Raw genomic sequence first — 288,358 nt, 5'->3', positions numbered from 1 at the left:
AACGTCCAGCCCCCAAGCTCCTCAGAGGTCTTTCTTCAATGCATAGCCCCTGTCATTAGACAGTCACAGAAGAGAGTAGTTCACTGCCGCATTAAGTAGTTCATACCCTGCAGCTCATTGATGTATCTGGTGTTTGACAAACTCTTATTTCAGTCATAGCACTGGATTGGTTTATTGTAAAACTGAAACAAGTTTATTACATAAAAGTCATTGGTTTAAGTGATGTCAAATGTACTGAATACAGATAGAAAGAGTTACAAACAAACAAAAAGTAAAAATATGCTTTCTAATTGCAAAGACCTAACTTTACAAGCTACAACCTTTGTTCAAGATAATTTCCTCACCAATCTTCCTTTTCCAAAAATAGCTGGCTAGCTCTTAGCCAGGATCCCCATCAAGTCCAAGGCACTGGTTTACTTTGTCTCCTCAGCTAAAGGATAATCCTAAATCTTTATGAGTGTCCTTATATTTCAAAGTCTGCCTTTGCATCAAGGGTCAGGTTGATCTCCTGGGATTCAGTCTCCTGTCTCCTCTGGAGTGAGGGAGGGGAGTGACGATCTTGATGAAGGTGTCCCCTGTTGTGTTCCAATGTGATGCTTCCTGCTGCAATTTTAAAATGTAAATGTTCTCTTCCTGCAGCCTCCAATACAAATCAATAGTCCTTTGAATTTGGCCACAGGAGGTTTGAGGTTTTGGCCTTGTTCCTTTTTCTTGAGAAAACCTGTTTATCATCTTCTCCCTAACATGCCTGGTTTAAACACATTTTAGTCACGGATTTTAAAGCATAATATCAGTAAGTACCAATAATTCCACGCACAGCATTGTCATATACATGTCATAGTGATATTATTGACTGGTGTCATGTTCGTTTTCAGATGGGACCTCACAAGGCATATTTTGTACAAAATCATTGCAGTAGTGTGTAGGGTGTGAATACAGGGGTACCTAGTGTTACTGAGTAATCCCACATCAATACCTCATACATACAGAGATAAAACAATTAAACCCTTCTGCACAACTAACTTCCTTTAGGATGGCCTGGTTCGTACTAACCTTTTCCATGACACTGTTGCCCTTTCATAGTCATTTTTTTCCTAGCATGCTTTTCTGGAGGTTGCCTTTTTAATTTAACTAAGAGACCCACTTATAAAGAGGCCATTTTGCAACTGGTGGCTTTTGCTTCACTTCTCTTTTTTCTGGTTAATAAGGATTCTAAACTCTTTTCCTGTTCCTGAGGAAAATGACACCTTCTTTCACGCATAATTTTGTTGTATATTAAGGAGTGAGATTTTCCATTTGAAGAAAGATATGTGCATTTTAAATATTTTAATATAATTAATGTGGAAGTTGAATTTATACAAGTTGAATTTATATCTGAACCAGCAGTAAGTGGCATGCTTGAGGCTTCTTGCTGCCTTGAGCAATACTAAGAGCAGTCAGTACAGGATGGTAGGGTGGGCTTACTTGCTCACTCACTTCTCTGGTCCCAGCCATGGACTGAGCTTTAGGTCAGGACCTGTAGATCATTTTATCTGAGCCTGCTGCACTCTGATTGGCTGCTTCCCTGAAGCCTGTCTAGACAGGCTTGGAAGACGCACTGCTCTTTTCCTGGGGCAGGGTGAATTACGGTTGTGGGGCCTCCAGCAGGAGGCCTCAAAGGGCCTGATACCCACCATCACTCCCCTTTGACCTTTCCCTAGATGCATTAAAGCTACCATCCATGTCTGCATGCAGAGTGTAGTTGGCAGCAGCAGAAACTTACCTGGTTCCCTGCTGGTTTCTGTGATTTTGAAATATTTTGTTAGACCGGTGCAAAGTCATTTTACTGGAGGATTGATACCTTGGACTTTTTTGGTCTCCATTTTCCTTTCCAGTTCTGATATAATAAATTTGCTACCTCTGAGACATCAGAAATGATTTAAGGTAAGAATCAGACCCTATGATATTGGTATAGCTCCACTGACTTCAAGACAGCTACTCCTGATGTATCCCAGTGTGAGTGAGAGAAGAATCAGGGCCCTAATGTTGAACATAATTCATAATCACCCTCCACAGTCTGTTTTTGAATGCTTATGTTTTCTTAATAATCAATCTAGGAATTTATATGCACTGGACCCAGTAATACCACTCCAATGGTGTTTGCCAAATTCTTCGCGATTTCACATTAACTCTGCTTTTCAGTCAAATAAAAAAGCATATTTAGTGCGCACCTATATCAGCTGTTTCTCTGAGAACGGGGACTTTGATAACACTGAAGGGAAAAATCTAATTACATTCCCCACCCCCACATCATTTACATAACTCAGATTGATGAGATAGGAAGGAAAGTGTTTACAATGCAAGAAGATAGGAACGTTGGGATTTAAATAGGAAGCAAATCGAAATGAGCTGTCTGAGATAATTATGAAACACATACTTCATATGTTTTCATTAGATATTGGTATTATACTACACAAGGCAAAGGAGTTTGATTAAGCTACAGCTCAGTATATAAATGTATGCATAAATTACCCAGAAACCAGTTAGTTCATTATCTTTCAAGAACTCAGCTGGGGGGCTAAGGAAGATTTTACTTTCTAAATGTATTTGGATTAACAAATTGGACAAGAATAAAACCCATGACTGTCTGGGGATGAGGGGAGTAGAGGAATGGACTAGGACAGAGGCCCCCAAACTGTGGTGCACTTCCCCTAGGGGGTGTGGGGAGGAATGTTTGGTGGGGGCACAGCAGGAGCGCCAGCCAGCCCTGTTCTGCCCCCAGCCCTGCTCTGGGCCAGCCCCCATGAGGGTAAAGAGAGAGTACCACCCAGTCCCACTCTGCCCCCAACCCTGGCCACCAGCCCCCACTGCGGCCGGGCTATAGCTCCACTTCTGGCCCTGGCCCCAGCCCTGCCCCCAGCTGCGGCTCTGTTCCTAGTCCCAGACCTGCCCCCATCTTCAGCCATATGCCTCAGCCCCCTTACTCCTGTCTGCACCCCTTATCCCCAGGAGCTGCGGCTCTGTTCCCAGTCCTGCCCCCACCTGCAGCCACGAGCCTCAGTCCCCTTACTCCAGTCCGCACCCCCGACCCCCAGGAGCTGCAGTCCCACTCCCGGACCTGGCTTTCGGGTGGGGAAGTGGACAAGGGAAAGGGGGGGCATAAAACTGTGAAAAGTTTGGGGACCACTGGGCTAGGAAGTGGGAAATGACAAGGGGTTAAAGTCACTTAGTTTATGCAAGTGTCTCTCATCAAACTCCAAGGCACAGGGACTCCGGGAGTAGAAAGCTGTAGTATGTGTTGGGCATTCTCACTCCTCAGTCTCATCTCCACCATGGAGTGCAGGCCACCACTGAAGCTCAAAAGACAGAGTTGCACTTGCTGGGCTACAGATGTGGCCAGAGGATAATCTGATTTAGCAAAGCCCTTTAGCAACCTCCCCAAACAGACACAAGAGCTGCCCTCTTTGAGGGAGCCAGTGGCAGTAATAAATTCCAAGCCACAATTCACAGAGCTGAATACCTTTCTAATGTGAAGTGAGACTGACTGATAGAAGCAGGTGGAATTTGCTTTCCTCTGTTTACAGGGGAGGTATAATGGGTTGGTGGTGATGACTGTAAATATAGATGGGACTGAAGGACAAGTAAAAGCAAAGGAAACCATCCATATTGTGGCCTGGACTGACATAACTATTTGCATGCATTGTTATGGTCTGTTGAATCATTTGGATTTTAAAGACTGTCCAGATGCATATCAGACTTTATACTGAATCTAAGGTTTAATTCACTTTATTGTTCTTGGTTATCCCAACAGATCAGAGGCTGGTTTCAAAGCTGATCCTTCCCAATATTTTCAGTGGCCCATAGTGGGCCTGTCATGGTATAATTCCCCACTCTGAACCTTAGCGTCCAAAAGATGGGGTACCAGCATGAATTCCTCTAAGTTCAATTACCAGCTTAGTACTTATAGCGCTGCCACCAACCAGGAATTCCAGTGCCTGGTACACTCTGGTCCCCCCAAAACCTTGCCCGGGGACCCCCAAGACCCAGACCCTCTGGATCTTAACACAAGGAAAATAAACCTTTTCCCTCATTGTTGCCTCTCCCAGGCTTCCCCTCCCTGGGTTACCCTGGGAGATCACTGTGATTCAAACTCCTTGAATCTTAAAATAGAGAGGAAAATGCACCTTTCCCCCTCCTTCTCTCTTCCCCTCCCAGATTCTCCCTGAGAGAGACAGTAATCCTAACACAGAGAAAAATTAGCCTCTCTCTCTCCCCCTTCCCTCCTTTCTCCCCACCAATTCCCTGGTGAATCCAGACCCAGTCCCCTGGGGTCTCACCAGAATAAAAAAACACTCAGGTTCTTAAACAAGAAAAGCTTTTAATTAAAGAAAGAAAAAACAGTAAAAATTATCTTTGTAAATTTAAGATGGAATATGTACAGGGTCTTTCAGCTATAGACACTGGGAATACCCTCCCAGCCTAAGTATTCAAGTATAAATTAAAATCCTTTCAGCAAAATATAAATTTGAACTCCTTCCAGCCAAATACACATTTGCAAATAAAGAAAACAAACATAAGCCTAACTCGTTTTATCTATCTAGTACTCACTATTCTGAACTTATAAGAGCCTGTATCGGAGAGATTGAAGAGAAACCTGGTTGCACGTCTGGTCCCTCTGAGCCCCCAGAGTGAACAACAACCAAAATCTAACAGCACACACAAAAATTTCCCTCCCTCAAGATTTGAAAGTATCCTGTCCCCTGATTGGTCCTCTGGTCAGGTGACAGCCAGGCTCACTGATCTTGTTAACCCTTTACAGGCAAAAGAGAGATGAAGTACTTCTGTTCTATTAACTCTTACTTATTTATCTGTTTATGACAGGGCCTTAGAACTAGACCAACATTTTCAAGCTTAGGAGACTGACATTACGGAGATAAATCCTTATTTTGGTACTTAAATAAGAGGCTTGACTTTAAGGATTACTGAGCACTTATAGCTCCCATGAACATCAGCATTGTATGTAGTCACTCCTGTTGGCTGCCAAAGACTTAAGAGACAAAAACAGTCCTGGAGAATGGGACTAATGTAGTGCAGAAGGCTCTGCAATTTGGCACACTGGAGCTCTTTTCTTTTGCTTTGGAACTTCTGCTGACCTGCCCACTTGATGGGATAGATTTATTGAGCCATTAGCAATTATCTTTGAAAAGTCATGGAAGATGGGAGACATTTCAGAAGACTGGAAGAGGGCAAATATAGTGCCCATGTATAAAAAGGGAAATAAAGACAACCCATAGAATTACGAACCAGTGAGCTTAACTTCTATACCTGGAAAGATAATGGAGCAAGTAATTAAGAAATCAATTTGCAGAAACCTAGAAGATAATGAGGTAATATGTAACAGTCAGCATGGATTTGTCAAGAACAAATCATGTCAAACCACAGTGATAGCTTTCTTTGTCAGGGTAACAAGCCTTGTGGATGGGGGAAAGTGATAGATGTGGTATATCTTGACTTTAATAAGGCTTTTGATACTGTCCTTCATTACCTTCTCATAAACAAACCAGGGAAATACAACCTAGATGGAGTTAGGTGGGTGCATAACTAGTTGGAAAATCATTCCCAGAGACTAGTTATCAGTGGTTCATAGTCATGCTGGAAGAGCATAGCGAGTGGGGTCCCACAGGGATCGGTTCTGGGTCCGGTTCTGTTCAATATCTTCATCAATGATTTAGATAATGGCATAGAGAGTAAACTTATAAAGTTGGCGGATGATACCAAGCTGGGAGGGGTTGCAAGTGCTTTGAATGCTAGGATTGTAATTCAAAATGATCTGGACAGACTGGAGAAATGGTCTGAAGTAAATAGGATGAAATTCAATAAGGATAAATGCAAAATACATCATTTAGGAAGGAACAATCAGTTGCCCACATACAAAATGGGAAATGACTGCCTAGGAAGAAGCACTGCGGAAAGGGATCTGGGGATCATAGTGGACCACAAGCTTAACATGAATCAACAGTGTAACACTGTTGCAGAAAAAGCTAACATCATTCTAGAATGTATTAACAGGAGTATAGTAAGCAAGACATAAGGAGTAATTCGTCCACTCTAGTCCACACAGATTAGGCCTCAACTGGAGTATTGTGTCCAGTTCTGGGCACCACATTTCAGAGAAGATGTGGACAAATTGGAGGAAGTCCAGAGAAGAGCAACAAAAATGATTAAAGAAAACATGACCTATGAGGGAAGATTGAAAAAATTGGGTTTGTTTAGTCTGGAAAAGAGAAGACTGAGAGGGGACATGATAACAGTTTTCAAATGCATAAAAGATTGTTACAGGGAGGAGGGGAAAAATTGTTCTTCTTAACCTCTGAGCACAGGACAAGAAGCAATGGTCTTAAATTGCAGCAAGAGCAGTTTAGGCTGGACATTAAGAAAAACTTCCTAACTGTCAGAGTGGTTAAGCACTGGAATAAATTGCCTAGGGAGTTTGTGGAATCTCCATCATTAGGTATTTTTAAGAACAAGTTAGACAAACACCTGTCAGGGATGGTTAGATAATACTTAGTCCTGCCTTGAGTGTAGGTCCCTTCCAGTTCAGTGATTCTATGATTGTTGATTTTGTGGACAGATCTCAGCACATATCTGTAACTAAAATTTTTCTGATGAAGTTTCCTCTTGATGTTTGGTTTTGGAGGGGGGCATTGTGTGAACAGATTGGGATTTTCTCAGTTTTTTTCATCATTCACACTTAGTAATTTTATCCAATTCTCTGTGTACTGTACACAGTGCAATATTATAATTGGAGAAGGTTCCTAACTAGAATTCATGGTCTGACTTGTCTGAATTTCAGGTTAGTTTCTCACAACTAGATTCATTTTGAATTATAAGGTGAAGGAATCATCTGATGATATTCTATGGCAGGAATTCTATGCTAGGGGTTAGAATAGATGATCTTTATGTTCCTTCCAGCATTAAAAATCTATGGAAGTGTTTTAAATATCTTCTAGAATATTTTTCTGTTTTATGTTCTCTAGGCCTGATTGATGCATTTTTATTGTTTAATGCGAAATATATCTGGAAACTTAACTTCTCTCACTGAATGGTTTGTGGTTTGCCCCAGTTTCTCCAGTATTACTAAGTGTGTATTTCATTCTACATATTGGTGTTTCAACAGAGGCTTGGTTCTTTTAAACACCTCCCTGCCCCCCGGCTTTTCGAGGTTGGTGATAATGGATTTTTACATCCTCTCATCGTATAATTTGCTGATGTTCTCCATTTTATACTGAGGAGTGTTCACATTTAATGCACATTCAAACATTATTGTTCAATATCATTCAAATACTGAATTGTAGTACCAAGATCATCCAAACTTTTTTGCATAATTTTTTTTAATGACTGCTAAACACACTGTCACCATTTTAAGAGTTTAACCCCAAATAACCTGAGATCTTCCGTGTATTCTTTCCTTTTTATTGTCTGACTACTGGGGATAAGTTTTCCCCCTTTCGTCATTCATCTCTTTATATTTCTTCACACGGAATTACAAGACAATGATCTGTTTATGCCTCTCGTGTATTATCAGTTTCAATTTTAATCAACTCAGCTTTTGTATTGACTGCCCCGCTCCTAGCTTTGTATCATCAGCAAATTCCATTGACTTACTAAACAATCCTTTGATAAATAAAACCAACAAATTTAGCTCTAGCAATGGCCCTTGTGACACTCCACTAATCTCTTCTCTCTCTAGTTCATTCAGATGTCCATTGTCTTTGAGATCCAGATCAGTTCTATGTTTGCTTATGTAACTTATTCATATATCATGCATACACATTTTTCAAATTAGTATTTTATGGAGAGCTGTATCACAAATATTGCTAATTTACAGTTACGTCCCCCGGCCTCCAGAGACCATGTGATAGACCATGTGGTGAGGTTGGTGAATATAGATGGGACTAAAGGACAATTAAAAGCAAAGGAAACCATCCATATTGCTGTCTGAAGTGGCTCACCACTGAGTGCCCATCTCAGGGCAGATTGTCAGAAAACAAGGGCAGACACCCCAAACTGGTGGTATGTTCTGTAATTAGATTTCACTAAGTCTGTAACAAATGTGAGCTCCTGGATCACTATACCAGTCTTACCATGGAGTCACAGACAGTTGTCATCCAGCCTATTTTGCCACCCAGACAAACTGAACTTTGTGATTAAAGGTTATTAAAATCAAATAATCACACTGCATCAGGCTGCTCCTAATCCCGAAGGACCAGCCACTTACCCCAGATCAATTGATACTCCAGTTCAAAGACAACACTGGCAGACAATTCTATAGTAAACTAACTATAGCGTTATTAGCTAAGAAAAAATGAGAGTTATTGAGAGGTTAAAGAGGGCAAAATATAATAATAGGTAAATCACAGTCTATAATTCCAAATGGTGGCAGTGGTGTGATAAACTGCCAGTTTCCCAAAAGTCCTTTAGGGCTACCCAGAACAAATCTGGGGATTTCCGTCTTGCATCTGGTACACTTTCCTGTAAGAATACAAACAGTTCAGAGATAAAGGATCTTTGAATCTATATTTATATCTTCTTCTCACAGAAGACAAGCTGACAGTCTCTGTATCCACATGGGCTTTCCTTTGATGACCATGCGTGAGGAATGCACTTAGACTTTTGACCTCCGACCATACACATAAGGGCCACTTGCTTGAAATTAGCATTTTATGTTAAAGCTTGCATGTCCTTCATTAATGTTTCACAAGATTTAGTGAGTGGGTAATTTAGTTGCAAAGGTATTTGCTATGTAAATGTTTTCTATTACATTATGACAGGAATAGATAAGTGAAAATAATGTAAGTAACATTCCAGTAGTTTTCATGAAGTTTAAACATCTGACTACACACTAATACATTTAACAATTACATTGATCTATCCTTATAGCAAGTAAATTGGCCCAAATACACTCTTACATCTAACAATTGCTTTTGATCTATATTAATACACAAGTGAACTGGCCTGTGGCCCTGATCTGACCTGGTTTGCCAGCATCACAGTAGGTTTGCTAAGTCCTTCAGAAATTCGATCAGTGTTTCACAGATTCATAAATTAAGACCAGAATGGACATGTAGTTTGACCTCTTGCTTTACACAGGCAATAGAATTTCATCCAGCGATTCCCACGTCAAGTAAAAAAACCTTCTTGTTGAACTAGAGTGGTTCTTTTAAATCAGTCTTGTTTTAAGTAATGGAGAATACATCACCGCTGTTGGTCAATTTTTTATCCAAAGGGTAATTGCACTCACTGTTAAAAATGTGCATCTTATTTCCAGTAAGAATTTCTCCAACTTCCGCCTCCATTCACTGGATCTAGTTATGCCCCTGTCCATTAGATTAAACAGCTCTCTTCAGAAATCATTTCCCTATGTCGGCTGTGGAAAGACTAATCTCTTAACCTTTTCTTGGATAAGCTAAATAGACTGAGCTCCTTAAGTCCTTCACCAGCCAGTAGGAGCAGCTGCAGAAGAAGCTGAAGCAGGGGTCTCTAGATGTTCACAGTATGTCTACACAGCAGTGAGCCTCACAGCCTGAGTCAACAGACTTGGGCTTAGTGGACTTACCTAGTGCTCAAAAAACAGCTGCATAGACAGCATTTTGAAGTTGCAGCTTGATCTAGAGCTCAGGCTCTGAATCATAGGGAGGGAGTGGGCTGCAGAGTCTAAGCTCTAGCCCGAGCTGCAACTTCGAAGTGCTATATTTAGAGCAGTAGTGAGAGCCCAGCTAGTCCATGCCTATCGACCTGGACCGGGATGCTCATTCCAAAGAGCTGTGTACCTGCAGAACTTGCTAATGCTGACTGTAGTTTCTCTTCCCTGTGCTATTTCCTGTTTCTCAGTCCTCCTCTTGCATTCCCTCACAATCTCTTCATCTCAGCTTCACTTCACACTTGCCCCTCTTACCCTCTTCTCTCCTGCCCTGTCCACCTCACCCCATCCCTTTCATGTCCCCTGTCCCTTCACTTTTCTTTCCATTTAGCCAGTGCCCTTCTAGCTCAACCTATCCAAACAAAACAAAGCAAACTTGTGGCACTAACATGACATTTCTTGCCATCACATAGTTCACTGTCTGTGTTTTACCCCTTTCCCCAACCTGTGTCTATTCGGACTACTTCAGTTGTGAGATCTTCAGGGCAAGGACTGTCTGCTACTCTGGATTTGTACCACATTTAGCAAAATGGGACTCCATTCTTGTTTGGGCCTTAGGCACTACTGTAATAAAGATAATTAATACAAATAATAATAATGTTCTCTAGTCCTCATGGCATTCTCGTGGCTGTTCTCTGAGCCCACTACAATTTTTCAGTATCTTTAACTGCGGATGGCATAAGACCAGCCATACTGGGTCAGACCAAAGGTCCATCTAGCCCTGTATCCTGTCTTCCAACTGTGGCCAAGGTGCTTCACAGGGAATGAACAGAACAAGTAATCATCAAGTGATCCATCCTCTGTCACCCACTCCCACCTTCTGGCAAAACCGAGGCTAGGGACACCATCCCTGCCCTGGCAGAACTAGATACAATATCTTCCAGTAGGGATCTCACCAGTGCTATATACAGAGGTAAAATAATCTCCCTACTCATACTTCATATTCCTCTGTTTATACATGCAAGGTTCACACTAGCTCTTTTGGCCAAAGCATTATGCTGGGATTTATTAAGCATGATCCTTTTTGTGAATATATTATGACATGGGCTGTCAATTAACTACAGTTAATGCATATGATTAATGCAAAACAAATTAACTAGATTTTAAAAAGTCACAATTAATTGCAGTTTTAATTGCACTGTTAAACAATAATAGAATACCAATTTAAATTTATTATAAATGTTTTTAGATGTTTTTCTATATTTTCAAATATATTGATTTTAATTACAACACAGAATATAGAGTGTACCCTGCTCACTTTATATTATTATTTTTATTACAAATATTTGCACTATAATAAAGATAAACAAAAGAAGTAGTATTTTTCAGTTCATCTCATACAAGTCCACTCAGTCCTACTTCCTGTTCACCCAATTGTTAAGACAAAGAAGTTTGTTTACATTTGCAGGATATAATGCTCCCATCTTCTTGTTTACAATGTCACCAGAAAGTGAGAACAGGCAATCATGTAGCACTGTTGTAGCCTACGTGCAAGATATTTATGTGCCAGATGTGCTAAACTATCATATGCCTCTTCATGCTTCTACTCATAGGGTCTAAGTTTTACATTGTTTTGTCTGTGAGTGCAGTTATGTAGAAAAAAAAATTCTACATTTGTAAGTTGCACTTTGACAATAAAGAGATTGCACTATAGTACTTGCATGAGGTTAACTGAAAAATACTATTTTTTGTTTATCGTTTTTACAGTGAAAATATTTGTAATAAAAATAATAATATAAAATGAGCATTGTACACGTTGTATTCTGTTTCGCAAATGAAATCAATATATTTGAAAATGTAGAAAAACCTCCAAAATATTTATAATAAATTTAAATTGGTCTCCTATTATCATTTAACAGTGTGATTAAAACTGTGATTAATAGTGATTATTTTTTAATCATTTGACAGCCCTATTCTAAATGAAGTAATAACTGTCACTTTATTCTTTTGTTGGTAAGCATTCCCAATATTTTCTCTAATTTTTTCCCCATATTTTCATACAATAGTTGCTTTACTTGATTAATTTTTCCAATGTTGTCTCCAGTAAAGGTTATGGGCCTATACTTTTCACAGTCAAATCTAGATCTTTTTTTTAAAAAAGCCGGTGTAAAATTTTATTATAATGTCTTTATTTTAAAGAGGTTTTAATACAGTATACTTGCTAATATATCTGCTCTTTTTTCCCTTCAGAATTATGGGATAGATCTTCTCTGGTACAGGGAATTAATGTAAGCGTTGTGATTTCCTACTTGCTTTAATTTCATCTTTGTGGTCCTGATTTATTTCAGTATATTTTCTTCCTTCCATGGAAAATATATGTCTAATTATTTCTCTAACATGGAAGCAACAAATTCATTTTATTTTTCTACAACATAAACCTTTTCCACCAGTATATTATACCAGCTGTCACTTAAAGCCCTCATTGATCTCTTTTTCTTTTATGTCTTCCCATTTATCTTAATCTCTCATTCACTCTTCTTTCCATTCTTCTCCTTACTTTTTTTTCCATGTTCACACTCTCCCAGTCATACCTATAATCTTTCTAGTCCTCCCCTGTGTCTGATATTTTATACCTTGTGCTTGCCTTTGATTACTTTTGGTACTTTTGTTCATCACACATTGAATGAATTGTTACACACTTTTGGGCTTGCTTGCTCCTACTGTATTTATTACTCTAAATATAAATTGATGATCTCCATGCACTGAATATCGTTGAACATTTGTCATTTCCTCTCCATATTCCTTTCTTGCATTCCTTTATCCTGCTCAGTTTGTTCAGTTCCCCAGGCTTTTTGATTTCTGTAACACCTGGCCTCTTCTGAATCAGTAATCCACGGCTAGGTAATACTTCTCAGCCATCTCCGTTTATTATCTTTGGTTTAAATTCATAGAGCCAAAGTGTGGCCAGCCCCTGTGTGAATTTGTAAGGGACAGAGCTAAAAAAGCCTCCCACCATAAGCCCTACACAGGAGCCAGCCATTGACTGGGGACACGGGACCTGTTCTCTGTTAGTGTTCCTCAATGTGCTAGCTGTTGAAAGTGGATGGGGTGAGGGCAAGGCAGTGGCAGATCTGGCCTGGTGCATAACTTACCCTTAAGCCTCTCTGAGCATGGAGGAGCTTGTGTGAATTCCCTTGACTCTTTATGAAGAATTCTGGCTGAATCAGTCAGAAGTCCTTTCTGGTCGTTCATGGTCCTGCCATACTCCTTCTAGTGTGGATATTCCAGCAAAAAGTAGAAGCTCCTTCATGATAATTATAATGTATTTTTAATTCCTCTCACTGTTTCCTATCCAGTTTGCCTCACTTATTAAAATGTATGACTATTCCTCTGTCTTCCATTCCCTCCATTTCTTTATGCACCAGTAGAGCCCAAAGTTCTGTAGCAGGTTCTGGCTGGCCTTTCGGGGTAGACTAGCAGATGTAAAATGTCTGGGTGATACCATAAGACCAGCCGAAAGATACTGGGTAATTTGCTGGGGGAAGGATAGCTAGGGGCACTCACATGGGAAAGTCATTGAGTGCAGTCTGGTTCATTCCAAAAGTGAAATCTTGTCTCCATTGACACCAATGGCAAAACTCTCATTGATTTCAAAATGGCTGATAGTCCACCCCAAGTGCAAAAACTGCATTAAGCTCCTCCACATTCACACAGAGTTGTCTGGGGCACACAAGGCCCCCTGCAGAGAAGTCTTTGTTGACTTCCTGAGGGCTCTGGCCCCCAGTTATTGTAGCTGTAAGGATTCACTATGCTTGATTACAGAGTGCCTCTGAGCATTGGCCTGCTAAACCCAGGGTTGCGAGTTCAATCCTTGAGGGGTCATTTGGGAATTTAGTTGGGGATTGGTCCTGCTTTGAGCAGGGGTTTGGACTAGATGACCTCCTGAGATCCCTTCCAACCCTGATAGTCTATGATTTTTCACTTTTCCATCATATTTGGATGGAATAAATTTTGCATGGCTCCATTTTTCCTCTTCCTCTCGCTTCTCGCTTTCGCATTCAGATACCTCCGAAATTTCCCCCGAGTGACTTAATTTTTCCCTTTCCCCATTCTAAGCCTTGTTTTTTCTATTTAATAAGTTTTGTGCTCAGTAATCCCTTTTCTTTGTCAGCTGCTTCTTCTTTGTAGTACTTGTGTAAGCTCCCTCTCTACTCTTAGGCCATGTCCCATAATTATTTATTATTATGGCGTTTGTTTGGATTTTGGTAACATCCACATGGTGCTGTGTGCTCTCTGAGCACATTGTAAGACCCAATACCTTCCTCAAAATGCTTACAAATGTAACCCTTCTGCCAGATGGATCCAGCAGCAACCAGAGCTGGGTTCAATACCTAGGGATTCCTTTTCAACAATACAACACAGAACCGACTCGATCTCCCACCCACTAACCTGGGAAAATTACATACCACCCATGTGTGCCTCTGAGAGGCAATACTTCTACACTTGCCAGTGTAGAAAATAAACTTTTCATGAAAGGAGGGAAGTCACTGAGATTAATTAGGGAAAATGCCGCAAGCAGGATTCATAAACCTAAAACTGTGAGCAGGACACTCACCCCAGAGTGCGTGGGGCAGAGTCTTCTGCCTCATATTCTTGAGTTCTACAACCAAAAGTTCCTTTTCTGTGCCCCTCTCAGTTCCCTCACCATAGCCCACTCACAGTGGGTGTCCTTGGTCAGTGAGGACCCAGGGTTCAGAAATACATCTGTGTGAGTTCACCTTCCACCTGGGGAAGAAGACACCTGGCTTCCTCTGCCATCTGAGGATTTGCTCTGGCTGGCCTCCTTGCCAGCTGCCATTCCTCTCTGCTGGCCACCTTGCCAGCCACTGCTGCTTCTCACAGTTTGGCTGCTCTGCCAGCTGCTGCTCCTCACTGCTCTGCCAGCCACTTTTCCTTGCTGCCTGGCCACCCTGCCAGCTACTGTTCCTTACCATCCTGCCAGCCGCTGTTCCTCGCTGCCTCCTGACTGCTCACCACTTTTGCTGGCTGCCCATCAGTCACCTCCTGCTGCCACCTGCTGTGATATCTTAGTGATTTTTAGCTCTTAACAGGATGGGCAAAGACACAGCTCCACCACAAGTGATTTCAGCTCTCACTGAATACAGTAACTCCTCACTTAATGCTCTCCCACTTAACATGGTTTCAAAGTTACATCACTGCTCAATTAGGGAACATGCTCATTTAAAGTTGTGCAATGCTCCCTTATAACGTGGTTTGGCTGCCTGCTCTGTCCACTGCTTGTAAGATTCTGTGGAAGAGTAGCAACTTTACAAGGGAGCATTACACAAGTTCCTCTTCTCTGCCTCTGCCCCCTCCCTCCCAATGCTTCTCCAGTGCCAAACAGCTGTTTGGCAGTGCTTAGGACTTTCTGGGAGGGAGAGGGAGGAATGGGGAAGCACCACATTTCCACTCCTTCCCCTCCCTCCCAGAAATCCCTAAGCACTGCCAAACAGCTGTTTGGCAGCGCTTAGGACTTTCTGGGGGAGGAGGAAGGGGGACACGGCATGCTCTGGAGCGGAGGTGGAGTGGGGGTGGGAAGAGGTGGGCCTGGAGCATCCCCCGGCGAAGTTGGCTCCTGTTCTTCTCTGGGAAAGCTGCCATTGCAAAGGTGCTTCCTAGCATCCTTGCCTGCAGCGGACTGTGCCTGTGTGGGGTAAGCCGGGGCACTTCCTAACCACAGTACAGCATATAATGCCTTTTGTCTGCCCCCCCACCCCCACCAAATTTTCTTGGAACCTAACCCCTCTTATTTACATTAAATCTTATGGGAAAATTAGATTTGTTTAAGATCATTTCACTTAAACTTGCATTTTTCAGGAACATAACTACAATATTAAGTGAGGAGTTACCATACTTATCATAACAAAAGGCTCCTAATGAAGCCTATTTAGCTCTCTCTTTGAACAGTGGGGAGGAACAGGTTAAATCAAATCAGGGACCCATAGGGAGAGTCCACACCTCCTGGCTTGGATACCTATCCCCACCCCTCTTACTTTCACAGGGGTCTGCATTCAAGCCCCTGGCTTAACGAGGTCCTTTCAGCTGAGGGTGACCCTTTCATTTGGGACAGGGTAAGCACAGTTGTGCTCCCCTTTATTCATACAATAAGACAACAACATTGATAACAGCATTTCAGTGCCCCTGAATTCAGTAGTAAAGTGATTTGTAACCCAACACCAGCCAAAGTTGATCACTTTGAGCAACACTGCTCTATCTGCTGGATATCTTGGCAGAGTAGGTTTGCTCAAGTAAATACAGTTTGCTCCTGAAGTCTCTCCCCCTCCCAGCTAGCTGTCAGGGGAGAGTTCATTCATAGTCTGCTTACGCAAATGTAAATGGCAACACTTTCAAACAGATTAAATGGGAACAATATTATCAGAAATCCAGAAGCAAAATTCATTACTGGAGTAAGCAGACTCATCTCTTCTGATGTCAATGAAGAATTTAATTGGCGTGAATTTGTTCCTTTGTTTCTGCTCCTTTAATCTAATGTTCTTCTGTTATTGAGAAATGAGACAAGAACAGTTGCTGCTTAGACAATGCCAATACAATCTATTTTCTTTTCTGTTACATAGTTGGCTAATACTGAGAATACAAGTTAACCCTGGTACCAGAACAGTGCCAACTTCATCAAGGACCTCAGCAACAACGCTGATGGCAACAGGAAAGTAAAATGGCAAACTCATGTTGGCTTGCTCTATACATCAGAAGAAAATATCAGTTTCCATTAAATATAGATGAGCAATATTCTTTGTGGGAAAGGTTACTTTCCTCGCTTTGTTTAAATACCTCTTTAAAATTCACTTCCACCATGGACGTATCTAATCTATTTTGAGGTTTTCTGTGTATGCAATCTGGGTGGCCATGTTTTATACCTGTTGCATCCATTTTAAAATCATCTTATTGCCCTGTCTACCTCTGCCCCAGGGACTGAATAGCACAAATGGTCAACTCTGCCTTTATTTGACAGGGTTTGGGGGTATATTCCCAAAGTTGTAGGGAAGGGAGAGAGAAGGAGATTTTCTATTTCTTTGATTTACCAGCTGTCTGAGTTAATGTGTTCCATTTAGGATCATTTAATGCTGCTGGGCAGAGTTTATTTGTTATCTTCCTGTGATTGCTGCAATGATGCTGAGTGGTCACTGTGTTATATTCATTAATTGCCAGGATGCCTAACACATATTGTCTGGGTGTTTCAGAACATTGTTTCAATCCAACTAACTAAATGAATACCTATCCCAGCATTCACACTTTCCACGTATAGCAGCACCACTCAATCCCCTGAGCTGTCCTAAAGTGGCCATCCAAGGGACATGGGTGTTGCCTGTGACAGATATTGCCATTACTCGCAATATCCTGGACAAACTTTATTGAATTAAATTTAAATATCTCAGGAGATCGTTCTATTAAAAATGCAAAATTTCATGTGTTGTTGTGGGATTATATTGTAATGTCTCTAGGGGGAGACATGACTAAACCCTGGGAAGGACCATTTGGAACATTCTGCCAAGACAACTTCTAATGTTAAGGGAGTTTCTGAGGAAATCTCTAGGGAGTGGCATATGCAAATAGATCCTCTCCAGTTATGGAAGAAATCCACCTTTTAAAGCTTTGAGGAGAAGATCAGAGGCCCAAATTGGATAAAGGAGTGACTCACAGATTCATAGGGCATTTGTCCTGAGCCCAGGCTATATGTACTTGTAACCTCAGAAAATCTCCTTGTTGACATTTGAAGGACTCACTGGTACAAGAACTGTTGTTGGAGTTGGGGTGGTCTGTAATAATCTGTGTAGGTTCTTTTATTGTTTTAATATGTTTTTTTCTGTAATGTTTTCGCCTTAAGAATAAATGTGTTTGTGCAGGTAAAGCTGTGTATACCTTATTACTGTGGGCAAGTACACTACTGATAGCCTCTGAGGAGAAAAGCAAAGCTGGCTGCTCAGGTAGTCTGACTTGCTGGAGAGCTCACGGTGTAAGCAGGGAACAGTGCAGCCTGGAAAAACCCTGGTCAGGAGGGGGAAAGATGCACATCTTCATCCAATAGAAGAGACAGCTGGGAGCCAGAAGCCAGTTTGGTTGCTCTGAACTGTGATATTACCCAAATAAAAACATTCAGGCATACCACGAAATTCATGCTAACCCACCCATCCCACCCTAGCAACTGACAGAGCTCTCCAGTTTCATCCATGAGCAATCCCTAACTGTAACAAGCTGTCCATCCAATTCCACCTAGCATCTTTACAAGCCGTATGAATGGATTATCTTAACCCATCTGCCTCCTTTTTCTTATAGCCTCTCTCTTACTATGGATAAAAGTGGGTAAACACATCATTTCATAATTGAAACTGATCTTAATTCATCATTCCAGGATCCCTTATCTCTGGGACGAATAAGGAACTGAAGTCATTTGGTGCCAGATTTACAAAAGAAATAAAAGTGCATGACAGTGACGTAGCTGGCTATTCTCAGAGGAAAAGGGAGGCCATAGTGACACTAACATGGCATGCAAAGAGGCTTCTTCCAGATGCGATAATGGAGTCATGTCCATATACACCTGGTCTGAATTTGACCCAGCATGTCTGCCCAGAACTTGCCTACCAGTAACATGTGTTCCTTGTTACACTTGTCAACAACTATAGAGGAAACAAGGTCACAACTATGGTGACATAAATCAATTTTTAGGTTCTGAGCCTCCTATTATTTACTACTGCCAATTACTTTTTCCACTGTCTCTGTCAGAATAGGAATGAGCCATGATGTTTTGATGCTCTTCTTATTTACCTTTTTCTGTTCTGCCTGCTTTGTTATCCTTGGGCTGATACAAAACCGAGAGCCTTTTTAACAAATTCTCTGCATGATTTCCCTTCCCTGTCCCTCCTGGGTGTCGATATAGTACTTTGTTTTTCTCTTTTCTCATAATAACTCTCCTCCCAGACACCACTGTCTCTTCTACACTGTGAACTCTGGACATGTTGCAGGCCCTTTGCAGCTGTGTCCTGTATTTGAACCTACCTGCAAAATACTGAAGGTCTCTCCCAAACTCAGGAGGAAAATCTCTCTTTGGTGCTTAAGTAATAATGAATTTACAAGTACCTTTACATCCTTGGTTGTTACCTCGTCTGTTTTGTTCAGATTTAGTCTATGAATTCATTTTCTGTTACATTTCCCTTAAACTTTACAATGACATATATTCATGAAAAGAACAAAGGGGAAAATATCCCAATAAATCACCGCAAGAAAAACTCCTGCTAAAAGCAATAAGTTTGCTGACAGATGGTAGAATCAGTTGAAAATAGAGTACCATATTTACTAAGTCTAACCCATTTAGTAAGCCAGAAAAGTGTTATCTAATTCCATCCCCTGTGTGTGTATGTTTTGGAATAAACAGATGCCTAATGAGGAATGTGTCTAATACAGTTTTCAAAGAACCTGGATGGATCTTGGTTCTGATTCAGTGCTTGATTTTGATAAACATCAAAACGCGCAAACCAGAACCTATTGTTTGTTTGTTTTTTAAAAAAGCAGCTCATGGGCAGGTAAAAAGGTATATGAAGGCTGCCAAAGCAGGGCACAAGTCAGAGAAAACAGCAGTGTTGAACAATGTCTTTTGCATTTTCTTTTCTATTTATATAACACCTAAAAATGTGGTGAGAGAAAGGGCAAGCATACTTGAATCACTCAAAAACCTGACAGTTGCACAACTAACACAATCAATTCATTTGTGTTTTACAGTGTGTTATAAAATAATAGAAAGGGTTCTCTGAAACATATGCTTTCTTACTCTACAGCAGGTCTGGCTGAGAAACAAAAATTAGATGGATGGAGAAAGCTAATCCATATGCCTAGATCACTGTCTGGTTTAGGGAAATGTGTCATTGTCTATTTTGGCCAATAAGGCTATTCTCGGAGCAGTTCAGACATAGAGTAATGATGTTATATATTGTGATGTTTAAGGGTGACCTTATCAAAGGCACATACAGTGGGTGTTGGGCACCTAATATCTCTCTGGTGCCATTTAAAATCTCATCCTAAAAGATAATCTAAGATACTAAAAGACATGTGAAATCTTTGCCCCAGTGAAGTCAATAGCAAAACACTCTTACTTCAGCGGGATCATGATTTCACTTGTTGTGTAAAGCATTTAAAATGTGATTATTTTTATAATAATGGCTCTTCTAATTTAAGTAAACAGTAGAAGTGGGTCTTTTGTAAAAGAATACCATTTTACCACCTCCATGTATAGCATGTCTGTGAAAACTATTTCAAAGTTTTTGATATGATAGGTTTGACATTTATTTCTCCCTTAGATGTGTAAAAATATAACTATTAGTGATAGATTTCAAATAGATTGATATTCACCTACTTCCATGAGTGCAAGTAGCTCAGGAGCTAACGAAGGCATCAATTAATTTGTCTATTGCTTTTAATTGCAGAAAATACTAATGTCCGCCACACTAGCTGGCAAGGAGATATAGTGATTTTGAGGTTGGAAAATATCTGGCTTTGAAAATGGATGTGATCTAGTGATTGGAGTAGTGGACTAAGCAGCATGAATCTTGAGTTCTGTCCCCAACTTTGCCATTTACCTGCTCTGTGATCTTGAGCAAATCATTTCACTTCTCTTTGCATGTTTTTCCATTGCATGAATTGGATGGATCAGTATTTACCTCACCAAGTTGTTGCGAAAATTAATTCATGTTTGTAGTTATTATTATTTAACACTTATATTGCAGGAGTGCCTAGAGGGCCCAGCCAGGTCAGAGACCCATTGTGCTAGACACTGTATACTCACATAGAAAATGACAGTCTCTATCCCAAAGAGGCTACAGTCTAAAAGATGAAACATCATAGATGGATGAGAGACAAAAAAACTATGTGTGAGGGGAGGGAGGGTAACAAACAGAATGTTTCAGCACAAACTAATGTGTGTGCAGTTCTGAACTCATCAGTAGCAGTAATCACAATTCACCACTTGTCTCGTTATTATCCGCTGGCACATTACAGAAGGGGTGAGCCTTGAGGAGGACTAAGAGGAGGATAAAGGTGCTAGCTCTGTGAATTTAAACAGAGCCCTTTTTCCACGCATTAGGGGTGGCATAGAAAAAGTGCTTGTGTAAACAGTTTTATCCAATCCTTGATTTAAAGGTGCAATATAAGGGTAAACTATTTTCCTTATGTGAAAGGAGGAAATATTGGGAAAGGACATTTTACTTGAGTTCTCTTGCTCAGACTCTGGAGCAGCTCAAAAGCACTAAAACAGAGCCTCAAGGATTTAGCTAAAGCATAAAGATATAAAGTTTCCATTGCAACAGACTGTAACACTTTTTATGCTCTGGAAAGTTTGCATTCATTCGTTTAGTACACAAAGACCCAGCATAATGCTTATGATATTTTTCAGTATGGACAGATGGTATATGAACAGCCTGGTGGGAGGAGAAATGCCCCAGCTTAGGGTAACAATGTTAGACGAGCTATCAGGGATGAGACAGACTGTCTCTGTCATTGCCCGGTGCCAAGGAGTTTGTTTTATCTCCTGCTCACCACACGGATCGTGCTTTGGTTTCTTCACTGGCTTTATACAGAAAGTGCAGTCCTTTCTTACAAAATGGAACAATATTTTACTTAGCACTTTTTCCTAGTCTAGAAGACTTCTACCATTAATATTGTTCAAAATCTCCTGCAGCTGGAAATACAGATTACACTAGTTATCACAAATTATTATAAGGTGAACAAACCATTTACAGTAATTACTCAATGCTCTGTTATAACAATGTTGGGCTGAAGCAAGAGCTAGCTGGTGTAACTGGCCCAGTGATGCGGTAGGGGGCAAGCTAGTTGGGATACATGCTGATGCAGCATTCTCCCAGGGAGCCTCTCTTGATGGCATTTCTGTGGAGTCTAAACTAGATTTTGCAGTTACCATTATTGGGGGTGCACCAGTGCCACAGAGCTCAATGAGAACAGGATTGGGTCCATGGTGCACAAAATCTCATGACATTTGGTGGCAGCTGGAAAGAGTGTTGCTGTTGTAGAGACTGCACCAACAGTGCTATTTACACACAGTGTATAGGTTAATTTCTGAAAATACCACCAGTCCCTAAAATAAATAAATGTAACCCTTTCATCACTGCATAGCAGTGACTGCTTTCAGATCCTTAACAGAAAGGTGCTGGGCTAATGTATGTCCATCATTGTCAGTTCTCCACACTACTGTATTAGTTACATAGGGAAAAATACGTCTCAGTGCCTTGAATGTGGACCATGATGAAAGAATGCTGCCACATTCTATCACTGCACAGATGTTTCAACTTAGCCTAACAGTAAGGCAGTTAATAGGTCAAAGAGATCGCTAGTGATGTAAGAATAGATTGTAGAGGGGCACTTATTTCAGGCTCCAAGGTCTCAGGGCTATCAGAAGCTAGTACTTTCCATGAGCAATAAATCCACTTAAAAATTAAAAGGAATAGCTTTCTCTTTGTTCCCCTAATTTTCTCTGTCTTATCTGCTAGCTGTGGTAACTGCAGCTTGGCGAGAAAGAGAGAGACGAAGAGCAAAATACCTGCCAACTCCCTTTGGAATAATTAGTTTCAGCTGAATTTTCAGGTCTTGGTTTCCCTTTTTGATTGGGCCTGACCTAAATGTTACAGAAAATATCACAAGTAATTATTGCAAAGCTCAGTCTGCTTTCTCTTTCAGCTCAAGGTGAACAGAATTTTTTCATTTCATACATTATTGAGAATGTGATAGAGTGGCGGTTCCACAAAGTGAGCAGAAGCTTTAAAAAGTTGATGAGAAGGCATAACTGTAGGGTTTTTGTTGTTTGTTTGTTTGTTTAATGTTATGTAGCATTTAGGCCGGGGCAGCCGAGCACATTGGATACTATCTACCAAAAATGTCATTTTCATTGTACTGCAGTGACAGCAAAATCATTTAGCACTTTCCTGCTGATCGCTCACTTTTTATTAGCCCATACTGTCTCACCACACATAAGAACAAAAAAGCTTGGGGTGATGCACTCACAGTCAATATGGTAGTGTACGTCATTATGTCACACTGTCAAATAATGGAATAAGAGCAGTAGAATCCAAAGGATGTGATTAACAAACAAATTTATTTGAAGATTGAACATTAAGCACAGATAGAGAAACAAAACCACAATTTATTTTTGGTTTCTTAATTTCTTAATGGCTAATGCCTTCGCCTTCCCTAAATACAGTCATTGAATAAGCTTTGTATATCTTATAACCTGCTAATCTGTAGCAAACTTCCACTAAAGTCACAAATAAAATGAGATTTATTACAATGAGTATCTTCAATATATGATTTTACATAGACATACCATCTGTTTTGTACTGCAGTGCATATTTGAATGCTATTATGGTACTATACTCTGCAAGGACACTTCAAAATCTACTGTGCCAATGTGAAGTTGTTGCTGGGGGAAATCATACAGATAAACAAGTTTCAACAAGTCAGATCCTGATTCTGATCTCGTGTACACTGGTTTTATCCCAGTGGAACTCTAATGACATCAGAGGAATTATTCTGTATTTATACAAGTGTTAGACAAGGATCAGGCCCTGAGAGTCCTGTTTAAGATAAGTGTTCAGGTACTCATCCAAAGATTATCAAAACAAGAGAGTCTTTCATTGTAAGATTTTGGACTCTTCTGCTTCTGTGGTCTAACCCGAAAATATAGAGTATGTCCTCTCATGTGCTATTTTGCCACTTTGGTGTTCAAGCTATTTGTTTTTTCATCCAGGCACCCAAAGAGCAAACACACAAGAGTACTTTGCACTTCTCTAATGCCTGCCATCCAAGGATCTCAAACATTTTTCAAACAATGAAGTCAGATCCTCAGCTAGTGTAAACTGGTATAGCTCCATTGACTTTAATGGACATATGCAGGTTTATTCCAGCTGATGATCTGGCCTATTAATGAATGGAGGCCTGATTCAAGCCCACTGAAGTCAATGGACGTTTTCAATGGGCTTTGGATCAGGACCTTGTGTAGCAAGCCTCAACACCATTGTGAACTAGGTACGTTTTATTATCCACATTTTAATATGACTAAATGTAAATGTATACATCTAGGAACAAAGACTGTAGGCCACACTTACAGGATGAGGGATTCTGTACTGAAAAGAAGTAACTCTGAAAAAGATTTGGAATTTGTGCTGGATAATCAGCTAAACATGAGCTCCCAGTGTAACCAAAAGAGCTATGGCCAAAAGAGTTAATGAGATCTTTGAATGTTTAAACAGGAGAATCTCGAGTAGCAGTAAATAAGTTTATTTTCCCTTTATATTTGGTACTGGTATGACTGCTGGAATATTATGTCCTGTTCTAGTGCCCAAAATTCTACAAGTATGTTGATAAATTGAAGAGGGTTCAGAGAAGAGTCACAAGAATGATGAAAGGATTAGAAAACATACCTTCTATTGATAGATTCAAGGAGCTCTATCTATTTAGCTTAATAAAGAGAAGGTTAAGGAGTGACTTGATTACAGTCTCTAAATCATAGAATCATAGAACTGGAAAGGATCTTGAGAGGTCTAGTCCAGTTCCCTGTGCTCCTGGCAAGACTAAGTATTATCTAGACCATCCCTGACAGGTGTTTGTCTAACCTGCTCTTAAAAATCCCCAGTAATGGAGATTCCACAACCTCCCTCAGCAATTTATTCCAGTGCTTAAATGCCCTGACATTTAGGAAGTTTTTCCCATTGTCTAATCTACACCTCTCTTGCTGCAATTTAATCCCATTGCATCTTGTCCAATTTAAGAGGTTAAGGAAATCAATATTTCTCCCTCCCACTTGCAACAAAACTTTTATGTACTTGAAAACTGTTATCATGTCCCCTCCCAGTCTTCTCTTTTCCAGCCAAAATAAACCCATTTTTTTTCAATCTTCCCTCATAGGTCATATTTCTAGACTTTAATCATTTTTGTTGTTCTTCTCTGGACTTTCTCCAATTCGTTCACATATTTCCTGAAATGTGGTGCCCAGAACTGGACACTATACTCCAATTGAGCCCTAATCAGCTCTGAGTAGAACAGAAGAATTACTTCTCATGTCTTGCTTATAACATTCCTGCTGATACATCCCAGAATGATGATTGGTTTTTCTGCAATAGTGTTGCACTATTGACTCATATTTAGCTTGTAATCCACTTTGACCCCCAGATCCCTTTCTGCAGTACTCCTTCCTAGGCAGTCATTTTCCATTTTGTATGCGTGCAACCGAGTGTTCCTTCCTAAGTGAAGTATTTTGCACTTGTCCTTATTGAATTTCATCCTATTTACCTCAGACCATTTCTTCAGTTTGTCCAAATCATTTTGAAATTTAATCCTACCCTCCAAAGCACTTGCAATCCCTCCCAGCTTGGTATCATCTGCAAACTTTATCAGTATACGCTCTATACCATTATCTAAATCATCGATGAGGATATTGAACATAACCAGACCCCAAACTGATCTCTGTAGGACCCACTTGATATGCCCTTCCAGCATGACTGTGAACCACTGGTAAGTATTCTCTGGGACCAGTTTTCCAACCAGTTATGCACCCACCTTATAGTAGCTCCATCTAGGTTGTATTTCCCTAGTTTGTTTATGAGGAGGTCATGCGAGACTGTATCAAAAGCCTTATAAAGTCAAGATATACCACATCTACCACTTTCCCACTATCCATGAGGCTTGTTACCTTGTCAAAGAAAGCTATTAGGTTGTCTATATGGGGAACAATTATTGAATAATGGACTCTTCAGTCTAGCAAAGAAAGGTATAACATGATCCAATGGCTGGAAGTTGAAGCTAGACAAATTCAGACTGGAAATGAGGCATACATTTTTAACAGTGAGAGCAATTAACCGTTGAAACAATGTACCAAGGCTTGTGGTGGATTCTCCATCACTAACAAATCAAGAGTGGATGTTTTTCTAAAAGTTCTGCTCTACAAATTATTTTGGGGAAATTCTACGGTCTGTGTTATACAGGACATCAGACTGGATGATCAGTTTGGTCTCTTATGGTATTGGAATCTATGAATCTGAGGCTTGGTCTACACTAGCTCTTCACTATGTTGCTCAGAGGTGTGGAAAAGCCACACCTCTGAGCAAAACAATGATACTGACCTAACTCCTGGTGTAGACATTGCTATGTTGACAGGAGAGCTTTTTCCATTGACTATTAGTAGTAAATTCTTTGACTATTAGCAGTAAATATGCCCAATGGCCTATGATGAGATGTTAGATGGGGTGGGGTCTGAGTTACTACAGAGAATTCTTTACTGGGTATCTGGCTGCTAAGTCTTGCCCACATGCTCAAGATTTAGCTGATCACCATATTTGGGGTCGGGAAGGAATTTTCCTCCAGGGTAGATTGGCAGAGGCCCTCGGGGTTTTTCACTTTCTTCTGCAGCGTGGGGCTTGGGTCACTTGCTGGAGGATTCTTTGCACCTTGAAGTCTTTAAACCATGATTTGAGGACTTCAATAGCTCAGACATAGGCTAGGGGTTTAATACAGGAGTGGATGGGTGAGATTCTATGGCTTGCTTTGTGCAGGAGGTCAGACTAGACAATCTTAATGGTCCTTTGTGACCTTAAAGTCTATGATTAAAGTCTATGACATATCCCCTGCCTCTCTGGAAGGTGAAGTAGCTACGGTAATGGGAGAAGCCCTCCCCTTACCATAAGTAGCATCTTCTTTGATGTGCTACAGCAGCACAGCTGAAATATTTTAAGTATAGACAAGCCATGAGAGAACTGAAGCACAGAGAGATTAAGGGCCAGATTTTCAAAGTTTGTTCTGAACAGTTGTGATCTTCCATTTGCATGTGCACAAGCCAATTAAGCATCTAACTGTCTGTTTACTTATGTAAATACTTGATTTTTACTCACACATAGACTCATAGACTCATAGACTCTAGGACTGGAAGGGACCTTGAGAGGTCATCGAGTCCAGTCCCCTGCCCTCATGGCAGGACCAAATACTGTCTAGACCATCCCTGATAGACATTTATCTAACCTACTCTTAAATATCTCCAGCAATGGAGATTCCACAACTTCCCTAGGCAATCTATTCCAGTGTTTAACTACCCTGACAGTTAGGAACTTTTTCCTAATGTCCAACCTAAATCTCCCTTGCTGCAGTTTAAGCCCATTGTTTCTTGTTCTATCATTAGAGGCTAAGGTGAACAAGTTTTCTCCCTCCTCCTGATGACACCCTTTTAGATACCTGAAAACTGCTATCAGGTCCCCTCTCAGTCTTCTCTTTTCCAAACTAAACAAACCCAATTCCTTCAGCCTTTCTTCATAGGTCATGTTCTCAAGACCTTTAATCATTCTTGTTGCTCTTCTCTGGACCCTCTCCAATTTCTCCACATCTTTCTTGAAATGCGGTGCCCAGAACTGGACACAATACTCCAGTTGAGGCCTAACCAGCGTAGAGTAAAGCGGAAGAATGACTTCTCATGTCTTGTTTACAACACACCTGTTTATGCATCCCAGAATCACGTTTGCTTTTTTTGCAACAGTATCACACTGTTGACTCATATTAAGCTTGTGGTCCACTATGACCCCTAGATCTCTTTCTGCCATACTTCTTCCTAGACAGTCTCTTCCCATTCTGTATGTGTGAAACTGATTGTTCCTTCCTAAGTGGAGCACTTTGCATTTATCTTTATTGAACTTCATCCTGTTTACCTCAGACCATTTCTCCAACTTGTCCAGATCATTTTGAATTTTGACCCTGTCCTCCAAAGCAGTTGCAATCCCTCCCAGTTTGGTATCATCCGCAAACTTAATAAGCGTACTTTCTATGCCAACATCTAAATCGTTGATGAAGATATTGAACAGAACCGGCCCCAAAACAGACCCCTGCGGAACCCCACTTGTTATACCTTTCCAGCAGGATTGGGAGCCATTAACAACTACTCTCTGAGTACGGTTATCCAGCCAGTTATGCACCCACCTTATAGTAGCCCCATCTAAATTGTACTTTCCTAGCTTATCTATAAGAATATCATGCGAGACCGTATCAAATGCCTTACTAAAGTCTAGGTATATCACATCCACCGCTTCTCCCTTATCCACAAGGCTCGTTATCCTATCAAAGAACGCTATCAGATTGGTTTGACACGATTTGTTCTTTACAAATCCATGCTGGCTATTCCCTATTAACTTACCACCTTCCAAGTGTTTGCAGATGATTTCTTTAATTACCTGCTCCATTATCTTCCCTGGCACAGAAGTTAAACTAACAGGTCTGTAGTTTCCTGGGTTGTTTTTATTTCCCTTTTTATAGATGGGCACTATATTTGCCCCCTTCCAGTCTTCTGGAATCTCCCCCGTCTCCCATGATTTCCCAAAGATAATAGCTAGAGGCTCAGATACCTCTTCTATTAACTCCTTGAGTATTCTAGGATGCATTTCATCAGGCCCTGGTGACTTGCAGGCATCTAACTTTTCTAAGTGATTTTTTACTTGCTCTTTCGTTATTTTCTCTTCTAAACCTACCCTCTTCTCGTAAGCATTCACTATACTAGACATTCCTTCAGACTTCTCAGTGAAGACCGAAACAAAGAAGTCATTAAGCATCTCTGCCATTTCCAAGTCTCCCGTTACTGTTCCCCCCTCCTCATTGAGCAGTGGGCCTACCCTGTCCTTAGTCTTCCTCTTGCTTCTAATGTATTGATAAAAAGTCTTCTTGTTTCCCTTTATTCCCATAGCTAGTTTGAGCTCATTTTGTGCCTTTGCTTGTCTAATCTTGCCTCTGCATTCCTGTGTTATTTGCCTATATTCATCCTTCGTGATCTGACCTAGTTTCCATTTTTTATATGACGCCTTTTTATTTTGTAGGTCACGCAAGATCTCAAGGGTAAGCCAAGGTGGTCTTTTGCCACATTTTCTATCTTTCCTAACCATCGGAATAACTTGCTTTTGGGCCCTTAATAGTGTCCCTTTGAAAAACTGCCAACTTTCCTCAGTTGTTTTTCCCCTCAGTCTTAATTCCCATGGGACCTTGCCTATCAGCTCTCTGAGCTTACCAAAATCCGCCTTCCTGAAATCCATGGTCTCTATTCTGCTGTACTCCCTTCTACCTTTCCTTAGAATTGCAAATTCTATGAGTTCATGATCACTTTCACCCAAGCTTCCTTCTACTTTCAAATTCTCAACAAGTTCCTCCCTATTAGTTAAGATCAAGTCTAGAACAGCTTCCCCCCTAGTAGCTTTTTCAACTTTCTGAAATAAAAAGTTGTCTGCAATGCAGTCCAGGAACTTATTGGATAGTCTGTGCCCCGCGGTGTTATTTTCCCAACATATATCTGGGTAGTTGAAGTCCCCCATCACCACCAAATCTTGGGCTTTGGATGATTTTGTTAATTGTTTGAAAAAAGCCTCATCCACCTCTTCCGCCTGGTTAGGTGGCCTGTAGTAGACTCCCAGCATGACATCACCTGTGTTTTTTACCCCTTTTAGCCTAACCCAGAGACTCTCCACCCTTCTGTCTCCTATGTCCATCTCCACCTCAGACCAAGTGTGTACATTTTTAATATATAAGGCAACACCTCCTCCCTTTTTCCCCCGTCTATCCTTCCTGAGCAAACTATACCCATCCACACCAACATTCCAGTCGTGTGTATTATCCCACCAAGTTTCAGTAATGCCAATAATGTCATAGTTGTATTTATTTATTAGCACTTCCAGTTCTTCCTGCTTATTACCCATACTTCTTGCATTTGTATAAAGGCATCTAAGATACTGGTTTGATTTCACCTCCCAGCTTTGCCCTGACCCTCCTTCCTCTCTGCCATTATAGCCCGTGCTCCCTCCTGTTTCCAACCCATCTCCCAGGTCTTGTTCCCCACTTACCTGTGGGCTTTGCTCACCTGTCCCCGTCGAACCTAGGTATTTGTGCATATAAATTAGATGTATGCAAAAGAATGCACATATCTAAGGTAGCTTTGAACATCTGTCCTCATCTTGCCCAAGGTCACACAAGTAGTAAGTGACAGAGTTGGGAATAGTACCCAGATCTCCTAATTCTCAGACATTTGTTTTTAAACACAAAGACAAATTTTAGCCCAGTTAAACCCTAGCACTAACATCCACGCATCACTCTAGCAGCAGGCGGTTAGGGTAGGGTGACCACATTTCCCAAAGGGAAAACAGGACACTGTGTGGGGCTGGCTTGAGCCACTCACCTGAGCCCTGCCTCTCCCTCCTCCCTCCTTCCTCCCTCTCCTCGTCATGTGTGGCTGGCCCGTGCCCTGCCTTCCCCCAGCTCAGGCTCTTGCCAAGCCCAGCCTGTTCCTTGCATGGGGATGGCATCACTCATCACTCAAGCCCTGCTGCCTCACCCCCACAGGTGTGTGAGTGGCATCACTGGTCTCCACTCACCCTACCTGCCCCCATGTGCAGCTGGCATTGCTGCTCACCCAAACCCTGCTTGTCCCCCATGCAGCTTTCACTGCTTACTCAAACCCTGCTTTCCCCATCACAGTTTTCACTGCTTGCCCAAACCTTGCCTCTCTGTCTAGCGGCGGGTATTGCTGTCTCCACAACAACCCCTCGGGGCTGGCATTGCTACTCACCTCCTGCATTCTCTTCTGCACCCCACTAAGGGTGCATCCCTCACTTTTTTGGCAAAAGTGGGCATTTGTCCTGTTTGTTCTTGACAACGGATGATCAGTTAGCAAGAGCAAACAGGATAAATGCCCACTTATGCCAAGGAAAGTCAGGATGTCTGTGTCAGGTCTTTAAAAAGGGACTGTCCCAGCCAAAACGGGATGTATGCTCGTCCTTGATTAGGGGCAAGGAAACAATAAAAGAGGGAAGTCTTACTTAGGGCACTGGACTGAGATCCTGGTCAATAGCTCATTGTCAATCATAATGTTGACTTTGATTATTATGCAAAACTTCTTTCTCTCACCTGCCTTTTCAAAATGCCCCCTTTTTGATGTGCGTTTGTGATTTAGATCTTTTAAAATGCTGTTGCATAGAAGAGTTCCTTCACAGTCCCCACCAACTTAGCCCAAGAAATGTAGAAGGGAATCAAAGGAGTGATCACTGCTGTTTGACTTTGAATCACTGGTAAATGTTTTATGTAGCTCATTTTCTTCTGCACAATTAGATTCTAAGGACATAGAGACTGGGCTTTTTTTTTTTCTTTTTTTTTTTTTTATAATTCAGAGGTCTCAGTAAGCAAAGCATAATGTATTCTGCCCAAACTGTGAGAACAGAGCAATACGGAATAATTTACTTTGCTAATGCCAAATTAAAATTCATAACACGATTCTTTAATTACCATCTGAATCTAATTCTCAAAGAAGTTTGCCCTAATTGCATTGTTGATATGCACGGATGCAAATAAGATGTTGACTGTTTCCCTTGTAGCAAATGACTCTGTTTCTAATAGGCAGACATCTGGGCTAAATTCATCCCTGCTTTAACACTACTGAAGCCAGTGGAGTTATAGCAGGAATGAATTTGACCCACTGTTCATAGGAAGGCTGGTCTAGTTAGCAGCCACTAAAAGTTGGGCCTCCATCGCACATGCCAAGAGACAAACATGCAGGAGAAGGTTCCCCAAGTATCAAGACATTAGAAGGCAGGAAACTCCCAGTAGTCTGGCAGGACAACAATGTGAAATGGACACGTGTACAACAGTACTTGTCAGGTGTGTGGGGAAAAATAAACACAGTTTTTATTTATTTATTGCCTTTGTGGTGAAGCTGAAAGGAGATCTTACTCTTGTGCCTCAAGCACACATATGTAGAACAATGAGAGTAAGATCAAATTGGTCGCACAGGGAATCAGGCATGTATATTGTGTCAAAAATGGGGACAAAATTGCACAGAGGTCATTGATTCATCTGTCTAAATAGTATATAAATCACTCAGGCAGGCGAATAGTGTGGGTGAACTTGGATAAACTTCCTCCCTCCCAGAATAATTGATTATAAACTCCGTTTCTGAAGCAGAAACAAAATATTGAGTGGGGAGGTGTCACATTTCAAAAAATTAACATCCTTTTGAGAACCTTGGTTATGTTGGATTATATTTCTACAGGGGATCATTTAATTAGAGCTGGTCAGAAAGTTAGTATTCCCTTCCCCCAACCCCTTGCAAAATTTTAATTAAAACAAAAAAGCTGTTTTTGTTAATTTTTCATGGAAAACATTGGCTTTTCATTGAAAAAAATGAAAACTGAAAAATGTTGGATTTTTTTTCAAAGTTGAAATATTCCAACAGAAAACTATTGCACCCAGTATGAAGTAACTATTTTGGACATCATTATGATGGATAAAAATGAATTAATCACTGAACTAGAAGTTGGTAATTACCTAGGGACCAGTGATCATGACCTGATTACATTCAATATGGGAAAACAAAGGACAACCCCAACTAATAGGTGCTTCAAAAGGAATAATTTCCCAAAGCTGAGGAAAATGATGAGAGAAACTGACTGGGAGGAAACATTAACACAAAAAAGGGTGAATGAAAATTAGATGTTCTTTCAGAAGAGTTTATTTAAAGGCCAAAAACACAAGATTCCGCAATCAAGAAAGAAGATAACTTCAGTTAAAAGCCAATCCTGGTTCAGTAGTGAAGTGAAGGCAGCAATTAGAAATAAAAAAGCAATATATAACCAAGGAAAAAGGTGAAATAGATAGTAATCAATACATATTAGAATTATGAAGTATATAAAATTGATAAGGAAAGCTAAAGACATCAAATTAAAAATATGTGATTGGAAAAACTAAGGGCAATAAGGAGATGTTTTGGGGTTTTTAACATATATTAGGAACAAAGAAATTCTAGCAGCTGTTTTGGCCCATTACTAGGTGGATATTGTAAATTTTTTAACAATGATGAGGAAAAGGAAGATATGTTCAATAAATATTTCTGTTCTGAATTTGGAAAGAAGGGTGATGTGTTTGTAACAAATGAGGTTGATGAAATATTTTACAGTCCATTAGCAATCAAAGAAGATATTAAACACATTTTTAAATCTACAGGCCCAAATAACTTGCACCCAAGATCAAATGACCTGATTTCATTCTTTGCAGTGAGTACAAGTTCTGTTCATAAAGGTAACTGTAGATATAATATACACCTCTACCTCAATATAATGCTACTCGATATCACACAAATTCGGATATAACATGGTAAAGCAGTGCTCCGGGGGATGGGGGCAGGGCTGTGCATTCTGGTGGATCAAAGCAAATTCAATATAACGTGTTTTCACCTATAACATGGTAAGATTTTTTGGCTCCTGAGGACAGCGTTATATCGAGGCAGAGGTGTACATACACATTTGTAAGGGATTTTACTTGGTATCATGTGATATTCTGAGTTTAAAATATGTGATTTTTGGTTTGCACCATGTTTTGGTGTATGTGTGTAAGAGGTATGCCCAAAACTGTCTTGGTCACTGTGACTGAGAGATTCTAGTAGGGAGAGCTTACATCATGTTTCCAAATACTTTAAAAATCTCTAAAACTGTCACAGAGAGTAAGATTCAGGAGAAAAGAAGAAAAAATGTGAGCTTGAAAATAAAAAATAAAAACACCACCACTTAAAATTGTTGGGTGATTTTTCCCCTGGAAAGTTTTCCATTGAATTTAAAAGGACATTCTCAGAATAAATTTCCTATATTTAATCAGTACCTTTGAGGCTGATTTTTATATACCATGTAGTAGTTATAGGGTTTAGTTACAGTACATACTCTACCACCTACAAAACATAAAAAATGCCCCATAGTGATAGACTCAAGGAATCAATCTATTTAGCTTAACAAAGAGAAGGTTAAGGAGTGACTGAATTACAATTTTTAAGTACCTACATAGGGAACAAATATTTGACAATCCAGCTTTGCAATCCATCAGAGAAAGGTATAACACAATCCAACGTCTGGAAGTTGAAGCTAGACAAATTCAGACTATAAATTTGTCACAGTGAGGGTAATTAACCATTGGAACAATTTAGATTAGGTCAACAATTAAGGGTCCGGTGGATTCTCTATCACTGATAATTTTTAAATCAAGGTTGGATGTTTTTCTAAAGAAGATGTTCTAGGAATTATTTTGGGGAAGTTCTATGCCCTGTGTTATACAGAAGGTCAGATTAGATGATCACAGTGGTCTCTGGGAATCGATGAATTACTGAACCTTCCATAAAATGTACTAATATTTTGGGTCAAGGTTCAAAAAGCTGTTGGTTGGGTGTAGACTGTTAGGCTAGGATGCTGTATTCTTTCCTTAGGCAAGAGATTTAATTTCTTCTAATGGATACTGTTGTGCTGTTATAAAAATCCCTGCTGGAGGTAGTGTGACCTGGCTGCCACTGCATGCCCTGACCATGAATAAGTGCGTATATATTTAGGCATTACAACAGCAAAAGGGAAGTATATTGCTATGCTGGAGATGGCACAGAAACCAATGTAGCACATTAAAATCAGAAGAGCAAAGTGTTGTTTTCCTGAGAAGAGCTCTTTGACCTTAATTGATAAATAGTAAAGTGTGAGAGAAAGCAGACACATGCCGTAAAATATGCCTTTCAGATTCTTTCCCAAGGATTGGAGGAAAGGAGTTAACTTTCAAAGCAGTTGTTTAGATTTGTACTGCAATGGGTTCAATCTGCAGTGACTCCAACTAGTTCATGATAGGCTTTGTGATTTATTGCAGCATCATTGAGGCAAGTAAAAGTTGACAAAAGATGAATGTTGATGGTTGCATTAATCAGAGTGTTCTTCAGTGTGAAGTGGAATTTTTTCAGAGTAGCTCATTAAGTCATTTAGAGATACTGGCCATTTGTAAATGATACAATTAATTTGATCAGATAAAAGAACACTGTGGACCTACAGCATTAGCCACTTTTACAGACATCAAATTGCTGTGCTCAGATTCATGCAAGTGGATGAAATTCATCACAAGGGGCTGGGTATTACCATGGCTGCACAGATACCTATATACAGTGCCTGCTTAGAATATATTTTCTGCTTGTGAGGAAAATGAGTATAAAAAGTTCAGGGAGGTGGGGTGTAATCTCTGGCAGATCAATAAGTGCAATACACAGCCATTAATGACTTGCACTGATGCAGAAGGGCAATGATGAGAGGCTACAATGTGTATGTGACATCTGCTCAGTAAAATCTAATGGACTGCGTACCAGCCTAAGACCTTTTGAAGAGGTCAGATAAGTGGTGAGTGACCTAAATTTTTGCTGGTTTGAGCCAGATTAACATTCTGATTTGCCTGCTGGGGGGAAGGGGAGGAGGAAACAATTTACATAGCACAAACAGGATCATTTTTGGAGCGTCCAAAGATGTTGCACTTCACTTACTAGGGGCATCTTAACTATGATAAAAGGGGACCTCCCATAAACTACATTAAGGAGGGCTATATACTTGCTGTATTTTTAGATCCCCAAGTCAAAGACACCATTCCTCGTACTGTGCAATAGGGTGGGGCGCTTTTTAAAAAAACAAAACAACGACAGCAGAGATCTCTAGAATAAGAACTTGTCAGGGTAGATATGAAAGAAAGAAAAAAAATACACCCAACTTTGTTGCCATTAGAGGACAGATAGGACAGAGCACAAAAAGCTGAGAAAATGCATCCCATTCAGAATAACTGCTAAATTAGCCCATTGCAATATCTTTAGGCTTATGTCATTTAAAATTCACTTTGAGCTCTTCTGCTGTCACTCAGTCCCGGAGGGATGGGGAGACTGGTGGTTACTCAGAGGTATGAGCTGTCATCATCAAAAGGAAGCATGTTGGAGTTTTTATTTGAAGTCTGTCTCCACTTGAACTGATCAAAAGTTACAATCCGAGTTCTTTATTTGAGGAAAAGAGGAGTGTGTATTTATTGAGAGGGTAGCAATCTTGTGCTGGCTATACTTTACCACAGAGGTCATGTGTGCTGTACTGTGGGAAGGCCTTCTTTTCCTGAAAGGTTCCCTTTCGCCAGAAGATGATGACATGGCAGTGTCTCTCCAGTGGAACCAGAAAGGGAATTATGGGTCCCAGAGCAGCTATACAGACACATAGCAGATCTTCTCAGATTTGCAAGATTTTCGGTTCAGAGTGTGGGGTGGACCCCTGCTTCTCCAATGGATTGAGGTAGGGAACACTCAGAAATGAGCCCAACACTTTTCCTTTTCCTATGGGAGGGGATAAAGCAATCCTTCCATTGGTATCAGTGATGGTGCTGATGGTTTATTTCATGCTCATGACTGTCAAGGACTGCAAGTGTAACTGACCCATGCACGGGGAAGGTAGGCTACTGGCCCCTTTTATCTCACTTTGCAAGCTGCACAGGGCTGGGCAGACTGAAATTCTTTATTCGCTAGTGTAGCCACTCAGCTTCATTTTCTTCACTGTTTTGTGACAAAGTTCCTTTAAAAATGCTAAATATAATTTTGCTTTTTACAGGAGATATGCTCAGTAAGCTAGAAAAACTCAGTGTCTCCTGAGCAAGATGGCAATTAAAATCCAAGGTTTTTGAATGAGGCTTAGGCTATCTCACTGTCCAAGTAAAGCCTCACCAGTGCCCAAAGCAATGTATATTTTTATTCCTACGAGTCCCTTCAAGCATTTTAATCAAAGTTTTGAGCTGCTTGTTTTGGTGAATTGGAACCGCAGAAGCTATTTATGATGCAGCAGCCAACAACAGTTCAAAGAATCAGCCTTTTGTCTAGTTATACCAGTAAGTTCACTTTTCTTATGTCAATTGTCCAACTCAGAAGATGACCACATGTAGAAGCTGGAAACCAGTGTTCCTTGTGTGATAGCAGGGATCTACTAAATACCCCAAACAGATATATATGTGTATATAACTGCTTTGTTTAAAAGCCTGTTTATTCACAGCTATTCTCTGTTGGATAGAAGTAACATCCTATTGTTTCTCAGCCCTACAGTTACCCATCAGGAAAGTGAATAGATAGGAACTAGCTACCATGGTATAGAGTGTGGTTTAAAAAAGCTCAGCCATTGATGGATGAGCCTTATACCAGGCCTTTCAGGGGACCAACAGACCACATGGAATTCCTGGAGCAACTGGGGATCTAGAAGCAGCCCTAGACTGTGAACTTCCTTGATTAAGACTGGCTGTAACCCCCACTTACCTGGCAGACACACCTTCACCACTATCTCCAAATGCTTCCTCTCTCCACCAGTATTACTTCCATCTTGGCAGGGCTGAACCTGACCTGGCTGGTTCACATCCCAGTCATGCATTGAGCAAGCAAAAAGACAGCATAGTCTAGCTTTGATAAAAGGAGATGTAGAGCTGCTTGTCATACATCTTCTGATGGCTTTGCAGCCAACCTGTCATGTAATTTACCCCAGTGGCCTCGCATGCACAATGAAGAGGAGTGAAAGAATCAGATCTGTGGACCCCTGCAGGAAAGAGCTGCTGAGTAAAAAAAGCTACTGCCCAGCACCACCTTTGGATCAAATTAGTTTTTCATCACTGTCCCTTTTCTCATGCTGGAATGATTGCTTTTGTTTACTTCTGGGCAATGCTACTAAATCCATATCCTTCTCCAATTACTCTCAGTCCCATAATACATTCAAAACAACTAACACCCTCTGGAAGTGTAAATTAGTTGTTTTAGCCAGGCAGTGCTGAGTAATATAATATAGTCTTATTGGGGCTGGAAAATGGAGGCAGCCTTGAATACAGCTATTGCAGGGAATTTCACAAATGTATTGAGTACTCAAAGTGCAGTGGAATCATTGTTAATGAGTGAAAATAGAGGTTTAGAATGGAATACACTGCTCAACTTTAAATACAGCTGTGCTATTGTAATGTTATTACAACTGGTTGTGTAAAACATATTCAAAAATCCATCCTGAAACTTCCAGTCTCAGGCAAGAAGGGTGGTAGTGTGGTAAGCCACTGGAATGGGACACAGGAAGTGTGGGTTCAGCCCCTAGCTCTGACCTGATCTCCCTGTGTGAATTTAGGCACGATGCTTACATCTGTGTCTCAGCCCCTCATCTATAAAATAGAAATAATACCACTTCCTTTCTCCCAACTTTGGACTGCATTGTCTATTTAGACTATAGACTCTTCAGGTGAGTTTGTAATGCACCTACCACAAAGGGACAATCTTGGTGGGGGCATCTAGGAGCCACTGTCATACAAATAATAATCTGAAATTTAAATTTAATTTCATACGATAAAACTTCACTAAACCATAATTCCCTAATTCACAGATTTTATCATTCTCACATAACAATAATTGCTATTACTTATTATTATGGGTTGTACACAGAGGTAAAAGTAAGCCGGTACAGTCTGGTACGGTGTGACGGACCGGACCTGCTTCCTCAGGCTGGCAATTTAATGGGCCTGGGGCTCCCTGCAGCAGTCAGAGCCCTGGACCCTTTAAATCGTTACCTGAGCTCCGCTGCCAGTGCCCCTAGGTAGCGGTGGCAGGGCTCTGGCGGTGATTTAAATGGCCAGGGGCTCCAGCCACTGCAGGGCATCCCAGGCCATTTAAGTCGCCCCTGAGCCCCAGGACTCCCAGCCACCTTTGCAACTGGTAGCTCTGGGAGTGATTTAAAGGCCACAGTCGGAGCCCCTGAGCCTTTAAATCTTGATTTAAAGGCCCCACTTCTTCTGGTTGAGGCCATGCCCCTTGCTCAGGACTCCTGCAAACCGATAAGTCCTTTAAGTTACTTTCACTCCTGATTGTACACATTATAATAATAACCAAAGCCCTTAATCAAGATGGAATCCCATTGGGTTAACATCGTACAAATACAATTTAAGATACAGTTCCTGTCCGGGATATCTAAATGATCTCTTCTGTCTTCTCCACAGCATGCAGAGAGGTCAGTGCAAAGAGAATGAATTGAGGCTGGGTAGACCAGGGGGAAGAGTGGATGGGTGTGGGGTTGGAGACTACATATTGTCTTCCAGGAACCATAGGTGCAAAATATAACACAGCCCAGGGCTGTGTTATGTTTTCCATGTAGCCCCCCACACCTTGAGGAGGTCCTCTAAGAGCGTGCTTCACCGGAGTTGTGGTGCAGGGAGCAGGGCAGGGATGGAATCCTGGGTTGGCTGCTGGGCTCACAGCCAGCACAGTGACATTGGCTTTAACTAAATGTTTTTCTGATCAAAAATGGCCTTTAAAGAGTTGTGTAAAAGGAACTCAGTTGTTTGTTCTCTGTAAAAAAAAATTATATTTCTGTCAAGCATTTTCAAAAGCATTTTCAATGTTTATCAAAAAAATTATCAAAATTTTTCATTTACCAAAAAACCCAGTTTGAAAGATTTTAATAACCGTTTTGACAGAGATGTCCATTTTTAAAAACTTGCAAAACATTTTGAAAAAAAGAATGAGAAATTGGGCCCATTTTGAACCCTCTGAAATTGAAACAACATAGGTCTTTTAAAAGAATTGTTTTTCAACCAGCTCTGTTTGGAATGCCCCTGGCGTGGAGTTGGTCCTTCAGGGGTGCAAACCGCATACTCTGAGGGGGTGGTATGGAAGAATCTTGCTGAGGCGATCCTTGTTGAATTTTCCTCTTCCAGAGACACAACTTGTAACTTTTTGAGCAGAAGGGGATAATCTGGGCCATTAGAGATTCTGCACTGATTTTATGAGGAAGGTGCTTAGATAATACCATGATGAGCTGCAGTATAAAACCCTAAAATAGATAGACAGTTGTCTGACTATTGAAAGAAAGTAAATCACTAGAGATTTTCTTTAGTTCACAGAATCCAGCCATTCACAAGCTAATTGTTCTAATTTTTGCCCTCAGTGTTTATTCAGACACCATTTTGCACTATTTTTCATGCTGTTTATTTTTAATGCTTTTGCATAGGGCATTTTATTTCCTTTCCGAAACTTAAATCTTAACAATCCCATGGTTCTGTAATGCCACAGAGACACATATTGCTTTCTGCAAGGAACCATCTGCCTTGCAAAGCTCTGCTGAATTCCTACTCTCAGATTCAGTATGACTTCTCTTTAATACAGCCGGGGAAGATCTTTCACTTTTCTCCAAAAAGAAACAGATAATAAAATATTTGACATCTTTTGAGTTATACCAGAATTCCTCTACTGGTTAATACACATGGGACATCATCCACGAGGAGAGTAAAAAGCAGACTAGTTTGCTTTTCTGAGGTAAGCAATTTGTAGTGGCACAGACAACCTTCTCTTTTAAGAATCTGGCACCATTTACAGTGGATGAAGCTAGAATCCTCAATAGTAGCTTATTGTTAATTTCCCCTCACACAAATAATGGTACTGATGACTCTTGACCATGTGACAGGTTTGTGAGTGATGAGCCTTGAGACCCCGGTAGTGACACTTTTCTTTTCTCTACACTGGTAAATTATTCATTATTGACGCAACCCTGGGAAAACATAAAAAGTAAAAGCAGGAGAGAGGAGGGATTATATTGCTAATGATAGAAACTGCTGACAAGTCCATTGGGGTTCAGGGTGGAAGAAATCCACTGATGTGTATGTGCCAGTTTAGGCATTACATTATGGCAGTTTCAGAATGTACTATCCAAGGTTCATTTCACCAATCTTCTTCAGAAACATAAGTAGCAAGAGGAAAGAGTATAAAATAAGAGAAATACTCTCCTACTTTTATTTTTTATGTGAGGTAAAAAATGAGGTACTACCAATTTGTGGTTCTGAAAATTTCTCTGGAACTTTTATTAAGAATAAGAATGTTAGCTCAGTTTGGATTTGTGCATTCTATTTATATGAAATTCTCCCTGTACATTAATTTGGAATATTTACTTCCATCCTAAACTACTGTGTCGTGTAGCTGTGCATTGTTAAATATTTCCTCATTCCACCCCAGAGGTGGCTGCACTTGAAGCTGGGTGAAGTGATTCTTTTATATACAATTTGTGGAGCTCTTTTGGGATCTTTTCCACTGAAAGATTCAATTATTATTATCTACCAGTATCTGCTTTACTGTATGTGAGTCATCCACAATTTTTTGAATATGTGCTGTTCCTCCCCAGTGTATCAACAGAGGCAGTGATTAAGTGATATTAGACTTGTTCAAGTGAGATTATAGGGGATATTACATGTCTTTCATTCCAGGCTGCTAATTTTCCTCATCCTGCTCCATGTTGCACTCATCTATGCAGTTGGGATGGAGGAACAGAGGAAAAAACATTGCTGTTTCATTTATTATCCAGCAAGGAGTATTAGGAAGAATTATATGTATCAAATTGTTATTAACTATCCATTTCTATTCACCTCTGGTATCCTCTCCTCCCCACTATAAACCGCTGAATGCCAGAGATAGATTAAATAGAGATAGCAGCTGCTTCACCCTCTGAGTCCCAGTCCATATCTGAAGGGAAATGGGCAAGATAAAGCTTGGATGCCATTTTCTCTCCTTGGCCTACATTCAGCAGTGGCTGTCTTTAATTAATTTGTACCTGAGACCTCTCTACCCCACTGGGCTCTTTGCTCCTTCTACGCTCCTACAGCTATGCAAAAGAGACCCAGTGCACAAGAGCAGTGAGAGCCTACAGCAGCAGCAATGAGTCCAGGAAGAGGAACAGCCACTTTTTAAATGAATTAGACCTGTCTCAGGAGTATGGAGAATGTGGGGAGTAGGACCCAGGATTGATTCGGCTTTCCCAATAGGCTCATGGGAAGAGTCCTGTCTCCGGTACTGGCCCTGTAAACTCAAAACCTGCAAATACATTTTGAGCATGGGCTTCTGGTTAACCAAGGTGAAGAGGAGTGAGGTTCTCCTGTGCTAAGAACAAATCAGAGGTGTGGTGAAAGGAGATAGTGGTTTCCTTGGCCTTGTTATGTAATCTCTTTGCTGGCTACTGGCACTGCTGAGATGGGTTTGAGATTGCAGGATTACAGTATACAGGGAGACATCTTTCTTGACTTGAATGGGGAAACACAACCCCAAGCCTCAACAAAGCCTTAGCTGTGACCTAGAATATGTGGCAATTTATTATTATCATCAGCATTTTCAAATAAGGGAGAGCATGGGGGAATACAGCTTTCCCTCTACTAAAGGAAAAGGAATACTTCCCCTTCTACCTGGAAAGTTAGGATTCATTAGATGGTATGATGAAATGGTGGAAAGAGGAGGAACTTGTATGTGGCTGAGAAGTTTTTTGGGGCTCCCAGCCTTTCTATCAGTAGATGGAGTAGCAGTATTACTTGCCAGGAGAGGAAGTATTCTCTCTGGGATATCCTGTAACCTCCTCTAAAGGAAGCTCTCTTCCCTTGCTTACATACATGGTAAGTTTTGTCAAAATCTCTGTATCTTCTGAAATGCTGGAACTTGCTTTGGGTATTTCAATCTTTTCCGAGGAAGAATTCCTGGGCCTCCCATCATTGTTTGTTGGTTTGTTTACCTCAGTTCTGAAGTCTAAATGAAGGAGTGGAACAAAATGGGTGTGTGTGACAGAATATACCCCAGTGTTCACACCCTACATGGTATTGTAATAATATTTGTACAACGTATGCCTTGGAAGGTATCATGTGAAAACTCATAATTTGCTGGTCAGTATTGTCCTGGTAAATTACCTGTGGCAACATTGTAGGTGCAGTAATAAGATCCCTTTGTATGGTGTTATAAACACATATTCCAAACCCCACAGCCCTGCCCAAACAGAAGTTGTCAAGCAGTCTTTTCTAAACAAAGGAAGGTGTGCTCTGCTTAATTTGCATTTAAGCAGTAAACAGAGTAATCCAGCAGAAGAGAAGACAAAGGAAGTTCAAACAGATGAAAACACCAGCCAGAAATATCCTTCCACATAGACTGTTTGGCTCCGGTTCTCAGCTGGAAGTGTTTTTCAAGAGGCAGACTGAAACTATAAAAAAGGAGGGACAAACATCCCAAGGCACCCTCCTCTTGCTCCCCTGCCTATTGCACTTACCACACCTGAACACACTAAGGAAGCAAGTGCTGGATTCTGAGGGAGGGACCTAGAGTTTGGTTAGTAAGACTGCTGAAAGCATATGGTGAGAAAACTTTGCTTTGAATCTCTTTATTAAGTTAGGCACCAGTAAGTGTTTTATCTTAATTTTTTAGTAACTATTTTTTACTTTTATGCCTCATTACTTGTACTCACTTAAAATCTCACTTGTACTGTTTGATCTAATCCAGCATGTTCAGGTTGAAGTGTCTGGGTAACTCCATTGTGGTAACAAGTTGTGTGCATATTATTCCCTTAAAGGAACAAAGGACTCAGTATAGTTGTGCTGGACAGTATAGGACATATGTTTGTGTGGGGAAATCTGGGACTAGGAGTGTGTTCGGGTCACCATGTGGTACTCTTTAAGGCTGATAAGAGCCAAGGTATGGCTAGCTGGCAGCAGCACAATCAGACATAGCTGGGAGTGATGTGGAGGCTGTTTGTGAGCAGTCCAAGCTGTTGGCTGCAGGAGCAAGGCATTGTAAAGGGCACCCCAGGTTACAGGCAGGGGTGATACAGCTACTCATTAGTCTGGATTGTACCCTGATATGTCACAGGGTAGGAGCCTTAGCAGGTGGCCTTGAACAGTTCCGCACACTCCATATGTCTGTACACCTCATCTTAAATAACTATGGGTCTGTTATCGGGGGACAGGAACTCCTTTCAGATGCATCTCTTCTGTCCTCATTCCCTGTTTGTTTCAGCATTGCATCACTACAAACTGATGCAATGCCACATTACCACTTGATCCTGAGACCTGTAACTCTCCCTCTGATTTTGAATTGGTTTAATCACTATAATAGTCCTCACTGGGCTATCAAAGCAAAAAAAAAAAAAAAGAATGATTGTATTATAGCTAGGGTTGCAAACTTTCTAATGGTACAAAACTGAACACCCCTGCCCCAACCCTTGCCCGAGGCCCCACTCCTGTTCTGCTCCTTCTCTGAGGCTTGCCCCCACTCGCTCCATCCCCCCTCCCACTGTCTCTCACTTTCCTCCATCCTCACTCACTTTTGCCAGACTGGGGCAGGGGTGTGGGGTGCGGGGGGGGTGAGGGCTTCAGCTGGATGTGCAGGCTCTCAGGTAGGGCTAGGGATGAGGGGTTTGGGGTGTGGGAGAGGGCTCTGGACTGAAGCAGGGGGTTGGGGTGTGGGCTCTGGGCTGGGCAGAAGCTGAAATGAGGGGTTCAGGGTGAAGAAGGGGGCTCCAGGCTGGGGCAGAGCGGTGGAATGCAGGGGAGGTGATGGCTCTGGCTGAGGATGTGGGATCTGGGGTGGGGCTGTGGATGAAGGGTTTGAGGTGCAGGAGGGGGCAGGGCTGGGGCAGAGGGTTGGGGGTGCAGGGTGCAGACTCTGGAAGGAAGTTTGGGTGCAGGAGGGGGCTCTGAGCTGAGGCAGGGGGGTTGCAGTGCAGGGGGGGTGAGAGCTCCTGCTGAGCATGCGGGATGTGGGATGGTGCCGGGGATGAGGGGTTTGTGGTGCAGGAGGGGCCTCAGGGCTGGGATTGGGGTTTGGGAGAGGATTTGGGGTGCGGGGTCCCAGCGATGCCCACTACAGCTCCTAGGAAGCTGCCACCAGGTCCCTGCAGCCCCGTGCGGCATGGGCAGCTATGGGGGCTCCATGCTCTGCCCTTGCACCCACAGGAGCTGCCCTCACAGCTCCCATTGGTCATGGTTCCTGGCCAATGGAAGCTGCAGAGCTGACACTTGGGACGGGGGCAACGCACGGAGCCTCCATGGCGTCCATGTGCTTAGGGGCCACAAGGACCTGGAGGCTCCCTCCAGGAGGCGTGCAGAGCTAGGACAAGCAGGGAACCTGCCTTAGCCACAGGCCCCTGCTGCACTGCTGACCAGACTTTTAATGGCCTAGTCAGCGGTACCAACCAGAATCGCCCATGTCCCTTTTTGACCAGGTGTTCCAGTCCAAAACCAGATGCCTGGCAACCCTAATTACAGCTACAATCCTCTGTCCCTGTGATTCTACCTAGAGCACCATCTTCCAGATACACCCACATGGTCTGATCCTGCAAAGTGATCAAAATGTAATTGAGTGGGAGCTAAGGGATCTTACCACCCCCTGGTGTCAGATATGGGCTTTCACAAAGATGCCACAGAGTTCAGGAACAGTAGAATGATCACACGTGCTAAAAACTGCTAGGGTGACAAAGGAGAAGCAAAACACGGCACCAGCCAGTAAGTTCTGTTGTGAAGGAGAAAATCTCTCTAAATACAAGTCAGAACCAAGAAGCAAAACAGTAACAAACAAACCCACTCATTCTAGGCATCAACCCAGGGCTTGGGTAGCAATTTCTATCTTCCCAAAGACATGCTCCTCATATGTCTCTCCAGCAACTCTACTTATATTCCTTTCACTTAATATCTCTACATGGACAGGGCAAAGAAGTTGGAGTTTAACCCTTCGTTGCTGGGGACCAGGAAATGCCCCTGACCCCTGTCACTCAGACACTTTCAAACGGATGGCTACGTCTCCTGCTTTCTCTTGGTTTAAAAGAAGGTCCTTGGTCCTATTTTACTGTGTGCAGTTCTAGTCTTTATTCCCTCCAGTTTTTCTAAAATATAGAGAAAGTTTGGAGCTTACTGTTGAATAAGTTCTTGATTTAAGATTGTATTTTTTAAGAAAACACCCCCTTGGTGTTATGCTTTGATAGCTCCTAGTACAATGGGGTCCCAACAGATGGATGGGACCTCTATCTGCTACTGCAAGACAAATAATAAATACTTAATATTTACTTAACACAATTTGGCTTTGTTTTTACTCCCAGCATAAAATCTCCCAAATTTCAGTTTTAAATTGGTAGAGTTCCTATCCTCCTTTGATGAGATTAGTCACACATGCATGAAGTTGCTAGTAGTACCATAAAGTTCAACAATATTGTCTTACTGCAGTTGGGCTTTACAGGTAACTTAAATAACAGTGTAAATTTTCTATGTAGTCGTGACCCATAGAGTGTATTTAAGAGAGGCTCCCATTCCTTTTATATCCCAGCTGAACTAAATGACTCTACCCATTGGTATGACTAAGCAATAATTACATTGCTCCTTCATATAGTCTTCAAACTCCTGATAACAGGATAGCTCAACAGTGGAGCTTAGTATCCATTTGTGGGGTTCTAGAGTTGACTAACCTGTTGCATAACTCAGAGTGAAATTTTTATACCTGAATGATAAACCCTTGGAAATGGAGGTTGATAATCCATATGCTCACACAGCCCCTTTGCTATTGCAGCACTAACTATGCAAATTAGCAAAGGAATTGAGTGCTCAGCAGAGTGAAGGGCCAGGTCTAAGCATGTTGCTCTACTAAATTGCACAGGTGTCTCACTGTAAAAATATTTGTCAGCCAAATTCTAGCAAATATTTCTTAAATGTATAAACTGTAAGGGGAAAAAAAAACAGAGGACAGTTCCCAGGCATTTGTAGCCAGAAGGAAGTCAAGTTTTTCATGTTTAGCACATCTGTAAAGTGAAAAAAGAAATTATTCAAGGTGATTCATAGTGGCAGTACTTAAAGAGAAAAATGAGCTCATGGCTAGTCATTTAAAAGCTTGAGAAACTAACTTCAAGGTGAGATCTCTGGGCAATCCATTTTGGCAGATTTGCAGTTGCAACTGGGTGGATTTTATTTATTTATTTTATGGCTGCAGAGATGTGATAATGCTGCATGATTGGCTGGGTTCTGCTTAAAGTTAGAGCTGATGTCAGAAAGTGCCAGGCCAAACAGACCTGGAAAACAGCATTTCTGCAGTGATGGTTATTTTGTTTTGAGCCATTGAAATGATCAATTTTTTTTCATGTTTCACAGCAGTCTCCTCCCGCACTCTGATGTTTGGGAGGGACACCCTACAGGCAAAGTTTGATTTATACATTTTTTAAAATTATTATTATTTATACAAATGTTTTTTGCTTTTTTAACTTTTGAAACTTTTTTTTTAATTCTGCATAGTACTCTTATCTATGTAGTTGATTTATGGTAAGATGGTAAATCTTTACCTTTACATAGAATGACTGTTATATTAATTTCTGAAGTGTTTTAAAATACATATATATCACAGTAGCTGCAGATAAAAAGGAACTGGTAGCAAAACCCAGCACACTAGATTTCCTTTCGCCAATTCATGTGGCATCTGATTAGAACTTTACAGGTGATGTTGCAGGCCACTCATACACCACAATGTCATGGTTGTTGTCTGGGTCAGACAAAGACAACACAACAAGAAGAATACAAATAACCAGATAAGAATGTAGGCTGCCAGCTTGGCCAGTGTATAGCCTGCCTGAGTGATGTCAAGAGTCATTAATTCTAGGAGCCTAAATGGAATAAGGTTAGGCCAGATTTGGATGTCAGTTATACCACTGAATCTTTGAAAACAGCTTAGTCCTTATTGTTTTTGGTTTTAAAATAACATCTTCATGTGATGTGGAGTAAAAGGTTTGTTTTTTATTTTGTTAACACTTTCTATGTCACATTCTGTAGAAAATTGACAAATCCATGACCAATTCCGCAGGCACAGGATCACAGAAAAATTGGAGGGCTCGATACAAGGAAGTGTTTCCGTTATTGCTACTTATAGGATCTTGTGATTTCTCTTCCTTGCCAGCTTGAGGTAATATCCTGATTGCCATCAGTTTATTTGATGTCAGGGACAGCACTGCACTGGCTTGACATGTGCATTAAACACACTGACAGCAGCTAGAAAGTTCATTGATGCTGCTATGGCAAGAAATGAATGGAGTCCAGACGCAGTAAAAAGCACTGCTAGTACATCGCAGTGGAGGCTTCACTTTCCCGTGAGATACTAGGCTATTTTTTGTCCGTGAGACACCCTTCAACATAGTGTGTCAAACAGTGGAATCATGAGAAAACTTGAGATGTATTTCTCTTAAGACTAATTGATTTTTAAATACTCTATTATCCAAAGCTGGCATCTAATTATTTCTTTCAAGACCTTGACACGTTACTGGTTGTTGCAAGAAGAGATGATTGTTCAGTATGTAATACTGTGGTGGACGCAGAGATTCAGCATGAAAGGAAAGGAGGAGGGTTTTTATATTTTGTCTAGCTGACATGTCTGAGGCTTCTGCATTTGTGGTGCACTAAAAAGAAGTGTGAGATGAAGTGATGGGAAGCTGGTGGATGTAGTCAGACTTCAGCTGGAATAGGACTTTTATACAGAGATCAAACTATTTGGGCAGATAAATTACCACCTTTCTCAAACCAGTCAGGCTGGCCTTTCAGTCATTAATGATATAGTGAAGTACTAACTAGGTAAACAAACCCTGCACACTTGAGAGATCACCTTAAAAAAAGTCATGTCTTTCTTGTACCAGTCATCACAAAAACAGAGATGGGGATAATATTCATGAAGAAAGGACAGCAGGAAGAAGTGCAAATACTGACAATATGTCAGGGCCAGCCAGGACTGATGTTTGTGTCAAGTACAATGAGCCTCATGGCCTGCCTTTCCACTGATTGCACCTTATGCAGTCACTTATCCCTGTACAAAAAGGATGTGGAATGCCACTAAATCAAAATGGTAGCCTTTTACATCCATTCTGGCCAGGTACAAGTGAATGCACAAATGTGAGTGCTCTGAGATGGGGAAATGGAAGGTGCTGTCCAGTGTGTGTGTGTTTCTCTTGAAGCAAAAAGGAACACAAAATGGCAGTTGCCCTGTAGCAGAGAGGGAGGAGTTCTTACCATTAAAGTATACAGAAAACGAAAGAAGCACAAAATCATAACACACTAGCTACATACACCACCAATGCAAAGTATTATCACGATGCATAATATTCATTCACATGAATGAACAACTATTGAAGCTGTTCATATTTACTGCTTGTCTTTACAAGATACTACAATTTCTTCTCAATAACTTGACTTGATATAGTAGTCGCTTCATACTTTATGTTGACTCTCACTGGCTAGCCAAAATAATGTTTCCACAGATTAAAACTGCCTCAAACACAAATGGGTTTGGTTTAAAAGATATAGAAGGAGTTTGAAACTAACTATTCCAGGAAATGAAATACAGTTTTGCATTTTCATAAAGTCTTCAAATATTTTATGAAGTACCAATGTTTGCTTGGTGTTTTTTTTTTTAAAGTACTGGGTATGTGTTTTATTAGGTACTTCAGTTGGATACACACCAAAGGGGAATGGAAGGGGAAAATCCTACACATAAGTAAAGAACTGGATTACCAACCTGAATTATAATCAGAATGTAAGGGCATAACAGGGAGAATATCATTAATTTCCTGTTTGTTTATTATTCACATTGCTTTTATTAAAAATACCTAGATCTCTCAGAGGAAAATGTCCTTGGTAACATGAAGTATCTGTATGATTTGGGCATGAAATAAGTGTACAATAAAAATGTCTTTTAATCAGATTGTCTCATTCAGTTGTGGGCAACCTGCTGCATGCGGCTCATGAGGGTAATCTGCTGGCGGGCCGCCAGACCATTTGTTTACATTTGCATGGCTGCCCACAGCTCCCAGTGGCCGTGGTTCACTGTTTCCAGCCAATGGGAGCTGCGGGAAGTGGCTTGGACTGCAGGGACGTGCTGGTTGCCACTTCCCACAGCTCCCATTGACCAGGAACAGTGAATCATGGCCACTGGGAGCTGCGGGCGGCTGTGCAAATGTAAACAAACTGTCTGGCAGCACACCAGCAGATTACCCTGATGGGCGGCAGGTTGCCCACCATTGGTCTGATTACCTGTTTTCCTCATTTGACAAAGATCACTGTATGTTATTTAGGATCAGTGATTTCGCTGGGTTGATGAGATTCTCATGGATCATGGTAGGATAGGTAGATGGATAAGACTAGCCCAGCTTTGGCATCCGCACACAGAGACATATATTGTAACTACAAAACAGCATGTTCCAAGCCTATGTTTTCTCTAGATAGTAGTAGTAGGAACACTGTGTTCATTTAAATTAAACCAGTTCCTTGGATAATAACAAGGTAATTAAAGAAGCCACCGAGGAAAAAGAGCCAATTTATTTGAATCATGTTCATAAAAACCACACCAAGGGCCTGAAGGTACAAAATAATGTAGTTAATATGGCAGATTGACAATTTTTAAAAATGCATCTTGATATTCATTTAAATTATTATCCCTTGTCCGAGAATAATGGATGTGAATATTTATTTATTTTTTTTGGTATCCTTCAAGTTAAGAGAAATTCATTTAAAAATACAGAGAGTCAAAATTGATACATATGCTTCAAGCCTATGTTGCCTCCAATTATATATTTAAGATTAGATTATTATAATGTATTCATATTTTTGTAATTTATTACTGTATTAGAAAGAAATGCAGGCTCTTGTTCCTGGAGCTTTTGAAATTAATCCTGGTTGATCCTTAAACACATCAGCCTGAATCATACAAAAAGCTGCACTTGAAATCATGAAACTTTCCTCATGTGCAAGATCATCTAAGCTGAATTTAAGATTTTAACACCAGCCTATTATCATTCCGTGCTAAAAGCCTAAAGCAAGGAAAAATGAGTTGACATATTTTCAAAGCAACCCACCGCCATTTTCTTGATGTTCCCTTAGCTTGGTCTTGTGTCATGAGCTCATAGAATCGCAAAAGATAAAATGGACCTATCAAAGCATCTTGTCTGTGTAGGAGAAGCAGGCCTGCTCTGGAATAACTTGTGAATACTATATGTTGACTCAGTTAGTGGGATATTCACCATGAGGAGTTTAAAGTAACTTTTCCCTACCAGGATGAAGATTCCAGAGGATAAGCTTTCTGACTTATATCCTAGTTTCAGAAAGAACATTTGTCTGGCTTTAGATTAGCAGAGAAGAAACTGGAAATGATGGAACTGATCATAAGTTTTAACCTATTTTTAATTTTGCTGGTGGATGAATGTTGAGTGAATTTTTGGTTGTTGAGAAAGAAGCCTAGCATTCAGCTATTTTACAAGACTTCTGTGATTGAACTTTCCATAAACTGGTGACACAAAGGCATCAAGACCTTTTAAAAAACCATAAGACCATGACAGACCATGCCAGATTCCTCAGAGTGGTCTTATGTGCCCTCTTTGTGATATATTTGAGGAATCAGAGGCCTATAGTCTCTATGGTATATAAAACTGAATATTTTTTCAATTTCTGATTTAAACATGACCTTCCCCAAAATTGCTGGTAGTTAAAGATGACCTAATTCAAATCGATTAGATCAAGTACTCATGGGTCCAAGGTAGACCTCACACCTGACTTGTTTGAAGACCTTGGAGCAGGGAGTTGCTGCTAGGTAGAAGAAGTGAAGTGAATAATCAAAGTTCACAGAGACTCAAACTTAAGGGTGAGAAACCTCACCTTTCGGGTCAAAAAGCCTACTGAGGGAAGACTGACTTCCCAAAATCCCCAACATCCAGCCATTTTGGGATGAGGAAATCACATCAACAACTAGGCCACTCCAGCCTTTGACCAATATCTCCCTTCACCTGAAGATGGTCCGCTAGGGAGAAGTGCGGTGTCAGGAGAACATCACCACACAGCTCCTTGCTAGCAGTTCCAGTCCTACTCAAGAAAAATCCAGAAAATTGTGAGAGCCAAAGAATTCATAACCCCCCCTACCATTTATCTCAAGTATCATGTTTTGCCTTTTTTTGTGTTTATTAGCTGGGAGATGGCCCAATCTTTTTAGTTCTGGAGTGTGAATGTAAAAATGTGTCTGTGTGCATGCATATTTGTGTGAGTACTCATAAAGTCCATTTCAGAAAGGCACCTAAAAGAAAAGTTTCCCTGGGATTAAGTAAGCCTAAATCCTGTCTCAGCCAATTACTCATTAGTTTGTGTTCTGTGTTTAAAAGTCCTGAGACACTTGAAAATGTCATCTCTAATTTTTGGTAAATAAAAGTTGTTAAACTTCTATTTAGCAAATGTTCTATTAAAGTCTGTATTATAATACCTCTGAGGGGAGGAGGAAAGCGTTATCCACCACACATGAACTGAAATATAAGGAAGAGGCTTTATAATTGGATCTGAGACTGGGCTTCAGATATTTCATAATTTTGATTTCAGTATCAAGATATGTAACCATATCCAAATTATAGAGTTCATTGACTTTCGTACAATTCTTTCATTTGGATATATAACCAAATGATCATCTACTCAGACTAGTTAGAATTTATCATTATTTTAGTATTAATTTGATTTATTTCCAGTCCAACATTGAGACTAAGTGGTTAATTGTTGTAATGATCTATTTTTTAATTTAGTTTATTATTAATAATAGCTTAGCTTTGATTATTTTCTTGGTTTTATTTTACTTTGAGTTTTTAAATAATATTTATATAAAGATACCGAATCATGTTTCTTTCAATAAGCAACACAGGTCCAGAACCTTTGACAAACTGGATGGAGATCTATCTGTTGATCTAAAAACCTGACCAACTTTTCCTAATTAGTTTTTGATTCTCATACCAATAATCACCTGTATAATCACGAAAACAGTGAATATCTTGTTGTAAAATGGTATAAGGCAGATTTTGGCAAGAAAGAGACTTAGAATTTTGTGGCTGATAAAATGTATCCCTGCAGACAGGATGGCTGGCAGCAAACTGAAAGCTTAGAGAGACAGTTGGTATTTGGGTTTCATTATACTCTGTATGTTAGAAACAAAGTTTTCACCATGTTTTAACCTGGGAATTGAGAAACGGAAATTGACAATCCCCTAGAAGTGTACACCTCAGTTCAGGACATCTCTCGGGGAAACTGTCTCTCTTTCTGGAATGTGCTTTGCTGTACAGTCTCTGTGGCTCTCCTTCCTCCACCCCTGCCACACAGAAGTTCGGGGCTATGTCCACTCATTTAAGTGGGACAGGATTTCCCCTGCAACTAATGCCTTTTGGGTCAATGGTTTTTTATTTTAGTGGAACATCTTACTTTAAAATGTTTCCTTATGAAAGTGTTTGTACAATGAATGTCATAGCGATTCCTGCTACATCTAGCAGGATTTGGATTTTACAGATATTGGGAATAGAGTGGAACTGTATCTAGCCAAAGATTCGAAATGTTTGAAAAGCTTTGTTTTGCTTCTTAGTTTATAAACCTGTTCTTCATTGGTGACACCACTGATAAAACTTATGAAATCTATTCATGTACTGGTGGGACCTTCCTACTAGGAATGGAGGAGTGACCATACTGGATCAGACCAACAAGACTTGAGTCCAGTATCCTGTCTCTAACAGTGGCTAGTTCCAGAGACTGCAGATCAAGGGACAAGAAATCCTGCAGAGGGTAATTGTGGAATAACCTGCACACAAAGAAAGTTCTTCCTAACTCCCATTAGTTAGATGTTGTCTTATGCCTTGAAACATAAGGAATTATCTCTTTCAAAACTTTTGGTTTGGTTTAATACATACTATTGTAACTCTGGATATCCTTATTATAAAATGTCCAGGCCTTTTCTTGAATGCTGTTAAGTTCTTGGACTCATGATGTGTTTGCCAAGGACTTCTATATACTAATTGTGCTTTGCGATAGTTAAAATTGCTCAAAACACTGTGGACATCACAATGAAGTCCTCTGGTCTATATACAGCTGCAGTCAAAAAGGAAATATGATATTAGAATACATAAGGAACAGGGTAGAGAATAATATGAATAGTATAAAATGACATTGTACAAATCAATGGTCTTTCTTCATCTGGAATACTGCATTGAGTACTGGTCACCCTATCTCCAAAATGCTCTTGTGGAACTCATATGGATTCAGAGAATGATGACAAGGATGATTAGGAGAATGGAAAACACTCATAGCAAGAGGAATTAAAACATTAGGATTGTTCAGCTGAGAAAGGAGACAAGAGGGGACATGATAAATATATATAAAAACTAATGAATGGCACAGAGAAGAGAGACACTTTCTTGCAAAATTTCTTGCACCTTCTTCTGAAGTATCTGGTGGTCACTGTTGGGTACAGGATTCTGGAAAATATGGACCATGTGTCTGATCTGCTATCACAATTCCTATATTCCAAAAAATAAATAAATACGTAAGTAATAAATAAATAAAAATGGCATGGAGAAATGTCTGTTTGAGAAGCAGTAGAATCATTTTCCACAAGGACATACGCCTCTTGGGTTCTTTTATAGAACAGAATCTAATTGTAAGTGTGGTGGATGGCTGATTGGCCCCTAGGGCTGCTAGCAGCCAACACTCCCCTGCTCTATTGCCAGATTATTGGTTTACAAACCCATAGTGACAATGTAATTGCCACTTAATTTATTTTCAATTATAAAATTTGAAAATTTTGGGGTTATTTTCTATTGATAACTCAGAGTGACAACTGAACTTTTCTCTTCCACTAGCACCCCCAAATTCACCATTGTCTTTTCCATTAGAGTTAGTTAAGATTCCAGCTACTCGTATTTCTTAACAACTATCGACACTGTCTCCTGCAGGGAGGCAAAACACTGAGTCATTAATTCATTTCCTCTGCCTATGTTGGCAGAGTTTAGATAACTCAAGTTACTTTCCAGGTCCAAAGGTTTTGACTCAACATCCTTCTTTGCCACCGGCTTAAATGAAAAAGCCTGTTACATACACTGCACTGGAATTATACTGGGGACGAATCTGGGCCTATCTGTTTACCCTTTGGAGCCATGAACGGCAGAAGGTTTTCCGCTGTGTAGAATGCTGGAATAATTAGAAATACAAATCAATAAAGTGATCTAAAAATAAAGCCCAACCAATATTGACGTGACGTGGAGCTGAGTCTAGCTAAACTGTATTATTATAACAGTGCACTCAAATTCCTGGTCATTCTCTAGTCCATTAAGTTACTGCTACCCTCTCAGAAGACTGAACATAAGTCCTTCCCTACCAACTAGCTCTCATCTGACAAACATATTTTGTAATTTTTCAAATGCAGTATAAACCAAGATGAGAGTCCCAGTCTGTGTGCCTCACTTATGTGCATCAGCATCACTTGGTGGCACTGGACATGTATGAATCATAGAAGATGAGACTTGGAAGAGACCTCAGGACGAAATCTAGTCCAAACCCCTGCTCAAAGCAGGACCAACCCCAACTAAATCATCCCAGCCATGGCTTTGTCAAGCCAGGCCTTAAAAACCTCTAAGGATGGAGATTTCACTACCTCCCTAGGTAACTCATTCCAATGCTTCACCACCCTCCTAGTGAAAGAGTGTTTCCTAATATCCAACCTAGACCTCCCCAACTGCAACTTGAGACCATTGCTCCTTGTTCTGTCATCTGCCACCACAGAGAACAGCCTAGCTCCATCGTCTTTGGAATCTCCCTTCAGGTAGTTGAAGACTGCTATCAAGTCCCCCCATCACTCTCCTCTTCTGCAGACTAAATAATCCCAGTTCCCTCAGCTTCTCCTCATAATCATGTGCCCCAGCCCCCTAATCATTATTGTTGCCCTCCACTGGACTCCCTCCAATTTGTCCACATTCTTTCTGTAGTGGGGGGTCCCAAAACAGGACGCATTGCTCCAGATGTGGCTTCACCTGTACCAAATAGAGGGGAATAATCACTTTCCTTGATCTGCTGGCAATGCTCCTATTAATGCAGCCCAATATGCTGTTAGCCTTCTCGGCAACAAGGGTACACCGTTCACTCATATCCAGTGTGTCTTCCTCTGTAATCCCCAGGTCCTTTTCTGCAGAACTGCCGCTTAGCCGGTTGGTTTCCAGCCTGTAGCAGTGCATGGGATTCTTCTGTCCTAAGTGCAGGACTCTGCACTTGTCCTTGTTGAACCTCGTCACATTTCTTTTGGTCCAATCTTCCAATTTGTCTAGGTCATTCTGGACTCTAAACCTATCCTCCAGGGTATCTACCTTTCCCCCAGCTTAGTGTCATACGTGAACTTGCTGAAGGTGCAATTCATCCCATCATCCAGATCATTAATGAAGATAGTGAACAAAACCAGCTCCAGGACTGACCCCTAGGGCACTCCGTTTGATACCAGCTGTCAACTTGACATCAAGCTGTTGATCACTACCCGTTGAGCCCGATGATCTATCTAGCTTTCTGTCCACCTTATTGTCCATTCATCCAATCCATACCTCTTTACTTGCTGGCAAGAATACTGTGAGAGACTGTAGCAAAAGTTTTGCTAAAGTCAAGGTATATCACATCCACCACTTTCCCCATATCCACAGAGCCAGTTATCTCAACATAGAAGACATGGCTTGCCTTTGGTGAATCCATGTTGACAGTTCCTGATCACCTTCCTCTCCTTCAAGAGGAGAGAATAATGTATGTTGTTTATGGAAATGGTCCAAAATAGAATTTACAACCAGGGGGAAATAGTTTGAAATTAGTTTCAGTACAAAATAGATCATTTCATTTTTCTATGGAAAACTGAAACATTTCAGTAAAAATTTTCCGTGGAAAAATGTTCATTTTCTGGAAACTGCATTTTCTGTCAGTTTTGACAGGAAATTCCTAAGCAGTTCTATAAAAGCAGCAAAGAGTCCTGTGGCACCTTATAGACTAACAGACGTATTGGAGCATGAGCTTTCATGGGTGAATACCCACTTCATCAGATGCATATATTCACCCACGAAAGCTCATGCTCCAATACATCTGTTAGTCTATAAGGTGCCACAGGACTCTTTGCTGCTTTTACAGATCCAGACTAACATGGCTACCCCTCTGATATTTAAGCAGTTCTAGCTGATTATATGACAATACAGAATAATAAGAGTTTCTGTATGGTATTTTGGAGTGTTACACCTATCATGGTTTAGTAATTCATACAAACTGAACACTAAAAGGGCTTTCTAATTGCTTTTCCTCATTGAATAGTGAATTTGCTTTCAGGTTCAGTTGGGTTTTTTTGCACATGCAGTGTTTTGAAAATTTAAAGCTTTACATGTATATTGGTATTACATTCTATAGGCTATTCCCCGCTAATCTACAACCATTTTTCAACTAGATATAGGTTTGAAACTTTAAAACTTGACCGTAGAAACCAAGAAAAACCTTTTATTAAATGCTGAGCAGTCCTACATTTTTTTCATATTCATTCTGTACTGAGAGCATTAACCAGCTGATGATTGAAGTAAAGTTTGTTGTTGACCACGTTTTTAGCAATAGAATTAAAAAAAAATCACAACTCCCTTCTTAGAATAAAATGCTGTTGATTGCACTTTACTGCACTATATTTTAACTTTTGTCTTCTGTTGATTTTTTCCATTAGACATATGCAGTAATCTGGATAAGTTTTTTCAGCTGTTTCACCTACTTTACCAGCACACAGATTTCTTAAAGGAATGAAAATAGTGACTTTTTTCTCTGAGCGTAAAAATGACATCTATTAATATACAGCAACTAAATCATTCCTTAGAAAAGGTGGCTAATGTTTAGTAAGGTGAAATGTCTCTGCCAAGGAAAATTGAATGAAACTGTAGTAAAAAAAATTCTGGTGGTAACAAATATTGACACTCAGACAATGTTAGTTTAGCTGTTTTGAGAGGTGGAATGACTCAGCAGAGTGGGCAACAAATCTGCAGCTCAGGAGAGGTGGGTTCTAGACCCAACTTTACCACTAACCTATTGTGAGACAAGTAACTTCACTGCTGTTCTCTCTCCCCACCCTCCCGCACACACTCTTGGTCTGTCTTGTTTATTTCGATTATAAATTCTATGAGGCCAACATGGTCTTTTACTATGTCTGTGTACAATGTCTCACACAGTGAAGCTGTGATCTCCATTGGGACTTCTAGGCATTGCTAGGATACAAATGATCATAGTATCAATCATTCCATATAGTTTATGATGCACAGTTGCTTTCTCAAGAGGTACCATCCACATAATGAAGGTGAAATGTACAACCTGCTACTGCCCTATTTAAACCACTGGACCATCCTTTGGGCTAGGCGGCAGTGTGGAAGTCCACCATCTCAGTGGAAGCTGCTGGATATGCACAATGCCTACAGGAACACAGGAAAGTGACTTCTCCAAAACACTCTGGCAGGTTTGTTACATATGCTGCTACTGCATAGGCCAGGCTTCTGCCTGCTGGGGGATCCAGTACCCACAGTATCTGTAGAGTTAAGATCCTTGATCTCTCTGAGCATGACACAGGTTTGCCTAGTCCCTGAGTATTGGTGCAAATGAGGGAGAGACTCATTGTGCTCACTGCACAGCCTGACAGATAAAATGAAGCCCTCCTTGTTCTTAGCACTGCTCATGATCTAAGCAGTTTTCCAGTTCATACTGAAGCTGGGATCTTTTGGTTCTTTTTCAAAAGCATATCAGATTATAATAGAATTTGTCAAGCTATTCTTTTAAACATGCAGATGCTGCAGTAGGTTTGCATTAGCCTTCAGATTATGGATTTATCACAGCCAACTGTATAAGTGGTTACATTTACTCTTTTAGAAGTAACCACTGCAATTTAATGAAAGATAAATTCTCTCAGTTCACCTGGAAAAGTAACTGTACAATCAGAAAACTTGTATTCCAGTCTTCTAGCTTGGGCTTGAGTCGCTCATTCTCTGGCCACAGACTCAGTGTGGGTATAGAATCTACCAGCACACCCCAAAAATGGGCTGGGCCTGCTTGAGAGGAGCAGAATCAGGGTAACTGAAGATGTACTGAGTCAATGCATCTCTTGGGAACACCACCAGCAGCACTCCTGTGAATATAAAGTTTTTGCCCCTACAGAGACAATATACATGTAAATTGTCAAGCCAAGATTTTGGTTGTGCCAACTGCCTTCCTTTAAATTTTAGCATGTCCAAAGCTCCTTTGTAGATTAAGCATTGCACAAATGGGTAGTGGACAACAGCAGTACAATGTGGAGAAATGAGGAGAGTCTTTGTTGCTGATCCAAACTTGGAAATCCTCATTCGTGAGAATTAATAGATGCATAGAATGTAAAGCCAGAAGGCAGCATTAGATTGTGTATTAACTCTTCTTCTACATCCCAGGGCATTAAAATTCACCCAGTTGCCCCATGTTGAGCTCAATAACTTGTGGTGGGCTAAAACATATCTTCTGGAAATTTTGTTTTGAAGTCAATAAATGGAGAATTCAGCATTGCCCTTGATGGTTTGTTCCAATGATTAATCATATTCATAGTTAAAAACTGTATATTATTTCTAATGTGAATTTTTCTGTCTTCAACGTCTACTCACTGGTACTTGTTATGCCTTTCTCAGCTATAGTAAGGAGCCCTTCAACTGGCATTTTCTCCCCATGATGGTACTTATATACTGTATTCAAGTCACCTCTCAAGCTTTTTTGGCAAATTAAACAGATAGAATCTTAGCTCATACTGGAAGATCTTTTCTGCAGCTCTCAAATAATTTTTGTTGCTCTTTTCTGTACCCTCTCCAGGTTTCAACATCCATTTTAAAATGTGGACCCCAGAACTGGGTGGAGAAATCCAATATTGATCTCACCAATGCAGTATACAGAGGTAAAATACCTCCCTATTTCTCACTTTATACATCCAGGGATTGCATTAGCTTTTTTTGCTGAACATCACACTGGACATTTATATTGAATTGCTTATCCATTACATCCTGTAAATCTTTTTCAGAGTCACTTCTTTCCAGAATACAGTCCCTCAGTCTGTAGTTATGGCCTTTATTCCTTGTTCCTTAGATGTATCACTTTGCATTTGGCTGTACTGAAACACATTTTGTTTGAATGGGCCCAGCTTACCAAGTGATCCAGATCTCCCTGCCTGACTGCAATTCCCAAATGGACTACTTGCAAGACTAAGGGTTTGAAGGATTATGTCTTAAAGTAGGGAAAGGAAGCTTATAGCGCCAGTCCAACAAAGCTTGAAATACAGAGACATCAGTATTAATATACATGCAAGGATCAGATTCTCAGGTGGCATAAATCCACATAGCTTTATTGACTCCCATGGAGCCACACTGTACAGTGGCTGCAGGCCTGGCTCACAAGTGTTAGGGAGTCACTATCTGACAGATTCTAAGGCCAGAAGGGACCATTGTGATCATCTAGTCTCACCTCCTGCATAGCACAGGACATAGGACTTCCCTGAATTAATTCCTTTTTGGACTAGTGTACATCTTTTATAACATCCTATCTTGATTTAAAACCTGCCATCTATCCTTTGAAAACTTTAGGCAATCATAGTTCAAGGGGCCCTGAGCCTCAGAAAGTAGATTGTTCGTTTGTTTTTGTGAGATTTTATTGCACCATTTATGCACAAAAATTACATAATATGCCTTTTCCATTTAAATTACACTGTCACTCCATAATTTGATCAACTTTACTATGGTGATGTGAAAATTTCCTGGCTGTAACAGCCGTGAGAGAAGTGTGCAGCTCTAAAAAACTTGATGTAGTTAGACACAGATGAAATATTACAAATAAAAATAAAAAAGAAATTCCCAGACATCCCAGAAGGCTGGCAAATATTTATGCAGAACGATTGTAGCAATATACCCTGGCACTGACCACACAACATTCAGGCTCACACACTGCTCTCATTCATGTGTGCGCATAATGCCACAGGCAAAAGGATCACACAATGTATTTTATACAATGCTAGCATATTTCAGTACACTTTTTTTTAATATCCTTTTTGTAAGGGATTCTCTTGACAGGGACGTGTTGTCTCCCTAATGTTCTCTCAAAAGGGGGAAAAGACAAGAATTGAAAATAATACAATAAGAAATGTAATGTGAAATTAAATTTCACTTTTAAATTGCATTAGTGAAGAAGAATATACCCTACTCGCAGTAGTCACAATTCAGGATGCAATGGTGTGAAACTTATTGTCCTGTAAGAGAAATCAGCACAGTCTGGTCAGTAACATTTAATTTTTTACAAGCTATCAGTGTAAAAGAGCTTAAAACAAAGTGTTAGCTAGTAAGAATGTTAATAATTATGTTTATCGTATGTGACATAGTGAAGGACAAATCATCCCTCACCCTGAGATTCATGAGAGCAGGAGCCCTGGCCTGTAACTGGAAATGTAAAGCAGAATGAGCACAAACCTCAGGGCTTTCAAACAAAACGTAAAATCTGCTTTTTCAATCCTGATGCACCTAATGCCTCTCTCAAAACCACATTTTAAAATAAACCTCAAAGTTCTTGCAATTCAAGGAAGAAGAAAGAGAAGCACACATGGATTTCCATGGGCTCACATTAATACAGATACATACTATGGGGTTGGAATTTATACTGTGTGTAACAAAATGAACACTGCCTAAGATAGAATCCATGGCTGAACAGGAAATAATGTCTCAATCATCTACTAAATGACACATGTAATTTGAAACCTGGACCTTTGACCCGCAAAGCACAGGACTCTCCCACTTGAGTTACAAATTAAACTCCTTTAGCTGCTAATAGTATTAAGGCTGTATGCATACCCAGTGCAGCCTGTAGGGTGCAGCAGTAGTACACATCCCATAAATACTGACAAGTTCTTTGAGCATTGGCAGGCTCAAATGGGGAAGGACAAAGAAAGACGGGGTGACTGAAAATCTTCTGATCTCCTGCACTGAAGTGACCCTTTCTACTTAGCATTGCAAAGGTAAGAGAAGGAGAAGAAGAGTAGCCAGGGGTTTCCCTATCGCAAATAGAATTACAAAATATATTTAAAGAAAAATCTGCCACGGAAGCATCCAAAGATAACCCAGGTGTGTGTTCTCCCTGTCTAAGATACCAGAAGAAAATAGTCTGTTTTGTCAATGAATAAAACATTTTTTAATTCCTGTGGGGCTTTTTTGTGAAATCCAGGTGTCCTCTCCACTGAAGCTCTCAGAAGAGGAAAGAAATTATACTATTCATTATCCTAGGCACAACATTTGCATAGAATATTCTTCACACACAGTCTCCTGTCAAAATATCAGTCATTCTCTGGCTTCAGCTCTCTGACCACCATTCAGCCCTTGTAACACCTTGACATAAGTTCCCTTCACCATGTGAACTCCAGTGTGCTAAACACTCTGTGCAACCAACTAGATGCAGTAAAAAGCCCACCAATGTCAGGAAACTTCTTGTTTGAAGGTTTGGAGATCTCTTCTTCCACTGCCACTGTCAGTAAAGCCATTCTACTGAAAAGCCCGAACATCTCTTAGATAAGGGCAGGCATTTATTTTAGAATTACATTTTATAAAATATTACACTTTTCTGCACAAATAATGTGTTCATTAAAAAATGTATTCTTTTGTCAGGTCAGTTTTTTATTACATCTTTTCCCACTGGCTTATAGGAAGTCAATTTTTGGAAGCAAGTTTATTCTGTTCTGTTAAGCGGGCTTCACTATGTATTTCTGTTTCATTATGATGCATGAAATAAGTAGGGTTTAAACATGTCTACTCCTATACCTCCCATTCATTTAAAGGCACTCTGTATTTTATCTTACAACATGTATAGTTTAATATACAACGTACTATACTTTAGTATACAACATACTATACTTTATGTTCCGTAGTTAGCTACACACTATGACTGCAAACAATTTAAACTAATTAAAACCTGGAAGCGAAATCCTGACCCTATTGAAATCAATGGGAGTTTTACGTTGATTCTAATACAGGGATAGGCAACCTATGGCATGCATGCCGAAGGCGGCACACAAGCTGATTTTCAGAGGCACTCATACTACTCGAGTCCTGGCCACTGGAATGGGGGGCTCTGCATTTTAATTTAATTTTAAATGAAGCTTCTTAAACATTTTAAAAACCTTATTTACTTTACATACAACAATAGTTTAGTTATATATGCTAGACTTATAGAAAGAGACCTTCTAAAAATGTTAACATGTATTACTGGCATGCGAAACCTTAAATCAGAATGAATAAATGAAGACTTGGCACACCACTTCTGAAAGGTTGCTGACCCCTGGTCTAATAGGTCAGAATTTCACAGTGGGTGATTTCATGTCTCCAATGTTTTTGCAAAGAATGCTGGAAAATCTCAGGCCTCAGAGAACCAGTTAGCTGAAAGCGGCAGAAGGGCAAGTCTTTTTCCTGCTGATGTGGAATGGGCAGTGTTCAGCCTCCAGGAAACCAGTATAAGCTGGGATGTGACAGCAGTAGCCCTCTGCAGATAGTAAATGAAGGGAAAGTAGCTACTCAGAATCTTTAAAGATACTGTAGGGGTCATCCAGCACTAAAAATATGAAATTCATTGGAGAGGGGGTGCAGAATATTAGATACTTCCCAAGAAGACTGTTAAAGGAATAGGGTCTAACTATGACTGGAGGATGGGAAATGATTTGAATACTTGAAAGCTGTATATTTTCCCAATTACAGTCAAAACTAATATTCTAAAACATTTCAGGAATGGGTTGAGGCCTCCATCTTGAGAGGACTTTCATTCAAAGAGCTCTTATATCTTACCTACTTACAATTCACTTACTTAACTAGATAAGTCAATCTAAGATTTCTGTCCTCACATTTCAAGAAAGGCTGTCTATTTGTGACCCAAAAGTGGCTGTATTTCTAGGGTGGGAGGAATAATCTCTCTGTACAGCTTTTTAAAAAAGCTTTGGATCTTTGAATAAAGATATTATGTACATGTCAGTCACTATCTATCAAGGTATTTCTAGCAAGCCCATCATTGTCCTATATGAACATAGATTATTAAACTGTAGTTAAAACCAGAAGTGTTTTGCATCATCAAAATTTGCCTCCAGGAACCAGAGTTGAACAATGTTAAGAAGTTACTAACTGTAATATTATTGGAAGTAACTAGATGATACTACTACAGATAGTCTACAAGTTCTGTAGAATTGACTGACTGTCTCTTGGAAGAAATGCATTGTTAGTTGTGATGCAGGTCTACTTAGCAACTGTGCATATAATTGCATAAAATGTTTCATTGCCTATGTGTGACTGAAATATTGTATAATAATTATTAATTAAATAATACCTTTCTCTTCTATAGCACTTTTCATCAGCAGATCTCAAGGTGCTTTACAAAGGTGGTCAGGATCATTATCTTAAATGCAGAGTTGCTGTGTACAGGATGCTCATGAAAGCAAAACAAAACTGCATAGTGTTAAAAATACTACAGCATTAATAGGTCTTTTTAGATTAACAGTTCCTCCCATCCAGACCCTTACTCAAATTCAGCACTGCCAACTTCAAGTGTTCAAAACTCATGAGACTAGCTTAAAAATCATGAGCTTTTCAATTAATTTATTTGTCTTCTGATTTTTGAGCCTTTAGGGTTCACGTTTTCAAGCTTTTCTCAATGATATGAAATCTACTTTTTTTCAAATGAAAACTGATATTCTTTTGTAATCACTGAGGCTGGGGCTTTAAGAAAAAAATTCCAAATATTAAAAGACTCAGGAAAAAATAGTGAGAATTGATGTGATGGAAGTGGAGCTGCTCTGTAATAATTTATGAATACTGTACATTAACTTGGTTATTGGAATCCAAGAGATCAAAAGGACCATGGCAGTTTAAGAAGGAACACACTCAAGTTGTGGAGAGTTGTTGGGAAGCTGGTCAAGGGGACAGCCATATGCACAGGACCTGCTAGGGTGTCTGAAGAAGTTTGACCTCCTTGAGATGCCATCAGCAGGGGCGGCTCCAGGCCCCAGCACACCAAGCGCATGCTTAGGGTGGCAAGCTGCTGGGGGCACTCTGCCGGCACTGCAACGGCAGCAGGCAGGCTGCCTTCAGCAACTTGCCTGCGGAGGGTCCGCTGGTCCCGTAGCTTCGGCGGACCTCTCGCAGTCACACCTGCGAGAGGTCCGCCAAAGCCGCGAGACCAGTGGACCATCTGCAGGCAAGCCGCTGAAGGCAGCCTGCCTGCCGTGCTTGAGGTGGCAAAATTCCTAGAGCCACCCCTGGCCATCAAGGGATAAAATTTTGGGGAAGATCACAGGTCACTCATCACAGACTCCCAAAGGAAAGAACCACAAGTACCGAACCCAGCTGGACATGGTGTGTGGACATGGTCAATACACAGGGGGATGTAGCCCAGGGCCCAGTTAGGAAATGGAAGAATTGTGAATTCTACCTCAGCAGAGGTAAAGGCATGAAACTTAACACCTGAGTGGGTGCCCTCAGAGATCAAAAAGGGGAGAGAGGTGCAGCTAGCCCTGCAACCATGACAGTTGACATCACTGCACATTAGAATTTAGCACTGTAGAATCTCATCTGTCAGGTTTCTGTTTATTTTTAATTAGATGGTTTCCATATCTTTGGATGATTGAGAGGATAAAATCTAGCCTATAAGAAACCAAAAGAGACACTGAAGAATGAACTCTAAGTTTAAAGTAACAGATGTTCCACATATAGCTTGTGGAAAACGTATTTTTTTAAATCTCTTGCAGTCTCATGCAGGATGCAACTTCAAGATTACTCCATTGCCTGGCTTTTTCGATGGCCATGTCTACATTTACCGGGCATCAACGCTGTTGCAATCTCCGCAGTAGGGGTCAATTTAGCAGATCTAGAAAAGACCTGCTAAATCGGCCACAGATCACTCTCTGGTCAACTCCGATACTCCATCAGAACGAGAGGAGTAAGGTAAGTTGACGGGAGAGCATCTCCCGTCAACGCAGATTGATGTAAACACCACAATAAGTCGACCTAAGCTACATCAACTCCAGCTACATTATTCATATAGCTTGAGTAGCGTAACTTAGGTTGCTTTACCCCGGAAGAGTAGACAAGATCTATGTCTAGAAGAGATTACTTTTGATAATTCATATAGATCAACAAATCCAAAGGCTACCCTTTCAGTGGATGCACACCATAGGCCAGATTCTGCTCACAATTACACATATGAAGCCTGGTTACATTAATTGGGATTATGCAGGTTTGAATAGTGCAGGATTTTGCCTAGCATGCCCAAATGAACTCTAAAGATATGCATTTGATGGGAAGAAGGATGGCCCAGTAATTAGAATGTTCGTTTGGGATTTGGGTTCATTTAATTGTTTAGACTTTGTGTGACCTCTGGCAAGTCATGTAATCTCTCTGTGCCTCAGTTCCCTAGCTGTAAAAAGGGGAAGCCAGTATTTCCCTACCTCCCAAGGGTGCTGTGAGGATAAATGTGTCTTGCTTGTGAGGTGCTCAGATACTACAGTGATAGGGGCCACATCAGTACCTTAGATGTATAGTCTGTTAGTAATTCCCATGTCATCAATTTGAGAAATGTTAGAGATTCTGCAATGTTAAGGGCACCACTAAATTCAATTTTAGTACCATTGGCTTGAGAAAGGTGTTTTGCTTGTTTCAGGAATGGAATGGCTAAGGCAAAAAAATCCTCAGGGTTTGAACAGAATCAGGCATGAGACATCTGGTTTCCTGAATACATTTGTTGCAAGCCAGCCCCAGTCCTCCTTTCTGGACAGACAACCTTCTGTTGTGATTGGGTCCAACTCCTGAATCACACATGACTCTAAGAACTCTGCCTGATCACTGGCTCTAGCTCACTAAGGTGCACTTCCAGGTGCAGACCCCATGTCTGACATCCTTCGTGGGCAGTCTGCCCAGACCCTGGTATCGGTGTCCCAGCCCTACTGCTTATACAGATTCCCCTCAGTTCACCTAGCGGTGGGAACTCTGGTTTCTTAACTAATCTCTTCAAGAATGACATGGTAGTAAAACAAGGCTTAGCAAAGGAATTCCTTTCCACACACATGTTACTCTTTAAAAGTACATGAAATTTACAGATCTATGCAAAACAACAAACTCCTGACTGCAGACCCCTTCAGTCTCATCTAATCACCCGTGTGAGGTTTGGTTTGGTCTGACTCTTTAGGCCAAGCAACTTTTCTGGTCTTCTTGGCCTGACCATCTTGCTTCTGGCAGTGGAATGGTCTCCCTTTCTTAGGGCTTGTTTACATGTGTGAATCAATTAAAGGAATGAAGTCAATGCAGATAAATAAAAGCACATTTAACCCCCTGTGTGGATATTCTCATTCAGGAGTAAAGTGGTCTTGGGTCTTGTCTACTCTGCCCCGCAGTTCAGACTACAGGGGTGTGAATAGCTGTGCACACCAAAGTGCTGCGCTGTAACTCCCCCATGTGGAAGTGTGTGTGTTGGCTAAAAGATTTGTGGTTCACATTAAAGTAGTCCTATTTGAAGAGGACTATGTTAATGGAAAGTTGGAACCTTTTAGTTCATGCCTGCAGGGTCCACATGGGGGACTTACAGGACAACAGTTTGATGAGCACTGCTATTCATGCCCCTGTAGTCCGAACTGCAGGGCAATGTAGACACACCCTTAGCTTGCTGCAGCTTGGGCCAGGTTTACACAACAGACTTATGTCAGTATAACTATGTCGAAGAAGAAGGAACAAGCAAACTCTAGCCTAAGCTTCAACTTTCACCTGTTGGATCATGTTATACATTTCTTCACTAGATTGATAAGATTATTATTCAATATTTGTATCCCATTAGGTACTTATAGACTGTAAGCAAGTCACCCCTTCACCCTCTCTTTGTTAAGCTAAATGGATTGAGCTCCTTGAGTCTATCACTAGAAGGCATGTTTTCTAATCCTTTAATCATTCTTGTGGCTCTTCTCTGAAGTCTTTCTAATTTATCAACATCTTTGTTGAACTGTGGACACCAGAACTGGACACAGTATTCCAGTAGTGGTTGCACCAGTGCCAAATACAAAGATAAAATACCCTCTCTACTCCTGTTCAAGATTTTGCTGTTTAGGCATCCCATGATCACATTAGCTCTTTTGATCCCAGCATCATGCTGGGAGCTCCTGTTCAGTTGACTATCCACCACAACCCCAAATCTTTTTTAGAGTTACTGCTTTCAGAATAGATTCCCCTCTCCTGTAAGTCAAGTATCAGAGGGGTAGCCATGTTAGTCTGGATCTGTAAAAGCAGCAAAGAATCCTGTGGCACCTTATAGACTAAGAGATGTTTTGGAGCATTAGCTTTCGTGGGTGAATACCCACTTCGTCAGATGCATGTACTGGAAATTTCCAGGGGCAGGTATATATATATGCAAGCAAGCTAGAGATAATGAGGTTAGTTCAATCAGGGAGGATGAGGCCCTGTTCTAGCAGTTGAGGTTTGAAAACCAAGAGAGGAGAAACTGGTTTTGTAGTTGGCAAGCCATTCACAGTCTTTGTTTAATCCTGAACAGGTTTCTCCTCCCTTGGTTTTCACACCTCAGCTGCTAGAACAGGGCCTCATCCTCCCTGATTGAACTAACCTCATTATCTCTAGCTTGCTTGCATATATATATACCTGCCCCTGGAAATTTCCAGTACATGCATCTGACGAAGTGGGTATTCACCCACGAAAGCTCATGCTCCAAAACGTCTGTTAGTCTATAAGATGCCACAGGATTCTTTGCTGCTTTCTCCTGTAAGTATGGCCTAAGTTCTTTGGTCCCAGATGTGTATATTTACATTTAACAGTATTAAAATGCCTGCTGTTTGCTTGTACCCACTTTACTAAGCAATCCAGATCACTCTGAATTAGTGAACTGGTCCCCTTCATTATTTACTACTGCCCAGATTTTTGTATCATCTGCAAACTTCATCAGTGATGATTTTATGGGGGTTTTTTGGGTCATTGATCAAAATGTTAAATAGAGAAGGGCCAAGAACCTATCCCTGCAGGACCTCACTTTAAACACACTGGTGATGTGGTAATTGGTGATGATTCCCCATTTACAATTACATTTTGAGATTTATCCACTAGCTGGTATATAATCCACTTAATGTGTGCCATGTTAATTTTATATCGTTCTAGCTTTTTAATCAAAATTTTCAGAGGTACCAAATAAAACACCTTAGAGAAATCTATTATAAATGACCTCTTCTGTAAACTATCAATCTCACAGAGTTCCCTATATGAGAATTAAAACAGTGTTAAATGGGTGCTCAATATTCCCTCCAAAATGGTAAGTAGTACAACTATTCATTTTTATAATACTTTATATTGAAAACTATTAGGCAATACAGACTTTAACCTGCCAGTAAGTGAATCAGTTTCCATGACACTGAGGGTATGTCTACACTACTGTATTATACCAATTTTACAGAAACCGTTTTTTAAAAACAGATTGTATAAAGTCGAGTGCACGCAGCCACACTAAGCACATTAATTCAGATGTGTGCATCCATGTACCGAGGCTGGTGTCGATTTCCGGAGCGTTGCACTGTGGGTAGCTATCCCATAGTTCCCACAGTCTCCCCCGCCCATTGGAATTCTGGGTTGAGATCCCAGTGCCTGATGGGGCAAAATACATTGTCATGGGTGGTTCTGGGTACAGCCTCACCCCTCCCTCCGTGAAAGCAGGAGACAACCGTTTTGCGCCTTTTTTCCTGGGTGAACTGTGCAAACACCATAGCACAGCAAGCATGACCCTGCTGAGCTCAAGACGGCAATCAAGTACATTTTAAACACCTCGCTCATTATCGTGCAGTCTATGCTGAACCAGGACCTGCAAAACCAGGCTAGGAGGAGGTGGCTAAGGTAGCGCGGCAACGAGAGTGATGAGGACATGGACACAGAATTCTCTCAAACCGCGGGCCCCTGCGCTTTGGAGATCCTGCTGGTAATGGTGCAGATTGTAGCCACTGAACGCCAATTTTGGGCCTGGGAAACAAGCACAGACTGGTGGGACCGCATAGCTTTTCAGGTTTGGGATGATTCCCAATGGCTGCGAAACTTTCGCATGCGTAAGGGCACTTTCATGGAACTTTGTGACTTGCTTTCCCCTGCCTTGAAATGCCAGAATACCAGAATGAGAGCAGCCCTCACAGTTGAGAAGCGAGTGGCAATAGCCCTCTGGAAGCTTGCAATGCCAGACAGCTACCGTCAGTCGAGAATCAGTTTGGAGTGGGCAAATCTACTGTGGGAGCTGCTGTGATGCAAGTAGTCAAAACAATCATTAAGCTGCTGCTACGAAAAGTTGTGACTCTGGGAAATGTGCAGGTCATAGTGGCTGACTTTGCTGCAATGGGATGCCCTAACTGTGGTGGGGTGATAGGTGGAACCTATATCCCTATCTTGGCACCAAAGCACCAGGGCACCCAGTACATAAACTGCAAGGGGTACTTTTCCATGGTGCTGCAAGCACTGGTGGATCACAAGGGACGTTTCACTAACATCCACGTGGGATGGCCAGGAAGGGTTCATGACGGTTGCTTCTTCAGGAACACTACTCTATTTAAATGGCTGCAGCAAGGGAATTACTTCCTGTCATAAACAGATAGCTAAGGGTTAATGTCTCTTACACCTGGAAAGAAGTAACCTGAAACATCTAACCAGAAGACCAATCAGGAAACAAGACTTTTTCAAATCTGGGTGGAGGGAAGTTTGTGTGTGAGTCCTTTGTTCTTGGTCTTGTGCCTACCTCTCTCTCGGCTATGAGAGGATCTCTGTTTCCTGCCTTTCTAATCTTCTGTTTCCCAGTTGTAAGTACAAAAAGATAGGTTTGTTTTTTTGTATTTACATCTGTGTAATTGCTGGAATGTTTTGAATTGTATTCTTTTTGAATAAGGCTGTTTATTCATATTTCTTTTAAGCAATTGACCCTGTATTTGTCACCTTAATACAGAGAGACCATTTTTATGTATTTTTTTTCTTTTTACATAAAGCTTTCTTTTTAAGACCTGTTGGAGTTTTTCTTTAGTGGGGAACTCCAGGGAATTGAGTCTGTGCTCACCAGGGAATTGGTGGGAGGAAGAAGTCAGGGGGAAATCTGTGTGTGTTAGATTTACTAGCCTGACTTTGCATACCCTCTGGGTGAAGAGGGAAGTACTTCTGTTTCCAGGACTGGAAATAGAGAGGGTGGAATCCCTCTATTTAGATTCACGGAGCTTGCTTCTGTGTATCTCTCCAGGAACACCTGGAGGGGGGAAGGGAAAAGGTTTATTTCCCTTTGTTGTGAGACTCAAGGGATTTGGGTCTTGGGGTCCTCAGGGAAGGTTTTTGGGGGGACCAGAGTGCCCCAAAACACTCTAATTTTTTGGGTGGTGGCAGCTTTACCAGGTCCAAGCTGGTAACTAAGCTTGGAGGTTTTCATGCTAACCCCCATATTTTGGATGCTAAGGTCCAAATCTGGGACTAGGTTATGACACTTCCCTGACCAGAAAATAACACTTGGGGATGTTGAAATGCCTGTAGTTATCCTGGGGGACCCAACTTACCCCTTGGTGCCATGGCTCATGATGCCATACACAGGCAGCTTGGACAGTAGTCAGGAATTGTTCAACTACAGGCTGAGCAAGTGCAGAATGGTGGTAGAATGTGCATTTGGCCGTTTGAAGGCGCGCTGGCGCACATTACTGACTTGCTCAGACCTCAGCCAAACCAATGTCTCCATTGTTATTGTTGCTTGCTGTGTGCTCTACAATCTCTGTGAGAGTAAGGGGGAGACCTTTATGGTGGGGTGGGAGGCTGAGGCAAATCACCTGGCTGCTGATTACTCACAGCCAGACACCAGGCTGATTAGAAGAGCCCACCAGAAAGAGGTGCGCATCAGAGAAGCTTTGAAAACCAGTTTCATCATGGGCCAGGGTACAGTGTGACTGCTGTGTTTGTTTCCCCTTGATGACCCCTCCCCCTTTGATTGACTCATTCCCTGTAAATAACCCACCCTCCCCTTTGATTACAGCTTGCTTAAGGAAATAAAGTCACTATGGTTTAAAAATCATGTATTTTTTATTAATTCACTATAAAAAGAGGGAGAGGACTGACAGGGTAGGCCAGGTGTGGTTTGGGAGGAGGATAGGAGAGAAGGAAAAGGCCACTAAAAAAATTTCAAAATAATGACAGCCTTTTGGTTGGGCTGTCCACGGGGGTGGAGTGGGCGGCTGCACGGAGCCTCCCCCACACATTCTTACACGTCTGGGTGAGGAGGATGTGGAACATAGTGAAGGTAGTTTTACAGGGGCTGCAGCGGTGCTCTGTGATCCTGCTGCTGTTCCTGAAGCTCCACCAGACGCCGGAGCATGTCAGTTTGATCACGCAGCAGCCCCAGAGTTGCATCCCGCCACCACTGATCTACCTGCCTACACCTCTGATCTTCCTGCCGCCGCCTCTCATCTCGAGCGTTCCTGCTGTCCTCACGTTCACTGGCATCTTTCCTGTAATTTGATACCACGTCCTTCCACTCATTCAGATGAGCTCTTTCATTGCGGGTCGCTTCCATGATTTCCGAGAACATTTCGTCTCCAGTCTTTTTTTGTCCATCGCCTTATCTGAGATAGTCTTCGGGATGGAGTAGAGAGGCTTGAAAAATTTGCAGCTGCATGAGGGAGGGAAAAAAGGGAGAGAAGTATTTAAAAAGATACATTTTACAGAACAATGCTTATACTCTTTCACGGTGAACAACACTATTCACCTTACATAGCACATGTGATTTTACTACAAGGTCTCATTTTGCATCTTAATATTGAGTGCCTGCGGCTCTGATGTTAGAGATCTCACAGACACAGTTTTGGGCAACAGACTTCTGCTTGCATGCGGCCATGGTAAGCCGTTGTCTTTGGGCTTCTGCAGCCATCATATATCCAGCACCCTCCTTTACCAAATAGCAAGCAAAGCCCATTCAGTGCTGCTTCTTTTCTGTTAACATGCAGCAGCAGAAACCACCCCCCCCCATCCAATTCTCTGGAATGATCGCTTTACCCCTCCTCCCACTGCGTGGCTAGTATCATGGAAGATCACTGCTAAACACTCCCCTCCCCCCCCCCACCGCATGGCTGGTAGCAGGGAAGATCCCTGCTAGCCAAACGCGAAAAAAGCTCAGCACCAATCACCTATCCCCCTTCCCCCTGCAAGGAAGGATTTCTTTTAAGAAACAGGCAATCAGCCCAGTAGGAATGGCCATCTCTGTCCCCTTAATTAAATTCCTGAATTTCAACCAGGTTACCATGAACGATATCACTCTCCTGAGGATAACACAGCGAGATAAAGAACGGATGTTGCTTGAATGCCAGCAAACACCAGGACCATACACAGCTAGGCTTTGTCATGCAATGATACCAGATTACTTGCTACATGCATGGCGTGGTCAAGTGTCCTACCATGGAGGACGGAATAAGGCTGCCCTGCCCAGAAACCTTTTGCAGAGGCTTTTGGAGTACCTCCAGGAGAGTTTCATGGAGATGTCCCTGGATGAATTCCGTTCCATCCCCAGACATGTTAACAGACTTTTCCAGTAACTGTACTAGCTGCAAATGCATCCCAAGTCCTCAGAGCAAATTAATCATTAAAAAACGCTTGCTTTTAAACCATGTTTTATTTTTACAAAGGTACACTCACCAGAGGTCCCTTCCATGGCTTCATTGTGTGGGATAGTGGCTTGGGAGGGCTGGGAGGGTAATTCCGTCAGGGTGAGAAAAAGCTCCTGGCTGTTGGGGAGAACGGAGTGCTGTGTGCTCTCTGCAAGCTTGTCCTCCTCTTCCTCCTCCTCCTCTTCCCTGTCCACAGAATCCTCAGGCATGGCTGAGATTACCACCCCCACCTCGGAATCCAGGGACAGGGGTGGGGTAGTGGTGGCACACCCCCCTAGAATTGCATGCACCTCAGCGTAGAAGCGGCATGTTTTCAGCCCTGCCCCAGCCCTTCCGTGTACTTCTTTGGTTTTCTGGTAGGCTTGTCTGAGCTCCTTAACTTTCATTCTACACTGCACTGCACTGAGTCCCTGGTGTGGCCTCTCTGTATCGTGGCCTTGGAAATTTTTTCAAATGTTTTTTCATTTCGTCTTTTGGAACGGAGTTCTGTTAGCACAGAATCTTCTCCCCATATAGCGATCAGTTCCAGTACCTCCTGTGCGGTCCATGCTGGAGCTCTTTTTCGATTCTCAGGAGACTGCATTGTTACCTGTGCTGATGAGCTCTCCACACTGGCCAAACAGGAAATGAAATTCAAAAGTTCGCGGGGCTTTTCCTGTCTATCTGGCCAGTGCATCCGAGTTCAGATGGCTTTCCAGAGCGGTCACAATGGCGTACTGTGGGATACCACCCAGAGGCCAATAGCGTCGAATTGCGGCCACGCTAACCCTAATCCGACATAGCAATACCAATTTCAGTGCTACTCTCTTCGTCGGGGAGCAGTACAGAAATCGGTTTTAAGAGCCCTTTATATCGATATAAAGGGCTTCGTTGTGTGGATGAGTGCAGGGTTAAATCGGTTTAACTCTGCTAAATTTGATATAAACGTGTAGCTTAGACCAGACCTGAGTGCAGTATCTTAGAATATAGAGATAACAAGACAGCCCCAAGGCAGACACCCCTCAGTTGAGTCCTGCATACGGTACTGTAGCGGGGTTCCCATACACCACTAGTGCACCCCCTTGCATCTAGGTCTGGTAAAGTAGCTCTTGCTGCATTGTGTGGTCCCTTGCTGCTCATCCTCTGCAATAGCCTTTCTTTTAGTAACTTGGCCCTTCCCAGGTTACAAAGGACAACTGTACAAATGCCATCTCCAGATTGTGTTGAGTCCTACCTCAGGGCTGTATGCCACTATATCAGTGGCTGGTGAGGAACCCAGGCCCAAACACTACACTGAATTCCAGCCCAGGGACCCTATAACCAGAAAGCCAAGTCCAGTCCCTGTTGCTGTTTCCCTTGTCACCTTCCTACCAAGCCTCTCTATGTTCTCTTGCCTAGTTCTGCATTTACCACAGGAATTTAGTCTACTCCCCTGTGGCCACTTCACCACCTCCTATCCTCTTGCTAGACTCCTTACTTCAGGACAAGATCTCAGGGCTCACTTTTATCCTGGACTTCCTCCTTGTCCTGGATGACATCTCTCCTCTTAGGGAGTGACTGCAGATTCCTTTCCCTGCAGCCCCCTTCTACTCTCAGCTTAGTGGCTTTATGGTGATGTCCCAGCCTTGCTCAACTGGCCTTCACTCTTGGTTAACCTGGCCTTCCCTCTCTCGGGTGACGCCAGGTAACCTAACTGGCCTCTCAGGCCCTCATTAACCCAATCCATACTAGTGTGGGGTGCACACTCCATCACAAATATATAAAGGAGTATATTGGGAAGAGTAGCCCTATGTAAATGTAAGGTATTAGCAGGCAAGGAAAAACCTTATGGACTACAAAGGTCAAGGGCAATTAGAAGTGCTATCTGGGCTAGTAAAAGTGTCAGGCTTCCTTCCCACTAGACAAGGGAGAGGATGGGTGACATCAGGCACAGCAGCACTGTCAGAAGGTGTGGACTGAATGGGAGTGGAGCAAAATGAAGTGAGCTGCCTTAGGTGTATAAGGAGGACAAGGGGCAGAGCAGAGTCCCGGGACTGAGGAGCTACTCAGAGGGTAAGTCAACACCTTAGATATTGCCTGCAGTTCTGGTCACCTCATAGTAAAAAAGATGTATTAGAACAGGAAAAAGTACAGAAAAGGGCAACAAAAATGATTGGGGGATGAAAAACCTTCCATTCAAGGAGAGATTAAAAAGACTGGGACTTTTCAGCCTAGAAAACAGACAAATAAGGGGGGTATATGACAGAGGTCTATAAAATCATGAATGGTGTGGAGAAAGTGAACAGGGAAGTGTTATTTACCGCTTCACATAACACAAAAACCCAGGGTCATCCAATGAAATTAATAGGCAGCAGGTTTAAAACAAACAAATGAAAATACTTCACAGTTGAACAGTCAACCTGTAGAACTCATTGCGAGGGGATGTTGTGAAGGCCAAAAGTATAACTGGGTTCAAAGAAGAATTAGATAAGGTCATGGAGGAAAGGCCCATCAATGGCTATTAGCCAAGATGGTCAGGGATGCAACCCCATGCTCTGGGTGTCCCTAGATCTGTGACTGCCAGAAGCTGAGACTGAATGACAGGGGATGGATGGATTACTCAATAAATTCTTCTTTTCTGTTCATTCCCTCTGAAGCATCTGGTACCAGCCGCTGTCAGAAGACTAGATACTGGGCTAGATGGACCATTGGTCTGACTCACTATGACCATTTGTATGTTCTTATGTAAAGAGGAGGTGAGGAGCTGTGCAGTACAGCTGAATTGTCAGTCAGAGTGGAGCATCACTATAAAGGGAGAGGCAAGGTTACCATACTTATCCATTTTGAATATGTATAAAACAGCTAAGGATGAGAATTTTAAAGGATTTTAAATGTCAGGTTTCTAGGTGCTTTTGAAAATCCCACCCTGTACTTATTTGCACCTTTAGGCACCTACATACCTTTAAAAACTCAAGCCCTTAAAACCTTCCCTAGTTTAAAAAGAAACAAATCTAATTTTAATTTTATTTTATCTGACTCTTCTCTAGGCATTTATAAAATCCTAGCTACCTAGCTGTTCTGGCCTGGAATATTATTCCAAGGGAGTGCTTGTATATAAAGAGAAAGATGTATGCAGCACAGTACTATCTCAGATATATCAGGTCTCTCAGAGTATGTATAGGTATGTATAGGCTCTGGCTTTGCAGGGTCCTAAAGCCCAGCATCCAGCCTGAGTATGAACATCTACACCTCAATTAAACATCCCCTTAGTCTGAGCCCCGCAAGCCTGATTCAGCTGGCACAGGCCAACCGTGGGTGTTTAATTGCAGTGTAGTCATACCCAAAGTTTATCTTCTTTCTATCTGATGCATTGACAGACAAGAGAATGGGGAAGTTGCAGTTGTTATAAAATTCTGAGCAAGGAGTGAGGAAATCAGTAAGGAGTAAGAGGAGGCTACACCAAGAACCATGCTTTTGCTGATTTTGTCTTAAGCTTGTCCTGATAAATGCTTCTAGATTACAAGGCTTTTTGCATTTTGGTCAGTTTTATATTGTTTTGTTGTCTAATAAACTTGTACTCAATAGGAATGGCTCCTTCAAACAATTGTAGTCTCCCCAAAAGGGCACCCTACACTGTCACATACTCAGTGTGATGGGATGTGCAAAGCTCACACTGGTGAAGCGAGAGCTAAGGAATTGTTCTGGACACAGAAGTGTCCACCCCACTGCCCTGGTAGGCATGCTCCCAGTGGAGGCAAAGTTCAAAAGGGAGCAGCTCAGCTCCGTCTGGGTGGACAGAGCAGGAAAGCAGTTGGGTGTTGCAGCCTCTTCCAGAGAAGCTGCCAAGGATCCGAGCCATGAGATCAGGCCTTACGATCAAACTGCCACAGGGCCGTCAAGCACAGAGGCCAAGATTGATGAGCCGTTGCAGATAGAGGTTGGCCCTCCACAGAGTGACCCAAGCAAACTCCAAGGGGAACCCCAAAACAGACTGGTGGCACCAGCGGAGGAATGGAAGATGGGGTAAGTAGGTTCAGTTGGCTGCACATTTTGAATTATTGTTTCTTTAGGCTCTGGGTTGGAACCCTGTGGAGAAGGAAGGGCCCAGCTTGCCCTACTCAGGGCGACTGACTCCAGCTGCTAGGCAAAGCAGCCACTGATTCTTGCCACTGGGCAACACAGTCTGGAGTATCACCACTAGATGGTACTGCTGACCTTGGACTCAAAACCCCCCTTGGATGGTTAGGTAAAGTGAAGGATGGGATACTTGCTAAAACAAGGAGGCAACCTAAAAACACAAGTACAGAGCATTTATCTCTGAACTGTAGACTTAAAGATGTAGGAAACTCACAGACTAAGGAATTTTAAAAGTCAAGCTGAATTCCCTGCTGATCAGGGCTGACTAATGCTTTGGAAATTATTCCTACAGTGTGATTAGGGAAAAAACTCATTTCCTTAGATCAAGAAGTGTGCTCCTGCCTTTTCAAAAGTACAAAGAAATCCAAATTTCCCCAAATTTTATGTGTGCTTTTTCAGTGTTACTAACTATTCTTTCCACCCCAGACATATTGTTTCCATCACCACTGTTCCTGACTGACACCTTTGAAAAATCTACTCCCATTTGCTTTAGGAAGTTCTTAGTCCCTTGACACCTGGTACAGAACTCCTTCTTTGTGACAGGAAGTAACCTCCGCTCCCCAAATTGAGCCCAGCCACCATGGGAAGAGATTTGCTGTATCCATTAAGTTATCATTAGTTATTAGCTGTTTCAATTTTGTGAAGTCCTTTCCTTGCCAGGTCTTGTTAATGGAAGAAGGAAGTCAGGATTGTTGACAATGGGAGCTAAGGGGGCAATATCATTTTTTCCTAAGCTTTATCCTGTGAGCACTTCAGCATAACTCAAACAAGAGTCTAATTGTTAATGCACAGAGCTGGCTGAGATAAGACAGAGATGACAGTCCCAGTGGAGAGTCCAACAAGCCTTTTTACCTAATTTCTTCCAAAGAGATATAAAATGATCATGAGATCTACTTCATATGATTTACAAATTAAGTAGTCATATCTTCATGTATCAGAGATCACTACTGCCCCACTAATACCAGAACACCTGAAGAACACAAGGGCTTTATCTTGAGCTCTTTGTAATTCTCTCTTCCCATAATTATTAAAGCAATCTGGGCCTCTCTTGTGTGGCAGGAGATGAAAAACTCTCAAACAAAGCTCAAACTTTGAGAAAAGTGTGACATTTCAGAGGAGTTAATTCATCCAGAAAGCCTTAGCTGGCCTGCCTTCATTAAATGTAATAGAGCTGGCTAATTTAGATGTTATAACTTATCCAGATAAGAACTATATACATCAAAATATTATATGTTCTTATACATGCCTGTTTGTATTATGGCAGTAGGATCACTATTGTGGGTCACAGTTGTTGACAATCCTATTTTGAGTTCCAGTAATGGAAAACTATAATGATGACTTGCTTCAGTTTACCTAATTTTCTTGTCATACTACAGGTATTTTCCATTAAGAGTAACAGATATATGGTGAAAGGTAAAGGATTTTGATAACGTTTGACAAAGACTTTAAAACAGCTGCACAGAAGCTTGTTTTAGAGCAAACAGAGGCATCAGAAAATGGTTTCTTTGATACTTTTACTATTAGACGTTGTCATGGCTTTCTCTACCTGGTTTTAGGAAGCTGATTTTTTTCCTTCTACTTATGAAGATTATCTTGAATAACTTAGAATTGATTTTTAAAACCATATATTACAAGATCACAGAACAATTAAATAATCATCAAAGCTACTTAATAATCAGAATTGTGAACAGGATGCTCTCAACAATTCTAGTTTCAGCTTGGTACCACTCACAGTGTGTGACGCACAGTAGCCTGGCACACTATACTGTGTTCTAGCCTCAGAGCTGCCAATTTCCTTTTTGTATTTTTCTTTGAAGAGATGGGGAGTTACTAGAGATGGGGAGGACTTAAGTGTCATGCTACAGACAGGGGCAAAATGGACACCAGGGTACATGTAGTATCAGATTCACATTGTATGCTTTATTATTAGGAATGACCAGATGTGACTCAGAATCAGCTTTATTGCCAGGTATAATGAGACCTCAAGCATTAACTCATAAAGTCCCTTTCAGCACAATGGTGGCCTATTTAAATTTAATCTTTTAGGGTTATGTTTCGGAAAAGGATCTTCAATTTGCATACTCAAAAATGTATGTGCAATTGCAAACCTGGATTTAAACACACACAATTACTGCATTTGTGAATGCAGAAATACCTATTTAGACAAATAAAATGCATGAGAATTTGTGTCAAATGCATGCACAAATGTAGATGTGTAATTGCAAATGGATCTCTGCTTTCTTTTTATAAAAATGTACCCCTAAGACTTCCATTATTTGTCAAAGGGAGTGGAATGAACAAGTCTGTCATAAACAGATAGCTAAGGGTTAGTGTTCTTTTACGTGTAAAGGGTTAACAACAGTAACCTGAAACACCTGACGAGAGGACCAATCAGGAAACAAGACTTTTTCAAATCTGGGTGGAGGGAAGTTTTGGGTGTGAGTCCTTTGTTCTTTGTCCTGGTTCGGTGACCCTCTCGGCTCTGAGAGTGATCTTTCTATCTCCAGGCTTTCTAATCTTCTTTTTCCAAGTTGTAAGTACAAGTATAGTAAGACAATAGGTTTATATTGTTTTTTTGTATTTACATGTGTGTAGTTGCTGGAATGTGTTAAATTGTATTCTGTTTGGATAAGGCTGTTTATTCATTTTTTCTTTTAAGCAATTGACCCTGTATATTGTCACCTTGATACAAAGACCAATTTTATGTCTTTTTCTTTCTTTTTATATAAAGCTTTATTTTAAAGACCTGTTTAAGTGTTTTTCACTGGTTAAGGCTAAGAAACGAAGGGAGGGGGAAAATCTCTTTGAGTTAGATTTACTAAGCCTGACTTTGCATACTCTCTGGGTGAGGGGAGAGAGAGATTGATCTCTCGGTACTTGTGTTTCAAGGACTTGAAGCAGGGAATCTCCAAGAGTACCCAGGTGAGGAAATCTGGGAGGAGGTAAAGAGGGAGAAGGGAAGTGGGTTATTTCCCTTTGTGGTGAGACTCAGGGCATCTGAGTCTTGGGGGTTCCCCAGGGAAGGTTTTGGGGAGACCAGAGTGAGCCAGGAATTCTGGCTGGTGGCAGTGATATCAGATCCAAGCTGGTAATTAAGTTTGGAGGTTTCATGCTAGCTTCTCATGTTCTGAACTCTAAGGTTCAGATCTGAGTAGGAAAGTTATGACATTGTCATTAACCCCTTGTTGTGCAATGACCTTTCCTTCAAGCAGCCCACCATAACTGTGCTTTCCGTAGACTAGAAGGAGCTGCTGAAGTTTGATGAGAGCTGTCCCACCAGAAACCTAAGTGTTTTATCTCCATAATACACTCTCTCTATATAATCATCAGAATGGCCATATAATCACAGGGACAGATTTTCTGTTTATGGGAAGATCTTAGTTTGGTAAGAAAAAAATTCATGTACATAGAAATATTTAAGGATATTTCTACAATTCCATTTGTTTAAAATGTAAATAGGGCTGTCAATTAATCACAGTTAACTCACACGATTAACACACCAAAAAATCATGATTAAAAATTAATCATGATTAATCACAGTTTTAATTGCACTGTTTAACAATAGAATACCAATTGAAATTTATTACATATTTTGGATGTTTTTCTACACTTTCAAGTATGTTGATTTCAATCACAATACAGAACACAGTGTACAGTGCTCACTTTATATTATTTTTTATTATAAATATTTGCATTGTAAAAATGATAAACAAAAGATAGTATTTTGCAATTCACCTCATTCAAGTACTGTAGTGCAATCTTTATCGTGAAAGTGCAATTTACAAATGTAGATTTTTTTATTACATAATTGCACTCAAAAACAAAACAATATAAAACTGGAGAGCTCACAAATTCACTCAGTTCTACTTTTTGTTCAGCCAATCACTCAGAAAAACAAGTTTGTTTACATTTGCAGAAGACAATGCTGCCCACTTGTTGTTTACAATGTCGAAAGATATTTACATGCCAGATGAGCTAAAGCTTTGTATGCCCCTTCATGCTTCAGCTAACATCCAAGAGGACATGTGTCCATGCTGATGATGGGTTCTGCTCGATAATGATCCAAAGCAATACGGACCAATGCATGTTCATTTTCATCATCTGAGTCAGATGCCACCAGCAGAAGGTTCATTTTCTTCTTTGGTGGTTCGGGTTCTGTAGTTTCCACATCCGAGTGTTACTCTTTTAAGATTTCTAAAAGCATGCTCCACCCTTGTCCCTCAGATTTTGGAAGGCACTTCAGAATCTTAAACCTTGGGTTGAATGCTGTAGCTATTTTTAGAAATCTCACATTGGTACCCTCTTTTGTATTTGGTCAAATCTGCATTGAAAGTGTTCTTAAAATGAACAACATGTTATCATCTGAGACTGCTATAAAATGAAATATATGGCAGAATGTGGGTAGAACAGAGCAGGAGACATAAAATTCTCCCCCAAGGAGTTCAGTCACAAATTTAATTAATGCATTTTTTTTAAAGAGTGTCACCAGCATGGAAACATGTCCTCTGGATTGGTGGCCAAAGCATGAAGGGGCATACGAATGTTTAGCATATTTGGCACATACATACCTTGACATTCTGGCTACAAAAGTGCCATAGAGCGGACTTGTAGGCACTAAAATTTACATGGCTTTATTTTTGAATGCAGTTATTTTTTGTACATAATTCTATATTTTTAAGTTCCTGTTTCATGATAAAGGGATTGCACTATCGTACTTGTATGAGGTGAATTTATTTTTTTTTACAGTGCAAATTTATAATAAAAAATAAATATAAAATTAGTCCTGTGCACTTTTTATTCTGTGTTGTAATTGAAATCAATATATTTGAAAATATAGAAAACATCAAAAATATTTAAATAAATGGTATTCTATTATTGTTTAACAGTGTGATTAATTGCAATTAATTTTTTTAATCACTTGACAGCCCTACTGTAAAATATAAGTGAAATGAAACTATAATTGTAGAGTGAGCTGTATGGTTCAGAGGACTGATGATGTGATACAAAGCCTTTTATGTCTAGGTCGCCTGTCCACTTCTAGATTACAGTGGCCAAAAATCACTGGCATCAGTTTTGTTGTCCAAGAATGAAAAAATCATTTGCTGGTCTCTCTCCAATTAGTCATTGGCAAGTGGCCACAGTGCAAACCGCATAAGAACATAAGAATGGCTGTACTGCATCAGACCAAAGATCCATCTAGCCCAGTATCCTGTCTTCCAACAGTGGCCAATGCCAGGTACTTCAGAGGGAATGAACAGAACAGGTAATCATCAAGTGATCCATCCCATCGCCCATTACCAGCTTCTGGCAAACAGAGGCTAGGGACACCATCCCTGCCCATCCTGGCTAATAGCCATTGATGGACCTATTCTCTATTAATGTGTCTAGTTTTTTTTTTAAACCTTGTTATAGTTTTGGCCTTCACAACATCCTCTGGCAAAGAGTTCCACAGGTTGATTGTGTGTTGTGTGATAAATACTTCCTTTTGTTTGCTTTAAACCTGCTGTCTATTAATTTCATTTGATGACCCCCTAGTTTTTGTGTTGTGAGAAGAAGTAAATAACACTTATTTACTTTCTCTACACCACTCATGATTTTATAGATGTCGATCATATCCCCCCTTAGTTGTCTCTTTTCTAAGCTGATAAGTTCCAGTCTAATTAATCTCTCCTGATATGGAAGCAGTCCCATACCCCTAATCATTCTTGTTGCCCTTTTCTGTACCTTTTCCAATTCCAATATATCTTTTTTGAGACGGGGCCACCACATCTGCACATTGTATTGAAGATGTGGGCATACCAAGGGTTTATATAGTGGCAATTTGATATTTACTGTCTTATTATCTATCCCAGGGATCAGCAACCTTTGGCACATGGCCCATCAGGGATATCCACTGGTGGGCCGGGACGGTTTGTTTACCTGCAGCGTCCGCAGGTTCAGCTGATTGCAGCTCCCGCTGGCTGTGGGTCACTGTTCCAGGCCACTGGAGGCTGTGGCAAGCGGCGTGGGCTGAGGGATGTGCTGGCTACCACTTCCCTCAGTCCCCATTGGCTTGGAATGGCGAATTGTGGCCGTGGGAGCTGCAATCAGATTCAACAAGCACAAGTGCCAAGTCCTGCACTAAGGATGGAAGGATCCCATGCACTGCTAAAGACTAAGAACATAAGAATGGTCATATTGGGACAGACCAAAGTATCCTGTCTACTGATAGTGGCCAATGCCAGATGCCCCAGAGGGAGTGAACCTAAGAGGTAATGATGAAGTGATCTCTATCCTGCCATCCACCCACTAGGGACCAAGTGGCTAGGCAGCAGATCTGCAGAAAAGGACCTAGGGGTTACAGTGGACGAGAAGCTGTATATGAGTCAACAGTGTGCCCTTGTTGCCAAGAAAGCTAACAGCATTTTGGGCTGTATAAGTAGGAGCATTACCAGCAGATCAAGGGACATGATTATTCCCTTTTATTTGGCATTGGTGAGGCCTCCTCTGGAGTCCAGTTTTGTGCCCCACACTACAAGAAGGATGTGGAAAAATTGGAAAGAGTCCAGCAGAGGGCAACAAAAATGATTAGGGGTCTGGAATACATGACGTATGAGGAGAGGCTGAGGGAACTGGGATTGTTTAGTCTGCAGAAGAGAAGAATGAAGAGGGATTTGATAGCTGCTTTCAACTGCCTGAAAGGGGGTTCCAAAGAGGATGGATCTAGACTGTTCTCAGTGGTAGCAGATGACAGAACAAGGAGTAATGGTCTCAAGTTGCAGTGGGGGAGGTTTAGGTTGGATATTAGGAAAAACTTTTTCATTAGGAGGGTGGTAAAGCACTGTAATGGGTTACCTAGGGAGGTGGTGGAATCTCCTTCCTTAGAGGTCCTACTTTGAGCAGGGGATTGGACTAGATGACTTCCTGAGGTCCCCTCCAACCCCAATATTCTATGAAGCAAACTGTCCTGGCCTGCCAGCGGATTTCCCTGACGGGTCGAGTGCCAAAGGTTGCCGATCCCTGAGCTATCTCTTTCTTAATAATTCCAAACATTCTGTTAGCTTTTTTGATTGCCACTACACATTGAGTGGATGTTTTCAAAGATTTATCCACTCCAAGAGCTCTTTCTTGAGTGGTAATAGCTAATTTAGATCCCATCATTTTATATGTATAGTTTGGATTATGTTTTATAATCTGCATTACTTTGTGTTTATCAACATTGAATTTCATCTGCCATTTTGTTGCCCAGTCACTCAATTTGTGAGATCCCTTTGTAACTCTTCACAGTCTGCTTCGCACACTGTCATGGTTGGCACTGTTTGGTACCCTTACTGCTAATCTTAGCAGAGAAGCCTAATGATGGAATGGACACAGATTGGACTACACTCTTCTTCCTTGATGTGATCCCTCTAGGTCAGGCTTGGTGATCTTTGCGGGTGCACAGATGGGAAGCTCACACTGCCTCAGCCACTATTCTGTGGATAAATGTCAGACATTGATTCCTAAGTCTGTCAACCAGACACATTTCATAAGCATTAACTTTAATCAGAAATATCAAGCAACCGTTCTCCCCCCAGCCTATTACTTATAAATATATCTTTGTTACAGTTCTTTGTATTGTAGATAGGTAGGTAGGTAGGTAATAGTGAAACTTATTATGCTTGCATCTATAGGATCAAGGTATTCCAGTACCTGTGTGTTGCTGTTTCAGTTGATAAGTGTCTCTTCAGACATTCACAATCTCATTCAGTGTCATAGTTTGTTCATCATATGAATATGAGAGGTACTTAGAGCCATAAGAATGATTCTATCACACCAGATTAAAAATATATATGATATTATTGACAGCCGTATCAGATAGTCCAGGAGTGAACGCAGGTCTGCATTTATTTCTAGGGCTCTGTTGCCATCCATAAACTACTTGAGCTGTACTCTACCAGTGCATGACACCAACTGAGCCTGTTGAGTGTATTTACAATCTAGTAATTACTTCATGTACATCTCTAGTATTTTCTTCTTTGCAATTGTACTGTTCTACTTGCAATACCAGCTTGCTAACTACAGCATGAAATAAAATGCATAAAATTTCCCTCTTGTGAAAGAGAAATGAAAACGCAGAAAACATACTGAATTTCTCAACAGTAATTTTATGTGAAAAAAAGACCAACAACATCCTTTAATGCCTAAAATGTCAAGCTTGTAAAAATAGTATTCTTGGGAGTTGTGTTTGATCATTTGTTAAATACTGTGATATAAAATGTAGAAATCCATGTGTAATGCTTCAAATCCCTAATGTAGTTTAAAAGGTCAGTTGAAGCCTAAAAGGACTTGACATTTTCTCTTTAAAAATCTGACTTTTTGACTCAGAGCTAACAACATTTGAGCTTGAATGACCTGAAGGATAAATACAAAAGCTGATTTCAATTGAACTATTTAGAAGCAGGGGATCTTCTAATTTGTAAGATAGCATTGAGAGAGCTGTTTCCATTAAGAGCTCAATCGACTGAAAAATGATTTCCTTGGGTATTCCACAATCTTTCAATGCTTGTGTAAATTTTACACAGGAGGGGGCAGTGAATGAGGCTCAAGATGTATAACACCATGCCACAAAAGCAGAAGGCCCTTTTACAAGGTGGAGAAAATTGGCGTTTGCTCTGCAGAATTACACATGGCCCCTCTCTACCTATTCCACCCTCAGGTGGAAGGCAACATATATTTTAGATGTTAGGTGTGTCACACAACCTGTAGAACTCAAAGTAATCTAGTCTTACTGACTATTAGGAATATTCCTATGAATATTATTACAGTATTTTACAGTAACATTCAAAACCTAATAACACTCTTCAGTTGGAAGCAACAGAGGAGGAGAAGGACCTTGTAGTATTGGTTGATCACAGGATGACTATGAACCGCCAATCTGATATGACCGTTAAAAAAGCTAATGCGGTTTTAGGATGCATCAGGCGAGGTATTTCCAGCAAAGATAAGGAGGTGTTAGTACCGTTATATAAGGCACTGGTGAGACCTCATCTGGAATACTGTGTACAGTTCTGGTCTCCCATGTTTAAGAAGGATGAATTCAAACTGGAACAGATTCAGAGACAGGCTACTAGGATGATCCGAGGAATGGAAAACCTGTCTTATGAAAGGAGACTCAAAGAGCTTGGCTTGTTTAGCCTAGCCAAAACAAGTCTGAGGGAGGGATATGCTTGCTCTTTATAAATATATCAGAGGGATTAATATTAGGGAGGGAGAGGAATTATTTAAATTTAGTATCAATGTAGACACGAGAACAAATGGGTATAAACTGGACGCGAGGAAGTTTAGACTTGAAATTAGACGAAGGTTTCTAACCACTAGATAAGTGAAGTTCTGGAACAGCCTTCCAAGGGGAGTAGTGGGGGAAAAAGACATATCTGGCTTTAAGACTAAGCTTGATAAGTTTATGGTAGGGATGGTATGATGGGATAGCTTAATTTTGGCAATTGATCTTTGATTATCAGCAGATAAGTATGCCCAGTGGTCTGTGATGGGATGTTGGATGGGATGGGATCTGAGTTACTGCAGAGAATTCTTTCCTGGATGCTGACTGGTGAGTCTTGCTCACATGCTCAGGGTTTAGCTGATCACCATATTTGGGGTTGGGAAGGAATTTTCCTCCGGGGCAGATTGACAGAGGCCCTGGAGGTTTTTCGCCTTCCTCTGCAACGTGGGGCATGGGTCACTTGCTGGTGGATTCTCTGCAGCTTGAGGTCTTCAAACCACAATTTGAAGACTTCAATAACTCAGACATAGGTTAGGGGTTTGTTATAGAAGTGAATGGGTAGGGTTCTGTGGCCTGCTTTGTGCAGGAGGTCAGACTAGATGATCATATTGGTCCTTTCTGACCCTAAAGCCTATGAGTCTATGAGTCTAATAACACAATAGGGCTCTGACTCAGGAAAGCACTAAGTACATGCTTAAATCCATCCTCATTCAGGAAAGCACTTAAATCTATGCTAATCAGGGCCGGCGCTTCCATTTAGGCAGCCTATGCACTCGCCTAGGGTGCCAGGATTATTGGGGGGTGGCATTTTGCCGGGGGGGGACGGACGGTAGGTGGCTCCAGTGGACCTGCCGCAGTCGTGCCTGAGGAGGGTCCCCTGGTCCCATGGCTCCAGTGGAGCTGCCACAGGCATTCCTGCAGAGGGTCCACTGCTCCCGCGGCTCCAGTGGACCTCCCACAGGCATGGCTGCGGCAGCTCCACCGGAGCCGCAGACCAGCAGACCCTCTCTGCAAGAATGCCTGCAGCAGCTCCACCGGAGCCGTGGACCAGCGGACCCTCTCTGCAGGCCAGCGCGCAGGGCGGCGAAATGGCCATGTGCCTAGGGCGCTAAAAACACTAGCACTGGTCCGGATGCTAATGTGTGTAAGTTCCATTGACTTCAATGGGAGCCTCTGATCTGTACGTTTTTGATAACTTCATGAAAGGCATTCTGGAAATTGGAAATATACTGATTGTAGACATTTGAGTCACATCCCCTTTTCTCCAATCAAACCCTCTCCACTAGGGCCACAAAGAGGAGCAAGTGGCATAGAGCAGGGGAATTGCCAGATGGACAGCTCTATAGGAGTTTATAGACCCTTTGTATAATAAACAGTCTAATGAAAAAATCCTTCCCTTTGCCACAATGTAATAACAGTCCATGGTACTTCCAGCTGTTGGATATAAAGAAAGAAATAAAGAGTGGGGTTTGGTAGAGAAGAGACCAGGAGAGATGGATGGAGATAAGCCTCCTTGAGCCTTTTCTTAAAAACGTGGGGATAAACCATGCTGAAGGAAGCAGTGCCTTGCATCTACATCCCTGTATAGTCTACAGAGAAACATAAAGTTGTGCTGAGGCTGTCCAGTTGGATCCAAGACCCAACCAACCAGGTGCATCACAGGATGGAGTTGGATAATATATCCCCTCCTCTGCACCTCTCTTAGTTTTACTGGAAAATAATTGCATGATTTATGTAGGGGTGGGCCTGAACCAGAAACCTGAATCCTAACTCTGTCTTCATGGTTGGGTCTATCCTGATAACAGACTAAAATGAACTCCCAGATGTAAACAAGTGTAGGCAAGTTCAGGTCTGGATCCAGACTTTGTGTCTGCTCAGGGCCATCTCTGGGATTAAGTGTAATACTCGTATTACCATTGTACCAAATATGCCACTGTCATAAACAGATAGTTAAGGGTTAATGTCTCTTTCACCTGTAAAGGGTTAAGAAGCTCAGTGAACCTGGCTGACACCTGACCAGAGGACCAATGGGGAGACAAGATACTTTCAAATCTCTGTGGAGGGAAGTCTTTGTTTGTGCTGTTTGGTTTTTTTTGTTCGTTGTTCGCTCTTGGGGCTAAGAGGGGCCAGATGTGCAACCAGGTCTTTCTCCAATCTTTCTGAAACAGTCTTTCATGTTCAAAATAGTAAGTACTAGCTAGAAAAAGCGGATTAGTCTTCTGGTTGTTTTCTTAACTTGTGAATGTGTATTTTGCTGGAAGAATTTTTACCTCTGTTTGCTGTAACTTGTATCCTAGGCTAAGGGGAAGGGAGTCCCTCTAGTCTATATAAGCTGAAGACCCTGTAAACATTTTCCATCCTGGTTTTACAGAGATAATTTTTACTTTTTCTTTCTTTAATTAAAAGCTTTCTTTTTTAAGAACCTGATTGATTTTTTTCCTTGTTTAAGACCCAAGGGGATTGGGTCTAAACTCACCAGGGGATTGGTGGGGGGAAAGGAGGTGGGGGGAAGGTTAATTCCTCTCTGTTTTAAGATCCAAGGAGTTTGGATCAGTGTAGCCTCTCAGAGTAACCCAGGGAAGGGAAAGTCTGGGAGGGGGAAGGAGGGGGAATGGTTTATTTCTCCTTATTTTAACACCCAAGGGGTTTGGGTCCTGGATCCACCAGGGAAGGTTTCGGGGGGACAGGGAGTGTACCAGACACTGGAATTTCTGGTTGGTGGTAGCGCTATCAGATCTAAGCTAGGAATTAAGCTTAGAAGGGTACATGCAGGTCCCCACTTTTTGGACACTAAAGTTCAAAGTGGGAAAAATACCTTGACAGCCACTTTGCTTACTGACTGAGCAGATGTAGCCAATCAGAAAGCAAGTTATTCATAAAATAAAGCATACTTTTGAAAACCCTATGGGGCCTGTGGATTAGCTCTTCTATGGTTGGCTGACTCATACAATAGCCTGTTCTCTAAAGCCAATCGCAATACAACTACTCAGGAATGGTACAGTGAGCAACTTTCATTTTATTACATTGACATCCATCAGACAAAATGATTGCATCTACATCGGTCATTTGGTATAACAGAAATAAAGTCATTTTAACAGAACATTATCACAGGATCAATGTCTCCCTGCTTTTCTTCAATGTTTATTTTTGATAAATGCTTCAGCTTCAGCTTGGCATTTATCTAGCAGCTGGGGACTATTATACTGTGACAACCTTCTATTCCATTGTCATAGTGTCAGATTCTTGTAAAGGAGAATAGGTAGATATTTTTACTTTTAGAATGTTAAGAAATAAGTGCCATTCCTATTCCTAATTTAGCTATTTATTAATTTTAATTAATAGTTCTAGTGATAATTAACAGATTTCTATATTGATAAAAAGCTGGCACATACTTTATGTTAATAATAGCACACGTTTGAGATGTATGAATTGCTGTTCTTTTACAAATATAGACTGATAATCACTATTATGAAAAAAAAATCATTTAAATTTGAAAACCAACCTATTATCCCCTTTGTCCATTATCTTTTAATTAAGTAATACTGAGGGATTTAGAAGAATTTTTTATAGTCACACTGCACAGTCATTGTATGCTTGTACTATAAATACAATATAAAATGCTATACAATATAAAATGCTTCCATTTCATTTCTGTTAAACTCACCATAAGAGACAGAGGGAAATTGAGAGTAAATATACACCCCAGTAGCCACTTCTCATATTCTTCAAATATATTAAATTCAGTGTTTGGGTCTGGATTAGGTGTAGAGTAGGGTTTGGTGCTTGGACAGGAAGCTGAATTAATGTTAGCATTTGAGTTTGGATTTGGTGACTCAAAGTGGTGGAAATCAAGCGTGATCTTCTGTTCTTATGAGATTTCCACCAGCATGAATGTTGGATAGCTCATGAGATTATTTGATAACATGAGATTACAGCTGCATGAGAAGTGGGAAATAGGCCCTTTCTGCTTTAAGATTTTACCAGGAATCAAAAACATGGGAAGTCTTTAGATCCAGAGATATGAATTCAGGCTCTTCAGAAACTTGAAGAGGTTCATAATCAGGTTATCAGGTTTGGTCTATACACAGTCTGTGTTATAATTTAGCCCCTTGGGAATCTTAGTTTTGTGTTTTCAGTAAAAGGAGAGCATAAACAACATCTTGGTTAGTTTTTAGTATGAAGATCTCTATGCTATTTGTACACAGAGGGATGTCAGTACCTTATGGTGGTTTGATTACACTCTTCTCCTTCAGGACAACATCCACAAAATACCTTGCAATGATTTATATTACTAGAAAATATCCACTATAAATCTAAACTTGTTCCCCTCCCCCGTGGGATGATATTCCACCTTTATTGCTTGTATTTACTTAAATTATTTTACTATTTTTATTGATTGATTTGCATTGCAGCCACTATCCTATTTATTAGAACTGTCAAAAATCTAGAACACCTATGTTCTGTTAAAGCTCTGCCCAACAACAGCTATGCTGGGCTCTCTTTTTCTCTTGTGTTGATTTCCATCACCTTCCGTTCTGGCTCCTTCAATGCTCTGTCCTGTAAAGGGGAGTATGCCAATGATACTAAGGGACCCGAAGAAGAGCCTCCCTGCATCCTGAAACCACATCACTTCTTTGGAGGATCATCACTATTTGATTTGTTCACAGCCATGTGTTTCATGCTACCAAATGACCCCTTTGTCCAGATGCTCCAATCTCCAGCCCTGAGCCCCCAGGAAAGTTCACACAAAAGGATGGATTCCTCCTCATTCACGGGTGCATCTGTGTCCCTGTGTACACTCCCATTTGGAGACCTTTGGGATGGACACTTTGGCTAGTCAAAGACCACTTACATGGCACATTGGTTGTTCTGGTGGCTAAAACTGAGGTCTGACATTCAGATCTTGCAACACCTATGGCCATATCAAAGATCCCCGAACTAAACTTTTTGGAATATTAATACCTGCTGAGACCCCCTTGAGGCTTTGGGCTAACATTATAATGGACTTCATGGTTGAATTTGAGGGATGCCATACTATACTGACATAGTGGATCCACTGATAACTACAGCATACTTCATTCCCTGTGCACATCTTCCCACCACCAAGGATATTGCTTGTATCCTTATCACACATGTGTTCTGCCTCCCTGGTCTGCCAGTACAAATCATCTCAGACCAGGATTCTCAGTTCATCTCTCAGTTTTGGTGTTCTGCCTCCTATAGATGCATCTCCATGCATCAACAACCTACCATCCACAAATCTATGGCCAATCAGAAACAGTGAGTCAGGTATTACAATACATACTACGCATCACCAACTACCATTAAAATGACTGGGCCTTATTGTTTCTATATCCAGAATTCGCATACAGTAACACAGACAATGCCTCAATCAAGATGACCACCCCTCCCCCTCTTTTTTGGTGCAAATTATGGCTTCCATCTCAGTTTTCCCAATGCAGTGCTCATAATACCCATAGCCTCAGACCTGGTTCACTAAATCCATCAGACACAGGGAAGAATTGAAACAAAACCTAGATGCATCCAAGACAGCATACAAACGTCATGCTGCCCATCATCAGCAGAGGGATCCTACATTTGCAGCAGGACAAAAGATAAGGCTGTTGGCAAAACACCTCAAGACAAGCAGATCCATACAGAAACTAGACCACCAGTACCTGGGACCCTACCAGATCTGCAAGCATATCAATCCAGTAACTTTTGAATTTTGACTTCCCAGTTACCTCAAGGTGCACCCTGTATATCGTGTCTCGCTCCTTAAACTTTTCTCCAACAATCCCTTTCCTGAATGAAAGCAATCTTCCCCTTTATCAGTCCAAGTCCAAAGCCCAGAAGAGTACCTACTCCATGAGATCCTAGACTCTCAGATAAAAAGAGGGACAATATGGTACCTTGTTGACTGGGAAGGATATGGGCTGCAAGGGTGGCCCTGGGTACCAACTCATTCTATGCACACTCCTAAAAAATTCAGAGCCTTCCACAGAGCACATCTGTACAAATCCAGTCCTTTTATGCCTTCAGGTCATCCCCAGGGAAGGGAGTGATATCACGATCATGGTATTGCATCCAAACCTGCTAGATTCTTAGGCAGCATCCTTAGCTTCTGTACCACAGGAATGCACTGAATGGGCACCCCTGACCAACATCCTTAGTACTAAAGACCTACAAGCCCTGAGCAGCCATGCCCCAGGCCCCTGATTGGATGGACAGGCAGCACTCTCATTGAGTACCTGAGCTGTATAAAAGCCCCACCAGGAAGAAGTTGTCTGAGCAATAGACCAGTGCCTTCTGGTTGCTCACCAGACCACTTTGCCGCTTTGCCTGACACTGCCTTGCTGCCTTGTCAAACCTCACATGCCCAACCCACTGATCCAGCCCCTTGGATTGGATCTTCCACTTCTGATCCCTGTGAGAACTTGACTTTTGTCCTCGACTGCCTCTGATACAGACTGACCTGCTGGCTATCCAACCACCTGCACCCATTTGGCTACTGCTCGGGACTCCCCCTAGCTGTCCTTGGCCACTGTACATTACAAAATTTTACACGAGCTACGTGATAAATCAGTCTAGGCTTAATTTTGAATCTTAGAAAAAACTTTGTGTTGCTCTCCCAAGTTTTAGATCTTTAATGAATTCACTCATCCTTGGTGTAATGTATGGTTTCCTTGCAAACATTTCATATTGTTCCATCTAGATTTACTGTTCTGTAGTCTGAAATAGACAGTTACATTGAACTCTATTTTAAGATGGACTGTCTGTTAGTGCAGTGCTTAATTACCATCTTTTGGTAATAATAATAAAAAAGTGATGGAAACATGATTTATCTTACAAGCAGTTTCCAAGTAGTTGTCAAATGTCTGCTCAGAGCATCCTGCTTTAAGGCAGCCACACTAGTGAATATGTTTTCAACATCTTTGTGATGTGGCAAGCAGGAATAATGTAATATTCTTCCGCCAGATGCATTACATTGTTAAGCACTTAATCTCAAGGACCTTTTTGAAGTTCAGATAGTCCTACTTTATTCATCGTCTAGTGTTTAGATAAAAGTAACAAATGATTGAGCTGGAAGTCTTTCAGAAACAAAATTCCTTTTTTCCCCGTACATAAACAGAGTTGCAGCCCTTGCATTTTTCACCATCTGGCCTGCAGTGTGAAATGACATTAGTAGCATGTCAGGTTTATTCCTTTTTCAAAACAAACCAAAAAAAAGACCAAAAAACCATAATCCTAATCTATAGTATGAAGAGTATTAAAATGAAACATCTGCCTCACTGAAATGAGTGGATGAACTCTGCAGTCTACAAGCTGCTGGAGTTTGTCAAGTATATGTTTACATTGCTGACTGTTGTAAATTCTCAGGATGGTGACAAGATGTCTACAAACTAAAGTATCTTATTCAAATGTTTTTAAACACATTTTTTTAACTTGTCAACTCTGGTTTGTAAAATATACATTTTTAAAAAAAAAACAGAGACCAGAACAATGCAGTGTCCCTGTGATTGCAGTCAGATTGAAGACACAATAATACCAGAACTCATGTTGTATAATAAAAATTGTAAAGAACTGATGTCAAGAGACACTCATAATTAACTTTATAAGTCTGTTTTCTAAAATCAATAGAGTGGTCAGAGAATTGTGTTTTTAGGGTAGCTGTGTAATTCTATCCGGAGTAAAGACAAAATATGACCAGTTTCAAATGCACCCTAAAAGGGTTGCTTTTATTCTGGCACCTGCTACAGAGTTGATCACAAACTCCACTAACTCTGTTCCACACATCTTCTAAAGATCAAAGACAGTAAATTCCTCAAAAGCTTTCTAAAAACAAATAATCACTTGAGAAAAGAAATTGTATAGTCTAACAAATGAACCTTATCCCCACTATAAAAGGTTGTTGTGCACTTCTTCAGTTTCCAGTTCTAGTATAAACACCCCCTTTTCACCATCAATTTGATCTAGTGACAGTGCCATGCACTAAATAGGATTCTTTTTTATGTGACTAGTAAAACATCCAGAAACATTCAGAGCTGTGAAAGGGTGGCAGATTCCATTGCCTCTTTTTTTGAGATGACAACCATTTCCTAGGATGAAACATTGAACACAAGATGATGCCGGGGCACAACTGATGAGGGGAAAGCCTTCATATTTTATTAGATTTATTTTAACTTCTAGACTAATTATGTGACATGATGGAACTGTTCCCTGAAAATACTGGGAGGCTGTTGACAAAGAAGTGGACATTTCATTAGCTGTCCCCACTATTAAAGGACCCAGCCTGATGCTTAGGAGATATTTAAGCTCTAAACTCAGTGCGGATAATAGATTTCAATAACACCTCCTTAATGTCTTTGACTAAGTGAAACTGTGGGAGGAATTATACTGGTCTTAATTACCCTACCTAGCTTTAGTATAACTGCATATGTGCTGGCTCTGAAGTTTCCCAAAAAGATCAAACAAAAAGAAGTAATGAATGCAACTCTGCCATTGACTGGCGATGTTACCTTTGCCTCTCTGTGGCTTGATCTCCCTATCTATAAAATGGGCTTAATAATGCTTACTTACATTTATAAAGGGCTTGAAATTTACAGATGAAAGCCATCCTAAGACTGAGCTGCTGGATTCTTTGGTAGAAATGTCCAATATATGTGTTAAATGGATGAGTTATAGTAAGTCTACCAGGGTGGTGAGACAGGAGCATGACCTAACTTAATGTCAGATCTCCTGTGAGGCAAGATGAGTGTGTGTAAACAGAAAGAAGGTTGATTTATAAGCCAGGAACAAAGAAAGGAATGAGCAGGGCTGGCTTTAAGCCGATTCCCCTGATTCCCCAGAATTGGGCCCCGCTCCTAAGAGGGCCTTGCACCCTTGCCTATGAGGGCCCTGTGCCTTAATCATCTTTTAAATTTAATTTAATTTTTTTTACTCACCCGGCAGCGGCAGGGGGTTCGCTCCAGGGCTTTGGCAGCATTTCAGCAGTGGGGGAGTCCTTCAATGCCACGGAAGACCAGGAGCGTACCCCCCAACCGAAGCCCTGGACTGCCGCCAGGTATTCAAATCAGGTCCTGCTGTTCATAAAGCCAGCCCTGGGAATGAGTGCCCTATCAGACAACCAACCACAATGGGTGGTGAGACTCAGCTCTTGGGACACAGCTCAGGCTATACTTTCTACCAAAGAATGCTATAAAGTTTTATTAGTCCATCATATTTGTCTGTAACTCAACTTTCAGATAGCATGAACTGATCTACTAGGTTGTTTTGCATATTGCCTTTTTCTGCATGTTGTCATGTTTCCTGTTCGATATAATTCTGGCCTTGTAAATAGTGTTGTTCTTGTTATTATTTATTATTTGATTTGTATAGTGATAGCACCTAGGAGCCCACATGTAGACCAGGACCCCCCACACAAATATCATCAGGTGCACTATATTTAACAAAGCAACTTTCCAAAAACTTTATGTCACTAGAGGATTCTCCTACTTCAGGCTAGTCCCCAGCCACCACTTCAGGGGCACATTTCTTGTTGCTTTGTTCTCCCTCTAAGGCTGGAATAGGAGCTGAAGATCTGGCCCCTATGTCACTGCAATTCAGTCTTCGGTTTCTCAGAGATTCAGGCTGTGGCATATGAGGGAGTCCATAAAGGAGATGATATTGAGATACCTGGGGAAAGACTCCATGAGAAAATATGAAAATATTAATGTATTTATTTAACAGTAATAAATTACCTTTATAAAGCACCTTTTATCTGAAAAAATGCCATTGTGCTTTGCAAACTCTTTCTCTCTCTCTTTATATATATAGATATAGTTCTGGAATCACTTCATTCACTATGTAGGTGCCTCCTCCTCAATGATGGAACATGGAAATGATAACAGGGCACAACAACACTCTATTGTTGATTAGAACCAGAAAGAATGACTGTAGCCAGTTGAGCAGGGGGAATTTAGGTAGGAAGACAGGGCTTGGGCCAGGTGCCTAAGTCCAACATAAATAATGCTCAAGTCTCTTTGTGGATCTAGCCCAAAGTCATTAACCAAACTGGAATTTGGCCAAGTTACTGGAATAGGTACCCCACCAAAGGGCCAACATCAGTTTAGCATCTTGCTTGAAAAAGGGCATCTCCAGGAGTTCTAACAAGTATTGGTTATGTTTTTCTACATTGCCTTGCTTTTCCTTGGTGGTCAGATCTCTGAGGATCAGCCCTGTTCAACTTGTGAAATCTGATGAGACTACAGCCCTGGATAATATGGTTCCAAGATAATACAGAAATGAGTCCTCCCTGGTGATGTTTCTTTTCCTCTTTCATTCACTGTCTTTTCTGTCTTATCTAAACTGGTTGCATAATTTACCCTTTCTTAGGAAAAGAGCTGCTATCACAAACACTTGTATACCAAATGTGCTAGTTTCTCCCTGTTTCTCAATTAGCAGTGTGCTAATTTAGACCTCGGTTCAGTTGGACTGAAGGTGATTGAGTGAGATTTTCCACTTAAAAAACAAAAGAGGTTCAAGTGTATGTGGATTTCCAATTCACTCAGTAAATCCATCCCTGTTGAAACCACAAAGCTAATACAATTGAATACAGCAGAAAATGCTGGCATGCATGATGGTAGGAACATATCTCTTCAATCTAGCAACAAATAATCAAAATTTGTTTAAAACTTTAAATACAATTTAGATTAGAAAAAGTAGACAAATACCCGCAAAGACTTTTATCTTCTAACTGCTTCATGCAGTTCTACACACAGCACAACTTTATTTAACATATAGGTATACCTTTTATGTACTTAGCTCTCCTAAACAAGGATCTGGATCAAGGGCCAACATGTTTCAGAGTGCCTAAAAAACTTACAGCCTTATGCGCTAGTACTTTATTTGCATAAATCCAATTCATTTTAATGAGTTATTTGTGTATATACTTTGTTGAGAGAGCTGACCATGTCATCTGTTAAACCGGACTAATGAAAGGGCATTTATTTGAGTGTGTGAATACTCGAGGACAAATCCATTGAAAAACCGGGCCACAGCTCCAATGATGTGTTTCCAGTAGCTGAGCTGGAACAGGATTTGAGGAACCCGCACACTGTACTGTGCACAGAGTTTAATTTCATGCAGTCTCTTTGGACAGAGCTATAGAGATGAGTTATGGGTCAGGCCAGTGAATAGGCAGGTTATTTATTATTATTCAGAACCAATAACTGCATGACTCCAAGTGAGGGGACGTACAGCCCAAGAGGAGGCCACTGAATCCTCCACTGAAATCAGTGGTGTTACACTGGGAAAAAGTTTAGTCCATGAAATTATTCAGCTAGACACATGAATTTGCAGCAAGGGTGGAAGGAGAAGTCTCATTTCTTCCCCCCCCCCACCTTCAGCATGCTAGAATCCTGTCTATTTTAATGTCAGTGAAGTTAAACTGGCTGTAAAGTTGGTCCAATGTATTGAGTACATGGGGCCCTTTGCCATTAAAACAGAGAACAAGATGAGTAAGATGATAACACTAGGACAGTGCAAACTCTTCTTCTGTGGGCACAATCATTACCATTTTAACTTTTGTATTTATGAGGACTGTTTAATTTTTACAGCTGTATTTTATATATGGACAACCATCTTTTTACATGACTTGAATTAATCCATTCACATATTAACTTCAACATTGTTCTCTGCAAATGAGAGTCAGGCAATCTTCATATGTGAAAAATAGGTGAAGGAATAAAAAGGTAGATTTCTCCACCTAATTTTTCTTTCTTCCCTATTAATAGTTTTTATTTGAGGGAAGGGGGAAGATGGGTATTTAAAAAACCCAGACTTCATACATTAATTTAAAATATTTTAGCTTTTACTGTACCGCATGAGTGTAAAAAATCTGATGATAGGAGAGGTCTTCAAAATGTAAATATTTGCAAAATATTTGAAAAGCACTGGAGTACAAGCTTCATGTAAATCATAGGGATTTTGAATATGTTAGTATTTCATACCAATGGATACATGAAAAATATAACATGACATTTATGATGTAATAAAAAGTGGATAGTTGACTTGAGGTTAAATATTTTGGCAAATACTACAGCCTGTGTAAAAATATGCCAAAAGTAGAATAACATACTGCCCTACAGCATATACTGTCATGTTAAAGAAAATACCTAATTTGCCAAACTTCCTTTGCCAGCTGTAATAGCCTTCACCTCGATTATAACAGGATAAAATCCTGGGAGTTATCACACTGAGTGCTTAACACTTCCTCAGAAGCCTCCCCAGATCATTTCAAATGTAAAATGTTTCATGATGGGCCAGGCTTTACTAAGAAGACTCTCACCAAGCTGCTTCTGCTTGATAGTTTATCTAAAAGATATATTCTGAGAAACCTCTTCCTTGTACAGGAATTTTTTGTATTGTTTATATAGGTATCACGGAGAGATATGTTTGATACAAATTGTTTCAACTGGAAAGAGCTCTGCCAAAGAAAACAGACAGGCAGCTGTTTGCATTGCATATAAAAAAATGTTAAATATGGCTGCACCTGTGTAAACACAAATTTATTTCCAAGAAGTACCCGTGCAGCTGCAAAAGCTTTCAGACACTGCCAGGCAAGTTATTTTTATTAAACCATGTAACACTAAATAGCTCTTTGGTTGGCTGTCATACCTTAAAACACATAATATAAAAAAATCATGTTCGTTTTTAGGGTAGATATTTTTATTCTCCTTTTTCATAATGCGAACTGAGCAATGGCCTGCTTCCTCCTTCATGTTGTGTTTTGTATAAGGGTTTAAAGCAGGGGATATGAAATCTATTTGCCATGCAAACAGTATATAATAACCACTGGAGCTTTTTATTTTATTTATACCTCAGCATGGATCTGATCCAAAGCCCACTGAAGTCAGTGGAAAAACTGCCAGTGTCTTCAGTGGATTTTGGATCAGACTCTAAACCAGTAACATCAGATGTTTTGATCTGGCAGGGCAGCATGCATTCTCTGCCATAGGTGCTGGAACTAGGGGTGCTTTCACAACCCTGGCTTGAAGTGGATTCCATTATATCCAGGGTTTACAGTTTGGTTCAATGGCTCTAAGCACCCCACTATAAAAATTGTTCTAGTCCCCTGTTCTCTGCTTCATCTGCAAACTGGACGTAAACTAACAAGTGAATTAAAAGATCAGGAAATGCTGGGGCAGATCATAATCTGTACAATGCACAAGCACAAGGGTGCACCCCCTTATTCCTTTGTGCTAGTGTGCCATACCACCACCTCCACTATGGGGAAGGGGAGGATGCATGGAATGGGTAGAGCCTTGACTCTGCCCCCTCAACAGATATGGTAACATAGCTATGCCCATGTGCCAGGGAGCGTACACTGTAACATGAGGGGCCCCAAAACAGCACAACCACATGCCAGGAATGGCACAATGACATACTCCCCCTTGCTATGAGGTGGATGGCTATCACAGGGGATTGTGAAGTCCAAAAGCATAACTGGCTTCAAAAAACAATTAGATGAGTTCATGGAGGATAGGTTCATCAGTAGTTATTAGCCCAGATGATCAGGGATGTAATCTCATGCTCTGGATGTCCCTAAGCCTCTGACTACCAGAAGCTGGGACTGAATGAGGGGATGGATCTCTTGATAATTGCCCTTTTCTATTTATTCCCTCTGAAGCATCTGGCACTGGCTGCTGTTGGAAGACAGGGTACTGGGCTAGATGGACAGTTGGTTTGACCCAGTGTGGCCGATTTTATGTTCTTATTTAGCCATCTGTTATTATATTATTGAAAGTTACATTCCAGTCCGTGTGGATTTTCCAGTCTTTCTTCATAAAAGAGAAAAGAATTAGTAGAATGTCTGGCTTTTATTTTTAAAGAAATGCCACTACTTTGAGTTCCTGACGGGGTGTACAAATAAGATCTAGCCAACACAACTCACTGAAAATGAAAGGGAGTCTCTTTAGGAAAATGTATGTTGTTTATTTTCATGAACTAATTATTAGCTAAACTAGAGTGCAAAAATTAGATTGAATGGGTCAAGTTCTGTGCTCATTTACATTGCAACAACTGAAGGCAGGATTTGGCCCACTGAGGGGTATGTAGTGCTAGCCTGGGCATCGGCAATTCAGAAGGGATTTTACTCTAGTATTTCATTTAGAGTTTATTCAATGTATAATTCCAGGCAATGAAAAAACAGAAAATCTCATTACAGAAACACACATTCACAGGGCAAAAGGTGGCAGGCTCTGTGCCTACATTGTGATCACCTGTTGTAATCATCCTAAAAACCCATGGAAAGATCCCTCTGCAGGTCCTGCAGAGGGGTTTTCCTGAGAGGCACCTAGTGATCAGGGAATGTGATCTGTGGTTCCTAAACTTGAAGTGATCTCATGCATATGATTTATCTGCCTGGTGTGTCTGTGGACTGGGGCTGTGTATGGAGCTGTCTACTAGATTACAGGTGTATGTTGTGTGCAGTGTGTATATCTGCACCATTTTGCTATAGTTCTAGAATTTGGCCCCAAATATGTATATTATTATTTAGCTCTATGCATATACATGCAATATATATGCAATGCACATCTCTTCTTAATATGCTCACGTATCTCCCATTGACATTTATGCTGGTTACACATGTGAATCATGTTCAAGAAGAACAGAAGCCCCTATATTCTGTAGGTTCTGTAAGTGTCTTCCTCAGTGTATGGTGCAAAACTGTTCCAAAGGTTAAGGCTCCTGGTTCTAATGATAACAATGCTGATGAGTGAGTCTGAGCTCAGTTTTCTTTCTTTTCTTTTTGTGAAGATTCACAATAAGGGGCGACAGGTCCACTGAAAGCTGAGATTCATGTATTACAAGTACTTTGTTAGCTTGTGCACTATATTTCAACTCAAATATGATTTGGCCGCTTGTGGCTCACTTTTATGAATATTGTAGCAATTAATACACTATTACAAAAATGAATAATACATCCATCACTCAAGTATCAGGGTGCACTGCACATATGTTTAAGTCATGTACAAGAGAACCATTTCCCACTAACAGAGTATTTCATACCATAACCCTGTTAGCACCATCAGACTAGTTTCCTTGTGAAGATCTGAGAAAGCAAAACTAGTTGATGGGCTTGATAACAAAGAGATACCACAACTGCATTTAATGGATTACCTAAACATCAAGTCAGGTTCCTATGCACTTTAACAGGAATGTGATCTGAATCAGCAGAACTATTCAGTGTGAATACACTTGAAATACTGAGAGAAAAGCAATCGAGAAAAAAGCAGTCTTCCTGGTTTGCATTCTGGCACAGTGCTGACATGATCATTCAGAATGATTACAACTGTAAAACTGTGGGGATTGGGGGTGTGGTTAGGAAAGAAAGAAAAAAATGAAAATGAGATAGATTAGAGAGAGAGAGCAGATCAAATGTGGCAAAAACAGGGTTCACAAACATTACTTTGAATTCCAAACAGCTGTTTGCTTAGAACATGACAGGGCTTCTTTCTGTTATTCACAAACACTCCTGTGAACTGTATGAATGCTTGGAAAATGGTTTCTTTGTACAAATGTCCAAGTAGGAACATGGGAATTACTGGACTGGATCAGACCTATGTCTATCTGGTCTGGTATCTAGTCTCTGACAGTAGACAGAAGAAGGTGCGACAGAAGCAGGTGCAAGGAACCCTGACAGAGACAGAGGGATGATACCTTCATGAGGGCCAGATTACCCTACTAGTCCTGAGCACTGATTGACTCAAGTCCTGAAATATGAACTTTCATATCCCTGCCAAAATATTTGTTTGTTAGCATTAATTATTCTAACTCTGGTTAGTCGTGTTATAAAAATGATTAAGTATTCATGTACAAACAAGAATATGTGTTATTCGCTGTTCATCACTTATTAGTGTCCTGTTTAAAAAGTTTTGTTAGCCAATCAGGGAGCAGAAACAATACAGAACAGCCAAAGTGAACAGCTTGCAAACAAAAGGCTGTATTTTTTTCACAAAAATCTTAGCCAGTCACAAATACAAAATAAATAAATAAAATTTGTAAAAATGGTAATTCAGGAAGGGGAATAAAGGTTAAATTCAAAAGACAGAAACAACATTCATCTTGATTTTGCTGATTCGAGCTTTGATCATGAGCCTCAATTTGTGTGTGCAGCCATGTGGTACATAATAGGTGAGCCCATGTTCTGAAGTTCAGATCCAGATCAAAATTTCCTCAGAGTTTCAGGTGGTCCAAACCTTGTGTTGTTGGTAAGCTCTAGTTCAAGTAAGCATTTGTGTGGGAATGGAACTAAGGTCTGGGGTATAGTCCACATTCCATTCCATGCCTGTTTAATCCAGGCCATGTTTTGTGGTGTATCTGTATGGTGACAGAGAGAAGTTCATGATTTACTGGTTTGTCTGAGAGCCTGAATATCCAGGGAGCATTACAAGGTCTGTTAGTGTCCTATAACCTGAGTAAAAATTCCCTTAATATTCATGATGGTGAAGTCCTGGTTCTAGTTTGCTGGAAGAGGCTCTAGATTGGCAGTGACAACATGAGTCCCACATGTGGAAACAGCAGCAAATCACTCAAAAAACAACCTCAGCCCTTTAGTACGTAAAATTCCCCCCAGACGTCAATGGGAGTTCTCTGTGCTGACCAACTACAGGGACAGGTGGTGGTCACCAATCTTTCTGTTGAAAGGAACATAGAACGTATTGGAAATTGAATCAATCTACATTCATTCTTTCCAGGGAAGAAAATAGCTTTCCTCCTAGCTTCCCACACAGGGAATTTACAATGGTCATTTCTGGGTTTGTGGTCAGTATATAAAATGCAGTGTGATTGAGAAAGCAAACCTGCAGAGAAATCTCGGAACACATTGCCCACTCACATACGGTAATTCATGTTTTATTGAACAAAGCCCTAAAATATACAGTGTTAGTTGATTATGTGTAACCAAATTATGTTAGATATCCATGGGCAATTATAATAAAATATTAAAGCAGTTTTATAGCCTAGAAAAAAAAGATACAAATATACAGGCTTATACTTTTGATTTAGTTGTTTCAATTTCCTTTTTTGTGCATTAAAAATGTATATAAGAGCTGCTATCTCAATTGCAAAGGAAATGAAGCTACTTTATTTTCTGAGAAATATCAAGTTAACTGAAGAACAGTCGAGTTGTCAAGAGTCACAAAGAGTTGCTGCTGCTGAGTTGCATATAAACTGAGTCAAGCTCATGATCCTTCCTTTAATAATAAATTTAGAATCCTTATTAGAAAAATGTGTTGCTGTCTAGCTTTTGGAGATAAACTATGTTGCAGAAGTCTCTCGAAAAAGATAGAAATAAGTCGCTTAATAAAGTCTAAATCATTCCTTAGGTTAGCTAATAGAAGCACCCGTGGTTATAAAATTAATCAGTCCCTGCTATTACAGCAAATTGGTGAAGATTGTATTGACACATCTTCATCTGCATGTCTCATCAGAGGTGTCCGTGCCATTTAGCTACAAAACCCTGGAGGCTTTACTCTGCACCGAATCTTATAATACTTCAATTAAGGGACACCAAGCTGCCAGCCAGACAGCAGAGCATTTATTTCTTGATGACTCCTTAAGTTGTGCCACAGGCCTATCATTAAGAGAATATTTTTCACAGCATGTTGCAAAGATCCTCATGCCATTAAAAGGAATTGAAAAAGCATCAATTTGTTGTTTTCACCTAACAAAGATATTTTTCATTGCTGGAACAGCCATTAAAAACAATCTGTTTTATTGCATTCTGAAAAGATCACAGGAAGTACACAGTGATTTATTTTAAGTATAACATTAGTATTAAAAGCATTGTGAATCTGCATTGTTTGAAATAAATATTTAGGCAAACAAAGTATTAAATATGCTTTTTTCCCCTGAAGAATTATTTGCCCGATTTTATCTGATACCTTAAATCAAAGATTCTTAAATGCCCTCGAGGGGATATTTTCCTTCTGAGAGAAGAACAGAGGTCATTGTGGTATTGTGATGGTTCAGACAGCTAATAGAAGACACTACACAGTGAATGTGGTGATAAAACATGGAGTTTTTGTGCTCATGCATCTTATAAAGCTATGACCCCTTTTCAAAGCAGGGAAATGCATTTTAGCCTTTTGCACTTCTTACATCTTGACAACCCATTTTGCAGATAACAATAATTATTATTACTGATGGATGTTTTAGCAGCACTGTAACAGTGTGTGAGGCACATTACAGATCAAATATCACTGCCACAAAGAACTTGCAAACTAATTTAAGTGTAATGTGATGAGTGTAGGTAACAGCTGATAGGAAGGGGACAGGTTGAGGAAGGACACGGGCACAACACATTAATGCAATTACTTACTTCAGGCTTGATCCAATGATCAGTGAAGTCAGTGGGAAGATTCCCATTGACCTCAATGGGCTTTGGATCACTTGATAGATCGATTTACATTAGTATAAGTTATAATGCTCTTTTGTGGTGATCAGCCCTGGTCAAAGGGATTGCTTTAAACTGTTTCAGATTCACCAGAATCAGGCACTTTTAGCCCTTTTGAGCTCAATTCAGCCTTTGCTCACTCAGGTACATCTCCTGCTAAGTTCAATGGGAACAGCATCTGTACAGCTGAACTCTGTGTTTTAAAACACCATCCATTCCTGCTGTGGGACCACCTCCATTTTGAAACTAAGTGAATGTCTCAAGCTTAATTTCTCATTGAAACGATGGGAAAAGTCACTTTGTCTTGTAGATATGGACCTGGGTAAAGATCAAACCCAGGATGTGAACTCCCCTGAATCTTACAGAAACTTGGATCTGGGTCTGGACTTGAATTCCATAGATGCCCCCATCTATATAATAGGCTAAATCAAATCCTACATCTAAACACCCACATTTAGAGAAGAGAGAACTGAAATCTTCACAGAGAGAAACCCCATAGGTTAGGTATTGCCAGCACATAAATAGTTTCTAGGAGTGCCTCCTGATTATCTCCACCCCTTAGAAAATGAAAAGTTTCTTTGACACCTGTGTTTACAATGCAGAATGATTTTATCAACAAACTCTGATTCAGCAAGTGGAATGTTTAGACTAAAATGTCCGTCTTACATGGGTCAACAAGCAATTGGTTTATCTGAGATCCTGAGCCTGCAAACTTTAACTGTGGTGCGTAGTTCCACTGAGTTCAGTGACATGCCTGAGTAAAAGTTCCTAGGATCAAATCCCCTATTTGTAGTAAGTTGTTTTAGGATGCATCATTAAGAGGAAGCATCTCCTCATCTTTAAATCAGCAGTGAGATACCACAGTAATAGGCTCCTTAGAGAGATAAAGAGATTAAATTATTTGGCCTCCTGCTCATATTCATACATTCAGAATTCTGGAAATATAGTGAAAGGAGCATCATTTGCAACTTTATCTCCTCTCCAATTAATTTATTTAAAACTAACATTGATGCTAAGTGTCAGATTTGTGGAAAACAAATTTACTGTATAGAATAAGGGCCAGACCCCACAATTCTAATTCATATGAATAGTCTTCAATGGACTAGTCACGTGAGTTCAATGGGATTACTCCCTATGTTATTTAGGATGAAAAGTGCCATATAAATGTAAACTATTATAAAAATATTAATCATATACATTTTTAAAATGTTGTAGCTACAGCCAAATATACATTTATCCTACTAGAGTCATTATAGCCGATAAGGTAAATAATGCTTCTACCAAGAAATTCCTACTACACATACCAAAATACTTATTTAACTGTGTTACTAATAAGTAGTTTTTTTGTAAAGACACACATATGCATTCAGAAGAACACAAATTCTGCACATATTTCTGAAAGAGCCTTTCAGGGCCTTCAGGTAAATACTGTGTGTGTTTCCTTATTCCATGAAAGCAATTTCTTTTTGTTTTCTTTTTTAAGAATAAACAAAACATTAAGGTCCAAATTCATCCCTACAGTAATATTATTGTCTTCAGTGGGGTTTCACCAGAGCCTGGAAGGTAATTTTATATAAATAATGCCACAAAATCTCTGTTGCCAAACATTTCAAAGCCGCAATCTTGGAAATTGTTCTGTGCAGGCAGACCAGCTCACACACACACACACGGTGCCCCAGTGAGTGTATTGTTCCATGCGGGATCACACAGCCAAAGACATGAAATTCACAGATACCATAAGATGCCGATATTTCCTTAACTTAAGTTACTGTTTTATTCCCAACACTAACAGTATTGGAATATATCAGCATTCATGGAGCTTTTCCTGGCTTTGTGTCAACCCAACATTTAATAAATGACATTGTTGTATCTATGTTATCAGTGACATTTTATAATATGTTATGAAGATTCAGTCAAACAGTTTTTATTTCAGCTTTAAATAAGCTATTGTCAGTCAATCTGTGTATGAGCAGCCTTCCCTCGATACAATAATGTATTCAACAAAAGTCATTCAGAGCTTGTGGGCCAGATCCGCAGCTGGGGTAAATTGGCCTAACTATATTGACTTCAATTTAAAATCATCTGAACCTTTATGACTCAGATGCAAGTAATCTGCTAAGCTGCACCTCCCAAGTTCATTGCTGTGTACTGAATTCAAAATATCGATGTATGACTGTGAAATCAGTCTCTGACATGGAAATATGTCACATGCGTGGCTAATTTAGTGCTTCGATAATTACATATTTTTTGTCAATATCTAAAATATTCAGTTAAGTGGCACTTATAATTTAAGGGTCCTGTCTTCAATGGGATCTCATCAATGAAAGGTGCAAGCACTTTTAGATAAACAACTCTACTTTTCCAGCTTAATTGAATCCCATGTCTACGATCCCAGGTGCCTTTTCACCACCTTTGAGTCACTCTTCCAACCCTCCCTTCCTCCTGCTCCATTTCTCTCTCTACACAGGATCTTACCAATTTCTTCCAAGAGAAAATTGTCAAAATGCAGCACAACCTTGCCTCCCTCCTTGGCTTGCCTTCCCTTCTCCTCCTCTTACAACTCTCTCCTCTTTCTTCCCTGTCACAGAGGCAGAAGTTTCTCCTCTCCTCTTCTAACTCTTCCACTTTCTTCAGTGATTGCGTCCCATCCCATCTCCTGATTTCTTTCACAGTCAATCTCACTGTCATCCCCACTCTTACACTTCTTAACTTCTCACTGTCCTCTGGCTTGACCCCCTGGTAATACAAGCATGCATTAGTCTTTCCCCTCTTGAAAAAAACACTTTTGATCCCACTTCCCTCTCCCTTTGCCTTTCATCTCTAAGGGCTTGTCTACACTACTGCGCAGGGTCTATCTAAGTCAGGGCCGATGAGAGTGGGGGGAAGCCAGTACAAATTACTGGAGCCTGGCAGTCCGGAAAGGGGCCCATGGCCTGGCTTCCTAGGCCCTGTTTAGCTGGTCCGCCCTCGCTGGGGGGCCTGAAAAAATTTTTTCATCAGGGCCCGAACCCACTCTCAGCAGCCCTGTCTAAGATATGCAACTTCAGCTACCTGAATAGCGTAGCTGAAGTTGACATATTTAGATCTACTTATCACTATAAGTCAACAGCTGACACTCTCCCATCAACTCTGCTTGCACCTCGTTCTGGTAGAGTACCGGAGTCGATGGGAAAGTGCTCAGCAGTCGATTTATCGCATCTATACTAGACATGATAAATCGACAGCTGCAGGATTGATCACTGCCTGCCAATGTGATGAATAGTGTAGACAAGCCCTAAGCTTATCGAAGGTGCTGTCTACGATCATTGTCTGGAGTTCTTCTCCTCCAATTCCATCCTAGACCTCTCCAATCTGGTTTCTGTCTCTTGTACTCCACTGAAACCACTCTTCCCAAAGTCTCTGATGACCACTTCTTAGCCAAAGCTCAGAACTAGTACTCCATACTCAGCCTACTTGACCTGTCACATGCCTTTGACAAAATCAGCTATGCTCATCTTTAAGTCATTCTCACCCTTGGCTTCATTGGCTCTGTCCTCTCTTGGTTCTTCTCCTTCTCTAATCACACTGATTGCTCCAATCACTTTAGCAGACCCTCCTAATCTGCCCTCCATCTTTCTCTGAGGGTTCTACAGGGCTTTGTCCTCAGTCCCCGTTCTCGTCTTCCTCTACCTCTTCTCTCTGTGTGTAGACGTTTATACCCCTTCTTCTGGACCGTATCTCTGACTATATTCAGAGTAGCTCTGTCATAAACAGATAGCTAAGGGTTAATGTTCTTTTACCTGTAAAGGGTTAACAAAGGGAACCAAACACCTGACCAGAGGACCAATCAGGAAACAAGACTTTTTCAAATCTGGGTGGAGGGAAGTTTTGGGTGTGAGTCCTTTGTTCTTGATCTGTTCTCTTTCTGGGCTCTGAGAGTGACCACAGGAATCTCCAGGCTTTCTAATCTTCTGTTTTCAAATTGTAAGTACAAGGATAGTGAGACAATAGGTTTATATTTTTTTTTTATATTTACATGTGTGTAGTTGCTGGAATGTGTTAAATTGTATTCTTTTTGGATAAGGCTGTTTATTCATTTTTTCTGTTAAGCAATTGACCTGTATATTGTCACTTTGATACAGAGACCATTTTTATGTCTTTTTCTTCCTTTTTATATAAAGCTTTCTTTTTAAGACCTGTGGATTTTTTTTTTTTAGTGGGGGCTCAAGGGGATTGAGTCTGCAGCTCACCAGGGAATTGGTGGGAGGAAGAAGACGGGGGGAAGAGAGAATCTCTTTGTGTTAGATTTACTAAGCCTGACTTTGCATACCCTCTGGGTGAGGGGAGAGAGAGATTGATCTCTCAATACTTGTGTTTCAAGGACTTGAAGCAGGGAATATCCTAGAGTACCCAGGGCGGGGAAATCTGGGAGGAGGTAAAGAGGGGGAAGGGAAGTGGGTTATGTCCCTTTGTGGTGAGACTCAGGGCATCTGAGTCTTGGGGGTTCCCCAGGGAAGGTTTTGGGGAGACCAAAGTGAGCCAAACACTGGAATTCTGGCTGGGGGCAGCAATATCAAATCCAAGCTGGTAATTAAGTTTGGAGGTTTCATGATAGCTTCTCATGTTCTGAACTCTAAGGTTCAGATCTGAGTAGGAGAGTTATAACAAGCTCAAAGCCCTGGCTGGGATGATTTAGTTGGGGTTGGTCCTGCTTCGAGCAGGGGGTTGGACTAGAAGACTTCCTAGGGTCTCTTCCAACCCTAATCTTCTATGATTGATTCTATGACTCATATGATGTCAAAAATGTGAAGTCAGTAGCTGGGCCATATTGTTCAAAAAAGAATATACAGGAATTAAATGAGGGTAGGGTGGCAGGGCAATATAATCAATTATCTGTACAGAACTTACAGGTTTCCTCCTGGGTTTGGTCCCCAAGAAGACTCCAGGGGAAGACTGAGGTGGCTATGTTAATGATGGAATAGACCTGGTGCTGCCAGTGCATCCATTGGACTTTAACCTTTTGGGTTCCTCTTCTGAGGGACAATTTTATTTTGACAAGGCTATGCCCATGGGCTGTGCAGTATCCTGGTCAGCATCTGAAAAATTCAATACAACGTTGCATTGGGCAGTGGTGAGGGCAGCTGGACTACACCAAATAGTGCATTATTTGGATGACTTTTTGTTTGTGGGACCAATAGGGTTGGATGAGTGTGTTCACCAGCTGGACACATTTCAGGCCCTGGCTAAACAGTTGGGGGTACTCCGAGTGGAAGAGAAAACAGAGGGCCCTTCCACTACATTGACCTGCCTGGGGATCAAGCTGGACCCAGGCGCAGGCATATCGCGGCTTCCTCAGGATAAGCTTCAGGAGCTATTGGGATTGCTCAGGAGACCTGTAGGAGCCCAGAAACTCATGCTACGAGACTTGCAATCTATTATGTGGCACTTGAACTTTGCCTGAAGGGTTGTTGTCCTGGAGCGGGCATTCTGTGTCTGTCTTGTGGCAGCAACAGCAGGCATACTGTGGGGGAGTGATAGCTGGGTGGTTTGAGCATTGGCCTGCTAAACCCAGAGTCATGAATTCAATCCTTGAGGAGGCCATTTAGGGATCTGGGGCAAAAATCTATCTGGGGATTGGTCCTGCCCTGAGCAGGGGGTTGGACAAGATGACTTCCTAAGGTCCCTCTCAACCCTGATATTCTATGATTCCATAGCCAGGCAACACCATTATATACAAGTTACTAGAGAGATGAAGGAAGGTTTAGGAACATTTTTCCAGTGCCCTTATAAAGGGAGGAACGGTTATTTCAAGCAGGTTTGAAAATCCATTCAGATGCTTTCAGGGGGTAAGGATTTTGGAGCGTTTTACTAATGCAGGTTATGTGCCCAGTAATGGCCCACCATCTGGACACAAAACATGGCAATGCATGACATGACTTTCCTGTATATTTTTCCATTTTCATTTCAGTGGTTATTTGGGGACCAGAGCTGGCTAATAAAAGGGTATGTTTCTAGTGACAGAATGGTGGTGGTACATGCTATCAGTCACCCAAACTTTCAGGTCACATGAGGTTAGTGGAGACATTTGTGCTACAATGTTTAAGCTTTAACATCTGTTTTTCTTGCAAGCATGTAACCAGGATGGATAATGGCATAGAAGATGCCTTGTCTCATGTTGTTTGTCAGATTTCAGGAGTTTTCACTAGGAGCTAGCAATGAACCCAAGTGGATGCTACAGGCGCTATGAAGCCTCGGCATATGATGTTGTCAGTGTCCTGGAGCTCTTTGGCACTTGGCACATGGCTGACCTATGAAGGAAGTTTTAATGAGTTCTTCTAATTTCAGGAGCAGGAATGCTGGCCACCAATATGGCCCATCATAGTGGGGGCATGTGCTGTGATAGATGGTCTCTAGCACCCAGCTGCTGGCATCCTCAACAATCCTCATATAGTGCAAGAGGCAACCGAGTTCTTTCGGAAGGATGTCTGGTGCACCTGTCAGACTTGCAGGCTGACATGTTTTTGGCCACCATAAAGGAGGTACTTAAGATTGGTACTTAAGAATTAAGTTCATTCGTATTCTTTTTGGACTTCAATGTGTGTAGGTTAACCCTGTGCAATCCTTGGTGAAAATCCTTAGTGACTGAATTTTGGGTCTCCAGGTGCTCTTCTCTGGGAGTTAGGTTTTTTAGGCACTAGGGGAAGGGCAGAGAAAATAGGCTTCTAACGATAGCAGCTGTAATGGAATGTTAAACTGTATTATACTGTTCAGCCACTAGGTAGCAATGTATGTAAAATACCTTATTTAAACTAATTTCAGACATACCTGGCAAAGCATTAAAGGATCTTATAATGAACACATCTGGTGTGTATAAGCAAGCCCTGTAGTCAGTTCATATCTGGTACAAGAACATGACATAATGTCAGCAGTAAACTAAGAGAAACAGAAGAACAAAGGTTGCAAACGGAAGGAACAACAACAGTTGGAAACAGAAGGAAAAAAGCAACAAAGGTTGTAGGATCTCATCCACATACCTCTCTTCAATGCCCAGAGAACTTCAGCTTTGACAAACCTTCAGAATGGGCAGACTGGAAACAATATTTTGCAAGATTTCACATTGCTACCACGCTGCACAAAGAAACCGGAGATATATATCATCTTTAATTTATACTATGGAGATGCAAGCAGACATATCTTTAAATCCTTTGACTTTACTGAAGGCAGTCACAAAGATGACTTTGAAAGGGTTCTGACTATGTTTGATACATATTTTATACCTCAGAGAGAGCATTTTTCACCAGAGAATTCACAAACATTTGAAACATTCAATGTTTTATAAGGGCTCTGCATACATTGGCTGAAAATTGTGATTTTTTTTGGGAATGTAAAACATGAAAATATCAGAGTCAGGCTGTTTATTGGGTTAACAGATAAAAACCTTTCACAACAGCTATACAACAGAGAGTTAACCACAGCTATTCAAATGCAAAACTGTCTGAAGTGCTGAAACAGCAAAATCTAGAGAAACTTGCAAACTTGAAAAAACCTGAAACTAGCTTAGAAATTGTAAAATCCATTGCCATAAAATTCCTGAGGCAAAGAGAGAATTCTCTGGCTCAGAGGGGCAAATTCCAGTCTACATGCACAACGTATGGAAAAACTCATCTCAAGAGATGATGCATCTCTTGCCAGAGATACATGGTCTAATACATGCGTGAAATATGGACGTTTTGTAGCTGCTTGCCACACCAAAGAAGTCAGGTAGTTGAGTCATATTATAGACAATCAAGAGTCGTTGTTTCTGGAATCTATCACTTATGACATAAAGCCTATTTGGAGAGTGAAACTGAATATTCATGGCAAGACTATTGACTTTAAAATTGACTCAGGAGCTGACATCACAGTCATGTCAGAAGGGGCTTACAATCACCTTCAACCCCTCTCTAAGTTGAAGTCACTTGACACAGCTCTGACTAGCACTGAAGCTTTTCTGAACTGTCTGGGCCAGTTCACCCCAGAAACAACTTACAAAGGCAAAAGTTACACAGTCAAAGTGTATGTGATCAAAAACCAACAACCTTCTCAGTCACAGCTGGCAGCCATGATGGGCCTTGTGAGAAAGGTAGAAGAATTCAACAGAGGATTTGATGATATTATACATTTGAAAGATCTAGTACAAGTCAACTTAATGCTGAACCATACAGTGTACAAAATACCCCTACCAAAGAGACCTTGGAAGAAGGAAGCTGCAGATTTACCCAAATTCAGAGGGCATCAGTACCTGGTTGTTGCGGACTCTTTTTCCAGGTATATAGAAATAATATACTTGAAAGATATAACATGTCATTAAACTGAAGTACATTTTGCTCACTTTGGTTTTCTAGAACTAGTAATGGCTAATGGACCACAATTCACTGCAGCAGAATTTAAATCATTCTGAACAAAATGTGATTTTGATCATATTACTAGCAGTCCACATTACCCACTAGCAAATGGAGAGGCTGAGAGAGATGTACAGACACCTAAGAAAATTCTGCAGCAGGAATCCCTTACTCTTCTGAGTTACAGATTAACACCAATAGTGGCTACTAGATATAGTCCAGCACAATTCTTGATGGGAAGACAACTCAGAACTACTGTTCCAATTTTGGAAAAGAATCTACCTGAAGAGATTAGCCAAATCACATAAAAAGGCTAAAAAAGCTTATAAACACTTTTATAATAGACATCGCTCAGTTTGAGAACTGCCAAGCCTAGAACCTGGTGACTTGTATTTATGTAAAATTGGATGGAGAAAAGGGATGGACAACTCCAGCTGTTATAAAGAAAAATAATTCAGCACCAGATCATATGTGATCAAGATCAACAGTGGAGAGTTCAGCAAAAGCTATCTACATCTACAGTTTGTTCCCATGAAAGGACAACCAAAAAAGCAAACTCTACTAGTGGTGGATGCAGAACATGAAGATGACTCAAAGATTCCCAAATGACCACAGCCGGTGGTTGCAACTAATGGACCGCCAAGTTGTTATGTGTTTGGGTTGTGTAATTAGAATACCAGTATGATTCAGACTGATATCTACTGAACTTCAAAGATAAAGTGATACTGCATATGGCAGGAATGCAGAACTTAAAAGGGGAGAGGTAATGGAATGTTAAACTGTATTATATTGTTCAGCCACTAGGTAGCACTGTGTGGAATACCTCATTTAAATGAACCCCAGCCATACCTGGCAGAGCATTGGATCTTGTGATGAACACATCTGTTGTGTATAGGCGAGGTCTGTAGCCAGTCCATATATGGTACAAGAGCATGACAGTAGCATAATAAACATAGATGAATGCTCATTCATGCTGGATGGTTAGTAGTAAGCTTACAAGTCAGCGTTATGTGATTTGTTTTCATAAAATGCTTCATTCTTTAGACAATTTAGACAGCTCCAGCCACAAGCATTATCTTGACCTAAAAAACCCTTTTTTTCCACCCACGTATGGAATTTTGTCTTATGCTAGCAAAGCTTCCCTGCTAAAGAACCAAAGTGCTTCAAACACCCTACTAATGGTACAGTAAATTACATTTTCTCATTTGGAACACTGTAATAGATTTCTCTACAGAGTGATTTATCATGCAACAATTAGGAACCCCAGGGAATTAGATGACCATTTTAAATTTTATCAGCTTGTTTCAATAAACTGTTAATGTGACCCTAATGTTTGGGAAGCACTTTAATATAATCAGATTTCAGTTGTTCAATCTACTGACATTAATGGCTACCTCATTAATCATAGGATTCTCACTGAGACCTAAGAGGCTGTACTAAGTTCAGTGGACCAATTTTTACAATAATAAAAACAACAGGCAATTTTCAACACGGGAAAAATTCTCACTTTAGCCGTAAAATGCTGTTTTTGTTATCCTCCGAGAGTTGACACGGTCATGTAGTAATTCCCTAAAGCTTGGGAAAGCAACATTTGTATTTAGTTCAGCTTTATTCTTAAATTGGGCAATTAAATATGGTACAGTTAGAGGAATTTTAATCTTTTTCTATTAAAAAAAACCATCGGGCTATGTGAGGAGATTCAAAATACAAGAGGAAAACTGTAATGACATGTAAGTGTGTGTACCCTTAGCACTGTGAATCCAGGGATTGTGATGTTCCCTCATTAAAAATACAACGGTTTTCTACAGTGATGGCTCAAAGCACTCTAGCTTACAACAACAATACTGTGCTGTTTAAGCCTTTACTCTGGTATACTTCAGAGGTTTTTAATATCATGACTGGAAATGAGGGTACAATAACATCCATTTAAAAATAGCTTGTTTTTCTTAATTAGTAAAGTTTTTGTTAATGACATCACCTGCCATTAAATTAAAGCTAAAGACACAAACCTTGCTCTTAGATAAATGATAATATTACTTATGAAGAGGTAGCAGATTCAGGTTTGGCAGCCTCCCTTTCAAAGGTCTAATGAAATCACTGATTATTGTCCCATATAAAAGCCTTGGTCCCACACGCCCTTTCAGGGTCTGTAGCAGGAAACACAAGGTTGTTGCACTCCAGTGCAAATTTGAGCAGAGGCTGAGTATGGTTTGAAGAAAAGTTAAACATTAGACATGGTCCTCTGCACTGAAAAGCAAATATCCAGCCACTTGAGCATCTGTTCCCTTACTCTGGAGAACAGGGTGTGGGCTGAGAATGATTGATGTTATTAAAATGGCTTCTAGGAAATCAAAACACCAGCTAAAATAATTGGAATCTTATTTTGGAGTGTTCATAGGTGCATTAGGGGAGGGAAGCTTCCAAAAGATTTTTTTACTCCAACTACAAAGATTAGCTCAGTTACCTCAAGACTCTTCTGATACCAACTTATTCTCTGAACTTTGATGGATAGAACAGTGGATGGAACCTCCAGTGCCTCAGATTGTTAACAATTTATCCTAATAATGTATCCTTAAGGAGCATTGGCAACCCGTAGTTACTAATGGGACCTAGCGCATGATTTGGATTTGTCAAACAGCACTGAAGGAGTTCATTTTAAAAGTTGATTTTAATAGCTTTTGATTTCTATATTGATATTGCAATTTAAATTATGTACATACAATTTATAAATTATTCATACTACTGTCAGCATTGGTTTATGCATACTCAGTTTATCTGTACAGTTTGTCTGTGTGTCCAAAATATTCAAATGGTAACCAGTCTGAGAGAGTGTATAGACGGTGGACATATTAATCAGATCAGTAGTGGAGTTTCAATAAGATTAGGTTAACAAGGTTAGAAAGCTAATAGTTTAATATGTGAGAAAAATAGTTTAATGCATTAGCAAGAATTGCATGTGTTTTGATTTCCCCTTTGTTCAGTAACATAGCTAACAATGAACACAAAAGGAAATCTGACCTTCTGATTTATGTGACAATACAAACTAAAGGGTCTGATCCTGCTCTGTTAAGGGATAGAAACTAAATGGAATAGAATGTTGTGTTCAGGATGACGAGAAGGGAAATTTAGCACAGTTTTAGGTGACTGAAAAGCAGCAATGTGATGCTATACAACAAAATGGGAATTGTTTATATACAATGTGATTGCAGAAATTTTAAGCATGTCGTTCAGGGACGTGGAGGGCAAATCATATTTTTATTTCTGTGGTGTCAGATTTAGAAGAATGTCCATGATGTTGTCCTTTACAGATAATGAGACAGATCCTTGTCCTAAGGAGCTTACAATCAGGCTGGCATACGATGAGCAGAACAAAGCACATCACTTATGGGAAAATACATTCCGTTTAATAGAGAGGGAACTGCCAACATGGATCTCCAATATGAATGTACACCATAATTTGGTCCAAAACAACCTCAGTCTGTTGAACTCCAGGATTTGTGGCATGGCCTGACTATTTACCCTGGCTTTTGGGGAGGAAGGTTAACAATATAGGAACAGATCAACAGAGCTAGATGTGTATCCAGAAGCCTCCTATTGCAAGACAAACCCAAGAAAGAAACCAACAGGACTCCACTGGCCATCACATACAGTCCCCAGCTAAAACGCCTCCAGCGCATAATCAGGGATCTACAACCCATCCTGGACAATGATCCCACATTTTCACAGGCCTTGGGTGGCAGGCCAGTCCTCGCCCACAGACAACCTGCCAACCTGAAGCATATTCTCACCAGTAACTGCACACTGCACCATAGTAACTCTAGCTCAGGAACCAATCCATGCAACAAACCTCGATGCCAACTCTGCCCACATATCTAAACCAACAGCACCATCACAGGACCTAACCAGATCAGCCACACCATCACTGGTTCATTCACCTGCACGTCCACCAACATAATATACGCCATCATATGCCAGCAATGCCCCTCTGCTATGTACATCGGCCAAACTGGACAGTCTCTACGGAAAAGGATAAATGGACACAAATCAGATATTAGGAATGGCAATATACAAAAACCTGTAGGAGAAAACTTCAACCTCCCTGGCCACACAATAGCAGATCTTAAGGTAGCCATCCTGCAGCAAAAAAACTTCAGGACCAGACTTCAAAGAGAAACTGCTGAGCTTCAGTTCATCTGCAAATTTGAGACCATCAGCTCAGGATTAAACAAAGACTGTGAATGGTTTGCCAACTACAAAACCAGTTTCTCCTCCCTTGGTTTTCACACCTCAACTGCTAGAAGAGGGCCTCATCCTCCCTGATTGAACTAACCTCGTTATCTCTAGTCTGCTTCTTGCTTGCATATATATACACCTGCCCCTGGAAATTTCCACTGCATGTATCCGACGAAGTGGGTATTCACTCACGAAAGCTTATGCTCCAAAATGTCTGTTAGTCTATAAGGTGCCACAGGGCTCTTTGCTGCTAATATAGGAAGGTGTTTCCAGGGGAGGAGGTTACTGTTTGAACTTCATGTATTTTGTTTGCTCATTTTCTGGTTTGGATGAGAAGTAGATACTGGCTTTTACTTTTGATTTAATTGTATATTTCATTTTAACACAGGAGGCTACAGACCAGGATAGGTGGGTCTTTCTTACTTATAGGCCAAAATAAATGCTCAACAGCTGAATCCAGAGTGCAGAGATGGATGTGAGCCAAAATCCTGGAATGAAATCATTTTGAACATTGACAAATTTTGACATAGAATCTAGCTCCAAATTTTCTGGTTTGAGTCAGTATCTGCTGGGGAAGAAGAGCAACAGGGCACAAAGAAAGGGTAGGCAGCGGGGAAGGAGTATTCCACAGCATTTAATGTGTTGCCATGGTGGGAATGGCCTCCTTGTAATAGGAAAGGAAGAAGACAATAGAAATGGTAGGATCAGAAGCTGGAAAGGAGGTGGGATTTATACTGAAAGGGTAATGAAGACCCTGAGGATTAAAGGTCTAGTCAACTCTTGATGCATTAGGTATTTATGTGGGTAGCTCTTCTTAGGTTTAATGTGAATAATGTGCACAAATCCCCTGTGCATTGAGAGAAGAATGAACTTTTTAACATTTCCATGAGGAATACTTTCAAACCTTCATAAAACATTAATATTAGACGGAGAGGAAAACCTGCTGTAATAAAACATGTTTGCTACTATTATGCTACGCAGCAGTTGGTAGTTTATCTGTTCAAGTATCATGTGCACCATATTTGCATTACTGGTGCATGTTGGAAGACTGAGATCACTTTACACAGGATAGCTAGTTTCTTTATCTAACAACAAAACTCCTTGTTTCAGTATACTTGAAGAGAAATATTTTATCTAAGAAAGCTGGCGATTCAGATCTTCATGTTAAAAGAACTATTGGTACTTTCTTATTCCAGGATTATTCTTCCGAACCTGGCTTCAGATAACAGATATTTGTACCAATGCTTCTGACTTCAAAATGATGATTATTATTTAATATTTATATCACAGTAGCACTTAAAGTAACTTGGATCCTATTGTGCTAGGCATTGTACAAACATATAAGAAATAGTCTGAGAGAGCTTCCAAATAGAGCCTGCAGCGGGATGAGATCATGCAGGTCCTGCAGGACATGCTGCCATAATAATGGGAGTGGGTAAAATGTACTTTGTAGTGGGTAAAATGTACAGTGCGTGGACAAAAAAAAAACCAGAGATAATTTGCATGAAAACACTAAATATCTCATCAGTTTACCACATGAAAATGGTGTCTGAATTCTATTTATATATCTAATATATTAACTGACTGTTGTTGGTTTTTTTGTTGTTTTTTTTAAGTAGCATGGGGGAATCTGTCTCTTTTACGGGATCTAAGGTTTTCGTGGGTGGGAGCAGGATAAAAATGCAAGAAACAATGCGGGAGCAGGTGGAAATGGGAGTGGGTATTGTGGGGGGGGACAAGAGTGGGCTCAAAATAATAGTCCCACACAGAGCTCTACTTCAAAACTAGATTATAACCATTTTAGTAGTAAACGTTAAAATAACAATCAGATCCATCTTTCACAGAAATGTTTGTAAAACTATTATTATTTAAAATGTAAAGTTAGTATTCGGGGTAACTGAAATAAAATTTCTCTTTCATAAGTTTCCAATGCCACATTGATAATATTTCTTAATTTTATTGGGATAGAAACCTTGAGAGGAACTTCCACATAACAAGCCTTGTGGATGGGGGGGAAGTGGTAGACATGATAAATCTTGACTTTAGTAAAGTTTTTGATACTCTTTCGAATGACCTTCTCATAAATAAATAGGGAAATGCACCCTAGATAAAGTTACCATTAAGTGGGTGCAAAACTGGTTGGAAAACTGTTCCCAGACAGTAGTTATCAGTGGTTCACAGTCATGCTGGAAGGGCATAATGAGTGAGGTCCCACAGGGAACAGTTCTGGGTTCAGTTCTGTTCAATATATTCATCAATGATTTAGATAACGGCATAGAGAGGACACTTATAAAGTTTGTGGACTATACCAAGCTGGGAGGGGTTGCAAGTGCTTTGAAGGCTAGGATTGTAATTCAAAATGATCTGGACAGACTGGAGAAAAGGTCTGAAGTAAACAGGATGAAATTCAATAAGGACAAATGCAAAATACATTTAGGAAGGAACAATCCATTGCACACATACAAAATGGGAAATGACTGCCTAGGAAGAAGCACTGTGGAAAGGGATCTAGGGATCATAGTGGACCACAAGCTTAATTTGAATCAACCGTGTAACACTGTTGCAGAAAAAGCTAACATCATTCTAGGATGTATTAGAAGGAGTATAGTAAGAAAACCACAAGAAGAAATTCTTCCACTTTACTCTGCGCTGATTAGGCCTCAACTGGAGTATTGTATCCAGTTATGGATGCCACATTTCAGGAAAGATGTGCCTGGGGCAGAGGGTTGCGGGGCAGGAGGGAATGAGGGGTGCAAGCTCTAGGAGGGAGTTTTGGTGCAGGCTGGGGCCCCAGGCTGGGGCAGAGTGTTGGGGTGCAGGAGGGGTGCTGGCTCCAGGAGGAGAGTCAGGGCTGGGGTGCAGGAGGGGGTTTGGGGTGCAGGAGCGAGGAATGGGGTGCTGGCTTTGGTAGGGGGCTCAGGGTTGGGGTACAGACTCCTCTCAGGCAACACTTACCCCAGGCGGCTTCCGGTCGGCAGCGCAGTGGGGCTAAGGCAGGCTTCTTGCTTGCCTCAGTCCCATGCCACTCCTGGAAGGGGCCAACGTATCCCTGCAGCCCCTGTGGTGGAGGCACATGGATCTGTGTGCTGCCCCTCTCTGCAGGTACCACCCCCGCAGGTCCGATTGGCCGCAATTCCCCATTCCCGATCAATGGGAGTTGTGGGGGTGGTGCTTGCAGGCAGGAGCAGTGCGTGGAGATCCCTGCCCCCCTGCATCCCCTGGGGTCGTGGTGTCATGCTGTCCGCTTCTGGGAGCAGCGTGGGGCCAAGACAAGCAGGGAGCCTGCCTTAGTGGCAGCCCTGCTACACCGCCGGACTTTTAGCAGCCAGAGATTGCAATTGAATGGGAGAGTCTCCGGGATCTACCAGTCAATCGCGATCTATGGGTTGGTGACCACTGGTCTAAATAATACTTAGTCCTCACATGAGTGCAGGGGACTAGACTAGATGACCTCTCAAGGTCTCTTCCCGTCTTATGATTCTATATACTTTAATATAAGTCAATATTTAATACTCTAGAAACAGCAAGTATTATTGATCTATGTATAAACAAGACGATGCCCACAAAAGCTGACTCAACAAGATATTATTATGTATAATTTAATTTTGATAATACAAAATGCTAGCTTTTGTATGATTATACAATCACTAAGTCAGAATCATCAAACAATGCTAAATCCTGTTCCATTGATATGGGATAAATATCACTGTCCTTTTTATAATCATAATCTTTTTTTCTAGCTTCATCATCTTCCTTGAGGCTGATACAATAAATTCCTGGTACCAGCTGAAGGGTGATCTTTAAATCCTCCCTGCAGAAATGGCTTGACCTTGTGTATAACACTGCTCTACAGCCAAAATGCTTCTGAAATAAATGTAGTCCAACTTTACTAATTCTGGGTCACTGAGAATGAAAATGATGCTTAAAATTGTTGATTGGCTCTAGTTTTCAAGATATGCTATTGGGTCAGTATATACGACCCTTGTCTTGGGAAGGGCGGAGGATAAGTGAGTTATAAAGGGAAGGGATCTCAATTTAAACCAGAAATGACTAAAATACATCTTTGACTGGATCTATGAATAAATCTATGACTGGGTTTGGACAGTACTAGCTTTTTAGGCAAAACAATGAACGATGCAATCTGAAGCTGGTATTGTGTCATACGTGATATGAATTGCATCATGTTATTCCTAGAAGTCATGGATGATGCAATCATAACGAAGCTTACATCACTCTGCTGAACAAATTGCCCTCTATCAGCTCTAGAAATCATACAGTGTCGTGCTCTCTTATTTGTCACTGTTTGATTTTGCAAAGGGACACATTTAGCCAAAGTGAGCAGAGATGCCTTGTACTTGTGTGAAGAGTGCAGATAACTTCTGCTATGTTTGTGGTGTGGTGTGCATCACAAAAGCGCAGTCTAACCACTATGGTTAAGAAAGCCTATCACCTTTATTTTGGCTGCAAAATTGGAGATCAGGACAAGAGGTGGGCCCCACACATATGCTGCAACACTTGTGCAACAAATCTTCGCCAGTGGTTGAACAGGAAAAGGAAATCTATGCCTTTTGCAGTGCCAATGATTTGAAGAGAGCCAACAGATCATACCAGCAATTGTTCCTTCTGCATGGTGCCTCCAGTTGGGAAAGGTGTGTCAAAGAAGAAAAAGTGGACTGTGCATTATCCAAACATTCCATCAGCTATACGCCCAGTACCCTACGGAGAAGGACTGCCGGTTCCTGATGCACCAGAATCATTCTCACTTGAGTCAGACGAGCAAGAGGAAGAGGATGAAACTTCTGGTCCTGAACCATCAATGTCACAGGACCCACATTTTCTCCCGTCCTCCTCCTCTGAACCACACCTCATAACACAAGGTGAACTGAATGACCTTGTTAGGGATTTGGAACTCCCCAAGAGTAAGGCAGAGCTGTTGGGTTCCAGACTACAGCAGTGGAATCTCCTGGCAGGCTATCAGGGCAAATGGAGCCCATCAATGCTTGCAGACTATTGCTGGACAGTGACAAGAGATGCTCCATTTAATGAATACAAGAGACAAGCCAAGAAGCCCCAAGTAGACACTGAATAGGACTAAACTATGTACAGAATAGTTGTTTGCCTTTTGTTTCATAATAAATTTGATTTATAGAACCCTTTTGCTGATTTTTAAAGTGTTACATAAACAGGACAGGTGAAATATTATCATGTAAAGCAACCATAAACACATGAAAAGACCTAGGTTTACAATTTATGATTAAAACTCTACTATCTACACAATGTACATAGACATAAAATGTAAAAACTTAAATATCTTAGAAACAGTAGCCAATCAGTTGTTTTAATTGTCATATTTGAATTCAGCACATCAAAATACATAATAAATATCACATTTTATCTCTGAAGCAGACGGCTTCTCAAAAATTGTAGACCAGTGTAATTAATGGCCACCCAAAAAAATTGCGCTGAATGCCTCTTAAATTTGTCATCTAATAGACAAACATGTATGGCAGAAGAATTTGTTTGCTTGACATCATGAATCAAGGTGTTGCATCAGAAGAAAGATTTTGAGCAGTAGGACAAAAACCTCAAAAAGTGAGCTTGTGAGGGGTAGAGATGGAGAGATGAAAGAATGCATCAGAACGAAAAATACATGGAAAATGTGTTTAAACTCTATACTTCATTTAACCAGAACAAATTTAATTGGGATGGACACTTTATTGGAACAGCTGAAAGAGAAATTATTGGAAGGTATCTAGTGAACAAAATGGGTATTTAAAAAAGTCAAAACAATAAATTTAGCCCAATGATAGTTGATTGCAAGTATTGCTGTTTAATGGGGACAGAATTACAAATGGGGAAAGAATTAGCAAAAACCCTGCTTAGGTGGGATTTATTTATTATTATTAAGTTATATTTAACCAGGTGCTAAATAGGCTCTTGGATCCTGATAATTCTTACACATGCTTAACTCCACTACCATGAGGAGTAAAATTAAGCACATGTGTAACTGTTTACAGGATCAAGACCTAGTTGTGAAAATCTAACTTGTAACCTTTTAAGAGAAGTTATAAGTAAATATAAAAAAGAAATGAAGTAAATGTTTTAATTGTTTTTCGTATGTTCTTAATGTTAGTTTAAGTCCGTATTTATCTAGCTATATAATTTATTTTAAGAAAAGACCTCTTTTCTTAACTGGGTTTATAGGCTGTCCACTAGTATATCCCAATTAAGTGGATTCTACTTGATCTGATTTATTTGAGCAGCAGATAATTTGAACATGTTAATAAGTATGATCAATTACTCATTTCCCCCTCCTCAGATTATTTTAGGGAAAGCTTGAAACCCAGATGCCAGTCAAACAAGCTATCAAAATCTGTCTAAATCACTGCAGGTGAAATTCACTCCTGAAGGAGAACTTCTGCATTACTTAAGACTTGCTTTGTCCTGGTGTGAATTTCCTCTTATTTGTACAATAAGCAGAGTCATATATATTTCTTTTAAATTAGATTTTACTTATAATAGGTTATTTTGTTAAAGTGTACACAAATTCACAAATTAAATGAAAAATATAACCAATTTTACATTATTTTTTGTATGTACACGTGTGTTATCTCCAATGTCATATACCTTTTGAAGACTGCTGGTATTTTAACAACCCTGATTGTAAGAGTAGTGCACTTAATACTCACGTATCCTGAGTAAAATCTGCAACACTTCTTGAGGAAATGTTAAAATGTTCACCATCCATGTTCTCAACAAGTAAATAACACATTATATAGCTACATTATGACCAGATTATATCTATTAGTTACTGCTGTGCACCATGTAAATCTCCGGATTCCCCTGGGAAATGAGAAAATCATTTCAGACTTCAATAACTAACAATCAGTTATTGCTCTGGGCAATAATAAAGCTGAATGCAATTACCTAAAGTGAAGTTAGCAGTGTAACAAATGAAATACAGATTTCTTTCTCTCTTAAAATAAATGTAGCATCTCCTCATCACACGCTACTGCATAGCATAATAGGGTCTTCTAAACAGTGTATTGTCTGAACAGTCTATTTGAGATTTGAAATATATGTGATTAAAACTTATAAAAGTTACTTTTTATGACATCACTTGCATGATTAGTGCTGGGAAAAGACTAAGGGCTATAAAACTGCAAAAGTAAAACACTCATTCTAGGAAAATAGATTTTTTTAAAAGCCACACTCTGCTCCTAGTAGCAGTCCTCATTTGTTAGTAGAGGCAATCTGCACAAAAAGGGACAAGGAGAGATTTCTGTTCATAAAAGGTCTTTTGATAAAGTCATTCACAAAACAAGCTACAATTGTGCAGACAGAACATTTAGACTATTTTCAGATTGTTATACCTATTTCTTCTGTTTTCGTGAAAGTTCAATTTTTAGGAGCAAAAATGATTAGTACTTAGGTAGGATTTCTTCTATATACAAATTAGTTGTCTTTTAAGGCCCAAATCCTTCAAACATGTATGAGCATACATAACTTTAGAACTATTTGCTGCTGTAAAATTAAGCACATGCATAAATGTTTGCAGGATCAGGGCCTTAGTATGTGGCTCTAGTATCAGTGATTTTTCTCATTGGAATGAAAAGAATTCTTTAACAAAAATTCATGACTCAGAATAATGCTTCTTTACATATATTACTTTGTGCTTTGTTACTGAGTATCAAGTATTAATTTTCTATCCTGAATTTGTTTCTAATTAATTATTTGCATGCATTTCCTCTTTGTTGTAACAGAATTCAATTAACTTGAAATAGATTTCCCAGTAGAAAGTTAATCCTAAATCCCAATGTGTTGTGAGACCAATTTTTATATATAAATGCAGTCTGTGAGCAGAAAATGTTTCAGAAAGAATAATTTTTCTGGCAAGGTTACTGTCTTTACATTAGATGCTGCAAACTAAGTTTTCTTTAGTGTGTTATTCCAAGACATTCTTCACTTTTAATCCTTAACATAATTGATATTATTTTTTCTATCTTATTGGAAGCTAATTACACCTTCCTCTCGTCCCCCATAGCATGTATCCACTGGTTTGTTGTTGTAGGGTTGTTCACCAGTGTTGGGTTGTGTGACAGTCTTTTAGAGCCATTCAAGCCTGGAACATTTTTCTGTTCTGTTTTTGCAGGGTGCCTAGCACAGTGGGGCTCCCAGAAGCTAGTGAAATACAAATAATACTCTTTTTAAATAGAGCATTAAAACATTTGTGGCCAAAGCTTGATGTCCTTCATTTCAATGGAAGTTTTACCTGAATAAAGATGAAATCTTCTCAATTTGGCCTTCATTGAATTACTGGACTTTGCAAAAGACAAGAATGAGAAGATGCGTCAGTGTCTGCGCCTACTCACCTTGAGAATAGACCTTCAGGATAAAATTATCAGCTCTTCAGAGCATTGTGACACAGGTTTCTTTTTCATATTATTCAAAAATTAAATCCATGCAGCCATTAAAGTGTAGTATCATGAAGATGCATTATGGATTTGATAGCCACCTTCAACAACTTGAAGGGGGGTTCCAAGAGGATGGAACTAGGCTGTTCTCAGTGGTGGCAGATGACAGAACACAGAGCAATGCTCTCAAGTTGCAGTGGGGAGGTCGAGGTTGGATATTAGGAAACAGTATTTCATCAGAGGTTGGTGAAGCGCTGGAATGGGTTATTTAGGGAGGTGGTGGAATCTCCATCCTTAGAGGTTTTTAAGGCCCATCTTGACAATGGTGTTAAATATGTAAAGAAGTGCTTTTATTTTAAAAGGGGGGTTGCACACAGAGGCTTGCTATGTGAAAAGGGTCACCAGTACAAAACTTTGAGAACCACTGATTTAGATTCTATAAAATGAGAATGAGAGTGTTGTCATCCAGTGCCGTGGGTCCTGATCCTGAAAACATTTACATATTTTTCAGATGAGGTAACTAAAGCTCACAGAGGCTCAGTGACATGGCTAGGAAACACTGTGCCCTGGTGAATTAGACAATGACTATCAAACCAAAAGACCTGCTTTTGAATTTAGCATCTGATATTATTTTTTAGCATTTTTACTGACACTTGGATTGAAAGCATTTGATGTAATACTGTACAACATTCTGTTTTAAAAAATAGCACTATATCATACAAAGAGTGCATGATAAATAGATTCAGAACTGGCTAACTGATAGATCTCAAAAAGTAATCACCAGTGGGGAATCATCATCAAATGAGGGTGGTTCTAATGGGAGTCTATAGAGATCACTAGTAGGCCTAGCATTATTCACCATTTTCCATCGATGATTTGGAAGTAAATATAGAATCATTTCTGATAGACTTTGTGGAAGATACAAAGATTGGTAGAAAGGTAAATAATGAAGACAGGGCAATCAGAGGAGCTATCGGGATCACTTGATAAGCTCTGCCTATTCAAACAAGATGTGTTTTTAATATAGTCAAATACAAGTTTGTACGTCTAGGTACAAGGAATACAAGCTACACCGACAGTACGAGGCCCTGTATCCTGGAAAGCAGTGGCTCTGAAAAAGACTTAGAAGTCATAGTGGACAAGCAACTCAACTTGAGCTCTCAGTGGGATGCTGTGGCAAAAAAGGCTAATATGATCCTTGGATGTATAAACTAGGGATGTAAAATATTAAACTGTTCAACAGTTAACAGGTAAACATTAGTATTACTGCTAAAGTACCCTAACTGTTAACCCCCAGCCCTGAGCTGGCCAGAGCAGCCTCAGCCGTGCTAGCTGGCTGACCCCAGCCCCAGGCTGGCCAGAGTGACCTCAGCCCCAGGTTGGCTAGTGCAGCCCCATCCCCAGCCGTGCCAGCCAGAGCAGCCCCAGCCCCTCTATCTTTAATTGATTAACCGGTAAACAATATAACTTTAATTATTTAAACGGTTAATGTTTAAAACGATATTTACGTCCCTAGTATAAAGAGAGTAACGAGTGGGATGTGCTTTTACTTCTGTATATGGCATCGGTGAACTCAATACTGGAATATCACATGCAGTTCTATTGTCCACATTTAAAAAGGTTGTTGAAGAGCTGGAGAAGGTGCAGAAAAAATTTTAATTTCCCCTTCCCCATCTTTTTTCAGGGACTCATCTCACGATCAATTGCTGAGACAGGAAGGTGAATCTCTTCTACACTTAAGGTGCAATAGAATAAGATTTAGTCCAGCACAAAAGAAAGGGGTTCAATTCCAAGTACTTTCTAGGCCCTAAAATGAATGGGGGATGAAGACCAATATAAATCTCAGACATCTAAACAATTACGTGAAACAGCAGAAATTCAGGATGGTGACCCTTGCAGCTACAATTTCCTCCCTAACTTTTGGGGACTGGTTTGTAAACTCTCAATCTTCAGGATATATATTTTCATGTTATGATTCACCTCTCACAAGACACTTCTTTCTTTTGCAGTTGACCACGATCATTTCTAGTACTGTGCATTCCGTTTGAGCCTCTCCTCTGCCCCAACAGTGTTCTCAGAGATCATGGCACTCATAGCCACCCACCTATGTCGATCAGTGATAATCATCTTTCCTTATTTTGATGATTGGCTACTCAGGGGTCATCTTACCAAGAAGTCCTATCGGCAGTACAAACAACAAAGTCTCTGTGCCACTGTTGAGGCCTCCAATACAATCTCAAAGTCTGTTGTGACCCCGGTTCAATGGACAGATTTTATAGGAGCCTCGCTAGATGCTGTGACAGCCAGGGCTTACCTGCCTGTGGACAGGTTCTCAAACATGAAAACATTTATTGCAAGGATTCATATAAGTCCTCATACCTCAGCATGAAATTGTCTCCAGCTTTTAAATCATATGGCAGCTTGCACCTTCATAACCCAACACAGCAGATTACATCTCTGGTGTTTGATTCAGGAGAGTTTATATCAGTGGTGGGCAACCTGCGGCCCGCGGGCCACATGCAGCCTGTCAGGGTAATCCACTGGCGGACAGCAAGACAATGTTTACGCTGACCGTCCACAAGCATGGCCACCTGCAGCTCCCAGCGGCTGCAGTTAGCCAATCCCAGCTAATGGGAGCTGCAGGGAAGCTGTCTATGGACTGTCTATGATGCTGTATGGAATATAGATGACCATTTCTAATATTATTGATACCAATATTACAAAATTGCAATGAATCTTACAAGATATGCCATGTAAGGTATCAGGAGAAAAGTTACGACTTTCTAAAAATGATGATCTTGTTTGTATGTATATATCGTCTTTGTATTGCGAGTTATAAATATGTGTGATATGTTGATATCTCAAACTTGTGCGCTGTGTGTCTGGGTGACACTCCAGACAGATTGGCATCAGCACTATCCAGCCAGCTTAATGGCCCACCAAGAGCAATCAGCTATACAATGAACCCATTGAGAGACACCAGAGGCTACAGCTATGAGTCAGTGGGACATGTAGGGACATGCCTGTGGGCAGGGGACTCTAAGTGCTTTTCCATGCCTGTGTGCTGTGAGCTTGTGTTTGGGACAGAGGATGTACAAACCACATGGCAAAGGATAGGAAAGAGGCAGCTGTATCTTCATTTTGTCTTCAGTTCTGCTTCTCACCTCTGGAGTAACTTCTCTACAAACTGAAGCTCTGAACAAAGGGCTGTATGACCCATCCAAGCTTTGGATGTGTTTCAGAGGGACTCTACAAGTCAGCAAACTCACCAATGCTGCTAAGAACCAGATATATGGACTCTGAAGTCATATGTATGTATCTCATTGCTTTGACCATTTAACAACTCTCTTCTCGTTCTTTTTTTTCCAATAAACCTTTGGTTTTAGATACTAAAGGATTGTCTGATAGCTTAATTTGGTTAAGATCCAAACTAGTATTGATCTGGTAATGTGGCTGGCCCTTTGGGGATCAGAAGAACGTATTGTATAGTGTATAGTTTTAAATAATTTCTGACTTTACTGAACCTAGTTGTTGATTGAGAGCCAGAGACTGGAATGCAATAAAAGGGGCTATGTGATTTCTTTATTTCCAACTTCTTGATAGCCAATGTGGAGGATCAGTAGCATAGATTGTGACTGGTTGGTGAATCTAACTACAGTGTTAATCAGCACTTTTGGGAGAATCTGCTCTCCTTTTTGCAACCTGCCCTGACCTTGGCATTTTCAGTGTGGACTACCCTAGGCACCTTGGGTCACACTGTCCTCTTGGGGATGACAAACCTAATAATCTCTGTGAGTGTAAAGTGAGTAAGAGCTGGACAATGAGTGCTCTGAGGACTTGGAGTTGGTTATGCCTGCCTGTCACTAGCCTGCACAGAAAGAGTGAGGCCTCTGGAGGCCTGGAAGGCCGTGCTTGTGTTGCCAGAGGCTGTTGGTTTTAGGTCACTGAGCAACAGCAGGCACAGACAAGAACACTCCATGCTAAGGACAAGTAATGGTAGGGTGATCAGATGTCCCAATTTTATATGGACAGTCCCGATTTTTGGATCTTTTTCTCTGGGAAGAAGGATAAAGGTTTTTGAGGTGTAAGTGGTATTCTCGTCCATCCCCTCTAAGGAAGGAAAAGGCCTAGGTACAGTCCGTCGAATCGTGGAAGTCAACAAATGGCTATGCAGGTGGTGTTGGAGAGAAAGCCTCAGATTCTTTGACTATGGGATGGTGTTCCAAGAAGAAGGATTGCTAGGCAGAGACAGGTTCCAGCTAACGAAGACAGGGAAGAGCATCTTCGCAAGCAGGCTGGCTAACCTAGTGAGGAGGGCTTTAAACTAGATTTACTGGGGGAAGGAGACCAAAGCCCTTGTCATAAACAGATAGCTAAGGTTCACCTGAAGCACCTGACCAGAGGACCAATCAGGAAACCGGATTTTTTTCAACTCTGGGTGGAGGGAAGTTTGTGTCTGAGTCTTTTGTCTGTCTGCCTGCTTTCTCTGAGCTTTGGAGAAGTAGTTTCTGCTTTCTAATCTTCTGTTTCTAAGTGTAAGGACAAAGAGATCAGATAGTAAGTTATATGGTTTCTTTTCTTTGGTATTTGCATGAATATAAGTGCTGGAGTGCTTTGATTTGTATTCTTTTTGAATAAGGCTGTTTATTCAATATTCTTTTAAGAAATTGACCCTGTATTTGTTACCTTAATACAGAGAGACATTTTTATGTATTTTCTTTCTTTTTTATATAAAGCTTTCTTTTTGAAACCTGTTAAAGTTTTCTTTACTGGGAAATTTCAGGGAAATTGAGTCTGTACTCACCAGGGAATTGGTGGGAGGAAGAAATCAGGGGGAGATCTGTGTGTGTTGGATTTGCTAGCCTGATTTTGCATTCCCTCTGGGTGAAGAGGAAAGTGCTTTTGTTTCCAGGACTGGGGACGGAGAGGGGGAGTCACTCTGTTTGGATTCACAGAGCTTGTCTCTGTGTATCTCTCCAGGAGCACCTGGAGGGGGGAAGGGAAAAAGGATTATTTCCCTTTGTTGTGAGACTCAAGGGATTTGGGTCTTGGGGTCCCCAGGGAAGGTTTTTCAGGGGGACCAGAGTGCCCCAAAACACTCTAATTTTTTGGGTGGTGGCAGCAAGTACCAGGTCCAAGCTGGTAACTAAGCTTGGAGGTTTTCATGCTAACCCCCATATTTTGGACGCTAAGGTCCAAATCTGGGACTAGAGTTATGACAGCCCTGAGGTAAGTGGGGAAGTGGGATACCAGGAGGAGGCTTGAGCAGGAAAGTGCAAGAGGGAAGGACTCTTGCCTCATACTGAGAAAGCAGGACAATCAGCGAATTATCTTTAGTGCCTATACACAAATGCAAGAAGTCTGGGAAACAAGCAGTGAAAACTGGAAGTCCTGGCACAGTCAAGGAATTATGATATGATCGGAATAACAGAGACTTGATGGGATAACTCACATGACTGGAGTACTATCATGGATGGATATAAATTGTTCAGGAAGCACAGGCAGGGCAGAAAAGGTGGGGGATTTGCATTGTATGTAAGAGAGCAGTATGACTACTCAGAACTCTGGTATGAAACTGGGAGACTCTCTGGATTAAGTTTAGAAGTGTGAGCAACAAGGGATGTGATTGCAGAGCCATTGGCCATTATCTTTTAAAACTCATGGCGATTGGGGAAGGTCTTAGATGACCGTAAAAAGGCTAATGTTATGCCCATCTTCAAAAAAGGGAAGAAGGAGGATCCGTGGAACTACAGGCCAGTCAGCCTCACCTCAGTCCCTGGAAAAATCATGGAGCAAGTGCTCAAGGAATCAATTTTGAAGCACTTTGAGGAGAGGAAAGTGATCAGGAACAGTCAGCATGGATTTACCAAGGGCAAGTTGTGCCTGACTAACCTAATTGCCTTCTATGATGAGATAACTGGCTCTGTGGATGAGGGGAAAGCAGTGAATGTGTTATTCCTTGACTTTAGCAAAGCTTTTGATACAGTCTCCCACAGTATTGCCAGCAAGTTGAAGTATGGGCTGGATGAATGGACTATGTGGATAGAAAGCTGGCTAGATTGTCTGGCTCAATGAGTAGTGATCAATGATTCCATGTCTAGCTGGCAGCTGGTATCAAGCGGAGTGCCCCAAGGGTCGGTCCTGGGGCTGGTTTTGTTCAATGTCTTCATTAATGATCTGGAGAATGGCATGGATTGCACCCTCAGCAAGTTTGTAAATGACACTAAACTGGGAGGAGTGGTAGATATGTTGGAGGGTTGGGATAGGATATAGAGGGACCTAGACAAATTAGAGGATTGGGCCAAAAGAAATCTGATGAGGTTCAAACAAGGGCAAGTGCAGATGGAAGAATTCCGTGCACTGCTACCGACTAGGGACCGAGGCTAGGCAGCAATTCTGCAGAAAAGGACCTGCAGAAAAGGTGTTACAGTGGATGAGAAGCTGGATATGAGTCAACAGTGTGCCCTTGTTGACAAGAAGGCTAACAGCATTTTGTGCTGTATAAGTAGGAACATTGCCAGCAGATCGAGGGATGTGATCTTTCCCCTCTATTCGGCATTGGTGAGGCCTCATCTGGAGTACCGTGTCCAGTTTTGGGCCCTACACTACAAGAAGGATGTGGAAAAATTGGAAAGAGTCCAGCAGAGGGCAACAAAAATGATTATGGGGCTGGAGCACATGACTTATGAGGAGAGGCTGACGGAACTGGGATTATTTAGTCTGCAGAAGAGAAGAATGAGGGGGGATTTGACAGCTGCTTTCAACTACCTGAAAGGAGGTTCCAAAGAGGATGAACTAGACTGTTCTCAGTGGTAGCAGATGACAGAAGGAGGAGTAATGGTCTCAAGTTGCAGTAGGGGAGGTTTAGGTTGGATATTAGGAAAAACTTTTTCACTAGGAGGGTGGTGAAGCACTGGAAAGAGTTATTTAGGGAGGTGGTACAATCTCCTTCCTTAAGAGATTTTTAAGGTCGGGCTTGACAAAGCCCTGGCTGGGACGGTTTAGTTGAGGATTGGTCTGCTTTGAGCAGGGGGTTGGACTAGATGACCTCCTGAGATTCCCTTCCAACCCTGATATTCTGTGATTCTATATAGGCTCCTATTATCCCCCACCCCCTGTTCCAATTTTTCACATTTGCTGTCTGGTCACTCTAAGTAGTGGTGAAATGCCTCATAACCTTGTCAGAGTGTCACAGTAACCTCTTCTTCCAAACCTGCAGATGACCCAGGTGAGTGTCAATATGTTGCAACATGATGGAATTTCTGTCTTTGTAGTTTACTATTTTAAAAATCTAGGCAATTACATATAATAAACTATATTAACAGAACATTATTAAGGCTGCAAAGTCAAGAACACCCAAGTTAGGAAATGCCAGAATTAAGGTTGCCTGTTGAATTTTAATTTGCCCCCCTTGTGTGTGTGTATTAGGATTAGAGTTTGATTTACTTTGTATATTTTGATATGTGGTGTTGACAATTTTTGTTAACAGTTCTAAAGCTTTAACATTTTTGAATCTTAGCATCTACTGTAATTCAATAATTGTTGTCTGCCCCCTGCCCCAGCAACTGCGTAAATTTAAATCGATAAAAATAAAAAAATGCTAACAAATAAACATCAATATTACCCATCAAAATTATTAGAAAAAATTAATTCTACTGAACTGAATTATGATTCAGTCCGTAATTACGTGATTATATTGTTTTGCTCAAAGTACACAGAATAACCTGGTTTGGGATTGTAGTGAGGTAGAGTTGCCTCCCTCTGAGCCTGAGGGATCACTACACACTCTCTAGTGAGCAAAACCAAGCCAGCACTGCCCCCCAAGCAGAACTGAGGGACAGGAAATATAAGAGGCTGACCCTTCAGATTAATTTGGCGAGAGCCAGTAAAGGAGGCAGATGTCTCTATCCTGCTGCAGGACTCTGGACCAGACCCCAAGCTATATGGTCTGCTGTCCCTGGAAGTGGAGAGGAGCTGCTGGGACAGGTGTCTGAGGAGATGGAGGACATGCAGACTATGGAGCCACACCAATGGACTGGGGTAGGAAGTAGCCAAGGGGAACCAGACATTAGTCAGGTTGTGCTGTTGCTTTCTGAGTCAGAATGTTTTGACAGGATCCCTGATGACCCAGCAGTGTGGTCCCCCACCACTGTTAAGGCCCTGGGCTGGAACCTGCTGAAGTAGGGTGGACCCGGGTTCTCCTACTCCCACTGCTGCCAACCCCAACCCTTGGGTGATGGCCAGAAGGCCTGCGCCTTGTTTGTGGCTTGCCCCCCGCCAGAAGGCTGCAAGCCCATAGACTGTGTTTGCTGTTTGCCTTAGTCAGGATGCTAGCCAAAAGATGGTTTAATTGCTTGTTGCTCTGCCCTGCTCAGAGGGCCAGAGCCACTGACAGTGATTGCTGTCTGCCTTAGCCAGAAGGCTCGGGCTAAAGACTGCTTGTTGTGCTGCCCCACTCAGGGAGTCAGAGTCTAGACTGTATTTACTGCCTGCCTTAGCCAGAAGGCTTGAGCCCAAAGACTCCTTATTGCTTTGACCTGCCCAGTAGGTCTGAGCCCAAACTGTGATTATTGTCTGCTCCCGCCAGGACACTTGGGCCAGACACTGCTAATTAGCTTCTGTTTATTGCCTGATACAGTGAATCAGAGCGGCCTCCCTCTGAGTAGAGCCCTGCAAATCTTCGTATATCTGCTTTATTTCTTCTGACCCAGTGGCAGATTAATCATGGGCCCATTTGAGGGCTCTCAGGAGCATGAGGACTGTGGCCCTGCCTCCTTCTTCTCCTCTTCCCCCTGGCCAGGCCGGAAGCCGGAGCCGGAGCCAGAGCCAGAGCCAGGCCAAAGCTGCCCAGGGAGCTTGGGTCTCCATGGAGAGAGCCGGCCCCTCCACCTGTCCTAGGCGGGGGCTAGGGTGCCCAAGAGCAGCCCCCTGCCTGTGTCCCTTCCCCCTGGGGTAGATAGAGAGTCCAGGGGCTCTGGGGTGGCAGAATGGATGGAAGGTGCCCTCCTACTTTTTAACAAAAGAAACCTAGCTTAAAAGGGGCGGGTGACAGCAGGGTGTGCCACATCATCAGCTGCATGTGTGGCTGCAGCTCCCAGCTCCAGCTCTGCAGGCAGCAGATAAGTCCCATTCTGGGCAGAGGAAGCCTGCTCAGAGGAAGAGGGGGTTGCAGTGTCAGGAGATGGGTGTCTGTGGGGTCATGTGCCATTCCCCCCAATTTCTGCAAGCCCTGAGCTGCTCTGTTCAGCCTTTGTGGGGTGGGGGAAGAGAGATTGGGGGAAGGGAAGAGGCAGTGGGAAAGGGGGATGGGATAGGGCAAGGGGTGGGAGGAAGGGGTGGGAGTGGGGGAGTGGGGAAGAGGCATGGGGAAGGGGAATGGAATATGGCAGGGTAGAGAAGGGGATAAGGGAATGGGGTGAGGGGAATCAGGGAATGTAAGGTAGAGGAGGTAGGGGAGAGGGGAAGGGAGGTTGGGGAAGGGGGAAGAGGCATGGGATGCAGAAGGGGGAAGAGAAGAGGCATGGAGTGGGGAGAGGAAGGGATAAGAGTGGGGAGAAGCACTGTGCATCTGAATTGTCCGAGTAGCCAGCAGCAGCCCCTCTCCCCCATTATGTTGTCCCTCCCCGCCCCCCAGCACCGGCAGCCCAGGTACCACTCCAGGTAGTGGGAGAGAGCCAGTGAGCCAGGGGAACTGTCTTCAGCACACACATGCTGTCCCCCACCAACATAGCAATCAAACTATGTTTATGGGGGGGAAAACCTGCCCCCAGGGGCCCACCTTGGCTCTTGCTGCCCCAGCGTTTAAATCTGCTGCTTATCTGAGTCCTTTCCCAGCAGACTCTGGTGCCCACAGTGCCTCAGGGCCACTTGGCAGCTCGGTCCTCAGCACTGCTGGAACGGGTGCTGCTCCTGGACACCTGCTTTCTTGCTCTGCTCCAGGCACTGTTGGGACTGCAGCTCCTTCGGGCTCTTCTCTATGTGGCAGCTGGGATGGGACTTTGCAACTTTTGGCTGCAGATTGCAGAAGTTTCAGTACTGAGTGCAGGGGCCAGAGTGCAGCAACCTGATCCTGGGGCTCCAATTGCCTTTGCTCCGCCTCCCCCTGTGCCAGCCTAACATGGTGCACCATTGCACAGAGCCCTGGTATCCCCCAGGACACCTGCCCCAGAACCTGGTATCCCCCCACCCCAGGGGAATACCTTCTCTACAGTCTGGGATCTCCCTGTCCCAGAGGATACATCCTCTACAGACCGGGATCTCCTGGACCTAGCCAGTCCCCAATCCAGGATCCCCCTATCCCCTGGGGACACACCTAGAACCCCCCTCATTCACCTGGGCCTCCTCCCTTCCCAGGACACCTCTCTGTCACAATTTAAACTGCCTGCACGAAGCCAAGCATGTCTGCACTTCTCCCCATGCACATCCTCTCTCCAGAGCCCAGCATAAAACATCCTTCTCCCTCCACCTTCTGGTGAAACAAGCCCCTTTCCTCAAGATCATGGAGGTGAGGTCCCCCCTTGGCTGGGGCTGGTGTGTGGCTCTCACACTGCTGGGAAGAGGACTCCTGAGACTATTACCTGCTCTGTACAAACCAGTACTCTGAGTAGCAGGACAAAATTAAGAGGGAGAAATGCAAAGCTACCAGGGAAAACCTTCCTGGCAGTGCAATTTCTGTTTTAAGCTGTGGAACAATCTCCCAGGGGAAGGGCTGGAAATCCCCAGACTTGGAATTTTTAAAAGGAGACTGGATAAAACACGCTGCAAGGAACAGCCCTGCATTTGCTGGGCGAGAAACCGAGATGTGATGATCACAGAGGGTTTTTTTTTTCTTCTTTGTCCTCTAATTTCTATAATTCCATCTCACTATTCTGGGAATACAAATTTTGGTACTAAAGACCTGGTGCCTGGATCCCATTGCTCTGGGATTGTGAGTTAAGTGTCCTGACATGCAACTTCTACAAGGCCAGTAGTGTAGCTCCTGCTGTTAGTACAGCTGTTTGTAAGTGCCCTTCCATTTAGCTGAACCTTCTTACAGAGATTGAGTGCATCCCCACTACATTGTGAGCAGGCATTCTGCCACTGCTATCTTGCTGGGTGGATCCCAGCGTGCTTGTACTGTGAATTTTTGGCACTCAGCCCCGCTATATGTATTTCATTGTGCCAGTATTGCTCGTGCCCTGGCGTAACGATATTATGCTAGAAATATGAATTCTGAAAATAGTGCCATGGTCCGATGGTGACTCTGGGCTGTTACTCTGAATTCTCTCTTTCTGTATGCAGTGTTGTAATCCTATTGGTCCCAGGACATTAGAGAGACAAGGTGGGTGAGCTAATATCTTTTACTGGACCAATTTCTGTTGGTGAGAGAGACGAGCTTCCAAGCTTATGCAGAGTTGTTTTTCAGGTCTGTAAACTCAAAAGCTTGTCTCTCTCACCAACAGAAGCTGGTCCAATAAAAGATATTACATCACCCACCTTCTCTTTCTCATGTGAATTCTGTCATTATGGCCCTGTTTGGTGCATCCTAATATACTGAGAGCATGAATCTTGGCCAGTAGTGTCAATCTTAATGCTAGTAGCCTGCTGTTTAGGTCTTACTCCACTGAGCCTGGGAGTTTTAATTTTGGCATGTGTTTCCTGATGCCAATCCATGAAGGCAATGGAATTTGGAAATAAGATGAACATAGAGCCAGCCTTACGGGTGAGCATTGTGGTCAAGAGGCAAGGAACAGAGTGGGCCTGGGGTACACGGCCATGGAAGGGAGCTCTGGGCAATACGGATGGGGGAGGCAGTGGAGCCCAGGGTGATGAGGAAGTATTCCTCTGCCACTTTGGCCTTGGCCTGCCCTACTTTTACAAAAGCTCCAGAACCCTTGGGCTCCCCCCAGCAATCTGTCTCCCTGGCTGGCTGCCACGGCTCTTATTACTGCCCAGCTCTGGCTTCTGGTCTGGCCAGAGGGGGAGAGGAGGAGCAGGGCCTCATGGTGAGGCAGGTGTGGGAGGCCCAAAAGTTCTTTGTGCCCTGGGCCCCAATAAATCTTTGCTGACCATTTTTGCAGATTGGATGCAGATACAAATTTTGTATCTATGCAGGGCTCTGCCTCTGAGCCTGAAACGAAGGGACCAGTACAGGATAAATCAGGTTGTGTAGTAAAGGGGCTGCTGTCTGTAGGACCCCGGCCTTATTTGCTGTAGAAGTTGGGTGGTGGGTATTGAATGAGGCAGGAGACTGCAGGAAGAGAAAGGATGGTCTCATGGCTAAGGCAGTTGAATGTTGCCCTGGATAATTAGATTCTATTCCAACTCTGCCACAGAGTTCCTGTGTGACACTAGACAAGTTGATTAAAACAAACTTTTCATAGGTCACTAATTTTGTGTTCCTCATTTTTTGGGTGTTCACCTTGATACCCTGGAATCTGACTTGCAAAAGTGCTGAGTACTGACAGCTGCAACTGAAATCAGTGAGAGCTCTACTTTAAACAAAAAGGGCTGTATAACGCTCAATACTCTGAAAAAATCAGGTCCTAGGCATCTCAAATTGGGCATGCAAAATTAGTGGAAACTTTTGACTTTATTCTATGCCTCAGCTACCAATCCCTCACCTCACGTTATTAAGATATATTTATGTTTGTGGAGCGTTCAGAGACTAATGATGAGTGCCATGGAAAAGATGAGTATATTAATCTGTTTTCAAAGCTGGGTTTGAACAGTATGCAGTAAATAAGGCATGGGGCCAACACACTGAAAAATGAAAATGAAACAAAATATTGAATATTCATTTAATGAGCTATCCTGTCCTCAGAATGAGGAGGTTGTCATGTGGAAAAAATAGCATGTGATCATGTGATTAATGACTATCAAAATGCATATGCACAGGGGGGCTGACAAGGTTGAACATGCAATGTTATATCTGGAATTTTCTAATTTTTCAGTGCTTGACTTTGCAACCTTACTAGTATTCTTTTAATATTTTTATCTGTGTGTGTATATTGAACTGATATTTTCCTTTTAAGAGCATCCATTAAAAGAAAATGTTTTGATACAGAAATAAAGTTAACAATAGTACATAATAATCAATGGGTTTGAGCTATGATTATATTGTGATTAAATATTTATTCATATTTGATGAAAATGTGTTAATATGTTGATGGAATCTACAGAAACCCAAAGTTTGATAAGGATGGGTATGATATCCAGGCCTATTTATTTTCTTGATTTTTAGTTACCTGAGGTGAAATCCTGGCCCCAAAGAAATCTGTGGCAAAACTTCCATTGAGTTCAGTGGAAATAGGATTTCAATACTGCTTTTTTAAATGTTGTAATAGGTGACTTATGTTGCCATTTAGGAACGTTACCAGGTTTTTGAAACAATAAATAAAACAGAGCTCATATTAAATGCAACTTGTAGTTATTTTTTCTGTATACTTGATTGCTTTTGAAATATTAACACAAGTTACCATATGGAAAATAATTTCAGTTTTTCCAAATGTCATACATTAAGGCATTATTTAAGTACAGTAAAAGCTGTGTCATCTGGCATTTTACCAATCGGAAAGCTCTAGAAACGAGCATTTCTGATATCCATTAAAAGTCTAGTTGGTAAGGCCTATAGGCTCCCCACCTGGCTCTGCGTGGCTCTCCAGAAGTGGTGACATGTCCCTGCTGCTCCAAGGTGGAGGAATGGCCATGAGGGCTCTGTGCGCTGCTCCTACCCTGCCCACTGGCTCTGCAGCTCCCAAAGGCAGCACGCAGAGCCACCTGACCATGCCTCCACCTAGGAGCAGTAGGGACATGTCGTCACTTATGGGGAGCCGCTTGAGGTGAGTGCTGCCTGCATCCGGCACCCTGAAACCCCTCCTGTACCCCAAACCCCTTCTCCCTCCTGCACCAAAACTCCCTCCCAGAACCTGCACCCCAACCCATACCCAAACTAGTATAACTCTGAGGTAACCGGAATTTCTCACTAACTGGTACCTCCTAATTCCCCAACTTTCTGGATAAAGCATTTACAGTGCAGCAGATATAACCCTGTCAAACATCATCTCATTTAGGTATAATAATTATATAAATTCTTGTAGAAAGAGCCTTAGAATTCCAAAGATTGCATTGGAGGAAAAGTATCACATAATACTCCAGAGATTTTGACCTCATTAAATCTTAAGGGGAAAATCAGTAAATATATATACAGCACTCTAAGAATTGACTAGCAGTAGAGTCTAAACTCAGTGGGTAAAAACAAAACTTCCCTACCATACAGAAAACTTAATACATTAGAACACAAAGTTTAATTTGTAAATTCTACCAAGCATGTATTCACAGCATATTTCTTCCCCCTAGCCCAAGTCAATTGAAGTCAATGGGAGTTTAAAGTAGTAAGTCCCTTTGTTTAATGTTTACAGATAACCTTTTTTGTCAGCGTTGGATTAAATGCGGGGGGGAGGGGAAAAAATAAATTAAAAGCATCTTCCAGTGACATAAGCCTCATGAAGAATTAACTAGGATAAGCGCTTATTCTACTTGGTGCAGACAAGCTGAACAATGCAGACAAAAATAATAATTAAAACATAGCTTCATGCTGAGATGAAACTTTCAAGAGTCTCAACTGTGTTGAGCTTATGATTTTTCCATTTTTGTGTCTGCGAGCATAATTATGTCCCAGAGGCAGCAGGAGCTAGTGCTTGTCATTCCCCATTTCCCCCCTCCGAAAGGAGATTAATTTCTTTACACAGAAATCCAAAAGTTGATGCCAGAGCAATAATAATAATGTAAACAAGCCTTTTATTCTTTTCTTAATGTGGAATGCATAATTTAATGGCAGAGTAGTATAAATAATGAAAATACCACATACACTTTAGACAATTAAGGGTAAACTGAAAAGTAACATTTAATGTAGTATTGATTGGCTGTATCAACAAATGACGGCAGACAGCTGTATGGATGATAGCATTTAGAAAAATGCTATGAAGTATATCAGAACAGTAGTAGTGGGGGTGGAATGGAGTAGACTTGATGGCTCAGAAAACTGGTAATATAGAGCCGTTCACCCCTAGATCACCGATTCAAATTGGTCCAGGTCAATAGGGACTGAAAATCATTACCATCTGATGGCTCTTCAGTGGCTTGTGTGAAACGAGTTGGTCCCTGTATGGCTCCCAGTGGACAGGTGTTTGTATCACAAAACTATCATCTGTCACGACTGACACCCTGTTGGGACTCTGAGCAAAGGGTAGGAGATGAAAGGGCATGGAGTCAGAATTACTTTTACCCTCCAGATCAGGAGTGAGAAACATTGGTGGATTGGAGTGGTGTAGAGAAACTTGTTTTGTAATCGTCTATACTGTAAGTGTTCCATTCAGATAGGATTTCAGTTTCTAGGCTTATTGATATAGAATTTTTCATCATAATTTAAAAAATTCCCTCACTGCCAACCCACTTTAGAAACAAAGTAAAAAAGCACAAGGATTTAAATATTGATGATAATTATACTGTTAGGGAGTTAGGATAACATGTATTTTTAATTTAAGAGTATCAACCTACAGGTACTTTATCTTATTCCTAATCAGGACTGTAGATGTGTTTTAAAACAGATTTGACCTATGACAATTTACTGAGATGAAGTACAAATTATGGATTCTTCAGTAACAAATCTGTAAATTTAAAAGCTATTTCTGGTACATTCACATACTTAATAGGTATGGCCTCAAACTGATGTATGGTGTGAAACTCAATGACAATACTTCTTGCCCTTTTATAAACTAATACAGTATTGATATGGTATCAGCGTGGGATACGTTTTCAGAAATGGTGTCTGTTAAGCGTTAAGAGACAGAATTTGAACCACTTCAGTTTCCCCTGGACACACAGATTCCCATCAGCCTACTCGGCATGCCACAAAATACAGGAAGCCACCCATGCTACTCTTCTCATCTGAAAATCTTAAACTTCTGAACCTTTTACTATTATAGGTGCCTGTTTCACAGGAGAACAAACCTGAACAATAGAAATAAATAATGTTTCCTTGGAAGGTCTTGGGCCTGTATAAGGAAAGAAGTTGAAGATAGTGAAAAAAAACCTGTCAATGGGTAATGTAAGTCCCTTCCAGTAGAGATGAGACACAGATGTGGTAAGCTAAAAGCAAATCTTTATTTTGAACCTGCTGAGAAAACACACACTTTGTTTACATTGGGAAAAAAATGACCTACTAGTGATTGGTGCAGCTGAATCAGTGCTGAACTCAATTTAGCTGCATGTTCAGACAAGGACAAATTGTGTTCATTACCATTTCAGATCACTCAGAACCATGTATCAAGGTGCCTGGGTTCAGATACCCACATGTGCTTATTTTCTACTATGTGTTTCAGCGCTTACAAAATCACATAAACATATAGTATATGTGAATATGATCCCATGTACTGTACATACATACTGTATTTGGATGTGCAATTGCACAAACATTCTCTGGGTTTAACTGAATCTCAAATATTCAAATATTTTTAGTTTAAACGTGCACACATGGTTCTTTATCAATTAAGGATATTAAATGGAAAACAAGTTAATGAAATATTGTAATGGAAATTTTAAATATCCATAAGTTATGAAATTTATTCATAGTGCCAGCAGCAGATTCATAGTCTAAGGTCAGAAGGGAACCACTGTGATCATCTAGTCTGACCTCCTGTACGGTACATAGACCTTTCCCAGAATAAGATGTAATTAAGATACATTGAACATATAAAGTGTAAAAGAAACTTATCAGCATATTAAGTGAACTAAGTATGTTCAAAGAAGCCAGTTATTGTTGGCATGGGAATTGTAAACAGCAAAGGCATATAGTGGTTGCCACATAGGTAAATAAATCAACATCACTTAAAATCAAGATTGAATGTCCTTCTAAAAAAGATACACTCTAATTCAACCACAAGAGCAGGAGAACAGACCACATAATCACAGTGGTTCCTTCTGGTCTTAGAACCTTGATTTTCTGTGTGGTGGAGACTGACCTATAGGTTGATGTACGGGAGTGGTACCATTGGATTATAAATTGACTGAACTGTGTATTTTTTTTGTGATTTTAAATAACTAGTGGTGTGCTCAGAGCCTGAGTGTGGGTGCTCTTTATTGTTTTATGTCAAAACAAAACAAATACATGTCTGAAAAAGACCTAGCATTATACCAATTAAAAAAAACCTAACAGGCATAACTGTGACAGATTCCTAATTTGTGTTGCCAGGAGCTCAACTAACATGCCAGTGAAATAGGCTTTTTGATCATGTTGACCTGTTTGGGAGGAAATGGAGGAGGTTGTATTTATAGTTTTATCCACTTTATATAATAAACACAACAGATACATACCTGCCACCACCAGAAAGCTATAAATAAGGATGTTAGCAAAGAAAAATATGGATGACTTTGAACTACACTGGACACCAAGAACAGTTTAAAAAATAGGGATGATCCCTCGTAAGCAGGCAGAGTTGGCAGGTAGGCGAACACTGCTTAGCCAGCGAGCTGCAAGGTACCTTACAACTAGAGTAAAGTACAAAAAACTGGCCCGCCTAAGTCACGAAGAGGCCACATGTTCCACGGGGCTCGGAACAGGCACCTGCGAAGCCTGAGAGCGCAGCTGCTGGCCCCTGTGTGTGTGTGGGGGGGGAACCCCGAGAGCCTCCTCGCTGAGCGCCCAACAGGCCGGATGGGGGCTGGGTTCCCCAAGGGGAGATTGGAGCCCGCACCTCCCATCCAGCTCTGCGGCTGGGCCGTGAACGCTGGACCCCGCCGCGCCAGGCTGCCTTGGGCGGCAGTGGGCTGGGCTCGCCCGTCGCTGCAGTGGGAGGCCCTGCCCTGAGGAGCCCGCCCAGCAGCGGCAAGAGGAGGCGGAGCTCGCCCGGTCAGCCCAGGAGGTATCGGGCCGCTGCTGATGTTGTTGGGGCGAAGGAGGGAGCGCGCCGGACCAGCCGCAGCCGTTGCCACTGCGCTTCCCCCACAGCCGTTACCTCACCCAGCAGACTCGACCTAGAGAGTCCCGCCGCCGGTAGCGGATCATCGCACGAGCGTGGCCAGCGCTATCGGCGGCCCGCCCTCTTCCACTATTGCCTTCTCTTCATTGGTCGAGCAGAATCTCTCATCTCCGCGATTGGTTCAGGTGCGCTGCCAATCTTGGCGAAGTGACGTTACCCGGCTCCCTACTCGGGGAGGCCATTTTGGTTGCGGGCGGGGAAGGCCCTGGGGGAAATGGTGCCAGTCAGGGGGCGGTGCGTGGAGTGCCCGGAACGGATCGGGCCCAGGCTGCCTGGCGGTTGCAGCGCGTCCACTCGCTCCACTTGCGTCATCTTGACCCCGTGGCCTTCACCTGGCCAGTCTCTGTACAGTCGCACCCCGCCTCACTGCAGCTCTCACTGCAACTGCCCTGGCAGGGGTCCTGGGCGGCTCAGCTCTGGAGGCAGCAGGTGCGGGCGCTGCCCTGCGCGAAGCTGTACCCGCTGCTCGCGGCTCCTCCCGGTCAGGCTCTGGAGCTGTGGCGACTGGGGCCTTGGGGGTGCAGCAGTGGCTGATACTTACAAAGAATTAACTGCCGCTCCTCAAAGGGGCTCGTTGGCAGAGTCTCTTCACTTCCCCAAAACGTGCTAGGCCCTGCGGGGCAGGTTGGGATTGTTCCCAAAGGACACTCCTTGGCAGACTCTGAGGTTGGCATGATCGCGTTTATCTTGAATCAGTACAATTTACCCTCCTAGGAGGACTTGGTTTGTGCCTACGTGGAGCCCTCAGAGATAAAACACCGCCCCAGGTCAGTATTTTAAACATGAACACAGGGAAGATGAGGAACAAAGCTCGCTTATGCAATTGATCGTTCTGCTGGGAGTTACTCTGCATTTCTGGGAAATGGCTATTGTTGCCCTATATCCTTGTTCCTTACCAAATAGTAAATTCTCTTAGCAATTAAATTTATTAATGTGAGCCTGTTCAGTAGAACACAAAGCCACTCAAAGTTAGACTTTAAATCGTCTTAAATAACTTATGCTGCTGAAAACAGAAAACTTCAAAAAATTAACTTGCTTTAAGGATATAGTGCATTGAGAAAGATTGTTTTTATTTAAATGGAGAATACCTCTGGGACTGGTAATACATCTCCCAGTGGAAGTAAGTCTGTTTATTTTCATGGAGTTCAGTATTAAATACTACTAGCCATGAACTTCTTGTGATGGGAGCAGCCCTGGTGTCAAATCATGAACTCATTTATCATATTTCATGTATTGTTTTTTAGCTACTCCACAGCTCTGGTTGCAAAACTGATGGTGTCAAATTGTAACTTGAAGCCAGATGTGTACCTTTATACAAAATCCTGAGTGAGTTTAGTGCTTATTGAAAATAAGGGACTAATAATATTAACTTGAGCTAGGGTTGTGGCATACATCATGCAAATTCCCACATACGCCTCTGATAGATTATTTATATGCAGAACTGAAGCTTTTCGTCTTTCATTTTGGAGCTTCTCAAGCACAGTTAGCTTTGTGATATGGATAAGAAAGAGCGAGACAAAGGAATTTTGATCCAAGGCAGGATTTGAACACATGTCCCTACAAGGCCTATGTACTAGTCTGCAATACCACAAAGCCTTTTGACGCCATAATTATATTGTGGATTGGCTTGTAGGATTTACTATTTTTGAATAGCATGCAATGTTGTAGCTGTGTTGGTCCCAGGATATAGGAGAAACAAGGTGGGTGAAGAAATATTTTTTTATTGGACCAACTTCTGTTGATGAGAGAGACAAGCTTTCAAACTTACACTGAACTTGTCTCTCTCACCAACAGAAGTTGGTCCAATAAAAGATATTATTTCACTCATTTTGTCTGTTTTCTTTCACAACGTTATGCTGCAGATCTGCTATGCTTTTTTTTTTTGCTTTTAAACCTCAATCCTTGGCACCTTAAAGCAAAACTTTAAAAATAAACTAGACAAATAGTATTTTCTCTCTTACCTCCCTCCCCCCCAATTTACACTAATTGTAATTAAAATCATCCCTTTTCCTCCAAAAAGGAATTGGGAAGCTTTTTGGTTGTTTGTCTGGGATAGCTTTCCATAGTAACTGGTCAAAAATATTTTACTCTGCAACAGAAGTTCCTAATTACAGAGGATACGCTTTGTATAATAGGATATTTTGCAGTGCCTTTATGAACTATCCTTGAAATTAGGATGGTGAATGTTACAAAGAGTATTTCTAGGGAAAGGATGATTATAATGGCGAGTACCGTAGTGGACAGCCCTGGTTCCCTATTATATCATGGATAAAGTATTCTCTGAATGAGTCATATAAAGAAAGTGGCATGCAAATAGTATATGTCTCATCCACCCTGGCTATCTCTGCTTCCCTTGTCCTCCAAACTCTCCCCAACAACCAACACAACAAAATAACCAACATACTTATACACCACAGTACATACGTACTTCTGAGAAACAAGACTGTGTTTTCTGTTGTGAAACTACAGAAATGTATATGTTCCGACACAATCCCTGTCTGAAAATGTTATGGGTATTCTCTTGTAAATAATGTTTCATTTGCTAACAGGTTCCCTTTTTTATTAAATAAAAAAAAAATGAAGAGAATTACATGAAGCATATACAACCGATTCTTTTTTTAAATAAAAAATGAAGTGCTTTTCAATGCTATGGATACCTTCATTTAAAATGAAGTCTACAATGATTAAATATTAAAATGATCAATGCATTAAATTACTATAAAAACTTTTCAGGAGATTATTACAAAGATTAACTTTTTTAATGTTTTAATACCTCCACACTTTATCAGTCACAGACACTGAAACTGTTTTCGCGTCACCATACTGATGATCTCATATATCATTGCAGTATTATGCACTAACTGTATAAACAGCATGGTAATGTTGGTAGAGAAGATGAAGAAACACAATTCATGTTATTGCTCTTTAATATGCAGTTTTGGTGTTGAAATATTCTTTGACATGTGATTGAGTGAATAGTTATTTTTCTAATGCTGAAGATGAGACAGAAACCCAATCCAAGGAATGAAATTAAATGTCATTTGCCATTCATAAAGGAACTTTGTTTCATGTAATGACAAACCTAGGTGGTCTGTGGCAAAGGTTGAAAGAAGAAGAAAAAGCCCTAGCATGTGTTTTCTTAGGAAGGACCCACATGAATGCAGCCTTAGTGTCCTAAAATTGTCTGCAACTGCCTATGATTAGAGATACATTTTTACTCTTTCAGTTTGAATTATGTTTGCAGGTCATGAGAAAATGTCATGGCACCCCAGGTGCTTTTGTTTCACTAGCTGTGTGTAGCCCTACCACTATAATTCAGATGATTGACTAAACATTTACCCCAGGCATTCTTAAAATGAAGGATGCTAATTTCTTTGTTTTACATTTCTTCTGGATTTCCTTAAGCAGTAGGTTTAGTAGTATTTTTCTTTATTTCACCTAGCTAACCATCTATTCCAGTTGTACTATGCAACTTTATTTTGTGTAGCTTATATATCCCAGGACTCTTTGCAGAGCTAAATGCAGAACAGTATGTGAATAAATTATTATTTGAGTGTCAACACTGTGCTTGGTGCTATACAAAACAAAGAAGACATGATCTCTGCTGTATTGTGCTTGCAGTATCAAACACAGAACAGTGATAGTATTATTCATTCATCACCATGCAGCCTCTAAGTCCAATAAAAGAAGTAAAGAGGAATATGGAGGCATAGTGAGAAAAGTGATAAAATTAGATTAGAAAATAGGTGAAGAGCTGGCAAATTGAATAGATACAGAAAGATTGCTCCAGATAGCAGAAACTACAGCAGTGAAAAGTTTGAGAGAATGGACAGAGCAAAGGTGGATGCTAGATGAATGTGGAGAATGACGGTGGGAAGAGGAGGTCCAAAAGCTAGACCGGAAAGGACAATATCGTAAACAAGGAAGACGTTATTATTCAGATAGGCCAATTTATGAGCTGTAGGGAGTGCTGTCTGTGGGTTAGTGTCTTCTAACTAATGGGAAAACTGTGGTGTAATTCCATTGAAATATATTTAAAAAAGCTTTTACATTCTGAATTATCCAAACATTACTTTCTTAGTTCAATTTTTAATATAGTAGAAATACTGATCAGATGGAAAGTGTAAAAAAAAAAATAAAAAAATCCAAGTTTCAATCATTATTTTCTTTCGGGTTGTGCTATTTGGTATAAATAAGGAAAAAAAGGATACTGGGCCCATGATAATTGCTTCTCATAGTTAACTTCCTGTATTGATTAGTCTCATTGACTTCACTCTATCTCCACTACAATTTCAAGTGATTTTGTTATTCTTCACTTCCTGTTTTAAATGCTGTTTGTTTTAAAACCGCTGCTGCAGTTCTCTGTTCAGTATTTCACATATCTACAGCTCTGTTCAAATCTCACCTTAAAGTGCAACTCTACTCTGAAGAGTGACTATGTAACAACAGTACCTACTTAGAAAACAGAGCTGTTCCTTTCATGTAGTATGTATGACAGAAATTGGAAATCATATGCCCAACAGGAAGATTTAATTTTCTGACTTTTGACATTAACTTTAATATTAAATTCATTATAGGTTGAATTGTTACTGCCATCTGTCGTTAAGGTTGCCTGACTCTTCCCATTGACAAACCCTGTTTTCAGTTGCTTATAACTTTGCTAAACTTTACTTATTTGGACTGAAATTTCCTGCTTTAGGCTGGTGTGTGTGTGTGTGTGTGTGTGTGTGTGTGTGTGTGTGTGTGTGTGTGTGTGTCAACATAAGGTTGAGCCGTTTCCAAGAACAAGATCAGGGGAAAATATGTTGCTTCACCCATGTTACAAAAAAAAATTCTTATCTGTTGTGATGAGCACCTCCAATGCCTCCATGCTTTGAACCCCACTGGCAAAGTGTGTGTCTCAGCCCCCCCAGTTGCTGGTCTACATAGAGACTGACAATTTACTACTGCTGTTGGTTATGCTGTTCAAGAGTTAGAAGTGTGTACTGGATCTAAAAGTTCCAGCCCTGCTGATGACACGTGTGTATGAATATGATGCCACTGATGGAATTCCTGTTTTTGAAGTTTGCTTCTTTAAAAACTTAGGAAACTACACCCAAAAAGCTGCATTAAAAGAATGTTAAGGTTGCAAAGTCAAGCACTCACAAAATTAGTAAATGCCAGATTTAAGTTTAGTCTCCTTGTGAGTACGCATTATGATATATGTTTTAATTATATGATCACGTACTATTTTTTCCACAGGACCCCAACTTCTTCAGTGTTACAGGATGTGCCATGCTCTGGGATGAATCAAATTTGTATAATGAAGGAGGCTGTTATTTGTGGGACATCTTCTGCATGTGTGGCAAAAAATGGAAGTTGTGTAGTGAATGAGGCAGGGATTTCAGGAAGGGAAAGATTGAACTCATGCTTAATTGAAGGTTAAATGTTGCGCTGGAGAATTGGATTTGTCCCTGCCTCTACCATAGAATTCCAGTATTTTGCCAGGCAAATCTCAAACCAGACATTTCACAGGTGGCTGCTAACTATGTTGTTCATTTTCTGGGTGCTTGGGAATCTGATTTGCAGAACTGTTGAGCACTTGCAACTATAACTGAAGTAATTGGATATTGTGCTTTGAACATGTAAATGCTAACTGTTCTCAAAAGTCAGGCCGTAGGTGTCTCAAATTGGGCAACCAAAATTAGTTAACACTTCTGACCTTAATCTCTTTATACCTCAGATCTCCATCTGTAAAATGGGAATAATACCTTCATATCACAGGGGTGTCTTGAAAATCAATTAATGTTTGTGGAGCACTCAGATATTGAGTAATAAGCACCAGATAAAACCCCATCACAAAATTAATATTGCTGCCTTCAGAGCAGGGTTTGAATAGCGTGCAGTAAATAACCTAGGTGTCACACAGAAGAGCAAACAAAATATTGAATTGCTGCATATTCAGCAAACACCATCCATTTTGTGCACTGCATGAAGAAAGGGTCCTGTGGAAAAAAATAGCGTGTGATCATGTAATTAAAGACTCTAGTGTAGGGTATAAGGTAGTATTCCTGTAATTAATTGGTGACCCCTCTAGTGGTGCTCACTGTGTTTTGTGTTGTAAAATTCGTGTGAATCGTATATTCAGGGCTTTGGAGCTGTGCTTCGGCTCCACTCCAACTCCAGGCAAAAACCTGCAGCTCCACTGCTCCGGAGCTGCTCCACGCTCTGCTCCAAAGCCCTGTTTATATTAAGCAAAAACATTACTTGTGATCCAGCTGCATCCCTGTGGTTTCTTCATATTGACAAGGGAGTGTCTTAAAAGACATACAGTACCTAAAAACTTTGTTGAAGGCCCCTGATCCTGCAAAACTGTGTGCACATGCTTAACTTATGTACTGAGTAGTTCCATTGGCTTCAGTAGCTTAGAGTGAGAATAGGATACTATGATGAGTAAGAACATCTTACTTCTACTAAAGTCAATTTAAAGACAATTTCACTTGAAACTGCATTGATAGACTTTAGTTACCAAGATGGGTTTTTGTTTATCTTTGGAGCGTCAAGGTAGTATGGCTGCAGACATGATCACGCAACATAGATTTATAATACAAAGGAACTGCACTTAACAGTTTTGATTATTTATGTTGAGGTAGCACCCAAAGATCCCAATAAGGAAGCAAGTCAGTGTATAACCTGTAGGAAGATCAATCCCTGCTTCAAAGAGACGAGACAAAAAGACAAAGTAGGGAAAAGGATAAAACATGAAAGCAAAACGGACAGGGTGATGGCAGGTAAACGTCATGTTAGTCCGATGTCTTTAAAAAAAAACACATTTGTTAATATGTTCTTATTCATGTTCCAGAAGCTCTGGGCCAGATCCTGATGTAATGTGGTTTATTTCAATTGAAATCAGTACTGCTCTGTGAATTTTGACTAGATATTCAACTATACTGACTTACACCAAATGAGAACCTGCCTTCTAGAGAGTGGGTTTTGGTTGTAGTGCTGTGCTTGGACTAAAGTGGGGAAGAGGGGAGAGAGGCATAATAAGGGAGTGGGTAAAGAGGGAGGGAGATAGAATGGGAAAAGAAGTGGATGAGGGTTAGGAGGAGGAGATTAAGATGCATAATAGGCAGGAAGAGTAAGGCTGGGCAGATGGAGGTTTGCACAGTTAAGAGGGGGTGGAATGAAGAGGGTGTCAAGAGCTTATGGCAACTGAGGGGCAAAAAAGACCTCTCAAGATTCAGAGTAGAGAGAATTACAAAGTCAGTGAACTGTAAAGCCTCTTTTGGGAGGCTACACTTAGAATTTGTTGGCTGGAAGGCCCTTATTTACTGTCGCTGCCTTCAGTTGCTGCTTTTGGGAGGGGGCCTGAGGGTCTTGGAATGTCCATATTCTACCTCTATGAGCTTGTTATGCCTTTTGATGTGGTTCCCAATTGAGCAGGATGAGAAGGCTGCCAGGCTGGTAATTTTTTTCTAATGCTGTAGAGGCACATGTATAGCAGGTCTCCTTATATTGTGTGTGAATGTGTAATGGAAGTTGGTGCAATAATATGTATGTACACGCTCTAACTTTTGTTTGATTAAAATCTGAGGGTCAGATCCTTGACTGGTGTGAATTGGTGTGACTTCAACAGAGCTATTCAGATTTTCACCATCTGAGGATCTGGCCCTCAGTTTTAATTGTGTATTCATATGGTTTTTTTTTTTTGCATATACTGTTCAAATATAACTATTTATGAACATTATAAACATCTTTCTGTAATTTGCAGAGGGAAAAGTGAACACTGCATCCCCCAACTACTGTAATTAACTTACTTGTCACCTATTTATTGACAAAGATAGGACATGATTTGATATCTAATTAGGAAAGCAATGCAGAAAACCACCAGACCAGATAAGTATAGGAATATCTGGAAAATCAGTGTATAGCCATTAGTTAGAGATGAAAATTTAATTTAAATTGGAAGTAGCTTTTTTTTTAAAAAGTATTCCATGAGATTAAATAATATTAGTAAACTCTTAAAGTAACAAAGCATAATAACTTCATACAAAAGGTCCTAGTGCACTTGCTAATATCCTTTATGGCTTTAATAGAATAGATCTGAAATGATTTACAAAGCAAAGCTGTTGGATGAATTCTTCCAGTTCTACATGTAAAGAGAGCCTGTTTGTCTTTCTGTGAGTTTATATATATCCATGGAAATTATGATCTAAATGTGGGTAGAGTACTAAAACATAACCATATATGCAGAACAAAATAATGGAGTCAAGAATTCAGAGCACTTGCATTCTGCCATTTACTGTACACAGAAAACGTGTATTGTACAGACTGTGTTAAATTCTATGTCTTGACCATAGAAGGACTGTATAGAATTTGCACCATTTCCCCAACTAATTTTCAAGGCTAGGGAACAGTATGTTTCTGTACTCATACAGGAAAGAACTCAGTGTATCCACAGTCTGCAGCAAATCTATCAGTCTGTTGTCAAGAGCTCAGACACCAGCACTGCCATGAAGTAGCTGGTAGCTAGAAGAACATTCTGTGTATTGACATACTGGTACAAATGAGCTCACTACTTTGCTTCATGATTCTTCAAAAAAATTAGACTGTCATTTGCATCTTACCTGTTCAGCCACTCCCTGAGCACCTGACTAGTGACTTTTTCTTCCCCTCCTTCCTCCCATTCTTTGTTAGTTCCTCACAGTCCTCTGTTTTAGCCTCTTTGTCTCTGAAGAACCTCATGCCATTGTGTAGCTTTAACTCCTGCTATATGTTGGTAATTCACAGGTCTACTTCTTCACTTGTGACTTCACCTCTAAGAAAATTTGCATCTCCGAGTTCCTCTCCAACACCTGGATTTTTCATGATAAACTCGCGCTCAATGTTGGCAACAATAGAATGTGTCTTTCCTTCTATTACACGTATAATACCAACATTCTCCCTGACTCTCAGATTCAAAATGACTTGGTCATTATAAAACTATTACCCATGTAAATTCTGTCACTAAATCCTGCTGTTCATTTTTATATAGCAGGTGAAAAGTCAATCATTACCTCTTGTTCTTACTGCCAAAATCCTTAACAAGCCTTGATTTTATTTTGCCTCATCTGTGGCAGTCTCCTTCTTTCTGGTTTTCTTGACTAGCCTTGCCTCTTTCAATCCATCCGATATGTTCCCCAAATCCTACCCAATGCTCCATTCTTATCAGTCCCTTTCAGATAATTTCACCAATGCCATTTCCTTCTATATAAAATTTACTCTCCTTGTCGTTGCCTTTAAGTTCCTGTACAATTTAACTTGTGCATATCTCTGCTTACATCTCTTTTCTCTCTATGTGCTGTTCTGGGTTTGATATCATGCCCCTCACTGTGGTATTTGAGTGCTTTCCGAGGATAAATTAAACAAACTGGATATCATCTGTCATGAGGTTCCATTTGCAATCTTCTCCACAGAGAGAAATTTTCCAGTAGTGAATTTTTGCTTTTGTTTCTATACAGTTGGAATATTATCTGGTGCTGTGTATGAAGGCAGAGTAGAATAAGCGTGACGTGCAGTTGGACTGGAAAATAGTGAGTCTTGAGGCAGTTTCTGCCATTATGAGCTCCACAATCTTGGACCAGCCTCTGAGAAGTCTCTTTGGGGATGTCTACACTGCCCTGCAGTTTGGACTATGAGAGTGTGACTAGTGGTGTGCACCAAAGTGTTGCTCTGTAACTCCTCTGTGTGTGGATGCTGAAGGTGTGAACTAAAAGGTTCCTACTTCACATTTATGTAATCCCCTTAAAAAGAATGATCTTAATGTGACCTAAGAACTTTTCAGTTTGCACCCACAGCATCAACACAAGGGAGTTACAGTGTTGCACTTAGAAGCACAGTGATATTCACCCCCTCACACCCTATAGTCTGAACTGTGGGACAGTGTAGATGTGCCCTTAGTTTCTTATAAGGATGTCCTTCACTCTTGCAGTAGACCGGGGTGGGCAAACTACGGCCCACGGGCCAGATCCGGCCCCTCAGGGCTTTGGATCCAGCCCATGGGATTGCCCACCGTGGGCCCCGTGCTGCTCTCAGAAGTGGCCGTCACCACTTCCCTGCAGCTCCCAGAGCTCTGTGCGTTGCCCCTGCCTCCAGGCACTGCCCCCCGCAGCTCCGATTTCCTGGGAACGGGTAACTTCGGAGGCTTTGGGGGAGGTACTTGGAGGTGCGGCAAGGGCAGCGTACGTGGAGCCCTCCACCCCTCCTCCCCCAGGGGCCGCAGCACTTCCTGGAGCTGCGCAGGGCCGGGGACAGGGCAGGCATGCAGGGAGCCTTCCCTAGCCCTGGTGCATGCCGCTGCCACCCCGGAGCTGCTTTAGATAAGCAGTGCCAGGCCAGAGCCCGAACCTGTCCTGCACCCCGCCCCGCAGCTCCCTGCCCTAAGCCCCCTGCCTGCATTGTGCTCCCCTCCTGCACCTCAACTCCCTGCCCTGAGCCCCCTCGTACACCCCAGATCCCTTCTGCACCCCAACCCCCTGCCCTGAGCTCCCTGCTGCACCCTGTGCACCCCAACCCCCTGCCCTGAGCCCTCTCCCGCACCCACGCCCCTCCTGCACCCAACCCCCCTGCTCTGAGCCCCTGCTGCACCCCAACCCCCTGCCCTGAGTCCCCTCATACAGCCCGCATCCCTCCTCTGCCCCAATCCCTTGCCCTGAGCCCCTTCCGGCACACTGCACTTGCTCCCACACTCGCTCCTGTACCCCTGCCTCAGCCCTGCATACAATTTTCCCGCCTAGATGTGGCCCTTGGCCCGAAAAGTTTGCCCACCCTGCCTTATAGTCTAAAAAGAAAAAGGATGGAAACATTATTTGTCCCCTTTCACAGACGGGAAACTGAAGGAGTTCCTCATCTGTACAGTGGGGATAATAGTACAGAACATAAGAACGGCCGTGCCAGGTCAGACCAAAGGTCCATCTATCCCAGTATCTGTCTACTGACAGTGGCCAATGCCAGGTGCCCCAGAGGGAGTGAACCTAACAGGCAATGATCAAGTGATCTTTGAGTAATCCTGAGAGCAGGGGACTGGACTCGATGACCTCTCCAGGTCCCTTCCAGTCCTAGAGTCTGTGAATCTCTCTCCTGCCATCCATCTCCATCCTCTGACAAACAGAGGCTAGGGACACCATTCCTTACCCATCCTGGCTAATAGCCATTTATGGATTTAACCACCATGAATTTATCCAGTTCTCTTTTAAATGCTGTTATAGTCCTAGTCTTCACAACCTCTTCAGGTAAGGAGTTCCATAAGTTGACTGTGCTCTGTGTGAAGAAGAGCTTCCTTTTATTTGTTTTAAACCTGCTGCCTATTAAGATAGTACTTGCCTACCTCACAGGCTGTGGGAAAATCCACACCCCTGAGCGATGCAGTTATATTGGCCTAATGCCTGGTGTAGACAGCACTATGTCTCATAGACTCATAGACTTTAAGGTCAGAAGGGACCATTATGATCATCTAGTCTGACCACCTGCACAATGAAATGTCGACGGGAGGCTTCTCCCCATCATGGAGGGGGATTAATGGCATTAGTGGGAGAAGCTCTCCTGTTGGCATAGTGATGTCTTCACTGAAGCGCTTGGCGTTTTCAGTGTAGACATAGCTGAAGTAACGTGTCCAGAGTGACACACTTGGTTACATTTAATATTGCTAGTAACCCGAGTGTCACTGAGCAACATGGGAGATCTGTGGTTATTAGGGGGATCCTGAACTTTTGCATTTCCTGCCATCTGAGTGGTTGCCATTGTAACTTTAATGTTATATTAATAAAATTGATATCAACTTTTTATTTAATAGAATGATAGAAATGTACGACTGAAAGACACCTCGTCAGGTCATCTAGTCCAGACCCCTGTGCTGAGGCAGGACTAAGTATTATATCGACCAGAGGCCTGACCCGATGCTCTGTGCTACCCGGTGGCATAGCTGGCTCCAGCTGAGTGGCACAGCTGCCTGTCCTGGTGCTCTGGGTAGTGTGGCTATAGCGCCGCCCGCCACCGGTGCTCCAGGCAGCGCGGTTAATAGGCGGGGGGGTCGGATAGAGGGCAGGGGAGTTTGGGGTGGTGGTCACGGGGCGGGGGTCTGCATAGGGGTCGGGGAACAGGGGAGTTGAATGGGGGCAAGGGTTCCAGGGGAGCAGTCAGGAAGGAGATGGGGGGTTGGATGGGGCAGCAGGGGTTTTGGGGGTGATCAGGAAGAAGGGGTGGTTGGATGGAGCAGGGGTCCCAGGGGGTAGTCAAGAATGAGAGGAGGAGTTGGATGGGGCGGTGGGGGGAAGTCAGGGGTGGGGAGTCTGAGGATGGTCCGGGGAGAGGGAATGAGGGGGAAGTGGATGGAGCAGGAATCCCAGGGAGGATGTCAGGGGGCAAGAAGCAGGGGGCTCAGATAAGGGGCAGGGGCTGGGTCACGCCTGACTGTTTGGGAAGGCACAGCCTCCGCTAACCGGCCCGCCATACAATTTCGGAAACCTCATGTCCTCAGGCCGAAAGGTTGCCCGCCCCTGAAGTAGACAGTTCTGTTGTCACCAGGAAGCAAAGTTGTTGATTGTTGTTGAGATCCTGGAGTATGAAGTGATCTTTAAGATATCCCTGGCCCAGCCCTTTTACACCTTAACACAAAGGACTAAGGCCTTGAACTTGATGCCTTGTTCTCTGGGAAGTTAGTTGGTTTTTTGGTTTCTTTTCTGTTTTCTTTGCAAAGAATAATGTTGGGAGGCATTTCCGCTTTTAGCCTGAACACCTTTTTTGTGTTTCTGAGCAGACATAGTTTCATTTTAGACATTTCCACTGTAGTATGTTAGTATCAATTTTCATTAACACAGCCTGTATGAAAGCCCATCAGAGTAGTAAAAGGTCTCAGCAAAGGTGTGGGGGGAAAGGGGGGAGCGGGGTAGCCTTACACACTCATAATCCTGCAATAAAATGGAAACAATTGTAATTAAAGTCCTACACAAAATTGATATCGCTTTCCTCTGGTCTTCAAGCCTGCTTACAGGGTAATAGGACGTCGGGTATAGTAGTCGTGGAACAAAATGATAGTACTAGGAAGAGAGTAGCCTTTGTTAGATTTCTGATATTGGTATTGTATTTTATCTGCTCATTTGTTTGCTCTGATGCAAGCTGGCCTAGATTTATGTTATTGAATGCCCTGGTATTCTTTGTTTTATGTAGAAACTACAAGGAAATAATTCGGACACTGTATCCCCCAGCCATTCCCAGTAAAATCTTATGGTACTATTGAAGCACATGTTCTCCTTTTGACTCCAGCCAAGGGTGTATGTTAACTTCTAATGCTTAGAGCAGGGGTAGGCAACCTATGGCACGCGTGCGAAGGCAGCATGCGAGCCGATTTTCAGTGGCACTCACACTGTCCAGGTCCTGGCCACCAGTCTGGGATGCTCTGCATTTTAATTTAATTTTAAATGAAGTTTCTTAAACATTTTAAAAACTTTATTTACTTTACATACAACAATAGTTTAGTTATATATTATAGACTTATAGAAAGAGACTTTCTAAAAACATTAAAATGTATTACTGGCACGCGAAACCTTAAATTAGAGTGAATAAATGAAGACTCAGCACAACACTTCTGAAAGGTTGCCGACCCCTGACTTAGAGACATGCACTCAGGATATTAAAGTGGACTATTTTATTTTGGGCTATGGCTTCTGAGTAGATCTTCCTGTCCCTATAGCAACTCATTAAATGCTCTCATTGTAGAGACGGAAGGTTTCTCTTCGGCAGATGTCCTAACTTTCCCATTGCTAACTGGTCTGAGGTCCAGACATCAAAAACAGAACTGCGTTATTTGGTCATGACTAGGGTCCTACCAAATTCACGGCTGTGAAAAACGCATCACAGATGGTGAAATCTGATCTCTCCCTGTGAAATCTGGTCTTTTGTATGCTTTTACCCTGTATCCTACAGATTTAATGGGGGAGACCAGTGTTTCACAAATTGGTTGTCCTGACTAAAAAGGGAGTTGCAGGGGTGTCGCAAGCTTATTTTAGTGGGGTCACGGCACTGCCACCATTCTGCGCTGCCTTCAGAGCTGGGCAGCCAGAGAGTGGCAGCTGTTGGCCAGGTGCCCAGCTCTGAAGGCAGTGCCCTGCCATCAGCAGTACAGAAGTAAGGATGGCAGTACCATACTATGCAATCCTTACTTCTGCACTGCTGCTGGCGTCAGTTCTGCCAGCAGCGGAGCAGCCACTGCTGTCCAGCTTCCCAGCTCTGAAGGCAGCACTGCTGCTAGCAACAGCGCAGAAATAAGAGTAGCAGTAGAGCAACCCCCCTTACAATAACCTTGTGGCTACTCCACAACTCCTTTTTGGGTCAGGATCCCTACAGTTACAACACCATGAAATTTCAGATTTAAATAGCTGAAATCCATGAAATTTATGATTTTTAAAATCCTATGACCGTGAAATTGACCAATATATACCATGAATTTGGTAGGACCCTAGTCATGACCCTAGCTATTATGCCTACAGTGTATTCTAATATATTTTAATTATTATAGCATTGCCTAAAATGTTGGTGGAAGTTGGATATATAGCTGGGGAGGTAATACTTGGTCATGGTTTTAAAAACAGAGTTAGGCAGACCTTAATCCAGTTTGGAGATAGTCATGTTATACCAAATTTAGCTAAAATTTTCCTAGCTACAACTGTAAAATGTTTGGAGTCTTGTCACTTAGATCCATGCCACAGCCATGGCATGGGGGAGTCCCTAGAGGGTGTACAACTAGGATAGGTAACTGGTATGCTGCACCTCCTGCTTTTTGACCTATTCAAAAATATAAGAAGTACCTAGCATGACAGTTGAAACTAACAGTGTTAAAGTTTAGCAATGTCTAGACCAGTAGGCTGATAATAAGTGCATGCACAGCTGCAATGCAGGATATAAGCAGAAAGCCTCCATAATGCCACCTTTTGCTGCTGCTGAACAAATGCAGTTGAAATTGTGCAGCACAAAATGGTGAAAACCTGCAGCACTAAAGTGAGGCCAGAGTTTTTGTTGTTATAAAGTAAGCAGGCTGCTACTTTTTCTGCTACTTACCAGCATTTGTACCTTCAGAGGACCATTGCTCCATACAAAAGATTTGATATGATATGTAAATTTTGATATGTAACTTTAATTGAATTATTCTGGGATTGTGACTGATTCTTTGAGTGGAGGACCTAAGATCAGCTGAACCTTTTAATTTTACATCCGAGAGGAGAATCTAGTAGATTTACAACTTCATTTCTCATAGCCAAAATTAAAGAAAAATTTACAGAAGAATGTTGTTTTGTCCTAAATAAATAAAATATATGGAGATATACCTATCTCATAGAACTGGAAGAGACCCTGAAAGGTCGAGTCGAGCCCCCTGCCTTCACTAGCAGGACCAAGTACTGATTTTGCCCCAGATCCTTAAGTCGCCCCCTGGGTTTAGCAGGCCAATGCTCAAACCACTGAACTATCCCTCCCTTCCTCCCCTGGATGTGTATATTCATTTTGTCATCTTATCTCTGTTTGAGAACATTAAGGGTATGTCTACACAGCAACTAGACACTTGCAGCTGGCCTGTGCCTTCAGGCTCTTGGGGCTTGGGTTGTTTCATTGCTGAGTAGTCTTCCGGGGTTGGGCTGGAGCCTGAGCTTTGGAATCCTGCAAGTAGACCCTGCCTAGTTGCTGTATTGATATACCCTAACAGATTATGGTGGTTTTAATCAGTTTTTTTTTAAATCCAAATTAAAACTATTCATGCACTTATTATTTCTTTTACTGTGACTAAAATATTTGTATATGCTAATTCACTGTCCTGAATACCGAATACAACATGAGGAGCAACAAAGGATCATGAAACTTTTTTCATTCTTAAATCAGTTTATTTAATATTTATTGAGTTATGGTAGTTTCAGGAGAGGGGAAAAAACATTCATTCTGAACATAGAATGGAAAGATTATCTTTTAAATCCATTCAAAGACTAGTTTTCAAAATGGAGCTAATAATTCAGTTTTGCTGAAGGGTTACAATTATCTCCAAGTGTGTTGAAATATTATTTGCTGCTGTCCTTTGTAACTTGCTTTCAGCTTTTACCTGTTTTTTCTAGGTGCCAAGTGAGACAGAGGTTAAAGAATATCAAAATAGGAAAGGCTGAAGAATATCAAAATAGGAAAGGTTGGTCACCAGTTTTGTTAATCATTATGACAGATAGTGGTGGTGATGTGACATTTCATCATACTGTGGTGATAGGATTCACCAAAGAAACAAATTTGTCTCACTTCTAGCTTTTGGGTGGTGGCTTTATTTATTTTGGTATTTTCTCCAGGACTCCCAGCCTCCAATTTATGGTGGGCTGCCAGGATGTGCAGGTCCAGTTACTGAGATCCTCACTTCTCCTTCCACTAACCTGGACGATCACTACATTAAAATGAAGTTAAGATTGAGAATATGTATCAGTAATTCAGGATCAGTTTGTTACAGGGAAATTGTAACTATCCCCAAATCAAACATTCTAAATGCAGGAAATTCAGAATGAAGTTTACACTTAAATCCTTTAAAGTTTGCACGCACGCAAACTAAACTTTGACCAGTTGGGATGCTAGAATAGGAAAAATTTGGTGGGTGGTGGGGGGAATGTGCTGCACTTCCCTAAGCCTGGGAAAGGGAGAAGACAGGAGTTATCTTGTGCTGCCCCTTAGTTAATACTTGAGCAGAGCAAAATAACATTTTTGATACCATGGAATAAGATACCAATGAAATAACATGATTCTCTATTTAATACATGAATTGTAAAATATAAAGTTATTATAAGTAGAGTGTTTAGAAGAATGTAGTTAATTTTGAAATTTGAGATGTACGACCTATATAGCATAGTAATTTTAATTTAAATGATTCCCTAGCTCTTCAAAGGAAATAAAGGTGAAGGTGTGGATGTTAAGGATCAAAGAGGGAATGAAAGTGCCTATATTCAACCATACTGCAGACTGTTTGCAGTTGATATCTTGAATCACCGAGGCAGAACAAATAGTTGATTCTAGTCATTCCTCTTGACTCAATAAGCTTTTAACTTGCACAGTAAAAGGTGCATGCTATATTTTCATGTTGTATGAGTGACAAATGCCTTTGCTCTCCTTATCTACCCTCAAATCACAATCAGCATAGTCCAGCATCTGCATTTGCTTTTAATGCTGCTTGTATATACCAAATACTGTACACAATAGGTCACGTTACTTAAAAAAAAAGTTAGCATTGAATATCACATGTAGTCATATATATCATATAATTTTTCTTCCAGAGAGAAACCCTCACCAGTTCTTCATTTTTGTATTGTGTGATGATGAAAACCATATATAATATTATCTGATTTATACTTTAATGGAACATTATATAATTTAAGGTAAATTTAAAATAAAGATCTTGAAAATAAGTAATATTAATATGTTAGCCATGTTGTCTTCATTTGTTGGCATTCTTTCCATCTTTCAGTACTGAGAGATGTTTCTGATTTTTATTCAAGTAGATAATCACTCCTCTAGAATAGGTATAAAGACACTGTTTTGTTTGTAGTTTGTACATCGACAAGGCTAACTGCCACACAATGGGAGGCATTAAAACCTTCTGCAGTATATTTGCCTGACAGGGTTTTCTTCTTTTAGTGTCAGAAGGGTAGAGATTCTTTTTGATTGCAGACAATCTGTATTTTTAAGTGAATATAGTATATTACATTAAACAGAAGTCTGAATTTTTAAGATATAAGATAGCTTATATTGAGAGCCCCAGCAGAACATATACTGAGAGCCCGGTAAGAAAAAGAACGTTACTGTTGCTTTCTCTATCATATCAGACTTAGGCCCGCATGCAGCAAAGCATTTGATACATACTTAATTTGGGTAATCCTACTAACGCCAGTTGGACTACTGACATGCTTAAATTAAACATAGGTTGAAGTTCTTTGCTGGATCTGGGGTATATGTCTGACAGTAACAAGCACTGGAACTTTATTCATGTAAACTCAAATTCAAATATTTATCCATATAAAGGAGATGGGGTAGACTCCTCCTTTGTGTGATTGCAGAGTCCATATTTTATTAGCTGTATAAAATGAATTACTATGAAAAAGGCATTGTAATATGCTACAATCAGTACATTAATGAAACATACATATGTATGTACATACACAAGTATAGATAGATGTATGATATATTATATAATATACTATTGCACATGGAACAGATACTTCCTTTCTACATGGACTTCCTCCATGAGTAGCTATTTCCCCACACCTAAAAATGGTTATCTTTTCTAGTGAAGGCTTTAATATTTTCACAGTCTTGAATCTTAAAATTTTGTTCAGATGAAAGTCCATCTTTACATCAAAATCTATGTAAATTCCAGAAAAAACAAAGCTCAATGAGGCTTTGATGTGGGTTGCAGCTCCCAACTGCTATTAAATGGATGCACAGGGGCTCTTTGGGGGGTTCTGGGTTCAGGAGGAATGGGATTCTGCAGGGCGATCCAGGTGAAGGTGGTTGAGGCTCAGCGGTGGGGTTCTAGATGTGGGAGGATGGGACTTGGCAGAGAGGGTCTGGGTTTTGGGGGAATGGGCCTTGATGGAGTGGGGGTCTGGGTGCAGCTGGTTGGGGCTCAGTGGGGTGAAGGTCCAGGTGTGGGAGGCTCATCAAGGTGGTCTGGGTGCAGGGGGGTGGGACTCATCCAGTTGGGAGTTTGATTGCCAGGGCTCAGCGGGGTATGATCTGAGTGGAGAGGCAGGGGTCCGCATGCAGGGGGGAGCATCTAGGTGGGGTGTGGGGGGGCATCTGTGTGCAGGGTGTTGGGGCTTGGCCAGGGGGGTCTGGGTATGGGGAGGGTCCAGATGCACAGGGTTTGAGCAGATGGGGGAGCAGCTCCCTGTATAGTGACCCTTCCCCCTGCGGCTGAGGAGCGATGTGGGCAGGAAATTGCAGGGTGTGTGTGTGTGCAGAGCTTCCTATAGCTGGGGGAGATTTCTGGGAGTGGGTCTGACCTGGCCCTGGTCTCTCCTGGCAGGGGATGACAAAATCCTGTCCTTCCCCACCCCAAGCCCAGCTGGGACTAGCAGCTGAGCCCGGGTAGGAGCCACCAGCAGGAGCATCCCCAGCCCCTCCTTCCACGGTGATTTATCTCTCTGCCGGCTGCTCCGGGTGGACAAAACGATGTGGCTGCGCAGCTGGGGAGGGGCATGTGACCGCTCCTGCAGCTTTCCTTTGCTTCTCCCATTAGAAGTAATTTTTCTGTGCAGGATGTGAATTCTGAATACACACAGTGGTGCAGAATTCCCTCTGGAGTGACAACTTCTGTGGGAGTGGAAACAAGCCATTTATTTTTGTACAGATGTCCCCTTTTTTATCAAATTTGAACATCTTGATTTAAATCCTGTCAGGATTGTATTTTAATTAAAATCATATTTTTCTCACATGATCAAAATCAATCATATTTTTAATCCTTGTCTTTAATATTAAGTGCCTAATAAAATATTTTAAACTCTTTGTGAAGAATCAAAACAAAAATATTTGATACTTAATTTGTTTTTCATTTGTTATGGAATTTGAAATGAACTAAGGAGCGTAGAACATTGGATTGGGGTGCTGTGTATTTGTGCCACTCCTATTAGGTAAAATCAGAATTGTTCTATTGTGTGCTATAGGCACAATATTACTAACAGATAATGGAGTTTCTCCTTTGCCTAAAGTGGTAGGTGCCTGTTTGAAAGCAGTAGGATATGAGTTCTAGTTCTGTTGCTGTCATGAAGTTCTGAGTTGTTAGTGACAACAGCTGTGACTTCTAGTTGACCATGAGGTTTGTTTTAGCAGTTCGTTCTGTTGTTCTTATTTCGTGTGTTAAATTTTTTTGTCACTAGCAATGTTTTCCCACTGCACTTATGGATCATTATGGTCACCCTCCTTTGGCTAATTTAACTCTATTAAAAAACCGTGGTTATTCAACTGACTATGCAACTTATTGACAAAAGACCTACTGAAGTCCATTGAAGTCAGTGAACTCTTTCCATTGACATCTGTAAATTTTAAATCCGACTTGGAGTTATAGCCTGAGTTAAGACTCGGCTGCCTTTACAGTTTGAAAACATAGGCCTATGTTGCATAAAAAAAAGGGTGCTTGCCTGTTCGTGCCATCCATTTGTAGTACATGCAAACAGATAGCTACATGTATAGATATTCAGTTACCCATTATGAGTGTGTCCATATTGATGCATGTGTAAATTAGACTTAGATGCTAGTGTCTGAAAATTTGGCCCATAACATTAGCATTCTGCAGGGAGTTCTTTCAGTCACTAATTCTTAATTTCTTTTCTGTCAAATTAATAATTACATTTCAACCTTTAATTTTCTTTCATGTTCAAAAATACTATATACTAATATTTAAACAACTTTTATAGTTAAAGAATCAAAACGCATGATTCAATACAAAGTCTCAGTTTCATGGAATTTTGCACGCATGCAGCTCTTGGTATGTACAGTGGAACCTACTTAAGATGTTGTTATTGTTATTAATCATATAGCACTACAAATGTACAAAGCACAGTGCCATGTGCTTTATAGTCCCTAAATTTATTTTGTATAATTTTTTTTAGTCATTCACAATATGTTTCTATTCCGTTAATGAAAGGGACTGTATGATCCCTTGGATGGCCAGAATAATATTTTTTGAAATTCCCATGAACAGTAAAACAGAAGTGTATTTCAAGAGTTGCGAGTTAAATTCTCTCATGGTCAGATCTTGAATGGACATATAACTCTGTCTATAACTCATTAATTGTCAAAATCAGAAATATATTATTGACAATGGAGAGTGATAGAGGCAACTTATTCATCTCAGATAGTGATTAGGATGTGATAGAACTGGAGAAAAAAAGATAAAGCACTCCTCTTGTGATGCAAGCCCTCAAAGTGTGAGGAAAGAGAGGGGGGAAAACAAGACCAAGGGAAAATTGCCCTTTAAAAACCTGAAAACAAGCTAAGAATCAAAATATCATTCAAATCACTTGTACATGATTTTTTTCCTAAAAAGCATCTTTTGTAGAAGCTGAGAGCTGGAAGAAAGCTCACATTGATTTCTAATGACCTGACACTACTCCTTAAGTTTTTTTTTAGGAATATCTAAAAGAACCGTGACAAACTCCTTTAGATGATTTTTAAATGGTATATAGTCATTAAAATTCCAGGAACCTACACAGGCTTTAGAGTATGTACAGCACTTTATGATTTTGCAGAATTCAGGTTAAGTAAAGAATCACAAGAAAAGGGGCTCGATCCTGCACCAGCTGACATTTATGAAATGTTGCTGTTGAGTACAGTGGATACAGGAATGAGCCCATACTTTCTTAAACGGTGTGAATTATTTTGGGAAATAATAGATATATTTATGAGTGAAATATTTCTGTTTTAAATAGGGGTGGCAATTTTCACTTCAAAGTATTTCGTGAGTCAGAAAGGTTTCAGACTTTTTCCTTTTAGAAATCTGATCTGATGGTTACATTTGAAACCATTCCTGCAGCAAGATTCATAAATAATAAATATTATCTCTTATTAATCCATATTTTAGCTTAACTCTGGCTCATAGCAAGCTACTTCCTCAGGGAATGGAGAATTCTTTACAAGGGAAGGTGATGAGCCACAGCCCCCAAGGAATTAAATTGTGAAAACAATCTTGGTTTCGTACATGCTAATATAGATCTGTTATTCCCCTTCCACATTTATCACAACACATTTTAAATTGTGGCTGATCTTTTATGCAAATAGTTGTCTTATTAGACATTGCGGCAGTGTATGCTAATGTCTCTATGGGTTTTTCAGGAGTTTGCTAAATAACCATCAAAGCAGTAGAAATGAATGATGATTACTGAATGGCTTTGAAGAACAAAGAAGGTCAGAGCATTTTAGAGGTTCTAGATGCCTGAGTCAGTGACAGTTTGAACCACACAGATGAACAGGCATGTCTCTGTGACTCATATTAAGTAGGCCAAATATATATTTTAACTACTGGGAAATAATTTTTCTGCACTTGTGTGTTTTATTGGCAGTGCTGAAACTTACAAGCATCTTTCACAGCTAACATTTTGTTACAAAATGTTACTAGGCTATTGAAAATGCAAAAGGCAAGTCAGACATTGTTTCTAACAGTGGAATAAAGTAAACCAAAAACTAGATTTTACTGTATAAACTGTTGTATTATCTACTTTGTTAGTTGAAATATTAACTTTATTTTCCATTACTGTTGCCATGGTGTAAGCTGGGTTATGATTTTATAGGCAATAGGGGCAAGGGACTGAAAAAAAACCAGATGTGATACTTTTTCCTTAGTTTCATTCAGCTTAGTATATGCTATAGATACCTAAATGTTGGTTATTTACCGTGTTAAATGTACTTAGTATATGAAAATCTTCAGTGATATTAATTTTGACCTGCACTAAAAGTACAGCAATGTAAATTTGTATATTTCTGTTTCTCTTGAACACGTTTAAAATATTCACTGATTTGTGAAGACTCAGGTTCATTCTAAATCTCGTGGTTCATACCTTAAGATATAGGGCCTGTTTCTACTGTTAAAGTCAGTCGAAATTTTGCCATTGGCCAAATTCTTCAGTTATTTACATGAGTTTAAATCTTAAGTAACTCCACTTAAGTTAATGGTGTTACTCTGTATTTGCTCTGATGTAATGGGTGCTGATTTCTGGCCAGTACTGTCAGCAGAAAGTAGAATTGGTCCCCAAATGGAGAGACAGTGAAAATAATTGCTGTATTGTTTGATGCATGAATAAGCCCCGGGGATAATTCCTGAGACTGTGCTTTGAACCTGGCTCGAAAACAGTTATGCCATTGACAATAGCTCATTTGACAAACTTGTCTTGGTGGTTTAATATATATTTTTGCGCATAGATTTAAAACCAGATTTTGGTTTTTAGAATAGAGGGTGAAATTAATCCATTTCCAGTATCCCACTGCACCAGGTAAACCACGTGTTGTTACTTGGTGGGGAGAAAAACATACAGAGGGAGCAGCTGTATACAGCATCTTAGCACCTCTTATATAACACACAGCTGGTTTGTTTGAGATCGTCTGGAAGGGTTATTGGAACCATGATTGTGTGGATCTAGTAGAGAAAAGTGATACCAACGTGTGAAGAAGCTGTGATTATTAGTGGGAATAGCAGCCTCAGAGGGACTGTGTGCAGCTTCCCAGCCTGCATGCAAGTTGGGAGGTAGATTCCAATTCGCTCCAGTCTATTTGGAGTTCCCTATACAAAAGGTTGATTACTTAGACTTTGGAAGGTGATGGGTGAACTTCATCCTTGCTGTTTTAATTTTAGAACACATATTACTCTGAAGGTTTAAAAAATAATGTTAATAGAGAGATAGTGGATTTAGACTCTGGAGACCTGAGTTAGATTGTAAATTTGCACATCCCAGTTACTACACATGTATAATATGATCTGATTTGTCATCTCAGGTCAAGACAAACCTAGAATAGCAAGTGTGAGGACTAAGGTACCTCAGTTCTGAACTGAGCTGCAATCCAGGAAAATCAATGCAGTTACCTCTCCAGAATTTTCTCTGAATTCATCTGTTTATTCCCTGCATCGGAAGAAAATGAATCAGACCCACACTTCTTGCTGATCCCCAGACACATGCATGGATCTTGGGTATCATCCTGGGATAGAGGCCATCCATGTGGAGTCCCAGCATTTCTGCAGTAGCTGTGCATCCCCTGGTGCTGCCCTGTGATCCTCTGACAGCATGGCACTGTCAAGGCTCACCAATGACTGTTCTTGAGACTCTCCTTTAAGAGGAAGGAGAGTTAATATAAGAAACACAGGAAAGTTAATAAGGCTCTGACAGTATTTATTCTCCTCTGATTTTGCTGTAGGTGAAGTTTCAGGACAATCAAAGTGGCTACACCTACTATCCACCTTTTCCTCACTTGGCGATTTCTAGAACTATGGACAGGCTTCCCTGGGTGGCAGGAGAATGGGGCACTGGTTCTGTGAAGGCAAGCTGACTCCCCATTCTACTTTGGATGGGGGAGGTAAGTGCATGGGAGGCCTCTTCATGTGGATCTCAAGCACAGCCTGGCCCTATATCTGTATGAGCTTTCAAATTGTCTTCTCTCTTACTAACTTGTATTCTTGGATATCCAGATTCTGTGGGGATGGACATAGTAGAAATCTGAATAATAGCAGACTTTAAGTTCAGTCAGTGATTTATCGAAGAAATATAGTGATTTCAACTATAGACTCATAGACTTTAAGGTCAGAAGAGACCATTATGATCATCTAGTCTTACCTCCTGCACAATGCAGGCCACAGAATCTCACCCATCCACTTCTATAACAACCCCCTAACCTATGTCTGCGTTATTGAAGTCCTCAAATTGTGGTTTGAAGACTTCAAGCTGCAGAGAATCCTCCCGCAAGTGACCCGTGTGCCATGATGCAGAGGAAGGTTCATATTGGATAGAAGCTTGTATTGTTATAATTTCTTATACTGTGTTTATTTTGTTGTTCAAAGTAATGCTTCTATAATATTAATAAACCAAATCATAGAAAAAGAGTACTTTTAGATTTCATCTTATAGTGTTTGTAATATTGATGATTAGTTCCAGTATTTCATTGTTCTTCTTTGAATGATAGTAAATCAACATTCTACTGTAGGTGTATGTGTGCTCCAGTGCACAGCTGTTGGAGAATTTTTTCCCTTAATGGTATACATCAAGTGGCATGAGTGCCTTGTGCTGCCTCGGGTATTACATGCAGGCATAAAAGGCAGAGCCACCCCAAGTTCCTTTCTACCCCCAAGACAGTTGTTGAAGCTCCCATTTTTCTCTTTTCAAGTCCCTTCTTTTTGTTGTAAATAGATAGTAGTATCTATTTTTGTTAATGGTCTGTAGTTTAGGTAGTGTAGCTTTATTTAGTAGTTTAAAAGTTCATCACCGATTCCCAATTTGGTCCTAATCCAAGAGCTGTGTTGTACTCTCCAAGCTTCAAGGCTTGCCACCCTTGTGGCAAACCACTGCCAGTTAGTGATCAATAGTGACCTAGCTGCCTTAAGTGCTTGGGGGAGGCTCACGTGAGTGCAGATGCAGAATCCATAAAGGTTTTAAGTCCTGATCCAAAAAGGACAGGGCAACCAGGTTAAAGTACCTGTTGTTGATTTCAATGCTCTGCCTTCCATTGAACCATCCACCCCACTCTGGGTGCTGAGCTCATTGGTCAGCTATGTTCCTCCAGCCTTGCTGGTACCAATAGGTAAGCCAATTCTGTTGGTGCCAAAGAAGAGTTACCGCAAGTCAAACTTGGTACCAGGTACCTCAAGAGCAGAGACAGAGCAGTCAAAGGACTTGGAGGCGCGCTCTAAAAGGAGGCACTCTGGTGCATATATCAAAACAGGGAGTTCATTGATTCCAGAGCCAACTACAGGCCTGTTCAGACTAACTCCTGAAATGCCATCAGCATTATCACCTCAGGCTTCGGTACCACAGGACCAGAACACTTTCCGGTACTGTTTACTCCCAAAGCATTTGCGGTTGTGAGAGGGTTGTTGAATTTCTCAGTACAATTTTCTCTGCCAATGCAAGAATGTTGCCTGGCGCCAAGGTACCAACACTCATTCCTTCACCTCTGCACCATGTGGAAACATGGGATGCAGCAGTTAGTGTTCCGTTCAAAATGGTGTCCTTGAGGAGAAAGCTGCAGATGATCTCGGCAGCACCCCCTTCTCCAGATTCTGAGCTTACCTCTCCAGTATGGATGGCTCCTCCTTTGTTGACATTTCTTCTCCCTTGGATTCTGAGATGAGTTCCTATATGTCTTAGCCTGGTCATATACACCAACCTGCATCCAGTACCTGTCCACCCTGGATTCACCCTCAATTCCAGCATGATGCTTACTAAAAGGATCCTTGGGCCTCGCTACAAGAGATGTCCACCACCACTCTGTGCCTCTGGTTGCATTCTTCAAGATCTTACTTTGATGTGTTTGCCAAGAGCAGATACCAGGTCTAAGAGTGTCTTCTTTCCTTTCTTCAATTTTTGCAAACTACTCACAAAATGTGTTTGGGCTAACTTCACAACAGATTGGTAGATTTTTAACATGGTGGAAGTGCCGTAATCCTGTCCCTGTCCCTTTTCAGGGACCTCTCTCATGAAGCCATGTTGTTGTGCGAGATCACTTTTGGCCCATGTTAGATGAGCTCGGCCTTCTGATCAACATGGAGAAGTCCATTCTGTCTCTGGTTCAAAAAACCTATTTATTGGAGTTACGTTTGAGAGAGCTATGGGGCTGGTTGGCCGAAGTGTATATCATTGAGGAAGCATCATGGACATGATAGTTCACATTCCAGATTGAGTCTTATCCTCCCTAGATTGGTGGATAGATCCTGCCAACATTTTCAAGGGAGTTCCCTTTGCCTGGCCTCAACAATCTCTCATCTTAGTCATGGATCCCTCAGACCAACATACTGGTGGAGGGGTGAGACTCATTTGGGTGTGCTACAGACACAAGATCTCTGGTCTTCCCAAGATCTCAGTCTGCATATAAATGTCAGGGAGTTGCAGGCTATCTGGTTAGCTTGCATGGCATTTCTTCCACAAATCAAAGGAAGGGGTTTGTTGCTTATGACCAATGATACAGTGGCCATGTTTTATGTAAAAAAGTTAGGAGTCTGATTTTCACTGCTGTGTCATTTAGCAATTCTGCTTTGGGCCTTCTGCATTGCCAATTCCATAATCCTGAAAGCAGGTTACCTTCCACAGATCCACAGTACATTGGCAGATCGCCTAATAGGCTGTTCATCAACCACTGCAAGTGGTCCTTCACGCACACTTAGCAAGGTCCATTCTCCAGTTTTTGGGAACTCCACAAGTGGATCTGTTTGCAACAAAAGACACCAAAAAATGTCACCAGTTCTGCTGTGCAGTGGGCCACAGTCCAGGTTCCTTGACAGATGCATTTCTACTGTCGTGGTCTGATGAACACTTGTATGCTTTTCTTTCCATTTCTCTCTTGTCCAAAGTTCTGTGCAAAGTTAAGCAGAACAAGTCTCATCTTATGCTGAGCGATGGCCCTTTCAACACTGTTTTTGGGAGCTATTGAACCTATCAGTTAGTCCCCCTCATTATCATTCCTGCTATACATTGACTTGATTTCACAGAATCGGGGTCATCTCCTCCATCCCAATTTGCAGACCCTTCTCCTGATGACTTGGAGGCCTTGTGGCTAATGACTGCAGAGAAGTCTTTTTCTAGGGTTGTTCAGGAAGTGCTGCTAAATAGTAGAAAACCATCAGGTAGGAGTATTTGGCTAAATGGAAGAAGTTCTCTGTCTGGGTTAGAATGAAAGGAGCTTTTCTGATCTTTGTTTCTGTTCAGCACATACAGGACTATCTTCTGCCCCTAAAACACTAAGCATTGGCGATTAGTTCAATCAGAGTGCATTTAGTGGCTATCTTAGCCTTCCACCCGTCTGTTGATAACCATTCTCTTTTTTCAGCCTTATGTCTGTAAGATTTTTAAAGGGCCTGGTTAGACTATTTTCACATGTGCAAAATCCTGTTCCCCCACGGAGCTTGAATCTAGTCTTAGAAAAACTGATGGGTCACCCCCTTTGAACCTCTAACGACCTGCTCCCTGTTTAGTTTTCAAATTAACAAAGCAGTCTTCTTACCAACCTTCTTCCCAAAGCCTCATGATTATAAAAGTGAGGAGAGGCTTCATACTCTAAATATTGGAAAAGCTTTAGGTTTGTTGTTTTTTTTATCTAAAACAGACTAAACCTTTTAGGTCAGGGGTCGGCAACCTTTCAGAAGTGGTGTGCTGAGTCTTCATTTATTCACTCTAATTTAAGGTTTCATGTGCCAGTAATACATTTTAGGAGGTCTCTTTCTATAAGTCTATACATACAACAATAGTTTAGTTATATATTAAAAGTAATTAAGGTTTTTAAAAAGTTTAAGAAGCTTCATTTAAAATTAAATTAAAATGCAGAGGCCCCCGGACCAGTGGCCAGGACTCGAGCAGTGTAAGTGCCACTGAAAATCAGCTCGCATGCCGCCTTCGCACGCGTGCCATAGGTTGCCTGCCCCTGTTTTAGGTCTTCAACACAACTGTTCGCAGCATGGGTGGACAGAATGAAGGTGTGTCCTGTATACGCCCAAAGGATCACATTTTGGATATCTACTTTGGTTACCAGTTGGTGAATGTGAAGCCTGTGGATAGAGTGTTGGGTCATTTGACTAGATCCGAAGCAGCACCTGGCCCATGTTCCCATATTAGATATTTCCAAAGTGACAACCTGGTCATCATGGCATATGTTTGTCTATCACTATGCTATCTCTTGACAGTCTAGAGACATTGCTAAGTTTGGACAAGTTGTCCTGCAATTGAACTGCTTTTGAGTCATCTGTGCTATCACTTGAAGAAGAAGAAATGGTTACTAACTTTTCCATAACTGTTATTCTTCAAGATATGCACATGTCCATTCCATGACCTGCCCTTCTTCCTCTCTCCAGTGAGTCTTTCTGGTAGGAAGAAGCTGAGGAAGGTCAGTGGTGGTTCCGCACTTTATGCCTGCACGAGGCAGCAGAGGGTGATCGTGCTGCCCCGATGGGTACCGCTAAGGGAAAAATTCTGACAACTGTGCATTGAGGTAGGGTGCACATACACCTACAGCTGAGTAGACATGCAACACATCTAAAGGAAAAACAGTTACAGAAAAGTTAGTAACCTAATAAAATACCTAGTAAAACCTAGTAAAATAAAGTTTGCAGATGATACTAAACTGCTCAAGATACTTAAGACCAAAGCAGACTATGAAGAATTTCAAAAAGATCTCACAAAACTAAGTGATTGGGCAACAAAATGGCAAATAAAATTTAATGTGGATAAATGTAAAGTAATGCACATTGGAAAAAGTAACCCCAACTATACATACAATATGATGGGGGCTAATTTAGCTACAACGGGTCAGGAAAAAGATCTTGGAGTTATTGTGAATAGTTCTCTGAAGACATTCTTGCAGTATGCAGCGGCGGTCAAAAAAGCAAACAGGATGTTTGGAATCATTAAAAAGGGGATGGAAAATAAGATGGAGAGTATCTTATTGCCCTTATATAAATCCATGGTATGCCCACATCTTGAATACTGTGTACAGATGTGGTCTCATCTCAAAAAAGTCATACTGGCATTGGAAAAGGTTCAGAGAAGGGCAACTAAAATGATTAGGAGTTTGGAACAGGTCCCATATGAGGAGAGATTAAAGAGGCTAGGACTTTTCAGCTTGGAAAAGAGGAGACTAAAATGGGATATGATAGAGGTATAGAAAATCATGAGCGATGTGGAGAAAATAAATAAGGAAAAGTTATTTACTTATTCCCATAATACAAGAATTAGGGGTCATCAAATGAAATTAATAGGCAGCAGGTTTAAAACAAATAAAAGGAAGTTCTTCTTCACACAGCACACAGTTAATTTGTGAAACTCCTTACCTGAGGAGGTTGTGAAGACTAGGACTATAACAGCGTTTAAAAGAGAACTGGATAAATTCATGGAGGTTAAGTCTGTTAATGGATATTAACCAAGATGTTCCTAGCCTCTGTTTGTCAGAGGGTGGAGATGGATGGCAGAAGAGAGATCACTTGATCGTTGCCTGTTGAGTTTACTCCCTCTGGGGCACCTGGCATTGGCCACTGTTGGTAGACAGGATACTGGGCTAGATGGATCTTTGGGTCTGGCCCAGTACGGCCATTCTTATGTTCTAACCATTTCTACCATGTATAGGTTTATTCCTTTTGTATATAATTTAGATAACAATTTTACTTGTTAAAGACTTTCTGTGACATGCATAGAATCCATTGGTTTGTTTAGATAATTCATTATTTAAAAATAATGTGATTTTTTCCCCCCCTTCCTTACTTAGTGGTTTTGGACTCAAAAAGGATGGGAAGAAAGGATGCGTCTGCCGCAAGAATTCCTGTTGAGCAATACAGGAAACAAATAGGTAAGAAATACAGATTAATGTCTCTTTTTGGGATGCATCCTATGTACAGTGTTAAGGGCCAGCCCATTCAGCAAAGACTTCTGAGAGAGGAAAAAAAAAATAAATTAAAATAAAACAGCATTGTGACGTTTCACTCCATATTCTTTATGAAAATATGCTTATGATGTGAATATGATATAACTGAGATGTACTTTATGCAGGATGGATTTTGTAAGATATCATTGGAAAGGTTATAATTTACTGAATGTGATTATCCAATTTGTATGCCTGTATCATTTCTGTATCTGAAGTTAGGAATATTGACTATGTATCTGTATTTCAACTATGGTATTTTGGGTAATGCCCACTGCTAGCACTTCAGGTACAACGGTGGAAAAGCCAGACAGGGCTGATGACTCATCAGTGAGGACAATGGACTGTGAAAAGGCTTGGCCTTCTTGTGGATGCTCCATATGCCACTGACTCCTGGATGATGTGATACTACAGAGTCAGGTGGTCTTGTCACCTGATACTAAACATTACCTGGGACTTCTTGTAACTTTCCACTGGAAGGGATGGGAGAGCGGGGGGTCAAGTTTGGGAAACAAAGGATTCCCACCTTATGCAAATCCTATTTAAGGGTGTGGAGGAAGGTAAATGGGACTGCTCCTCTCCATGGCCTGTCTGCCCAAAAAGAAAGACTGATAAAAGTACCTGAAGTGAAGGCAATGGGTGGAATGGGATGGGGTGGAGTCCAGACTGATGCAGGGGTCCAGTCTGAAAAGGAATATAACTGGAACTCTGAACCACAGAAACTTTGCAACCTGCCTAAAATAACATTTAGGGTGAGAATTTACATTTGGTAACCTGTTTTTTTTTTTTTTTTAAAGTATTTTGAGCTTAGCTTGCATATTTTGCTTTATTTGGTCAGTAATCTGCTTTGTTCTGTCATATCTTTTATTCACTTAAAATTCACCTTTTGTAGTTAATAAAATTATTTATTGTTTATAATATGACCCAGTTTATGTAATTTCTAACTGGAGGGGGGGGACAAGAAGTTGTGCATTACTCCCTCCACATGACTCATACCAATCTCTCTCTTAAGATTCCTAAATTTTACTTTATATGTTTCAGGGGTAATCTGAAAACTTCGCAAAACAGTATCTTTAAATTTACAATAGTCTAAAGCATCTTCAATAGGCATTCCATTGAATACATTTTGAGTTTTACCTGTTAATTTCGCAATCAGGGTAGGAACTCTCTTATCAGGGATTTCATGTATTACACAAAGCCTTTCGAAGATAGTCAGATATTGAGCAATATCATCATCCTCACTCTATGCAGGACATAAGTGTTCCCATTTATGGATTTTTGGAGTGATAGTTGGGGTAGGGGGCCTCTGGTTCTGCTTCTCTATCAGGTCCAGTTGGTTTTTCACTTTTTTCTCTGTTTTTTTTTTTTTTATTTCCAGTTCATTCCATTGCAATAATCTGTGGTGCTCCCTCTCCTTTTCTGCAGACTGCAGCCTGAAAAGCTCGAACTTCACAATTGCTTCACTGCTTTCACTCATTTTCCTGCTTTTCTGTTCCTACTCCCTTTACCAAAATAAGCAAACAAAAAATAACAAAACTGTGACCTCTTCCTGACTGTTCTTAGCCACTGCAGTAAAGACTCACTTAAAATCACAAATATCAGTACTTAAAGTGTGAACTCCACTTGGAGTAATAAGCTGCACATACACCCTGCTCGCTGCGCCACTGTGACGTTATCTGGACTGGTGAGCTGCTGGGCTATTCCAGTCCTCGACTCTGGGAACCAGTCTTACCCTGCTCTGTTGTGAGAACTGCCACTCCTGGGCTGTTCACACACAACCCCTGGCATGTAAGCTGCTCCTTGGATTGTGCAACTGAATGACACTAGTCAAAATCTCCGGTTCCAGACACAACCCTAGGAACCTCCATCTTGTAGTGTCCAATTATGCCCGCGGTATGCTGCAAGCTTATATGAGTTGGTCAGTTTAACAAAGAAATTGATATATACCGGGATTGTTATCCCAACGGGAGCCTCTGACACACTTTAAACCAAGCACACTGCTTAAATAAACAAACACATTTATTAACTATGAAAGATAGATTTTAAGTGATTATACGTCAAAGCATAAGTCAGATTTGGTCAAGTGAAATAAAAGTAAAACCCATTCTAAACTGATCTTAACACTTTCACTGCCCTTACAAAGTTAGATGCTTCTCACCACAGGCTGGCTGGTTGCTCATCAGCCAGGCTCTCCACTTTGATCAGCACTTCAGTTGCTTGGTGTGGGGTCTGTAGATGTAGGCTGAAGAGAGAGGAAGAGCATGTCAAACGTCTCTTCCTTTTATCATATTCTTTCTTCCCTCTTGGCTTTGCCCTCACCCTCTTCCAGAGTCAAGTGAGCATTACCTCATCACTGTCCCAAACTGGCCAGAGGAAGGGGGGTGATTCACTCGAGTGCCCCAACAGATCCTTTTGTTGCTGTCTAGGCCACTGTCCCTTGTTCCTGTGAGGCTGGGCTGTGTTTGTCCCATACCTGCCCTGATGATGTGTGAATTGCCTCTTTGCTCTTGGAGAGTTTTTGCCTGGGCTTATTTTAAGCCATGAGGATACATTTTCAGCCTCGTAACTACATACATGAAATTATAACCTATAACAGTACTGTAACAGCAATGCTCAGTGCATCATGAGCCTTCTGAAGACAGCCGACATGACAAACTTTGCATCAGATACCACACAATCATTTTACAAGGATGAGCATGGGGGTGCTGGGTGTTTCCCCACGGTACAGAGCATCACAGGGGGTGTGAGTGCCGAGGGCTCAGGAGGTCTAGGTGCAGAGGTTGGGGACTTGGTGGGGAAGTCTGTGTGCAAGGAATCTGGATGCAAGGAGTGGGACTCATGGGTGGGAGGTCTGGTTATTGTTGGGGGGGGTCTGGATGCATGGGGGTTGGGCAGATGGGGGGGCAGCTCCCCATACAGTGGTGACTCCCCCCCACAGGTGGGAAAAAATGGAGAAAGGAAACAATGGGGGTGCGGAACTTCCTGCAGCCAGAGGAGATTTCTGGGGGTGGATCTGACACAGTCCCAGCCAATGCAGGGGAAGAGGAAGTCCTGTATCAGCCCAGTCCATCCAGAACTAGCAGCTGAAGCTCAGCACGTGATAGGAGCCACTGGCTGAGGCATCACCAGCCCTGCCCTTCCCTGGCTCTGGGCACACTGCAAATAGCAAGTGAGAGGGACAGAGTCCCACTCCACCCCCCCAGATGATGATTTATGTCTTCCCCCAGTTGCTCCTGACACTTGAACCAGATGTTCCCGCCCAAGACTGCTGCCTGGAAGGCTGCATGAATCAATTATTCTGTGGGAAAAGAGTAAAATCTGTGGGAAAGTTAATTTCTGCCCTTATGCAGTGGTGCAGAATTCCTACAGGAGTAAACACTGAACTATTGGAAGTTACTGACTAAGCACCTGAGAGCAAAGTTTGTTGAAGTGCTAAACCAGCTTTTGATAGCAGTAGCCTGTTCAGCAGGTGCAGTGTGTGTGTTTTCTTCATTTCAGATAATTTAGTTCAATGACCAGTTAATTCAAAATTAAGAAACCACTTCGGTGTTGAAAAAGCAGGAAAGCTTGTTTTACTCTTCCAATCTATGAATAAAAGCTAGCTGTGAAAGGATGAGATGTTGTAGTTCTAAAATCTGGAAGGACAAGGTGACTATAAACAATCAGTTCAACTACAGATAATACTTCCTATGTTTAATAGACTCATAGACTCATAGACTCCAGGACTGGAAGGGACCTCGAGAGGTCATCGAGTCCAGTCCCCTGCCCTCATGGCAGGACCAAATATTGTCTAGACCATCCCTAATAGACATTTATCTAACCTACTCTTAAATATCTCCAGAGATGGAGATTCCACAATTCCCTAGGCAATCTATTCCAGTGTTTAACTACCCTGACAGTTAGGAACTTTTTCCTAATGTCCAACCTAAATCTCCCTTGCTGCAGTTTAAGCCCATTGCTTCTTGTTCTATCATTGGAGGCTAAGGTGAACAAGTTTTCTCCCTCTTCCTGATGACACCCTTTTAGATACCTGAAAACTGCTATCATGTCCCCTCTCAGTCTTCTCTTTTCCAAACTAAACAAACCCAATTCCTTCAGCCTTCCTTCATAGGTCATGTTCTCAAGACCTTTAATCATTCTTGTTGCTCTTCTCTGGACCCTCTCCAATTTCTCCACATCTTTCTTGAAATGTGGTGCCCAGAACTGGACACAATACTCCAGCTGAGGCCTGACCAGCGCAGAGTAAAGCGGAAATCAATTTTAAATGCAAACATGTCTAATAAACTTTTTTTCTTATGGATCCAGCACAGTAAAAATTTATTTAATAAAAACAGATTTAATTGAATTCCAAATTATATCCAAACGCAGCTTGACATTAATTGTTCACTTTTGATTTATCATCATCTAGTAAATACATGACACTATTCACCATTTTGCAACAATAAAAAAAATGGAAAAATTAAGAAGCTAAATAAATGTGTATAGATATAATGTATCCTCCTAGTTAGCAAAAACAAATATGAAAGTTATTGTTAGGGCTGTATTTAGTGGTAAAACAGCATGTCTGAGTGGTTACCAACTAACAAGAAATCAACCTTTCTTTAGGAAAATAACAAAAAAACAAAAATTCAAAACACAATTAAAGTAGATTATTTAAATCAAGGTTTCCTGTTTCTTGATTTAAACCATGATTAAAATCAGCCATTTAAATTGCGTTGATTTAAATCAATCCACCCTGAGCATTATGAAGTGAGGTTTGTGCATTCATTTCCCAGCGGAGAGGTGTTGAAAAACACCATTACTTGTTGGCAGTTGAATTTGAGAAGCCAGATTATAAACTGGCATTTGGAGCCAAACTGTCTCACCAGCGGGCATGGGCCTTTCAATCAGGGTTTTGGCATGTTGGTGAGACAATGGGCCAGATTCACTGAAGCTGAAGAAAGCGATATGTAAGTTAGACCTCTCGTAGTCAGATTTCTTTAGAGTTTTGCACACATACACTACCTATGTCTAAGGGAGTTGGTGTGATTTATACATGGAGGCGCTGGAAGATGATGTAAATTAAAGTAATGTGGGGGCTAATTTGATTTACACATTCTTCTAGCTTATCAGCAGGTAAATTATGCTTACATTGACTCTGTTGGGCATAGGTAGACCACATATTAGTAGCTCTACAGGTGTCTGTTACTGTGGAGGAATCTAATTTAGGCAACAACTCTGAATTTGGAAATATGAGTCAAAGAGAATCTAAGTAACCCTAGAAGGAGTCCTAATTTGGCATAACAGACACATTGAAGGAAGAAAGTATAAGCAACACCAAGGTAGATTCCCACTTTTTCATACTCACTTCAGATATGTCTACATAGGGATAACAAACCCGCAACTGGCCCAGGTCACTTGACTTGGGCTCACAGGGCTCTGTGTAGATATTTGGGCTTGGGCTGGAGACCATTTTTAGCCCCACAGCCTGAGCCCCACAAGCCCAAGCCAGCTCCCCCTTGGTCTTTTATCCCTGGGTAGATGTACCCTGAGACTCACCTGTGCTTTGGGCTGAGTAATTGTAGATAAGGTCAGCTCCCCTTGTGGGGTTAAAGTAAAAACAGCAAGTATAATCATTTAAATCAGCATTTTGCAGAAGTATTTTATGCTATCCTGAGGCAATGGTATTGTGTTCCATATGTCTAACAAGCACTACCAGACCAGAATGGGGTTCTTTTAGCCCATAGCCTTTTTCATCATGTGCAGGCACGCTGCCAAAGCTGCATTGAGTACCTCCTCATTGAGAAGAAGAGTGAACAGATGAGCAGGATAATGTCAGAAAAAATCCTTTTCTAGAAAGAGTAAACTACTATAATTTTTGCACTCCCTGGAGTTTATAGAAAAACTGAATACTGAAATGAACTCCACAGAGGGAAAGTTAGCAAGGTTGAATAAATTTCAAATCTAATAGAACTGAAGGTACAAACCCTAACATACTCTATCAGCAAACCAAGCTATTATTAAAAACAGTAACATATTGGAATGATGAGTAGAAAATCAGACTTGTGCCTGTAATGTGTGAGTTCAAGTTATCTTGGAAGGCAGGATGGGAAAATACAGACCCCATAGCGTATACTTTATGGAAAGGTTACTGCCCAAATGGCTTAATGGGAATACCAAATATGACCTGCTGAGTGGATAAAGAAAAGCTGTTGAATTCCTGTGAGGAATCAGGATGAAAGGGAACAACTTGGAAGTACTGTTTTAGTACTCTTCATGGAGAGAGACTGATCTTGGCTGTAGCAAAAATAATAAAGGAGAAAAGACATTTATCCCCCCAGCCTTAACTCTGCCACGGAGGGGGGGGAAAACGAATGGAGAAAAACTAAGGAGAATTTCATGGCATACCGTATTAAGCACTTCTGCTTTTCCCAGGTAAGCTCAGGCAATTTTCAGTAAGAGTGGTGTGACAGATCCAAACCAGTGGGGTACAGGAGTCTGGTAGAGGGCCAATACACAGGTCACTGGATGAGTAGTTTTCTGTTCCCTGAGTGACCAGAGCAGGGGCTGCACTAGAGTAATCAGGAACCTGCTAGAACCAATGAAGGCAGACAGGCTGATTAGAACACCTGCAGCCAACCAAGGCAGGCTAATCAGTGCACCTGGGTTTAAAAAGAAGCTCACTCCAGTCAGGTGAGGGGGAGCCAGAGGAGAGGAAGTGTATGTGAGGAGCTAGGAGCAAGAGGTGAGAGAGTGAGAGTGCTGCTGGAGGACCAAGGAGTACAAGCATTAGCAGACACCAGGAGGAAGGTCCTGTGGTGAGGAATAAAGAAGGTATTTGGAGGAGGCCATGGGGAAGTAGCCCAGGGAGTTGTAGCTGTCATGAAGCTGTTACAGGAGGCACTATAGACAGCTGCAATCCATGGGGCCCTGGGCTGGAACCTGGAGTAGAGGGTGGGCCTGGGTTCCCTCCCAACTCCTGATCAGACACAGAAGAAGTTGACCCAGACTGTGGGGAAGATTACTGAGGTGAGCAAATCTGCCAAATAAGTGCAGGACCCACCAATGTAGAGGAGGAACTTTGTCACAGTGGGTATGCTTCATAGGGCTAGGAGAACATGAGCTAACTACTGGAAAGAATTTATGTGAGAAGCCTGATTTTGCTCTCATAGTAGTTTGATGCTGGATTAATTTCATTGGTTTCAGTGATGTTTCTACAGCTGTGCACTAGTGTAATTGAAAGAATCAGGCCTTATGCGTAAGGATCAAGAGTGTGGCTGAATTACATTCAGATACTTAAAAGCCTTTTATGTTTCAGCTGAAGCCGCAGGACCAGCGGACCCTCCTCAGGCAAGCCGCCGAAGGCAGCCTGCCTGCCATGCTTGGGGCGGCAAAATGCCTAGAGCTGCCCCTGGCTATGTACCATACAACTTCTGCAGTGAATTACACCAGTCTTATTTATGATGCACCATGCACCTGTGTAATGTATGAGCAGGGGTGCTCAAGGCTTTCAGTTCACTACATAACTGTGCTATCTCCACTGTCTAATATATTTACGGAACGAGGCGGGGGCTTCGGCACAATAAACTGAATATTATCATATAATGAAAGTCTGTGTTATAATACAGACTTGAGGGGCAGAGTTAAGACTGTGCAACTTATAAGTCTCATTTCCTGACTTTTGAGTGCTTGTATTTGCAACTTTAATGTCCCTTGAATATGCAGTGGTGAACTGGAGCTGGTTCCTACCGGTTCGCAAAAACTGGTTGTTAAAATTAGACACCGGTGTAGAACCAACTGTTAAGGGGCAGGCGGGCAAACAACTCCGATTTGTGGGCCACATGCGGCCCACAGGACCATCCTGTCCCCCACCTGAACTCCCAGGAGTCCCAGCTGTGGAGGCCGAGGCTCCCCGCAGCCCCTGCCCTGCTCCACTCAGAGCCGTAGCGTGCCAAGCTGCCGGCAGCTAGGCAGCTCAGCTCCCGTGTCCTGCTGCTTTGAGTGGCCACTGGCAAGGCCAGGGTGTGGGGGAGCAGAGGGCTGCAAGCTCCAGGGCTGCCCGGGGGGCAAGTGGGGCAATTTGCCTTAGCCCCAGGCCCTGCAGGGGCCCCCGGCCCCATGAGCATGTCTCTGAGGCTGAGCTCCTGCTCAGAGCCGGCGGGCTGAGTGGCAGGAGCTCAGCAATGGGCCAACATTTTGTTGGATGTAAGAAAAACATCAACAGCTACCTCGCAATTATTGTGGGGGGCAGAAAGAGAGGTTATTGTAATAAACATGTAAAAATGTTTTTTATTGTTAAGTATGACTCCCAATGGCTCAATGCATTGCCATTTCTTATAGAGAAAGGTACAAAAATTACATACTGTGGAACATCCCTTTAATCAGAACTTTTTAAAGGGAACCAATTGTTAAGATTTTGGCAGCTCATCACTGAATATATAGATATAGATCTAGATATAGATAAGGACTTTCCTATGATTTTTATAAAGAAAAGTAAAGAGAGAGAAATTCGATCATGCTACTGTTTGCTAGATAGTGGTGAAATACCCTCTATAGCACAGTATGTGCAATCAATGAGCCCTTGCCTCATTCCACAGACAGTTTTTTAGCTCATAAGTAAGACAGCAGGATTCCTTCAAAGCCCTGCCTCTTTTCATACACACCTTTCCAGGACAGAGTGGGCGGAACTAAAATTGGTTTGTATTCTAGAGCCTTATGCTTTCTTAAACTTGAAATTCAACTATATTTTATTAACTGCGCATGCACATCCAACCGATTCCTGAGACATGGTCTATTCAATGTAAATTTCCACTCAGTTTATATGTTGCACAAATGTGAAATGTCAATGGAAGGGCAGGTGATAAGTAATTTTAATAATTTAACATAATCCAGCATACATGTGCAAAGTCCTTTTTATAAACCTGTAAAACCTAGCCTAACCAGAGCTAGTATTTATTGGATCCTTGGAAGGCACATCTGCATCCTTGGGACTGCATTCCTACCAAATTCCAATTTTCCATCTGTTTCTGTTGAGGTATTAGAACTGTTAAAAAAACAGGTGCAACCATTTTTCTTGGTGGAAAAGAGTTTTTTTTCCCCCCAATCCTATGCTTGAAGTGAAACCATCAGAAGAATTCTCCCAACATTTATATATATCTCTGAAAAATTTATAAGCAGCTGAAAATGACCCTTTGTAACACAATGCTAAGACAATCTAGACTGCATGTGATGCATATAATAGATATTTCCATCTGATTTGCTATTAGTTTGTTCTCTTTGGTATTTTTTAAGGCAGAAAATGAGTCAAAGCAAGGGATGTTGAAAAGGAGACTAGTCCACTAGTTTTATAAACAAGATCTCCCATCTGTTTTTAACAATGAGGATGATTAACCATTGGAACAACTACCAAGGGAAGTAGTGGATTCTCCATCTTTGTATATTCAGATCAAGACTTGATACAGTTTTCCAAGATATGTGTCAGTCAGACAGAAGTTATTGGGTTCAAAACAGGTGCAACTGAGTGAAATATAATGATCTGTGTTATACAGGAGGTCAGACTAGGTGATTTGATGGTTTCCAGTGGCCTTTAAAATATATGATCTATGAATACCATGTAAAGGGATTCTTCTTGCAAGGAAATGGGCATTAAGCACTTCATAGGATGTAGAGCATTTTGCGATCAAACAGGCATTGCCAAATGCTGTCCTTCTGTTTGGCTTTTGGATGCCTTTAGATTTTTTGTGTGCGCCACACTGGAAACTGCAATTAATTCCAAAAACTGAAATCTCTAAGCATGTATTTAAATATTTAATATACATTTTTAATAAATGAGTAATTGATTTTAAAGTCTTGTAATAGGGGGACTCAGTTTGAAAGAAGTAATTTTCAATATATGAACCTTTTAAATAAATTAACATATGCCATTGGAGAAACATCTCTTGTACAATAATAAATAAATCATTGAGATTAATACTTTTCACTTTTGTAGCACCTTCTATCCATGGATCTCAAAATGCTTCATAAACATTGAGTAAGTGACCTGGCATCTTGGTAGGTAGTATTTTACCAATGGTAAAACTGAGGCAACATAAGGAAGTAACAACCTCTCTTTAATGCAGCAGGGCCAGTGAAAGACACAGGAATATAAACCAGTTCCATATTCTAATCCAGGGATTGGCAGCACCATGTTGCACAACGGACACTTGACAAAATTACCATATTTAGTGACGGACATTGTGTGTGTGTGTGTGTGTGGATGGGGAGGGGTGGGGGGTTATGTCAGCCATTAAATTTTTTGAAAAATTACCACGGACCTCAATTTTTACCATGGACATTTGTGTACAGACACGTTGCTGACCCCTGCTCTAATCACTTCACTGCAGTGTTCTTTCAGGAGGAAAATTAGCTTCCTCACTACCCAGTCCTGATTCATTATATTGCTTGACAAAGGCAACATTCTTAGCAGACTAAATGTGCTTTAGAAGGAAGTTTAAGGAATGATAATAATGCTAGTTTTATTTGGAAAACGTCCTTGGCACACACCTTGAACTGTACAAGTTATTTAAAATACATTAAGCTTTAAAAGAAGATTCTTCTCTGAACCAGTCACCAGGGTCCTAAAAAAGGAGATGAGGTAAAGAGGGAAAATGATAATTTCGGGGTCAGCAGTGGTCAAACTCAAAACAAGTATAGAAATAATGAAAACAAAAAGGGTTTCAAATATACCAGTTGCCTGCATTCTGGTAGATGATTGTATGGTACCAAGGCGATTAAATACATCTTGCATGCAAATTAATTCATTGCTGTATGTATGAAGTGGGAGGTGTGTGGGAGCCAGACAATTTCTTACATGTACCTTAAATGGCAATATTTTGCAAATTGAACATCAGACACATGAAACACTGTTTTTACTCAAAGCACCTAATTCAGGCCTGGGATAAGTGGTGACATTTCATTGATCTTAACAAACATGTCTTAATATGGACACAGAGGTCCTTCTTACTGTGAGTCTCCAGAAGAAAAATAATATAGACTAGTATGTCTGGGAAAATATGAAAATAGACAAGTTTAACAATGGCCAATCTCCTTTATCCTTTCTTTATGCAGTAGCAGGTGTTAATAACACAAACACAGATCCCATCATTAGCTTTAGCCCAGTTTTGCTTTTGAAGGCAAAATTGTGCCTCCCAATATGTGTTTGACATTATTTCACCTGTATTTAGGAGGTCCATAAACCAAAACTCTAGGTCCGCATAAATATGCATTTCCTTTACTCTTAAGTAAGCTACTATTGCTGTCATTCACTTTTAGTTAAGACCTGTTGGGTGGTGGCTATGTTGAAGGAAAGGAGTTTAAATTACAAGTGAATTGAACTGTATTTCTTTAGAGTGTTAAAATTATGAGTGACTTGGGAAGATTATTCCTCACAAGTAATTTTAGGATCCCAAGAGATAATGGTGGCGCGTAAAAGAGATGTTCCTGTCCCTGTTAATTCCATTAAAACCATCTGATTTCTACATTGTTGGTGAATGGGTCTCCAAGAACTTGTTTTGATGTAAATTTTCCATCTTGCATAATTTTCACAGTATCATCTAACATACTTCTGCTTAGAGTGTCTGCATTGACACCTGAAGTGACAGTGATATATAGATCTGACAGAGCATCCTTTGTAATATGCTTCATTGATACGAAAATTGCAAATGCTGAGAATATTACTGGAAACATCTTACTTGGACAGAATTAACAAATTGCATTGACACTATATAAAGGATCTTGGAATGGTCCCATAATGTGCAGCTGGTCCAGAATAATGTGATTCCTTTTACTCAGGAGTCGTAACATGTAGGCAGACAGCATCTAAGAATTTAGATCCTCATCCTAAATTGAGAAGCTGCATGATCTGCTGGGTGAGGCACTGGATTAGTAGTTAAGACATTTTGGTGCTAGTTCCAGATCTGCCATTGGCCTGTTGTGTGACCTTGGGCAATTCCTTTTTCTTCCTTTGTTTCCTTTCCCACTCTTTGTCTGTCTTGTCTATTTAGACGGTGCCATTGCTAGAGCTATCTTCACTTTTGACTCTGCTCTTGTATCTCAGAGTGCACCCCTCCCTCAGGTGACAGGCCCCACGCCTTCACCTGTCTCTCCCATGAGTCTCCTGCTTTTGGACTGGGTTGCAGGATACAGCACACTATACCTACTCTGGTTCCTCAGCAGGCTCGACTGGCTTCAGCTCCTAGAAGTCTTCCCTTCAGGAGCTGTGATCGACCAGTGATGAATGTAGTGAGCCAAAACAGCCTTTTCAAAACCAAGTATTGTTTAATCGCAACAGTAGAACACAGCATAATGAGAGAAACACAATGAACAGTTTATAAACATTTGTTTTATGTAAAGCTTAGGTAGGCCTAGCTTCTCCAGGCACCTCCACTTCTGGGACTGGGTTTCAATCTGCTTCCCTGCAATCTCTGTTCTCCTCTCCCCTTGTGTTTCAGGGGGGCTTCTGTCAGTCCCAAAGTTCTTTCTTTGCTCTGGGTCTCTTAAATTTGGAGAAACCAGTTTACATGATCCATTGGGGGAACAGGGATAGACTTCATGTTGTCACAGTTTAAGGCCAGAGTAGACGACCAGATCATCTCGTCTGAGCTCCTGTATATCACAGGCCACCAATAGCACCCAGCTCTTGCCGGGGTGGTGGAAACTTCCTAATAGTGTGCGTGTGTGTGGGGGCACCGTGGTCCCCACAGACACTGCCTTGTCCCCCTAAGCCTCTGCCCTCGCACCACCCCTTTTCCCCAAGCCCTCACACCACCCTTCCCCTCTACCTCTCCTCTCCCCTCCCCTTTCTGGTACCCCTGGCACTCACATGCTAAACCAAACAATCAAAATTAGACCGAATTTACAACCTACTTCAAAGCAGCTGGTTATCTGCATTGTCTTTTATGTAGTGGCAACTAGGGGTATCAGATGTGTTTAGACTTCCTGCCTACTTTCAGATCAGCTGCTTCTGGAATTAACCCTTGGTAGCACTTAGCCAACAGCATAACAGACAGATTAAACACATACTATTCATAAAATGGTACAGACAGCTCCTTCATCCTTGACAGTAAGCTAAAGACAGGGCCTGTCTGTTATGTGTTTTCACAAAGCCTCATCCTAATCTCAGTTGTGTCCTCAAGGTACAACTGTAATACAACTAGATGATCATAATAGTAATACTCTGTCTCTGTCTGCTTGACTGTAGAGCTTATATGTAGAACATTCCCCAAAGCCCCTCTTGCTCTCCTTTTGGCTATAATTTGAAATAAATCGTACATGTATCCTCAAACAGAGCACAGTCAAAAAAGGTTTGTCTCCTCTGTGCTGCAGAGAGCATTCCATATACTTGTAAAGTTATAAAACGGTTGTCTAACATAATGTGTCCATCTTGCCTCAGAGGCTTTGAGCTTGATTCTGTTTTCACTTACTCTAGACTAAATCATCTCACTCAGTTTGAAGTCAACAGAGTTACTAAAATTGGTGCAAGTAAAGTCAGAATCAGACCAGTTCTGTCTTGCAAAAGCTCCAGCTATCTCCTTTGGCCTGTACATCTACCCCTCCTTCTCAGTAATGCACTGCCTCTGTATAGCATAATGATCTCACAATACTTAATGTTAAGAAACTAGTTACTATATTTTCTTTTGTCCCCCAAACAGTCTGACCAGTTATTTAGCATAACTGTGGCTTGTAAATTATAATTGTCAGTACTTTACAGTGGCTCCTAAACAGTAGTGATTTTGTCTTGCTTTGTCCACAATTCTAGAACTTACTATGAAACCTGCTTGTTTACATGGCAGAAGAAATGCTTGTAGTTTTCCCTAGCAATGTATAAATGGGCCAGGGGGAGAGGCAATACACTCACGATGTGGCCTGGTTCAAATTAATTGTTTTAATTTATTTTTAAAAGCCTTAATGTTGTCATTATTGTTCATTTTAATATAAAATGTTAAAATGATCACTGGAAAGGTTAACTGAAGAATTTCAGTTGTGCATGTTCAGGAAACTCCTACTAATGCATAACGGCTATCTTCCTAGTATCTACAAACTAAAAACTACTGTAACCAATAAACTTGGGTTGAGAGAAACTTTTTGAAATATACGATTATATGGAAAATCATATTCTTTAAATACAGTGCCAAATAAAGATGAACATTTGTGTGAGCGTTGTTTTATATATAATTTATTTAAACCTTATACAATTCATCCTGCATATTCTATGGATGTTGGAAATATAAGGAAAATCACATGACTTTTGATTTAGTTTATTTTAAATAGTAGTCTCATTGTTTAGTATTTTTAAATTATTTGTATTCCATTTTCTAAAATTCCTTTGTAAATTGCTTGTATGGGCTTGTTAAAAAGGTTGCTTAAAATGAGTGCAGGAAAGAAATTTAAATAGTGGAAACAACTTTTTATTATCTATTATAGTATGAGTCCAAATGCAGAGATTTTAAACGTGTTCCTTTTTGTGAAATACTGCTTTCTGTAGCATAGAAGCTCTCTACAAGTTCTGCTAAGGGTAGGCTGTTTGCAGGTGTTTTTATTTCCAGCTTTAAAATTGTATTTAAAATGTCACGAGTTCTGAGCTGGAATCAGGAGAGGGCTGAAATAGTTGGATGGGAAGATTTTGGTATACTTGAGGAAGCCTTATATTTAGACCAAAAAAATCTTGCAGATAGTACAAAAGAAACTTATTCACTTTAATGCATTTTTCTTGTTGGCTTAAAGCTGAAATGTAGTAGCTCTAAAATTGATTTACCTTTCATGAACGACTGGTTGGATTATCTTTGTAGCATTAAATGTAATGATATGTCAACCCTGAGCTCCAAGCACGTTGGGTCTACTGTAAAGAAAGTTGTCCCTGAGCACTTAATGTTGTGTTAAATGATGATGTGTCCTTTGCAAATGTATTATTAGTGTCAAGCTGTTCCGTCTCTCGCGATTGAAAAATGGTCAGTGATTTGAGCTTCCATTAAACCTGAATAAAAAAGAGAGGCTGTAGGGGTTTTTTTTTGAGCACATACAGTCTCTCGTGAGTGTGTTTAATACGTATCAAAATGTTTCTGTTAGCCTAAGACTCCAAAAACATCTCTCATCACAGCAATCTTGTTTTGAAATTGTATTAAAGCACATCTCTCTTCTGCTTTTTGGGGAGAGAAGGGGAGAGATAACTGAAAATGTTAGTAGGATAGTTTGAGAGGACAAAAAGCAGTGCTAAATGCTTTAAGGCCAAATCCTACTCCTACCAAAGTCATTAGGGGTTTTGTACATTTAACTTTCATGGTAGCTGGGGTTGGGCCCTTAATTTTCCCTGGGATTTTGTCTCTTAGATTCCATTAATATTCTAATAAATCGTTATTCCTAGTTAGATCTTCTGTTTAGATTAGTAATATGTGTTGTACCTTGGCATTTCCTCTGTGTATTGTATAAAATATAGATATGATACCAGATTGGCATTAGATTGGGAATTCTGTTGCTTATTGAATAAATGGTAAATGGCTTAGTACCTACTTGCCTAAGAGACACCTCTTCTCCACACATTCCTAGAAGTTAAGATCAGCAGACGTACCCAAGGAGACGCCTCACTGTTATACAGCAGAGGGCCTGCCAGCAGGGCATTCTCCAGGGTGCTGCGTGGAAGATGAAAAAACCAGTTAGACATCTTGCCGATCTAGTCTCAAGGGAAAAATACTTTTCTGATCCACAAAACTGGTGACCAGTCAGACCCACAGCATCTTGGAGACATAGATCAAACAGTGCCTTACTTATAGGATGGGGAGGGGAGGGAAGCAAATAAAGTAGCATGGCTGCACATATGGGAAGGCCGACTTTCCATTACAGTGAAGGGGGACACACTGGTCAGTCAGCTTTTCCCTCTTCCCCCCCAGCCAGTCAGCAAAGGTGGAGGGAAAACTGTCTTCCTCCCTTGCCACTGCACCTTGTTCAATCTTCGTGCACATTCTGGGCCAGGGGAATAGTAGGAGAACTGAGCTCTTGCCCTTCTTTTTCCTTTCTCCTGCCAGTCAAATCAAACATTCTCCTCCCTCCTGCCTCCCCCCACCTCTGCCTTGAGATGGAACAGGGGTAAAGGTGGGATGTAATATACCCATTTGGAACCAGACTGTGGAAACCCTAATTACATTGGTGAGACTTTGCACTATTGATTCCATTGACTTCAACTGACGAAGTTATATGAGTAAGTATTTTCAGTGTAAGGGTTACCACAGTTTGCCCTAATTTTGTTAGTATTTTTTATTGGCCGCCTGTACTTTTAAAACCTGATGTATGTGGTAAAGCATAGATTGCTGTTATCTGTGGTACTTAAATGACTAATATTGGCACTTTTGTTACAGCATAAATTAACTAATTTTAACATCTGAAATGGATCACTACTGTGTGGAATAATTGTTATTGCAGTTTTGATTATGATTGTAATACCAACACAAAGATTCAGGACATTGGTTTGTTTGTGGTTACAAATTGGACTGAAAGCACTGAAAGGGATTTTAAATCTGTAATGTTGATTAGCAACTTTTACTATCTGTCAGTTTTTTGGCATGCTGTAAATAACTCATCTTCAAATAATTCATCTGAGTAATTAAATTTAGATTGCACAGTCATATATTTTGACTCTTATCTGTTTTGGTTTTCTATTGTAGCTTAATTGGTGTGGTCTATATAAATGGACAATAAATTTATATACCTTTTTTGTTATAAAGATCAGTCAGTGAATAGAATTTGGTATTCATCCCAGACAGAATTAGGATTGAATGTATTTGCAAGATTAAAGCACTGAATTTACTTTTTTCTAATTAAAGGCAATTAAAGATTTGCAGACACAAATAAAAGACAATGAACTGAGGAATAAGTGTAGGAGCAAGTCCATTTGCAGGTGAAAAGAAGTGCCTTTGAAGCAGAACCAGCTGTATTTTCATTGAAAGAATTACAATTTAGGAAGCTTTTCTGCATGTGCTTGCTTGATAGCATAATGTACTCATAAGCAGCTTATGCAGTACAGCATTCAGAAAATAGTGCATTAATTTTTAAAGAAGCAAATGCAGGCGAAGAGCAGCACTGCCACATGATGATAATGAGGGTGGATATTGTAAAGTCTACTGAGGAAAAAGAAAGCAGGGAGCTTCTGAAACACGAACAGTATAAAACAATAACCAGGTATTCATATGATAATAAGCTTGAACTGCAGTATCAACAAAGATGCAGCCCTGTTTCTGTTTAAGCCTGATGAATTGAAATCAGTTAGATACTCTTCAATCTGTTGTTCAATCCTGGTATTTAATAAACTATTGTTAAAACATTGGCTTATTTGAAACAGTAAATATTGGTGTCCCTTCCCTCTCCCTTAAATGAAGCTAATATGTAGAGTTTGGCCAAGTTATATTTTAAATAGCAGGTTCCTCAAACAATCACACTCTTGTGTGTGGTCAACTTCCTGAAAATGTTGTTCTCAGTGCAATACATTCTCAGTCACAACACAATACATGCCAGCAAAAGAGTGATTTAGTAACAAAATATTCCTGATGCCTAACGAAAAGTGGCCTCCAGAACTTACTGAACTTGCCCAATTCATCTTCAATGTTTAATTTAGGTTTTGTACTAACCATGTTGTTGTTGCAGGAAACACTAAATTTGAAGGAAAAAAAAAATCTGGGTCAGGTCATCTCTAAGCTGTTAACATTATTAAATAAATAGATGTACGGGGGCCTTATTCCCACTCACTAATGATATAAATCACACTAATTCCCATGAAATGAGTATATTTTTAATACTGTTTATGTGAGAGGGAAACAAGCACCTGTTGTGCATTATGTGAAAACCTAACATTTTTTTCTCGAGGAGGAACATTGGCATTTTTCACTGTGAAACTGTTTCATGGCAGAAATGGCAAACCACCCTTGTCTTTACCCATGTCTAAATTTGCAAATACTAGCACGGGTCCCAGCTTCTGCCCATAAAAATTCTTAGAGCAAAATTTATGGTGATGCACACTTAGTAAAAGTGGCTATTACAGCTGCTGAACTAACAAAGGAGAAGAAAGAAGAGGACTGTGGGCAGACCAAGAAGCAAGGGATGAAGAGGACAAGTAGTGCTTTTATTTTGTGCTGAATGTTGAAGTTCTTCTTCAAGTGCCCATTCATGTCATTTCCAATTAGGTGTGTGCAAGCGTGCACAGCAGCTGGAAAATTTTTCCCATAGAAGTATCCATCACATCGGTGCGGGTGCCCCCTGAAGTGGTGCCATCATGGTGCTCAAAAAAAGGCCCTACCGACGCTCCACCTGCTCAGTTAGCTGGATCTTCCCCTTGCTCTTGTGACAAGCGCCTTTGGCAGTCTGTACATAGTTCTCATTAGTTCTGTAGTTAGTGTTAAGTAATTAGTAGGTACTTTACTTAGTTCTTAATTTTCCTTTGGCGGGGTTTCCCCTTTTGTGCTATCCTGGTACTATGGCATGCCGCGGTCTCCTGGCTTCAAAGCCCGTGAGGTCTGTGGCAAGTGTATGCCCAGAAGCGATCCTCACTCTTCGTGTTTGAAGTGTTTTTTGGGGGAGAGCCATCAAAAGCATTGCTGTAGGAACTGTAATGAGTTTCACCCCAGGACACCGTAAGATAGAGATCAGCACGCAAAAATCTTACTAATGGAAGCAGCAATCTGGCCCTAGTCTGACCCTGGGTCGGCAGACCCGGCGCTGTGTACATCCTCTTTGGTACTCAGTGCCCTGGCACTGTCGGCATGGGGATCGGTGCCGAGTAAAGACAAGGAGACTCAGCATTGTCATGTCTCCACGCGGCTCACATGCCACAGGCAGGCACCGGTTTCAATCACCTGTGCTGCAGAAGAAGAGGAGGCCAGAGAGGGGTCATTCCCACCTGGCTAGACCCAAGGATCTGACTGTTGTGAGACCCAACCTGGGCCACACTACTTTGGCCTCACTGCCAAAAACGGTCACGACAACTCCTGCCCCCGTGGAAGGATGGTCAAGTTTGGACCCTTCTTGGTCCCTGAGGCCAAGCCAACAACTTCACCTCCCGTTGAGCCCGGAGGTGTTTGAGGCAACATGGGACCTGCTCTAGCTCACGGCACCATTCTCCCCACCTAGACGAGAGAGGTTAGTAGCACCAGTTGTTCTCCCAGCACCATCAAGAGGAAAGCCTGCAATGATGACCCGTCAGTCTCCATCCCCAGTGCACCACTCCCTAGTGCCAGAACAGAGTCAGCAGCCTCGTTGGTCCTGGAGCCCTCAGCGTGGCTCCTCGAAGTACCGCTCCTCTGTAGTCGTCCTTTTTTGGAGACATCAGAGTTGGAGTCAGACTCCTATTGATCTCGTAGGAGGAGAAGTAGATGGTCCAGGTCATCATGAGACTGGCACCCTTACCTGGCACTGTGGCCCTTTTGGACTCTGTGGACATTTCACTAAGCCCAAGGGCGGAGCCAAGGGTCTCATTCCAGGCGGCATTGGTGCCTCCAGCACCATTAGCATTGCCAGGATTGGGTTTAGCTCCATCACTCCTTAAGCCACCATCCCAACCACTGCAGCATTGATGTCAGCTACGCCAGCCCCAGCAGTATCAGTGCCGACATCCTCAGTTCCTGTTTTGACACTTTGGCCCCGATGGCTTTGGCACTGACGTATACAGCTTCAGCACTGAGGGCCACAGCATAAAGATGTTTGCGTTGGCTCCAGCCCAGAATCCCCAAGCGCTGCAGGACCCATTGGGTGCAGAGGGAAGAGGGCAGCCACTCCTTTTGGGGGTCTGTTTCTCTTCCTCTCCAGATGAAGCACTGGCAGGCATTTAAGTAGCCCCAGCCCTGGAGGACAAGAGGGTCCTACAGCAATTGCTGAGGAGGGTTGCCCAGAGCCTGGGCATTCAGGCGGAGGAGGTAGTGGAGATCGCAGATCCAATGGTTGATATCTTCACCCCTGCCGGATTGGCATGTATTGCCCTACCCCCCATAAAGACCATTGCTGACATCACAAACCTTTTGGCAGACCCCAGCTTCGTTGTCCCCTATGGCTAAGCACAATGAAAGATGCTATTTTATGCCATCCAGGGGCTATGAGCCCTTGTATAACCATCCTCCATCAGATTTCTTGGTCATGGACACTGCTAACCAATGTGAGTGCCAGGGCCACCAAAGACCCTCCCCAAAGAATCGGAAGGTGAAACAACTCAACCTTTTTGGTAGAAAGGTGTATTCCACTGGCGACTTACAGCTCTGCATTTCTAATAGGGAGACCATTGTCAGCAGGTACTGCTACAATACATGCGGGGGAATCGGAAAGTTCTCAGAGCTGCTGCTGCAGGACTCCCATGCTGAATTCTGTCCCCTGGTGGGGGAGGGAAAGCTCATTTCCTGAGCTTCGTTGCAGGCCGCATCTGGCTGATGCGGCCCCACTTGGTGATGTCGACCAGGATTGCCATGAGAAGGGGCACCTGGCTCTAGGTATCGTGTCTACCATACAATGTCCAACAGAGTATTCAGGATCTCCTCTGAGTGTAGGAGTACTTGTGGCACCTTAGAGACTAACACATTTATTTGAGCATAAGCTTTTGTGGCCTACAGCCCACTTCACTGGATGCATGTAGTGGAAAATACAGTAGGAAGATATATACACATACAGAGAACATGAAACAATGGGTGTTACCACTCTAACGAGAGTGATCAGTTAAGGTGAGCTATTACCAGCAGAGGAGAGAATTTTGTAGTGCTAATCAAAATGGTCCATTTGCAGCAGTTGGCAAGAAGTTGTGAGGAACTCTGTGTGTGTGTGGGCACGGAGGGAGGGGAATAAACATGGGGAAATAGTTTTACTTTGTTTAATGACCCATCCACTCCCAGTCTTTATTCAAGCCTAATTTAATGATGTCCATTTTGCAAATTAATTCCAATTGAGCAGTCTCTCGTTGGAGTCTGTTTTTGAAGTTTTTGTTGTTGTTGTAATATTGCAACTTTTAGGTCTCTAATCGAATGACCAGGGAGATCAGTGTTCTCCAACTGGGTTTTTGAATGGATGATCCATCAGTCTCATGAATCTTGGGAGACAGGCCAGTCCTTGCTTACAGACAGCCCCCCAACCTGAAGCACATACTCACCAGCAACCAAAGACCACACAATAAAAACATTAACCCAGGAACCTGTCCTTGCAACAAAGCCCATTGCCAACTCTGTCCGCACATCTACTCAGGGGACACCATCATAGGACCTAATCACATCAGCCACACTATCAGAAGCTTGTTCACCTACACATCTATCAATGTGATATGTGCCAGCAATGTCCCTCTACCATGTACATTGGCCAAACCGGACAGTCTCTACATAAAAGAATAAATGAACATCAATCAGATGTCAAGAATTATAACATTCAAAAACCAGTTGGTTGCCAAATTTTTATTTCAACATCCTGTTTTTTTTTAAATTCCTTTAGGTAAGGTCACTTAGGTTTAAGATGTATCAGTGCTACAAGTAAATGTGTCCCTAGTCATCTTCCCATCAGAAGTGCTGCGGGAGATAGTCCCGGTACAGGCGGTGTTGATTGATATGCCAGCAGTGCTTTATATGTGTTCAGTGATTTTTGCAGAAATCTTTTAAAATTTGCACTATTCTCACCATCTTCCTCTTCTAAGGGTAAGATGGATTTCTAATATGTTCAAAATCAAAATCCTGTGTTTTAATACTTGGAATGTTTCAGTGGCAAATTGACTCCTATTGCCACATATGAAGACTTCAGGAACCACAGGTCTTGCAAATGTTAATTTTAGTTTCTGGATGACTTGTGAGTTTTGTGTGAGTAAAGCCAAGTCAATGTAACTGGAGAAGAAATTGACTACAATAATATATGTCCTTACCAGAAAAACAATTGTGTTGCTACCCTCTGCCAAGGTCTGTAGTGGGTAATGGTTTTGGTGATTGTTTTTTTTTTTTTTTCCCCCTTGATACATACTTCACAGCCCTATATTAAGGTCTGAATTTGCCTGTTCAGTCTGGGCCACCATATAGATATGCTGTGCTCATGCCCCATAGTTGTTTACATCTTAGTGTCCCTTATGGATTTTGGAGAGCATCTTTCTCTGAGGTATCATAGGGATAAAAATGTGCTGTTCTTTCAGAAGTAGGCCATGTGAAGGTCATTTTGGTCCTGCCAATATGGCAATACATCTGTTGGAAGTTGACTCCTTCAACCCCCCATCTTTGGCAGAGTTGAGTATATTTCTGGCAAGTCTTGTCCTTTAGTTGTTCATCTCTAACTGCTGAAGTTAGCTGGCAGATGCTGAAATTGCTGCCAGAATGTAGACTCTGGTATCACTAAAACCTTTACTTCATCTGTTGGTGGCTGCATAATTGGGGCTGTAGGTGGAGTGTCTGCTGCCATGAGTGCTGTCTCAGGTATGTGTTCAGTGTTGAAAGAAAACTACATAAGCCATATTTGAACTCTTTGAATCCTAGGTAGGTCATCCAGTGGTTTTGCACCCAATAATGCCACTAAGGGCTTGTGGTCTGTTTCTGTGTTAAAACCCAAGCCGAATGGATAGACAGTGAGCCATTCACAGGTCCAGGCAACTGCTAGAGCTAACGTCTGGTCAGCTGCAGAAAGCATATGTCTTTCTCTACACATACTCTTTTTTTTTTTTGTTAAATTGTGTAAGGATTTTCTCATTGGGATTCAGTCAGTGGGTTCTTTTATCTGGGAAATAACCCCCAAGTTGTATGTTTTCTCTTAATTATTTTTTGACTTTGCCCAGCAAGGCTATAGGGGTATGACATGGGACTTTGAGAGCAAAAGGTAGTTGCTGATGGTACCAATTTTATTTTGTACTCCTCCTCTGATAGCTCCCTGACTCAGTGAAGATATGTGGATGCATCTCCTGTATAGTTTGCTTTTTTCTATTATTGCAGTCCAGTTTCTCTGTTGTCCGTATATTGCTAGCAACCCTAGTTTTTAGTCTTTGTATTGCATATATTTGTTGAAGAACGTTCCATCTTTTTCTCCAGTTTCCCACAGACCTATTCACAAGCATCCAAGGTAGTGTTACTAGCTCCATGTAGAATCTTACTTGATCTTTGCAGATCTCCATCCCAGGACTGATTATATCTTTCTTTTTTTTGGCAGCAACTGCTGCCCCAGTATCAATGTTAAATTTAAGGTTTCAGTGCTTCACACTTATACTTTTATACCAAGGTGTAATCAGTTCTACTGAGAATGTAGTCCCTAGAAATATGGTTTAATTGTCATCCTACAATAACACTCCCTTTTGAATTGTTTCCATTACTCTTAGGGTATGTCTACACTATGAAATTAGGTTGATTTTATGGAAGTCTGTAGATGAGCGGACTCACCCCTGCGGCACCTCCTGCTGGTGACTCCTGGGAATTAGCTCATTCCAGCTCTGGAGTGCCCTCTGCAGGCCAGTGATCGGCCTGTCCTCAGGCCCCCATGTCCCTCCCAGGACCCTAGTGCCCTCTTAACTGGGGTGCTGCCCCTGGCAGTAACCACTCAGAATTAGGGTCTCCCTTCCCCAGGGAACCCCACCCACTATCCCCACCTCGCCTCAGTATAAGGCTACTGCCAGTCATCGTCTATCCCCACACCCTGGGGCAGACTGCAGTATCAGCCTACTCATCCCTGGCAAGGAGGGTTTGGACCTGCTGCTTTTGCCTACCCCTGGGCTGCCCTCTGCAATCCCCAGTACCTGTTAGCCCTGGGGCTTTCCAGCCTGGAGCTCCCCATGAGACACCATAGCACAGCAAGCATGGAGCCTGCTCAACTGCGCACTGCTGTTGTGAGCATTCATAGATTCATAGACTCTAGGACTGGAAGGGACCTCGAGAGATCATCGAGTCCAGTCCCCTGCCCTCATGGCAGGACCAAATACTGTCTAGACCATCCCTGATAGACATTTATCTAACCTACTCTTAAATATCTCAAGAGATGGGGATTCCACAACCTCCCTAGGCAATTTATTCCACTGTTTAACTACCCTGACAGTTAGGAACTTTTTCCTAATGTCCAACCTAAATCTCCCTTGCTGCAGTTTAAGCCCATTGCTTCTTGTTCTATCATTAGAGGCTAAGGTGAACAGGTTTTCTCCCTCCTCCTGATGACACCCTTTTTAGATACCTGAAAACTGCTATCATGTCCCCTCTCAGTCTTCTCTTTTCCAAACTAAACAAACCCAATTCTTTCAGCCTTCCTTCATAGGTCATGTTCTCAAGACCTTTAATCATTCTTGTTGCTCTTCTCTGGACCCTCTCCAATCTCTCCACATCTTTCTTGAAATACGGTGCCCAGAAATGAACACACTACTCCAGTCGAGGCCTAACCAGCGCAGAGTAGAGTGGAAGAATGACTTCTCGTGTCTTGTTTACAACACAGCTGTTAATGCATCCCAGAATCACGTTTGCTTTTTTTGCAACAGTATCACACTGTTGACTCATATTTAGCTTGTGGTCCTCTATGACGCCTAGATCTTTCTGCCATACTCCTTCCTAGACAGTCTCTTCCCATTCTGTCTGTGTGAAACTGATTGTTCCTTCCTAAGTGGAGCACTTTGCATTTGTCTTTATTGAACTTCATCCGGTTTACCTCAGACCATTTCTACAATTTGTCCAGATCATTTTGAATTTTGATGCTGTCCTCCAAAGCAGTTGCAATCCCTTCAGTTTGGTATCGTCTGCAAACTTAATAAGCGTACTTTCTATGCCAACATCTAAGTCGTTGATGAAGATATTGAACAGAGCCAGTCCCAAAACAGACCCCATGCGGAACCCCACTTGTTATACCTTTCCAGCAGGATTGGGAGCCATTAATAACTACTCTCTGAGTACGGTTATCCAGCCAGTTATGCACCCATCGTATAGTAGCCCCATCTAAATTGTATTTGTGTAGTTTATCGATAAGGATATCATGCAAGACCGTATCAAATGCCTTACTAAAGTCCAGATATACCACATCCACCGCTTCTCCCTTATCCACAAGGCTCATTATCCTATCAAAGAAAGCTATCAGATGGGTTTGACACGATTTGTTCTTTACAAATCCATGCTGGCTATTCCCTATCACCTTACCACCTTCCAAGTGTTTGCAGATGATTTCTTTAATTACTTGCTCCATTATCTTCCCTGGCACAGAAGTTAAACTAACTGGTCTGTAGTTTCCTGGGTTGTTTTTATTTCCCTTTTTATAGATGAGCGCTATATTTGCCCTTTTCCAGTCTTCTGGAATCTCTCCCATCTCCCATGACTTTCCAAAGATAATAGCTAGAGGCTCAGATACCTCCTCTATTAACTCCTTGAGTATTCTAGGATGCATTTCATCAGGCCCTGGTGACTTGCAGGCATCTAACTTTTTCTAAGTGATTTTTAACTTGCTCTTTTTTTATTTTATCTTCTAAACCTACCCCCTTCCCATAAGCATTCACTATGTTAGACATTCCTTCAGACTTCTCAGTGAAGACCGAAAAAAGTAATTAAGCATCTCTGCCATTTCCAAGTTTCCTGTTACTGTTTCTCCCTCCTCACTGAGCTGTGGGCCTACCCTGTCCTTGGTCTTCCTCTTGCTTCTAATATATTGAGAAAAAGTCGTCTTGTTTCCTTTTATTCCCATAGCTAGTTTGAGCTCATTTTGTGCCTTTGCCTTTCTAATCTTGCCCCTGCATTCCTGTGTTGTTTGCCTATATTCATCCTTTGTAATCTGACCTAGTTTCCATTTTTTTATGACTCCTTTTTTATTTTGTAGGTCATGCAATATCTCGTGGTTAAGCCAAGGTGGTCTTTTGCCACATTTTCTATCTTTCCTACCCATCGGAATAGCTTGCTTTTGGGCCCTTAATAATGTCCCTTTGAAAAACTGCCAACTCTCCTCAGTTGTTTTTCCCCTCAGTCTTGGTTCCCATGGACCTTACCTGTCAGCTCTCTGAGCTTACCAAAATCCGCCTTCCTGAAATCCATTGTCTCTATTTTGCTGTACTCCCTTCTACCCTTCCTTAGAATTGCAAACTCTATGATTTCAAGATCACTTTCACCCAAGCTTCTTTCTGCTTTCAAATTCTCAAAGAGTTCCTCCCTATTTGTTAAAATCAAGTCTAGAACAGCTTTCCCCCAGTAGCTTTTTCAACCTTCTGAAATGAAAAGTTGTCTGCAATGCAGTCCAGGAACTTATTGGATAGTCTGTGCCCTGCGGTGTTATTTTCCCAACATATATCTGGATAGTTGAAGTCCCCCATCACCACCAAATCTTGGGCTTTGGATGATTTTGTTAGATGTTCTAAAAAAGCCTCATCCACCTCTTCCACCTGGTTAGGTGGCCTATAGTAGACTCCTAGCATGACATCACCCTTGTTTTTTACCCCTTTTATCCTAACCCAGAGACTCTCAACACTTCCGTCTCCTATGTCCATCTCCACCTCAGTCCAAGTGTGTACATTTTTAATATATAAGGCAACACCTCCTCCCTTTTTTCCCTGTCTATCCTTCCTGACCAAACTATACCCATCCACACCAACATTCCAATCATGTGTATTATCCCACCAAGTTTCAGTGATGCCAACAATGTCATAGTTGTATTTATTTATTAGCACTTCCAGTTCTTCCTGCTTACTACCCATACTTCTCTCATTTGTATATAGGCATCTAAGATACTGGTTTGATCTTGCCTCCCAGTTTTGCCCTGACCCTCCTTTCTGCCATTATAGCCCATGCTCCCTCTTGTTTCCGACTCATCTCCCAGGTCTTCATGTTCCCTTTGCTCACTTGTCCCCGTCGAACCTAGTTTAAAGCCCTCCTCACTAGGTTAGCCAGTCTGTGTCCAAATAGGGCCTTTCCCCTCCTCAAAAGGTGAACGCCATCTCTGCCTAGCAGTCCTTCCTCGAATAGCATCCCGTGGTCGAGGAAGCCAAAGCCCTCCTGGCGACACCATCTTCACAGCCAGACATGCATCATGGTGGTGAATCTGTCTCTACCCAGGCCCCTACCTTTGACAGGAAGAATCGAAGAGAGTACCACCTGCACTCCAAACTCCTTCACCCATACTCCCAGAGCCCTGTAGTGACTCTTGATCCGCTCAGCGTCACACCTCACAATATCATTTGTGCCCACATAGATGAGTAGCATGGGGTAGTAGTCAGAAGGCCAGATAATCCTCAACAATGCCTCTGTAACATTTCGGATACAGGCCCCCAGCAGGCAGCATACCTCCCAAGATGAAATGTCAGGGCGACAGATGGGTGCCTCTGTCCCCCTCAGCAGAGAGTCTCTGACCACCACTACCCTATGTTTCCTATTTTCAGTGGTGGTAGCAGACCTCCCAGCCTTAGGGGTACGAGGCTTCTCCTCCTTTACTGTGGGGGGTGATTCCTTCTCTCCTGTATCAAGAAGAGCATAACGTTTACCTATTACCGTGGCTGGAGGGTTCGCAGCAGGGGTGGAGCACTGCCTGCTACCAGAAGTAACCAGCTGCCAGTGTCCACCCCTGAGCCATCTCCTCCTCCACCAGTGGTGTGTCAGCAGTCCTGTGAACTGGGACAGCTACCTCAGCTGTCTCCACATGGACACTATCCAGGAATTGCTCGTGGATACGGATGCTCCTCAACTAGCCTTGTAAACACCTCATGCATTGTCCTGCAGCATGTACAGAGCCTGGTTAGTAGCCTCCAGCATGAGGACAATTGGGAGGAGGATATGGACACGGACATTCCTGAAAGCACTGGATGTGGCAATTGGGATATCATGGCAGCATTGGGGTAGATTCATATAGTGGAATACTGATTCTGGGCCTGGCAAACAAGCACAGACTAGTGGGACCGCATAGTATTGCAGGTATGGAATGATTCCCAGTGGCTGTGAAACTTTCGCATGCGTAAGGCAACTTTCATGGAACTTTGTGACTTGCTTTCCCCCTCCTTGAAGTGCAGGAATACCAAGATGAGAGCTGCCCTGACAGTTGAAAAGCAAGTGGTGACAGCTCTGTGGAAGCTTGCGATGCCTGACTGCTACTGGTCAGTTGGGAATCAGTTCAGAGTGGGCAGATCTACCATGGGGGCTGCTGTGATCCAAGTAGCCAAGGCAATCAATAACCTTCTGCTAACAAGGGTAGTGACTCTGGGAAATGTGCAGGTCATAGTGGATAGCTTTGCTGCAATGGGGTTCCCTAACTGTGGTGGGGCAATAGACAGAATCCATATCCCTATCTTGGCACTGGACCACCTTGCCAAACAGTACATAAACCACACAGGGTACTTCTCAATGGTGCTGCAAGCACTGGTGGATCACAAGGAACGTTTTTCATTGATATCAACATGGAATGGTCGGGAAAGGTGCATGATGCTCACATCTTTAGGAACGTGGGGCTGTTCGAAAAGCTGCAAAAAGGGACTTCCTTCCCAGACCAGAAAATTACCATTGGGGATATTGAAATGCCAATAATTATCTTTGGGGACCCAGCCTACCCCTTGCTCCCATCGCTCATGGAGCCATATACGGGCAACCTGGACAGTAGTAAGGAGCAGTTCAACTATAGGCTGAGCAAGTGCAGAATGGTGGTAGAATGTGCCTTTGGACATTTAAAAGCCTGCTGGCACTGTTTGCTGAATAGGTTAGACCTCAGTGCAACCAGTATTCCTATTGTTATTGCTGCTTGCTGTGTACCTCATAATATCTGTGAGAGTAAGGGGGAGCCATTTGTGGCGGGGTGGGGGGTTGAGGCAAATTGCCTGGTGGCCAACTTTGAACAGCCAGATACCAGGGTGATTAGAAGAGCAGAGCTAGATGCACTGTGCATCAGAGAGGCTTTGAAAAACAGTTTCATGACTGACCAGGCTATGGTGTGACAGGTGTGTGTGTTTCTCCTTGATGCAGAACCGCCCCCTTTGTTGAATATACTTCCCTGTAAGCCAATTCCCCTCTCCCCTTTGACCACAGCTGGCAAAATAAATAAAGTCCCCATTGTTTTGACTTCATTCATTATTTATTTATTAAAAAAAAATAAGTGAGGTCACTGACAAGGTAGCCCATGTGGGGTGCAGGAGGAGGGAATGACAAGGCCATATTGCTTATTGTAGCCACACTACAAATCAAAGCTGTTTAAATGACAGCCTTCTGTTGCTTGGGCCATCCTCTGGAGTGGAGTGGCTGGGTGTCCGGAGCCTCCCGCCCCTCCCCCCCCATTCTTGGGTGTCTGGGTGAGGAGGATATGGATCTTGGCGAGGAGGGCAGGCGGTTATACGATGGATGCAGTGGGGGTCTGTGCTCTAGTTGCCTTTCCTGCAGCTCCACCAGATACTTGATCATGTCCATTTGCTCCCCTATTAGCCTCAGCGTCTCCTCCTGCATGTTCTGATCACTCTCACTGTATGCTTTCCTGGCCTCTGCTAGTGAATGCCTCCATCCATTCAGCTGTGCCCTATCAGTGCAGGAGGACTGCATGAGCTCTGAAAACATGTCATCGTGAGTGTTTTTTTTCACCTTCTAATCTGTGATAACCTCAGGGACAGAGTTGATAGGGGGAGCATAGAAACATTTGCACCTGCAGGGGGGATAAAAAGGGAGAGTACAATTTAAGAAACATTTCTGAGAACAAAAGGGAGACTCTTTCACTGTGAATCAAGCAATTCACGGCAGACAGCACATGTGTTTTAGGTACAAGGTCGCATTTTGCCTTTTGTATTGAGCACCTGCCGGTTTGGTGACACATCACACACGGCTGGGCAACAGAATTCAGTTTCCAGGCAGCCATGGTAAACCAAAGGGTACGTGGGGTTGACTTTTTCCGCCTTCATAACTTGTGGGAATGGTTTCAAACTGCAGCACCGTCCTTTCCCATTGCAAGTAATGCTGCTTGGGCTTGCCATTTAAAAGGAGGGGCTGTGGTTTTGGAGTGGATGTACAGCACACCCCTTCCCCAACCACATGGCTATTCTCCAGGATAATCCCTTTTAGCTAAGCGCAAACAACCCAGCATGAATGGGGTCCTCTTACTGTTCCCTTACAAAAATTCTCCTAACTCAACCAGGTGACCATGAATGATATCACTCTCCTGAGGCTGACACAGAAAGATAAAGACCGAATGTTGCATGAATGTGACCAAAACCCAGGACCATTCACTGCCATGCTTGTGCTGCAATGATTCCAGACTACTTGCTACTGGCTTGGCATGGTAAAGCGTCCTACCGTGGAGGACAAAATAAGGCAGCCCTCCCAGAAACCTTTTGCAGAGGCTTTCAGAGTATCTGCAGGAGAGCTTCATGGACATGTCCCTGGAGGATTCCCACTCCATCCCTAGACATATTAACAGGCTTTTCCAGTGGCTGTACTGGCTGCGAATGCATCCCAAGTCTTCTGGGCAAATCAAACATTAAACACTATTGCTTTTAACTCCTGTAGTGTAGCTACAAATATGCACTCACCAGAGGTGCCTTCTCTGCCTTCAGGGTCCGAGAACAATTCGCCCTGGGAGGTTATTGGCTCCAGAGTGATGAAAAGGTCCTGGCTGCTGGGGAGAACGGATTCTCCGCTTGCCTGCTGGGCATTCTCCTCCTTTTCCTCCTCCACAGAATCCTCCTCTGTGTTGCATGAGACTTCCCCCTTGCAGGTGTCCACAGACAGCGGTGGGGTACTGGTAGGGTTCCTCCTAGAATGGCATGCAGCTGATCATAGAAGCAGCATGTATGGGGCTCTGAGCCTGAGCAACCATTTGCCTTCTTTGTCTTGTCATAGGCTTGCCTGAGCTCCTTAACTTTCACGCGACACTGCTGCATGTCCCTGGTGTAGCCTTTCTCCACCATGCCCTGTGCGATTTTGGCATATATATCATTTCTTATGCTGGTTTGGAGTTCTGCCTTCAGATTCTTCTCCCCATACAGCAATCAGATCCAATGTATCCCATTCGCTCCATGCTGGAACTTGTTTGCGATTCTGGGACTACATGGTCACCTGTCCTGCTGAGCTCGCCATGCTGACCAAAGAGGAAATGAAATTCAAAGGTTCCCGGGGCTTTTCCTGTGTTCCTGGCTGGTGCATCGGAGTTGAAAGTGCTGTCCTGCGCGGTCACACTGGAGCACTCTGGGATAGCTCTCAGAAGCCAATACCATCAAATTGCACTACCCCAAATTTGATCCAGGAAGGTCATTTTAGCGCTACTCCCCTCGTTGGGAAGGAGAACAGCAGTCGATTTTAAGAGCCCTTTAGGTCAGCAGAACGGGATTGATTGTGCTTATAAAATTGACCTAACACGGCTAAATTTGACCTAACCTTGTAGTGTAGACCAGACCTTAGTGACCTGTGTGCTATTGCAAAATGTTCAGTTTTATGGCATCTCCTACATTCTTCCTCTTTTGCTGGATGTTGTTACCAGCTATAACTTGGTGCTTGCCACATCTTCCAAAGCTTTTCCAACCTTCCCTCTTACAGGGTTCTTTGATTTCTCACTCTCTAGTTATGTACTGTTCTGACATTGTAAATTTGCTCCAGCTGCTCCTGTCACATTTATCTTTTTTCTTTACTGTGTCGGTCTTCTTTTCTTTCCATTACCACTTCTTTAAGGAGAGGGATGCACTTTGACAACATGCAGTTAGAAGACAGAGAGAGAGAGAGAGAGAGCCATGCCTTAAAAGCAAAAAACTAGAGAAATTCCTGACCAGGAAGCGCCTCTCTTTATTATGCTCACTAGTGCAACATATCCTGGTCTTCTGGTAACTGTGTTGAACCAAGGACTCTTCCACTCTACAGAGGATAGTGGATAAGGGATGGAAGAGAAGAGGGTTTTGCTTAAACAGTACACAAGGTCAAATTTAGTCTGGAAGTTTTCCAACTGCATCCTCTGCTGCTTCTCTGCCAATGCTCCCTTGAGAACTCAGTGTCTGTCAAATAGATGTTGGTAAGAGACAAATGGAGCTTTGTCTGAGTCCATCTTAACGGGCTTTGACTGTCACTTGCTGGGAAGAAGAAACAGCTTAGACTAATGATGACTGACATATGTACGGAGAGAGCTTGCAGTATGAGCATGATGAAACAGAAAGGAATTAGAAGTGTGCAAATGCATATTCCAAACTGTTGAATCTGTAGGCCCAAAGAACCTAAGGAACCTACATTATTTATCTGTGCAGTGTGTTACAGATGATAACTATCAGTTTTATGTGCCAGGGACTTTGCATTTCATCGCTCTTTACAGTCCTGTAGTGCAGATGTCTTTCTGAGGGCTTTAGAAAGCTCAGATATTTAAAGCATTTTTTTAGTACAATTGTAGGATCTAGTTTTCATTGCAAAAAACTGAAGAGATGCCCTTTAAACTTTTGCACTTGGTGGACTCAAGACTTCTCCAATATGTCTTTTGGCTGTTGTATTTAGCAAGGAGTAGTAAATGAAATGACAGGTACATGGTTTTGGAGAATTAACTGCTGCAGAGTTACAATATTTGTTATATAGGTGACTTTAGTTGTTCATATCAACTTTAATATAAATCTGGCAGCATTCTCTATGTAACTGCAATCCAGCCTCATCAATAACTACATTACTGGAGTAAGTAGTACCAGAGTGCTTGAAACTGATGGAAAGAGTAATGTAACAGGTATTGGGGGTAGCCCTGATAGCTTCTCTTCATGTGTCAGTATAATAATGCCTACATCGGTAATTTTCACTCTATGCATCTGAAGAAGTGGGTTTTACCCACGAAAGCTTATTCCCAAATAAATATATTAGGCTTTAAGATGCCACTGGACTGCTTGTTGTTTTAATGTAACAGGGTGGCACAACCCTTAAGGGCTGGTTGGCTGAAGCTCCTGATTACAGAATGAGCCAAACCTGGGAAAAATCAGGGTGATTTTCCTATAAAGAACAGCTGTAGGCTGCAGTGGTTTGGGAAAGTGCAAGAAAGCATAGAGAGATGGGAGGGAATGTGAAGGGCTCTTGCAGGGAATGCCCTGAGACCAACAGACCAGCAGGCTCCTATGGGAAAACCTGGGCTGAATTTGGACCTAGAAGTTTGAGGGCCTAGAGGCCAGTGCCAGAAGACTGAACTCCAGCCAGGAAGAGTTGGGCTATGAGAACAGATGGGACAAAAGAAGAGCTCTGGCTGTGAGAGAAGACACCAGAGATAATTATGGACTATTGCATGGTGACAAACTTTATTTTGTGACCCTGAGGATTGTTTTTGTTGTTAAACCATCCCCAAGCAGGTGGTGGTGGTATTCATGTGAAAGCCTGTGTGCAGTTCTTAAGTGGCCCACAAGAGGGAGACAAAAGGGGAAGCATGCCTGAAAAGAACCCCTCGCCACAAGGGGGCATGCAGTAAATGGCCACCTTGCTACAAGCAATAATAGACTTTCTCCTTGTAGTAGTAGATTTGATCCTAACAAATGAACTTTAATCAGAGAGGGTACATGCCCCATATGAAATATTTACTCCAATGTCAGTCATCTTTGCAGGTTACCTTTCAGAGGGAATATCAGTAGGTGGGGGGGATTTCAGTTGACATCAGTGGCTTCTGGTTCCCTGTGCTCTTTCAAAGCTGCATAGTTCTCATTATCTAATTCTGTTGCATCACTGGAAGAGCAGATATTTGGATGTAATTCTTCTGTTGGTTGTTCTGCTTTGTTTACCAAGGAAGGCATGACAGAATTTGAGTCATGAGAGCTGAAACTGGAGCTAGCACTTTTTTTTTTTTAAACTGAAGATATTTTTAGTATTTAAAAAATCCCAAATGGATAAATGTCTATAGTTTGTTCACAAGTAAGTTGGAACAGCTGCATCACTTTATTGAAAATTGGCTCAAAAATATTCCAGGTTGGGATAGTTCTGTGCCAAATTTCACCCTGGAGTGAATTTTTGAGTTATAAATTCCTGCAATTCATAATGGAAATTCTGACAGCTCCTTAACCATTGCATAGCAAACAGTGCTATTATAATACTTTGAGGGTAGACACCCCTGCTGGTTCTGTTTCCTCTCTTCTCATGAGATAACCTTTTGGGTTGTTTCTCTGATTTTTCTTCTGCTCTGTGGTGCCCTCCTATCTTAGGATGTTAGCAGCTCCTGCAATATAAAGCTCCAGTGGCCCTGTACTCTAATGGTGGAAAATATTTACTATGCATTGACTGGATGAATTTGTTGGAGTTTAGGATACAAATTTTCATTCCCTAATTCTCGTTCCCTTCCTTTCCCTAAGACTCTCTTAGGCCTGGTCTACACTACATGTTTAAACCGATTTTAGCAGCGTTAAACTGATTTAACGCTGTACCCGTCCACACAACGAGGCCCTTTATATCGATATAAAGGGCTCTTTAAATCGGTTTCTGTACTCCTCCCCAACGAGAGGAGTAGCGCTAAAATCGGTATTACCATATCAGATTAGGGTTAGTGTGGCTGCAAATCGATGGTATTGGCCTCTGGGCGGTATCCCACAGTTCTCCACTGTGACCACTCTGGACAGCAATCTGAACTCGGATGCAGTGGCCAGGTAGACAGGAAAAGCCCCGCGAACTTTTGAATTTCATTTCCTGTTTGTCCAGCGTGGAGCTGTGATCAGCACGGATGGTGATGCAGTCCCAAATCCAAAAATCCAGCATGGACTGTACGGGAGATACTGGATCTGATCACTGTATAGGGAGACAAATCTGTTCTATCAGAGCTCCGTTACAGAAGACGAAATGCCAAAGCATTTGAAAAAAATCTCCAGGCTATAATACAGAGTCCACAGGACAGTGCTGCGTGACATGCGTAACGGAAAGCCAAAGAATCAAATGGATGCTCATGGAGGGAGAGAGGGGATACCGAGGACTTCAGCTATCCCACAGTCCCCGCAGTCTCTGAAAATCATTTGCATTCTTGGCTGAGCTCCCAATGCCTGTAGGGTCAAACACATTGTCCAGGATGGTTCAGGGTCTGTCTCGTCAATTTAGCACCCGTCCCCCTCTGTGATAGAAAAGGGGGAAAAATCGTTTCTTGACTTTTTTTTTTTATGCCATGCTATGTATACTGCATGCTGCTGGTAGACACGGTGCTGCAGCAGTAAACAGTAGCATCCTCTCTCCTCCCCTCCCTGATGGCAGACGGTACAGTGCAGTAGGACTGATAGCTGTCTTGGTCATGAGCCCGTGAGTGCTCCTGGCTGGCCTCAGGTGAGGCCAGCTGGGGGCACCTGGGTAAAAATAGGAATGGTTCCCAGTCATTCCCAGTAGATGGTACAGAACGGCTGGTAACTGTCCTCATCATAGCAACTGGGGGCTGAGCTCCATCAGCCCCCTCCCTTTCATATGTAAAGAGAAGATTCTGTACTGCCTGGACTATCATAGCAGCTAGAGGCTGCTTCCCCCTCCATTTTATCTCAGTAACAAGTCAGTGTTTCTTATTCCTGTATTCTTTATTACTTCATCACACAAATGGGAGGGACACTGCCACGATAGCCCAGGAAGGTTTGGGGAGGAGGGAAGCAACAGGTGGGGTTGCTGCAGGGACACCCCTTAGAATGGCATGCAGCTCATCATTTCTGCAGGATCTGACATGGAGTGGCTGTGCTCTCTGGTTCTCTGATACACTGGTTCTCTAGTACACTTGCCCCATATTCTAGGCAGGACTGACTCTATTTTTAGATACCATAAAGGAGGGATTGACTCGGGGAGTCATTCCCATTTTTGTCTTTGTGCCCCCGGCCGACCTCAGCCAGGGGCACCCATGACAGCAGCAGATGGTACAGAACGACAGATAACCGTCTCTGTTGTCTTGCAAAGGCAAATGAATGCTGCTGTGTAGCGCTGCAGTATTGCCTCTGTCAGTGGCATCCAGTACACATGGTTGCCGTGCTATGGCGTCTGCCTGGGCAATCCAGGGAAAAAGGGCACGAAATGATTGTCTGCCGTTGCTTTCCCGGAGGAAGGAATGAGTGACGACATTTACCCAGAACCACCCACGACAATGATTTTTGCTCCATCAGGCACTGGGATCTCAACTCAGAATTCCAAGGGGCAGGGAAGACTGCGGGAACTATGAGATAGCTACGGAATAGATACCCACAGTGCAACGCTCCAGAAATTGACACTAGCCTCGGACCATGGACACACACCACTGAATTAATGTGCTTAGTGTGGCCGCGTGCACTCGACTTTATACAATCTGTTTTACAAAACCGGTTTATGTAAAATCGGAATAATCCCATAGTGTAGACATACCCTTAGCTTTCCTCTGACAATACTTTCTGGTGCTTTTACCTTTCCTTTTGGCATCATAATTATCCACATCCTTTATGCATGACTTTTGCCCGAATACAGAGGGTCTTCACAATATTTAATCCCTAAGATGGGGCTGTTCAGGGGAGAAGAGCTTGTACAAGGGGAGATATCCACAGATATACTGAATAGACTGGTGGAAGGTGGGGGACTCCTGCAGAAGGATGATATTTTCTAAATACATGCTGTCTGATGGTTACTGAGCCTTGCAGTTGTCATTTTAGTAAATAACATACCATTGGAGGCATATCATAATTTGCATTTTGTAGCTCACTGAACTATCAGGCTCTAGGTTGATTTGTTAATTACTGTTTTTGGTTTTCTGGTTTTGTTTGTTTTAAAGGCCATTGTTGACCCTGCTGTTAGTCCTGTTCTTGTGGCACAACTTTCTATCACTAAACTCTTAAAAATTTTAGATCTGCCACTGAAGCTAAAATTATTGTAGATGTACCTTATCTTCAGTGGATCATTTACATTAACTCTTTTTCTACCTTAGGAAAACAAGATTACAAGAAAAGCAGGCCAGTGTTAAGAGCAACAAGATTAAAGGCAGAGGCCAAGAAAACTGCACTGGGCATAAAGGTAGATATCTATTTCATAGCTTACACCATGTTGAGTTTCTTTTCCCCATAGATGTACTGCGTGAATATTGATTTTTGAGAGATATTGTTTGACACTTCAAGACCTAAGTGGAATGCCAGAATCTAAAATATGTATGAGAGATTGTTTTTAACCTTCAAATAACTGGAATAACTGAAACTCTAATGACCTTTAACTGTTTCACATTCTTGATATGAAGCATTCTTTTATTTAACAGTGCCAGTGAAATATTATGTTTAGAAACAGGATTTTGTGGACAGGTACTGTGTAAACAAAAATGCTTTAATTGTTTTATATAGTTATGCAAAATAGCCATGAATTCCTGCCTTCTTCTAGTATATTATATCCAGGAGTTGTTTAAAAACAAATACTGGTATAGTCTCATCATTAATAAGTATAATATATTATGTGGCTACATCCATCCACTTTGACTCCAACATGGAAAATGATTTCCTTCACTACCAACAAAACAAGAAGGTTCCTGAACTTCAAACTGCTTGGAAACTTCCTGTTTTCAAGTGTGTGTGAAGTATAATTACGACTAAATGGTCAAGGCAATAAATATTAACATGAAGGACAACTATTCTATTCTATTCGCTATGCTATTATGATGGAATTTGGCTAAGCATGTCGTTTATTTAAGTTGCATCCAATATTTATCCCCCAAATTTATTTTTGAATCAAAATAAAATAATATGAAATTAACTTGGCAGCCATGCTGAGAAACATGCAGAATAAAAATAGCTTGAAAATCTAACTATTCTATTGAAAGAAACTCAGAAATGTTAAAAGGAGAACATATTCTTGTTTCTGGCAGATGAGAAATCAATTTTTTCAAGTTATAGTTTATAGCAAATGCCAAGGTATTACTACCAAGCTGTAACAGCTGTTGAGCTGCCAGATGATGTATTTGGTTGTCTTCCAGAATTTGCTATTATAATCATGAAACAGTACTTTCCTTTTTGCTCCTGATTGCTGATCTTGATCAAGCACTGTCGTGCGATGCAGTATGTTTTCACAACATAAGCTCCTCAGTTAGTGCTGTGTGTCAGATTTTAATGAGAAAAAGTAGATTGCCTTTTTTGTTTAAAAGATAGATTACTAACCTTTGGAGTTCTGTGTTTTTTTCCTTTCTTTCCTAGGATATATCTGTACATACAGCGCTGCAGTGGTGCAACTGTACTGATACAGCTGTGTCACAGCAGCACATCTGGTGAAGACATTACGCCTATGGGAAAGACCTCTCCCATTGGCATGAAAAAAAAAACCCCACCTCTGCGAGCGGTATAAGCTATGTTATCGAGAGAGTTTCTCCCACCGACGTCGTGCTGTGCACACAAATGCTTATGTCGGTGTAATTTATGTCGCTCAGGGGGTGGAATAGTCACACCTCTGAGCGACATAAGTTTTGCCAACATAGGCTATAGTGTAGACATAGCCTTATTACATTTTACTCTTATTTTTTTATTCTGTGATGTGACCTTTTAAAAGTGATGTTCCATTTTTATTGTACGTTCAGCTCCCAGTTAATTTTTTTTTTTAAATCCCTCACAGTTAGTGTTTTTGGAGATTTTGCTAAATATCTTTTACAAGTGAGAATATTGTATACCTGTGTTCTCAAACTATATGACTCACTTTTTTCGTGTATTGCATAATTCTTACTTGAAAAATACACAAAACTGAGAAGAAGAAAGATACAGAGACTTTGAAGTACAAATGTTAGTGACTGAGGAAAATAAGAGAATTTTATGTAGCAACAAGTTTCTCCCTTAACATACTTTAGTCTAGCAGAGCATCAGCTCTGCTTAAGTTAAGGTTGAATGTTGCTGTTTAAGGAATGACTATTGTAAGTTCTCAAAATCTTCATGCTTAGTTAGATTGTCTTTAAATATGCTGTGTCTTATGAGGGTGCTGGGGTGTTAGAGGTCTAAACTTGTGGTCATTTGAGTGAGAGGCTCCCGTATCCAAAACAAATCTCCTGGTTCATCTAACTATTTTTGCACCTAGGGTTCAAACTCTGGCTCTGGTTCTCCCCAAACTGAGCTCAGTCACTGAGGATTTATTTTAGCTAATGCATGGGACCCATTGCCCCTCTGGGGAAGCCACACTGAAAGTTACTAAGAATAAAGTTTGTAACTACAGTTCAGTGCATGCCAGACTGATGAACCCAAGAGTGAAATGCACATCTGCAGCAAGGCTAGGGCTCTGTTGAAGCCAGAAGGATGGTAGGCAGTCTGTTGTCACAGTAACTGAGTTACATGCTGTGGTGACTGAACCTGAGCTGCACCCAGGCAATGTGAATTGGAGCCCTACCATTAGCGGCTTTTAGAGAATGTGTTACGTGTGTGTCCTTGATCTCTGACTGCATTGTGCAGGAAAGTTTTTTGCCCTGAAACCAAAATTTCTAGTTTAAGAGTAATATTTGAATGAGAGATGCTCTAAAATTCACATTCAGACTCTGATTTTACTTTAAAAATATTATCAAGGAAATTGGTACTAAATAGAAGATGAAAGAATGTAAGTGGTTAGGGTAACGTATTCATGATTCATAATCTTCACCTGCTTCCATAGAATGGAACTAAGTGGGATCAAAAGGAAGGCAAGATGCTGAGTTGTTTGAAGGGTTCCTGATACACAGCCTCCCCGCCCTCTAACATCAACTGCTCATAACATTTACAGCTTCTCATACTTTTTTTGGTGCAGAGCCAGGGGATATAGGGGGGTCAGAACAATGAAGGCAAATGTGGGGGCGTGGGAGCAGTGCAGGGGATATGGAGACTGGAAGGATGCAGGATGGTGCTCTGGCCCTTTGCCAGCTTAGAGCTGTGCAGCACACCCTTAGAAAATGACTCTTATTCATGTAAAGGATCATCCAAAATACTGTGTGTGGTGGTTTTTTTAAAACCCAGTTCAGTGAATAGAGTTTTGATGCTGCACTGGATTTCCAAAAACGTAGTTTTTTCTGTGATCCCTCAGTGAATAAAGGCTCATCCTCAAAAGGACCTTTGCTCTCTGGCTGCTCAGAAGTGCTGACAGAGCAGAAACATGGGAGGAGGGTAAGTTGTGCAACAGTGCTAGACTTGAACAGGGAAGGGAGATGGAAGTTGCTCAGAGGCTTCCCTTCCCTCCACTGTCCCTTAATCAGAGGAAGAAACCCAGAACTCCCCTCCTTCACCATGCTGCCTCCAGTAGTGTGGAAGGGGCTCAAAGCTTCCCCTTCACTGGTTGCTGCTGCTGCTAGGGAAGGAGGAAGGTCAGAGCAGTGCAGGAGTGTGGGGAGGAGAGAAAGGGCAATCAGAACGTGCAGTGAGGGATTTGAGGAGCATTTCAGCTCTCCCCCTGCAAATAACCCCTCCTGCCCCCACCACTATTTCTGTCCCTCTTTCAAAATATGGCCCTCTAGTGCTGAGACTAGGAGGGGAACAAGAATGTTCAGTGCATGACACAGGCATACAATGTAGAGACTGGGTGAGGAGCGGAATGGGCATATTCACTGCATGGCACAGTCCACAGCATTGAGATCATAAGACCATTAGAACGGCCATACTAGGTCTGACCAGTAATCCATTTAGCCCAGTATCCTGTCTTCTGACAGCAGCCAGTGCCAGGTGCTTCAGAGGGAATGAACAGAACAGGTAATCATCAAGTAATCCATCCCCTGTAATAAACTCCTAGCTTCTGGCAGTCAGAGGCTAGGGACACCCAGAGCATGACTGCATTACTGACCATCTTGGCTAATAACCACTGATGGACCTATCCTCCATGAACTTATGTAAAATTATTTTTTTGAACCCAGTTTTAGTTTTGGCCTTCACAATATCCACTGGCAACTAGTTTCACAGGTTGACTGTGTTTTGTGAGGAAGTACTTCCTTTTGTTCATTTTAAACCTGCTGCCTATTAATTTCATTGGTGACCTCTGGTTCTTGTGTTATACGAAGGAGTAAATAACACTTTCTTATTCACTTTCTCCATGCCAGTCATAATTTTTTAGACCTCTATTGTACCCCCTCTTATCTCCTTTCCTAGCTGCAAAGTCCTCGTCTTTTTAATCTCTCTCCATGTTCCATGACCTTAATCATTTTTGTTGCCCTTCTTTGTAGTAGATCATAGTTGGGAACTGAGAAGAAGTATGCTCAGTGCATGAACCAGGGATACAGTACAGAGATTGGGATGAGGAGAGGAATGTTTGGTGCATGGTACAGTACACAGCACTAAGATCATGGTTGGGAGCTAGAAGCGGCATGACGAGAGCGTGCACCAAAGACAATCCTGAGACCAGGATGAGGAGTAGAGAACAGGATTTCTTAGTGCTTGGTACAGACCCACAAATGCGATGGAGTGAGAACACCCACTGAAATGAACAGAGCAGCTCTTACCTCTCTGAGTCCTTTTCAGGCTGCATTCATCTTCATGGTGTGTTCTCGTTCACTGGGGACATCTCATTGAGATGAATGGACCATTTCACACCCCTCTGAGGACTTGTCAACACTACTGCTTAAGTTGATGTAACTGACGTCACTCGGGGGTGTGAAAAAACCACCCCTCTAAGCGACATAAGTTACCTCAACTTAAAGCTGTGTCTACACCGCACTATGTCACCTGGAGATTCTCTCCTGCCGACATAGTTTCTGCCTCTTGTTTTGGTGGAGTAATTACATCGATAGAATAGTGCTCTCTCGTCAACATAGCGTATTAGCACTGATGTAGTGCGGTAGTGAAGATGCCCTGAATGTCCTCCTCTGAGCTTGCTAACAGTCAGCTGTAGCTGCAAATACAGAGGTGGGAAGGGGAGGGGGATCTGCAAAGCTGGCGGGGCAGCTATATACTCTGGAAGGGGTGTATGCTATAGGGGATAGTGGGATAAAGGGTGAGAAGAGGCACACACCAGTCTCCTCTCATGTGCTTAAAATTACTATAAACTACATGGAATAGTAATTATAAATATTGTGAAAACGTCTGTTTTCTCTCTCTATCCTGTCAACCCCTCCACACTCAAAAAATGTCATAGCACGAGCATCATCACCTTTTGACTGTAATGAAACACATAGCAAGGCGAAAGACCCCACATACATGCTATATGGTATCTTTAATCTGAACTCAGTTCCACCTGCATACCATGTGATAACTATACCTTCTTAACGTAACACTATCTCCTACAAATAACATCTTTTTCTGTTCAAAAAATTAGGAAATACAATGAGAAAACACTTTATTAATGCAGAGTTAAAGTTGCCCAGTAATGCCTTGCGCCCTTCCAGAACATCAAATTCAGCTACATTCAAACCTCTGAAAAGCAGGAAGTGAAGAGTTAAGGAAAGCAAACTTAAGCCTTTGAAAACAGTTAAGGTACCTGCAATCCTTGCATTATGCCATCCCTCCAATGTAACCTTAGCTCTGCCTTCATGGAGTGATGCCCCAATATGCCCATAACGCACATTCTAGAACCCCTTGCAAATGCTGCAGAACAGTTAGGGAACCACACAATAAACACTGTAGGGCAAGGTATAATATCTTCTCTTTGCTAAAGCAAAACTTGGACTTAGGTCAGACATAGCAAAGAAGCGATGTCTGCACAAACATTGCGCCAGTTCCACACAAACCACCCAGACTTGCTAAATATCACAGCCCCTTCACTAAATTACTGTCATATCACAGTGACAGCTCTTCCAACCTGCTCCACCTAATCACTGAACCTTTCAATACAGCTACATCTAGCACAGTGAATGAAGTTGGAGTACGTGTAGATAAATGAGTCTGTCTATCCTGAGCTGCCTTGTATGCTCTCTGCATTTTTAAAGCACAGACATTTTCCTTCTCAGCACCTTCTGTGTTCTTTGGTTGCCATGGCAAGTGCTCTGGCTTCATTCTGAACATGTCCCAGATAGCGCCATCTTCTTTTCTGGATAACTTTCGAGATACGAAGTAGTTGAACTCTGTCTACTTATTATGGCACCTTCCTTACTCAGCTATTCCCACTAACTGTTGCCAGCTCCCAGGGTCAGAGTTAAGGTTACCTTGAAGGGATGACATGTATTTTAACTATGTATTTCTTGGTTTTCAGAGGCTTAAGTTTTCATTACCTCAGTGGATTGAGTAGCTGAGTTTGAAATGCTGGCAGGCCACAAGACACCGCAACACAAATTTAACTCTGCATTAACAAAGTTTTTGTTGGTGAACTGTAATAAGTAACAGGGTTCATATGTGCTAAGGGTATGGCTTTATTTTATTTAAAGAATACAGACCTGGATACTGTACCATTAAAATCAATGGGACTTGCGATTAACTTCAGTAAGGGTCAGATCAAGTCCGTAATATGTGTTTGAAAAGTAGCTGACATACAAAATTCTGAGGTAATTGCAATGGTAGCAAACAGTCTGGAGACAACATAATAAATAATCCTGGCAGTACCCAGTCTTGTGGCCAAATCTGTGGGGAAAAAAATACTTAGGTTTATTTTCCAAGGATTTTATTTACTCATAGTGACTTCAACATGTGGTGCAGTAATCCTCCCTTCTAAAAATCTATTGACACTTGCAAATTGCTAACTTGTAGATAACAGAAGTATTATAAGGGCAAATCCAGCCCAGGCATAACTGCAGTTGTTGTAATTATTATTTAATTAATGTATTAAGATGTACTGCAGTAGTGCCTAGAGGCCCCTACCGAGCAACAGCACCCCTTTACACTATACTCTGTACAGACTTATAATAGTCCCCGCCCCAAAGAGCTTGCAGTCTAAACATGTAAGGTGAGACAATAAGTGGATATAAACAAAGAGAGAATGTGAGGAGAAGGGAGAGAAGAGGACAAATTAACAGTGAAACAATCATCTTCTCATAACCAGGGAAGTGAGTGGAGTTCCAGCAGGGCTACATTTCACCCAAAGAGTTTACAAGGTTTGTTTGAAAAAAACAAAGGAAAAAAACTCTGGAAATTACATGAAACCTTTTGGAATCAACTGCCCTGAAGGTGCTTTACATTTCAGAGCTAGCTTACTAATTAGCTTGTCTTGTCAAACTCTGTTTTTCACGTTAATGCAGCATTTAAAGTAACAAAGTTTCTTTCAGTCGTTCCCATTTAGTACTTCTTAATTTCCTCAATGAGCAATTTTATCCATGTTGATAATGTCAGAGTGGCAACTAAGGGCTTATAAATATCAAAATTTAGTTGAACCAGGGTGACCGTACTTGTTTTGAGTGTGCAATATTTTGTCCTTTTAAAAAAATATCAAATATTGTAATATAGTCATTGTTCTGGCTCAGTTTAGGTGTGTGGCACATGCTCAGGCAGCCCCTAAAGGATATGGCACCTCCCAGATGGGAAGGACCCCTGTCTGAGGACATAATTCTGAGACTACATCTATACTATGAGCTAGGGGTGTGATTCCCCTGCTCATGTGCACATACTTGCACTAGCTCTCATTGAAATAGCACAAGTATAAATAGCAGAGTAGCTGCAGCAGCAGAAGCACAGCTGACCCTTTCTGAGTACAAACCCGCCTGAAACTGGTGAGAACAATGGTCTAGCTAGTCAAGTATCATGTCTTCCGACAGCAGCCATAACAAATAAAGACAATTATAGAAATATAGGACTGGAAGGGACCTCGAGAGGTCATCTAGTCCAGTCTCCTGCACTCATGGCAGGACTAAGTATTATCTAGACCATCCCTGACAGGTGTTTGTCTAAACTGCTCTTAAAAATCTCCAATGATGGAGATTCCACAGACTCCCTAGGCAACTTTTCTAGTGCTTAACCATCCTCACAGTTAGGAATTTTTTCCTACTGTCCAACTTAAACCTCTCTTGCTGCAATTTAAGCCCATTGCTTCTTGTCCTATTCTCAGAGGTTAAGAAGAAAAATTTTCTCCCCTCCTCTTTTTAACAACCTTTTATGTACTTGAAAACTGTTATGTCCCCTCTCAGTTTTCTCTTCTCCAGATTAAACAAACCCATTTTTTTAAACTTTCCCTCGTAGGCAATGTTTTCTAGCCCTTTAATCATTTTTGTTGCTCTTCTCTGGATTTTCTCCAGTTTGTCCTGAAATGTGGTGCCCAGAACTGGACACAATATTCCAAATGAGGACTAATCAGCACGGAGTAGAGCGGAAGAAATACTTACGTTTTGCTTACAACAGTCCTGCTAATACATCCCAGAATGATCACTTTTTTTGCAACAGTGTTACACTGTTGACCCATATTTAGCTTGTGGTCCACTATGACCACCAGATGGCCTTTCCACAGTACTCTTTCCTAGGCAGTCATTTCCCATTTTGTATGTGTGCAACTAGTTGTTCCTTCCTAAGTGGAGTACTTTGCATTTATCCTTATTGAATTTCATCCTATTTACTTCAGACCATTTCTCCAGTTTGTCCAGATGATATTGAATTATAATCCTGTCCTCCAAAGCACTTGCAATCCCTCCCATCTTGGTATTGTCTGCAAACTTTATAAGTATACTCTCTATGCCATTATCTAAATCATTGATGAAAATATTGTACAGAACCGGACCCAGAACTGATCCCTGTGGGATCCTACTCATTATGCCCTTCCAGCATGACTGTGAACCACTGATAGCTACTTTCTGGGAATGGTTTTCCAACCATTTATGCTCCCACCTTATAGTGGCTGCATCTAGGTTGCATTTCCATAGTTTTTTTATGAGGTCATGTGAGAGAGTATCAAAAGCTTTACTAAAGTCAAGATATACCACGTCTACTGCTTCCCTCCATCCACAAGGCTTATTACTCTGTCAAAGGAAGCTATCAGGTTGGTTTGACACAATTTGTTCTGGACAAATCCATGGTGGCTGTTACTTATCACCTTATTATCTTATAGATGTTTGCAAATCAATTGCTTAATTATTTGCTCTATTATCTTTCTGGGTACAGAAGTTAAGCTGACTGGTCTGTAATTCCCCAGGTTGTTCTTATTTCCCTTTTTATAGATGGGGCCCTGTAGTTGCCCTTCTCCAGTCTTCTGGAATTTCTCCCATTTTCTATTACAGTAATGGCTCAGAGATCTCCTCAGTCAGCTCCTTGACTATTATAGGATGTATTTCATCAGGCCCTGGTCACTTGAAGATATCTAACTTCTCTAAGTAAATTTTAACGTGTTCTTTCCCTATTTTAGCCTCTGATCCTACCTCATATTTACTGGTATTCACTATGTTAGGCATCTAATCACCACCAACGTTCTTGGTGAAAACCGAAACACCTATGCCATTTACACATTTTCTGTTATTGTTCCCCCCCCTCCCAACTGAGTAACAGGCCTACCCTCTCCTTGGTCTTCCTCTTGCCTCTAGAAGAAGAATTTATAGAATGTTTTCTTATTACTCATTATGTCTAACTAGTTTGATCCCGTTTTGTACCTTGGCCTTTCTGATTTTGTCCTTTCATACTTGTGTTATTTGTTTGTATTAATCCTTTGTAATTTGACCTAGTTTCCACTTTTTGTAGGACTCTTAATTTTTAGATCATAGAAAATCTCCTGGTTAAATCAGGGTAGTCTCTTGCCATACTTTCTATCTTTCCTACTCAGTGGGATAGTTTACTCTGGTGCCATTAATAATGTCTCTTTGAAAATCTGTCAACTGTCTTCAATAGTTTTTACTCTTAGACTTGCTTCCCATGGGATCTTACCCCCAAACTCCCTGAGTTTTCTAAAGTCTGCTGCCTTGAAATCCATTGTCCTTATTTTGCTGTTCTCCCTCTTATCATTCCTTAGAATCATGAACTCTATCATTTCATGATCACTTTTACCCAAGCAGCCTTCCACTTTCAAATTCTCAACCAGTTCCTCCTTATTTGTCAAAATCAAATCTAGAACAGCCTCTCTCCTAGTAGCTTTCTCCACCTGAAATAAAAAAAATTGTCTCCAATGCATTCCAAGAACTTGTTGCATAATCTGTGCCTTGCTGTGTTATTTTCCCAACAAATGTCTGGGTAGTTGAAGTCCCCCATCACCACCACGTCCTGTGCTTTGGATGATTTTTTTTAGTTGTTTAAAAAAAGCTGCATCAATCTCTTCTTCCTGGTTGGGTGGTCTGTAGTAGATCCTTACCATGATATCACCCATGTTTTTTATCTCATTTATGCCTTACCCAGAGATTTCAACAAGTCTGTCTCCTATTTCCATCTCAACCTCAGTCCAAGCATATAATTTTTAATATACAAGGCAACACCTCCTCCCTTTTTCCTCTGCCTGTCCTTCCTGAGCGAGTTGTACCCTTCTGTACCAATATTCCAGTCATGAGTATTATCTGACCAAGTCAGATCTGTGGTGCCAACTATGTCATAGTTGTGTTTTATTTACTAGCATTTCGTAGAATCATAGAATATTAGGGTAGGAAGAGACCTCAGGAGGTCATCTAGTCCAACCCCCTGCTCAAAGCAGGGCCAACCCCAACTTAATCCAGGGCTTTTCAAAAGCCTCTGAGGATGGAGATTCCATCACCTTTCTAGGTAACTCATTCCAGTGCTTCACAACCCTCCTTGTGAAATAGCTTTTCCTAATATCCAACCTAGACCTCCCCCACTACAATTTGAGACTATTGCTCCTTGTTCTGTCATCTGCCACCTCTGACAACAGCCTAACTTCATCCTCTTTGGACCCTCCCTCCTTCACATAGTTGAAGGCTGCTATCAAATTCCCCCTCACTCTTCTTTTCTGCAGACTAAATAAGCCCAGTTCCCTCAGCCTCTCCTCATAAGTCATGTGCTCCAGCCCCCTAATCATTTTCGTTGCCCTCTGCTGGACTCTCTCCAATTTGTCCACATCCTTTCTTTTGGGGGGAGGGCAAAACTGGATGCAATACTCCAGATGTGGCTTCACCTGTGCCAAATAAAGGGGAATAATCACTTCCCTCTATCTGCTGGCAATCTCCTACTAGTGCAGCCCAATATGCTGTTAGCCTTCTTGGCAACAAGAGGACGCTGCTGATTCATATCCAGCTTCTCATCCACTGCAGTCCTTAGGTCCTTTTCTGTCAAACTGCTGCTTAGCCAGTCAGTCCCCAGCCTGAAGAAGTGCATGGGATTCTTCCATCTTAAGTGCAGGAATCTACACTTGTTCTTATTGAACCTCATCAGATTTCTTTTGGCCTAATCCTCCAATTTGTCTAGGTCACACTATCCCTACCCTCCAGCATATCTACTTCTCCCTCCACTTTAGTATCATCTGCAAACTTGCTGAGGGTGCAATCCATCTCATCATCCAGCTCATTAATGAAGATGTTGAACAAAATCGGCCCCAGAACTCACCTCTGTAGCACTCCGCTTGATGTCAGCTGCCAACTAGACATCAAGCCATTGATCACTATCTGTTGTTGAGTCCAACGATCTAGCCAGCTTCCTATCCACCTTATAGCCTATTCATCCAATCCATACTTTTTTAACTTGCTGGCAAGAATACTGTGGGAGACCGTGTCAAAAGTTTTGCTAAAGTCAAAGTATATCCCGTCCACTGCTTTCCCCGTATCCACAGAACCAATTATCTCATCATAGAAGGCAATCAGGTTTGTCAAGCATGACTTGCCCTTAGTGAATCAATGTTGACTGTTCCTGATCGCCCTCCTCTCCTCCAAGTGCTTCAAAATGGATTCCTTGAAGACCTGCTCCATGATTTTTCCAGGGACTGAGGTAGTCACTTCTGATCTGCAGATGGTCATACTTTGCAGTTTCATTAGTGCCCACATGGATGACTAGCATGGGGTAGTAGTCAGAGGGCCGGATGATCCTCGACAAACCCCCCCATAATGTCTTAGATATTGGCTCCTGGCAGGCAGCATATCTCCCAGGATGCCATCTCAGGGTGACAGATGGGTGCCTACATCCCCCTGAGAAGAGAGTCACCAACCACCACTACCCTATGTTTCCTCCTGAGAGTGGTGGCTGCAGTTCTCCCAGCGTTGGGGGTACATGGCTTCTCCTCCTCCACCTTCAAGGGTGATCCCTCATTGCTTGTTGCCAGGACAGCATAATGGTTCTCCATCACCATTGTGGTGGATTGAGAGTAGGAGTAGAACACTGCCTGCTGCCAGAAGTAACCAGCAGCCAGTGTCCTCTCTGTGACAGAGCCATATCCTCCTCTCCCAATCCTCTGTAGGTGGATAGCTTCCTCAGCCTTGGGTGTCTCCATAAGAATACTCTGAAGGAATTCCTCGTGGAGACGAATGCTCCTGAGCCTAGCCACCTCCTCCTGTAGCTCTCCCACCTGCTTCCTGAGAGAGTCCATCAGCAGGCATCTTTCACACTGGCCGAAAGCCTGGCTTTCTGTGAGTGGGAAATGCAGGCCTCAGTCTCTGCAAATCCACAACAGGATCTGGGTAGAGGTATCCATGGTTAGGTTGTCGGTCTGGATACAGGCGCAGGTGGAGAAGGCGGGGGGTACACCTACACTACCCGTCGAATCGGTGAGTATCAAGCAATCTATCAGAGATTGCTCTCCCATCGACTGCTGAACTCCAGCTCGGTGAGAGGCGGAAGCAAAGTTGATGGGGGAGCGGCGGCCATCAATCCCGCGTCGTGAGGATGCAAAGTAAGAGATTCTAAGTCGAACTAAGATACGTCGACTTCAGCTACACTAATCTTATAGCTGAAGTTGTGTATCTTAGCTAGATTTCCTCCCCCCCCGCCACTCCCCCCGCCCCGGTGTAGATCAGGCCAGGAGCAGTGTTGGCACTGGCGATGCGGCTTTTCCTAATCACAGCAATTGTGTCTCCCTCCCTTAAACCCCCTCTCAAAGTCCCCTGTTTGTGGTTCCCTGTTCGCTAGCTCCCCTTGGTCTCTTAGCCTCTGGCTTTCAAGGCCTTCTCTCCTAGGCAAGTATCTCACAGATAAGTTTATGGAGGGGATGGTATGATGAGAGAGCCTAATTTTGGCAATTAATTCATCTTTGATTATTAGCAGGTAAATATGCCCAATGGCCTGTAATGGGATGTTAGATGGGGTGGGATCTGAGTTACTATAGATAATTCTTTCCTGGGTGCTGGCTGGTGAGTCTTGCTCACATGCTCAGGATTTAACTGATTGGGGTGAGGAAGGAATTTTCCTCCAGGGCAGATTGGCAGAGGCCCTGGAGATTTTTTCGCCTTCCTCTGCAGCATGGGGCATGGGTCACTTGCTGGAGGATTCTCTGCAGTTTCACGTCTTTAAACCATGATTTGAGGACTTCAATAACTCAGACTTAGGTTAGAGGTGTGTTACAGGAGTGGGTAGGTCAGATTCTGTGGCCTGTGTTGTGCAGGAGTTCAGACTAGATGATCATAATGGTCCCTTCTGACCTTAAAGTCTATGAGACAAGTATCAGCCAGGCTCTACTGGCCAGGACAGGGAGTAGCTTTTGGAACAATGGTGCCAAACCTACACTGACTGTGCTGCCAGGAAATTGGTAGAACCCACCACCTGAACTCCCCTTATGACAAAAGGGATTCCTTTGTGAAAGACTGCAATTACTATATTGGGTCAGCAGTTTGGCATGAAGATTGTGTTTTCATAGTATGTTCCTGAGTCAGTGTTCTGGCTGGGTCTGTGTGTGGGGCAAAGGATATTGCTCCTCTCAGATGAGAAGAACCTCTGTCTCCTGAGATAACTCAGAGGAGTTGAACAGTGAGTGTTTCCTGCCTCAAAGAGAGAGGGAAGCTGTACCAACAGCAGGAGAAATGCCTCTGTACTTTCTTCCAGTAATAAAAAGATGTTGTGTTGTTAAACTGAGTTCTTCCATGTGTCACTAATCCAGAATGGCTGCATGGCTGTGCTAAGCCACCAGTAAGGAGACTGCAAGGTCATGGAAAAAAATAACAACATGCCTAAGATTTCCTTTAAATGACCCTCTGTAGTATGTGAAAGTTTTATAGTCAACCCTAGCCTTTGATACCCAAAATAGAAACGAAAAAATAAATATGGGTAATGTTTTGCACTGCCTGTGCCTCAGTATTAGTCACTAATAAATATAACAAACGCACTAGGAATAGGGGCCAGATTCTCCACTACCTAATCCCTTGTGCAGCCATTTACATCTGTGCAAAGGAAGTAAAAAATGTTACCAAATCAGAATGATAGCATTTTATACCCACTTTGCTCAGATGTACATGATGGCACAAGGGGCAAGTCAGTAGAGAATATGTCTGATTAAATGAAGGGCACATTGATCGAACCAAGGAAAAAGTAATTTCTGAATATGGGAAATGTACTATCCATCCATTCTTCCACATAGCTACCTCATCTATTTACCTATACAGCTCGCTCCCTACCAAGAATCTGTCTCATCTGGAGCTAGTTGGATACAAATAGATGACGACATTCTTGATGCAGTTTGCCAAAGAGTGTCCTCTGATTTCTTGCTGTTCATAAACTTCTGAGTTAACCCAGTTTGCCAAGATAGGTTAGGGATATCTTGTCACCAACAAGTTTTCATGTGTTGTCCCCCCAAAAAAGATACCCAGTGTCACTGTCACTTCCGTCTTTTCTCCCCTTTTCAGACATGCTTGAGTTTAAACTAACTACAAGTAGCTTAGAATTGGAGGGACACACACCTGTGATATTCAGTCACATTGAGTTTCAAAGTGATATCAGTTCAGAGAATTATACTTATGGACTGGGAGGATTTAAAATAAATACATATGAGTGCTTTTTTCCCAGTGAATACTGTAGTTCTCTGTGTACAGTATGGGAGTTTATCTCTTGTCCAAAATTGGTATTTTTCTTCCTCGTTTAGGCCCCAACTCTGCAAACTGCTCAGTGTGCATAGGCCTCTGAGTATTCTCAGAGCCCTACAGACTTCAGTGGAGCTTTGTGCTGGCGTAGGGGTCTATCCATGTAGAGTAGTTTGCAGGATCAGAGACTTAGGCTGGTGTAAATCATTGTAGTCAGTTGTAGTGAGTTACAATGGTGTAAAATTGGCATAAATGAGAGGAGAGTCAGATTTATTATATATAGTAACTAAATATGTTTCCTTTATGGAAAAATCCTACAGAATTTAATAGAGATGAAATCAGTAGGGTTCTACAGAAACAATTCTCAAAACTCTATAGAGATGTGTAGAAGATATTCCTTCTAAAGATTTGTTTAACCATACTTTATTCTATAGCGGGGATATTAGTCTCTTAAATTCTGTACTGTGGTGAGAAAAAAATGCTGATCATTTTCAGTTAATATCTGTAGCTCTTATTCCATAAGAATTAATTATTGAGAGTGAAATCTTCTGAGTAAAATACCTTTTATGGAGGAGCGATCCAAAAGTTGCCAGTAGTAGGGAGGGAGGTTTGTTTTAAGGCATTGTCTTTATGTATGGCTCACAAATTGTAAAAGCTGATGTGATATATATAAAAATTAAAATGACAACTTTTACTCATGTTGCAAAGAAAATGTAGCAATTTTGTAGTGTTTTTGATATGATTTTCATTGCAGGGTTTCTATTTGAAAGGTTTATAAATTAGACACGATTCTAACACACATTTAGGCTTGGAAGGATTTGATTTTTATTGGTAAATGTCAATTTCACCATGTGCACACAAATCAACAAAATATTACCTTTGATCATGATTTACATATAGGCAAAGAAAGAAAAATGTTGCTTGAGAACTTAAAGATTTATTTAAGGATATTTACTTTGTATATTTTGATGTGTGGTGTTTGTTTTAATAGTTATAAAGCTTTAACTTTTTTGAATCTCATTAAATAATTATTGGCTGATCTCCAGTTGTCTAACACCCCCATTAATTGCCACAACTGAAAAAATTTAAATTGATTTAAAATTAGGAAAAAAATGTTTAAACCCATAATTTTTGCAAAACTGTGAAAATTTAAATAAAAATTGGAAAAATATTTAAACATCAATTTTACGTTAAAATTATTTTTAAAAATCGAATCCCTGCAACCGTAGACATACGAGACTGCATGCCTAATTGTGAACAATGTATCATTAATTCTGTTAGATCAGTTTGTTACCAGACAAAATTTGTTACTCAAATATTGAGTATGAGGGGTCTTTTTGTTCCACTGCATTTCTCAATAGCTAAAAGTTGACGTTCTTGTATAACTCTTAAGCCTAGAATTATAATACATTACTTTCACTTCTCTAAGTCTTTTCAGTACCAAGATCTTAATGCTTAACAATCATTAGGTCTCCTACCTCCTTTCTAATACTTCTGTAATTGAGGAAAGTAGCAGTATTATCCCCAATTTATAGATGGCAAAACTAAGGTGTAGAGAAACACAAATCATTAGATAATTTGGGAATAGAATCGAGATCTTCCGACTCCCAGTTTCTTCTTATCACTAGGAAATACTACTTCATTATAAAACATTGCCAACAAGTTTTTTACATACAGCACACAATTTTCTAAGAGCGTTTGTGGAGAGAGAGGTGGAGAAGAAAGGTTCGCTTGTGATAAAGTGGAAAGCCAAATGAGAGGGGGAAAAAATTAATACTGCTCTCTGTGTCCGTGTAAATGGTGGCTGCATTGCATGGTATTGTTGTCCACTCTTCTGAGCAGATGGAATTTGCAGTTGTGTGTCACTTGTTCATTACATCCTCTTAAAATTAGTAGCTGTGTGGCCAGATGGGTCTGGGAGCACAGCTGTGGATACAAGAAAATAAATGAAACCTGTCTGATGCTGCCATGCCCTTTTGAGCTACCGAAAGTGTTGCAACGGCAACAAAGCAAAAATCACGTTCATTTAATATGTTAGTAAATTAGATGCAATTCTTTTTTTAATCAAAACATAAAAGGAGATGATAAGGTTCAAATTATTGTATAATTCTAATAGGAAATTCTAGTTACAGCCTGTAACAAATGCCCTAAGCAAATTTATACAAACAATTTAACCATTTGTTTAGAAGAATAAAAATCACCTATAAATTAGAGCAACAACAAGTGAAGTAATGTCTTTTATTGGACCAACTTCTGCTGGTGAAGGAGAGCTCTGTGTAAGTTCAAAAGCTTGTCTCTTTAATATCCTGAGACCAATACCGCTACAACAATACTGCAAACAACTTAAAAATTAAATCGTCATCCCTGTAGAACATAAACCAATGGGTTCTCATAGAACAAAGATTCATACAGAGCATAAGTCAAATAAGCAGTAATATTTCAAAGTTTGTTGGGTGACATTTGTTTGAATTATTGATCCAACATTCTGATCAAATATAAAATGCATTCACGTAAATGCAAATGAAAGTGCTGTTCTGGAGAAGAATGCCAGATCATGGGCCTGATTTTAAAACAAGGAGCTAGTAAAAATTTTAACTTCTTCAGGTTTGGGGACACAATGAGGTGTGGCTATTCTATACTTAAAATGCTACAGCAGTGCAGTGTAGACACTAACTACACCCGAGGGAGGTAATCCATCTTCCTGAGAGGCAGTAGCTACGTCGACAGAAGTAGTAGTGTCTACTCGGGGACTTAAGTCAGATGAACTACACTGCTCAGGGAGTGTTTTTTTTTTTCTTTTTTCTTTTCTGAGTGACATAGTTATACCAACCTAATTTTCTAGTAGACCATGTCCTAATTAGAAGGCTGAGGTCAGTACCCAGGTCTAATAGCTCCTCCTATAGTTTCCTTCCCACTGTGGCCCTATCTGTGGATCTTTCTTGCTGACAATGTCTATGTGACTCCCTCTCTGGCTGTTTTCAAACCCTGCTCTCAGTCTTTCCTTTTCATATTAGTTACTACACACCTACTTAGCTCCTCTTTTCTCCTTCTATCCGTTTATGTATCTGGATGGGTGGTTTGATGCAGATGATTTGTAGATGGACCATTGGACCACGTTTTTGGTTTATTTTTGGTGGGAGTGGTGGGTATTTGTTTTAACAGAGTTCAGCTCTTTTTATTGAGGGCCCCCGTACATGATTTAAAAATAAATCATGACAATAGGCAGTGAGGTAATGTGTAATCACTCTGGTCACCAGTGGAAGTGACAATTTCCATTTATAGTGGCCATATAAAAGTGCAATATTCAAAGTCATACTCCATATTTCACTGCCTATGAAAATGGTAGTAAACACTGTATAACGTAAAGGAGTATGTTGCCCTCTCCAGTGAACTGAAAATATTGTTTTTTAATAGAACATTGTCTTTGGAAGTCAAGCATTTTGTGTTTGTAAAGAAGTATTGTTATAAGGAGGATAGTTATACTGCAATTTAATACATTTGGGAGCCTAAGTTAAGTAGCACTAAGAAAAAGAGGATATGATAACAGACAGCCCTGTGGCATTACTACAAAAACATTTCTCAAATTCTGAAGCCTACTATAAATCAAGTACACTGTAGAGGATTCATTTATTATAATTAAGGCAGCTACAGAAGAGTTTTTCTTTGGAACAAGGGAGTTAAGTGCAATTGCGAACTCTGGTGCTTTCTGCCAGCATTATTGAAGTGAAGATCATGGATCGGTTTTGTCCTGCACTGAGGGATTTTGCAGATTGGTACCATGGTACATTGTTTTCTGCTAGGTTGGGAGGTAGGAGTAGCATTTTTCATTGATACCAACTGTGGTGTGCATACCTCAATAATTTGCAATCTTTTCACTAAAAGAAGAAAGAATGCAGGCCATACTTACAAGATGGGACTCTATCCTGGGAAGCAGTGACTCTAAACAATTTGGGAGTCGTGGTGGGTAATCAGGTGAACATGAGCTCCCAGTGTGATGCTGTGGACAAAAGAGCTAACGAGGTCCTGGGATGCATAAACGGGAATCTCAACTAGGACCAGAGAGGTTATTTTACCTCTGTATTTGGCACTGGTACAACCCCTACTGGAATACTGTGTCCAGTTTAGATGCACACAATTCAAGAAGGATGTTGATAAATTGGAGAAGATTCAGAGAAGAGCCATGAGAAGGATTAAAGGATTAGAAAACATACTTCTAGCGATAGACTTAAGGAGCTCAATCTGTTTAGTTTACGGAGGAGAAGGTTAAGGGATGACTTGATTACAGTCTGTAGATATCTACATGGGGAATAAATATTTATTTAATAATGGGGCCCTTCAGTCTATCAGAGAAAGGTATAACATCTAATGGCTGGAAACTGAAGCTAGAGAAACTCAGACTGGCAATAAGGTGTAACTTTTTTTAACATTGAGGGTAACTAACCTTTGGGACAACTTACCCAGGATTGTGGTGGTTTCTCCACCACTGACAATTTTTAAAATTAGATGTTTTTCTAAAAGATATGTTCTGTGAATTATTTTGGGGAAGTTCTGTGGTGTGTGTTATACAGGATGTCTGATTAGATAGCCACAATGGTGCCTTCTGGCCTAGGAATCTATAACTGTGTATGAAAAAAGTGATCATATTTCTAGAAAACGCAAAAATAGCCAAACACAATCTAAATTCATTGCCCAAATTTTGCATGGAAACCTACAAATTCTTTTATGAACATTGTCTGTGTTGATTGCCAAAAAGGATATGTCTGGCCCACCAAAAAATTGATCTGATCAAGTACAATTTTTCCATAACGTGCTGAAATGGTGGCAGCAAAGAAGTGTTAATTAAAAAGCCGCTTGGTTGTATCAACTGTATAGTCTGATGAAAACTTAACTTCTGCAGGCTTGATACAGATGAAAGGTACCATTTGTTCCTGATTTATCTGAAATGATGATACCATATGTAACATTTTATCGTTTTGAAAATTTCTCTCTCGTTTGTACAGGAAGTTGCCCTTGTCCTTGCAGCTATACTGGTATTTCTGTTGGCTTTCTACGCTTTCTTTTATCTTAATCTATCAAGTGAAGTTGACCTTGATCTGGATCCAAATGAAAACTAGCAGATGCAATGTATCTATCCTATCATCAGATTCTCTTCAGGAAAAGCAACTACCTTGAACAACACTGCTTGGGGACACACAGATCTAATGCATAATAATACTATGCAATATCTCAGTCGCTCTTAAAATTCATATCTGCAGAAGAGGCAAAGAAGACTCATGCAATGCAAGCTGCTTAAGTTAAAGCAAAAGCTATACTATTGTGAGATAAATGATTTGTTTACATTATTTGTTTCTCAAGCCAAGAACTCTGATGTTAAAAGACAGTTTGGGTAGATACTGACTTCTGGGTAGTCTGTCCTGACTTAAATTCATGAATCCAAACTTCCCAGTAGTGAAATTAGGTTTCCTTTTTTTAAAATATAAAAGAAAAAACAAACAAGTCCCCAACTAAAAGTTGCTTTACTGATTTGTATTTACAGGGCATCTGCACCGCCCTCAGTCTTGTGCTCTCTCACTCTCGCTCTTCACACATGCAGGAAGTCATAAATAATTTCTCGTTTTAGAAACAGTCTCCCACTTCCTGTAGGGCCTATTTTATATCCTAGATTTTAAATGCACATGTTTCTACAATAATCTTTTTTCAATCCTTGCCAACTGTTCAGTGCACATGTGCTCTGTCAGAAATGGCACCTGGATGACAGAAGCTCGAACATTATTAACACATGCCTCTGAAACAGAGTTCCTTGCCTTTTGTGCTGTGGGAACTGGTATATGTAGAAAGTTCAGTTGATGTTGATTTTAATTAGTATACTGCTCTATTATTGATATAAAGATGAAATTCTATTTTAATTATACTGTTCCTACTAATTGCAATTGCAACTTGCTTCTCTCATTGGGAGGGTGTGGTAAAAATTAGTGTTCCAGTTATACTATCTTTTTCCCATCAAACTAATGTAAGGGGTTGTACCAGGTAACAAATCTTTTTCATGCCTACTCCCCAAAACTGAAAGAGTCTAGACTCCCCGACATCTGTTAGAAACTCTGTTGGCAGATTAACCCTAATTTCTCTTATATAACAGTCTTATAACTAAGGGATGAATCACTGAGTTCCCTTTGTTTAGTGACTGTTTTGGAAGTGTTCGAGTTAGACTTAGATTTGACATGAGGATATTGGAGGTAAAGAGAAACCAAAACATAACTAATAGTGTAGCATATAAGACTATGTTTATTTTAAATTGACCCACAGCCCCATTATCACCACTGAAAACCTGGTTCAGGCATTTAGATCAATATGGCTAATTTTTAGACCATATAGTATTGATGCCTATATACACTGAGTCTCTAAGAATACACTTTTTATTCAGTTTGTGTAATACAGGATATCTCATCTAGAAATGCAGAATACACCAGCATCTCCAACATATGTATGAAAAGGAAATATTATGCTTATTTCTCATTCTCTAAATTGTGACTTTTCAAGTCACCAAATCTCCAAAATTGTACATTCTTAGTACATGTAGTCCAGTAATATTATATATGCCACCAAATGTGTAGCAACATACAGCGCTTGGAGTGAAGCCTTTTGTGACGTGGCATTCCTTTCAGTACAGTGAAAGGCAATCACAAGCTGGCATTTTGGATGTGACATGCCTGTCACTTCACTGAGTGCCATATCACATGTCTCAAAATGCTGCAGTCCTCTCTTTCATTTTGCACGAGCAATTTCCATTTTCCACTAACTCACAGGATGTTGTAAGGATTATGTAGCTAATGTTTGTCCAGCATTTTGTATGAGACATGCAATAGATGATTAAGTGCTAAGTATGTTATATTGCCATATATATTGTGTTCTGAAACGGTTAAATGAAAAGAAGAATATTTCTAACTTAAAATAGTAACTTGAAGTTATTAGAACAAGAACATTTCCTATATTATGTGAGTCACAAGTAAAAACCAAACTACATCTGTGGATGAATGAAATCTATGTATTGGTTTATGGACCAGAAGACCCCTAGATTAGAAAGTATCTCAAATCTCCATTATGTTCTCAAGTGCTGCATTTTGCATTCGGCTATTTTTCATTCAGGTGACAGACATAACCAAGTCACATTTAATTAGAGAGTTGCCTATCGCTTAGAATATCTGAGATTCATGCCCAGTGCACATGGGAATACATGGAGAATATTGCACTTGTGTTTTCAGTCCACTAGTTACAGACGGGTTTGTTAATAGCAAATATCCCAGCTTTAGTCAAACTATCCGCCTGTTTTATTTTTTAATTTATAAACACAAATGCATTAAACATAGGGCCTGAGTTGGGGCTTGCTTGCACCTCTTTTCATGGACTCCTATAACTTCAGTGAAATGACTCCTGCTTACTCCTAATTACTCACACTAATGTGAGATCAAAATCTGGCCTGTGATTATGTTTCCCTTCACAGCAGGTATCCATTCTTGATATCTTTAAATGAAGTTGCTTTTAGCTCCTCAAATGCATGCTAGGTGTGCTCTCTCTCTCTCTCTCTAATGATGATACCTATGTATGTATCTGAGAGCAGAACCAATCCCATAATTTTTTAGGTCATTTGTCTTTGTAACTGTAGCTCATGGATTATTTTAATAATAAACTGAATTTTTAAACTTTGACCTTTTTTGAAAGTGCTTATTAAAGTTGGATCTATTGCATTGCTATAAAATGTACATTTGAAAGAACATTAAATTAGCTTAGATAACACAACATACAAGTTTGAGTAGTGCTACCAAAGAATGCACACGGTTTATAAGTTTTGGAGCAAACCAACTGATTCCTGCCCCTGGTTTAAATGTTGAAAATGTAACACAGAGAGATTCACTACTCATAGACCTTAAGGTAAGAAGGGACCATTATAATCATCTAGTCTGACCTGCACAATGCAGGCCACAGAATCTCACCCATCCACTTCTATAACAAACCCCTAACCTATGTCTGAGTTATTGAAGTCCTCAAATTGTGTTCTAGTCTCTTCAAATACAGTACATTTTACAAATGGAAATGCTCTGTTTTGGTCCTGATCATATTAAACTGATAGAAAATACTGTAATCGTAATTGTATATGGCTTACTACCACCTTGGACTTGACTCAACTCCATGGGACAGCTACAAAATGAGGGAGTTCAACTCTGGGGGTGGAGCAGGCACCAGTATTGCTGCAGCTCTCTGCTTATGCAGTGCATCTTTAAACTCCAGCCCAGGCACCTAGCCAGCAGAAGCTGCTTAGGAGATGCGCTGACTCAGAGCAGCTCCAGCTGGTCTAGGCTTGTCTGGCCATGCCCTCTTTTTTTGAGCAGTGATGCATGGCTCTAGGTCCTGCAGAAGAATGAGAGTTGCTGCTCTGTTTCACCTCCCCACTTAGGTAGATGTTTAGCCTTTGGAGGGACTATAGCTGCTAGCAGTGATCCTGAGTAATACAGCTTGCTTCAGTACTTGTTTTTTCTTTGGCAAGTAAAAGCAGAATTTGGAACAATTTCAGGAGTACAACAGAAGTCTAAGAACTCCATAATGATGGTTACAATGGTACAAATAGTACAGGATGTATACATTGCCAATTGGTTACTACCTGTATTTGTAGTAATCCATGAATGTGTTTTTATTGGAAATGAGGGGATACAATTACAGTGCGTCTCTAACAAGGGCCTCAAAGATGTATTTAAAATTTCATTGAAGGGTGCTTTATTTAAAGATCACTGAAGCTTCTTAACTAGGCATCATGTGAGCCTGTGTATATCATAGCCCTATCAACGTATCCAATTAGCTGTAGCAATGATGAGATATATATATAAGGTTATGCAGTTACATCTAACTGAGAACATATTAGAGAGTTCTTTTGTTTGCTTAGGTTTCCAGGGTAGTCCTCGACTCTGGATAATAATTGACTTGTCCACTTGATCATAGATTCTATGTAAAAATAAATAATAATTTAAATTATCCTTTCTAATGGGATAGGGCAGAAACTGAACTAAAGGGCCTATACTGGTTCAGTGAAATTTACTACTGATGGAGGGGTTCATCACTTAATTTAGGGCTAGATTATGTATGGTCCCTTTGCAAATGAGCAAGAAGCCTCTAGCAGCTCCCACTGGGGAAGTACTCCATACTATTCCAACATGGGCTTGTGCCTATAAGACACAATTGTGTCCTTTTTTTTCAAGGTCAAGTAGAATGTGCTTAAAATCAACTTAGAATCCCAACAAACAGAATAATAAAGACTTTATGGCATTTAGAGTTTTATATAAACTAGTATAATAATCAGTGATTCCTGTGGCTAAGCAAATAACAATATGGAACGGCAATTACTCTGCAGAAGTATAGTGTTTGGACTGCTTCTGAGCATAGTAGATTATGCTTGCACTTGTAGAAATGAATCCATAAGCTGAATGAACTAGCAAAGATTGTGTGTACAACATTGAATTTGAGAGAGGGGAACAGACTTGCATTTTATGCAGCACCGTGCTTCTTCCCTTCATCCTACTTACTGCTTAGTTTGCCTTATCACACCATGCTATATGTTCAGTACATATTTCCAAGAACAGAAAAGGATTTTTATACAGTATGTCAATACATTTAATTGACAGCATCCTCTCTTTTTTTTTTTTTTAATGACAACCAAATTGGTGAAGAGACAGCCAAAATGTTAGGTACTAGTGTCTGTCAAACAGATGTCACGCCATTATTTTTTTGCTCGTTTAGATGAATAAACATGTTAAACTGTGAAGTATTACATTTTTAGATTTTTTCATTAAAAATAAGGACAATCTGTTTACTGTCCCTAATTGAGACAACAATCTTGGTAGTTGCCAATTTTGACAGTTGTAACAATGAACTATAGATGTTGGGACCAATCAAATAACTGGTGATAGTGAAGGATAGTTCATGTGAAAGGTTCCTTTTTCATGGACGCTTGTTTCATGGATGTATTTTTTCTAACTTCTGGAAATATAATCATGTTATATTGGTTTTGCATGATAAGGCCTCCAAAACAACCATTCAAGCAATAGATTTGTTCCTATGTCTTTTTATTAAATCATTCAATATGAATTACAGTTCATAGATGGGCCCAAGTGACAAAATCCATATTTTACTCCAAACACTCACAAAGGAATGTGTGTTCAGAACCATTATAGAGATCGGCCAAGCATGGACTTTGGATCTGCTGAAGTTTGGGAAAATTTTGGAGGGTAGCTTGGATCCGGACAAGGTTTGACGATCTCTGATAGAATGTAGAGATTTTAGAGCATGGAGAGCGAGCACAATAGAAAATGTGATGATTGGCTGATGTAAACCTGTCACAATCCCGCTGTGATAGAAGAAGAAGGGAGAACTGATGATCACTTTAAGTCTGATGTCAGAAATCTTTTTGGGAGGATCTTAGGGGGTTGGATGAGAGAGAGAGAGAGAGTGCGTGTGTGTGTGTCACTCTCCTGACTTTGATGCCTCATCTCTACCAAGCTTATCCCCCTGTCCTGAAAGCCCATGAAAGCTTATGCTCAAATACATTTGTTCGTCTCTAAGGCCTGGTCTACACTAGGCTGTTAAACCGATTTTAACAGCTTTAAATCGATTTAACGCTGCACCCGTCCACACTACACTGCTCTTTATATTGATTTAAAGGGCTCTTTAAATCGATTTCTGTACTCCTACAAAACAAGAGGAGTAACGCTAAAATCGATATTACTATATCGGATTAGGGTTAGTGTGGACGCAAATCGACGTTATTGGCCTCATTATTTTACAGTAGCTACCCACAGTGCACCGCTCCAGAAATTGACGCTAGCCTCGGACCATGGACGCACACCACCGAATTAATGTGCCTAGTGTGGACGCGCACAATCGACTTTATAATATCTGTTTTATAAAATCGGTTTAAGCTAATTCGCATTTATCCTGTAGTGTAGATGTAGCCTAAGGTGCCACAAATACTCCTGTTCTTTTTGCGGATACAGACTAATATGGCTGCTACTCAGCAGCCATGAGGTTTCCGACATGTATACCAGCTGCAAACAGGGACTGAAATGACAGCTGAGCATTGACATGGCACAGGGGCATCCTAGTCATGTTCCCTTTTCTCTGGATACACCCTTTTCCATCTGTTACAGTAACAGTAGAGAGAGGGAGTGGCATAAGAATCTCTATGCTGGTTTACACCATCAGATGATCACTTCTGCACAGAGTTGACCCTCCCTTCACCTGTTGGGCTGGCTTTAGAGCCAAATTCCACTGATTCATCTGAGGTTTTTTGGAAGGTAAAGAAGAGCATAACATGGTTCATCCTACAGGGAGAGAATCTTCTACCACCCTTCATTTGTGATTTGTTATCACAAATAGTTGGATGCTCTGATATTTGGGATGTGTGGTCAGATGGGCAAGATGCTAGAAAAAGGTTTTTCCTATTCAAATTTCAGCAATCATGACCAGCACTTATGTCTACACAGGTGTTTTTCTTTAGTACCCATGTGTGACAAGTTATAAAAGCACTCCATCTTGTAAGGATAGGTTCATGCCTATCACCAGCCTCCTCTGGTGAGGGTTATGGAAGGGAAGGGAAAGCTGGAGCAATGGATGCTATCCTGGAGTGGAAAGTATCCTGTCTTCTCCCTGCCCAGCCAGTTGAAGCTGGAAAGGCTGGTTGAGATTATTTGTTCTGGTTTTTGTTTGTGTTTTGGAGCTAAAGAGAATCCTGAAGAAAGGAAGGCGAAGAGATCTGTAGCTGGACCTTTATATTTCCTTCCCTGGCTGGTGAGTCTGCACATAAGCCTACTGTTGTGAGAAGTGCAATTTATTAAGATTCCTCTCAGGTTGTAATCTTAGAGGTCTCTAATTTGAACTAAGATGCTACCGTTTTTGACTCGAAGCAAGGCTGTTTGTAACAGTTGTCTCAAGAGTTCTCACCAGCTTAATGAGCTGGTAGCAGCTCATTTTAAAATGGCAGGCAATCATACGTGTCTTTATCTGCTCATTAATCATTGGTATTCTCAAGCTGCTCTGCTCCAGCAATTCTTTACATTTGTGCCACTGTATCTGTCCTTCAAATGCTAGCAGTTTGTGATATACAAACAAAAGAACATGAGGATTCCTCCAAATCTTTACTAAATTCAAGAATTAATTCAAACACAGGCAACTTTCTTAGGGCAGTTTACTCAATTTTCAAAATGATTTATGTTTATTTTAGAAGGTGCAACAATTTACAACCTGATCTACACTTGTAAACATCTGACAGTCTTGCTTTATTCTTAAGACTTTGAGTACGATCTTAACTTTAAACATGAGTAACCTCATTGACTTCAAAATTTGGTTGTATTATTCATGAGAACACTTCACAAAATAACCATTGTCTGCTTTTAATTCATAGGAAATTTGCTTTGTTCTTAGATGATAGAACTTGGTCACCAGCTGGAAACAGAGGTTTACCTCTCCCTTCCCTCAAATTCCTCAAAAAAAATCCATTGCGTCTGAAATTTGGCATTTATGAACTTTGCCAGAGGGGAATATTATGCTCAAATTTGAGGTTCATCTTAGAAGAGATATGGCACTACCAAAAGAGAAGTTTTGTTCTCTTTTCAGAACCCTTTTTAATACTTGCGTTAAGTATCCAAACTCCTCGTGAGCAAAGTTTACCTTCTCCCTTCAAAGATTTTCAACCAGATAGCATGCGAGACTGGAAAGTCTGAAATACAACACAAAATAGAATTTCAATGTAGATTCTCGCTCTACTATACTGCATCTGTGGCATATTCAGAATACATGGTGAGTGGTATGTGATTATAAAGGTCATGTCTACACATTTGAGAGAGTTTGTACTACTCATTCATGGCTGTGACCATCTAAGACTCATGCTGATAAAAACATTCTATACCATACCATGTCATTAATATTAGTATTTATGTACACGCATGAGACACAGCTGTCACTGATCTGGGGTAAAATCAGTACTTGGTCCTGCTAGTGAAGGGAGGGGGCTGGACTCAATGACCCATCAGGGTCCCTTCCAGTTCTAGGAAATAGGTATATCTTCATTAATTTATTACTTTCCTCTGGACTTAGGAGGAACCAGGATATTAATTGTGACCTTCAGAACTATGGTTCATGTCCTGGGCTGCCCTGGCACCAATGCAGAAGTTCTGTCCCTCACTCAGTAGATTCATAAATCATATTCATAAATGATTCAGTATTTCCCAGAAATTGAAAAAAATAAAAAAATCACTATTGCATTCTTATTTATTTAAATATTCAAAATGTGCCTATCAGAACTCAAAGCACACGTGCAATAATGTAAATACAAATGGTACAAAGCAATACAGACTAATGGAAAAAATTAGGCTGCCCTTCAATTGCTCAGTCAATCCACCCAATGAAGCTGTCAACACTCAGCTGAACTATAGACCAGACCTGTAGGTCCCATTGTGCCCTTCCCTTTCACCACTCTAAAATGCCTGAAAGGACAGTTCTATTTAGACTATCAATCAGCATTTATATAGCACATATCACATAGCATTAGGTGATGTACAAGGATTAAAAGTACAGTAACATCTGCCTAGGGGAGCATGGTCTCAAAGGCTTCATTCTACTCTACATATAATCTGGGTTTCACAGTTTTCCTAGAAAGTGGCACTTCAAAAGTTTCTTCTATTTTTTAACAGTTTCTACCAGTTGGAGAGAGATCTCATACACTTAAAACAAGGAGTAGTGTGGAAAGTGATAAACACTTCCAAGATGGAAAACAAACCATTTAGAGTAAGATTGCTGGAAATGAGCCCTGTTTAACAAGAGATAGAAGTACTGGCTCAGATTCTGTGGCAAGGGGTTCCCAGTGTCAGAGCAGAAGCCCAAGGCTTTTGTGCTGACAGATCTTGATGGATCCACAGGAGTTGGAGACAGACGTACTGCTAGATGGATGGTGGTGCTTTGATACAGGACTATGTGACGTATCTTGTACAGTGTGTTGTATAGTGTGATGATTGCCTTTTGCTTGTTGTTTTGGCAAGATGAAGGCAGATTATGTGAATCCTTCTTGCTGGTACATAGCCTATCCTTCGTCAAGACTCTTGCTTCCCATGGCCCCAGCTGGAAACTGACTGCAGCTTCAGGCTAAATGTGCAAGAGATCTCAGAGCACCATGGGCCCCAGAGGTAGAGTATGCAGGCCCACAGGCCTGTGAATATGCCCTGGCACTCACCTACTATGCCCCAGATAAGGGTAAATAGTCCCAACCATGGGTTGAATGTTGAAGGTGGCTGTCCTTCAGTGTGAAGATGTACAACTTCTCAAAGTGCCATATTAGCCCCTACTATGGGTTAAATAGCTGCATCCTAACTGGCTGCTTTTTGCAGTTTTCTGTAGCAATTGGGCATTTGTCTGGCCAGGATGAGAGAGTGAGATTGGCTGATGCACAACCCCTCTCACTTAATTCAACTTAATATGCAAGTAGTCAGTTTGTCTCACAAGTCTCAAGTCCTGAAGCAATGAGGGAGTGGCAATGGGGACAGACAGAGGATACTGTTGGGAATGCCCTATCGTAAACCTGCATGCATGGTGATGTGGACATGATGGTCGCTTATCATAGACACTGGAGAAGCTGCATCATTTGTATCCTGCCCATGCATCAGAGCAGTCCTTTTTAGGGACAGCCCTGCTCTCCCCAATCTGAGGAAAGGGAAGAAAAGGATCCCTAAGCAATGCCTGCTCCATTTCCTGAGCTGACAACTTACCGTGGCTGGTTGATCAGCCAAATCTGCAGTCAAAATACAATGAATATGAAGTACATAAAACACACCATATATACGGCCTTGTGGAATGTCCAGACGCTTCTGGACACAGATACCTGAGCATGGAGGATGATTGCCATTATTGCCTGAGAACTGAACAAATATGGAATTAACATCACTGCTCTCAGTGAAACTCGCTTCGCTGATGAGTCTCAGCTTGAAGAGGTTGGTGCCGGATATATCTGCTTTTGGATCGGTTTGGCTGCTGCCAAAAGGCACCAGTCAGGTGTTAAATTTTGCCATTCAAACACCCATTTCACAGGAGCTGGATTCTCTACCATAAGGCATCACTGACTTATGGTTCTGCTTATTGGTCTGTCCAGTGGAAGATGTGTTTTGTTCATTAGTGCATATGCTCTCACTGTGCCAAACCCCATAGAAACAAAGGAAAGATTCTATGGTGACCTAAAAAGCATCATTAGATCAATACCACTCAAGGACAAACATAATCCTGGGAGATATTAATGCCAAAGTCAGCTGTAATTATACAGTCTGGAAAGATGCCATTGGCCACCATGGCATTGGCAATGAAAATTCCAATGGTACTCTTTTTCTTTCCACCTGTGCTACCAATGGATTGGTCATTACCAATACTGTATTCTGGCAAGCAAACAAACTTAAAACAACATAGATACAGCCTCATTCCCGCCACCAGAATTTGATAGATTTTGCCATAATGTCCGATTGTGATCTGCGGGATGTCAGCCTGACCAGTCTGATGAGAAGTACTGACTATTGGTCTGACCATAGACTGGTGTGGAGCAAAATGTAGCTAGCCATCTGTTCCAAGATGCATCAGTAGGGAGCCAAAACCATAAATAAACTTAACATCCAGAAGCTCCAGCTCTTAGATAAACAGAAAGAACTGCGAAAATGATTTCAGAGGCTTTTCCATCCTCAGACAATCCTATAATGGATGTTGAGGCTGAGTGGAGCCAGCTTCACGATATAACCCTCAGTTCTACCATTTACCTGCTAGGGTTTAGCACAAGGAAACATCAAGATTGGTTTGATGAAAAGGCCTCAGAAATAATGCATGTACTTGACTCGCTGCATGTGGCATATCTCTTCTTCAGCTAGCCCTCGATGCGAGGATATGTCTGCCAAGGGGGTTCATTGGTGCGTTTTTAAGTGTTGGAGGAGCCCAATTCGTGCCCTGCAGATTTTCCCACAGAAGTGACAGGTGTCATCTTGGAGGACTGTTGTGCCCCTCCTTTCCCCCTTTGTCATTTCTCTGTCTCATAAGCATATCTGTTCTCCTCAAAGTGATCTGTGGCTTGGTGTAAGGTGTGGCGCCACTGTGTTCTGTCCCGTGCCATTTCTCCCAGTTTGTTGGGTTGATGCCTCCCTTTTGAAGGTGTACTTTCAGTATGTCTTTGAAGCACTTCTGCTGCCTCCACAAGCCCTTCTTCCTTGATTTAACTGAGAGAAGAATGCTTGCTTCGGGAGGTGAGTTTCAGGCATACGTACATAGTGGCCACCCCAGTAGAATTGGTGTTTCATGACCTGCGCTTCTACACTGCTGATGTTGGCTGAAGAGACAACACTGATTTTAGTGCATCATTTTTCTTAGCTGATCCTGAGAATCTTTCTGAGGCAGCACTGCTGGAACCACTCCAACTGCTTGAGATGTCGTCTGTAGGTTACCTAGGTCTCTCACCCAATAGAGAAAAGTGGGGATGACAACTGCCCTGTAAACCAAGATCTTGGTAAAGACTCGTTTGAATAGTCTTCCTAAGGATGTGCTGGCACAGCGGATCCTGTATTCAATTTCTGTGTTAATGCTGGCTGTTTGGGAGAGGTGGCTGCCAAGGTACAGAAAATGATCCACATTTTCAAGGGGTTCTCCACTGATAGTGCTTTGTGGAGTATGAAGAGTAGTTTGTGCAGGTGAGGGGTGGTCGAGTACCTTGGTTTTCCCGATGTTGAGAGAGAGATACAGGCTGTGATAGGCATGTGCAAAAAGATTTAGGGTGCTTTGCAGGTCGGACTCTGTGTGTGCAAGAATGATGCATTCATCTGCAGACTGAAAGTCAGTGATGCCAATTCTCTTGATCTTAGATTTTGATTTGAGATGTTGGAGATTGAGGAATTGGCCATCCATATGATACTCAATCCAGATTCCATCAGGAAGATGGTCACAGATGAGAATCAGGGTCACGACAAGGTAAATGGAGAAGAGTGTTGGAGCAATGATGCAGCCCTGCTTGACACCAGTGTGACTGATGAATGGTTCGGTCTCTGAGCTGTTGCACAGCATGGTGGCAGTCAGTCCATCATGGAGTAGTCTGATGATAGAAATGAATTTCTGTGGACAGCCAAACATATACAGTACCTTCCATAGGGCAGCATGGCTTATAGAGTAAAAAGGCTTGGTTAAGTCAATAAATGCCATAAAAAGTCCCTGATGTTGCTCTCTGCATTTCTCCTGAATCCATCATGCCATGAAGATCATGTCAGTTGTGCCTCAGGATGGCCTGAAAGCACACTGAGATTCGAGGAGGAGTTCCTCAGCAAGAGGGAGGAGGTGGTTTAGTAGGATCCAGGCAAGGATCTTCCCTGCAATGGAGAGGTGAGCAATATCTCTGTAGTTCCCACACAAAGATTTGTCTCCTTTCTTGAATATTGTAACCATGTTGGTGTTCTTGAAGTTAGGTGGAATTTCTTCACAGGTCCAGATATTGTTGAGGAGTTGGCAAAGTTTGTGCTGGAGCATTGTTCCACCAGCTTTAAAAACCTCAGCTGGGATGCCATCTGGGCCTGGATCCTTTTGATTTTTTTGTCTAGGTTATAGCATGCCGGACTTCCTCAGAAGATGGGGGATCAGCAAGGTGTTCCATTGCTGCACGTTGTGGAATAGACTCGATGGTGTCCAGAGACGGTGGATCCACGGTTTAGTAGCCTCTCAGCTCTGATGGGGGTTGGGGATACAGTAATGTGTACTAATGATGGCTTCTTCCTTTCATTGTTTGTCAGTGGTAGAACAGCACATTGTTCCTCACAGCTAACATGAACATTTTAATGAAACAAAATAGTATTGCAAAACTCTAGTATTCCCTACTGTTCTGGTGTTTAGGGCTGTAGAAACAAGGAGTTAGGTTCATTAAATTATAGCTTGCAGAGGTACCCCACTATTGTGTTCCCTCACAACCAAATATTAAACCCAGATCTATAAGCAGCAGTTTCATGCCCTGCCAAGATCTCCTGCAGAACTCTCAAGGACTATAGTCAATCTCACATGCATGGAACCTTTTGTCTTACGTCTCTTCTCTTGCAAGGTAAAATTTGAGCTTACTGTTGGTTGACACTGAAGTCAGAAGGCTAATGAGAATAGTTAGAGCATGCAGCAACTGAAAATGGAAATATTCAAATCAGGGGTGGCCCATCCATATAGGTGAACTAGGCAGTTGGCTAGGGTGCCAAGTTAAATGGGGCACCAAATTTGAGGGAAAAAATCAAATTTAAAAAAAATGATGAAAAAAAATGATTGTGTCATTATTTCAATTCCTGTGTGTGTAGGGAGGGAATATGAATTATAATTCATTTCTTTACATTTCTGAGAATTTATTAATATGTCAAATATTTTATTTACTGCAAAAAATATTTTAGCAATTTTTTTTTCAGTTTGTGATATAGGGTCAAGATGACTCACTCCACAATTTTGCTATGCAATAACTCAGCTACAGTGAAACACATCCACCAGCGGCAAGAGCTGCAATGCTAGTGACATCTAACTTGAATATACATCAAGGTCGCATAGCCGGAATGTCACGTAGAGTGGAGATATCGCGAATTGATACATGTCAAACGGTCATTTTAACACACGGGTCACAGTTAGATGGTTAAGAATTAAGCAAATACTGTGTAAAATTGTGTTTCTTGGTGCCAAAGAATAAAGAATAACATCTTTCAGCATTTTAAATGAAAAATGTGAGTATCTTTAAGCGTTACCAAACCTTAGTGTTATTATCGGGCTGTATAATTGTGAACTTTTCTTTGTTATAACTGGTTTACATGCAATAAATAAGATCCATAAAAGAAAAGTAGCAGCATTAATGCTTAATAGACTACAAAAGTAATGATGTCACACTCCAAGCATGTAATCATGAGGAAGGGGATTACTTTCTGAACAACCACTGTTGGGTTATATTGTCAAAAAAGGTCATTTTATTTCTGTGTAAACACTGTAACTAACTGTTTTAATAGGCAAGTGAGTGTATGTTACTAATCATTGAACCTTTGAGCAGTGAAAAGACGTGTTGGGATGGCTGCAATCTGGTTTAAATCGCCAATCATGTGGTGGGTATGTCAGCCATCCTTAATGCTATCATGCTTGCTGTCGGGAGCACCATACATAACAATATTCAAATGCCCCATGGCCGAAAGAGGAAAAAGAAAACCCCCAGGAGCTGAGTATCATAAACAAAAGGCTGAGAAGGAAAAGAACCAAGCAAAACAGCAGGGATCCTTCCTGAAATATCTTCTCTTTAATCCAAATTCAGATGGAAGCAGTTCACAGCATCCAGATGAAGGAATTTTACTTGGAGAGGAGGTTAGCTCACATCCACATGGAAGCAGTTCACAGCATCCAGATGAAGGTATATTACTTCGAGATGAGGGTAGCTCTCATCCACAAAAAAGCAGTTTGGAAACTCAAGTTGATGGAAAATTACTTTTAGATGAACACAGCTCACAGCATCAGACTGGAAGTGGAGAAAATGTATTCACCTTCAGAGACACCTGCAGAAATTGAAGTAAATGAAGTAGAAGGAAGTTACAAACAAGTTACAGTATAGGGACCCAGCTTCATGGCCCAGATATGATGACAACGCGCCACAAATTCTTGTTGAACATGGACCTGAATAAGTTCGTGAATTTCCTTTCCCTAAGGATGGAGATAAAAGAAGATTCTTTGCTTAGCATAGTCTATAAGATGCCACAGGACTCTTTGCTGCTATTAATGGGGAAAGAAGTTCATCAAAACTGGTTATAATATTCAGTGCCGAAGGACTCTGTATTTTGCTTTTGCTGTTAGTTGTTTAGAAATCAAGCAACTGATACATCACTTACTGAAAATGGTTCGAAGGACTGGAAAAACATATCTTCAATTCTATCTTCACATGAAAGAAGTACAGAACATTTGGAATGTTCTCAAAATTGGAAAGAACTTGAATTATGATTGAAAAAAGGAAAAACAATGGATGAAGAAAATTTATGTGTGATCAAGGAAAAAGAAGAATATTGGCAACAAATATTTGAGTGTCTGATTGCTTTAGACTAACAGACGTTTTGGAGCATGAGCTTTCGTGGGTGAATACCCACTTCCTCAGATGCATGTGACATGCATCTGCGGAAGTGGGTATTCACCCACGAAAGCTCATGCTCCAAAACGTCTGTTAGTCTATAAGGTGCCACAGGATTCTTTGCTGCTTTTACAGATCCAGACTAACACGGCTACCCTCTGATACTTGATTGCTTTAGTGAGAGTTCTCGGTGGGCAAAATTTAGCATTCCGTGGCCGCAGTAGAAATGAGAAATTATACAGTCCAGATAATGGAAACTTTTTATAATTTGTTGAATACCTAGATTTGTTTGATCCAGTCATGAAGGATCATCTATGTAAAATAACTCATCATGAAATGCAGGTTCATTACTTAGGAAAAAGTATGCAGAATGAACTGATTCAAATCCTAGCAAATACTATTAAAAAGAAAATTGTAGAAGCTGCCCATTCTGCAAAATACTTTTCAATAATACTAGACTGAACACCAGATGTGAGTCATGTTGAACAAATGATGATGATCATTCATTTTGTGGATATGGAAAAGTCTGCAGATAAAGATAATGTTGAAGTGCTCAGAAAGGAACATTTTTTGGGTTTCATACCACTGAAAGAAATGACTGGAGCATTTATGACTGAAACTCCACAAGAGCTTGAAACAATATCATTATCTGTTGAAAACATACGTGGCCAAGGCTATGATAATGGGAGTAATAAGAAGGGTAAAGACAATGGTGTGCAAAGGAGAATGATGGAAGTCAATCCTAGGGCCTTTTTCATTCCTTGCATTCTCTGAATTTGGTTGTTGATGATGCTGCTAGATGCTGTTTGGAGGCAAGCAGTTTCTTTGACCTAGTGCAATGTGTTTATGCGTTTTTTTCAGGCTCAACATACCATTGGGAGACTCTGACTCACACAGGTGAATTCTCTAACTGTGAAACCACTTAGTCGGACAAGATGGGAGAATCACATCGATGCTTTGAACCCTCTTCGCTATGAACTTGGAAACATTTATGATGCCCTAATTGAAATTTCTGATGATACTACGTTTACTGGATCATCTGGCAATATGCCACGTTCAGATGCAGAAGCTCTTGCAAATGGCCTTTCCAAGTTCAAATTTATGACTTCACTCATTTTGTGGTAATAATATCCTTTTTCAGATTAACCTCCCTAGTAAGCAGCTTCAGGAAAAGAACTTAAACATACATTCTGCTATTCAAAAACTGCAGCAAACTAAAAATATTCTGGAGGAATTCAGAAGTGATGAAGGGTTCAAAAGAACACTGGTAGATTCTCTCAATCTTGCTGAAGAAATAGACTTTCCAACAGAATTTGAATCAGAGCCAGTTCGCATTCGGCAAAAGAAACAGCAGTTTTCGTATAAAGGACGAGACACACCCATTCAGAACCCAAAACAAAGGTTCAAAGTGAATTTCTACTTCGTAGTCCTTGATACAGACACTCCCTGACTTATGCAAGCGTTCCATTCTGGAACGCCTTGTGTAAGTCGAATTTTGTGTAAGTCGGGGACATATACCCCACAATTACGCGAAAAAAAGAGCTTACAGAACTTATGGAAATTTTTCTGTAAGTGCGGGTTTGCGTACGTTGGGTTTACGTAACCTGAAGAGCGTCTATTCTGCTCTTCACTCAGCTGAGGAAAGATTTCAACAGATGCAGCAGCTAGAGTCAGTATTTAGCTTTCCATATGATATCCGCAGCTTGCAAAAGAAAACAGCAAAACAGATAAGAGAATTTTGTATAAAACTGGAGTTGGCATTAACTCATGAAAATTCAAAAGACATTGATGCTACAGATTTGTGTAGTGAGCTTCAGGCTTTTTCAAGATGACTTAAGAAACATTCCACTCCTGAAGAAGTGCTGAAGTTTGTTTGTGAAAATAAACTCACAGACAATTTTGCAAAAAATTTTATAGCTCTACGCATTCTTTTAACTTTGCCAGTTTCCGTAGCTAGTGGGGAACATAGCTTCTCAAAATTAAAATTGATAAAAACATATCTGCATTCAACAATGGTGCAAGAGAGACTTGTTGGACTTGCCACAATTTCAATAGAGCATGAAATAGCTGGAAAACTGGATCTAAAAGAACTGGAGACTGAATATTCAAAACTTAAAGCAAGAAAATTCATGTTTTAAGAGCACAGAATGTTTGTTTTTTATTCAGAGTGTTTTGTAAATACAAGTTAAAGTTCATTGAAGAGTTTTCTTATTTCTTTCTATATTGGATGTAGTGGTAATGGCAGTTAAAGCAGGATAGCATAATGGATGATTTTGGATTTGTAATAAAAATAGTAATTAACATTTTTAATTCATTTTATTTGAAATCAGACTGAAATATCATCTAGCTGTTGTGTACAAGGCTTAAAATGTCGTGTCTCTATTTTATCTGATCTCAGAAACACTGGTTGGACAGACGGACAGACAAACAGAATAATTAAGCTTCTGTTTAAAAAAAAAACACTTAAAAAAACATTAAAAGGAAAAAAGGGGCAAAATGTTTCACAGTTTACCAAAAACCTCAGCCTAGATCTGCCCTTGGGGTTTGGGAGTGGGGGTGCCGATTGCATGGTTCACCTAGTTGTTGGCAGCTAGTCTAGGGCCGCCCTGATCCAAATTAAACAGGAGCAGATGAGGCAGATGGAGCCAGATTGCCCTAAAGAGCCACATCCAGGCAGAATTTTCAAGATTAACACACTCATTGCATGTGTCGCACTTCACAATACTCCACACTTCTGTAGCAAGGAATTTGACAACTTTCGTGTTTGGTTGTTTGGTTGGTTTAAATATTACTACTTTTACTCCCATTTTTTATCTGCCACCTACCAATGGCAGACACCACATCTTCCCTTCGATACGGAGTAAAACGCCCCAGGCTACTGTGTAGGTTATCTGAAAAAATACTCTTCTGCCTTCTTCCCATGCCTGTGTCTCATTCTGACACCACTGTTGCTTCTCTTTCAAGTGGTAACAGAAGTTGGGACCTTGAACATCAGCTTCCCAGTGGAGGAGAAATCAATGATGTGAAGTCTGGGTGTTAATTTGATTTATTAACACCAGCCCTGAAATGAGCTGGTCATACGGCATGCCGAGTAATCCCTTTTCTCAGCCCTGCCCAATGCCAATGCCCAGTTACCAGGGAGTAACTCTGCTTCAAGAATTGACTCTAATCAGAGGCCGAGGCAGAGAGCAAACTCTTGCTGCTCACACCACACCTTCTCTCCTGTTGCGGCATCTGTACAAAGCCCTGCATAACCAAAACCAAACAGTAACCTAGCATGTCTTTCTCAGAGTCACAACTTGGTCACATGCTAAGAAAGAGAACTTGGAAGACTGTGCATAACAGCACCGCCTGGCAGGGCCGCCCAGAACCCATTGCCAAAGTGCTGCCGAAGACCTGGAGTGAGTGAAGAGCCCGCTGCCAAAGACCCAGAGCGAGTGAAGGGCCCGCAGCCAAAGTGCTGCTGAAGACCCAGAGTGAGTGAAGTGCTTGCCACCGAAGTACTGCCGAAGACCCGGAGTGAGTGAAGGGCCCACCATCGAAGTGCTGCCGAAGACCCGGAGCGAGTGAAGGGCCCGCCGCCGGGTGAGTAAAAATTAAAAAAGTGCCTCTAGCCAGGGAAGGGATTCTCGGCCAGGGCTCGCAGGGCCCTGTGGGGTCTGGGGTCTGGGGCAAATTGTCCCACTTGCCCCCGCCCCCCCAGCAGCCCTGCCGCCTGGTGATGCCTGCTGTGCAATCCTTTGTGAATAGCTCAGGCATCCATCCCTCTGAGCAACAAAAGATGGTATGACTAATAATATAATGTTACAATAACCTTTTTTGGATGTGGGAGAGCTATAATTTGAAAAGTCATACAGATTTTGGGCTAGAATCACTCCTGCTGGCACGGGGTAGTGCAACTTGCATCTGTCTTCATCAGAAAAGGTAACACCTCCAACAGGGGCATTTATGCTGGGATAAAGCAGGTACTGTTTCCACTACTACTCTTTCCATGGGTTCTGCCAGCTTTAACATACAGCTCCCTCCAGGTGCCCTTGTGAAACTCACTTCCTAGGTAGTGTTGCCTGCGTTCTGTGATACATTAGGTGAGGGTGTCCCTGGCAGAGCAAGAGCTAATGTTGCTACAGCCTTCCAAGAGATTTACTATTCACAGGTTTTATTTAAGCATTAGTGAGTAAGCAACACTTGAGGCAGAACCAAAAAAAGAATGCATGTGGGAGGACAGGGATGCAGGTGACACACTGAGCTAATCATAGAAATGTAGGACTGGAAGGATGTCAATATCATCTGGTCCAGTTCCCTGCACTCAGGCAAGGCTCAGTATTATAATGTGCCAAACTGGTTTTTAAATTTGGTTCGAGTCAGCAGTGAAGGCAATTTGGCAGCCTCATTCTAATTCTGGATTGTTGTGGGTAGTAGTCCAGATCAGAAAGCATTATAGAGCGGGACAAATTGGTTCTTAGTTCTTCAGCTTCTTGGTTTAAATGGAATTTCAAAAGTTTTGAGAGGAACTTTGAAACAACTTTAACTTTCTTCTGTTTGTGTTTTGAAGACAACATAAGAACATTACAACACCACATTAGTAATTTACAAAGGAAGACAATTTGTTTGTTCTCAAACTGGTGTCACAATACTGTTCTCCAGAATGAAACCCTTGTGAGATTTATCCTGTGTTTGTGAGCCTGACATTCTTTCCCTGCAGAGCTGACAAGGTTCAGATGTAATGACAGTCCCCTTTTAAACAGACACTCTAGGATTTAAGCCTTCTGCTTGAAGCACTGTTTTTGGCTTCAATGGCTACAGTAACAAGAGCCGAGCTCATCAGAAAGTAGCCAGTGAAGGCTGGGTGACCAGAGACTTCCTGAACCAATCAGAAGCCAGAGACTTTTCTCCAAAAGAAAGGAGAATTAGGTTATGTCTACACAGGTGCTGGGAACAAGTCTTGTGGCCTGCATAAGTAGGGCTCGTGCTACTGTGCTAAAAATAACAATGTGGCCATTCAAGCTCTGGCTGGAGCTCAGGCTTGAAAGTCCCCCTCCCTACCCACCCACCTGGCTTCAGAGCCAATCACCAGCCTAAATCTGAACATTAAAATGCTGTCTACCTGCTATTTTTAAGAGTGCTAGCCCAAGTCCTGCTAGTGTGAGTCTGTCACCCCAGGCTGCAAGACTTGCTCCCAGCAACTGTGTGGACGTACTCGGAAAGGCTGAGGAAGAGAAGTCAGGGAGCTCTGAGGGGAATGGAAGGCTCAGCCAGAGTTCTTACATCGTTCTCTGGAAGCGCCAAATAGAGTGGCACTAGCAGGTAGACCTTGCCGTGGACAAAATGCCTTCCCAGGCGGAGAAGGACCTCAGGTAGAACTCTAGGCATAAATACAGAGCCTGAAGCGAGAGAGGAGAGGCCCTTATCTGCAGAGGAAGAATGGCAGAGCTGCCTGTGTTAGTGCAGAAACTTCTGAGAAACCAGGACATAACTTACATGTGAAATCTGAATAAATGAGGCAGGACTAAAGGAAACGAAACAAAGGAAGTTTTGTAAAATAACTTTGGGGGATGGGGAGTTCTACTGTCAAGCACCAGGGAGATCTTGGCAGAACAGTTATTTCCAGGGCCGGCTCCAGGCCACAGCACGCCAAACGCGTCCTTGGGGCAGCATGCCGTGGGGGCGCTCTGCCGGTTGCTGGGAGGGTGACAGGCGGCTCCGGTGGAGCTGCCGCAGGCGTGGCTGCGGTGGACCTCCTGCAGACATGCCTGCGGCAGCTCCACCAGAGCCACAGGACCAGCTGACCGTCCGCAGAAAAGCCTGTGGGAGGTCCACCGGAGCCATGGGACCAGCTAGCGGCAGAGCGCCCCCCGCGGCATCCTGCCATGCTTGGAGCGGCAAAATTGCTAGAGCCAGCCCTGGTTATTTCTCTCTCACACATTCTCTCTCTCTCTCTCCACTGAGCAGGGTGGTTTCCATTAACTTATATTTTGCATCATGTGAATATAAGAGAAGTGCAATGTTTGAATAAAAAAATTAAAATATTGAAAATAAAAAATATCAAAGGCCCAATACTTTGCTGTTGTTAAAGGGCCATCTGCCTATCCCCATATGATCCTGAGCAACCAGCCATTAGCTCTCAAAAGCTAAGCATGGCTGGACTGGATCAGACCTTGGATAGGAGACCTGCAAAGAACACATGTGGCCCAATCCTGTCAAGTGCCTGGAATCTTCAGCTCTCATTAATGTAGCGGGTGTGTAGGACTGAGCTCTGCTCTTCTATATGAATCTGCACTGAAGCAGTGCTCCCTAATGGTGTGGGGAACACGGTGCAGCTGGGTGTTCTATATTTAGGATGAAATGGAATAGAATGACCTAAGTGTGGTCATTAAACAACCTATGACACTTATTTCAAGGCGAAGTGTTTTAACCCTGATGTTCTACTAAAGTGCATCTCAAGTAATTCCCCTTCAGTGTCTTTTAGTTACAGTACCTTTATTTCTGATCCTACTGTGTCATGCAGTACTTCCGTGATGTGCTGCTAACCAGCTGCCATGTTTCACCACAGAGGTGGCTGCATTTCAGTATCTGGGTAAATTGATTCCCTCAATATCATTTTGCTAAGTTTGTAAAATCCTTTTGGGACGACAGGTGCTATTTAAATTTAAGTTACTGTATTATTATATAAGAGTAGGAGTAGAAAATAAGGATTTATCATTCCATTGTGGCAGCAGAAACAAGCACACAAAGGCATATCTGAGAGGTGTTTGTCTACCTGCTGCTTTTTGTGAATGGATTTACACTTTATTACCACCGCTGTGTTTGTTACAGTGGCTTAAATTGTGCTAAAGATAATAAAAGTGTTTTGAAGATATTTACATGAATTCAATAAACATGTGATTTTAAAACTGTTTAGAGCATGAATTTCACATTACAGCTTTATTATCCTGGCAGGTTTAGCATTCTTATGTAGGACATCGTAATAGCGTCTACATGAAACACTCAGAGGAAAAGTTACAGGTATGTCTCACCTTGTGCTCTTTACTATTAGACTATTATCATGAAGATAATGGATGTAAAATGCCCTAGCTGGAAATCCACTACTAATTTAACTAAACGTGACAGTGAACGACAGATTCCTAATGTAAGCAGGATGGCTCTTCATTTACTGATAGGAGTTCCAGGAATAGGGAAAAATGTTTCCTTTGCCCCTCTGAGCCACCTGGGCTAAGCAGAGTGAAGTCAAATGGAGAGTTTCTCAGCCACTCTCCCTATCAAGGGCAAAAGGGGCTGGGAGGAATGTGCAGAGCTGCCTTTCTCCTGCTGTTCCAGAATGGAGGAACCATTTGCTTCATCCACTGATTAACTTCACTTGGGCCATGAAATGTCTTTGGACATATTTAGCCAGCACCTCAATTTAGCGTTCAAGGGAATATTGGGGCCCAGCTCCTTAAAGGTATTTAGGTGCCTAACTCCCATTGAAAACCATGGAAGTTAGGTGCCTAGATATCTTTGAGTATCTTGCCCTACGTGTACATCTTACTCTGAGCCTTTTTCAGATACCTACTCTACCTCCCACCTCCCCAATATATAATCTCAGGGTTGTACTTTGACCTTAATTTCCATCTGTCACATGCACCATTTTAAAATAGCTGTAGCCTTCATGTTAGCAAGGGGAGGGCTGTGTTCCTGAGTTTTACCTTTCCAGTTTTTGCTAACGTAGCAGTGCAGAAATGGGAGAGGTTTCTATAACAATGCTGCAAAATCATAAATATCACTAAGCCACTCTGCAATCTCCAAATGGGTATTTTCCCCTTTTAATTACTATTCACATTGCTGTCCAGTGTCAGGCTAATACAGCTGTGAAAGTATTTAATTAATATAGGAATGGAGTTGAACAATAGCATAAGGGTTCTGTGCTTGCCCAATGGCTGCAGGTAGTGCTAAAATACTGATAACAAGTCGCTGCCATTGTCACCTCATTAGAAAATTAGCATTTAATTAACTGAAATGATATGGAGCAGTTTTTGTATGAGACCTATTTGTACCCATCATCTCTTGGAATGCCCCCATCCAGCAGAAAAGCACATCAGCCTCCTTAGCTGATGACCCACAAAATCTACACAGATGCTCTGGGTTACGTAGCTGCAGTCCTTGCTTCTGATTTTGAAGGAAAGGGGAAGGATCCCTTCACCAGCCAGCACAGAGTGTCATCTTAGGCATTGCATGGAAGTCTATAGCTACCCTCCTCCCAGTGGTGGAGTCAGCCTTCTTGTTGCAGGCAGTATAGGAATGATACTGAGGCTCATAGTGTACCCCCAATATCTAATGCAAGGCCCATGCCTACCTGTGAATAACAATCTGGCAAGTAGGGTTGTTGAAGGGGCCATGGTGCTGATTCAGACTGGGTCTGATCCTGGGAATCTTTCCATTGATGTCAGTGAGTTTTGGATCAGCCCACTGGGATCTCCTGGCCTGACTGCTCCAGTCCTGTGATAAACCAGATGAAAGAGAGGTCAAGCAGCGCTAAGGTTAACCATTGTCCAGCCAGAAAAGGAAGAAATACAGCAGGAGAGGAGGCCACTGGAATCATGGGAACTGGATTTTGTTACGGCTACTCTCTTGTGTCAACACTGGTTGAAGGGTCAGATAGCTAATTTGAATGCTTTCGGGGTTTAAAAGATCATCTTTACTTTATGCTGTTGAAAAGTGGGCTTAACTCACACACCAGCAAACACAAAATGAGCAAATATGGGTGCTAGGGCACTTTGTTATTCTGACAGGTTACTTTATTTGTGCTTATGCAAAACCAGCAGAAGAATTGGGCTAAGTGGTAGATTAACTCTCTGTGAGCTATAATTGACGCCAACCTGCACCAGTAGGGCCCGCATGCAAGTGAGAGTAAGTGATTGTATCACCTCACATCCTCCCTTGGCGTTGGGAGCTGATCCTGCACAGTCTTCTTCACATGCTTAACTTTACATATGTATGTAAAGCTAAGCATGTGACATGTAAACAGGTGCATACATGTTTGCAGGATTGGGGCCTCAGCTTCCACAAGCTACAAGACAGCCCTACTGGTAACAGCTGTGAATCAGCACAGTCCAGGGCTTTTCTAGCCCCACTCCCTCACTGACCAGTGTACGCACATTTTGGGCTCTGCTGACTACATCAGCCTCCTCCAAAGAGGGGAGGCTGGGGGTACTTGGAGTCAATCCAACATCCCCCAAATGAATTTTACACAACTGGAGGCCCTGCAGCTGGGGTTATGACAGCAGAAGCCACCTTAAACCTGGGCTGAACTAGCTATTCACATAAGCAAGTCTCTGTGGGCTGTAATCTCCTCTCTGCTAAAATGTGTAAAAGCTGTCATTGGCCTTGCTAGGAAAAATAGAATTTCCAGCTCTTCAAATAGCCCTTCCCCAGCCTGTGAAGTAGATTACCACTTGCTGGGAGATCTGCAATGGGATATTATATTCTCATTGAAAGGGATGGGTGGGCTGTGTTGTATAAGTCTGTCTCCCAAGAGGGGAACTCATTCCTGTCAATGCAATGAGCTGACAGGTAGAGAACGACAGCACCCATCAATCACATCTTTAACAGCCTGAAATGCTGCCATTTCTTTTCCAGAGAGCAGCAGCCAAGAAGACAGGCTGCATGGTACTGTCAATGAGGTAAAAGTCCTTGGTGACAGAACTTCTCCTGGGGAACTCCCACGATTGCACATGTTTATCCAGAGCAGCTGCCCCCCTGTTTTTCCTCCTAGCATGAGGGGAACAAATAAAGTGGCTGGAGAAAGGGATTAAGAGTAACTATTGTGAACAGTCCAGATGCTTTTTAATGCACACACTGAACTGCTTGACACTGTACTGTACACCCTATGACATGGAGTAAGCCAGGTAGCTAAGATGAAACTGCATCCATTCACATCTACCTTCTAAGAGAAGTCAAACTGAATGCAACAGGGAAGGGCTATGCACATTTGTATGGTACAATTTTTAATTGACAGCAGCTATTAAAAACTGTTTATGTAATTTACTGACATTGTGTGAAACAAGCAGTGTAAATGAACATAAACAGTGAGGCTTTTCCACTGGTTACAGAGGAACCCATTCTTCTTTGTTCATGAAACACAGCAATATTTGATTGTTGCTGAAAAACTAACTGATGCTTTCAGAACAAGAAAATTAATCCTCAAGGAAAAGGATTAGAAACAGTTCAGACTCATTTGGATGAGACATGGCAATGAGTAAACACCTGATTGAGGAAACAAATTGAGAAGCAGAACAAAACCAGTACATGCTTACCTGTGGAACAGGTTTCTCCATCTTTGTATTGCTGTTCAGAACTCTGGCTGCGCCTGGACCTCAGAATGATTCTCAGAAGTCCGTGGTAATAAGTATATTTTGGGCCCACATGAAAAATTGCCTTGCTCTTTGAGCCGGCAGTTCTACAGTCATAATTAAAACCAATTTACCATAAGGGTGGCATGGTGTTTTGCCACCCTCACTTGTGTACTGCTGCTGGCAGCAAGGCTGAGCTGAGTGCCCAGAGAGCACGGTTGAGGACCCTGCCTGCAAAGATGGGGAGCCCTGCCTGGTGCAGGGTGCAGCCCCAGCCAGGGACTGCCGCCATGCACTAATTCCCCCTTGCAGGGACTATCCCCCATGCACCCAGCCCCCCCCCATTCTGGACCTGCCCCCAGCCCCTCCCCAGACTGTTCCCCCAGCCAGGGACTGCTTTCATCACCCAGTCCCACCCTAGGACTGTCCCCCAAGCATCCAGACCCATGCCCAACATTGGGCTGGCACACTTGCCTGCCCTGCAGAGACAGGGTGCCCTGGCCAGGGCAGAATGCCCCACCCCGGGATTGTCCCCCTGCAAGCCCCAACAACTAACCCTAGCACCCAGCCACCCCAAGGACTGCCCCCCAGAACTCAATGGCTTCCATCCAGGGACTTTGCCTCAGTATCTAACCCCACATCCAGGTACTGTTGGGGGGCTTACGCTGGGCCTGATCCTGTGCTGCCCCATTTTGCACCCCCTGATGGCTCTGTGTCCAGGGGAGGTTCCCCTACCACCCCGCCCTGGTTACAGCCTTGAAGATGTCACATGAACCACAGCTATGTGCTTATTGGGCCTCAGGTTGAGAACCACAGATATTATAGACTAGATACTAAAAAGGATAGAAAAAGACTATGCCATTCAATTAGAAAAAACTGCCTTCTTTCAATTCCCCCATCCTTCCCTTCTCAGGGACCATCTCACAAGGTGATTTTGTCTATGGGTGTTCACAAGCTGCTCCAAATGGGAGCTATTGAGGAGTATCCACATATCTTTAGGGTCAGGAGTTCTATTTGAGACATTTTCAGATACAGAAAAAAGATAGAGGATTCTGTTTGATTTTAAACTTAAGAAATTTGAACCAATGCATTCAAACATTCTAGTTTTGGATATTAACCCTGGCCTCTATAATTTCCACACTTACATTTATCGATTGGTTTGTCACTCTTTATTTAAAGGACACACATTTTCATATTGCTATCCAACACTGTGGGGCACCATTTCCAATACAAGGTGCTCTAGTTTGGCCTGTCCACAGCATCATGAGCTTTTTCAAAGTACTTTCCTATGCCAGTGGCACATAGAATAAAGCAGAGTATTTGTGTTTACACATATTTGAACAATTGGCTACTCTGAGCTGCTACATGCGAGGTTCTGGTATTCCACACATAGGTTACCAGCACCCTCTTCTTGGATATGAATCTGTTCTCAACACCAGGAAATCAAATCTCTGTCTGACTCAGAGAGTTCCCTTAATCAGTTCAATATTGGACTCACTAGCAGGGAACGCTTTTCTTCTAGAACTCAAACACAAGTAATTTCACAGAGTTGAGCCTATAATACTCTGAGCTGATCTTCTTCCTGGATCTCATAGGATTGATCGCAGCTACCACTTACATTCCCCTTTTGCTCAGCTCAGAACATGGCCAATGTAACATGGATGTCTCACATTTACACACCTAGTTGAGACAATTTTCATATGTTTGGCACCATGCCGCAGGATGATCTCCATTTATTGACATGGTAGATGAACAGGAGAAGTGTTCTCAGGGGTGTTTTCATCAGTCCCACTCCACAGTTGATGATGACAACATCAGATGTTTCCAAACCTGAATGTGATGCCCATTTAGTTTAGGGAAATATCCAATGTCACTGGGCTTTCAAGAGAAGAGCTTGCACATCAGTGTGTTGGAATTAAGGGCCATTCATTTGTCTCTCCACTCATTCCTGCTTAGTATTCAAGGGAAGGTAGTTCAGGTGGCCACAGACCATAAAACTGCTATGTATTATGAGAACAAACAAGGAGGAGTTCACTTATTCCAATTGTGCACTGAAAAGGTCAGGTTATGGAGCTGGCGCATTCTTCATGATATCTATTTGGTGGCCCGGCATCTAGCATAGGAAAGAAATGGGGTAGCCGTTTGTCTCAGCAGGGACTGTTCTCAGATTCATAAGGGGTCTCTGAAGGATTGAGTAGTTCATAACATCTTTTCTAACTGGGGTTAGCCTGAGGTAGAACTGTCTGTGACAGAAATTAACAAAAAGGGTCCCCTCAGTTCAAGAGCAGGAAGCACCTTCAATCCCTTTTGGATGCTTTCTTCTATATTGGGGAAAGGGCCTTCTGTATGCTTTCCGCACCTGTCCCTTGACTCAGAAAGTGGTCAAGAATATTCATCTGGACAGGGCAACAATCATACTGATTGCTCCTGCTTCTCTAAGACTGCAGTGGTACACACACCAGCTTCAGCTGTCAGACGGATGGTACGTGCATCTTCCTCTGTCTCCAGATATTTATCACAACAAGGCAGGATTCTTCATCCAGATCTGTTGTTTCTTCATCTGCAGGAGTGGACCATCAGACATCCACATGCACAAAATCTATATGCAACAATTTGTGATAAGCAAAGTGAATACCATATATTATGACCTGATTCAACAAACATGGTTGAAATGGTGTGGTCTGTTACAGAATATTTTTGGATGAGAAAGATAATTACAGCCCTAGTCTTGCAAAGACTAATGGATGTGTTCAATGTTATGCATATTAGTAGTCCTGTTGCTCAATCTCTCCTCAAAAACTACTTTATTCACATTGTGTTCATCACTCCTTTTACTCTCTCTGTTCCCACTCTCATATGCATGGAGTTCCTTTAACCATCTGCACTGTATCCATCCTCATTTCTTTGGTTTGCTGTTTTTATCAGTAAACGTCTGGGAAGGCAAGGAAGATTTTCTTTAAATTTTTGTTTGCTATTTCCCTATAAATAGGGCATAGAAACATTAAGATCATTTTTGTACATGGCATCACAGTGAGGAGAAAAGGCTAGTTCCAGTGCCAGGTACTGCCTGGGTAGGATCCCAGATTTCCTGTTAAATGTGGTCCTCTGTGGGTAGTGACGGTAGTAAAGTGCTAGAGAATAGCCCTGTCAGTTCAATGGAAGGACCTCACTTTTTCTTGGTACTTAAAACCTGTCAGACTGCCCTGGGTGATGAAGAGTGGTAGCTAACAGTCCTATAACCAAGCTTTGGGTACAATGCACAGTACATGTGCAATTTTTATTGCTAAAGTGGCTATAGAGAATAAGTGAGAAAGAATGAAAATAACAAATGGGACAATAAGCCAGACTTTATATATACAAAAAGAAAAATGGCTTTGATCAGGGAAACAGACTTTTTCTAGCTTCTCCAGAAATGACTGCGTTCTGAGACAGAACTGTATTTATGGGGTCCAAGGCCAATAGGTCCTTCCCAAGGGTGAGGGGTTTATATAATTCTATAAATTGTCTTTCCTCCTTCTTGGATGCCCTCTTCAAACAAAAACAGCCTGTAATGAAGAGAAAACAGTTAGAAGCAGGTAAGATTTGGAGCAAAATGAAGGAGGGGAGAGAGATGGAAAATGCTAGTATAGTCCATACACCCTCTTTCTTTTCTTTTCTTTTCTTTTCTTTTCTTTCTTAAATTATAAAGGCATGTAGGGGAAGGAACTGGGACAAAGTAAAATAGCCTTTACTCCCTGAAGTTCTCTGGGGAGTGGGGCATTTAAGGTCTCCCTGCTCTTGGAAGGGTGGGACCTTTCGAGTCCAAACCTTGTTAGAAAATTGCTGCTGATTGTTTCTGTTTATTGTCACATCTAGACAGACTAGCAGTAGGTATAGAAAGATATCTACAAGGAGCCAGATGTTCAGCTAGTGCTAGTCAGTGGAGCTATGGGGGGCATGGATCAGCATTCACGTTGCACTCCCTGTCAGTTCCCGGCCATGGCTGGGGCAGCTAATGATCCCACCAATGGCCCAAATTCTGCGATGCATCCTTGTCTCGTGCCACCAGGGCACATTGTTCAGATGCTGAGAAGAAGTGGAGCTATGCCAATTTGTGCAGCCAAGAAGTTTAGCCTGTACATTTAAAAGATTCCCATTCGAGAAGGGTTAGTATGAGCATACCCTTCCCACCCGCCCCTGCTAATATTTCCTAAATAATTTCCATACACTGGTCTCTGAAGCATACAAGAGAGAGAATTAAACAGGTCAGTTCTAGCATCATTAAATTGACTCCATACTCATAACCGCACAGGCTGTGGCTGTGGATAAAATTAACAAGATGTGGCTCTGTTAACAGATCTGGTTGAAACTGTGTATGGTTATGTATTCTGCATATGTTTATGTTCAAAGTTATATTTATGTGAGTGCATCTATACAGATGCTTCAGATAGCTGTTACTTTGAAGAAATAAACAGAGGTGACAGTCCAGTCACCTTCAGCTGTTGATAGCTAATAATGTGTTAATTGAAGCACCAGCAAATAGCAGCAGATTAGCACTTGGTTGACACCTGAATTTTAAAACAGACAGAGTGTAAATAAACAGTGTTTGCTGTGAAAATTAAAAAAAGAAAAATAACAAAAACAGTGTAGTAGCTGGGGAGAGGGATAGCTCAGTGGTTTGAGTATTGGCCTGCTAAACCCAGGGTTATGAGTTCAATCCTTGAGAGGGCCACTTAGAGATTTGGGGCAAAAATTGGTCCTGCTAGTGAAGGCAGGGGGCTGGACCCAATGACCTTTCAAGGTCCCTTCCTATTCTAGGAAATTGGTATATCTCCAGTTATTACCTATCAGTTTGAGGGCATAGCTACACTTAAAAGGCAGTAGTGGCAGAGCTTGCTTCATCTTTAATGAAGATGCTCTACACCAACAGGAGGGAGTTCTCCCATCAACATAGTTAATCCACCTCCCCAAGAGGCAGTAGCTATATCAATGGAAGAAGTTTTCCTGCTGACCTAGTGCTATCTCAGGGGAGTTCAGCTGGTATAACTACGTGAATAGTTATATTGATATAGGTCTGTAGTGTAGACCAGACCTTATTCAGGAAACACTTGGTCACTACACATCAGGGATAGTAACTCTCAGTCTGTAGTCACTATCCACTAAATAGTTTATGTTAGCAGAGGTTTGACACTTCCAGTTCCATCTTTACATATTGCACCTTTGTGACACCCTCTTTGTTTTGGGCCAAATTGTGATAGGTTCTTATGTGAGTGCACAAGGGCCAAGAAGCACCCCCATGTCCCTTTGCATGTTCTGTGCAAAGGTTATCACAATTACAAACCATGCACTCAGGAGAGCAAAAGGAGGGGCAATAGCTCACTTGCTGTCTCTGCACTGAGGGGCAGGGGCTGCACTCTCCTAATTGATGGTGCAGCTTGCACAGTCTCCCTGCACAACAGGCCACTCTATGCTTTCCTGAGGAACAGTCCATCCCTAAGATTCTCCATGCTACTGCCTGCTCCGGCCAATGCCAGTTTGGCCCATAGGGATTAAGTGATTTATGGCTTCCTCCCCTGTGTGAGGTTTAAGAGTGAAAATTACAGGAAATCTGTGGGGCAACACAGCGGGAGTGCACTATACAGACAGGGAAGAGGGCTACGTAATCATGCCAGGAGACCAAGAAGAGGACAGAGTCATAGAAGCACATGGAACAGATAACAGGGAGGAGAAAATGATCAGTGATATTAAAGAAAGATAGCAAAGGAGCAGGATAGACCTTCAGATTTAACCTGGAAGATGTCATTAGCAGGAATGGTCCCTAGGGAATGGAAAGGGTGAACGCTTGCCTGGAGTGCATCCTGGTATAGTAGTAAAAGTGTGTTTTTTACTTGTATTATGCAAAAATAAGACGTGCATTTTACACACACACACACACACACACACACACACACACACACACACACACACACACACACACACACACACACACGCTACTAGAGTGCAGTTGTTGACAGTTTATCCAGGAAAATCTTTGACACATCATTTTCTGAATAATTACTGGAGAACTGTTTATATTGTAGTTGAACACCCTGCTGGCGAAGTTGGTTTGCTAGTTATGAGAGTCTGTGGTAGGTGAGTGCAATTCAGCTTCTAACAGAGAGGCTATTGAGCCTACAGTTGGAAGGATTTTAGTTGTATAAAATGATTATACATTAGTAACTTGATTCATTTGATTTTTTTATTTTCCTTCTCCTGTGTCACATTCATTCATAGCAAACCTTCATGTAATGTATCTCACTGGCATAATAAATCTCCTTTGGCACCCATACTGTATAATGATCTCTTACAGTATATTACAATTGCAAATTAAAGTTAGCTTTAATTTAAATTGTAAAAAATTCATTTTCATTATATAAGTACTGCCAGCATAAAACCTGTGGGTGTAATACACCCATGGGTATCCACACTTCTGCAATGCTGAGTGAATGAAAGACACAAAGCCTATATTTTCACATTGAGTAAATAATGCTGCACATAAATATTGAGGCATTGAACATAAAACACTCTATGCAAAAATATAGACTTTGTTTGTTTGATTCCTCTAATGCTTTAAAAAAGCTTTCACCCAAGGGTACTGTAAGTGCTGTATTTAAAATGAATTCCATTTAAGGATTTCATGTTGTCTATAAATTTCTCTATTGAATTACTGCCTTATTTTCAATTCAAGGCAATATATTGTTTATTTATGAAGAACATAGCATGATGTGTAGCTATCTGTATCAATATATAGTGAGATACACATCTTGCTAGGTACTTGACAGACATTGAGAAATATGTACTTTCTGTTGGAGACTTCAACACAATAATATATTAATATGTTAATTAAAGCAGCTTTTGAAAAATTGATTAATCCTTAGTGATTGACTGTCTTCCAGTTAGACACAGAACAATACTGTTTTGACATTAATTCATATAATTAGTATTGTTTGCATCTTATAAGTAAGCTTAGAAAGAAAAGATTTTTATCGGCAAATGTTAATACACATCTGTTTCTTTGAAGACACACAACCCCCTGAAAAAATATGTCCATCGATGATCCTCGAAATTTACAAATAGGCAAAGTAAGAAAAATGTTACCTGAGAACTTATTAGTGTTTGGAAGGCTGTTTATTTTGTATATGTTGACATATGATGGCAATTTGAGTTTGAACAGCTATAAAGATATAACTTCTCTACTCTCATTAAATGATTATTCTGACCCACCCATTGTCTGATATTATAACAAAAATAAATACTGAATTCTACCAATCTTAGACATAAGTATTGCACATGAATTCACAGGCATTTGCAGCCACTCTTGGCAAGCACAAGTAATATGTTGCAGTAGGTTAGGGTACAGGCTCTCCCATTATAGTAACTGAGAAATCTAGTGCTGGAATAGTTTTCATCTTTCACTTGAATCTGATCATTTTCTGTCAATTTAGCTTTTTAGCTATCCTGTTTAAGGAATCCATTTTACTTCAGACCCCAGAAGGAAGAGCTCTAGCAGCAGATGAGTGTCTGTGGCCACTTATAAAAGGAGTCATTAGATACAATCAAACCAGGAGAGAGAAAAGATCATGAGGAAAATGTAGAAGAGCAGCTTCAGTTTAGTGAAAAGAAGGCAGAAGCAAGAGTAGAAGGAATAGCTGAGGAAGCAATACTAGCAGAGAAGACTAAGTGAAAAAAAATCTGACTTTCCCAAGATGTTTTAAGGAAAGGCTGGCAGAAATGGCAAACACTTTGTGTTATTTCCTCTAGGCATTCAAGGAGTATTTTGTTGATTCTTGGACCTTGTGGCTGGATTAAAATGTGGATTGCAAGTATCAATCATGGGCACTTACCCCCATGTGGATGCTATTCAGTCATTTGTCCTATGAGTTGGTTTGACACATTGAACTTTCAATGTCTTGCACAGCTTCAGTCTCTCCATATCTAACGCCTTACATCATGTGAAGAAAGGAAGGAAGACTCTAGCTATGCAGGCCAAGTGGAAGTCAAAGGAGGAGGTGGTGGGGAAGACCCTTCTTCTTTCTGGTTGCTAATATATCTTTAGTCACTGTGGTCAATTTGAAATTCACTGGAGCTTTTCTGCCAGGTTGCTGTTCGGATGCTGTTACCTCAGATGAATGGCTAAAGTCGCAGTCTCTGTGTGCAGCCCATTCTTCTGTGTCCATGTCTCAATGGGTCCAGATCAAAATTTGTTCTGTTATGAAGCAGGCAGCATGACCGCTCCGCAAAAGCTGAATCCTTTTTAATTAGGTCTTCACATAAAGATTATTTTCCTGGCAGACAAAAACCAAAATTAGTTTGTGTATTGTTCGCTTCTTGGCAGTCTGCATCAGTTTCATTTAATTTGTCAGCAGTGAAGAGACAGGAGATAGGAGTAAACTGTTAGTAAATATTTATCTGGAGGGAAGAAGGTGGTAAATTTTTACACAGATCTGTGAAGTGCTGGTGTTCACTAGGTGCACTCTGACATGAATCCTTTCCTTTTGCTTTCGTCTCTTCCGTTTCCTCACTATATCCTGTTTTATTCACAAATGGTTGGGTATTTACACAGCTTGGATTCAATTTGTGGTCACTAAGGTAAGATAGATAATGTCATAAGTTTACTGAAGCTCATTAAAAACTTCAGAGAGATTTTATTTGCTTGTGAGCACAATTTTAAGAGCTTTGCACCCAAGAAACCTATTTAATTGTATCAGAATGAATGAAATCTTATTATTTAACCCTCTTTTATATCACTTTTTATAAACTCTTTTATTGCATTTCTAACTTGCATAACCATTAGAATTTCACATGGAATTTCAGCAGGTCCATATCTCTATAGTGGACCAAACTCCTGGCTCGGAAATACACCAGTCTTTGGGGTTCTTGAAATTTGGCCTAGAGCTTTGTCCTGGTTTAAAATATTTTTTATATAAAAGATCTGCTTTTCAGCTTTTTTGCTCTTTCAGTCTACAGGGTGAAACTCAGCCTTACATAGAGGGCCCAGCATGAGGCTTTAACACCACTTATGTCCTTAGAATAGGCTATGATGGAAAACTTTTTCAAATCAAAGAGGGTTTTTCAACATGACCCGCAGGCCTCTACATTAGTCTGACCTCTTCTGGAAATTTGCTCCATGGCCCTCATCCCCTTGACACAGAACACTTGCTCTGTAGATGTCATAAACTTCCATCAAGGGTTCAAGCCGCATTATCTGAGGGGAATGCAGCTGTGGTGATGGGTGATGGGTGGAACTTCAGTCACTGATATAATTGGGTCCTGACCAGCGGATGTCTTTGACTGTTAGATTCAAGACCTTAACTTGGCACTAGAAGCATTCGGGAGCACAAAGTCATGTCTCCTTGGGTTTCATATCTCATTTCTGGTTATCAAAGTTAAAATTCCAGTTTTTCTGTAATACTTAAGCTACTCTCATTTGTTCATTTGTAATATTTGATTTGTTTGTTAAATAGAAAAGATATTGGCTATTAGAAAGCTACTTTGCAATTTCATTAAGGCCTGGTCACTTACAACACACATGCACCAACAAAAGCCAAATATTTTGAGCTAATGGCTCAAGCCATTGCTCCCTCTCCACCCTCCAATTTTTCACAAAGGTGTTATTCAGGGACTGAGCAACATTATTAATTCTTTTGGCATTAATCCAAAAGAGAATAATGACGGTGCTATTTGAATGTACTTCTTTGTATTTAAATTGATCTGTCTGTGATAAAACAGTCATCTGAATAGCCTGAGAATGGAAAGGAATGAGTGGAGTGATTCTCCAAGGAGTCAGAAGTAAACACATACATAGGTTGGGTTGGTAGAGGAGGGAAAACTTCTCAATATGAGTGATGGATTCAGATTCACCTGAACAAGTGGGAAGGGATTTGATGCTCAGGCTCTGTGAGCATCCCAAGAAAAGTATTTGATAGAAAAATCTATTGGGGAGGGGATCCTAAGTGAAGGAATAGAGGCAATAAGCATCAGAAACAATGCTGCCCTTCCCCAACAGATGATGTTATGATGCCTAAATAAGGTTGGCAAGGGGCACAGAGAAAGCTTGGTGACCATGAGATGATAGCTATACAGAACCAAGGATGATAGGTGCAGTGTTCACTGATCACACAGTGCTAAAAGTGCTTGCAAGAGCTCTGCATGCTGTGCATAACAACTCTTTGTCTGGGAAGCACAGGTCCCAGTACCACAACAGGGTCTCCCAAATTATCCTTAAAATAGGATCTTTTTGGGTCTGGGACCCTTGTGGAGAAAGAGAAATTCCCTTAACCTGCATATCTTTGAGACTCATGTTACAGATATTGTCTTTTCAGCTGCAGAGTCCCAGACAGTTGTGTCTCAAGTGAAAGTAGGGTGTCAGTGTAGACTTACAGGTGCTACAGGGATTGTACACCCAAAGTTAGGGGGAAACACATGTATCATGGGTACAATCTGATGAATCCTTCTGACTGTGGCATACTCTGTAATAGTCTTTGCCTATGGTACAACATGTGATATTATCTAGCTGATTTCTTTTTCCTATACCCAACAATATCCTCAACAATGACTCATTGTTAAATTAATCAGAGGTGAAACTTAATTGGGCAGTAAACAGACAGTAGAAATGAATATTTGTCATTTAGATATTCAAATAATTCACTTTCAGCACATGTTGCATTCCAGCAGGGAATAGCAGGCTGTGTGTATGAGGAAACCATTCAGTAACTTATTGAAAATAAGTAAGGAAATAAGATACCTACTGTATGTAAAGTGTTTTTTTAATTACAACAGAAAAGAAATTCTTCAGAAATCATCTGTCAGATAGCTTATTGATCACATGCATTGTGGCAAGATTTCAAATAATATATTAGAGAAAGATCGAATCTTGTGTATCAGGATTATAATTAGCCCAATAAATTATATGGGCCTAGTACTGCAGACCAGCATCCATTGAAATATACTGTAAAGCAAGAGAAGCACAGAGTGTCTGTTGGAAGAAATGATACATGTTCAAATATTAGGGCACAATCCATTCCATTTTAAAAGTAAACAGTATCCATGATAACTTGGAGTTCCATAATGGGGGTTGAAGCTGATGGGAGTGATACACATCCTTCATTCAAGATCTATGTCAGAAGCAGGTAAGCTCCTTTTAGGAGTAAGATAGCTTAAACAATAGGGGACTGCTGCCCATAACACAGGCGAGGGGATTTTACAGGGGCCTGGGAATTGCTTGGTGGAGGTGCATGTGTCTGAGCAGAAGCAGTCAGGAAGACAAGGATACAGAAAAAAAATCCCCAATTTTAAGATCCTGTAGAAAAAATAGCATATGATCATGCAATTCAAGACTGTAGCATAATACAGTTGTATGGGTTGAAAGGCAATTAAGGTTGCACACGCAACCTATATTGAGACATTCCTATCTTTTGAGTGCTTGACTTTGCAATCTTAACATTCTTTTAACATCATTTTGGGATGTAACAGAAATTTAATCCTTTTGAATCATATTGATCTCCAGTTTGGGTCATCACCAAGGTTTGGACCATTAGAGCCACAACACAGATTTCTACCACTTGAGCTAACAGAGTAATGGATAGCAGTAGTAGGTTGTTATATGGGATGGGACACACATTTTGCCAGTGGGTTTCACAGTTTTTTTGGTGACAGAAGAAGAATGTAGAGACTGAGGACTCCATGTTCAGTATTCTCTAGTGGTTAGAGGTGCTGCTGGCTCTGTGCCTGCATCCTTTCTCTTTCTCACTCTGGTTCCTCTATCCCCACATCCCAGATCTTTCCCCTCTACTTCTGTCTTTGCTCTGCCCTCTCTCCTCCTCTACTCCTGTCTTGCCTTCTGCTCCCCGTTCCCTCTGCTCTTATCCAATTCAACAATCCTGCCTCCTACAACCCCCATCTGCATTTCTCATGCTTCTGAATTTCCCCCCATGTTGCTTGGGTGTCAGCAGGGTGTGAGCAGGGATAGATGGTCTCCCTGATCTCAGATCTGGTGGTGCAGTGACCCCGAGCAGTTGGGAGCTAAGGTTGCCAGCTTGCAAGTTTCCCCAGGATCATCCTCTTTTTGAGAAAGCAGCAAAGAGTCCTGTGGCACCTTGTAGACTAACAGACGTTTTGGAGCATGAGCTTTCGTGGGTGAATACCCACTTCGTCAGATGCAGCTACCTCTTTTTGAGGTAGCTGTCTATCATAACCTAGTGCCAGATTTGGACCTTAGCGTCCAAAATATGGGGGTTAGCATGAAAACCTCCAAGCTTAGTTACCAGCTTGGACCTGGTAAAGCTGCCACCACCCAAAAAATTAGAGTGTTTTGGGGCACTCTGGTCCCTCCAAAAACCTTCCCTGGGGACGCCAAGACCCAAATCCCTTGAGTCTCAGAACAAAGGGAAATAAACCTTTTCCCTTCCCCCCTCCAGGTGTTCCTGGAGAGACACACAGAAGCAAGCTCCGTGAATCTAAACAGAGGGATTCCACCCTCCCCCGTTTCCAGCCTTGGAAAACAGAAGTACCGAGAGCTAATTTCTCTTCCCCCCTCACTCAGAGGGAATGCAAAGTCAGGCTAGTAAATCTAACACACACAGATTTCCCCCTGACTTCTTCCTCCCACCAATTCCCTGGTGAGCACAGACTCAATTCCCCTGGAGTTCCCCACTAAAGAAAAACTCCAACAGGTCTTAAAAAGAAAGCTTTATGTAAAAAGAAAGAAAAATACATAAAAAATGGTCTCTCTGTATCAAGGTGACAAATACAGGGTCAATTGCTTAAAAGAAATATGAATAAACAGCCTTATTCAGAAAGAATACAATTCAAAGCACTCCAGCAACTATACCATGTAAATACAAAAAAAAACCATATAAATCACTATCTGATCTTTTGTATTTACAACTGGGAAACAGAAGATTAGAAAGGCAGGAAACAGAGATCCTCTCATAGCCGAGAGAGAGATAGTCACAAGACAAAGAACTCAGACACCAACTTCCCTCCACCCAGACCTGAAAAAGTCTGGTTTTCTGATTGGTCCTCTGGTCAGGTGTTTCAGATTACTTCTTTCCAGGTGAAAGAGACGTTAACCCTTAGCTATCTGTTTATGACACTGTCCCTGGAAATCTGCAAGGGTGCTCAGTACACTCTGCCAATTGTCCAGTTTTGTGGGCTTAGGATCATCCCAGAAGTCCCCTTTATTTTTTAACCTCAGAGGTGGCAACCCTGCTGGAAGCAATACATGCAGGGAAAGTCCTGCTCACCCCTGGCAGCCCCAGAATGGAACATGCTCAGTCACTCTGCAGGGATGGCTCATGTGCAGTCTAGGCAGCACAGAGGAGCTGCTATGGGCTAAAGCATGTTCAGTGGAGATCGAATCCTCAGAGAATTTAGCTGCCAAACTCTAACAAGAGGCTACTAAGCATGTGCAAACTGAGTTTTTTGGGTGGCTTATAACTTGGCTAAATTTAGGCAAATTTTCACAGGCATGGCAAAAGGCACATCCCTGACAGCAGGGTGACCTTCCTGCCATATTTCAAGTCTCTGTCCCAAATCATGGAGATGCTAGAGCTTCTCAACCAAACTGTTGTAAGAATTTTTTTAACATGGGCAAACGACGCATTTTTCCTAACCTCATTCTAAGGAGCAACGAACCCATTTAGCTGAAACTTCCCCCCAAAAATTCAGCATAGGCAGACACCCAGCATGGAAAGTTTTAGCTCAAACTGTTAATTTGGCAAAGTTTTAAGAACATTAATTGCTACTCAGAATACAGTTAATTCTAATGTGCATGGACTGCTAAAATTCTGTTTTAAGTAGGGCTGTCGATTAATCGCAGTTAACTCGTGATTAACTCAAATATTAATCACTATTAAAAAATTAATCGTGATTAAGCACTATTAAACAATAAATACCAATTTAAATTTATTAACTATTTTGGATATTTTTCTATGTTTTCATATTATTATTATTTGTATATTTTATTACAAATATTTGAATTGTAAAAATGATAAAAGAAATAGTATTTTTCAATTCACCTCATACCAGTGCTGTAGCGCAATCTCTTTATTATGAACGTGCAACTTACAAATGTTGATTTCTTTTTGTTACTTAACTGCACTAAAAAACAAAAGGATGTAAAACTTCAGAGCCTACAAGTCCACACAGTCCTACTTGTTCAACCAATCACTAAGACAAACAAGTTTGTTTACATTTACAGGAGATTAATGCTGTCCTCTTCTTATTTACAATGTTACCAGAAAGTGAGAACAGGCATTTGCAAGGCACTTCTGTAGCTGGCATTGCAAGATATTTACATGCCAGATATGTTAAACATTCGTATGCCCCTTCATGCTTCAGCCACCATTCCAGAGGACATACTTCCATGCTGATGACACTCGTTAAAACAATATGTGTTAATTAAATTTGTGCCTAAACTCCTTGGGGGAGAATTGTATGTCTCCTGCTCTGTTTTACTCATATTCTGCCATATATTTCATGTTATAGCAGTCTCAGATGATGACCCAGCACATGTTGTTCATTTTAAGAACACTTTCACTGCAGATTTGACAAAACGCAAAGAAGGTACCAATGTGAGATTTCTAAAGATAGCTACAGCACTTGACTCAAGATTTTTAAGAACCTGAAGTGCCTTTCAAAATCTGAGATGGATAAGGTGTGAAGCATGCTTTCAGATGTCTTAAAAGAGCAACACTCCAATGCGGAAACTACAGAACCCGAACCACCAAACAAGAAAATCAACCTTCTTCTGGTGGCATCTGACTCAGATAATGAAAAGCAACATGCATCGGTCCACACTGCTTTGGGTTGTTATCAAGCAGAACCCATTATCAGCATGGACACATGTCCCCTGGAATGATGGTTGAAGCATGAAGGAACATATGCCTCTTCAGTGTGCATCTGGCACATAAATATCTTGTGATGCTGGTTACAAGTGTGCCATGAGAACACCTGTTCTCACTTTCAGTTGACATTGTAAACAAGAAGTGGGCAGCATTATCTCCTGCAAATGTAAACAAACTTGTTTGTCTGAACACTTGGTTGAACAAAAAGTAGGACTGAGTGGACTTGCAGGCACTAACATTTTACATTGTTTTATTTTTGAATGCAGCTCTTTTTTAACCTGATTCTACATTTGTAGGTTCAACTTTCATGATAAAGAGATTGCACTGCAGTACTTATATTAGGTGAACTGAAAAATATTATTTCTTTTTTTTTTGCAGTGCAAATACTTTTAATAAAAAATAAATATAAAGTGAGTACTATACACTTTGTATTCAGTGTTGTAATTGAAATCAATATATTTGGAAATGTAAAAAACATCCAAAATATTTAAAGAAATGGTATTCTATTGTTAACAGTGCAATTAATTATGATTAAGTTTTTTAATCTTGCAATTAATCGTGATTGATTTTTTTAAATTGCTTGACAGCCCTAGTTTTAAGTTAAAATGCTTCCTCAGCCTGGGGAACACACAGGTGTTTTGGATGAAAGTTTGCTTTATAAATGCTGGGCTTGGACATTGTTATTCCACTTTATTACTCTTCAGCTGTCACTTAACAAAAGTGATTCAACTATTGCTACTTTTCTGTAGTTTATAATGTATTATACAATTAAGTGGCAGACCTTAAAGACTAGAAATCTGCTCCAAATCTTTTCACTGAAAGACACTTTTAAGAAAATGTCTTTCAAAGCGAAGTAGACAAAAGATATATTGAAACTTTTTACCATAGCACCATTCTTGATGTAAAGCCATGTGAATAAAAAATTCATGATAGTAAATGGCTGGTTATTGATTACTATAGTTTTGTAGTGAAGAGACCATAGTATACTGGCATTATATTAAATCTCCAGTGGTGCGTTACAAGTGAGACTTATGTAGGGCTTTCCCACTATGGGGGGCCTACAAACTTTTGACACTGGTGCTTTGATTAGGCCTCTAGTACTATGCATTGGTTTCAAAGGACCACAACTATTTTCAGATGAATTGTAGGAACTAGAGACTATAAGGACTACAGATCCCGTGATGTAGTGTTTGGCACCCTCTGGGACACTTCGATCTTGGCGTTGTGATCATGTCTCAGAGCAGAAGTGGAAAGTCAGGGATCTTGCCATAGGGGAAAACCGCAAGTTCCATTTTGTTTAGGCATTTCACCATTTTGTTTGTAAGGAGTTGTTATTTGTCCACCATATTGGTAACCTTCTTCCTGAGACAGTTGGTGCCTTTTTCTCTGTAAGGCAGGAAAGAGCAGGGGTCACATGGCCTGTGTTCTGCCTACTAACAGGAGAGCATAAAAGACTACCGCACCTGAGAGGAGAGGCTGTCCTTCCTGGTGGCAGCGCAGTACATGTCTTAGCCAAGACTTTGAGGGATCTACAGAAGACCACAGAAGAAGATCTAAACTCCATAGTTCTAGCTGTAAGTTCCTGACCGATTCCTGTCTTACCTGTATCCTGAACTCCTGTGTCCTCATCTTGCTGTCCTGATGTATTCCAACTGTGATGTCCTCTGTCATGGGTCCATTCCTCTGAACCTGGTGTAGTATGCTGTGTACCTCTGTACCTTATCTGTAGTAAATTCCCCTTTGTCCTCATGAGTTTGGGACCTTGACTTTATGTCAGTTTGTTGCACCTATATGCCATTTGTGTGTTGTTTTGCTGAGGGTCCTATAAGTTACTTTTTCACTGTTTAATAAACCAGTTTGCTTTATAGTTAATCCTGTCCTTAGTTTTCTCTCCATTGATAGATGCGGTTTGGGGGAATGAGTCTGCTGGGTAGGGAGTCTGAGGTGTGGAACTTAGAGCATATCCAGTTAACCATAGGCAAGATCTGAATTCCTAGTTAACACACTACAGGGACTACAGTGACAGGCTGGGAGACTGAAGGATGAGGCATTGGCTAAGGGAAGCTGGAGGAGAGAGAAGGCTGAGAAAAAAATCAAGGAACTCAAAAAGAGTGTGAGGAGTTTCATGGGAAGGGAGGCGAGGCCTCAAGAAAGTGTCTGGTATTTTAAAACCATGGGGTGCACAGTCTGGAAGGGCTTGAGTTTGTACAATGTTAATGATGAATGTGCTTGTGTATGTTGTTTTTAAAGCTAAGCCTTAGTTGTAGTGAGTAGTGGTTAAATTTACTTTAATGTTTATAAGTCTCCACCATTAGCTGAACTCTTGTTATGCCATCTATTGACTTGTCACATTACAATAGGTATTCTAATTTATTCTATTGCATCATCATTGTATTTTGCTACATGACTTCTAAGTAAAGCTGTTCCTGGCTCATGTTTGTATATTTAATGCTTTTCATAAAGCAATAAGTATAAGTTGCCCTTATCTGCTGGGCCTATTGCATGGTTTAGGGTGCAGTTATTCCTGGAAGCTATCAATGTACCCTAATGAAGGTATACAGTGCATATCCATATGGAGGCACTGTCATCTATCATTCTTCTGATGAGTAGATAGCTGCCGCAGATGGGTGGACAGAAGATTCCCACCTACCCAACACCACTGCTGGGACCTCCCCGGGATCTCTATTATCCTCAAGACATCAGATGTCCAGATATAAAGTGAGCTTGTCATAAACAGATAGCTAAGGGTTAATGTTCTTTTACCTGTAAAGGGGTAACACCAGTAACCTGAAACACCTGACCAGAGGACCAATCAGGAAACAAGACTTTTTCAAATCTGGGTGGAGGGAAGTTTGTGTGTGAGTTCTTTGTTCTTTGTCTTGTATCTGACCCTCTCGGCTCTGAGAGTGATCTTTCTGTCTCCTGCCTTTCTAATCTTCTGTTTCCCAGTTGTAAGTACAAAGAGATAAGACAGTAGGTTTATATTGTTTGTTTTTTTGTATTTACTTGTGTGTAGTTGCTGGAGTGTTTTGAATTGTATTCTTTTTGAATAAGGCTGTTTATTCATATTTCTTTTAAGCAATTGACCCTGTATTTGTCACCTTAATACAGAGAGACCATTTTTATGTCCATTTCTTTCTTTTTTATATAAAGCTTTCTTTTTAAGACCTGTTGGAGTTTTTCTTTCGTGGGGACTCCAGGGAATTGAGTCTGCAGCTCACCAGGGAATGGGTGGGAGGAAGAAGTCAGGGGGAAAATCTCTTTGTGTTAGATTTACTAAGCCTGACTTTGCATACCCTCTGGGTGAGGTGGGGGGGGAAGTACTTGTGTTTTCCAGGACTGGAAACAGGGAGGGTGGAGTCCCTCTGTTTAGATTCACGGAGCTTGCTTCTGTATATCTCTCCAGGAACCCAGGGAGGGAACACCTGGAGGGGGGAAGGGAAATGGTTTATTCCCCTTTGTTGTGAGACTCAAGGAGTTTGGGTCTTGGGGTCCCCAGGGAAGGTTGTTGGGGGGACCAGAGTGCCCCAAAACACTCTAATTTTTTGGGTGGTGGCAGCTTTACCAGGTCCAAGCTGGTAACTAAGCTTGGAGGTTTTCATGCTAACCCCCATATTTTGGACGCTAAGGTCCAGATCTGGGAAAAATGTTATGACAGAGCTCTTGCCTGTTCCTAGGTGATCCAGGAAGGAAGAGAGGGGTACACTTATAAAGATGGTGGAATATGCATAATTGTGACAGGTAGAGTAGGGAAAGTGAAGGACTGATGGCAATAAAACAAAATCATGAGTAGTGTGAAGAAAATGAATAAGAAAAAATTATTTACTTGTTCCCATAATATAAGAACTAGGGGCCACTAAATGAAATTAATAGGCAGCAGGTTTAAAACAAATAAAAGGAAGTTCTTCTTTACACAGCGCAAAGTCAACCTGTGGAACTCCTTGCCTGAGGAGGTTGTGAAGGCTAAGATTATAATAGAATTTAAAAAAGAACTAGATAAATACATAGCGGTTAAGTACATTAATGGCTATTAGCCAGGATGGGTAAGGAATGGTGTCCCTAGCCTCTGTTTGTCAGAGGGTGGAGATGGATGGCAGGAGAGAGATCACTTTATCATTACCTGTTAGGTTCACTCTGTCTGGGTCACCTGGCATTGGCCACTGTCAGTAGACAGGTTACTGGGCTGGATGGACCTTTGGTCTGACCCAGTATGGTCGTTCTTATGTTCTTATGTTCTTAATGCAGTTGTTCCCCTCTTCCCACAGATTTACTGCAAAACAGAAGCCTGATTCTCCTTTTCCAACCCTTTTACACTAGAGTAACTCCAGTGATTTCACAGGAGTTACTACTGAATCGGAGTAGTGTTGTGAAGGGGTGAACTAGGTCCAGACACTCTCTGCTGGAGGCCACGCAGCTGTGCCCCACACCCCACCACAAAAAAGGACAGAGGAGAGACTCCTCCACTCAGGAAGGGGCTGCAGGGAGCAGCCAATCAAGGCCCAGAAGACCAGTATAAGAAGTGCTGCAGGGCTAGAGTAAGTTCAGTTCCTTGTTGGTACTGGAGAAATGTGGACGGTGTGTGCTGGCTGAGGGAGCTGCAGGACCTTGGACAGGGCAGTGCTGCTAAAAGCTAGGGAGAACGAAAAGACGGTCTGGGCTGGTTGCTGGGACTCCATCAGCACAAGGTCCTGAGGTAAGGATGAAGATGATGCGGGCCATGGAGAAGTGGTCCAGGAAATTAGAGCAGTGATGCAGCTTAGATACAGGGGCACACTGGATGGCCTTTATCTACAGGGTCTCTGGGCTGCAACCTGTAGGAGTTGATGGAGCTGGGTCCCACCCCCATCTGCCACTGGGAAAGTGGCCTTGACTTTGAGTCATCCCAGAAGGGGAACTGAAGTGTAGTGGTCCAGCTGGACTGCTGGGGCTGAAAAGGCCCTGAGAGGGCAAAGACATTGCCTCCAGGGAGGAAGTCCTAGGGCATCGCTCTGTACTGGAGCAGGGACAGCTTGAGGGAGACATTACAAAGGGCACCGAATGAGGCCCCTGTTGGACTTGTATCCCGGAAGGGGTTTGCCTTGCTTTTATGACACAGACAGACTGTGTGTGTTACTTGGCTGGGGGGCTGCTTCACTGAAGACCCACTACAAACACACAGAGACAGAGAGTGAGTGTGCAGGCACATGCACTTGATCAAGGGGTTCTCGTGAGAGGTGAATGTGATCCCATTACAAGTGTAAAATCAGCCTTTGTATATATTTCCTATGTGCTGAGGGGAGAAATAGGGGTGAAGATCAGGTTGGATGAGGGCAGATGGGTGGAAAACAATGATGGATTATGTTGCCAAGCTACAGAAATGTATTTTTTTCCCTCTGGCCTACTTCCCTCTACAAAAACTATCTTGGCATGTTTAATTTTGAAGTAGGGCTTTGACTCAGACCCTGGGTTTGCACAGATGTAACTCCATTCTTATCAGCCAGTTTACACTGGTATAGAGCTGGAATAGTTCAGTGGTGAATTATGTTCTAGACTTGTTACTTAATAAGATCTTCAACAAATAAAGAAGATTTCATACATACAAACTGCATTCTAGAACTACAACTTGAGCCCAACTTCTGGCTCCAGGAGATGGATAGGTGCAAGCCCAGGGCTGATGGGAGAAGTATTGTGCAGGGATCCCAAGTTGTACGCTCACAAATTATGGCCAGGAGATGAATCGTGGGGTGTTACTGTTACATCCCAAACTGGGCTTCTGCAGTGTTCACAATCTGTATTGAGCTGAGGATGAGCATGCCAGTGTTGGGTTAGAGGCTAGAGCTACAGTCTGCAGGTTTGAATACATTCCTCCCCTACCCCATCTCATCTACCAGTGGCCCCTTCATAGCTTCATGTGGTAAAATGATTGCGCTCCTGGTATAAGTTAGCTGTATGAGCAGTTGTTATGTGGGCACCCCTTAGGCAAGCCAGAATTCCTCTGTGCCCATTTTGCGGAGAAAAAGTGAAAAGGGTGAAAATTTGCTCTTTGGGAGCTAAGATTATTTTTTCTTTTTTAAACAATGAAGAACAAACATGGTATAACACATAAAATCACGTGCATCAAATATAACCGCATAAAGACCACTGCATAAAACACCACTCAATAAATGTTATTCTATGTTTGCCATGTTACTTGAATTCACATGCAGTGGCTACAGGCAAAACATTATATATATCCCCAAGGAGACTGTGTGCTATAATCACAACAAAGATCTAATTATTTTTTCAAACTTTGTTACATAGTTCACCTAGGTTGATATTCCTGAACAACAAAGAAGGGGTTTGTGTTTGAAGAACAATGTGTATTGCCCCAGGCATGGGAAAGAAGAGCCCTGTTAGAAAAGTACTGCACTTATAATGGAAGTAGATTACGAAGTGGATAATTAATGGTGTTAAAGATACAGGATCTTCCCTCCTCATTGGGCTCATTCTTACTCTGATGTAACTTATAGCCTTGAGGAAGTTTCTTTACTTTAAAGGCTCTCCTTTGGGTACCAGTAGTTTATTGGGTTGGTCATGGAGGTTCAAGGGGGTCAAACCAGAAGAATCCTCTCCAAATGATTAAATGGACTTTAAAGGAACAAAGCAAGTTTGAAGACTTTTCACAGAGGCCGTCCTCAAGATTTTAATCTACAAAGGTTCTCCTGCCCCACTTTCCCAAGAGCTCTAGGATTCTTAATTTATACTGTTCTCTCTTTCTGAAAGAGACAGAAACTGATCAAGTTAGACAATATAAATCAAAATTTACTATGCAACATGCCAAGAGAGTAGAAAGAGCATTTTAAAAAGCGTCTGTGCTTGGCTGATTACTCCTAATGGTAAAATCACCATAACTGTTAATATTGTTGACCAACATAGGAATCACTCCCTAGTTTTATGAATAGCAGAGCTTCAATTATTTAATGGTATAATATTTTCCCACCAGAGTTTCCTTTAATGCTATGCATACACTTAAAATCAGATTCTGGACTGTTACGTTTTATTTAAAAAAATTAGCAAGGAAGATAGTTTCACTAACATTTTAGAAAATCATTCCGGAGCCATAAAAAGTAAAGCAAGACAGAGATATTTTCTGTGGTGCTTTTTCCACAGCTAATTTGAGATAACTGTAGTACAGAATTATTTATAAGCATATAAATGTGAGCAACATGCATATTGAAGTCAAAATAACTTTCCCTTAGATTTTGAATCACTGAATCAATTAGTAAATATATAAACAAAAAGCAAGAGACGTGAGTTAGTGAATTCTTCATACTGCCAGACACAGAATAATATTCCTTTGATTCCTGATCCACAAGAAAAAATCCTCCAATTGATATGCTAAATACACATATAAGAACAAGGGAGCACTTGTGAGCAGAATGCAACTTCACCTTGAATTGCTTCAAAGTTATTCAGAGTAATCTAAACAGTAACTCAAAGTACAATCAAATAAGTAAAAGTTATAGCATTTCATAGCAGTGTGTAAATAATCAGACCAGAGCAGCCCATAATGCATTATGATCTCACACACTCTGTATCCACCTATCAACACAAACGCATACGTATTTTTATGTGCTGAGGTAATATATGCTGTGTATATCCCAAACCTATTTCAAAAATTGACTCCTGGATTGTTTTTTAATGTCTTACGTTTCAATATTTTCTTTTCAATAATAGCATTAAATATGAAATGTTACCAGTTAACACATGTTCCAATTCACAGTTTTGCTGGGAGGTTGGGGCAACGGTGGTTCATTTATAGATTCATGGATTTTAGGGCTAGAAGGGACCTAGATCATCTAGTGTGACCTCATGCACGACACGGGACATATAATTTCACCAAGTTCAGTATCATTTACAGAATGAGGTTGATTGTGTAGCTTAATACAAAAGTATAAAACATTATTAATTGATGGTAAAAATATGTCCACAGATTTTCCTTTTAGGCTAACCAATATCTGTAATTAATGTATTGTATTTATTTCACAAAAGGGTTTTCTGAAGTGTTTATATTTTGAGATTATTGGTGAAATAGTTTATTTTGGGTCAGAGTTAAGGTTGCTGTGTTGTGATGAAATATGCATTTTAATACTTCAGCAAACATATTATTCTATCACATGAACAGTGTAAAATCTATATAATTAACTACTAATTTCTTAAATAACTGTGTTGCTGTTTAGCAACTTTAAAAGGGTTTTTTAAAACAATTTTTGTTGTTTTATAGAATTTTCCAGTTTAGATTTCTTTTTTACACTTTTCACCTTTTTAATTTTACTTTATGAAGATTAATGTAGACAGTTGGGAAAAAAATACATGCAGTGGGTCTCCAGATTATTAAGTCAAGAAATGATTTATTCCATCTAAAAGAAATGTGTTTAGTAATAATACTTCACAGCCATGCTTATGCTTTTTCATCTGTAGATCTCACTGTTATCCCCGTTTTAGAGTTGGCATGACTAAGAGATTTGAACTGATGTGTGTGTAGTGGTGTGAATTACTGGATAAGATACTGATTATTGATCCTTGGTTCTGCTACAAACTTCTTTTGGCAAATCACTTAAACTTCCTGTTTTTCAGTTACCTCATCTAGAAAATGGACTTATTTTCCTATAGTCAAGGGGGTATTTTGCTGGAGAATATAGCAGAAGATGTAGCTCAGCCATAACCTGAAGTTTTCTTTTACTTTTAAAAAATATCCCTGGCCTATTCTATGTCACCATGGTTTTTCTCCATCACTGAGATACAGTAATGTTTAATTTTCAAATAAATTTTTAAACATTTTGCTATTCCTGACCTTGAAAACTGCCCATTATACAAGCCACAAAGTATATCCCTGTTTCAAATATGCAATGTAATTATATTAGGCAGACTGGTGGACACATACAAAATAGTGCCAGAAAGTGACTATCATGAGTGTCTAGTGGGAGACATTAGATTCTTTGCAAAACTGTTAAAAGTACTTACTCAGACATAAAGTTCTGAAAACATTCTATTGAGACTTAACCAGAAAAATTTGAAAACCCAGGGAATTTTTCTTTTTGTTTGTTTTGTTTGAATTATAAAAGGGATTGAAATAATCCTGCTGATGAGACTATGGTTTCAGTCTTAGCTATAGAGATACTATTCCCTCTCAGTTCCCTTGATCCTCTAGCTCGAAAAAAACCAGTCCTTTACTACTTGTTGTAAAGGAAGATTTCTGTCAGCTGCTACCTGTAGAAATATCCTTTTGTTTTTTCAAAGCCTTATCCTACCAATAGAAGGAGATATGTTCACACACACATAAAGGGACAAATCATGGAGTCCAACCTTTTAGCTATTGCAGATTGAGGGTATAAAGTGCAAAGGTGACCATAAGTCATTTTGCTCTTCCCCAATTCTTGATGCAACTGGGTGGCTGATAAGGTTGCCAAGTTGCTAATCACACAAAACCAAAGACCTCTGCCCTCTCCCTCCTCCTGCCCATTCTCCGAGGCCCCATCCCCACTCACTCCATCCCCCCCCTCCACCCCTAACTCTTCCCCACCCTCACTCACTTTCCCCGGGCTGGGGCTGGGGGTTGGGGTGCAGGAGGTGGTATGGTCTCTGGGCTGGGGGTGCAGGCTCTGGGGTGGGGCTGGAGATAAGGGGTTTGGGGTGTGGGGTGAGACTCTGGGCTACAGCAGAGGGTTGAGGTGCAGAGAGGTGAGGGCTCCGGCTGGGGGTGGGGCCGGGGATGAGGGGTTTGGGATGCAGGAGCGGGCTCTGGGCTAGGCCAAGGGATTGGAATGTAGAGGGTGAGGGGTCTGGATGTGGGGATGGGCAGTGATGAGGAGTTTAGGGTGCAGGATGGGACTCTGGGCTGGGCCGGGGAGTGGGTGTGTATGTGTGTGGGGGTCAGGGCTCCTGCTGGGGCCAGGGATGAGTGGTTTGGGGTGCAGGAGGGGGATCCAGGCTAGACCAGAGGGATGGGCTGAAGGAGGGAGTTCAGGGTCCCGGTGGCACTTACCATGGCTCTGAGGAAGTGGCTGCCAGGTCTCTGCAGCCTCCAGGCACATGGGCAGCCAGGTGTCTCTGCATGGTGCGTGCTGCCTTTGCATCTTCAGGCTCTGCCCCGCACATCTCCCATTGGTCACAGTTCCTGGCCAATGGGAGCTGTAGAGCTGGTATTCGGGGTTGGGGCAGCACGTGGAGCCTCCCAGTCCTTGGCTGCCCCAGCCCTTAGGGGCCGCAGGGGCCTGGCGGCTGTTTCCAGAAGCCAGGTGGAGCTAGAGCAGGCAGGGCACCTGCCTTAGCCCTGGAACCCCATTGTGCCGCCAATCAGACTTTTAATGGCCCAGTGGTGCCAACTAGAGCCACCAGGGTCCCCTTTCAACCGGGCATTCCAGTCAAAAAATGGATGCCTGGCAAACCTATTTTCCTGTCCTATTCACTGTCATAGACAATCACCTGTCAGGGATGGTCTAGCTAATACTTAATCCTGCCCTGAGCACAGGGTACTGAACTGAAGATCTCTCAGGGTCCTTCCAGTTCTATGATTCTATAGTGTAATCTGTGCTGACTGCCAGAAGTCTTGCGGGGACATTCCAGAAGCTAGAGATTAGGATCAGACTTGTCCTACGTATGCTTGTGTTTCCTGGGTTGGGGGCTGAGAGAAGGTAGTATAGAAGCTGCTAGAGTGGCTGTAAGCTACCAGAGGATTAACTTAAACCAGGGAAAGCCTCCAGAGGCTCTTTAAACTGGGTTTGTGGCAGCTTTTTCACTAGAGCACTGGCTTACTGTGGCCTGATTTTGCTCCCATGGAGGAGGTCGATGGCAAAAACTGCCATGAACATTAATGAAGACAGAGTTGGGTCCATACATCCCATTGAAATCAATAAGCCAAAACCTATCAACAACAAAAATTGTTAGTAAACTTTGATTTATTGCAACCCATTTTCTTCAGCTAAAATCTCTGTATGTGATGTCAAAGATTTAACTGTATGGAAGGTTTGAAAACAGTATTTTTCAGTTGGGTGGAGACAAAGAAATATTGTACACAATCAATTTCAAAACGGTGAACTTTTTAGTGTGCTGTAACTTAACAACCACTTGACAAACTTTCTTTAAGCTTGGTTTTGCTTTGGTTTCCAACCAAATCTGGCAATTTTGAGGCCAAACAGATTTTCCAAATCAAAGCTATAGGAGAACAAAATTGGAGCTTCGTGATGGAGGTTATGCCCAGCCTTAATTATGGAGATGTGATAGCCTCTCCATACTATATTAGTGATCTCAACTGATTGGATTTAAATCTGAAATTATTGAAAGAGTTGAGCATTTTTATACTTGTAATTCTTAGAACATTTAATCTGCACATTACTTTTGAAATTGTGGTGAAATCTCTGACCCTCAGGTCATTTGACCCACCTACCTCCCTAATGCCACCGTCACCACTTGTGCCTCTGAATGCAAGGCCAAACCTTCTCTGTGATCTGTACCATTTATAAAGGCAGTCGTTTTCACCTGTTATATTTTTGAAGTTAGAGCTTCATTTCCTTCATCATATCCATATACCTTTTGCCTAGTTGTAATTGCCAGGACTAAATTCCAAATGAAAGAAGAAGTGAATATGCTGCTGAGTGACTCCAGAAATATGCTAGGAAAGATATTTCAGACTAGGCCTAAATTTTCTTTCATAGGATCAAAGAGAAGTAGGAAAACCCAAGCCACCCGATAGCACCTATTCAGCTACAGTGTCTTCTGAGTTGTGTCTGCACTAAGATGTTTTTGTAAGTTAAAATTTGTCATTCCCACTGGTAACAATGCTGGGAGCACTAGGGAAGACAGTACTGCAAGCAACTGCCAATATTTTAGGGACCAGATAGTTTATACCTACTATGTTGACATGATATGTGGTTAAAATGTTGGTAGCTACCAGTGCCTTATATACTCATGCTCCCTCCGTTACTACCAAAAGCTGCATTGGTGGTGGCACTGACGGGAATTTTCAGCAAAAACATTATAGTGTAGGCAATGTCTTGTAGTCCTTTGTCCTCAGTCTCTCAGGTTCAGCACTTCTCACAGGGGGTTGAGTGGGCTTGCACTCAGGCAGCTTGCCCATGCTGCTGCTATTTTTAGTGAGCTAGCTGGAGCAGAGCTAGCCTATGTTTGGCTACCCAGGCTGGCAGGCACGCTGTCAGGTGCAGTGTGGAATATCCTGTACCCATAGACTAATAGGCCCAGTAGCAGTAGATGTTTGTTCTCTAATATGATCAGAAATACATATTAACTTTTATTTAAGTCATTCTGTCTTGTCAAAGTCCTGACCAAAACACAGCAATTACTTATTAGCTTTTGTTAAACATCTCATCTCCACTTGATTAATCCCCTTTCCAAAATTATATTGATACCTTTGCATCCACTTAGATGAGTTCGTGATTCTTCCGTTCTACATCATTATTAACTTTCAAAGGAGCTCATCCTTTGTCCACCTATTTAAATAGAAGGCGAAGTCCTTCCAACCCTGAGTGACAGTAAAACAAATCCTTAGCATATTTCTAATTAACCCTCTCTTTGTCAGACTAAAGACTTGCCTTTCACATCATTCCTGAAACTTAATTGGAATGCAGAGGAATTGTGCCTAAACGGATGTCTTTTATACACAGCATAGTCAAATTGCAAAGGTCTGGGTTATAACATTTCAAAATATAAAAGCAATGCATAATATTAATATTGGGCAGGGTATCACAAAATGCTGACTAGTTATGCCTGCAATACCGCCGTGAGGAGATCTTATTCACCCCTATTGATACAGACTTGGAAACTCAGGCAAAGAAGTTAAGTTCCATGCCCACAGAAAGCATGAAGGTCAGAGCCAGGATTAGAACTTGGCAGTTCCTGGCTACCATACCAATGCTCAGACAACTTTACCATACCTATCTGTCATACTTTTTTTTTTTTAAAGAAGTTAGAGGTAGGTAGGGATTCTGAAGAAGCATTGCAGCTGAAAAGTATTCCCTCCTTTTTCAGAGCATTTATGTTATTGGTGGTATAATAAAACAAACCAGGAAACTGGAAACTAGATGGGAAACTGAAACAGAAATTAATCAGCTTGCCCAAGATTATACTGGAAGTCTGTGGCAGAGCCAAGAAATGAATCCAGATCTGAGTCCCACTCCACTGCCTTGTCCACAAGCCCAGCCTTCCTACTTTAATTCTGAATTTATAATAGAATTCTAAAATTATAATAAAAAGGGTCTTTTATTTAACTTTTTGTTTCCCATAGTACTGGCTGGTGGTTCAAGTGTGTCTGGTATCTTACCTTTTATCTTTCTTCAATTGGTTGGCATTTGGTTAGCGTTCAGCCTGCTGAACAATATGGAATTTTGCCTTTAAGAAGCTGAGGTGAGAACTGGGTCCAGTGTGAGTCTCTGGAGAGTGGTTGAGCATAGGACTTGAAGTGTTAAGCACTTACCTAAGAGTACTTAAAAAAAATCAAGTCCATAACCTGAGTGACTATATCATTTTTCACACGATTGTTAGGTTATTATTTTTGTATGCTGCTGGAGAAAGCAGGTCCAGTAGGGAATTGACTGACTCTGTGAATAATCTACCTCCATTTAGGCCACTAGGTCAAAGTACCTGCCTGTTACTTTTTTAAAGAAAAGGAATGTAACAGAAAGCTAAAAATTGTCTGATTTTTCTCAACATTCACCCCTCCTGTTAAAAATAATAAGAGAGATTGTGCTAGTATTATGGGTAATCTGGTTTGATACTCTGTTCCCACTCTTGTTCTCCTCCTGTCAGATTGTTCTGTTTCTGTCCCATGATCAAAATAAAGTAGAAGATAAGATAGGAAATGAAGTGCTGCAAGTGCCAATGAGTAATAGCTTTCAGAAGTGTTTTTTCTTTGTAAACTGTGGGCCAAAGTACCTTAATTCAGCTATAGTGAGTGCAGAAAAGGGCTTGCTTTGGTCTCTTTTTTGTGACCTCCGTGTGAAGACGTGCTGCACAAAACATGAAGGTAGAGATTCTTTAAATGTGAACTTTTAAATGTGAAATTTGCAATGTTTTGGACTATACATATTATCAGTGCAGAAGTTTCCAGTTTTTTCTAGCATTTTAGGAGTGTAATGGGTCCATCAATAGGTCAGTGCGCCTTTAGTTTAAATAGCACATCTAGTGCTTGTCATGCAAATTTCAACCTTGATGTATAATCTAAAAAGTTATCAGTTGAATTAGAGTGCTGTGCAATATCTGATGTAACCATTCATCCTGTATTATTCAGAAACACGCATTTATTTAACAAAAACATACTGCTGTAAAGTTTTTGTGTTAAATTCATAAAGAGGAACAAACTGATAACTAATCTGCCACAACTTGTAAAAATTATGTTTGGATTATTTAAAAAAAAAAACCAACGAGGTACATTGTTATTGAGGAGATCGGTTGGGTTTTATTTTGGAGCAAACTTGTCCAGATATATTACAAATGTGGTAGCTCAGTATTAAATGGGGAGCAGGAGGGAACAAGCAATAAAAGGAGCTGAATGCCCAGAGAGCACAGTTTGTTTTAGTTAAGCATGTGGTGTACTTAGCTAATAGAAATCAGTTACCTATCCTCCACTTTCTAATGAGGATCGTTTCATTATACTGCTGTAGTGAATGTTTCCCATTTGCAAACAGATAAGAGATTTTGTATATGGTTCTATGGAGAAAGATATACTCATCAAATTGTAATGCTTCCAGCATTTCACTTCTACTATTTCTTTTTTTAACATGTAAAATAAAATGATTAAAGTGCTCATGAATCTGTGTATACAATTTCATTTTTGCAATATTCATTTCATCCTGCCAGAGAGAAATGCTGTTTAATTTGAATGTGATTGTGAATTTTGCAAAATGGGAATATAATAGCATTTTACTTAAACTTATGGCATCTTCTACTCTCATTGTGTGTTTCAGGAATAGTTTCTTCATAATTAAAGTGTCAGAAAACACATTTATAACAAGAATGATGAAATTCATTCAGAGCGATTTGCTGGAGAATAATAACTTTAAATTTCCTCCCCTCAAACAGGATCATTTAGTACTCTCCAATCAGTTGTCAATGGTTCTCTTATCATTTCCCCATCCCTGTTACTCTTGGAAATGAACTTCTTCTCTAACAGCATATCTTAGGTCTGCATTTATTTTGAATTTTATATTTTATGGGTCATTTAATGGAAAGTTTATTTGCCAGGCTTGTACATGAATTCTAAGCGTTTCAATAAATATTAAAGACTCTTAACCCCACCAAATGCTTCAGAATAGATAGCATTCCAGACCTCCATCAGGGGCATGCCTGGAATCACAGGACTAAATTATCCTCTGTAGCCCAAGCTTTTCAATAACTTATACTCCTTACAACCCCACTAAAGGGGATAGATTTGTATGGGGCATCAATATACAATACCTGTAATGATCCATAATGAAAACAAAACATACAATAAGTGGTGTGATGTCTATGCCCCGGATTCAGTGAATCACTTAGTCATGTGCTGATGTGCTTTGCTGAATTGGGGCCAATGGGGTGGAAGGTGCATAAAGCACATGATGGTAAAGGGATTTTCTATTTCTGATCAATTTAGGTGAAAGTGCTGAATTCATAAAGGTTCAATTCCTGTCTTGCTTAAACTGTTGCAAATCCAAGGTAATGCACTGAAGTCAAGAGAATTACATATGTCAAAAAGTAGTCTAACCAAAAGAATTTTTCACCTAAAATTTTCATATCCCGTGGGAATGTATAGTTATTAATTTTGAGTAATATTTAAAATAATGCCTTAATATACCAGAAAAAGTTGCATTTGATTATTTGTTAGTCTAACATTTCTTTCAACTATTTACCTCCTCCTTTCCATATGGGAATATATATAGAAAACATGCACTACACAAGGACTAAACTTCAGACTGTATTGTTGGGTAAAAAAAATAGTCATTATTTCTGCCTTTCATAGTGTGGCATTCAAATATTACAAGGATACCGATGTTGTTACATTAAACATTATTTAACTAGAAAGTTTTTAGATCAAGGTAACTTGTGGGGAGTGACTTTATAATTAATACAATATAAATTATTACAAACATATGTTGTTTTTAGAATTAGCTGGTGACTCTATGCTAATGTGTTCCAAGTATTTGTTTGCCTCTGTAAAGATGTCTGATTTATACATCATGTTCCTTTTCTGTTTACCTTTCTACCGCATATTCACCATGCAGCTAATCCTGCAAAGTGCTGAGTCCCTTCTGTGAGGTGTGGAGCAGTCTTGCTTCCCATTGAAGTCCATGGGAGCAGAGTGTGCCCTGGACCACCCAGGATTAGATCTGGCAAGAGAAGTAACCATAAACGGCATTGTAGCCAGTCTTAAGATTTTACCCAGGAAAGGTCAAGCATAATTGTACAGTGCAAATAAAGCATTTTGAATAATTTATTCCTTTTAAAGTGTTTGTACCATCCATGCAGCTGCAGAGCCATAATGCTTTCATTAAAAATCACATCTGGACTGAATTAAAACAGGAGCCTTTTCCAGCCGGGGAGTGTTTGTCAGGTTGAAAGTTTTTCTCATAGCTGCTGAAGCTTTTCCAAAAACTCAGGGCTAAGACAGAGTGCAGACCTTGTCACGAGCTGGTACCAAGGTTTAAGTACATTCCTACTACGTTATTCAGCGTCTGGCTCTAATTTGGAGGTGCATCTCCCTTGTGTTCACTTTATTAACTTACATATGACTAGCTCTTTTGTTTAATATGGAAATGAAAAAAATAGAGGTTGGAACTGAGAAAAGTAGTCTGAAAATGTCTTTTTCCAAATTTTTGCTCCTTAAGGCATTGAATGTTATTGCATAAAGGAAAATTTAATTGGTAAAGTATTAACATTGCTATTTTTTATGATAGGTTTAAATAAATATATATGCTTTTTGAAGAATGAGAAGCTGCAGATGTCTGTTTCTGTTTCCTCTTTGGTTTGACCATCACTTTTAAAAAAGGACAGCAAACAGATGTCTGTTAATGAGTCCTGTAATTGGAAAGGCTAGTGGAGTTGGGGTTCTAAAATGTCGGCAATTGTTTTCGCGATTCTAATGAGATGTTTGAGTTAAATAAGAGAGTGGCAGCCCATCGATTTCAGGCAATCCAGAAAGAAATGGACTGAACGGCCTTTGCAGTATTGAACGAAAGAAAAACTGCAATGGAATATACATTATTTATTATTTTTTGTGCTCCAGCACCTAAGAGCTTATGTTCAAAAGTCTAATCTTTCTAATTAGAGGGGCTGGAATATCTTCTATATTTATTTGGAGTTTTATCCTATAAAAGAATGTATATCCAAAGCCCTGATTGCTCTTGACGGTCATTCAAAAATACACTGATAAGTAAACCATGAATTATCCCAGCGAGAACAAAATTCAATTAAGTATTCCCCTTCCATGCTTCAGAGTCCCACACCACTGATACCCAGTCCTATCCTAACCATGGACATGCACATTCTTGTTTTCTCTAAGGCCAATAGCGTCAGATGGAAAGTTGTACCAGGATTCTCCCCAGGTCTTTGGCTGTGATGCTTCATGAGGAAAATATTTGTTTGAAGAGAATTATTTGGATATATTACAAACAGCGCTAAGAGCTTTCCTCCCCGGTGTGGGAAAAATATCTTAAGCTATCTCTGCCTTCATGAGAAGTGGTCTGTTTTGAAAATAAGTTTAGTACACTCCTGTGTAGTTAAAATATGCACCTGGTTGGCTCCTACAGCTCTGTGGGGAAATCCTGGCTCCATT

General features: G+C 41.3%; 1 protein-coding gene and 1 long non-coding RNA gene across 16 annotated transcripts; one reads left to right on the top strand and one right to left on the bottom strand.

Moving 5' to 3' along the window:
* Nucleotides 1–143,323: 143,323 nt before the first annotated feature.
* TRIQK (triple QxxK/R motif containing) lies at nucleotides 143,324–272,422 on the top strand. 15 transcript variants are annotated; one of them, XM_030553445.1, is made up of 7 exons: nucleotides 143,665–143,751; nucleotides 144,341–144,393; nucleotides 159,739–159,806; nucleotides 167,552–167,710; nucleotides 173,594–173,674; nucleotides 210,476–210,561; nucleotides 230,233–232,935. In XM_030553445.1, exons 4-7 carry the CDS (start codon nucleotides 167,653–167,655, stop codon nucleotides 230,344–230,346), a joined length of 339 nt encoding a protein of 112 aa, XP_030409305.1. In that variant the 5' UTR covers nucleotides 143,665–143,751; nucleotides 144,341–144,393; nucleotides 159,739–159,806; nucleotides 167,552–167,652; the 3' UTR covers nucleotides 230,347–232,935. The 15 variants fall into 15 exon arrangements, with proteins under 15 accessions (XP_030409320.1, XP_030409305.1, XP_030409307.1 ...); XM_030553447.1 differs by lacking the exon at nucleotides 159,739–159,806; XM_030553446.1 differs by lacking the exon at nucleotides 144,341–144,393 and having other exon boundaries at nucleotides 143,670–143,751.
* On the bottom strand, nucleotides 212,222–213,635 carry LOC115646960. The gene is made up of 2 exons (XR_003999180.1): nucleotides 213,583–213,635; nucleotides 212,222–213,357 (listed from the first exon to the last, which is right to left on the bottom strand). It is a non-coding gene; the product is annotated as an uncharacterized LOC115646960 (long non-coding RNA).
* Nucleotides 272,423–288,358: the final 15,936 nt, after the last annotated feature.

Source organism: Gopherus evgoodei, chromosome 2, assembly GCF_007399415.2.
Source record: "Gopherus evgoodei ecotype Sinaloan lineage chromosome 2, rGopEvg1_v1.p, whole genome shotgun sequence".
Classification (NCBI taxonomy): domain Eukaryota; kingdom Metazoa; phylum Chordata; order Testudines; family Testudinidae; genus Gopherus; species Gopherus evgoodei.
This window is presented reverse-complemented; position numbering and strand designations above follow the sequence as displayed.

Excerpts from the sequence above, each read along its gene's own strand:
- TRIQK (XM_030553447.1), top strand. The coding sequence starts at position 167,653 with ATGGGGCACTGGTTCTGTGAAGGCAAGCTGACTCCCCATTCTACTTTG. Across the intron at positions 167,711-173,593 it reads TTCTACTTTGGATGGGGGAG|TGGTTTTGGACTCAAAAAGG; the intron begins GTAAGTGCATGG and ends TTCCTTACTTAG. Across the intron at positions 210,562-230,232 it reads AAACTGCACTGGGCATAAAG|GAAGTTGCCCTTGTCCTTGC; the intron begins GTAGATATCTAT and ends TCGTTTGTACAG.